Raw genomic sequence first — 246,970 nt, 5'->3', positions numbered from 1 at the left:
TTTTTTTTCTCTCTCACACATATGACAGTGACATGCCTAGACACTTGCACAGGCGCCGCCTGGCGGGATAAAATGTCATTGTGCCTCCTCATTGAACTACAGAAGCCACGCCGGAATTCTTTCCATTCTACTTATGTTATGTATTATTTTTATCTAAATATTTCGTTAAGCACAACTTTTTTCCGTGGATTACTTGTTAAGTTAAGCAAACAGATATGTTTGAAAGTTTGTTAGTTATTTTGTATTATTTATAAATAGAGTACGTTCACAAAGTCTTGTATCTCAAGCAGAGTAATGGCTTCTCTGTACCATCGGCAATGTTGGCCGATTAGATTTCGTGGTGCACAATAATGGCCGCCATTTTATCTTATTGCCTTAAAAATTGTCAAAATGGCGACCATGGGCAACTACGGAATGAAGCCAACGATTGAAGTTTAAAGAATTCATATGAACCTCTTAAAATATATTATATCAAACCAAATGAATTAATAAAATATACGGTTCTTGTTCCATAGTATACGATAAAAAACAGAATGTACATACTTACGATATCACAGTATCCTTTTTTTACGTTGGGGCATATGTGACATCACAAATGCACTTATAAGTAGTTTTAGTTTACCCCTTAAGTCCCACGGACGCGAAATATAGACAGCAATGACAGACAAAATTCAATTCTATTTTAAGAATTTTAAGGTTGTTTTTTCGCTGACGGTTTTTGATCGCTGGGACTTAGAGACATGGTGTATGAAAGTTTTTTTTTATATAAGATATTGGTTTGACCCCGATCCTGTAGATAGTTGAAGAATACATTCCAGAGAGTACGGGTCACCAATTATATTATAATACCAACGATCTTAACCCTTTGGTCGCCCTATAGTGTACAGACGTCATCTGTACCTTGGTACAGCCGTAGTATTAAATATAGATGCGGACAAATTGCCTAAATGAGCATTTCTTTTTTTTGCCATTTTTTTTATTTCGATTTTTTTAGGGAATTTTAGGTCAATTGTACTCAGAATCACGAGTACTTTCAATCTCACTGGGAGACAAAAAGTGTCCCAGAATTTCCGTACATTTTTGTTACTTTCCTCTTTTCTTACCCTACACAACATGTACGGAAAATGGTAACAAAATAAGAAAACATCGTATGGGACAATTTTTTTAACTACTAGAATTGAAAAAGCTAGTGATTCTGAGTAGAAATACCATTATACTTTTTCAAAATATCACATTTCATAAAAGTGGCGAAAAAAAGAAATGCTCAAATGTACAGTCAGACCAAAAAGAGTTGAAATTAAAAAGTGCCAACCTTGTAACGTCATCCCTTTCAAATCAATATGTTGTGTGAGAAAATGAGACGACACTACTTTATTGCTTATACGTTAAGGTTGTGGATACATCTTTTTGGCACTTTGTCCGCAACTTTATTGAACACTAACTTGACTGTACCTAGCCAACGTGACAATAGCTTACGCTTTGTAAGCGTTTCGTAGCTAGCTATCCCCATAGCTCTTCTGTAATGACGTGACAGAGCCAGACTGTGTTTCGATAGCCACGTAGCATAAACGATTGTCACTTCATAGGGTTAAGTGACCATATAATATTATATATCTTATTGTTTCAATAAGGTTTATTTTCCAGTTAACAATGTGCACGATGTTTTATTTTCATACTAATATTTATAAATATTAAGCATTTGGAATATTCGGAATTAGGTTAAATATCGTTCTTATTGCGGAGAAGAAAATTGCTAGTTACTCTTATAACCTTCTAAGTCCCAACGTCCTTTTAAAAGGACAAATTCAAAATTTTAATGTAACTCCTATCCTATGGTAGTAAAGTTCAAAATTGACTGGGGCTCAGATGGTTAATGTATGTTCACGTTCAGTTTTAAACAAATTATTCTTGTTAAAACTTATTTTAGTGTTGTTAGAAGTGTGGTGAAATGAATGTAATACTGTTTGGCCGTTACCATGTTCTCTGAAGCTATTAAATTAAATTATGTATAATACTGTGAATGGAATAAGTTATTTGACAGTTTTAACGCCAACTTTTGATAGCTTGCCAAGCAAATGTAGACCCTATTTTTTTGTATGACGGTTGTTTTGGCGGTGTAAGTGCGTTTCACATTATCCGACCCGATATCGGATGTCTGACCGATATCCCATCCATTACAGGCGCCATTTTGGATTGTTTCCATTGAAATCCTTCCGACATCTGATATCGGATCGGATAATGTGAAAACGGACTAAGCATTTCTAGTGGCGTTTTTTAGTAACTGGGTGGGTGTACTGGGTATCTTAGACATCGTCTCAATCGCTTGCGATAATATCGTTCTCGTAATCGTAACTTAGCTTTCTCTATCGTTCTGTCGTATTGGCGGGATAAAGGCACGATTAATATCGTACGTCGTATACGTTAATACGTACAAGCGATTTTGGCGTCAGCTAAGTACCTACTCTGTTACTATCACTGATTGGCGTTACAATAGTTAAGTCTAAGAAGTATGTGTTGACGGATTAAAATATGATATGTGAAGATATATCTACTTAATAAATTCTTTGTTTTTTTTCTAATTTGCCCTTTGATTTGAACGCTATACTATCATGCGCGGCGCGTCATTTTGAACCTTTTCCCGATGTACAACTTGTTTACATTGGACTGCAGCTGCCTGTGTCTTTATAAAGTCGCTGTCAATAGAATTTGTGAACAATGTAAACAAACCTTGTAGTCAAAATGTCTATCTCCATTCTAACTCATCAGCTACGGGCTAAATCCATGTGTTATTTCCATAGCTGGGCACCGTTAATCAAATAGTTAACTTCGATAATCGTTAATCCGTTACTTAAAAAGTTAACTTCGTTAATCGTTAAAGCGATACATTTCGGTAGATTTAACGGAAGTTAAAGTTAATCGATAATCCGTTAACACGTCATAAAAATAGGACTTCACTGTAGGTATTATGTATTTGTATTTACTAAGTATCCACCAAAAACCATTAAACGTGACGCCAATCGGTAAAAAACCGAAATGTAATAATTACGGTCTCTTCGGGCCTCTTCTTACCGCCCTTGGTTAGCTAAATCCTAGGTTTTACTTCGGATCGGTAATTATTGGGTCATTCATGCGGTCGCAATCGTGGTGCGTCGGTTCTTCAGATTGAGGTTTGAGACGACAACTCGATGCTGTGGGTCACGATAACTTGGTTGCGCGATTTGTCTGTCATGTCATGCTTGATGATTGCACTCTATTCCCAGATTAGTGATCGATATAGCACGTCTAATAAGATTTAGAAGATCTCGAATAAGTGATCCAAAGTCGCCAATTGGTCTTTAGACTGTTTATAACCGACGGATCTGCTTTTACCGATAAATCCTAGGTTTTGCCGTACTACGGGCTTTTACAGTAGCAGTCAGGACGTGGTTTTCGCGGCGCAGCGAGCCGCTTGGGGTGCTGGATTAACGATTAACGGACTCGATGAAATTTAACGGAAGTTAACGAATCCGTTAACATTTTTTAAAGTTAACTTAAAAGTTAATCCGTTAACCGAAATGTTAACTTCGTTAATTAACGATTAACGGATTAACGAGTTAATGCCCAGCTATGGTTATTTCATCAGTTCATCTCACATTATGATCCTCAACCTTTGAAATAATAAAATTGTGCTAAAATATTGATATTTTATATAATAGTTTGTTTACATTGTAGACAATTTCTATTGACGACGATTTTACGTCATTAGCACTCAAAGGGTTAAGTCAGTACATACTGTCAAATCATATTTCATAGGCCGGGATAAGATTTTTTAGTACATGTTGAATTCGTTTCAAAAGAATGTCATGTGAAGATGTGAATATATTTAATTACCAACTAGATCATTGTAACATCGGTGTTCGTGTGGTTTGAGAAATAAAACTACGAATTTATACTGTGAATGTCATTATTTTATTTTAAAGTACCTTCCATACTTTCATACAGTAAATCTACCAGCTAAATTGTTTAGCTGTACAAGAACGCAACGCAATCACAAATTGCACTAGTGCTTCATATAACCTAACAACGAGAATCATAAGGCCGCTTTAGATATGGCTTAATTTAAAAGACTGAAAAATATACATTTGTAAAAGAAATCAGCTCGGAAGTAGGTTAAAAACTATTCTAATAAGATACTAAACTAAGCCACGTCTAAAGGAGTCTTCACATAATCGGTATGAATCAACTCAATGTCGCATCACACTTTAATAATCAGTCTGTCTGTGCACACGGCTTATCCTATATTTACATGAAGGTGTATATCCGCTCGCCCGGATCGCAGACGCCGCGCTAGAGCAGCGTGAGGCTGACGCGCCGGTCCTGGATACTAGCCATGTGACGCGTGTTGAGCGCGCGCTGCGCGTCAAACGGCGTACGGAACGCCACGCGAGCGTCGCCCGTCGGCTGGCCGCGCTCGTTGTACCGTCTAATAACATCATCTTGAGTGAGCTCGAAATCGCCGAAGAAGTTGAGAATATCATCGACCGAAGCGCGGAACGGGACGTTCTCTAAAGAGAGCACGCAGCCTGGCGCGCCGAAGTCTTCCAGCGCGGAATCATCGTCTTCGCGCATGTCCCTCGGCTCCCGGGCGCCGTTGTCGAAGGCCCCTCGCCCCCTGCCGCGGCCGCGGGCGCCGCCCCGGGCGTCGAAGCCGCCGCGGGCGCGGCCGCCGCGGTCGAAGCCGCCCCGGCCGCGGTCGCTCCAGGCCCTGCCCTGGTCGAAGCCTCCTCTATTGTTATTGTTGAAACCGCCCCGGTCGAAACCGCCTCGGTCGAAACTGCGGTCGAAGCCACCCCGGTCGAAGCCTCCTCTGCCGCGGAAACCGCCGCGTTTAGCTCCGCGCGGGCCGTCGAAGAATTGCGGGGGGCCGTTGCCGTGGGGACCGTTCCCGTGGGGACCGTTCCCGTGCGGCCCGTTATCCATCGGCCCGTCTCTATGATCGGCCTGCTTGGGTCCCTCTAGAGCTTCCTCTACGACGCCGCGCGGCACTAGATCGACGGTGACTCTGCAGCCGTCGAGATTATGTCCGTGTTTGGAGGCGGCCCGGCGCGCTTCGCTCGCCGTCCGGAACTCGCAGAAGCAGTCGCCCGAAGGGACGCCGGCCGGATCCAGCATGAGATGGATTCGCGCCGGCACCGCGCCCGTGTCCGACAAGAACGTTACTATGGTCCGGTCCGTGGCATCACAGGGCAGCCCCTTCATCAGCACGCAGTCGAGCTCGTCTTCAATGTCCTGTCCTTGCGTTATCTGCGGTTGCATCTGGTTGGGGAAGCCGGGACGGTTGGCCCAGTTGGCGGCGGCGGCGCGCGGGTCCATGGCTCCGTTGCCGGGGAATCCGGCGAACTGTGGGTTCGGAGGGAAGTTGCCGGCGAAGGGTTGTTGTTGCTGAACGAAGGGCGCCGAAAAGAAGGGCACCTGCTGTTGGCCTTGAGGGGGTTGCTGAGGCTGGGGGCCTTCGAACCTGCGCTGGCGCGGGTCTCTCGGTCCTCGGTCTTCCACGGGCTCCATCTGCTGCGGCTCGTTCGGACCCGAGAAATCAATCCTATCACTTTGAATAGCCTTCTCTTTTTCATACTCTTCGTTAGTGACAGCTGTGATAATCGGCAGTCTCTTTCCGAATGCGTAATTGTTCCGCCTCTCGAACGCCATTCTCGCGTCTTCGGGCTTGGCGAATTGGACGAAGGCGGTCTTAGTTCTGGTCATGCGGCAGTCGTTGAGCATGATGGAGAGTAGAGAGAAATCGCTGAAGGTTTTGATGATGTCGTGTTCTTTGACAAAGTTCGGAAGCTCTGAGAGACGCAGGACACTACAAATTGGAGCAGGTTGTGGGGGAGGGATGCGCGGTTGGTTCTCTTCGGGAGCGTTATCGTCTCGGAAAGGCATGTACGAGTCGATTGCGCTCTCATAAGTGTCATCATCTAACGCTTCTACTACGACCGTCTCGCCCTTCAACTCGTTATTCTTCCGTTGTAAAGCGAGCTGCTTGGAGCGAGGATCGCAGAATCTCACGAAGATGTTGCCGGTGCGACGGCCGGTGTTGTCGTTGATCATCTTGATGCCGTGCTTGTCGATGAGGAATGGGAAGAAGCGACGGACGTCTCCGTAGCTGGTGTGGTTGGGCGCGTTTCTGACGGCCACGCAACAGTCTGGAGTCGTGTGTTGCTGATCATTTTCAAAGCGGGAGCGACCGTCTCGCCTAAAACCACCGCCACCTCGAGGTCCGCCGCCTCTTCCGCCGGCAAATCTGTTTCCACCATTCTGCTCACCCTGGAAAGCGTTAGGGTTACGCTTTTTACCCAATTCGCTCAGCTTGTTGTAAGCGTCATTGATGGCGGGGTCACTGAATCTGTTTACCGGCGAATCCATCCCGTTAGGCGATCCCTGCATGGAAGCGATGGCGTTGTTCATGATCTGCTGCATGTTCGGATTGACCTGGTTCACGCTTGCGAACATGGGCGCCGGCGGGGGCGCGGGGGTGTCGTCGACGAGATTGATCGTCTTATCGGGAGACTTGCGGTTGTTGCGGCGGTCGTGGGAGCGGCGGGGCGAGGACCTATCGGATCGCTCTCGGGATCGGCTGCGGTCTTTCCTGTCCCGTTTGCGATCTCGTCTATCGCGACTGCGGCTGCGATCTCTGCGGCGTCTCTCGCGCGAGCGCGATCGGTCTCGCCTATCCCGTTTGCGATCCTTGCGATCTCTGTCGCGCGACCTGGATCGTGTTCGCGAACGCCGTCTATCCTTTTCCTTGCTGCGTTTCCGTTCTGTTCTGTCGTCTTCGTCTAAGATTTCCGTGGGGCTGACGAGCGGCGCGGGGGGTTCTATGACGGCGGGTTGCGGGATTTCGCTAGGGTTGCCTATGCCAGGGATGCCAAAGCCCGACATGGAGTTGCCGAGCGCGGCCGAGAAGGGCGTGATGGCGGGCGTCACGGTGACGGGCGCGGGCAGCACGGGCGCGGGCGCGGGGGCGGGCGCGGGCGCCGTGAGCGTGAGGATGGGTACGGTCTGCCGCGCCTGCTCGATCACCTTGTGCATCTCGGAACGGGAGCTCAGGAGCAGTTTCACCTGAATCTCCTTTATTTTCCCGCAGTCGAGCATCATCGCTTGGCGGGCATCCTCGTCCGTACTGGAACAATATGATACTAGTTTAGACATAGTGCTTTCGTGTCTATCGAAATATTAACATGAGAAAATAAAAGAGATGAGATTTTACTTACATATTGAATCAACCAGAATAGTTACCTCAAAACCTAAGTACCTTGTACCTTTTTAAATATGGTGTTATTCGGCTAGTTCCTATTTATAGCTTATGGCGAAATTATGTTAGAAAAGCAGACACGCTATAACGAATATAATCATTTTACGAAAAGTTACTTTTTGTTGTAAATTATCACAGTTCCTCAGTCAGCTTTCAAAATTGAAATTAAATGAAATAAAATTCATTCGAAACAACACGTTACATCTTGGCATTTGGCAATTACATTAGTTGTTGTACGGAGCATTCCACAATTTTCAATTTAACGCGAGCTTAGCCGCGGGAAAAAGCTAGTACTTACATATATTGTCAGACATATATATATCGTCACTACTTTTAAAAAAACGTCTGTCAATGAAAAGAAAATTGTAGTAAGTATGTATGGAATGCATATAGACTTAATGCGTTTTAACTTTGAGGAGCATCGTGAGATACGAGATTTTTTCAAAGTAGTGACGATATATTGAGTATTGGGTAACTCGGACGATTGAAAATGACGGCTCTATTCGAACTTTAAGATACAGATTCGTAAGTGAGAACACGAGACATCTATCCCAGATCTTGGTCTAAAAAAAAATAGGCATACCTACATATTAGCAATACCAGTTAGCTTTTAATTCGACTGAGAGGAAAGTAGCGTGTATGTACATACATAGTAATTGGCAGGGTAGACAGTTTTTTAAAGCCTTCTTGAGCTTACCGTGGGACCAGGGGCGGCTCACTCCGCGATTCTATCGCCGCGCTACAAGTACCTACATGCCGGCGGCCGCGAGTTTGCGGCCTAATCAGGGGTGGCGCGTGTTCTCACGGAACGCACGTTCGCACTTTCTAATGTTACTTTACGTCGCGAGTTTTTTTTAAGGTTCATATGCTATGTCCGCGTGTGGAATGGCTAATAATGCTTAGTTAAATAGATATCATGAATAAAATAAATACCATAGGACATGTTTACACAGATCTACTATTGATTAAGTCCCCCGAAAAGATTCAATAAGGCTTGTGATGTTGGAACTTAAACAAAAATATATAAATACCATATATGTACATATATATATTATATACCTAGAAAGTACCCAAGACTTGAATATAATAGTATAACATTTTATCTGAGTAAATCGTTTTAATCCGTAGGTAACCCTATCACCGGGCGCCGCGCACGTCCGGCTCGTTTCTTTGTTAGAATTTTGTAGGTATTTAAAAAGGCGGCATGTCGTGAACATCAAAGCAGTGGGCCTTCTGTACTTGTACTATTATATATTCTGTGGTGGGACTCTTGAGTACTTACCCTGATAAAATTAAATAAATCTAAGCACCTAAGAATGTCGTATACAATTCACACAACTGGTAGGTACATACATAAACTTCGTCGATGTCGACGGCTCTTGATTCTTAAGAATCTTATGAAAAAATTGCATTTCATCCACAAGGGTGCAAAGTAATTTCATACAAATTTTTACTTCATGTCTTAAGCTGGTTGGTAGAATCTACCTATTTTAACCCTTCGAGTCCCAGCGACATCATATGATGTCAGTAAATATAAGTAAATACATATAGATGCTTGGGACTCCAAGGGTTAACCCTTCGTATGTTGCCAGTATGTCATTTTTTGTCACAGAAAAAGTGACCTTGACATTTAAAACAATAGACATACGAGAGGTTAAAAAATGATTTTGAATTATAACTAAATTTTCAGTACAGATGGTGTACTTTTTACGCACTAGTACGAGAAGTGCTTCATTATATGCTAGGTCGAAACTTTGGAGGCTCATCTGTACTGAAAAACGTCGTACGATACACGTGCGAAAAGGAAATTCGAAACTCGTGTCGATTTAAAACACTCCCTTCGGTCGTGTTTTAATTTATCGCCACTCGTTTCCAACTTCCTTTTTTACGCACTTGTATCGTAATGTACTATTTCAGTACCTACAGATGGTGTTTTTTTACGCACTGCCACTGCACGCCTGGTTCATTATATGCCAGGTCGAAACTTCAGATGGCCATCTGTACCTACTGAAAAACGTCGTACGATACATGTGCGAAAAGTAAATTCGTAACTCGTGTCAATTTAAAACACTCCCTTCGGTCATGTTGTAACACTGACTTGTTTTCAAAGAATTCAGAGCATGATAAATAAAATGTATACGTAAGTGATCCGCGATCTTATCTAGATGTATGGCGAGTCTGCCTCATAAAATTGGATACCTACAGTTTCATTGGGCATGGGCAGGTATCAGGTGTTTCATCCAACTGGCTAGGGTGTTTAGCCACAGAATATATAATAGTACAAGTACAGAAGGCCCACTGCTTTGCTGTTCCCGAAATGCCGCCCTTTTAAATACATAGCTACAAAATTCTTACAAAGAAACGAGCCGCACGTGCGCGGCGTCCGGTGATAGGGTTACCAATGGATCCATACGAATTAATACTCACATAAAATGTTATACTATTATATTTAAGTTTTTGGTACTTTCTAGGTATATATACTGTATTTATATATTTTTATTCAAGTTCCAACATTTGTGATGAACTTATTGAACTTTTCCGTGGGACTTAATCAATAGTAGACCTGTGTAAGAATGTCTTTATTATGGTATTTATTTTAATCAATATGTCTTAGCGGCTGTGACAGCTGTCAAACGCGGACATTAGCTTAAAAAAACCTCGCGACGTAAAGTAACAATAGAAAGTGCGAACGTGCATTCCGTGAGAACGCGCGCCACCCCTGAGTAGGCCGCGAACTCGCGGCCGCCAGCATGTAGCTACTTGTAGCGCGGCTATAGAATCGCGGAGTGAGCCACCCCAGGTTTAGCCAAGATGCCGAACAGTTAGCCTTGGAGCCGAGCGTTCGCCGGAGGGCGAGCGTGCGTACCTACACCCTTATGCAGCGTCGACTCAGGACACTTGTATGAGCTTCAATTGTTTGACGTGCACGTGCACGCCCGCCCTGCTGCACGCCCAATATGAGCGTGCACTCAGGCCTTACGGCCCAGTCACGACATTGGTCTAAGCGCGGCAGCGGTGAGCGGCCATACGTGCGAATGAAAGTCCCATCGCTGTGTCTCGCTTCAATGTATGGCCGCCGCTCACCGCTGTCGCGCTTAGACCATTGTCGTGACTAGGCCGTTACACTTACATATCATAGCGAACAAAATACCAACGTCTATTCATCATCCTCCTTGCGATGACGTTATTCCGGCATTAGTGCCTGGGGTCCGCTTTGACAACTGATCCCAAGATTTAGCGTAGGCACTAGTTTTACAAAAATACCAACGTCTATTAAACACAAATAATGAAAAGTAATTGCGCCGATTTATTTAGGTACTAAGTACCTTAAGTACCTACCATTATAAATTATAGATCTCATTATCTCTCAATTGTCTTTAGGTACAACCGTGGCATGTAAGGGAGTTTATATGTGAGAGTAAGGCCTGATTTAGACGACATGCGAACTCGCGTGCGATTTTAGTTACATTGCTGACTGTTGAGGTTATATACAATTTTGCACAGCCATCAAATACCGCAATGTAATAAAACTCGTATACGAGTTCTCGTACCGTCTAAATGGACCCTAAGTCCACAAGAAAAGATACGTTGCCTACATCGCATTAGTGCGACAACGCAACGCAATACTAGTATTAGAGCGACATGCCGACATTAACTATTATTAATGTAAGCATAAGCCATAAGTTATAAAGTTACCTTTACTCGTGGAACGACACATGTATAAAGTTGGGTAAATCCATTTTGCGTTAAGATTAGATATATAGGAGTGGAATTCCTTGCCGGCGGCTATATTTCCGAGCTCATATAACCCGGCAACCTTCAAATAAAGAGTGAACAGGCATCTTCTGGGCGAGCTCACTCCATCGTAGGCCACGCCTTTGCCTTTGGCTAGTCTGTGGCCAAGAGTAAGCCCATTTATAATTAAAAAAAAATATATATATAAAAGTTTGAAGTTAAGCGACACACATATAGGGCCGATTGCATCCAACCGTCGTCCGTCCCGTCTGTCACCGTTCAATTCAAGCGTTCGTTACATCAGGGTGCGTAGCCGAATGGCACAAACGCTCGTAGATATCTATCTCTATCGCTCGAGCGTATTGGCGCGACAGAGCCAGACTACCTTTCGCGGCGTTTCGTTTTCGTTCCGCGTCGCAGAAATGCCATTCGGCTACGGGGAGTACGGGGCCAGGGGCGGCTCACTCCGGCCTCCGCGACTATATCGCCGCGCTACAAGTAAATGCCAGTAGGCCCATTCTGTGGTGACGACAATATAATTCAATGTCGGCTGCTAGCGTGCAGTGATGCAGTCAGTTTGTTAATGTAATGTAGGTAAGAATTTTTCCCCTCACTAGCTCGGAAACACGTGTTTTGTCTTTTAATACCAGCGGGTAAAAACGCATTTTATCCACTAGTGGATAAAGTAATTTGACCTTGAATAGATGCAAATTTTCTGCTTTAAAATTGATAAAAGTGGGTTAATCTAGTGATGAAGATGTTTTACCACATGTGGAAGTACTGGAAGTAGTGATAAACGCGTTTTTTTGCGTTGTTCTTTCCTCGCTATAGTGAGGGGAAAAGTTTTGTGTTACACACGAGTGCAAATGTATTTTACTTCTCGTGTGTTGAAAAACTCGCAAGCTCAGGATTCTATTCTCGAACCACTCACTTCGCTCGTGGTTCAACTATAGAATCCTTTCGCTTGCTCGTTTTTCAATTCCACACTCGGCGTTAAAATACAACTTTGCACTCTTGTATAACAAATAACTATAGAATGACGGCATTTTATGAACATCAAAGAAGTGAGCCTTCTGTACTTGTACTATTATTGTATGGGAAGTTCCATAGACGTCTGCTGCTTGACGATGAAGTGTTTATCAAATGTGGTTGATGCAACAAGCCCTTAGTCTACGGTTTTCTTTCGACACAGACTACAACTACATAAATATATATTAGCGGCCGCTGCTAACCTCTGAGACACAGACACGGGCACCAGAATAGCCTCGAACCTCTCACCCCGTGGGTACATTCAACCAATTGGAACCAAAGGCCACTCTACAACCATGTCAAAATGACAAGCAGTAAGAAATTTCTTACAATCAGACTTATAACGACACTATGACATAGTTCTACAGTGGCCTAGGGTTCTAAATGTTCCAAGTGGTTGACTGTACATTGGCTTGACTCTTGATATACAGAGTGGGGCCTGTAACAAAGGCGAAGAATTGAACTCTAGGCTATTCTCCTTATACTGATCAACATTTGTTCGGCGACTTTTAAAAATAACTTGTATTTTGATTTTTATCACCCTTGAAAGTTTTTTCTAAGAGGTAATGTATTGCGAATTCTGTTAAGTCTAAAGTGTGACAGACAACGTCAATGACAACAATAATGGCGTACATTGAAGCTAATATTTATTTTGTATGAAATAGTTATTTGTTATACAAGGGGGCAAAGTTGTATTTTAACGCCGAGTGTGGAATTGAAAAACGAGCAAGTGAAAGGATTATATAGTTGAACCACGAGCGAAGCGAGTGGTTCGAGAATAGAATCCTGAACTTGCGAGTTTTTTAACACACGAGAAGTAAAATACATTTGCACCCGAGTGTAACACAAAACTTTTCCCCTCACTAATGCGAGGAAACTACAACGCAAAAAATGCGTCTATCACTGCTTCCAGTAGTTTCATAGGTGGTAAATCATCTTTATTACTAGATTCACCTACTTTTATTAATTTTAAAGCAGTTAGATTGACTTTATTCAAGGTCAAATTACTTTACCCACTAGTGGATAAAATGCGTTTTTACCCGCTGGTATTAAAGGACAAAACACGTGTTTCCGAGCTAGTGAGGGGAAAAATTAAAAATTTAAAGACTTCATAATTTTTAAAAGTCACTGAACAAATGTTGATCAGTATAAGGAGAATAGCCTACAGTTAAATTCTTCGCCTTTGTTACAGGCCCCACTCTGTATTGCAGTGTGACACGCCACACCCACACTACTCTAAGGTCAAACTAATCTTGTCACTACAAAAAGGCGCGAAATTCAAATTTTCTATGGACATTAAAGTCGATAAACCTTCGCAGTGTTTATTGCGCAATTGTCGACGCCATATTTTCTTTTAAAAACGGTTTGTCGGAAGGCCTTTATCAATTCCGAAATTCTACCCTTTCTATATGGTGCCAAATGCCAATGCCAACTGGATTACCCTTACCAAAAAGGGCGGAAGAGTGTGACCCATTGCGGTACGGTCCACGCACACTAAGGCAGTGTCCACACTCATGAGACACGGCGGCGTCGCGGCGCGCGCCACGACACCTGGAGGCGCGTCTTACATCCTTCCATGACATGCGTCTTATGAGTGTGGATGGTCCCTAAAACGTCTAGCAACTCTAGCATCAAAAATTATGCCAATAAGCGGTTAGACACATTCGATCAAAATCGCAGTCTATTTTTGTACCGATACAGCTAGGGTTTGTCACGAAAGGTGGGTTCGAGGCAGCTATACCCTAAGTGCGTTTTCACATTATCCGATCCGATATCGGATGTATGACCGATATCTCATATATTCAAGGCTCCATCTTTGATTTATGCCTAATTGCCTATGCAATTCTTCCGACATCCGATATCGGATCGGATAATGTGCCAAACCTGCCAAAACGCACTAAGGACCTACCTTTCACTAGACGACTGTGAAATCTTAGTCAAAATTCATGTTAAAATTGCATTGAATTCAGTTAGTAGGGACACTTTGTTGACAGAAGTTATACCTACACTACAGCCACACCTCGGACAATGGCGACCAAATATGTATATGAGAGGCGCGTTCCTAGCACACAGTCTAAGCTCGTGTAGGTGAACGCGTACTATGCTCGTATGAACGAAATATGACAGGTCGCCTGTTCGCGTTTTTGACAGACGGTAACTGTGAGGTAACCGAGAGAGGGTGGGCGGCACTTTCAGCGGGAAGCGGGAGTGGCCATACTATACGATAATACTCATTATTATACTGTGCTACAGCCGAATTTCAGCAAATGTGAACTTTTTAAAAATAAAAAAGTAAAACCGCCTTCAAAAAAAAAATAAGCGCGTTAGAAAACACGGAGAAAATATAAAGCAAAAAATAATATGATCATTATTAGATTTCCTACCTAAACCTAAATATCCAAACACCCAAATTATAAACTAATCAATTATTTTTGTAGTCGGTACCAGTCCTGTCCTGTTCGTCGAATCCTCGCCTTACTATTGCCTGTTTGCCCTACCCAACCTTAGGCAGCGTCCCCACTCATGAGACGCATGTCTTGCGGCGCGGAACGGACGTCTCCGCCACGCCGCCCGTATTAGCGCGCGCCGCGCCGCTTCGGGCGCGTCTTACGTGCTTCCTATACAAAATGTACTGAGGAGAAGTTTTTTGACGTCCGTTGCGCGCCACGAGACACGCGACGCCTAAGTGGGGACGCTGCCTTACGCAAGCTGGCCCCTATAACATTTGAAGGGTTCCCTCGATTTCTCCAAGATCCCAGACAGCAGACCCCGACTCGGGACTATCTCGTCTCGGAGTTATACCCGTACGAATAAAAAATGAATTTTGAAAATCAGTTCACGATTCTCGGAGATATACAGGGTGTCCCAGAAGTACCACGCCACAGTGACACCAGAGGTAGGGCAGCTCAATAGGACACTAACCAACCTAACATGACCTCAGTAAAATGTTCACCGTTTTCGTATAATTTCTAAAATAAGATTTTTTTAGAATCGGCCTCCGTTTAACATTTTTAGTTCTAGCATCTAATTTAAATTCTTTAAACGTTCCTTTTTGGTGTGTATCAAACCATGAATAGTTAATTTAGAAGCCAGATGTCTTATTTTGTCAGTAAATAACGATAAATCCTAAAAAAAATCATTACATTTTAATAACTACCTCAAAAACGTTAATTTTAACTTTGACCACCTCCCATGTTTTTTTATTATTTACATAAATATATTTAAAAATGTTATATATGAAAGAAACTCTTAGAAAGCGAGTGGCCCTCACACTTGGCCGTTTTTTTTTAATCAAAATCCGAATCGAAGACTAAAAACATTCTTATTTTTCTAATGAACTAGCAATTAAAAAAGAACGAATAATTAGAACCAAAATCGCACCGCATAACATGGCGCACCTACTGGCGTGCCCCGCATGTCCGCATAACTGCTCGGAGCCCGATATGAGAGACGCGACAGCCAGGTGTGTGTGTGGATTGAGTGAGCACCTTCCGAAAATAAAAAAAAATATGCTGATCATTTAGTAAAAGTTCTAAAACAATTGTAAAACGAATCTCTGAATTTGTAAAAAGATAAATCAAAAGATACAGCGATTAACATGTGCTCACTCAGTTCTCACAAAATACCAACGAAAACAGTGAATATATTCATTTAACATATAATATTTATATACTAACATTTGGTAAAAAATAGGCCAACCTACCTCTATAAATATTAGATCACCTAGTGACGTATTAAATTTTTTACAAATAGTTTTTTATGCTCACTCAATCCACACACTTTTGAAAAGCCGAATTTTGATGAAAACATAAGATTTAGACCGCTATTATATATGTATAGTTTAGTAAAAGTGAAATGGGAATTTGTAAAATACAAAACGAACCACTAACGTGTCAGGTTTTTTTATAATAAATTTTTGTAAGTGCTCACTCAGTCCACACGTTTTGAGAAAGTTAAAAATGTAAATATCTTACGATTTGTAGCACCTAAGACACTCGAAAGTACTTCAACATTTAGTAAAAATTTTTACTAAATATCCACCATCTAATATTTTATATTCGTTGTCTGGTTTTAAAGATATTCAGACATAACTTTTCTCATACAAATGTATCAAGTAGGGTGACCACACTATGTCGGCTCCTGATTTTCCCCACCTTCCCATTGTCATATTGAGATTGGGGAGTTTCGTTCAATTTTGATAATAGTTTACCGGATTTGTAAGTGGGAGCGAGAAAAGAATAACTATTTCTCGCTCCCACTTACAAATCCGGTACGCTCATCTGTTAGCGCGATTAGATTACCAGGTTCTGGTTTCTTACTAGTGAAGTATTATATTCTTTGTTTCTTACCAATTATCATTCATGTCCTTTTTAATGCATGCATGTCGATATGGTTATTATCCTGACGTCGATAAAAATTACACAATACACATCATCACTAGGCCAAGATAATAACCTAAAAACAGTTTGCAGATGGATAATTAGTATGGTATTAGTTTAATATTATCAAAATTGAACGAACGAAACTCCCCAATCTCAATAAGACAATGGGAAGGTGGGGAAAATCAGGAGCCGACATAGTGTAGTCACCCTACTTGATACATTTGTATGAGAAAAGTTATGTCTGAATATCTTTAAAACCAGACAACGAATATAAAATATTAGATGGTGGATATTTAGTAAAAATTTTTACTAAATGTTGAAGTACTTTCGAGTGTCTTAGGTGCTACAAATCGTAAGATATTTACATTTTTAACTTTCTCAAAACGTGTGGACTGAGTGAGCACTTACAAAAATTTATTATAAAAAAACCTGACACGTTAGTGGTTCGTTTTGTATTTTACAAATTCCCATTTCACTTTTACTAAACTATACACATATAATAGCGGTCTAAATCTTATGTTTTTCATCAAAATTCGGCTTTTCAAAAGTGTGTGGATTGAGTGAGCATAAGAAACTATTTGTAAAAAATTTAATACGTCACTAGGTGATCTAATATTTATAGAGGTAGGTTGGCCTATTTTTTACTAAATGTTAGTATATAAATATTATATGTTAAATGAATATATTCACTCCACTTTCCGCATCTCGGTCGCTCTCCGCCTGGGAGTGAATTGTGTTACCCCGCATCGCTGTCGCTGTGGTGACCCAGTTGATCAGCTGGGCCACCATGGCTTATCCTGCGGCAGAAGCGCAGGACGCGCTTCCCGCCATGCGAGCCTCAACGACGTCATCCGTCGGGCCTTAGCCAGTGCGGGAGTACCGGCCGTATTAGAACCGACCGGTCTCACTCGCGATGACGGAAAGAGGCCCGACGGCATGACGCTCGTGCCATGGAAGATGGGACAGCCCTTAGTTTGGGATGCCACTTGTGCAGATACTCTGGCGCTGTCCCATCTCCATCGCACCGCTTTAAAGGCTGGCTCGGCGGCCAATTCGGCCGAACTCCTCAAGCGGCGCAAGTATGCAACCATTAATAGTGGTTGCATATTTGAGCCGTTTGGGGTTGAGACCCTGGGGCCCTGGGGGGAAGGCGCCCACAGGGTCTTCAAAGAATGCAGCCGCAAGCTTGTGGAACTGACACGTGACCAGAAGGCTGGGTCATATCTGGCACAGCGGATCAGCATTGCCATACAACGTGGCAATGCTGCCAGCCTTCTGGGCACGTTGCCAGTGGACGGCGATTTAGGGCAAGTCTTTTATTTATAGTTTATTTATAAGTTTAGATTTTAGTTTTAGTTTGTAGTTTTATTTAAGGACCTATTTTTTTTTTTTTATTATTATGTATTTGTAATGTAATTTTATATTCACTGTTTTCGTTGGTAGTTTGTGAGAACTGAGTGAGCACATGTTAATGGCTGTATCTTTTGATTTATCTTTTTACAAATTCAGAGATTCGTTTTACAATTGTTTTAGAACTTTTACTAAATGATCAGCATATTTTTTTTTATTTTCGGAAGGTGCTCACTCAATCCACACACACACCAGCCAGGGCTGTTAATGCTGCTGCCTATTGGGCATTTTCTATATACAGGGTGGAAAAATCGAATGCCACATGGATGGCAACTACCTTAAATATTGTAAATAGCACATTTTGTGTAAGGGAGACTTTCCTTTGTTTTTAAAAACAATAAATTCTGCATTTAAGGATTTATGAAAAATCGCTTGCTTCAGTCGGGACTCGAACCGGTCAAATGTGACAAAAAATAACGTGCCAAATTTTCATGGCCTTCCGTTATTCTGATTGTATTTGTTATTTAGAGAAAAATGAACCTTATCAGTAACCCTTTCAATCTGCATCATAAAATACGGCACGTTATTTTTTGTCACATTTGACCGGTTCGAGTCCCGACTGAGGCAAGCGATTTTTCATAAATCCTTAAATGCAGAATTTATTGTTTTTAAAAACAAAGTAAAGTCTCCCATGCATAAAATGTGCTATTTACAATATTTAAGGTAGTTGCCATCCATGTGGCATTCGATTTTTCCACCCTGTATAAAAACGAAATGAATCTCGACACGATAAGAAGAACTAAAAGAAAATTTGCTTGCAATTACCATTAGCCATTTCCCATCTCTCATTAAAATATAAAGTCACACTAGCCATACTTGTTTAATGGCCCTGACGACGGAAGATCAGCGCTAGCTCAGCCATGCCAGTACAGTACCATTTCTTGCGTAGGTAGGACCTAAGTTATTTGATCTGTTTTCTTCTTTTAGTCTGCGAACGAATAAATTCTAATACCTACACGAACAGCAGCCGTATCAGTTAAGTTTTTAAAATTAAATGGCCTTAGTCCATTGGTGGGACTATTTTGCCAGTGTCAAGGTGATATAAGCTAATTGTTATTGATTTTGTTACGGTAAGTACGACAGTGTACGGTAGTTGTTGGTACTTGTAAATTGATAGTTAGATTTTACAAGGGCACGTGGACTATCGGCCGTTGACGACAAAAAAGTGGCTAAACGCGTTTCGAGATTAATTCTTCATCAGCTTCTCACTATAACATTAGTTTACAGCATAATAAGCTGTCGATATTACACTTTAAACAACATTAATGAGCAAAAGAAGGAGAAATTATTCACACGATACCGCTGATGGCGTTCGAACCGGAAGACCAGTGGCCGTATCATAGGTCTTAGTCGTGTTTGTCACTTGTCATATCTTGCGTCACTTTCGTTTCGCACTTAGAGCGTGTGAGATACTGGTGACAAATGAATCAAATGATAAGACAGCCCAGCCGTCCATCTTAGCCCTGCAGGTTTCCATGAGTCATGACTAATCGCTACCCAGGTGATACTTCGTATAGCGATTAACGGTCACGATATTATTTTTTCACTAATTGTAGTATTTATTGGGAATAATTAATAGCTGCAGCAATCAGCTGGCACTGTTTTGGTGGGTCGGGGGATGGCAGCCAGCCAGCCACCGAAACACGTAATTTTTTTTCCTGTTTTCCGGCCGGTAAACGTCAAATTTCAGGCCGCTGCGCTAAACGACGTTACCGCTTGCCAGCTCCGTCGAACAGAAAAATAGTATGACACACCTTGGGCAGTAAATAAGAAAGCATCAGACACCTGTTTGTTGACCTCGGCTTACCTTAGCGTTGTGGTTACCCTATCATTAGGGTTACCCTATCGACATGTAAACCTTTCTGAATAGGCTTAAACCTTTTCAATATAGTTTCCAAATAGCATGGGGCGAAAATAACTTGAATATTTACCGCTTAATAAGACTATTCCCTATTCTATTATTTCTACAATAATAAGCCTAATGACTTAGTCACAGGGTTTAAACTAGCTGCACCGCATTTAAAAACCATTTGATAGGAAAACCCTATTTAGGGTTCTTTAATCTTTGGTTTTTTTTGTATCTTTGGTAAGCGGTTACCCGATATAACTGTATTCATTTGGTTACGTTAGACTTTCGTTTGAGTAAGTCAACGATGCCTACGCTTACCCAATTGATAGGGTTTTTAAGAACAAACTACCAAATACCCTTTTATTGGTAACCGGTTAATATAAAATAACGTTTTTACGTATTTCCCTGGCTTCCATTTTCGATTCCTGAACCCACCGAAAAAATGGGAGCAGTTTTCACGAAAGTTCATTATTCGGTCGTTATCCAGTCTACGAAGTATCGCGTGGGGGACCCGATGATCGCCCAAATTTTCGCCTTGCTCGCGGCCTATGATATACGATAGGAGACGAAGACAGGTTAGTTCCGCATTTAGCAGATTCTTGTTTCGTCGAATTCTTGCACGCAAGTCACAGCTTTCTAAAGTAAATCCGACATAACAACATAGCATAGGTATCAGACGATAACATAGCAGACGAAAGCAGAATCGGAAAAATTTAGGATCGTGACGAAAAACGGACGTGTCGACCTAAGAGTATACATGAATTCGGTGAATCGGGAACTACTTAAACCACAGACTTTTATTATTTCTTACTAAGTAAATTAAACTTTTGTCCCTTAGTTACATGATCATTTCAAAAAGATTGATTGTACCTAAACCTAAAGTCTGGACATAGCAGAAATAAATGATGTGCTTCACTTTGAAGTCACCGCTTTTAGTCGGCACTCTGACTTTCCAGGTTCAGATAGCTAAAGACAAACAGTAATAGATTAGAGTTCAAGCCTTTGATGATTCGTTTGACACGGACCATCTTTTCTTTGTGGCTCTGGAGCGGCATGGCACGTCACGTCAATAGAGTCAAAGCTCCGCAGATGATCTATCAGCAATCAGCATGTCTCATTGCCAAGCAGGCCATAAGCCGTAGCAAACTGCCGCGATAAAGCAAGAAAGATCGTGATGTTGGTAAAATAGGTGCTAAAGTCACGTTGAAACCTAAAATCTGTCAATACCAGCTACAACTTCTGCAGCTTGGTGGCTATCAGGCTCCCCTCACTGTTCGGCCGGGTTCGGGTACCAACTCATTTCTTTAGATTTTCAGGCGTTCATACATCGTACTATCAGAAACTTTTTATTATACCATCATACACGGTACACGTTGCAGCAGCAGTCCTGAGTCAGCAACACGCCTCAAAAGAAAAAAAAAGAAACAAAAATCCAATCTCCGCAATAGGGCTTGAACTCAGAACAGAACATCCCACTACAAACCCTAACCAACTTAACCAGAATTTATACATGACACATTGACTGTGGCTAAATAGGTACGCAAAGTGAATGTATTACTTTCACTATACCCTATCTATCCTTCATTTCCCTTACGTGAACCACAATTCCGGAAAGCAGATTTCTGTGAGCGTCAGAATGGCGGGTGTACATCAAGCAATCCTGGTGTGGTATACGTCAGGAGTTAAATTCGAGCAATGTGCTCTTTGAACTCCAGAGATATTTAAGAAATTAATGACACCCGCCATTCTGACGTCAGATTGGCGGGTGCACTTCCAGTTCTAGCTAATGGCTGCCTACTCAAGCGTGAAAGTACTGCCTAAGGTTAGTGCTCGCAATGTGCTTCCACATGTATGAAACACAAACTAATTCAGAGAGCCGTTGAAGAGTAATATGGGATTGAATAAATATATCTATAAGTATCACTTTTTTGTGAAAAGCGCCTGCATGTTAATGCTGCATTGCAGGCAATGAACATCGCTATTTTATTTCAGCAGGCGTTATAGATATATTTATTCAATCCCATATTACTCTTCAACGGCTCTCTGAATTAGTGTGTGTTTCATACATGTGGAAGCACATTGCGAGCACTAACCTTAGGCAGTACTTTCACCCTTGAGTAGGCAGCCATTAGCTAGAACTGGAAGTGCACCCGCCAACCTGACGTCAGAATGGCGGGTGTCATTAATTTCTTAAATATCTCTGGAGTTCAAAGAGCACATTGCTCGAATTTTGGCGCACATTTGGCACATTGCTAGCACTAACTCCTGACGTATACCACACCAGGATTGCTTGATGTACACCCGCCATTCTGACGCTCACATATTTCTAGGCCCTTCGAACTTCTAAAATTTTCTTCTTCTTCGTCCCTTGGAACTTTCTAAAATTATGTACCTTGAAGGAAAACGAATTCCTAACCTGTTCGGACTTCGGACCAACGCACTGTGTGGTCTAAATTTGAGAAGAGTGGGATATTGATTATATAGCTATAAAAATCACATTCGTTAAATAAATTGAAATAAAGTATTTTTTGCTATTAAAAAATGATTATTAGCAGTCACAAAAAATACATTTGAATGAACCTATGAAGACCAAACTTCGCGCTATGAGCAATGTTCCATATTTCTCAATCTCGGACCTTCCTTTTTTTCCTCTTATTCCTTCTACCGAAGCACCAGTGACCATAATGGCCACTATATGCTGAATGCCAAACAACATACTATGAAATCTGCTGCTATATGTTTACTAACGAACATACCCAAATCAGCCAGCGGTAACGCGACATGCGATAGATGGATAAAAAATTACGTTAAGTTTTTTTAACCTCCGACCATCGTTTCTGTAGATCGAGCAGCAAGAGAGCAGAAATAGGCAATAACTTTTCGGCACACCAGCTTGATATATAACTTGTAATCTAATGAACTGAGCCTCTAACATGAGTTTTGCCGTTTTAGAATACGTTACTCGATAGCGTAAAAGTCACAGAAAATAACATTATATGCAGAATGTGAGCACATGGCTACTAAAACGAAAAATTATACATTGCCGTATTCGTATCTGAAACATAAAAACTCATCAGAGGCTCACTTTGGTAGGAGGTTCTGCTGCTAGCGCGGGAGAATACATTTTGGTTAGGACATGAAACGTAATGCACAACGTTTATTGTTTTCATAAGTGAAATTATACCGAAACTAGGGACTGTCGGGGTCACCCAGTTGGGGGCATAGCGCAGGAATATAAAGGTGAAGTACATACACTACCGTCAGAAAGTTTAACACCATTTTTAGTTTAATTTTAAGGAAGATTTAATCGGTATGATTTGTATTGCAAAGGTGGATCCACAGTGTCCACACTTGTGACATGGCGATGGACTGGACTAAGTGGCATCGGATAGGACATGTTACGCTAAATGTGAACGATCTAGGTTGTGCTGACAGGCTGACACGGTCACAATACTCACAATCCACGAGTACGACGAAATGTTACAAGTGTAGACGCATGGTGGCGAACTAGACTGCTGCGTGGCGTGACACGCGCGATTGTTATTGTTCCTTCCAATAATTGCGAGACGCAGTGGACGTACCGCCAGGACACGTCTTGGCGTGATCCACTCCTAACCCGTGTCTGTCGGGTCTGTATATGTGTCATCTGGCGTACTTCGGCACGTGTCAAAGAGAAGAGCAGGGTGTGTTAAAATAATGAGTTGGCCACCCCAATCACTCCTTTTAGACCTCAGCTATGCGAGACTTGTACCTTATTAGGGCCACAGAATGATTTCCTTACGACTTACGAGATCGTCTTTGAGAAGTTTGGAGCTAATTTTAGAGATTCAACCCTTCCTTGAAGCAGACGATTACAATCGCATACGCTGGTTTTGCATTCTTTTTTTTTACCGCATTGAATGCATGACCGCATTATTAGTAGGTATTGGTAAATATAGGATGAACTTGCAGGCGCCTATTGCCGCTAAGCAGGAGAAGTCAGTCAGTATTTCACTAACCTTACTAAGAACGTAAGTAGGAGGTTATCTCAACTGACTCATCTGCCTAGGTCCTGTTTCTATAACTAGGCATGTACATTAATATATTAGATCTCAATAATCTCAAGTTGTTTTTAACAGATATTCAAATGACACATCCGAGCGCTCACTCTTAATTTAAAAATCGGCTGACTTAATGAATATTGAACTTGGAAATAGTTTTAACACAAAGACCCATAATCAGGGACAGGAAAACCCTTTCGTTTGATAAATTTCTTCGACACGGTAACCCTATTAAAGTCTGGTGGTTGGTTATCCTATCACTGGGTAACCCTACCAATATAAACATCTTCCTGAATATGCTTAATGCTGTTCAACGTGCTTTCCGAATTCCGAGTACAGTCACGGACTTTAATTGTTGATCCACTTTAGCTCATTTTATACTGGAACGTCATAGCTTAACTATGAGATGTCCAGTATAAAATGAGCTAGAAGTGGATCAACAATTAAAGTCCGTGACCGTACAATGGGGTGAATATAGCTTGAGTATTTATTTCTTTTTTCCGTTTAATAGGGTTACCCTATTCCAGTCTCTTTTCTGTGAGAGGGAGCTTATCTTTGTCTGATGCCTCGACCCGCCTTGATTAGGTTCTTCGCTTGTAAGGTGCTTCAGGAATAAGCCTAATGACTTGGTCATAGAGTTTAAAATGGCTTAAGCGCATTTAAAAAACAGTTGCCAACGAAACCCTATTCAGGCTTTTTCATTTTGTTAAGCGCTTACCCGAAGTAACTGTATTCATTTGGTTACTTTCGTTTGGGTATTTAAGTAATGAATACTATTTCGACCTATCCGCGAAGTCCATGTAGGTGTTCATTACCGCAGAGTACTGAAGTAAATTTAAGGTCGGTGGGCAATTGGGCATCTGTCCAACTGATTCTCCGGATAGCAAAAGGGTTTTAAATATTTTTTTTAAGTAAAGCTACTTTTTAAGCAAGCTTTTTTAAGCTTTTTTTTAAGTATAAGCATACTAATCACGTAAACGTTGATCGTGTTGCTTCTCATGCAGGACTGTAGCGATGTCAACATTTAAAAATCACCAAAATCTGATGGCTTTTCTCGTTTCACACACCAGTCTGGTCGCCAAATCTAGTTTCCGAAAAAGGCCATCTGCACTATTTGCTCGGAACCCTAAACATTAGCGCTATCGGAGCTTCGAAGTACTATATCTATACAGTTTAAGGTTGTGCAAAGAACTACTGAAGGACATAGGTAATTAGGTACCTATTTTACTAAAATGTGTATGAATTAGTTACCTTTTTCGCGATGTAGTACCTACGTACTATCGAACCATCTGAATCACGACCCACCATAAGCTCATTTTGCCAAACCGTCTTAATGTAAGTACTTAAATCGAAATTCGCTTGCAGATAGGGTTTCCTTGGTGACGAACTTGTTATCATTTTATTACATACTGACATGTGTGTAGTGACATAATTGAATTAGTATTTAAAACAACCTAAGTGCATTATAAGCGATAGACCTGATAGGTTTGAAAGATTCAAACGAATTATCTGCCAAGTGGGTCATGAATCAGTTGGTTCGATAGTGCACTTCTGCAGCCGTATCACGTCATATATATATCCATATCTTAATGTCTAAAGAGTGTCAAATCAACGTTTTGAGAAATGTCTCAGAAACGTCGAATTTGCATTGTCAGTTACAGCATAAGTCGAGATTCCATGATATACGAGTAGATCCAAAAGGATAGCGACCTAATACAGTATAGAGGCAAATAAAGCTAACACGACAGGAAACGACAGCAAAACGTTCTGAGGACATGTCGAAGACTCTGTAAAAACTAACAAGTGTACCTACTAAAATGTGGCCGCTTTAACAAGTTGGGGCAGGATCCAGGTAAGAAGATGCTGTTGCTGTTAAATCATACTTACACATCGCCTAGTATTGAATAGAAGTGAGTATGTTAAAGAACCGCAAGAGAGACAAACAATTTTCAAAGTTACTGTTACTAATATTAGCACAGTTTCGAGTCCATCTCGGATGTAATACATATACATACTCCTCATCTACATTTAACAAATAAAGCATCAGACTCTTGTACGCACTACGCAGTAATACGTCAGTCAAATAGTATGGTACTTTGCAAGAAATGGTACTGAGTTTCTTTATAAGGTAGATCGGCCCCGTGGATCCGTCCATTCTATCCTCATTCACCACTGGCTGCCGAAGGTTGCCTACATTCAATAAATTCTCATGCCCTTTGCCCCAATTGACCACCACACGTTTAAAATTATAATTCTTTTTCCCCTCACTAGCTCGGAAACACTTGTTTTGTCCTTTAATACCAGCGGGTAAAAACGCATTTTATCCACTAGTGGGTAAAGTAATTTGACCTTGAATAAAGTCAAATTAACTGCTTTAAAATTGATAAAAGTAGGTGAATCTAAGTAATAAAGATGATTTACCACCTGTGGAACTACTGGAAGCAGTGATAAACGCATTTTTTGCGTTGTAGTTTCCTCGCTACAGTGAGGGGAAAAGTTTTGTGTTACACTCGGGTGCAAATGTATTTTACTTCTCGTGTGTTAAAAAACTCGCAAGTTCAGGATTCTATTCTCGAACCACTCGCTTCGCTCGTGGTTCAACTATAGAATCCTTTCACTTGCTCGTTTTTCAATTCCACACTCGGCGTTAAAATACAACTTTGCCCCCTTGTATAACAAATAACTATTGTTTCATTCGGTTGGTGTCTGCGGTGCCATCTCGTCGGCCTCGTTACTGGCGAATGCGGGATTCAGAATGACATGTGCCCGTTTAAGTAGGATAAATCAACGAATTTGCAGAGATGTGAGCGGAGGTGATAAAAGCTATCTATGCTCGGTGAAGATACCGAAGAGTAACATAATTATGCACTCTGATCACAGCACAACAATAAAACAGGCGTAATTTTAAAATTTAGTTAGAAATTTTGAGAACGTGTGCTTTTTTTAAGTAACCACCTAAACCATTCAGGTACCTAGGTACGTACACTGAGTCACTAGTAGACTGCATGGTTTCGGAAATCGCATATCGTCTGTACGAAGTCGGAATTGTCAGAAAGGTTCGTAGAATCTAAGGGAACTAATAAATTTTGAGGCTCATGCCTGCTGCACAGATTATCTATTAACTCTAGTCTCTATTAAACTGCAAGACTAAGTTGTCAACACCTTTGCCGTCTGGACTGGGCGCGATAAAGAGATTACAGTCAGCTTTTTGCTACGAGTGGTGTTATTTCCATGTCCTCCTTAGCAGAAATATGGCAGACACTCTCGGAGCGATCAGCTACAATGTGGCAATGGCAAAGATATGATTCTAGCTTAAGTAGATCTGCATTTACCCACTTATTCCACGTTTTCATCTTAGCCGGCCGATTTAAGTCTGTCCTAGTTTGAGGTGACGTGAGGTGGTGAATTGACAATCAGGTGGAAACTGGGACCTCGAGTGAAAGAGTACCAGAGTGTGTTGAATATAGGTATGGATTTTAGCAGCTTCTTCATGCACTATGTAGACACATGTAAACGCGTAGTAAGGTATTCATTTAGGTATTTTCTAGGGCAGCTTTAAAGTAAATGACCATAAACCCCTCAATTTGAAACAGGACAAGAGTGGCTCATTTTCTTCTCCTGAAACCCTGCAGGCTAAGACATTTAGGGCCCTGGCTAAAGAAATGTTAAGACTGACGTACCTAATCATAGATTTCCACTTAAGCTAACCGTCATAAATCGCGTATTTTTATTAATAGTTTTCCTTTATTCACAACGAATAGATTTAGAGAAATTTAAAATAATTGAAGCAGCACGGAGCGTTATTCCAGCAACATCGTCTTTAGATTTTTTAGGTAACTATATTTTTCTAGATACTAAGTATAATATCAAGGAGAAGAATCAAAAGGTGTGCTTTTTTACGACATAATAAAATGTCTTATTTCATCGAAGCTGTTGATTCCCGCTGGTACAGCGTTTAACATTTTTCAGTCGATGAGTTGGTAGTTTTTTCCAGATGCTTTGTCTACCTTACCTACCCGCTGAAACGGGAGATCCTTCAATCAGCTCCCAAAGTTGCATTGTCCTTAATAAAACAAAGGTAAAATGACAATGATAGACATAACTCTTTGATTTGCCAAGGGAACGCTTATAAGACTCGTTTTAGATGCATTTGCGTGCTGGACATTTTTTTCCACACCCACATGGAACACACTACTGCCACCTGCAAGCCGCATCTACTGCTTGCCTACGAGCATAAATCGCCACAAATAGACTCTGTCGTTCTTTCTCATTTTTGTAATACCTATGCATTTGCTTCTCAGCACTCTTTTTCAAAGCAGACTGTAAATCGTTATTACTTAATTAGGTAATGCATAACCATTACTTAATTTGTTTGTACCATTCCTTTTTTATAGATTGGGAATGTTACTATTCGCTTTCTCCTTGTCGCCGCAATGTCGTGGATTTTAAAACAATGTATAATAAGTTCATGTAAATGTTGAATGCCATTCGAAACCAAGAAATGCACGGTTTTTCGTTAGGGTTGAAACATTGTAAATATGCCTTTCAAACTTTTAAAAAGGGCCACTGACGAACAGCCCGACAGGCCGATGGTCTGACCGTCAGTGACACCTTAAGTAAGGTTCGATATAACGCAAATACACCTGCCGATGTACTCACCGTACAAGGACTCTTAAGAAATAAACCTAAATAGAAGGTGTTCTAAAATAAAAGATTTGATTACTATCGTCTTTCTGCGTTTCATTCCATTCGCCTCCACAATTCCAAGTGAGCTTGCATACCAGCTTCATTCGTCGGAAAACATACGAGATATTTCAGCATTTCACTTTAAAATTAGGCATTGTTAAATTATATAAATTTTAGTCCATCCTACTTTATTTACCTAGTCCAGTTTAGTCTATCAGAGTGAGAAGAATAGGCTTAAAGAAAATCATCTTATAATTTATCTCATGTAGGTAGGTGGAAAGCCAGCAGCCGAGTAACTCAGCGGATGAAAGTTATACCAATATGTTGATGCAAGGTTTGATTACTCCTCTCACTTCTATGTGAAGATTTGCTTGATGTTAATAGCTTGTTTCCGATTGATACATTATTTGAAGGATAGTCATTGTTGTTGTACGTTAAACCAAGGACCATTTAATACTAGACTGATATAGCCCATACAAAAAAGCGTACCCCTGAAAAAAGCTTAGTTTTTGCTTTAAAACTAGATGGCGTTGTTTCGTAACCCGGGAGTGGAAAAAAACATATTTTCACACATATTTTTACTTGTTTTTATATTATACTATGAATAACTATCAAAAAACTTTATTTTAATATCAAAATATTGGCTCAAAACACAATTTTTACAAATTATATTTTTTGGTCGGCCTCGACGTAGTTGTGATCGCTTCGCTGGCTAAGTTTGTTCGCATGTTGTCTAATTATTGCCAAATAAAATGACTAGATGACGTTGGTGGACTAGGAAAATGTCACATCCGTTTCGTTGTTCATTAATATAATATACTTAGTGATAATAAACCTATATGTTGAGCTCAAATACGTTCAACAAAACGCAATCATTGTGCCAACAGATGTGACATCTGACATCCATGTCACATCACAAATGTCATTGTATGATTTATTGAATATTCATAATACGGATATTAAATATTTTAGAATCGCAGCAGCAATGCGAGTAGAGATACAGAATTAATAACTGTATAAATTAATAATTGTATGACCAATGACCTCATACATAAAATTACCAGTTTAGGTGACAGAAGGCGAATCCAATTTGTAAAAATGTGCTAAGGAAAAGAATCTTTCCGATTTTCAACGGGACACGGCTGAAGGGGCGAGCTGGTTTCGACTGCGCCCATGCATCTCCATTGTCCAGAAAGTTCATTCGAAGATCATTTTGCTTATAATAATCTGAGTCAGTAGAAGGGTCAATGAAATATTATTCGGACAAGATTGATGACTACGAAGCAAGAGTTAAAGATCAAGAAAATAAACTTAAATTAATGGAAAATAAGGTCAAACATATGTCGGACTCATACAAAAATTTGGAGCTAAAATACGACGCATTAGAACAAAAACTAAGTAAACTGGAACAAATACAGATAAGTAATGTAGTAGAAATATGTGGAATAAACGAGGAAAAGGGCGAAAACGTAAATCAGATAGCGACTGCAGTATGCCAGTTGCTACAGCAAAATAAAGACGACATTGTTCGAGCCTACAGGAAAAAAACACCTACCCGTTCGGGAACGGCGCAGGCAGCTCGAATGTCAAACGACGCGCCAATCAGCGTGACACTTAAAGATGGCTGTCAAAATGCATGGCTGAGTGCCTCAAAGAACGCTAAGGGGCTGTCCATAAATTACGTCATCGATTTTTTCAGATTTTAGACCCCCCCCCCCCCTATAATCATCCTATCGTCATATCTTAATGACCCCCCCCCCTTCTCCCAAAATTGACGTCATTACCAGTTTGACAAAATAAAACATTGCAGATTTGAGAAAAATAGGGTATTATATGATTAAAACACTTGGTTATAGAATCATCTTTTATTATTTTTACTTTGGCAATAATCATTGATATAATATAACTACTTATAATATAATATAAATACATAGTATAAAACAAAGTCGCTTTCGCTGTCTGTCCCTATGTATGCTTAGATCTTTAAAACTACGCAACGGATTTTGATGCGGTTTTTTTAAATAGATAGACTGATTCTTAAAGAAGGTTTATATGTATAATACATTTAAGTACCACGGGCGAAGCCGGGGCGGGCAGCTAGTATTATATGTAATATTATTGTTAGAGTATTTTATCTGTAGTTATTACTGTATTTGTGTACATCTATGTTGCATTACTTATGTATGTTTATTATGAGTTATTTTAGTATTGTATGCGCCTTAGCCGCCTCTCACATTTGCAGTCTCACTTACTAGGTGTGCTGGAAGAAATTTCTTTTTAGAAATAATCTTTTTGTACGTGAAAAATTAACTATAAATAAATAAATAAGAATGACGTCAATTTCGAAACACCCCCCCCCCCCCAATCTATCATTTACCGTCATCCGCAGACCAAACCCCCCCCCCCTAATTTAGAATGACGTAATTTATGGACGGCCCCTAACCTTTTATCTAGTACCGTAAAGAAAGCTAGCCTGATAGCCATGACCAATGAAGGCAACAATGGACACGCGGCGAGCCGTGAAACAACCGGCAACGACATCGGCATCGGCGGCATCGGCCCTGATAAAAGAGTATATGTCAGGGCCGCCCTTACATCTAGTATGGCGTATATGCTCTGGAAAGCGAAATCTGAGCTCAAGACGCTCTGTAAACACGTGTGGTGTAAGGACGGGCGGATAATGGCACGAAGAGAAGACAATGACAGGAAAATATACTACGTGCACACACTCAAAGATGTGGACGAAATCAAAGCGGCGCTGCTCAACGCCGCGGTGGGCTGAACAGAATGTATAAAGTGCTACCTCTCTCTCGTTAATAATAGTACTCAATTGTTAGGGCATCAAATTCGGCCAACTAATCCAATTATAGCTACAATTATATGGATACTGGAATATATGAAACTACTCACAATACCTGGACTGAATTTACAAGTGACCTAACCCCTAGTGATAACAAACTTCTACTACTACATGTTAATATAAGATCATTAATCAAAAACTTCGCCCTACTAGAATATACTATAAAAACCAGCCCGGCAACCATACACTTAGTGATCGTGACCGAAGCTAATGTCAACGACCAGACCAAAAGTCTGTTCAATTTGGATAACTACACCATGAATGCAGCACTACGGAAAGAAAGAAGAGGTGGTGGTATTATTGTATACTCACACAAAAGTGTAACCTTTTTACAGAGGAATTCATGTTCCTCCTCCTTTGAAAATCTATGTGGTGAAGTGTCAGTGCCGTGCGGGTATAAAATTCATATATGTGCCATTTATCGCCCTCCAAGCAACAATGTGAGTGACTTTGTAGGTGAGTTGGACAGACTATTATCAAAATTTCCAGTGAACTGTAACCTGTTATTGTGTGGTGACATCAATATTGACACTTGTGTACAAAATAAAATAAATAGCTATTACTTAGATACACTAGCTGAGAATGGTCTCCAATGCTGCATCACGCAATACACCAGAATAGAAACCACAATAAAAGGCACATCTAAATCCTGCATTGATCACATCCATATCAGAGATGTAACTGATAACCGGGGTCAGCTAAATACCCACTGTGTACACTCTGCTGTAGTGCGTGATGCAATTGCTGACCACTTTATAACTGCTCTCTCTTTGGTGGGGAACACAGTCACACCTAAACAAGTCTGCAATAAATTGGACAATAGTATGGTACAACAGCAGCTTGAAAAGATAGACTGGGAGCCAGCACTAAAGATGAATGACCCAAATTGTATTTATGACTTTATCTGTAGTGAATTTAATGGTGTATATGATAAGTGTACAACGCAGCAACGGGTAACCATGGGAGAAAAAGTAAAATGTAAGTGGATATCTGACAAACTCATTGAAATGTCACACACAAAAAACAAATTATTAAAGATTCACCTTAAAAACCCCCATAATAAACAAAATGAATTATTGTATAAAAAATATAGAAATAAAACTAATAGGCTTATGAACCAGGCTAAGAATAACTATACTAAAAGAGAAATATGTAATAACCTGAAAAACCCAAAAAACTGTGGCAAATTATTAATAACCTAACAGGCAGAATAATAAAAGCAGTTGATGATGTGTTGCTGAAGTCATTCAAAATGAAAGCTAGTGCATTGTGCAATAAATTCTCTAAGGATTTTGAAAATAATGTACTAAAAATACTTAGTTCATGTGATATCCCATTGCTAGATGATACCACCTATAAAAACATTCCACAAGTTGCACTTAAAACTAATAAAATAAATCAGAACGACATGTATAAAATAATAAAGAACCTAAATGAAAAAAAGAGTGCGGGATATGACAAAATAAGAGCTAGAGATGTAAAATACTTAAGTAAAGAACTATCACCTGTCCTCACCCACCTTGTTAATCAGTGTATCAACACCTCTATTTACCCGGACAAATTAAAAATTGGACTAATTAGACCTATACATAAAAAAGGTAGCTATATAGACACAAATAACTATAGACCTATAACTATATTGCCCGTAATTGATAAAATAATTGAAAAATACCTAGGTAATACAATTAATGGCTTCCTGTCTAGCAATGGAATAATACATAGCAAGCAATTTGGTTTCCAAAAGGGAAAAAATACTACCCAACTCTTGGCACAATTTACAGATGAAATAAATACTCACTTAAATGAAAGAAAACATGTACTGGCAATCATGATTGACTTCAGCAAGGCATTTGATACTTTAAACCATAGAAAACTGTATCAAAAACTACAGGAAAATGGTATACAGGGGCCTACACTAAACTGGCTAAAAAGTTACCACACTAACAGATGCAATACAGTAAGCATAGCAGGAGAGTGCAGCGAGATGCTACAGGCAGTACAAGGTACCGCTCAAGGCTCGATAATTGGCCCCACTGAATACCTGCTGTATGTTAATGATATGTGTAATGTACTTAGAGAGGCATCTGTATACCAATTTGCTGATGACACCTGTCTTATTACAGCGGATACTAATGTCAGTGAGGCGGAGAGCAGAATGCAGCGCGAGTTTGATGCACTGTGCAAGTGGTCACATGACTTGGGATTATCCATCAACTATCAGAAAACCAAACTAATGTACATTCACTCTCCCTATATGAAAACTAGCTTGACACCTAAAATAGTAGCACATGAACACATATGCTTACATGGTACAAACTCGCGTTGTAACTGCAAATCCTTAGATGTTGTAACACAACATACTTACCTAGGCCTGATAATTGATGATAAATTTAACTGGAGCCCTCATATAGACCATGTATGTAAAAAATTGAGAGCAATACTCAGTAACTTAAGTATACTTAAAAACAAAATGCCATATAATACACTTCGCCTCATATATATGGCCATGGCTGACTCGGTGATAAATTATGGTATTTCTAGCTATGGAAGAACATATAAAACTTACCTACAGCGAATATACAATATACAGTTAAGAATGTTGAAAACCATTGTACCTCTTAAAACTAAATATAAATATAGATATAACTATGATGATTTATTTCAGCAGTGTAAAGTTATGAATGTATTTGATAAAGCCAAACTGTCAGTGATATTAGAATATAGCCATGGCATGGGAGAACTAAACAGGTATACTAGACCTACTAACCTAAGGGCACTTAGTAACATAAAACACTTCACCCTCCCAAGGAGTACTAACTTATATGGACAAAGAGTATGGAACAGCTACTTACCTAATATCCTGAATGGTTTTCCTAGCCATGTTATTGATAATATAGAGGCTAAGCCACATAAAATTAAATATATAACTAAAAAGCCCTGTTAAACCTTAAGTCATAAATAGAATTGTAAAACAAAGTATATATAGAATAATTAAAAATACATTTAAGTTTTTTGCATGTATTTAATTATAAATGTAAAGATAAGCCACTCGTCTTGGCTAACAATCTAGAATAATATAGATTAGGCTAAGATCTAAGCATGTACTGATTAAATTTATTAGAATGAAATAAACAGTTCAAATTTTAAAAAAATTTTTTTTTTAAGAGTAATCACAGTGAATGGTTTGACAGTATTTCAGCTAACACGTAGAGAGACTTGCTAGCTTCGTCGGTCAGGCTTCGTCTTGGACACAACGCGGATAGTTAGGCCGCCAGGTGTGGCACTTTGGATTACGTTTTTATAATAAATTAATGATAGTTTGTATTGTTTTGGTAATATATTTTCTACTCGTATACTACTCGTTTGGTACTCGTATAAACCTAAACTGAGATAATAAATGAATAAAAGGAAATAATTAGTGAAACTCTGACATAAGTAATAATTAATGAGACTAAATGCATTTTCACATTATCCGATCCGATATCGGATGTAGGACTGATACCCATACATTACAGGCGCTATCTTGGATTTTTTCCATTTAAATCCTTCCGACATCCGATATCGGATCGGATAATGTGAAAACGGACTAAGACAATAGATACCTTGTTAGTGATATATACCTATGCCTATGTATATCCCACCAAAAACATTCTGTAAAAAATAGCCGTCTAGATGGAGCTGCTTGTTTATCTCTAAAAAGTAATGAAATCTACATAAAGTTCCTTACTGCGATTTCTTTATTATTATAGTTAACTAGCCTTTGCCCGCGGCTTCGCTCGCGTTAAATTCGAAAATCTCTCCACAAACTTCCATCCTCCATTCTAAGGAAGTGGGGGGATATAAAAAGAGACAAAAAGTAGCCTATGTCACTTTCCATCCCTTCAACTATCTCCACTTAAAAAATCACGTCAATACGTCGCTCCGTTTTGCCGTGAAAGATGGACAAACAAACAGACACACACACTTTCCCATTTATAATATTAGTATGGATGTTGTGTGACTTGGCCGTTGAAGTGTAGTAGTGCTGGCGACAGATTGGTGCAATGGTGTCATGGAGCACCTGGTTATAAACTTCTTTATACCCTTGTGTATAAAGAAGTTTATAAGTTTCATATTCGATGGTCCGAGCTAAGGTTCGTAAAGCCATGAAGCCGAGCTGATAATCATTGTCGCTAAACGCCGATCGAAACGCAGTCTGAAGTGGGTGATAAACGTACGATACGAGCAGGTATGCGTTCTTATGGCTCGACGACCTTTTTCGATTGTGTGTCACCGTAAGTACGCGTAAAAACCGCTGCGCATAGTAGTCGACCATCCAACGCGTACTTGCTCGTACGCCTATCACCCACTTGACGTCGCGCCAACACTTTATGGAAAAAGCGGGTTTTCGACAACTACCAATAAGATTTTAGACATTCAAAAATCTTCAATAATACTCAACTGTTTCGGTCGCACTCGTTCAAATATAGGATAGGATTGGTATGAGCGAGACGGTCAGGAGATTGATTGTCAACATGATATCTATCATAAACACCGTTCGAAATGGCCTCATTAAAATCTAAATTTTAAATATATTGAAAGTAATATTACTAATCATTGACGTCACGCTCAAAATGAAAGAGATAGAAAATTTGACAGTATGGTACTCTTTTGCATGATTGTCATAATTCAAAATAAGAACGATGGCTTGCGTTGTAAACAGGGACTGAAACATGACACGGGCCCCTAGCGTCATCTATATACTTTTCACTGTATCACTTGTAATGCCGTTGAACTACCGCGTGCATATTTTTTAAAAAAAAACGACATTTTTATTCAAATGACACTCTTAGTGACATCTAGTGACATAGATTTACGGCTGCCAACGGGGTACGGCATTTAGTATGGACTCTGCTGGTCCTTTATAATCGTCCTTGGTTAAACATTGTAAACGTGTTGTTATTTTGATCGGACACCTACCATAGTCAATTTTTTTTAGTCAAATTAAATCACTTTCTTTTTAAAGATCCGTTTGCTAACTTCATACCAGCAAGTAACTCTTTGAGGGTCGGTTGCAGTAAACACTCTGCGGTGACACGCTTTAGCATTCGCAAAAATCGGTTACGGTTATTATATGGGAAGTTCCATAGGGTTTCCACAAACCCATCGACGCGGTCGGCTCTAGTCTAGCCTACCAAATATCGCTCGTTAGAATGAAGTCGCTCGTCTTACGCGTGGTCGTCGCTGAACGCAGGCGTATGCATTCATTATCTAAAGAGCGATTTTTGGTCGGCGAAAGCCGATACCGCGTCGATATGTTTGGGGAGACGTATTATAGAATTTATAGGTCGTACTCTTGGGCCGACTCGTTCGTTTTTCGTCACGTTCCTAAATTTGTCCGATTCTGCTTTCATTCGTCAACTTAGTCTGCAGTCATTATCGTATTTAACCATAATGAGTTGTTGGCGTTTTTCTTATTTCGACTCAATCGTATTTATTTTTAACCGACTTCAAAAAAAGGAGGAGGTTCTCAATTCGACTGAATGTTTTTTTTTTATTCGTCATTTCGTATTTGGTCATATTCTAAGTTGGTAGTGGTACCGACCTGAGACTACAAAAAAACACGAAAAACATAGATTTAACAGGGAACATGCCTAAGAAGATTATGATGAGTAAGGGACGAGACGGATTAAGATAAAGATGAATAACAGAATTGACCGTAGTTGAGAAAGACCGTTGACGATCGTGACGAATAAAGAATGGCTGACGGAAGCACGGACAAATTTAGGAACGTGACGAAAAACGAATGAGACGACCTAAGAGTATACCAATTTATAGACCTCAGTTGCGTGACGTTGATGTGTCTGTTAGATGTGGTTGGTTCAACTGGCCTTGAAGTTTCTTTACATATTATACGCCGGAGCCAAATCATGCCTGAAAAGTTTCTGAGTAATGGTCAGAAGGATTTTTACACGAGGTTTTTTGGAGTTTGTGCTATATAGTAGAAAATAAAGTCCGATGCTGCTGGGTTAACGTTTCACTACCCATCTAACGTAATCAAAGCTATGCGTCCTATTAAAGATATAATATTAAACATATTTCCTGCTTTTTGCATAATGTTATTTTCAGGTTTCTCTGTCAGTTTTATATCGCCGCTCGGGCGCTCGCTATCTGATGTTTCCGGATGTGATGCCAAGGAGATAACAGCTTTAGGCTCCCCACAACTATCGACGAGGAAACTGCAATAGCCGGTGATAGAAAAGCTTTAGTATCATCCACGTTACATGACAGTGTAAAATGTCGTCGTATTGGTCAAGCCGAACGGTATATTCCTCGTTCTTATTGTGGTATAAAACGTTTTCTACCGGTTTTTGCCCACTTATCGTCGATATATGTAGGGGTCTCTCTTAGGGCCGGTACAGATGGACTGCAAACTAGCTGCATTTGCATGGAGACTGTGCAGTTGGTGAGCGGTTTATACGTTAATTGTAATTGGGTTGCAGTCAGTTTGTACCGGTCCTTAGGTATGTACTTATGTAGGTATTGTTTAATAGTAAGATTACTTCTGTTAGTTCATTTCTTACTCCCCCTTCTTACTACTAGTTATAATTGTTTTAAGATTAACTATGACTTTATAGTAATGTAGTCTTTTTTATAAAATAATTTATGTTATATAATTAAATGCCTTATTTAAAGTGTGGCTAAACTATCTTATGGCTTGAAAAATATAATTGTGTCAGATATCATTGCGGAACTTTGTGTACTTTTTTAAAAAGCATATGAAGAAAAATTTCATTCTTAATCAATTATAATGAACACCTATTATACATGAGAACACAAGTCTGAGAAAACTTTATTTATCAGTAAATTAATATTACTCTGAAACAACCACCGTAAAGATTTTACAAAATGTCTGGTCTTGTCCAATTTATTTCTGTTATTTTTTGATTAGAACCTACTTCAGATGATATTGACAAGTAAAATTCAGCAAACCTCAAGAAATGAGGTTTTAAATATAAGAAATACTTACCAGCAAAGATGAAGAGCTCTGTGCACAAATCAGTAATAGGTAGACCTCGGACACTTTTCAGCAGCTAATTAAAATACATACAAAGAATAATAATTGAATACCAACCAATGTCGTGACAAATCCAAGAGGAACTGCTTCTCAGGTACTAAATACTGTTGTAAGTTGCTGAAGTTACGTAGAATTAAGAACTCTAGTGAACTTTCCAAGTTGGTTTCATTCCATATTTTTGAACAGTGGTCAAATATACTATAATGGTACAATTTTTCAGAAATTTATATAACCTCTTTTCAAGTATATTCGCTAGTGTTTATACAAGATACATATAATGAGTTGGCACCTATATCATTAAAGTTCTCATAAAATAGCTTAAATAACAAACAATATTAGATATAACTGGCAAGTTGTAACTAACATTGCTTATAGCTATTGTAAGAACATTAAGATAATACATAGATCACTTTAATGTGTGACTATTACTCTAATAAATAAGCATTATTGTATTTATTTCCTACTAGAAGCAATATTATGTTATTATAAATATTTAACATAAAGGGTTGAACTTTCATGGTTGATTCAATGTGTAAAAACCTCTTATAATGGGAAGTCTTCTTCATTTATTAAAAATACCATGTGTATAAATATAATATGCTTACATCTACTTAATACTATCAGTACTTTAGGATCAAAATATTTGGAATATTTTCAGTGAAACATTTCCAAGGAAAATATATCCATGAGATCTAATGTGAAGATTACGATATAGCTACCTGAAGGCAATGAACGCGTCTCCAAGCTCGCCTCCTACGATGTGCACTCCACCTTCCGGAATTGAGAGGCCCCGAAAGTAATTCCTAATGTCCAGCGCATTTGCAGACCATGGAAGGTTCTGTAGTCTTATGATGACACTCATGGCTGCTCTTTCCTGTACCTAGAAAAAGTTGAAACAGCCTGTCCATTTTCTAATTTGTATATTCCGTATCAAACACAACAGCTTCAGACTGTAGTAGGTACTCAAAAGCTTAGGTTTTGTTTATACCATTATCATTGATGTATCTTCATATTTTATGTAATGCTTCCGGTGAGTTGAAACTTTATAAATTAGCATTTATGTAAAACTTCACCTGCCTATTTGTTATATTATTTATTCAGAAATTGCTTGATAATATTCATTAAGTTTTGTTGATGTGTTTACAATCTGGTCAAGTTTTTCATAGTTGTAGTCCTTAGCAGAAATTTTTTATCGTTTTTATCATCATTTTCTTTATCCAATTACTTAACGGATAAGATTTATGCTGTATTTTTAAAGGTCCTATCACTACCAGCAAATCACCTTACGTGAAACAAATACAAGTCATTGCTATGCCGTTCAACATCGTTTCTTGCGATAAAATGCTCATTTCATGATTTCATTTTATATAACAAATTTTATTACCGTGGGCTTTGATTGTAGGTACTTATTGCAAAATCGATAAGGTTATGAATATAGAACATCAGCGATGTTCTACATGGTTAATAACAAAACTACGTACAATCAAGTACCTAATATTAATGAATAGATATTCAATATTCATATGGATCCTAACAGATTACAATGATATAATATTACGGACGCTCTTGGTTAAAACGACGCCATGGCTGCTTGTCACGTACTTACCTAGTAATATCTAAGACTGCCAATCCAAACACGAAATTATATTATCATTTTACACACAAGTTCACTAACTAATTCACATACGTATTTTTAATAATCGGTGGATAAGTATTTGTTTGCAATTTTGCGTTGCGTTCACACCTAAATTACAAACGAGAAGAGATTACAAAATGGCCTCCGGAAATGTGTCAGTGAAAAACAAGCGGAAATCGAACAACCAGTTTGCGTTTTGTTATGCCAATGCAATGCAATGGCGAATTTTCTGAGCACTCATTTTAAGCTTAGTCTTCAACAAGAAAAAAAATGGTTTTATAACTATAATGGTAATGGTTATATAGACTGTAAAGAAATTTAATCTTGTCACTAAAGAAAAGCGGCAAATTTGAAAAATGTAGGGCTCAACGTGGCTCAACGGCCAATTGTCTTCATAAAGCGTGTGCTTTCCTAAACCTTTTCGTTGGCGGAATCATCGATAAAAAGACAACCAAAGAGTATTGAATCACTACATTAAAAATTGATTGAAAATGTATGGGCGAAGATTTATCGTCCAATAAAACCGACTGTATATTCATGTGATTATTGGTTAAGTGAAAGTCCTGCCTCTCTTTTGTTTCCCTTGAGAAAGAACACCCTATTATTCAATTTCTGTAAAAGCGAACGTCGTAATAACAAACTCATCCCTCCCGAACCCATTTTATAACTATACAGAAAAGGTCCATACTTTCGAGCAATCCAGATCTACAACAAATTGCCTAACAGAATTACGAGCACTCTAAAAGTGAACGCCTTTACTTCAAAGCTGCAAGCATTATTAATAGATAAAGCCTACTACTCCATCCAAGAATTTATGGATGACAATTTAAAGTAAGTTACCTATTCGTAAACACAAAAATACACAATACGTACACATCCTAATTATAAGAAACAATGTACATAGTTTTAAGAATATTGCCATACCCTTCACAGGGTGCCATGTGCTCATATTAAAATAATTTTATTGTAACATCCTGTACGTACCATGGTAAGCAAATAAATGATTTATGATTATGAGAAAAGGGTTCAATAACGAAATCTAAGACGAGGGGAGAGTAGCTCTCACTCGCTGTACCCAACGGAGCATAGGGACGAGCGAGGCCACGAGCGTGGCACTGGAGTTACCCAGAGCCTTAGTCTTTCCTTAATCCTTTCCCAACCCCAACCCTGTGTAATGAACGGTACACGCCCAAAGAATATAATACTCCCGTCTCCCCACACCCCAGCGTTTTGGTGAGACGTTTTTATAAGCATTAGCGTTCAACAGAGCTGTAATTTGCAAAATGCGAACTATTTACAATTTGGCTATAATTAATTAACTATAATCGTTTCACTCCATTCACTTTTGTAAAATCACGTTACCGCTGTAGGCGTTGTAAACTTGGGACTTGTGTAAGGCCACTCAGACGGGACCTATTATTTCAAATTTATTTATCTTTATCAATAAATTTAATAATTAATACAATAAATCCTTAATTACTAACAATTAAAACCAATTTATTAATTTAATTTATTTATATGCCCCTTTTAAAAAGGTCTAAACAAAACGCAATTCTCTGTGTCAAAAAATTAAATTTTTGCAGTTGGCAAAACTGGAAATTGACATCTAAAATATTTGAGTTGCCATTATTTGAAAACTTACTCAACAGTTCGGGTAAATTAACTGTAATAAAATTTTATATACATTTACGTTTTTAAATGTGTAAACGGCTTTATGTTATGAATATGGGACGGAAAATTATTGAATATGTGACAATTCACTTACTGATAGTCTAATAATTTGCTGTTGGGGATGTTTATGATAAGCACAAACTACTAAGAAGATATCCGATCCGGTAAAATTAAACATACTAATTAACCACTTATCTCCGAATATCTATGACTTTGTAAGCGAGTGCCAGACGTTTGAACAAGCGATTGACGTACTAGATGGTATTTTTATCAAACCCCAAAACATCCTGTACGCACGACACGCTCTCGCCACTCGAAAACAGAACAGCGATGAAACCATCGACACATATGTTCAAGCTCTAAAACATTTATCTAAAGATTGTAACTTCACTGCTGTCGACAGTAATAAAAACCGAGACGATAACATTCGCGATGCCTTCATAGCAGGAATTTCTTCAACAAAAATAAGAGAAAGACTTCTTGAAAACCTTAGCCTAACGTTGGATGAAGCTCACAACCAAGCTCGCTCCTTAGAGATGGCAGAAGTCAACACACGACATTATAATAATCCTGCTCCTGTGAATGCGATTAGCGAAAACTTTCGGAATACTCCCACCTCTAGTGAAGCCGTCTCCGCTGCCACACCAACCCTCCCCAATCGCTCAAATCGTAAATGTTTTTACTGTGGAGGACGCGTGCACGCACGCAAAACTTGTCCCGCTTTCGACACCTCTTGTCAACTTTGCAACAAGAAGGGACATTATGCTAGCGTTTGTCGAAGCAGGAACACAACCAGCGCTGCGGTATTCGATACGAATGATGTCAGTGAAAATATCGTCGCCGCTTCACCATCATCTTTACGCCGAACGATTGTGCCTACATATATCAAAGGTATCAAAGCTGAAGTCTTGCTAGATAGCGGCAGTGCACATAGCTATATGAGTTCAGAATTCGCTGAATTAAGCTCAATGAAGAGTAAGCCAAGTAAGCAAACTATAACGATGGCTCAACGAAGTCATAGCGCGCCATGTAAAGGAGAAGTTAATATCACTCTTACATTGGGTAAGCACTCATACGAAAATGTGAAATTACAAATAGTAGAAGACCTATGTGCCGACGTGATTATAGGACTTGACGTACTTAGTCAGCATTCCTCTGTAGAATTCGAGTTTGGCGGCCCCAGAGAGCCATTAATTGTTTGTAACGTGACCGAAGCATCTGTGCCTGCAGTACCCCTATTCGGAAACTTAACTCCAGGATACAAACCAATCGCCATCAAGTCACGGCGATACAGTAACGATGATCGATGTTTCATTGAAAACGAGGTAAAGAACCTTTTGAAGGGAGGCATCATAGAAGAAAGTAGGTCACCATGGCGAGCGCAAGTACTAATTACTAAATCTGCGACTCATAAGAAACGTCTTGTAATCGACTACTCAAGAACAATCAATCGGTACACTGAACTAGATGCTTATCCACTCCCCAGCATTGAAGAATTAATTTCAAAAGTAGCGACATACTCTGTCTTTAGCGCTATAGACTTAAAAAGCGCTTATCACCAGGTGCCGATATTGCCAGAGGAAAGACATTTTACTGCCTTCGAAGCCGCCGGAAATCTATATCAATTCCGACGGATCCCGTTCGGTGTTACTAATGGAGTTTCCAGCTTCCAGAGAACCATCGATTGGCTTATACGGGCAGAAAAATTAACTGGCACATTTGCTTATCTTGATGACATAACAATATGCGGCAAGACACCTGAAGAACATGACACAAATTTGAGAAATTTTCTCAAGGCTGCTGAGAAGTATGGATTAACCATAAATGAAAGCAAGTCAATTTACAAACAAACCTCAATCAATATACTTGGTTACACTATCGCCAACAACGTCATTAAGCCTGACAGCTCCCGGCTAGAACCTCTCTTAAACTTGCCACCACCACATGATTTGCCGAGTATGCGTAGAGCTTTAGGTATGTTCGCCCACTACTCAAAGTGGATACCAAACTTTTCAGAAAAAGTTCACGAGCTTGCAAACATGAAAACATTTCCACTGACTGGAAATTTGATGAAACAGTTTGAAGAACTTAAAAACTATATAGTAAAATCATGTGTTCACGCCATTGACGATAAAGTGCCTTTTACGGTGGAGACAGATGCGTCTGAGCACTCAATTGCGGCAACACTTTCACAAGCCGGCAGGCCTGTAGCATTTTATTCGAGAACTCTCAATCGAAGTGAACAAAACCATTCGGCCATTGAGAAGGAAGCTTACGCAATCGTCGAATCCTTGAAGAAATGGCGGCATTTTCTAATTGGAAAACAATTTATGCTCGTAACTGATCAGCGCTCTGTCTCTTTCATGTTTGATAAGAAACACGCAAGTAAAATCAAAAACGAGAAAATCCAACGCTGGCGTCTAGAGCTATCTCCATATAAATATGACATCGTGTACAGGCCTGGCACGCAGAACCACGTAGCGGACGCCCTCTCTCGCGTCTGTGGTACTATCGACGCATCCGCCAGACTGCGATCTCTCCACGAAGCACTCTGTCATCCAGGAGTAACAAGAATGGCACATTGGGTTCGCTCCAAGAACTTAGCCTACTCCATTGAGGAGATAAGAAGTATGACGAAGCAGTGTCGCATTTGTTCAGAGATAAAGCCTACATTTTTAAAGGCAAATGAGCAAAATAAACTTATTAAAGCCACCTCGGCTTTTGAAAGGCTAAGTATGGATTTTAAGGGGCCAGTGCCATCAAAAACTAATAACAAATACATTTTGACAGTGATTGATGAGTACTCACGATTTCCATTCGCATTTCCATGTTCCGATATTAGCGCGAAAACTGTAATTAAGCATTTAGATACAATTTTTAGCATGTTTGGCACGCCGGGCTATGTGCACTCAGATCGTGGAACGTCATTTTTATCGGCAGAAGTAAAAGAATATCTTCACTCCAGACAAGTAGCTACAAGTCGTACAACGCCGTACAATCCTCAAGGCAACGGCCAAGTTGAAAAGCTAAATTATACGCTCTGGAAAGCGATACAGTTGGCATTAAAAACCAAAAATTTGCCAATTGAAGCATGGGAAGCAGTTCTACCACAGGCATTGCACTCTATACGATCGCTTCTATGTACCAGTACCAACTGTACGCCACACGAAAGAATGTTTCGCCATACTCGAAGATCAGCAAACGGAGACTCAATACCAACATGGCTAACGGATTCGAGTAAAGTCCTAATGCGACGTTTCGATAGAAAGACGAAATACCATCCGCTAGTCGAAGAGGTAGAAGTGCTAGAAACTAATCCCACATATTCGTACGTTCGGACTTTGGACGGTCGTGAGACCACTGTGTCCAATCGACATTTGGCGCCTCTCGGGTGTAACGAGGAGACGTTCTTGAGATCGGCGACTCTGAGGAGGTTGGGTTGGACAGACCGCAGACACCGCCTGTACCATCGTGTTCGCCAACACCGATAACACCTCATTCATCACCGACACCTCCTTCATCACCGACAGCACATTCGCCTCCAGCTTCGCCTTTTGCCACGCCTTCTTCACAGTCACCATCGGAAAGCTTGCAAGACGAGGCAGAGCAACCGCGCCCAGACAGTGGTGAACCTACAGGTTCAGACGCACCCCGAAGATCTGGTAGAACCCGTAACGCGCCAAAGTTTTTACTGGATTATATTTGGCCGGGGTGAATGTAGTAAACCTCTTTATTTATATCCTTATTTATTGTCAACTGCCTATTTAAAATTGTCATTCACATACGTCATGTTTTGCTAATTAAAACCTATGATATGGGTTTTGCTTATTATTTCAAGACCGTCAACCAAATCTTGTCACTAGAAAAAGGCGGCAAATTTGAAAAATCGCGGGCTAGCAACACTAATTTTGAAAATCGGTGGAAATTCGCGTGTCATTTCTATCTTATCTGTGGAAATCTCCACCCTACCAAAAAGAGAAATAACTAGCAGATATCCGTCCCTTTTTAATACATTAGCTAATTCGTAAGGAAGGAGCGAGCCCCTTGAAAAAAAAATCTGTGGCTGTTGATGTACATTGCTACTGCCAAAATTTGGTTGACAGGCTATACTACGTATGATGATAAGGTAGCTGTGTTCATCAAGTGTTTAGTTTGAAGGAATGGTGTTTTTTAAAATAATTTGATTATTTTTATTAATCTTTTGGCCGCTGTACACACATGGCCAACAGTTCCACCAACCCCCTTGGCCATGTGTGTAGAGGGCTACTTGGCCGTAAGTTGGCAGTTGGCGCTTGCGCTTGCCGGCCAACCGATTCGTGTCGGTTTTTTGTCCACACATCAAAGGATCTTGGCGCCAATGGCCAACTGCGTTTACACGTTGGCGCTTCATTCAGTTGGTCGTCAGCCGTCAGAGAGGACAGTAGTGATATATTTACGAAAATAATAAGTTTATCTATGCCAATAATAGTGTAGATTTTAGGAAATAAAATAACCTTGCAAATGTTTAATGTATTTCCTAAAAAAGATAAATGTTCTTATCAGAATATTCAAAAAAATTGTTAATATTGCAAATAATTTAATTTTACTACGGGGTTATTATTTTTTAATATTTTTTTTCTGACAACGTCTATGACCAAGAATTTCCTAGATTTTTTCATTCCACGTCCATCTTTCATGAAGAGCCAATGCCAAGTGATTGGTTCGCCAATGTGTAAACAGCGGCTCTTATCTTGGCCAAGGGGTTTCACAAAGGGCTGGTGGAACCGTTGGCCATGTGTGTACAGGGGCCATTTGACTTTATGAAACCTTTCTTGTTATGTGCTTATTCTGTCCTGTGTTCATTGATTTAAAATTTTCCCTATAAATAAATTATTTTGGGGTATTTTCATTTCGAGACACCTCCCTCTGCCTTCAACAACTGTCACGAAAAATCGTCCATCGCAAGTAAAGAATTTGCGTAAATTTGCTAACAAGATTGTAACTGTAGCATCAAGAACTAAGGCCATTATAGTTATTTGTTATATTATTAAACGTGAGTATAATTCTTCATTGTTATATAAATGATATATCCCATATACAGGAAGTGATACATCTTTTTGTAATATTGAAACATACTAAGTAAATATAAATATTTTAGGCACCTATTAGCCGTGTAAATTGTAAGATACTTTTATATATAAAATAATAAACATAATGTACCCCATTTTAGTAAGGCTTATACTTGCTGCAATAACAATTTGTGATGTAGGTATTTTACCATTTAACAAAAAAATTACCAGATAAAAATTGAACTATTTAAAATACCTACTATACTAATAATAGTTGAGCATGTAGATTATTTCAAAAGATTTATAGATAAATATCAAAAATCATTGTAGATTTTATTATATGTTGCTACCAATAGAGTAAAATAGGTTGATCTGTGTAAGGTGTCCCCCAATATTTATTTATTTATACACTAAAGAAAAAGTTACTAATAGTAATTCTCTCTTTCTCTTCTCTACCATTGCTAAATCAATAGGCAACTTCAAGTTAACACATTTGCTGCGGCAATTATGTTACCTAGCGTTTAACCATGCTTTGTATGAGGTCTATCAGCCTGATACCACAGCAAATATATTAAACACTTTTCCCCCTCACTAGCTCGGAAACACGTGTTTTGTCCTTTAATACCAGCGAGTAAAAACGCATTTTATCCACTAGTGGGTAATTTGACCTTGAATTTCAAATTAACTCCTTTAAATTGATAAAAGTAGGTGAATCTAGTAATAAAGATGATTTACCACTTGTGGAACTACTGGAAGCAGTGATAAACGCATTTTTTGCGTTGTAGTTTCCTCGCTATAGTGAGGGGAAAAGTTTTGTGTTACACTCAGGTGCAAATGTATTTTACTTCTCGTGTGTTCCACACTCGGCGTTAAAATACAACTTTGCCCCCTTGTATAACAAATAACTATTTTTGCTCACTGCTGGGCAAAGGCCTCCCCTCGCTTCTTCCACTCAACCCTATTGTCTATCTAGCCCTGCCATCCCAGGTAGAATGAGTCCATGTCATACCGCCATCTCTTTGGTCTTCCTGAACTCCGGCACCGTTCAGGGTGCATGCGGCAGACATGTCCCAGTTCCACTAAAACAATTAAACTTTTTTTTTCAGGTAGTCTACAAATAGTAAATAAGAAGTTAACTATGCTAAGATCACAATGAAGTGTTAATCGGTTGCTCAATATTAGTATAGTGTAATACAGCAGTAGTGATGAGTGAACGATACCCTGGATACCTGTTCGGTGGGACACCAGTGAGTAGTTGGGACAGGAGTTTCAACTCTTTGGAGAATGTGAGTCACTTTATTATGCTTTATTTATTTTAAGTAGCTTTACCATAAGGCCTGATTTAGACGGCGTGCGAACTCGCATGCGATTTTATTTACATACATACTGTTGAGGTTACATACAATTTTGGACAGCCATCAAATACTGCAATGTAATAAAACACGTACCTATGCGAGTTCTCGTACCGTCTAAATGGGTCCTAAGGCTCTAACAGTGTCTCAAGCTATGGAGTATTCCATGGGCGTATAAACGCATTTGTATTTCATGTATTGCGATTTTTTATCAGATTTAATTCAATCGGTCATTTCTTTACAATTCTGCACAATACCTTAGATAAAAATCCTCTAAAACCAGTCAATTTTCAGAAGTCAGGCTTCCATGGAATGCTTCTATATCATCTATATGCATCTTGATCAGTGGTGGCAAACTCTTTTTGTTTGGTGCCAAAATTTGAAGGAATTTCAGAGGCCCCAATTGACTACTGTGCTGGACAAAATAAACTTAAAATAAACTATTTTGTTGGACCGACGGTGGGCTGAATAAATTCTTTTACGGGCCGTATATGGCCCTTGGGCTTTACTTTGCTCACCACTTGATTGTACATTTGAGTAATTGAGTTTGGTTACATCTCCACTCCACACTTAAGAAAATTGATATCTGAATGGATTTCTAATTATGACTGTGATGATGATTTAGGCAGGAGATGTAGAACGTTCTGTGGAGAATGACCACAATTGGGCCCACGGTGTTCCCCCCCATGAACGGTCAAGCTGTATGCCCGGAGTGGTTTAGTGGGTATTCTCCTCCCGCGCGCTCCTCACTCGGAAGAGCAGCAGGTTGATGGAGCGAGTCCCACATATCCCCCGTAAGACCTTGACCCCTTTGAAGGCTGGGGGAATGCGTAAACGCATTCCACTTCGTTAAAAAAAAAAAAGGAGATGTAGAACGTGGGTAATGCAGATATTTTGCATTTCTTTTGTTTTGACCCTGTTAGTTAGTAATGATGATTTTAGACAATAGTCTTAGATTTTCTATCAGAGGCCCTGTTTGATTTTTTATCAAACTTGGTCAAGGCTTAACCAAAATAATGTAGCTGAAACTATACTACAAATCAAACTGACAACCAGGGCACAGATTAATAATAAGTTACTAACGTAAACCAGGGGCCCATTTCTCAAAACTGAAAGTTACAAGTTACAAGCGGAAGTCTCTTTCCAACTTGTCATATTAGACATTGACAAGCGCTTGTAAATTGTAACTTGTAGCTTCGAGAAATGGGCCCCAGGTTAGTAACACCTCTCACTCACTCTTACACAGTTACGGCAAGCGTAGAGTGAAAGAGAGAATTTTTATCTCAGTCATCGGTTTGGTCTGATGATACTATAATAAAATAGTGTAATTAAGTTAATTAAGACCTGTGATAATTTAATCTATTCATAGATGTATAATGACGACCGGTCTGGCGCAGTCGGTAGTGACCCTGCCTGCTGCGCCGCGGTCCCGGGTTCGAATCCCGGTAAGGGCATTTATTTGTGTGATGAGCACAGATATTTGTTCCTGAGTCATGGATGTTTTCTATGTATATAAGTATTTATACAGGGTGGGGCCTGTAACAAAGGCGAAAAATTGAACTGTAGGCTGTACTCCTTATACTGATCAACATTTGTTCAGTGACTTTTAAAAATTATGAAGTTTTTAAATTTTAAATTTTTCATACAAAATAAATATTAGCTTCAATGTACGCCATTATTGTTGTCATTGACGTTGTCTGTCACACTTTAGACTTAACAGAATTCGCAATACATTACCTCTTAGAAAAAGCTTTCAAGGGTGATAAAAATCAAAATACAAGTTATTTTTAAAAGTCGCCGAACAAATGTTGATCAGTATAAGGAGAATAGCCTACAGTTTAATTAATCGCCTTTGTTACAGGCCCCACTCTGTATATTAAATATATCGTTGTCTGAGTACCCACAACACAAGCCTTCTTGAGCTTACCGTTGGCCTCAGTCAATCTGTGTAAGAATGTCCTATAATATTTATTTATTTATTTATTTATTTATAATTATAAAGCGTGGCTCGAAGGGTTAAAATTACCCTCTAATTTTACTCTACATAGTCTACACCAGCGGTTCTCAAACTTATTTTCCCATGGAACCCTCTTGGAAACCAAAATATCTGACGGAACCCTTAAATAAATGAAAAAAAATAATAGTTGCAATCTTTATTTTAATAAGTGTTGAATTATCCTAGAGAGGAGAGGTGCACTTTCGATTTTTTCTCATAGTTACCAATTTTCACACGGAGCCCCCATAGAGGCTTTATGGAGCCCTAGGGTTCCGCGGAGCACACTTTGAGTATGGCTGGTCTACACTATAAAGAAACATTTTGCAAAAGTAAAGGAAATTCAATTTATTTTATGACCATGTTTATCAATTTACATACAATCATAAAGTCAACTCTATTTTGGAGCGTTTCTAGGTTTGAATTTCTTTGACATCTTTTGTAAAGTCTCGAGTCATAGCATAGGCTACAAACAAAACAAAACACAACTTGCAGGCTAAATGCATTCGACGTCTTTTTCATTTCATATTAAGTCTGCTGGCCTAGCCGAAATGACAATCGACAGCCAGAAAAAGTGATAGAGATAGCTTAGCAACGATATCGATTTTAACTATAAAACTCCCGTGAGACTCAAACATATTAAAAAATATTTTAAGCGGGTTACTCACGTGTTAAGTCGATATAGCGTTCGACATGTTACGATCCATTTTCGAGGATCTTTCTCAAGAGTAGCGACCCCGCCTTTACATGTCGAGAGCGCGACGCATACGTATGCGAGAGCGCGACAACACGTGAGTAACCCGCTTAATTTTTTTTTAAACGATATCGATATTATAGAAAGCGTTTGCGTATTTGACAACGAACGTAGTACGTACCCTGTTGCGGATTCTGGTAGCTCTATATCGCTCTTCTGTAGTGGTGCGACAGAGCCAGACTGCGTTTCGGTTCGTAGGCCGTAGCCGAATGGCACAAACGCTCACGAAACGAAACGCTCGTATATATCTTTCTCTATTGCTCTTGCGTATTGGCGCGACAGAGCCAGACTACCTTTCGCGGCGTTTCGTTTTCGTTTCGCGTCGGAGAAATACCATTCGGCTACGGCACCTGGTATATATTTCTTTCGGAAACGTCTCGTTTCATTTGCAAATGGATTAGATAAGCTGTGTTTTTAAAGCAAAGAAATTTAAAAAACTGGCAATAGGTAGGTAAAGATATCATCTTTTAGGGAACTCCATGCAAGGCAATCTTAAAGCGGAATCCATGTTTGGAGTTGGACTTGATCGATCATTGGGGACTCCACAGGCGACGCACGTCGTAAGACGCGGAACGGATGCCAGCGCCGCGCCGCCCGAGTGTAATTTAAAAAACCGGCCAAGAGCGTGTCGGGCCACGCTCAGTGTAGGGTTCCGTAGTTTTCCGTATTTTGCTCAAAAACTACTGAACCTATCAAGTTCAGAACAATTTTCCTAGAAACTTTTTATAAAGTTCTACTTTTGTGATTTTTTTCATATTTTTTAAACATATGGTTCAAAAGTTAGAGGGGGGGGGACGCACTTTTTTTTCCTTTAGGAGCGATTATTTCCGAAAATATTAGTATTATCAAAAAACGATCTTAGTAAACCCTTATTCATTTTTAAATACCTATCTAACAATATATCACATGTTAGGGTTGGAATGAAAAAAAAAAATCAGCCCCCACTTTACATGTAGGGGGGCTACCCTAATAAAACATTTTTTTCCATTTTTTATTTTTGAACTTTGTTGGCGTGATTGATATACATATTGGTACCAAATTTCAGCTTTCTAGTGCTTACACGGACGGACAGACAGACATGGCGAAACTATAAGGGTTCCTAGTTGACTACGGAACCCTAAAAACGTCTCCTCAGTACATTTTGTATAGGAAGGACGTAAGACGCGCCCCAAGCGCCGCGGCGCGCGCCTCAAGCGTTTTCCGTCCCTCCTATAAAAATTGTACTGAGGAGACGTTTTTTTAATTAAACTCGGGCAGCGCGGCGCTGACGTCCGTTCCGTGTCATACGACGTGCGTCGCCTGAGTGTGGTTTGCCGCGTGGTGAAACATCGAATCCAACCGAAAGCGAAGGCTAGGTTGTAGTTTCGAGATTTTTATGCCGAAGGTTGCCGAAAGTGGACCCATGTCACTGTCGCTATCGTTCAGAACATATTCATACAAATCTATACATTTGTTCGTGCCGCTCGGTAACGGGCGGCAGCGGCGCGGCTAGCGGAGGTCCCGCGCTGCACGACCAAAATGAATAACTTGAGTCTTGAAGGATAGCTCCGCTCGTCACATGCGTGCAATCCACAGCCTGTCAAATGTTTAGTGAAGTATGAAAACCATCAACACTGTTTAAATTAACTTTACTATTTCCAATAGCTTCGAGTCCACGATTCGTACGGGGTCACCTTGCCACGCAGTCGGTACAGGCCCAAGGGGCTGACAGTTGGCTTCAGTCAGGATTATGAGAACAACGTATGTTTACATGTTTACAACTGAGAGTTAGAGCGGCTAAAGTGGCTAAAACACTTTGCACCCAAAAGATTAAATTGCATAAAATACATTTGGTCAAAGGAACCACCATTTTAGGGTCCCCCCACATCTAGCGTCTTGCGAGCGTCGCGTCGGGCCAACTGTATGGAAAAAGACGTCGCGTCGACGCGGCGTCAGGCTTTGCCCATACAGTTGGCCCGACGCGACGCTCGCGAGACGCTAGATGTGGGGGGACCCTTAAATGTTGTGACAAGAAATATAGTCAAAATTCCTATGGTTTAGTAACTATGGGTTTTGGGTAGCCCGCGTCCAGGGGTTCTCAAACTTTGTCTTAATATTTTTGAGACAAATTTGAACGTAAATGAAGATACCGCCACGTAGCTCTAAAATTTGCTGCTTCTACTCTTCATTTGAGACAATACCGAAATTACCGAAAATATACTAAGTCTACTGTAACTTGTAACGGTTTGAATCGCAATGCCTTGGAATTAAACATAGAAAAATGGACGCAATGATAGCGCGAGCGAGTTATGTTTCGTCGCCGAGCGATGAACTATAAATCGCTCGCTCTCTTTTTTATTTACACGGGAGCGACTATCTTTTGTTCCTTTCTATCACCTATAGCTTATTGCTTACACATATTTATCGTGTGGGTTCACTATTATCTGGCAGAAACTTTTTACGCATATATTTGATTCGTATAATAGTTCTTGGCAGAAGTCAAGTTTGGCAGAAACACCTTACGCAGAATATGCTTTGGCACAAATCATTTCGCAGATTTTTAACCCCCGACGAAAAAACGACGGGGTGTTATAAGTTTGACGTGTCTGTCTGTCTCTCTGTCTGTCCGTCTGTCTGTCTGTCTGTCTGTCTGTCTGTCTGTCTGTTTGTCTGTCTGTGTGTGTGTCTGTCTGTGGCATCGTAGCTCCTGAATGGATGAACCGATTTCGATTTAGTTTTTTTTGTAATACCGAATCGTCTGTTGTCATAATGTTGATGAGCATAATAGTCTTCTAGTCGAACAATACATTTGCAGATAATATTTGTGCATAATATTTAGGCGGCATAAAGTTGTAATTTGCTATTTGATAGCGAGTTGGATGTGTTGGGGATGCAAGATACCTAACACTCCTCCTCGCTTCGCTCGTCGTCGTACCTAACGGTGACTCTGGGGCAGTTTTTCTTTTCTGATAGCGAGTAATAATTCTGCTAATGTAATATTATGCTATAAGATTATTATGGTACATACAATTTTATTATGCTAAACCAAAGTCGACCAAAGTAATGTTCTGTAAAACAATATTCTGCCAAATGTATCTTATGCGTGGTAGTAATAATGCCAACTAAGTTTCCTGCAAAATTACCATTCGACCGAAAGTGTTTCTGCGAAACATGTTATGCGAAGTGTGTTTCGGAGTAAAATTATTCTGCCAGATGAGGGTAACCCATCGTGTGCGCAGTATCGTTAATCTTTTTGAAATGCACGAATGTTGATATTGACCTGTATAGCCGCGTCAGTTGACGTATTTGCCGATTAAACGGTTAAGTCACTCTAACTCTCAGATCTAGGTAGATTGAGTTTCAGCACACACTGTACACATACTTAGAGAGTTAGTTGTAACACCTAGTTGCACAAATGTTCATTAGTCCCACATCCCCAATGTTTCGTTAGATTAGTTTAAAATCTTAAAATAAGAGTATAAACAAGAAAAATTAACGTTTTCTGTTAATTTGTCAGTTTTATTACCATCATAGCTGGGCACCGTTAATCAAAAAGTTAACTTCGTTAATCGCTAATCCGTTACTAAAAAAGTTAACTTCGTTAATCGTTAAAGCGATACATTTCGACAAATTTAACGTAAGTTAAAGTTAATCGTTAATCCGTTAACACATGAAAAAAAATGAACTTTTCTTTAAATATTTAGTTGCATCAGTATCCACTATAACGTATTATATTGCTGTAAAAGGCCGAAGTACAGCTAGCCTATTGAACTCTAGGCTGCTCGTGGAAGGCAGTGATCGCCTGAGCTACTGCCAAGAGCTGTGTCAGGAGAGATGCTGGCGGTGACGGGACTGTTGTGGCACTTTGGGTGGTAGAGGCTAGGGAAGCGAATGTGGTCGTAAATAAGGCTCGAATTTGCTGCCCTATCACTACAACAGTCGCCATGGTAAAGCTTAGGATTCACCGAATCAAAGTTAGTAAAAGCAAATCCACGTGAAGAATACTTTTTTAGGTAATATTTCGGACTTTTAGCAATCGACATCGGTAAAACCTAGGATTTACCGGCAAATCATAGGATTTGCCGTACTTCGGGCTTTTATAGTAGCGTTCAGAACGTGTTTTTCGCAGCGCAGATGGCGCCTGTGCCCTACTAGATTAACGATTAACGGACTCGGGGAAATTTAACGGAAGTTAACGAGTCCGTTAACATTTTTTCAAGTTAACTTAAAAGTTAATCCATTAATCGAAATGTTAACTTCGTTAATTAACGATTAACGAGTTAATGCCCAGCTATGATTACCATGGTCTCATGTAATTTGATATTTAGAAAGACTCAATTGTGTCGCTTAACTTCAAACTCTGGTAAATCCATTCTGCTATAAGGAGGATTCTTTTTCAGATTATATGTATTTCTATACATAATCAACCTTAAAGCAGAATGGATTTACCCGAGTTTGAAGTTGAGAGACACAATTATGCATATTTTATGATAATTATAATCGTTTTCCATAATGAATCTTTTACCTATCGTACTAGATGAAAAATGTAGGTCCGTGTCTTAAAAAAATCTGCTCTATTGTTTTTATATGGCCTGGATGATTGGATAAAAAAAAAATGCTATATTTTTATATCGAATAATGCAGATTAATTAAGTAATGAACATTGGTGCAACTTGACATTTAAATTAAAATCGACTTATAATTTATTCAGCATAGGCTTCATTTTAGTTTGAAAAGTAGGAACGTTTTATGAACCTATGTGGTCAAAAACTAGAAGTATTTTTATTAGGTAAATATGCAGTAGAGACATTATTAGGCAACGCTTAAATATATTTTTTAAACTACATTTTCTAAGGTATTATCGAGTATTATTTTATTATACGTACTTATTAAGTAGTTATGAATTATCATTAATTGACTGCTTCATAATAATTAAAGTTTGAGTACCGTCGGTAGATAGGAGCATAGTTAATTTAAATAATATATTTGTTTAGCTTTATTGGTAAATATCGTGATTTTATATTGTTTAGAACGTATTTAAAATCATTATTAATTAAAATAAGTATGTTTTCTGTCGCTTATGTAAATAATACGAGTAGGCTCGTTTCCTATACTTCAAATGGAATATTTTATGCAGTGCACGAAATAAAGCACCACATAATTAGAAGAAATGTATGGACAGTAGTTTTATGTTTAAACATAATTTCTATTTAATAAGTCAAAGAGTAAATGAATTGACCGTGACGTCACTCCTCAGTATTTCTTAGTAATTCCATATTAGCAAATGAAAACTAGCCTATTAAATTCGGTCGTATTTGGCTATTATATCATTTTAAGTAGGTATACTCCATCATGTTTTATGCCATAAAAGTAAATTACGTAGTCAAAGCAACACGTAGCTTCTTAAAAATCATTTTCGAAATTCTCTTTAAATCTACAAGGTCATCGAACCCAAATCTAGTTGGTCGCATAAAACAGTTTTTGTTCTTTGTTTCTGCGTGGTGGACGTTTTTTCATCTTTTGCTTTCTTTCCTTAGTTGATATCAATTTTCTATATTCTTCATTAGTTCATTGTATTCAATAGTGTTAAGAGACTTGTGTCTTCGGCCGGCTTTGGTTGTAGAAGTTGAAGTAAGTACCTAATGTACCTATACCTAAGCTTACTAATTAATCTACCTATCCATACTTATTACTTATCTTACTTATGTTAATATTATAAATGGGAAAGTGTGTGTGTCTGTTTGTCCGTCTTTCACGGAAAAACAGAGATGAATTGACCTGACCCTCTAGCACAACTTGCCTTGTCGCGCGCGAGTCCATACTTGAAGTCGCGCTTGATGTATGGACTCGCGCGCGACAAGGCAAGTTGTGCTAAAGGGTCTGATCTTTTAAGTGGATATAGTTGAAGGGATGGAGAGTGACATAGCCTACTTTGTGTGTGTGTGGATTGAGTGAGCACCTTCCGAAAATAAAAAAAAATATGCTGATCATTTAGTAAAAGTTCTAAAACAATTGTAAAACGAATCTCTGAATTTGTAAAAAGATAAATCAAAAGATACAGCCATTAACATGTGCTCACTCAGTTCTCACAAACTACCAACGAAAACAGTGAATATATTCATTTAACATATAATATTTATATACTAACATTTAGTAAAAAATAGGCCAACCTACCTTTATAAATATTAGATCACCTAGTGACGTATTAAATTTTTTACAAATAGTTTCTTATGCTCACTCAATCCACACACTTTTGAAAAGCCGAATTTTGATGAAAAACATAAGATTTAGACCGCTATTATATGTGTATAGTTTAGTAAAAGTGAAATGGGAATTTGTAAAATACAAAACGAACCACTAACGTGTCAGGTTTTTTTATAATAAATTTTTGTAAGTGCTCACTCAGTCCACACGTTTTGAGAAAGTTAAAAATGTAAATATCTTACGATTTGTAGCACCTAAGACACTCGAAAGTACTTCAACATTTAGTAAAAATTTTTACTAAATATCCACCATCTAATATTTTATATTCGTTGTCTGGTTTTAAAGATAATCAGACATAACTTTTCTCATACAAATGTATCAAGTACGGTGACCACACTATGTCGGCTCCTGATTTTCCCCACCTTCCCATTGTCATATTGAGATTGGGGAGTTTCGTTCAATTTTGATAATAGTTTACCAGATTTGTAAGTGGGAGCGAGAAAAGAATAACTATTTCTCGCTCCCACTTACAAATCCGGTACGCTCATCTGTTAGCGCGATTAGATTACCAGGTTCTGGTTTCTTACTAGTGAAGTATTATATTCTTTGTTTCTTACCAATTATTATTCATGTCCTTTTTAATGCATGCATGTCGATATGGTTATTATCCTGACGTCGATAAAAATTACACAATACACATCATCACTAGGCCAAGAACATAACCTAAAAACAGTTTGCAGATGGAGAATTAATATGGTATTAGTTTAATATTATCAAAATTGAACGAACGAAACTCCCCAATCTCAATATGACAATGGGAAGGTGGGGAAAATCAGGAGCCGACATAGTGTGGTCACCCTACTTGATACATTTGTATGAGAAAAGTTATGTCTGAATATCTTTAAAACCAGACAACGAATATAAAATATTAGATGGTGGATATTTAGTAAAAATTTTTACTAAATGTTGAAGTACTTTCGAGTGTCTTAGGTGCTACAAATCGTAAGATATTTACATTTTTAACTTTCTCAAAACGTGTGGACTGAGTGAGCACTTACAAAAATTTATTATAAAAAAACCTGACACGTTAGTGGTTCGTTTTGTATTTTACAAATTCCCATTTCACTTTTACTAAACTATACACATATAATAGCGGTCTAAATCTTATGTTTTTCATCAAAATTCGGCTTTTCAAAAGTGTGTGGATTGAGTGAGCATAAGAAACTATTTGTAAAAAATTTAATACGTCACTAGGTGATCTAATATTTATAGAGGTAGGTTGGCCTATTTTTTACTAAATGTTAGTATATAAATATTATATGTTAAATGAATATATTCACTGTTTTCGTTGGTAGTTTGTGAGAACTGAGTGAGCACATGTTAATGGCTGTATCTTTTGATTTATCTTTTTACAAATTCAGAGATTCGTTTTACAATTGTTTTAGAACTTTTACTAAATGATCAGCATATTTTTTTTTATTTTCGGAAGGTGCTCACTCAATCCACACACACACCCTACTTTTTGTCTCTCTCTAACCCCCCACTTCCTTAAAATGGAGGGTGGAAGTTTGTATGGAGCATTCCGCAATTTTCGAATTTAACGCGAGCGAAGCCGCGGGCAAAAGGTAGTATCTATATAACATAGCCAACTTCATTGGTATTTATTTATTTATTATTTATTTATTTAAACTTTATTGCACAAATAAAACAAAAATGTACAAATGGCGAACTTAATGCCTAATGGCATTCTCTACCAGTCAACCATCGGGCCAAACAGATATTCAGGTATTCTAAGATAAACAGGTATTCTAGGTAGCCTAGAAATTCAATGTTTAATTTTGGCTGACTGATGACTGATATAGAAATTGGCTTTAACTTACCGAACCAATGCTATCTTACAAAAACCGGCCAAGAGCGTGTCGGGCCACGCTCAGTGTAGGGTTCCGTAGTTTCCCGTATTTTTCTTAAAAACTACTGAACCTATCAAGTTCAAAACAATTTTCCTAGAAGGTCTTTATAAAGGTCTACTTTTGTGTTTTTTTCATATTTTTTAAACATATGGTTCAAAAGTTAGAGGGGGGGGGGGCACACTTTTTTTCCTTTAGGAGCGATTATTTCCAAAAATAATAATACTTATATTATCAAAAAACGATTTTAGTAAACCCCTATTCATTTTTAAATACCTATCCAACAATATATCACACGTTGGGGTTGGAATAAAAAGAAAAATCAGTCCCCACTTTACATTGTAGAGGGTACAAACTATTCTTTGATTCGAATCTTTTCTTAAGTTTAGGTTTCTTTTTGTTAAGTCTTATTTTTCTAAAGTTAGTGCTGCTTTTCGAACGATGAAAATTGTATATTCCACCTCAAAAAGACATTTTAATTACTGTATTACTTATAACAAATTCAATAGATGCCCCTAAAACCCAGTGTTTGGCACCACGTTTCCACCACAAAAACTGAAACCATCATGCCTTCCCCTTCATTATACAACAAATAGAGTAGGACAGAGTATCTGGCCTCCTTCCAATGTAAATCGTTCGAGCATTACTCGCCAGGTTCATTAATAATGGATTAAGTTGGTGCCCCAAAATATGATCCGGTGTGAAGGAAAAAGTTTGACGTATGCGGAGTCTTGGGACTTGTTGGGAAAACCGCAATTTATTTAATGTATACTAAAGATATAATATAACGCTTAAGATAAAGTTTGAGAAAAAACTTAAAGTTTACAAATAAAATGCACAAGTGATTCCTAGGTCACGAAACCTTTTCACAGTAAATGTCAATTACTTTTTAACCACCGCTCCAAATCTCAAGCAAGGTGGTTCTCAATTCGTCTGTATGTTTTTTTAATTTATTTTATTTGAATGTATGTGCATACAGATTGGTCCCATTTTTATCAGAACCCAGCTCTGATGATGGGATCCTGGAGAAATCGAGGGAACTCCTCAAATCTGAAAGGCAAGCATGCATTTACGTACGGAACAGTCACATTTGGTGCAGTGGAACTGCTGATGATGGTCAGAACGGAATTCAAATCTGAACGGCACACTTATAGTGACGTTGGTATTTTTATAAGAACAGCATGCACTTACGTCCAGAACAGTGACATTTGGTGCAGTGGAACTGCTGATGCAGATCAGAACGGAACTCCTTAAATCTGAACGGCACGATTATAATGATTTTGGTATTTTTATAAGAACAGCTTGCGTTTACGTTCAGAACAGTGACATTTATCGCACATCTTCCGCACTTGTATCATAATGTATTTAATGTACGTGCTTTGTCGGTATCGCATGAGTGCGCAAAGTAGTACTGCATATGTCGAAACTTCAAAGTTCCATGTGAGTCATGTGACATATTTATTAACGTAGAACGTAAATTCCTCTTTTCCGCTCTTGTTTTGGCCTCAGAAATGTGTGGTTAAAATGTTAAAACTTCTAAAATATAGGGCTAAGTCTTAGGTTTAGACTTACATGTCTTGACCTAGGCTTGGACCGTTAATCCTATAACGCTGTCGTACGATACTGACCTTCGTTTGGCAGGTGTCATCGGTTTACAGATAATCTTGTTAGGAACGCCGTGATTTGACATGTTTTCCATTTTTAACCGACTTCAAAAAAGGAGGAGGTTCTCAATTCGACTGAATGTTTTTTTTATTTTTTTATTTTATTTTTTTGTATGTATGTTCCTCAATATCTCCGAGAATTGTGGACCGATTTTCAAAATTTTTTTTTTGATCGAACGGGTATAACCCCGAGATGGTCCCATTGGCACCAAGTCAGGGTCTGATGATGGGATCCTGGAGAAATCGAGGGAACTCTTCAAATGTTATAGGCACATGTAATGTTTTTAGTGTATTTTTCAAAGGTAAACCAGTATTTACGCCTGATGGTGATAATTTTATGTGGCTGAGCTGATGATGGAAGGTCAACTCCTCAATGGTTAGGAGTTAAAGGATAATTCTTTCACTAGTGTACATGTATTCGGACTGATACATATAATATCAATAGGAACCACTAAAAATCAACAAATAAATAAACTTTTTTAACAAAAAATAAAACCGCCTTCAAAAATAAGCGCGTTACAAAACACGGAGAAACTAAAAAGCAAAAAATAATAAACCTTTGAATTCAGATTTCTTATCGTATTGCAATAACTCTAAACATCCAAATTATAAACAAATCAATTATTTTTGGAGTCGGTGCCAGCCTGCGTATGGTTGGGTGGGGCAAACAGGCAATAGCAAGGCGACGAACAGGTCTGGTACCGACTGCAAAAATAATTGATTTGTTTATAATTTGGATGTTTAGAGTTATTGCAATACGATAAGAAATCTGAATTCAAAGGTTTATTATTTTTTGCTTTTTAGTTTCTCCGTGTTTTGTAACGCGCTTATTTTTGAAGGCGGTCTTATTTTTCTAAATAAGCTGATAACAGTTTAAACATGAACATATCATAAATAACTAAATAAGTAATGAAATAAAATTATGGAAACGGATTATATCGCGTAATTTACAATACATCCCGACGTGTCGAACAATTCAAACAATTCATTTATTAATTCATTCATAATATAGATTTTTAAGGTTGTTACACACAGGGTTGAGGTTGTTAACCCTTTCGCTGACAGTGCTAAGCCTGTCGACGCACTGTCACTGAAAATACATATACGGGTATATCCTTTCTGCGGCAGTGGTTCGGCTGTCGACGTAGTATCAATCAGCTACTGGTTAATAAAGCTACTTATGCAATATTAAAAAATTGAATGTAACATGTTGAAAAAAAAAATACACCATTACAAAATGTCTAACCCCAGAAAGGCTAATGCAAAACTTGTTTTAAGACGCTACAGGAGCGAAAATGCTAACATGGAAAGGAGCCCCCCTTTCAATTTGGGACTTTTAGTTTAATAGACTAGTGTTATTATTTATTAACTAGATTTATCAAAAAAAAATTGTCCATTATGAACAACTCAGTTAAAAGATATTACAAAAAAATCTTTAAAATCGAGGTTCCGCTCTCGACTGTTTCCTCTTTCAAAACTAAATCAATCGTTACCATATTTGAGAATCTGAATAACAATGAAATAATCTGTGTCGGATCGTTTAGTTTTTAGGCTAATTGTCACCAATTTTAAATACCACACCTTTTTTCCGCCATAATCAATAACTCCGTTTTTGGAAATTTTTGATTTACTCTAGCGTCTTTAAAAATAAGAATATCAAAAAAAAAATCTGTGTTGAATAAATCATTGCTCTATCTTCAAAAACCAGGGAGGAAATAGTCGAGAGCGTTTGTATGGAGAATTGACCCCTCCTGTATCGCCTTTAGAACTGTTCTAAATCGAATATCAAACAATCCAAAAGGCAGCTTATAAGAAAAACACGGGTCTGCTGATCCGTAGGTATCCACAATGGCGCCGCGTCCGCGTACACTGGGTCACGGTCGCGACCTACATCGCTGAACTCGAGAATTGGGTGGTTGACAGCTATCTGGATCGAGCGATTATAAGGGCTTTCTTACTAAGTTATCGATTTGGATTTATACTCAAACTGGCTATGCTAAAATTGCGGTATGCTTCATACAAACTTCCACCCCCCATTTTGGGAAAGTGGGGGGTTAGAAAGAGACAAAAAGTAGCCTATGTCACTCTCCATCCCTTCAACTATCTCCACTTAAATAATCACGTCAAGTCGTCACTCCGTTTTGCCGTGAAAGACAAACAAACAGACACACACACTTTTTCATTTATAATATTAGTATGGATTATGATTATCGTCCGTATTTGAAACTTGTTTGCAATTGTAAGGGGTTTCTGGTTAGGTATCGATTGAATTTAGGCTCAAATTATTTTCATAGTCTCTATTGTAAGATTGTAACCTTTTAATCTTCTTATATTGTACAGTCAACCAATTGGAACCCGAGGCCACTCTACAACCATGTCAAAATGACAAGGAGTAAGAGATTTCTTACAATCTGATTTATAACGTCACTATGACATAGTTCTACAGTGGCCTAGGGTTCCAATTGGTTGACTGTACACCAAGGAACTCGATAATTGGGTTGTTGAACTTGTTGACAACCTATCTGGGCATTTTCAGAACATGGGACCCAAAATTTGCGAAAACCTTTAACAAAAATTAACTCGCTGTCAGTTTTGTGACGATAATTAAACATGAAAATTCAATAAAAATATTGTTTTTGTGTTAATTACGAGTACATAAACATTAAGCGGTAATCTACATTCAGAACGTGAAAAAAGTTGCTAATTTTAGATACTGATAGATTTTATGCTTAATTGTCATCACAAAACTGACATCGAGTTAATTTTTGTTAACAACTTACGCTAATTTTGGGTCTGATCTGGATCGAGCGATTATATTAGAGCTTTCTTACTATCGATTTGGATTTAGGCACTGGTTCCACCGCGAGCTAGTAAGCTATGAGCTATCGGCTATAAAAACGAACAAAAGATAATCACTCCCGCGTAAATAAAAGAGACACGGCGATGTTTATAGTTACTCGCCCAGCGGTGAGCTATCAATATCGCCGTGTCTCTTTTATTTGCACGGGAGTGCTTATCTTATGTTCGTTTTTATAGCCGATAGCTCATAGCTTACTAGCTCGCGGTGGGACCAGTGCCTTAAGCTCAAATTATTTTCCGAGCGATTTTAAACTAATACGCAAATGGATAAATTTGGATTTAGGCTAAATTATTTCCATCGGCCCTATTGTAATTTTTTGTGACGTGTGCATCGGGGAACTGTAATAGTATTGGATGGTTTACAGCTATGGATCGGGCGATTATAAGGGCTTTCTTAATACCATCGATTTGGGTATTTAAGCTCAAATTATTTTCCGAGTGATTTTTAGGGGTTTCTTATTATTAGGGGTTTATTATTAGGGATTTGGAATGTATTCTCAAGAAACCAAATAGGTACATACAATTTAGTTGAATAGATAAAATTAAGTAAAAAACGCTAGAAAAACTTTTTAAAAATTCGACGATTGTACGGAATCTTTAACGCTGTCTTTCGGCTTTTTTTATGATTCCCCATAATAAAAAAAACAACTTTTACCGTAAAACATTCATCAAACAATCACATTTTCATACGAAAGTAGGGCAGTGAAATAATACCCGGAAAACGTCGGCAAACACAATTAGGGTAAACTGACACCCAAAAAACATAAGTTGCTGACTTAATTCGGAGGGGGATGAATTAGTCCGCTGTGTTTAACCCTTGCGAGCTTTAGGCGGGTCATCATATATATTTTTCAGTACAGATGGTGTTTTTAGGGTTCCGTACCTCAAAAGGAAAAAAACGGAACCCTTATAGGATCACTTTGTTGTCCGTCTGTCCGTCCGTCCGTCCGTCTGTCAAGACCCTTTTTCTCAGGAACGCGTGGAGGTATGAAGCTGAAATTTATATCAATTACTCAGGTCTACTGTCCCTTGAAGCTGTGAAAAAATCAAACTTCTAAGCCAACGCAATCAAAAGATACAGCCGTTTATGCCGCAAATTTTCGACACTTGCAAGGGAATCAAAACCTACAGGGTGCTTCCCGTGAACTCAGAATCTTGAAATTTGGTACGAAGCAACGTCTTATAGCATAGATAAAGGAAAAATTACGAAAACCATAAATTTTTAGTTACATCACATAATATATTTTTTTTTAATAATTTTAATGTTTGTACGGAACCCTCGGTGCGCGAGTCCGACTCGCACTTGGCCGGTTTTTTTTACACACTAGTGCTAAAAGTGGTTCATTTCTTGTCGGGTCGAAACTTCGGAGGGTAATTTGTACTGAAAAACGTCGTACGATACATATGCGAAAAGGAAATTCGTAACTCGTGTCGACTTAAAACACTCCCTTCGGTCGCCACTCGTTACTTCATGTTTTTCGCACTTGTATCGTAGTCTGAATTTAGTGCTCCCAATCGCACTGATTTTTTTTCCGACTTTGGTCGCACTTTTGGTACTTAGTTCTTATTTGACGTCTATGCGTTGGGCAGACTGATAGTCAGCGGGTCCCGTAATCAACTAGTTCGGTCTTAGGTATTACAGCGACATTTTGCACAAAAATCAAAGTGACATCTGAATCGGATGTAGAACCCGTTTTCGTTAAACTTGTATTAGTTTTTTGGATTCATGTTGTTAGGCTATACATATTGAAATTATTTGTAATTACTCGAAGCTTAACCCGTTTTTGTTAAAACAGTATTACAGCACTTAGTGCCATCTGCGTGCATCTGCAACCATTATAGGCGTTCATGACAAGACTGCAGCCAAATGCGATTGTAACTTGTGCCAATTGAAACTGAAATATTTCGACTAATCCCAGGAAGACCTAGTTTCTTATAGTGGGATGAAAATAATATTTTTGCAAAGAGGACCTTAAGCTGGCCGGTCCAAAAACTGGGGAAGCCGGTGATGATGGTCTCTTAGATTGATCTCATGGAGATCACAGGTGATTCAGTAAATATAAATTTTGTTCTTGAAAATAGGCGAATGACGTTAGGCAACGGAAGTTGAGGGGTTCTCAAGGGAGCCGATATGATAAAAAGGGTTGGAACACAGATTTGCAATAAAATGTCATATATACAATAGATTAAGCAAACGTATCTACTTAGCATGTCAAATGAACTCGGTAAAAACCACTGAGTTGTCCGTCTTTAATCGCAGCTTGCATTGCAGCTTTCGGGAGTCAATTTTTGTAAGTTGAAGTCATATTTAATTGCAACAACACAAACATTATGAACACTCAAGGGCCTGAGACATATTTAAAATCACAGGCAAATAATAACTTCAGTACAAAATCTGACACGCTCGGCCGCCATACAAATAGATGAACTTGTTTTTTCTATCTAAATCTAATTCTGTGGGTCGGAAAGCGTTATTCAGGGCTTTTTCCGTCGGCTGAGCGTAGAGTCAATAAGGAATCCTGGTCACGGCACCAAATTGTAACGTCTTACGATATTGGTTGCTGGCTACAAAAGGCATAGCAGAGGTCCAAGTCGAAGTTCTCGGTTAAACCACGTTAAACTGTCGTTTCTTAGAAGTCCGCGGGGTCTATTAAGTGGTTCACAGAACCACTCAGAATAGGAATACGAATTTCAGCACAGCAGCTTAAGTTTTTTTTTTAAGTATAGCAAAATGCCTAAAGATCTAAAAGGCCTAATGTATACGTCGAAGCCGACACTTGTAAAACGCACGGTATTAGGTAATACCTACGTGAAAACCTTTTCATAAAATCATTAATCCGATACCTACTTTGTTAGTTCATCCAAAGGCTTCGGCTCCCGACCTTGGCATAGATATATTAAAACTGAATTTGTTAGTACAATATACACAACTTTTTAATTCTCTCATCTTAACTATATCTCTAATTTTAAAAGCTACCTTATTATCTAAAGCGCAGAGTTCCGTTTTCAATGTCTAACTTTTAAAAACTTGCGACCATGTAGGTCGGGAATAGCTTCAGAGGAAAAACTGAAGCCAAAAGTATGTTGGGCGCCAAAAATATGTTTAAATTTTGGACTTTATAAGAAAGAAGTAAGGCCCAAAAGTGTATACTTATTTTGACGGCGATTTACAGTCGAGGTATTAAATATAGATGCGAACAAAATGCCAAAAATATGTATAGGCGACTTTATTCTTATACATTAATGTTGTGGATACATATTTTGGCGCTTTGTCCGCATCTATATATTGGATATCTTGACTGTACCCGTTTCGGGGCTGAAAAGTATTGTTAAGTGTGGTATTGGCAAACATTTTGTTCTTATTGCGTTTTGAGTTTAAGACGAATGAAGCCGCTTTCCCGTACAAATGGTAGTCATTTTTCTTTCTGGATATAGTGGATGTTAAGATGCACGACAATGTCTCAAGATGCCACTTTTATCTTAAGGCACTGGTTCCACCAAAAGCTAGTAAGCTATGAGCTATAGGCGATGAAAACGAACAAAAGATAGTCGCTCTCGTGTAAATAAAAGAGACACGATGATAGCGCGAGCGGGTTACAGTTCGTCGCCAAGCGATATAAATCGCTGGCTTTCCCTTTTATTTACACGGGAGATTCATAGTTTATTAGCTTTTGCTGGAACCAGTGCCTAAGTCGTAGTCTGTGTGTGACAGAAGGGTGTCAAGGGAGCGAGTTCTCACCTTAACGATAATGTGAGAGTAAAATGGGGACTATGTTTGTACAGAGAAGCGGTTGTCCTATTTTGTGCTATTGGCAAACATTTAACATTTTGTTCCTTACTGCGTTTTGGTACCAATGGTGCGTACTGCGGATTTTGGAAGCTGGAATGTTTATTGTAGTTTAAAGTTAATAAATTGAGTGTCGGCATATGCATCGTATAAATTGCGATGCTACGGTAGTTTGTTTTTGTAAAGTTGTTAAAATGTTTTGTTAAATAAGCTGGGTGATAAAGAATTGTAGCGCGAGTCAACCGAGGCCGATAAATAGCACGAGGGTAGCAAATTTTATTTTTGTTATTAATTAGCTTTTGCCCGCGGCTTCGCTCGCGTTAGAAAGAGACAAAAAGTAGCCTATGTTACTCTCCACCCCTTCAACTATCTCCACTTAAAAAATCACGCCAATTCGTCGCTCCGTTTTGCCGTGAAAGACGAACAAACCAAACAGACACACACCCTTTCCCATTTGTAAAATTAGTATGGATAATATTCTCATAAAAAAAAACTTCAAGTCATATTGTTCGTCTAGGACCTAGACTCTAGGTTTTCAATACTTTATGATTTGAATTGGAACTTACATATACTACGGCTTACAAATATTGTTATATTTTACTGAAGAATTATGTATATAGTTCGTAATTTCGTATTTATAGATTAGCCTAAGTAAAATTAGTTTAGTAGTTAGTACATTGTAACAAAACGCTACAATTAACATAATTTGAGGTAGGTAGATTAGGTAGTTAGATTTTGAAAGCTTCATGCCTACGAGTACTTACTTATCGTCCTAATTATAAAATACAAGTAGATTATAAAAAGTTATCAATATCTTGCCATTCAAAGGATTTATTTATAATTTTTCTCAATTATGTGTTAATGTTTCAATTTATACTCGTAATTATAGTCTATCAAGCCGTTTCGTCACTAGAAGAAATAGCAAATTTAAATTTTGCAGTAGCATTAGTAGTCCCGTGCAAAATTTTAATTGAGTAGGTAAAGTTTTTTGATGAAAAGCGATGTCAACTGTTAATCACTGAGCTGTCATTGGTGTTTTTTACAAGCTTTTATTCAACTTGCCTTGTTAGTATGTTAGTGTGTGTCAAAAAGTAGAAGCTAAATTTGACCCACCTCCCGGTTTTCGATTGAGCTGAAGTTTTGCACACATGTGTAAATTACGTGACAATGCAATATTATGGTATCATGGAGCTGATCTGATGATGGAGCAGAAAGGTGGTAATAGGAACTCTCTCATGAAACGTCGTATCCCATCGAGTAAGGGTTTTCTAGAAACGTCTCGAAGAGCAGTAGAAGACTGTTGAAAGAAAGGTACAGTCGGCGATAAAAGCTGGTGCCAAAAATGAAATTTTTGCAAAAAAATATTTCTAATTTCTTACAGTTCAGCTCGCGCAAAGGCATTGTCACCTCATCTGCTATTAAATTTCACAAACGTCATTTCGGTCACTTAAAAAATGTTTATACATGAATTAAAAATATAAGAGCCACCTTTCCGTGATCGTTATATTATAACGTATTCTACCAGGAAAATACAGTACCGGTCAAAAATTTAAGTTCACTCCTTGTTTTCAGTACAATTGACTGCTTTAGAGAGATAGTTTTTTGTAGTTCAGACGTCAAAATTTGTTTCGTAAACAATTTATATTTTTTTAACATCTGTTTCCCTCAAATCTTATAGGCTAAATAATTATTTGGCCTATATTATCTGTCTAAAACTGTGTTTCGTGTAAAGATGTGTCTCAATTAGTGGCAAAGGCAAGGCCATAAATATAACTAGCATTTTGCCGTCATGTTTATTCGATTTTAGTGAAAGAAAGGTACGTGAATTGTCTAACTAGTAAAACAAATCTCCACAAAACAATAAATATAAGTTGAAAACATATTTCGACTACCAAACCGAAGATAGTTATCGTACAAAAGTACTAATTTGTACCGAAATCAAAGGGTGAACTCAAACTTTTGACCGGTACTGTATATTATTTGCCTATCTTTAAAAACTTTACCTACCCAATTACGCGCTTTTTTCTATATACACGTTTTACACACTTGTATTATACATATAGCCTAATACATATTTTTTTATTTCCAGCAAATCCAGCAACAGTACAGAGGTCGGTACGGCGGACCGCCGCGGTTTTGGGGCAGCATGTCAGAAGGAGGGGCATTTCTGCTGCAGGAGACTCCTGCAGAACAAATCTCATAGTCAACTACCTGCCGCAGACGATGACAGAGAAGGACCTTTACGCTATGTTCATGACTATAGGGCCTATTGAGAGCTGTCGCGTCATGAAGGACTTTAAGGTTAGTATTTGGGCAGTCTGCTACAGGAGACTCCTGCAGAACAAATCTTATAGTCAACTACCTGCCGCAGACGATGACAGAGAAGGACCTTTACGCTATGTTCATGACTATAGGGCCTATTGAGAGCTGTCGCGTCATGAAGGACTTTAAGGTTAGTATTTGGGCAGTCTGCTGCAAGAGAATCCTGCAGAACAAATCTTATAGTTAACTACCTGCCGCAGTCGATGACAGAGAAGGACCTGTACGCCATGTTCATGACCATAGGGCCTATTGAGAGCTGTCGCGTCATGAAGGACTTTAAGGTTAGTGAACTGCAGGAGACTCCTGCAGAACAAATCTCATAGTCAACTACCTGCCGCAGACGATGACGGAGGACCTTTAGTGCGTTTTCACATTATCCGATCCGATATCGGATGTAGGGCCCATATCCCGTACATTACAGGCGCCATCTTAGATTTTTTACATAGAAATCCTTCCGACTTCCGATATCGGATCGGATAATGTGAAAACGGACTTACGCTATGTTCATGAGTTTCATGACTATAGGGCCTATTGAGAGCTGTCGCGTCATGAGTAGTCCGGTGTGATAAGAGCGTAGTACCATATTTATGAGACGATTTGTTCGATACCATTTTTGCAATTGACTGTACCCTCGATAACTTAAAAACTGCTAACATTATCTTTAAATAACACCCTAAAACTTTACGTGGTCACAATAAAATGCCAACTTCGTTCGTGAAAATCACCCTTAACCCTTTTCTGGAACATCTTAACCCTCTTTCAAATATTCACGGCATAATAAACCATAACTCTTTATATATAAAGTTCGTTTTAAGACTTGTCGGGGTTTTACTTTCTAAACTTCAATAGAGAATAAACCTTATTCGTTTGGGAATAGAGTTAATTTTAGAAATATTAAGGTGTAACGTTGGTAGGTTGAAAGCACAGACTACACTACATAGACACCGCATTATGAAGCGTTTAATAAAGAGCGCGTGGTCATTTATGTAAAATTTTACTGATTCGATTTACACGATTCTGTTCTTAAACTAAATTACTACGGGAGATCATATGCGTCGCGTGGTGACATTGGTGAGTTCAATTCAAAGTTTGCTTCAAACCTCCGTGTAGTACAGTGGTGGGTAAACTTATTTGACATTTTAGATGTAAATATTTTATGCATGAATTGTCCATATGTATTAATGTGAAGTAGGCTAATTTTAAAATCCGATATTGTACACCCTAGCAGGGTAATCATGTACCTTCCTGACCAAATGTAAGACCAAACTTTACAAATGAACATGATTTACAATGGAATAAATGAATATGAATATAACTTTTTTCATGGGGGCTGTAGATTAGATATAGGCCAGATTTAAAGGGGGCAAAAACGAAGGGGTGTTATAAGTTTGACGTGTCTATCTGTCTGTCTGTGTGTGTGTGTCTGTCTGTGGCATCGTAGCTCCCGAACGGATGAACCGATTTAGATTTAGTTTTTTTTTGCCTGAAAGCTGAGTTAGTCGGGAGTGTTCTTAGCCATGTTTCACGAAAATCGGTCGACTATGCCGCGGTCAGGGTTTTTTCAATTTTTTTTTAGTTTTTTTTATTAGATGGAGGGCCGTATAAAACTCTTTCGCGTGCCGGACATGGCCCGCGGGCTGTACTTTGCCCACCACTGGTCTAGTTGAGGTGATCTATGGTTGAAAGTGAAGTAAATTTATGTCAAAGGATTTAATGGCTTCCTGCTTTAATGTTAAGTCACAAAATTGGTCAAAGATAAGCTTTGCGTGCGGACTTATCGGGCTATGGGGTGTTATCGGTGAACATTGGTGAGTTCTGTTTGCGTTAATAAGTACGTAAAGTGGTTTATGGGAAATCTGATTTTGACTATTTTTAACACTGCCCGTGTTAAGTTAACGTGTGATGTTAAAGTGTGATAGGTATGCTTTATAAGCTCTAATAGATTTACATGACGAATTCTAAATTTAAACATGACCATTCGTATATAATATAAGGTGTTACCAAATTAGTCACGGATATTTGTTATACATATATTGTTATGTTTTTTTGGAGAAAACTAGGAAACAAATGTTCTATGCCAAAACACCCTGTTAATAAAATAATTAAATGAGATTTCTCTAGACACTGTTAACGTGACATACGAGAGAGATAATATTAATATTTTTTTGTTAAGGAAAATGAAAACAAAAAGAAACACCTTAAAATATCCGTGACTATTTTTTATTTTTATTTTTTTTATTTAGGCAACAAACAGTCATACAAACAATAATGTGGAAATACATGATGTGTTAATAGACCTTAAATATATTATATTCTTATCTAAAAATCTTATCGAATTTGGTAACACCCTACTCTATATGAGAATTAGCCAAGTCAGACCTTAGGCTACAATATATTATCCTAAGTTATAAAAAGAAATGATATTTTATGTTGTTATATAGTTATTTGTTATACAAGGGGGCAAAGTTGTATTTTAACGCCGAGTGTGGAATTGTAAAACGAGCAAGTGAAAGGATTCAATAGTTGAACCACGAGCGAAGCGAGTGGTTCGAGAATAGAATCCTGAACTTGCGAGTTTTTTTAACACACGAGAAGTAAAATACATTTGCACCCGAGTGTAACACAAAACTTTTCCCCTCACTATAGCGAGGAAACTACAACGCAAAAAATGTGTTTATCACTGCTTCCAGTAGTTCCACAGGTGGTAAATCATCTTTATTACTAGATTCACCTACTTTTATCCATTTTAAAGCAGTAAATTTGCTTTTATTCAAGGTCAAATTACTTTACCCACTAGTGGATAAAATGCGTTTTTACCCGCTGGCATTAAAGGACAAAACACGTGTTTCCGAGCTAGTGAGGGGAAAAATAAATTTCAGGACTGACCATTGAACTTACCCCTTTAGATCTCACTTTTGTCGTTAAAGTGAACAACCAAGGCATGTATCATATCATATTATTGAACTTGGCTCTCATTTTACATTTACGTTTTTAACCCCCGACGCCAAAAACGGAGGGGTGTTATAAGTTTGACGTGTCTGTCTGTGTGTATGTCTGTCTGTCTGTTTGTCTGTCTGTCTGTCTGTGTGTGTGTCTGTCTGTGGCATCGTAGCTCTCGAACGGATGAACCGATTTTGATTTAGTTTTTTTTGTCTGAAAGCTGAGTTAGTCGGGAGTGTTCTTAGCCATGTTTCATGAAAATCGGTCCACTAGTTAATTATATTTAATTTATAACCACTCGTTTCAAATCTCTTCTTGGCTCTTTTCCGCACTTGTATCGCAATGTACCTACTAATAAAACAATACAATACAAATAATGGCGCAACATTTTAATTTATTCGACTTACAATCCGCTACAAAACTTTTGTCTATGAAATAATAGCGTGTTTAATTCCCATCGTGTGGCATTTTGCTTGCGACTTTGGAAACTTTTTCGAATTAGTTATAGTTCTCGTACCATCTACTGATATCTTTATAGTAAAGTTACTCAAAACCCTTTAAATAAGGTTATGTCAGAGTGGTGGCAGGGTTAAAGCAGGCTATAACCACATAATTAAAAACAGCAAAAGGGAGTGTACAAGTTTCTAATGGGGTGCCAACGCGCATGTGACACTGTTTGAGTTGCAGGCGTCCATAGGTTACGGTGACCGCTTTACATCAGGCGGACCGTATACTTGTTTGCCACCAACGTAGTATAAAAAAAAAATTAAATTTTTGAAAAAACCCCCGACCGCGACATAGTGGACCGATTTTCATAAAACATGGCTAAGAACACTCCCGACTAACTCAGCTTTCAAACAAAAAAACTAGATCTAAATCGGTTCATCCGTTCGTGAGCTACGATGCCACGGACAGACACACACACAGACAGACACACACAAACAGACAGACAGACAGACACACACACAGACAGACACGTCAAACTTATAACACCCCGTCGTTTTTGCGTCAGGGGTTAAAAATAGTCAGTGGTCTACAACCGTGTTCCCGAACCACCGCCCAAGGCGAGCGTCGGAACACCCCAGGGGGTTTAGTCAGTGGGAGTCGGACATACCCACTTGGCTCTCCCGTCCAGTGGGATCCATAACGGATTCCCCCTGGGTAAAAAATAAATAATAATAAAACGTGTGCATAATTTCAACTCAATCGGAAACCGGGAAGTGGGTCAAATTTATCTTCTACGTTTTGACGCACACTAACAAGGCAAGTTGAATAAAAGCTTGTAAAAATGTATGAACTTGTTTATTATTAACGTTATCTTTTGCAATTTCAGACGGGGTACAGTTACGGCTTCGGTTTCGTGAACTTCACGCGAGAGGAGGACGCGGCGAGAGCCATAGACACTTTCAACGGATATCAACTCAGGAATAAGCGGTTAAAGGTGTGTTCATAATATTTTATTAGGCTGGTTTAGGTGTCACGCGGATCGTACATCCGCGCGACCAATTTGTATGAAGTTGATGTGTCCGCGCCACTTTAAAAAGCTCCCTGAAGTTAACACATATTAGTCCAGTGCGGATCGCTCCGCGCGGACGGTCCGTGTGACACTGAAACCCAGCCTTACAGTAACTATAGACTGGTCAAAAAGAGAAATAATAAAATACATACATACATACATACAATCACGCCTGTATCCCATAAAGGGGTAGGCAGAACACATGAAACTACTAAAGCTTCAGTGCCACTCCTGACAAATAAGAGGTTGAAAGCAAAAGAAACTGTGACATTGCAGTGACAGGTTGCCAGCCTCTCGCCTACGCCACAATTTAACCCATATACCATAGTCGCCTTAATAATAAAATAAATAAATAAATATTGGGGACACCTTACACAGATCCACTTAGCCCCAAACTAAGCAAAGCTTGTACTATGGGTGCTAAGCGATGATATACATACATAAATAGATAAATACGTACTTATATACATAGAAAAGATCCATGACTCGGGAACAAATATCTGTGCTCATCACACAAGTAAATGCCCTTACCGGGATTCGAAAGCAAGACCGCGGCTTAGCAGGCAGGGTCACTACCGACTGAGCCAGACCGGTCGTCAAAACAAAGCGTGATGTAAAGCTGCATTTTTGGTATATTATTTGGGGTCCTTGGAGGAATGTAAATCTTGCAAGCAAAAAAAAAGTTGTGCTAGCGTCGTGATTTGCAAAAGACTGCAAAAAAATCGGACTTTTTTTAGTGTTTGCAGTGTCATTTAAAAATTTTAGATTAAAGATTTTAGGCAATGAGTTGCTTTAGAACGGTGAAAGTACATTAAATTTGAAATCATTTGAGCTTACTAGCAGTGCCGTATCTCAAACAGTTCTTGAGATATGACACGTCTGCCACATGTGAGCTGTGGGCTAAGATCGCCACATAGTGGCAACCATGCCTAAAGCGAGGATCTGGCAGACCCCGCCGGCGATGGCTAGACGACTTAGGTTGCTTCCTTAACAATAGGGACTGACCGAGATCGTGAAGACTGCAAAAATAGGGGGAGGCCTTTGCCCAGCATGGCATTAAAATATCTAAGTACATACGTTGGCCAAAGAATATTTTTTTTTTGGTTTATAGAATACTAGCTTTTGCTTTTGCCCAAAATCACGTCAATTCGTCGCGCTTTGCCGTGAAAGAGGGACAAACAAACAGACACACAGACTTTCCCATTTATAATATTAGTTAGTAGTTATTAATCATCAATTCATGTTTTATCGACTTTAGAATATCACAAACTTAGCTTCAAGTTATTATTTTTGTTTTTCAGGTATCATACGCACGACCGTCAGGTGACGACATAAAAGAGACGAACTTGTACGTGACGAATTTACCCCGCGCGATCACGGAAGACCAGCTAGAGACGATATTCGGGAAGTACGGACGTATAGTGCAGAAACACATACTCAGAGACAAAAGTAATGGGGCGCCGCGTGGTGTGGCTTTTGTTAGGTAAGTAACGGTAATGTCAAATGGACGAACTTATCCATATCGAATACAGGGATGATATTTGGAAACTACAGAAGCACGGTTCAAAAACAAATTACGGGGATCAAAATACTTACCCAGTAAGTAACGTCAAATGGACGAACTTACCTCGCCTCGCCATTGAAGACCAGCTAGAGACGATATTCGGAAAGTACGGGCCTATAATGTTGCTTTAGTTAGGTGAGTAATGTCAAATGTACGAACTTATCCATATCGAAGACTTAGAGACGATATTTTTAAAGTACAGGGGCTCGGTTCTAAAACAGATTCTTAGGGATAAAAGTAAGGTAAGTCACTTCTTGGCCAAGATGGGACACGCTGACAACACTGATTGTCGCATGTGTGGCGAAGAGGAAGAGACCGTCAGACATCTAATGTGTGAATGTCACGCCCTCGCAACTTTGGAGCAGGCTACCTGGTACCAAAGGACTTCAGAGAGCTACCTATGAGTCTCATCATCCGATACGTGGAGATGGTCGAGAAGCTCCTGAATAGCTGAAGGATCTGAGGATCGTAGGGGGTAATTGCACAAAAGATCCCAATGGGTCGAAGTGTATCCGGAAGGGCCCCCGCAGATTTAAGATAAGATAAGGTAAGTCACTTCAAATAGACGAACTTACCTCGTCATTGAAGATCAGCTAGAGACTATAAAATATTCGGAATGTACAGACGTAAAGTGCAGAAACACATTAATATGGACAAAAGTAATGGTGCGCAGAAAAGGTTACCCCTTTCTTACTATCTCACAATATTTGGAAGATAAGGACGTGTAGAGGAAAGACACATCTATCTTCTTAACGTACATAAATAAATAAATAAAATAAATAAATTAAATAAATATTATAGGACATTCTTACACAGATTGACTGAGCCCCACGGTAAGCTCAAGAAGGCTTGTGTTGTGGGTACTCAGACAACGATATATATAATATACAAATACTTATATACATAGAAAACATCCATGACTCAGGAACAAATATCTGTGCTCGTCACACAAATAAATGCCCTTACCGGGGGATAAATTACGTCATGTGAAATATAAAAACGTCTACTAGGTAGGATGTTAAAATCTAAGAGCTACAGTTATGACAATGTTCTAATGCTATGTTTCCATTAGTTCATTTCAAAGGCAAGAAAATAAATTCCTCCAATTAAATTTTTCAGGTTCGACAAACGGGAAGAGGCTCAAGAGGCGATAGCAGCTTTAAACAACGTGATACCAGAGGGCGGTACTGAGCCGCTCAGTGTCAAGGTAAGCGCCATCTGTCGGCAGAATTGAGAACTAACGCAAACTAACAACTACCCGCTTCACGCATGGGAATTGCTCGAAAATGAACTAATTCAACGAATACTTTGTGTTAAGGGTACAATTGGAATATATAATAAACTAAAAATAGTAACTATGCATGAATTGAACTATGATGCGTTGTTGTGAGCATTGATTTAGTTTGGGGAAAACGGTGTGTACACAGAGTATTTTCTGTTTTTTTTTTTTTTTTTTCATATCGTTTTGTAAAAAATGCATCGTTTACATTCAGCTGATGTGTCAGTTAATGAATATAAACATCTTGTTGGTGTAGCATCGTCGAATGTATAATGATGTTCTCAGTGGGTTTAAGAGTGTCCTATTTGCCTATTTCGTGTACTTTAAAATAAAATAAAATAATGTCTTTGATGGTCAAATTGCTTTTTGTAATGTCCCACAATGTATAAAAAAAATAGTGTGGAGTCTCTCCGTGCGAAAGAAGTGAAACTAACGAACATACATTCTGTCAAGTGACTGTCACGTTTTACGTTTAGTCACTTCCATCTTTTTACTGTTTTAAATATTTTTACATTGCTAATTGCTCAAGTTATTGAAAAAAAAAAAACTCATGAAATACGGACAAGTCTAGCATTTTTCAAAATTCGAGTTGGAAGCACTGAACGTTAGAGTGTGGCTAATGAAATATTGCCCCAACTTTTGGCGGGAAATTCAAAAAATCTAGGGCTGGTCACATTTGGTATAGTAGGAGATATAGTTTTGATACTAGAAAATATTTTTGTTTTCTGTGCACACTTATATTGAAAATCAATAGAAATTGCTAATATATGTACAGAAATTTGACAAAATCTGTTAGCATTTGATCCAATTAATGGTGGTAATTGACATTTTTTAAGGTTCAAATGTCTGTCTTAGGGGTAGAACCTGTGAAGACGAGTGCTGTAAAGGGCTCGAAACGTAGGTCATGATGTTAATATACGCGATTAATCCGTTTAAAAGAGTTTTATTTCAAATGTCTGTTTAATATGTTAAGTAGGTAGGTAAAGAAAATGCACTATCGACATTTTTGCCGCTCATATATAGACATGTTTCACCAAGATATTTTTATATATTTTATATTTTTATTGCCATATAAGCAGTTACAGTGGTGGCCGAGTGGATATGACGATGACGCCCGACTTTCAATCCGGAGGTCGCAGGTTCAAATCCTGGCTCGTACCAATGAGTTTTTCGGAACTTAGGTACGAAATATCATTTAATATGTACCACTAGCTTTACGGTGAAGGAAAACATCGTGAGGAAACCTGCATACATCAGCGAAGAAATTCAAAGATTTATGTGAAGTCTCCAACCCGCATTGGGCTAGCGTGGAGACTATATAGCCCGAGCCCTCTCAGACATGAGAGGAGGCCTGTGCCCAGCAGTGGAACGTATATAGGCTAAATTATATTATTTATTTTATTTTTTATATTTTTATATCAAATTACTACTGACCAGTCACTTCACTGATTTCTTCTAAATATTGGTTTTTCGTAAGTAAGTCGTTACGTTCCAATATTTTTATTTTATTAATACTTTCCAGAGCTTCGAGTTTCTCCTTGTCTTTACACTCTTTTCCTGTTTATGAGATTTAAGTTTTATTATATTCACATACTTAATCAAAGTTATAGGCAAATGTTAGAACTAGTACTTAAAGTATCAAAATATTAATAGAGCACCAACCTACTATATTGTTTACGACTTGTAAACATTGCAGTTTTTCATTATATGCCGCTTCACGTCGACTTCGCTCTTGGTTGTAATTATTTATTAGCTTAAACAGCAAATTGCGGACCTCGCTTGGTATCGTCATTGTTATAATATTTAAGATTTACCCTTAATAACCCGCGAACAATTTGAATAAGTGACATAAATTGACAGCAGACTTTTAGCCTTTTTTTTAAACCATAGACAATTGGTGATACCACAAGGAAATATCTGTCAACAATATTTGGCTAGCCAGACTCTAACCGCTCGTATGCGACCTGTCAATTATCATCATTGAAAAAATGACCTTGACATTTAAAACAATAGATAAAAATTCCCAAGCACGGATCCGTGTCTAAGCATACGACTTCAAATGCGACTTCCAACTGACAGCGTAAAACGTTTAACGCCTTGTTTTTGCTTTTCAGCCGAATGTAATGTACCTACCGTACTTTATACATTTTAAGTATCCAAGGCTCTGTGTACAACCGTGCCCCAGGGCACTCCGGGACATTGGCGGGGGGGTCTAAATTGTGTGTTGTTCTAGCCCGTCGCCGCCGCCACGGCGCGCGCGCCGCGCTCCTCCAGCCGGCTGCAGTTGCACTCCGACACGGGAACGGTGCGCGAACGATCTGTGTTGTGTTTTGTTTTAGGGTACATTGGTACATTGCCTTAGTCACCGTACGCAAAAAAAATCTTGACAAAAACATAGAGCGCTTCAGATTTTGCGGGATTTAGGAACATCATTATGGCCTTAGATGCTGAACGCTATAGGCACAGGCAGTATTAATTAAGTTTTGTGTTTTGTTTTAGGGCACATTGGTACATTTTTTACTTACTCACTTCGCTGGCTTAGCGACACTAGGCTTTGCCATGCGATCCTTGCCTGTGTGATCTGATGCCATTCAGTCTCATTTATTAACACAAAAAATCTTGACAAAAACATGGGACGCTCCAGTTTTTGAGGGATTTAGGAACATCATGGTATTATAAGAGTCTAATAGACAATATAAAAGCTCGGCCAGCCGACTGCAGTTGCACTCCGACACGGGAATGGTGCGCGAACGATTATGTGTTGTGTTTTGCTTTAGGGTACATTTCTTTAGTCAACGTGCACAAATAAAGAGGGCTTCAGTTTTTGGCGGGATTTAGGAACTTTTTTTTTTATACCACGTCGGTGGCAAACAGGTATACGGCCCGCCTGATGGAAAGCGGTCACCGTAACCTATGGACGCCCGCAACTCAAGGGGTGTCACGTGCGCGTTGCCGACCCATTAGAAACTTGTACACTCCTTTTTTTGAAGAACCCCATACTGTAGTACATACATGATGGTACAATGGTACATTATGACCTTAGGAGTCTTTAGACAGTATAAAAGCACCGCCAGTTGGCTGCGGTTACACTCCGACACGGGAACGGCGCGGGAACGATTTGTCTTGTTTTTTATTGGGCAAATTGGGGCATTTTTTAGTCAACGTACAGTCGACTACAAAGAGATGTATCCACTTTTTCACCTTATTGCATTGTAATAAGGTGAAAAAATGGATACATCTCTTTGTAGTCGACTGTACACAAAGAAAAAAAAAATACACCACTTCAGTTTTTGAGGGATTTAGGGATATGGTGGTACATTCTGGCCTTAGTCACTGAACATTTTATCTTTAACCCCTCATTGCGGCCTGTAAATTTGATCATAGAAAAAGTGACCTTGACATTTACAACTTGACAAATATTAAATTAAAATTCCAACTCAATTTTTTCAAATTTTCGACATAATTATCCACGTTAATAAGTTTTAATTAATAATCATACCACCACCTACATGACAACTATTTATTAAAAACCACATGTTTAGTAGCAGAAACTTATTAAAGCTAGGTACATGTACTAGTACAGTGGCCTACACTTTATCAACACTACTATTTTATTTTTATATTTATGGAAAAGTTAATCCGTAGACCACATTACCTACCTAGACACCATAGTATATACACAATAGCTAGAAATCAGTCTCGCTCGCTCATTCAACACGTCACTATCGCGCTCGTGCTAAGTGTTTTCTAAAACAATAAATCATGTCGAAATTGGACAGTGAAACTTTAAAAAACGCTATCTTAGAAGCTATTCAACCTTTGAAAATAGAAATCAATCGTTTAGTCAAAAAATTTGACGAAATATCGAGTGAAGTACGAGAAATAAAGTCCGTTATTTGCGCAAACAAAATAAGTAACTCTAAAAATTTGGCCGGGTTAAACAATATCAGTGTAACTACAACACCTGCTGCGTCAAGCTGCGCATCGACTCCCACTAGTCGTCCCGCTCCCACGCACGCGCCAGTGCGCCCCAAGCGACTCGCGGCGGTGCGTACGAGAGAGAGATCACCGCGCACAACCAACAACAGCGCCGCAATACCCGACCAAATAAAGAAGTGCCCACGCGCAAACCGACCGCCACCTCTGATTTCAAACCTCAAACCGAAAAACACAATGAGGAAGCAACGATCCAAGATCAAAATAACCAACCTCAGACAATTAGCACGAGAAATGAGCAACTTCAAACCGACGAACTACAAAATAACCACAGTGACGATGGCCTGAATTTGGACGAACAAAGCGAATGCGAAAATAAGTGGGAAAAAGCGAATCGAAAACGGCGCCGCCGCAGCCTCAAGCCTAATGTGATAAAAGGAACTGCAACCAATACCAGCTTAAAAGGTGTAGAAGTGTTAAAATATCTCCATGGATGCTTCTTCGAGAAAACTACTACTCCAGAAGACATTATTTCACACCTTAAAACTATTCATTCGGACCTGCGATACACAGTTAACCAAATTAAATCAAAACATGATACATACAACTCCTTCAAAATTGGAATACCAGCGGCAGCGTATGACACTATCCTGTCTGCATCTTCTTGGCCTGTGAACGTCAGCGTTTCGGAATGGCAACCCTTTCTACACCCACGACGAAGCCACACAGAATGACTCGCAAAAGAAATCACCAAAGAAAGCTGTAAATAAAACACATATTCTACATTTAAACATAAACAGGATTGAGAATAAGACATACAGACTAGAATGCGAACTCCAAATCCAAGACTCCTTCGACGTGCTATGCTTCACAGAACACTGGCTCCAACAAAACCAGCTCTCTACAATCAACATCCTCAACTACAGCCTCCGCGCCCAGTACTCGAGACAGACAAAGAAAGGTGGTGGAACTTGTATCTACACAAAATCGAATATGATCACAATGGAACGCAGGGAGGTCGCTGACTTATCCATCGAAGCCCACTTTGAAGCCTGTGCCATCGAGTGCATAGAACGGGACCTGATAGTTGTGTGTATCTACCGTCCGCCCAATGGTGATGTACCTTTATATCTTACTAAGTTAGATGAATTATTAAATCTAGAAAGTATACAAAACAGTAATGTTTTATTAGTTGGAGACATTAATATTGATCTATTAACTAAATGCTTTAATACCCGATGTCTCCTAAATAAAATTAAACAGCATAATTTTAGACAGCTTGTAAATGTACCTACTAGAATAACTGCAACATCAGAAACCTGTATCGACCATGCATATACTAATATACACAAAAGTATGATATGTGATGTATCTTGTAAGGAAATGTATCTGTCTGACCACCTCGGTGTAAATGTCATCATAAATACCAATAATTCTGGTTCCCCAATTAAGTACATAACTAAACGATCTTTTTCTAATCAAAACAAATATAATTTTACTCAGAGCCTTGAGTTATATGACTGGAACTCTGTTTTTATAAAATATCAATGTCCTAATAAAATAAGTTCATCAGTAATCAATATTATTAAACATTATTATGACATTTACTTCCCTATGCGAAAACAACCTATTAAGAAGATTGTCAACACCTGGGTTAATGACCTCTTACGTAAGCTACGCCATAAATTGCGCGCAACAAAGGTTAAGTTATCTAAACAGCCTAATGATATCGAGTTGCATTCGAATCTATTAAAATTGGAAGCGGAGTACTGGGCTACGTTACGTAATGATCGTATAGAATTTATAAATAATAAAATAGTATGTTGTGCAGGTGGTAGTGTTTGTCGGGCTATGTGGAGCGTCATCAAGTCGGAGACAGGCCGGCGCAGCGGCAGCAGGAGTGGGCCCCTGGACGTGCTCGTGAGCCGCGCGCCCGGCGCCTGCGAGTCTGCGCGCGCCGCGGCCGCCGCGGACCAGCTCAACCACTACTACACGCACACCAACAATGACTCGCGCCCGTGCGCTGATGACGCTCTCGCATATCTCGACAGATATCTGCCGCAAGTACCGCCCGCGTTTGTGTTTGTACCGTTCACTCTTAGCGAGATGTTGAAGGCATGTAAGGACGTTAAACGAAAACAATCTAAAGACATAAATGATATGACAACCTATGTCATAGATTTAATTCCTCCTAATGTCATATCCTTAATACTTTTAATATTCAATGAATGTGTCACAGCGGGTGTCTACCCCGACACTTTGAAGCTCGTAAAAATACAACCAATCTATAAAGGAAAAGGCGAAATGCATATACCTAAATTCTATAGACCTATATCGCTCATTCCTATAATATCAAAAATATTCGAACGTTTACTAAGTATGAGAATTATGCAACACCTTACTCAATACAAACTTTTAAATAGCCAACAGTATGCTTACCAGACAGGCCTATCGACGACGCATGCAGCGCGCGATGTGGTGGCGCGAGTGATGACGCATCTCGAGGCCGGGCGGCAGGTGGCAGCAATATTCTGCGACCTGTCGCGCGCCTTCGAGATGATCGACCACTCGTTGCTTCTCTCCAAACTATCGCGCTACGGCTTCGAAGGCAACTTTCTTAATACGATCGCCTCATTTCTGAGAAACCGACAACAAAGCACTGTCGTCCATGGCTCGAAGTCGAACCTTGAACCTGTAGGAGATTGCGCGGTACCGCAAGGATCTATGATGGGTAATAACCTTTTCCTAATATTAGTTAATGACATAATGACAGCATGCTCTGACCCTGAATATATTATGTTCGCGGATGACACGTGCATTATAATAAATGCAGATAATTTCAACAATTTAAAAACTACAGCAAACAAAGTAATGCATAACATTGCCAGGTGGTTTTCATCTAACGGTATGATTCTGAATATAGAAAAAACTAATATTATGCACTTTCAACTGCGAAACACTGGTATATGTCCGCTAGAAATATATGTAAACAATACTATGCTTCCCCAGGTCGAGCAAGCTAGATACCTCGGTTTTACCATAGACGCGGGTCTAACCTGGACCCCCCATATAGATACGGTTTCTGACAGGCTGGCGTCGGCGTGCTTCGCCCTTGCTAGACTCGCCCCATCTCTAACACCCCAAAACCTCAGAATAGCATATTACGGGTACTTCCACTCAATTTTAACACAAGGTGTAGAACTATGGGCTACCGCTGCCGAATGCAATAGACTGTTTAGATTGCAAAAGCGAGCCCTTAGGATAATTTCAAATAAACCATATGATTACCCAGCGCAGTCGTTATTTAAAGAACACAAAATCCTCACGCTGCCATGTGTCTATATATTGACTGCATGCAAGTACGTGCGGTCCAATCTAGGGTTGTACATGACCCGCGGGCAGAGCCACGGGCGCAACACGCGCGGCGAGCACCTGCTGCTGGTCCCGCGCCGCCGCCTGGCGAAGGCTCGGAAGTCACTCGGTGTCATGGGTGTAAAGATTTATAACACACTTCCGAAAGAGGTCATTGACTCACCTAGTGAGGCTATATTTGAAAATAAACTTAAAAAAATGTTGATTACATCTGCTTATTACACAATAAACGAATTTATATTAAGAACTACTAGGATGTCAAACTAAAATGAATTCTCTTTAACATAAATGTTGCAAAATAAAAAACTCTGTAACGACTGTAACTATAAACTAACTCATTAACTTAACTATAAGATAAAAAGATGTACCTAACTCACTAATTGGGCCTAGCAATATACTAGTCTGTTTAGTTAATAAGAATTATTTATTATTGGAGCGACATGTAAAATTACTTATAATTTTATCAATAAAAATCTCATTTCATTTCTCATTTCTCAAACAAACTATGCTACGCTTAAATTATGATATTATATTTCTATCTAGTCTATCGCTTACTCATTCGTTAGTAAAGCCACTTTTGGGGAAATAGGTGTACAGGGGGAGTATTAGGGAATATTAACCCCCTTATTCATAAAGGTTCACTAAAATTATCAAGCCGATAAAGTTCGTTTGTCCCTTTCCGACGTATTGGTGTGATAGAAAAGGACCAACGAACTTTATCGGCTTGATAACTTTAGAGTACGTTTACGAATAAGGGGATAAGAATACTATACATACTTCACATTTAGGAGTAAACTCTTTTACATACATTAAAAACACTGATGTCCTTTGTCTTATGGGGGGCTAAACACAGGTACAGTATTTTAAGGGCACTTTTCAACAGGACAGTTATTTACTTTGGGGCAAGAGTACCATCGAAAGGGGTAAATTTAGTAGTTTTTATAATAAATATCATTTTAAAGTTTAATTGAGACACATTAAACTCTCTGTCATTATCTTTCTTTTTCTACATTAGAGTCTTGAGCGTCGACGTTTAGTTAACGCAATGGAAAATACTGGCCGGCTGCGCGAACGTTGCATCGAACAGCATACGAGTTGACTAGACGCTTACGCTGACTGTGTGAGACCACTCCATTGGTCGGAATTTTTGCGGCAAAAAAAAGATTTTGCGCGAGCTGTCTAGAGTTAAAAAACAATACAATACTCTTTATTGCACACCTTACATAGCTTACAAGACAAACAAACATTTTGTTGTTGAAAGAAACACTTCGTTATTTATATCGATAGTTGTGTAATAGAAGAAAACAAATGTTTGTCAATGAAATAACATGAAACTTGTCATATTATCATATTTAAATATGTCACGAAAGTTTGTCGTCTATAACTCAGGTTGCGACAGTATTTTGTTTTGCCGTGAAAGTCCCGGATACCGGGTCCCTCTTAAGGGACCGTCCCCACTCAAGATACGCATGTCCCGAGGCGCGGAACGGACGTCCGCGCCACGCCGCCTGAATGTAATTTAAAAACGTCTCCTCAGTACATTTTGTATAGGAAGGACGTGCAAGGGACGCGCAAGAGACGTCTCTTGGCGCGTCTCGGGGCGCGTCTTACGTCTTTCATATACAAAATGTACTGAGGAGACGTTTTTTAAATTACATTCAGGCGGCGTGGCGCGGACGTCCGTTCCGCACCTCAAGACATGCGTCTCTGGTGTGGGGATGATCCCTAACGCTGTCTCCGTTTGTGTAGGGGTACAGTTACTGGGGCACGCTCATAGCGGAGCAGCGCGGGAGCGCGCGCGTGCCGGTTCACTGGGCGGGCGCGAGCCGGCTGCGCGCGCACTCTGACACGGTGCGCCGTAGTACGCTTGCTATCAGGCTTGTTTTTGTTTCGTTGCTCATTTTAAAAGTAGGTCTGGGTCTGGCGAACGCCTATTCTGTTTGCGAATCGTTCGGGTATTTAGCTATTAAATCCATACTAATATTATGAATGAGTTGGAGATGGTCGCAAGTTAGTCGATGAGACCTGGTTAGCGGCACTTGCTGACAAAAGGGAAAGAAGACACCATAGCGTAACGTCGCAATCGGTTGCAAGCTTCCCTTGTCAGCTATGTGGCAAAATATGTCGCTCTCGCATAGGTCTCTTTAGTCATCAAAAACGATGTCTCTCGGACATTGCACCATAAATCTTTTGAAATAGACACTAAGGCCAGTAGTAGTAGTAGTATTATGAATGGGAAAGTGCGTGTGTCTGTTTGTTTGTCCGTCTTTCACGGCAAAACGGAGCGACGAATTGACGTGGAGATAGTTGAAGGGATGGAGAGTGATGGCTACTTTTTCTCTTTCTAACCCCCTACTGCCCTAAATGGGGGATGGAGTCGACGAAGCCGCGGGCAAAAGCTAGTTAGTAAATAGATATTAAAGAGTTTTTTACCGCCTTGCGATAGATGCCTTAGATAGATGGTAATATGTGCGATAACTGAATAGTCATTTGTCAACTTTTGAAATCATATAATTTTTGTAATTATCTTACTAAGCTAAACCAATATTAAGCTTAGTAATATGAAAAAAGTACTGACATGGATGAGACTTGAACGCACGGTAGAACTGCTGATAGCCAGAGAAGATTGTATACTAATCTTATTTAATATTTATCACGTGAATAGCGAGCGTTTCGCAAATAGATTCGGTATATTTGCCGGATTTGGATACCACTAGGCACTGAAATTACATAGGGCACGTTGATATAAAATGGGCACTTTAAGGCAGTTTTTAGTTTCGCATGATGCGCTAAGACCCGTTTGCTAAGGTCTTTGCTTAGTTGGGACATTTGTTTTGACCATTAGGTTCATCAATTCATGCACTAAGGGCACACTTTGGCATAAGGGGCAAACTAGTACATTGTCTAGTTGGGGCACGTTGGGACAAGCAAGCACAAATTTTCATTTGAATTGGTAGTCTTTTGGTTTGTTAAAATTAAGTTTGGAAGAGTGAAAAACACCGAATTTTTATTTTGACAAGTAAATTGTTTCGTCGATTTATTTCGCTGGTTGTTTTTGTTCTGTTGTAGGATTTCATTCCGTATTTTGTATTATTTTGCATTGCTAGTTGAAAAAATAGATTTGTAGCTAGGATTATTTTTTAAATCAATTGAGAAAAGTCGTTACTAACACGATTAACACTGCACTCACTCGCATTCTCTCTTTAGAATGAAAATAAAATAGGGGCATGCATTTGAACGAATAGCAAAAATAACAATCTTATTTGCTCACACATTTTTATAGGAATTTGACAATTACTTTATGGTGTCAACCTTACTTTGTCGCTTACCAATAAGGCGCAGAGTTATAAAAACGAATAAAACCACTTTGTACAAGTATCCTATTTGCCAATCAGTTTGAACGAGGCAATCCAATAACGAAAAGCAAATGCTATTTAATTTTCTTGTTAAAGTCTAAATAAAATAAATAATGTAACTCGACTTTTAGTAAGCACCGATGCTGTCTAGAATAGAGCATGGTTACCTAAAATATATCTATTCACTTTTTAGAATGATCTAAATATCACCCCCATAATACCAACGCTTCAATATTCCATATAATACAGTTCTAAACAAGTATTTTTGTGTTTTAGGTGGCGGAAGAGCACGGAAAGCAGAAAGCGGCTTACTACGCGGGTTGGGCGGCGGGATTCCATCACAACCGAGGTAAGTTATGTCACACGAGCAGACAGAATGAGAAACATTTCTATAGACGGCGATTTTAACTGGCTATTTAACTCGCCAATGGGCTTAGCCGGTCGAAGGTGCCATAGCTTGCCCTGTCAATCACTATTCACTACAAATGTGACAATTTATTCTTTTTTTCTCGAACGTCTTTATTCCGGCGCCTTTAAGCCAATTTTCAAAGACAGAAATTACCATGATGGCGCCATCAATACAATCATTTGACAACCCTTTTAGCCAAGTCCAAACAGAGCGCGTAGCGTCTTGAGGCATTTTTCTTCGCGTGGAAAACGGACAATTTAGATGTGCTTCAATCGAGGTAGGTTGCTTTGCCGAGAAAAACACGCGCTGCTTCGATGCACATCTACAGTGACCATTCGCCGCGCTGGTAAATTGCGTCTTCACACTGCTCGCCCTGTGTGGATCCGGCTATTCGCAAATGGGCATTTTCAGAATTTGGTTTAGCTTTTGCCAATTAGCAAATAGATCAAGAGCCCAGGCCCGCCAGACCTTCCTCAAATTCTCAAAGATGAAACTTTGGGACAATGTAGAGTTCACATCGGCGTTTAATGTGTGCATATTTTCTAGTTCGGCCCATCGGCCAATTTTTTGCTATCAAGTGATGAAGGTGAAAAAAAAAAGTGCTTACTTTCCTTAAATTCTCAAGGCTGATTTTTATATATGTGTTAGAGCACGTTGTTAGAAATTGGTTATCATCAATGCCAGACCGTTTCCGCCGGCCATAACTTTTGCCAGACGCGACAAAGTTGGCAAAAAACGACTCTAACTTACCTCATTTTCTCAAGCCTGATTTTGATATATGATACGCAGGGACCTATAACTAGACCGTTTGTAAGCAGCCAGACCAATCGGATGGACCCAACCATCCGCCAGACCGACTTAAAGTTTCGATATGAGCATTAGTAGAATTGAAATATTCCGGGTCTATAAAAGCTAAAAACTTGAATTTTCTACATTAAGCTACGTGTATATTGTATAGGTACTTGACGTTATAAGCGACTTTCAAAAATTTTACTTCTAAGGAAATAAAAAAATGAAAGTTTATACGTGGTGCAAGATTAATTTTAAGCTATGAATTTTATTTACACTGCGTAAGTACATGTGTATTTTATTATAAATATAACTTTTACCAGACGCGACAAAGTTGGCAAAAAACGACTCTAACTTACCTCATTTTCTCAAGCCTGATTTTGGTATATGATACGCAGGGACCTGTAACCAGACCGTTTGTAAGCAGCCAGACCAATCGGATGGACCCAACCATCCGCCAGACCGACTTAAAGTTTCGATATGAGCATTAGTAGAATTGAAATATTCCGGGTCTATAAAAGCTAAAAACTTGAATAACGAATTGAATTTTATATTATAAATAACGTAAACAAGGAAAAAACAAATTGGTGCAGTGCATTATAAATTAAATATTCAATTCAAAGAAGTAAACAATCAATGTTACAACGGTATATAACTAAACGAATTTCCTTTCTCCTACAAAACATGGTAACATACCTAAGTGACGAACTTTAGAATTACAAGTTTAGGAAGTTTAAACATTTGTACTCAATACGAACATCATCAACCCCGTTATAACCCATGTCGGAGATGCTGAATTTTCAGACACGAATAAATTTTTGGCATTCTTCAAATACATGTATGCCGTTATAAAAAGTTTAGAATACTTTACGTGTGTACACAACATATACACTTATACTTTCCACCTCATTTTAACTGAACTTATATAAATGCTTAAATAACTTTTGTAGTATGCGAGGGATTTGACATTATATGCAACATACACATAGTGCCTTTATACATAGTGTGAGGTCCCTCGCCCACAAATTAAAAAGGATCTATCTTAAAACTAATTTTAAACCACCATGTTCGACGACCGAAAAAAAAGTTTAATTTACTTTTCTTCTTTAAATTTATAATAAAATACACATGTACTTACGCAGTGTAAATAAAATTCATAGCTTAAAATTAATCTTGCACCACATATAAACTTTCATTTTTTTATTTCCTTAGAAGTAAAATTTTTGAAAGTCGCTTATTACGTCAAGTATACAATATACACGTAGCTTAATGTAGAAAATTCAAGTTTTTAGCTTTTATAGACCCGGAATATTTCAATTCTACTAATGCTCATATCGAAACTTTAAGTCGGTCTGGCGGATGGTTGGGTCCATCCGATTGGTCTGGCTGCTTACAAATGGTCTAGTTACAGGTCCCTGCGTATCATATATCAAAATCAGGCTTGAGAAAATGAGGTAAGTTAGAGTCGTTTTTTGCCAACTTTGTCGCGTCTGGTAAAAGTTATATTTATAATAAAATACACATGTACTTACGCAGTGTAAATAAAATTCATAGCTTAAAATTAATCTTGCACCACATATAAACTTTCATTTTTTTATTTCCTTAGAAGTAAAATTTTTTAAAGTCGCTTATTACGTCAAGTATACAATATACACGTAGCTTAATGTAGAAAATTCAAGTTTTTAGCTTTTATAGACCCAGAATATTTCAATTCTACTAATGCTCATATCGAAACTTTAAGTCGGTCTGGCGGATGGTTGGGTCCATCCGATTGGTCTGGCTGCTTACAAACGGTCTGGTTACAGGTCCCTGCGTATCATATACCAAAATCAGGCTTGAGAAAATGAGGTAAGTTAGAGTCGTTTTTTGCCAACTTTGTCGCGTCTGGTAAAAGTTATATTTATAATAAAATACACATGTACTTACGCAGTGTAAATAAAATTCATAGCTTAAAATTAATCTTGCACCACGTATAAACTTTCATTTTTTTATTTCCTTAGAAGTAAAATTTTTGAAAGTCGCTTATAACGTCAAGTACCTATACAATATACACGTAGCTTAATGTAGAAAATTCAAGTTTTTAGCTTTTATAGACCCGGAATATTTCAATTCTACTAATGCTCATATCGAAACTTTAAGTCGGTCTGGCGGATGGTTGGGTCCATCCGATTGGTCTGGCTGCTTACAAACGGTCTAGTTATAGGTCCCTGCGTATCATATATCAAAATCAGGCTTGAGAAAATGAGGTAAGTTAGAGTCGTTTTTTGCCAACTTTGTCGCGTCTGGCAAAAGTTATGGCCGGCGGAAACGGTCTGGCATTGATGATAACCAATTTCTAACAACGTGCTCTAACACATATATAAAAATCAGTCTTGAGAATTTAAGGAAAGTAAGCACTTTTTTTTTTCACCTTCATCACTTGATAGCAAAAAAATGGCCGATGGGCCGAACTAGAAAATATGCACACATTAACCGCCGATATTAACTCTACATTGTCCCAAAGTTTCATCCTTGAGAATTTGAGGAAGGTCTGGCGGGCCTGGGCTCTGGGTCTAAAAAGTTGTTAACAAAAATTAACTCGTTGACAGTTATGTGACGATAATTAAGCATAAAATATGTCTAAAAATTTACTTTTTACACATTCTGAATGTAGATTATCGCTCAAAGTTTTTGTAACTAACACAAAAACAATATTTTTATTAATATTTCATGCTTAATTATCATCACAAAACTGACAAGTTAATTTTTGTGAACAACTTTCGCTAATTGGGGGGTACCAAATTCTGAAAATGCCCAAATTCGTTTCGGAGAGCTCAAGTCTTCCACATTTTACTATAACCTGCGCTTACCCGCACGCTGCCAGTGGACCCGTGCGTCCCACAACGCCACCACAGCCTGGACCAGCTCGACATGCTTCACCGCACCGACTATACAACCCACGTCCAGCCACGTTTCCTGCGGCGCGACTTCTACCAGCCCAAGTATATGACGAGGTTTTGAAAAGGGGTGTATTGTAAGAAGTTCCGACTCGAAGATTCGAGGATATAAAGACTTTAAATTGCGGCTTTTTTGTGTAAATCTAGGCATTTTAACCTCCCAAGTCTCCCTAAAAAACTAGCTACATTCAACCACGTTTCTTACGACGCGACTTTTTCCAGCCCAAGTATATGACGAGGTTTTGAAAAGGGGTGTATTGTAAGAAGTTCCGGCTCGAGGATATAAAGACTTTAAATTGTGGCTCCTTTGTGTAAATCTAGGAATTTTAACCTCCCAAGTCTCTCTAAAAAACTAGCCACGTTCAACCACGTTTCTTACAGCGGAACTTTTACCTGCCCAAGTATATTATTATGACGAGGTTTTGAAAAGGGGTGTATTGTAAGAAGTTCCGACTCGAAGATTCGAGGATATAAAGATTTTAAATTGCCCTGAGTCTTCCTTTAAGGAAGAAACTAGCCACGATCAACCACGCTTTTTATGGCGCGACTTTTACCAGCCCAAGTATATGACGAGGTTTTGAAAAGGGGTGTATTGTAAGAAGTTCCGGCTGTAAGATTCCCGGATGTAGGTACGATTGTTTAGTGCTTTTCGTGTTGATTTTGTGTTTCCTTAACCTCCTCAACTCCTAAGGCTCTCTCTGAGGTTATAATGGAACAAAGAAGAAAGAACAAAGAAGTTTAAAATTGCATAAAATACTCTGGGGATTAGAAGGATAGAGACGAACCTCATAGTACATTTTTGACTTTAAAAAACGGTTTACATGATTGATACTTCTCTGAAGGCTATGCCTTCTCCATGAATATTTTCGGCTGGCAACTTTTGAACATTAGGTACTTAATAATACCCAATACCTACTAAAATTTTGTAATTGGTCCTTAAAAGTTTAATTCTTTACACATTTTTTATTTATTTTTATCGTCAATCTTTGGTTATTTTCTAACAGTACTAAATAACATAAAGTTTAACTTAGAATAATCCCTGCCCACTGTTACCTTCCAGTTGTTTCTACAACTAAGCATAGATTATATATAGACTTCTGTGTCGAGAACGTTTTTTAAAGGTTGCCGTTTTGTGGACATTTTTTGTTACCAACTTTTTTCTTAGCCCATAATGTATAGTCCCGTTGCTGGGCAAATGTCTCTTTCTTTCCAACCATATTATTGATATGTTATATTATATTTCGGGCAGCATACAAGTCATCCCGCGGATGCCGCCGTCTCCTAGGGACCATTTCTCAAAGCTACAAGGTACAATTTACAAGTGGTAGACAATGTCTAATATGACAAGTTGGAAAGAGACTTCCGCTTATAACTTGTAACTTTCAGTTTTGAGAAATGGGCCCCAGGGTACGTAGCCGAATGGCACAAACGCTCTCGAAACGAAACGCTCGTAGCTATCTATCTCTATCGCTCTTGCGTATTGGCGCGACAGAGCCAGACTACCTTTCGCGGCGTTTCGTTTTCGTTTCGCGACGCAGAAATGCCATTCGGCTACTGGGCCGGTCTGTCTTTTTTTTTTTTTTTAGTATGAATAGGTAGACGTTTGACCACGATCACACCTGCCTGCACTCTATACTTATAAATGTTGTATTGCGCGGGACACGTTCAGTAAAAAATTTGACCCGCCATTCCGCTTTTTTTTTTCTTTGCTGAATATTCGTTTGGTATTGGACTGTGATGAAGTCTTTTAATTGTATATTATTGTAGAAGAACAAAAGTTGTTCACAAAAAACTGAACATTTGTTACGACTGAGGTATAAAGATGAGAAAAATAAATAAAAAAGTAGTGTGTCTTTTTAAAGGTTGGATAATGTGTAATAATTATTCGTGCTGAGTTAAAAATTAAATAATTATATTTTGGTGTAAGAAGTCTTGTAATTGTACATACAATTATAAATATTTATTATTTGAACAAACTTACTACTCAATAAACTAATCTATTTCAAACGTTAATGAAAGTATAAGTAAATCTTATGATAAACATGACTCTCATGTATGTATTTAATATATTCATTAAAAATAAACATTCGTTTGTACTACGAAATAGAGCTTAACTCAGCACGAAATCACATGATTTTTATCTAAAACACTGAAGAAGTATTATAAACTGAAAATTTTCTACGTCAAACTCTCTGGTGACCTCGCTTTGCATTTTGGTATAATTGTTACTAAAATGGGGAGTCGTTTTTAATTTCATCCAATCGCCAGATCGCATCTGCTAGTACTGTTTATTATATTTCGTTTTTAATGATATTTTTGTGTAGGTTCGATGCGATCACTAGCGATTTGAAATCTAAAGTATCAATACTATTTTTCGACTATGTAGATCTATTCGAACTTGTGATGTTATTGAAACCGGTCTAATTAATTTTAACCGATTTTATTGAGCTATACCTAAGCTCACCTGAAGCGGCGAATTTATCTTTTTCCTTTATTCAAAAAAAATGTATCAACTAACAAAATTTTATAATACTTCTGCCGTGAAACGCAAACTAAGGGACCCCGTCTCAGCACAAATCCACTGTTACCTAGTTAGTCTAGAACTTCTGGCCCGTTCTAACCTAGACTTAGATGTGCACTGACACTATAGCTCACGGGTTTCTATCCTGCCCTCAACCAAACTGACGATATAGGATATAAAACTCTTAAGCTCGCGTTATCAGTTTCCCATTGCCTTTCACGGAGCGAGCCAAGACCTATAATGCAAGTAGTAACTAGGGAATGCAATAATCGACGAACATAACCGGTTACGGGTATGTCCGAAAAATAACCGATAACCGGTTATAGTCGGTTAGATACGGTTATTTTCGACAAAAAGTGGTAAATTTTCCATCAAATAATCGAAAAAATACCAAAATAAAAGTAAAGTATTAGGGGGTGTAAGTATAAATCTGTGTTTTAAATAATAACCGCAAATCATTGAAATTTGAAAAGGCTTTGCTTTGACGTGATGTATCACGTCACGACGCGATTGCTTTGACGATTTCGATTGAATATTGTAATATTCAATCGAAATCGTTCATAAATAAGGAATAGTACATTACGATACAAGTGCGTAAAAAAGGAAGTTCGAAACGAGTGGCGATAAATTAAAACACGACCGAAGGGAGTGTTTTAAATCGACACGAGTTGCGAATTTCCTTTTTGAACGTGTATCGTACGACGTTTTTCAGTACAGATGGCCCTCCGAAGTTTCAACCTGACATATAATGAACCACTTCTCGCACTAGTGCGTAAAAAAAACACCATCTGTACTGAAAAGGAATTTGTTTTATATTCGTTACTAAAGTACACGAATGACAAAAATGAAAGACAGTCATAAGCCTTTTATTTTTGGAGTCACTAAATTTCCAATAAATCGAATTTTAGTTATAAAATAATAACCGTAACCGGTTATTTGAGTTTCCTAATAACCGGTTATGAAAATTTGTCAAATAACCGGTTATAACCGATTATTTCGGTTACGGTTATAAGTTATAACCGTTCCCTAGTAGTAACCCACATAAAATAATGACGATATAGGTCTCGGCTCCCTCCGTGAAAGACAATGAGAAACTGGTTACGTAGCCGAATGGCACAAGCGCACACGAAACGAAACGCTCGTAGATAATCTATCTTTATCGCTCTTGCGTATTGGCGCGACAGAGCCAGACTACCTTTAGCGGCGTTTCGTTTTTAATTCGCGTCGCAGAAATGCCATTCGGCTACGGCACCTGATAACGTGAGACCAAGGCTTTATGGCCTTGGTTGTCAGTTTGGTTGAGGGCAAGCATAAATTTGTACTCTCCAATTTAAAACTGTTGACATTGATTAAAAAAATATTTGTGATAGCATAATGTATCCGTTTTGATCGTATCTGTGCTTGTAAAATAACCTAAAAGTAAAAAAAAAAAACTGTTTTCAGATATAAATACGGTCTAATTTTAAAACTTCATCGTTCCAGCGCTTTTGAAATTGTACATTATTTTATTTATTTTACTTTAGGGAAATTCATAAAATCTGATCCAGCACAACTTGCCTTGTCGCGCGCGAGTCCATACTTGAAGTCGCGCTTGATGCATGGACTTGCGCGCGACAAGGCAAGTTGTGCTAAAGGGTCAGATATATATTTTATCATAAATTATTTTCAGTCGCTGGAAAATGTAGTTTTAAAAACAATATTATTATACTCTCTGGTCGGTGTCTCATAAATACGAAAAATAATTTTACTAACATAAGTTGTGCTAATGTCAATTTAATAATTTTATATAACTAGAACTATATCACCTGTAACTGTCACTGTGTGATTTGAGAAGAAAAGGATATAAATACAGTGCGTGAAGTCCCTCCCGCGAAAGAAGTGAAACTTCCTCACATAACCTCAAAAACATTTTGTCAAGCGACCATCACGTTTTTGCGTTTAGTTACGTCCATCTTTTTACTGTTTTAAATATGTTGGTTTCTATTTGCTCAAATTATTGAAAAACAAACATAAACTCATTTTGCACTCGATCTAAATATAAAACATACACATTCCAACCAACCATTCCACCACTCAAAACCATTCTGGGCATTCTGTTCTGTCACTGACTGAGTGAATAAGTGAATGAATGGAATGAGTGAGTCGCGTTGAGACAGAATGTTACGCGTTGAGTGAGCGGCATTCCACGCAAAGTAAAAATGACTGAGTGTTACGCGCTGTCTTATTAGAAGTTTCACTTCAAAAATAATATCAACCTTTATACATTCTATAAAGTCATATTTGAACTATATTTGTTACCTTTTTATTCTCAAGTCACGATAATATGAGAATAATAGAAAACGTATAGAAGCGTCACTCCTTTAAGAAGTCATTAAAAATAGTAAACATTCTGTAAGCGTTTAATCGTTAGGGTTGTCAAAATAGGAGAAAAATATCATGGTATTTTTCAATGTTGTAGATTCATGTTTCCATTAAATAGATAAATTAGCAAAGTATTTTCTATACGGTTTTATTATTCTTACTGTATACGATTTTAAGCAAATGTTTGCTTAAAATCGCATAAAACACGCAATGTATTGGCTTATGAAACACAATATGTGCTCAATAGTTTAAAGTCGTCTGTTAAACAGCATTATTATAGCTTAATACGTTATTATAGCTTGTTATTTATTAAATATATACGATAAATAAGCCTCACAATTGTATTAAATCATTGAGAAAAATTAGTGGGAGTGAAAAATCTTAAAATAATAAATCCTTCGAAATCGAAGGAGCTCACAAATTAAAAGTAATTTAGATTTAAAATACTCAAATATCACAAAACTATTTGCATTTCAAATCGCAAATGAAGTATTAATATGCATTTTTCACTTCCACTATGTATATTTTCGATGACCCTATCGAATATTAGTTGCCTATTAAATTTTGTGGAAAAGAATACAATAAGGCGTGGATTGAATTAATCCCTCAGCAGTTCTCAAAAAGTTTGTACAAAAATTAAGGAAAAAGTTAAATTTGTTTTTTTTTTATTCATATTTTGTTACCAAGATTTTTTTGATGAATTGAGATTTTAGTAAGTTCTATTTTGTCATTAAGGTTCTCTAGTATCTATATTTTCTTAATTATAACAATTATCCTGTGTATATCTTACGAAATTTGCTGACGTGACGTGGTTATGTAGGTACAAACTTTTTGAGAACTGGTGCCCTATTCTATAGTAATACGGCCGAGAATCATATATAAACTGTTGTGAAATAAATGTCTCAGTGTATCGGTGTTAGTTTTGTGTAAACATAGATTTGGTTCACAACGTGTGCGATTTATTCCATAATGGAAAACAATTTTGTATAATCTAACCACAAAATTAAAATTTTGAATAAAACCCGGCCATAGTGGACCGATTTTCATGAAACATGGCTAAGAACACTCCCGACGAATTCAGCTTTCTAATAAAAAAAAAACTAAATCAAAATCGGTTCATCCGTTCGGGAGCTACGATGCCACAGACATACACACACGTCAAACTTATAACATCCCGTCGTTTTTGCGTCGGGGGTTAAAAATTGTACCTGTACGTCTGTTTTCTTGCGTACAGCATTTTGAACTTTAAAACCGGCCAAGAGCGTGTCGGGCCACGCTCAGTGTAGGGTTCCGTAGTTTTCCTTATTTTTCTCAAAAACTACTAAACCTATCAAGTTCAAAACAATTTTCCTAGAAAGTCTTTATAGAGTTCTACTTTTGTGATTTTTTTCATAATTTTTAAATATATGGTTCAAAAGTTAGAGGGGGGGGGAACGCACTTTTTTTCCTTTAGGAGCGATTATTTCCGAAACTATTAATATTATCAAAAAACGATCTTAGTAAACCCTTATTCATTTTTCAATACCTATCCAACAATATGTCACACGTTGGGGTTGGAATGAAAAAAAATATCAGCCCCCACTTTACATGTTGGGGGGGTACCCTAATAAAACATTTTTTTCCATTTTTTATTTTTGCACTTTGTTGGCGTGATTAATATACATATTGGTACCAAATTTCAGCTTTATAGTGCTAACGGTTACTGAGATTATCCGCGGACGGACGGACGGACAGACAGACATGGCGAAACTATAAGGGTTCCTAGTTGACTACGGAACCCTAAAAACCTGCAGTGGCGGAGGCCTTAAACCGTAGACTAATAATACATTTATAATAATTAATGCCTTTATAATAATTCTAAGCAAAACACTGCTTATTTTGATAGCCGACATCAAGTGGCAAGTAGCGGTATTGATATTTCCGCTACTTGGCTATAAATGTCTGGAGTATCGCGTTAAAACGAAACGCATTGCATTAATCAACAATTTACAATTGGAAATGGAGTTGAAAATAGAGTCTGGTAATTTAGCTTATGCGGCTAATGCCCAGCCGGTCTATCATGCTTCCAATTTTATCACTTATCCATGCGGATAAGACACTGTCACTCTCACACTGACATACTTGCCAAAGCGTGACGGATGCTTTATCCACGTGGATAAGTGATAAAATTGGAAGCATGATACGCCGGCTGGACCTTTAGGCCACCAGCCGCCGACGACACCAGTCCAAAAAAAAATGGGTTTTCGATTTTATTTTAGTTTTTTTTTGCATATTTTCGCATGCGTTGTGAACGGATTCGTAACAGTGACAATACAATGCGGTGATTCGGATGTTTCGTAGTTCTTTCGGAGTCTATGGGTGTTGTTCTTGTTTACCCTCACGTATGTTTACATGTTTACCGGCTTATTTAATGTACCTACCATGGTTACGTTGAAAAAGGGGGGGGGGGGCATGAATACCTACTCGATTTTTGTAAAAAGGGAAGTGATTTTAGAACGTATGCTTATGAAGCATTATGATGTGGCCGTCTACCTTGACAGAAATAGATTAATAAATATATTGACAATGTTTTTTTTGATTGACTTAAAGAAACCTCAGCTTATCAAATTAATTAATTTATTGTTTGGAGAACCAACTGCTTACAATTCAGAATTATGATGTAGCTTAAGTAACAAACGGCCAATTATAACAAAATAAAAACGATAATTTGGTAGACACATTGCAGTGTTGTATTAAATATACAGTTATTTTCCTATAAGTGGTAAAAAATGTAAACATACCGACTGTCCCTTCTTTAACATACTTTTTCTGTGGTGGGTATCAGATACTTAAGTATGATCTTTAGATAATGGTGTATTATTGCGAAAACGGACTAGAAAAAATAAATAAAGTCCATGACAAAACTCGAGAACTCAAGCTTGGCTTACAAAAGTTAGATCTAAAGACAATTCGGTTTAACTTTTTATACCCAGACTTAAAGAAATGTATATTTGAATTGTCTTGATATCCATCACAGATATCCTCGTCCTTTCATAGTCTAGTTTTAACCTATATTTATCTGTATATTGGACTAGTAATTTATGTAAAAAATATATAAATGGGTGGGCGTTATTGTTACTGTAGACCTTAATGTAAAGCAGCCAAGGTCTACGTTCCCCATTCCGCGAGTAGATATAGAATGCTAGAATTAGTTTCCAAATGTGAATTGTGCCTAAACGCGTAATTTCTAATGTATTGTACGTTCACCGGTTTAACGTTTTGATCTTGTTAAAGCGATTTGTCGGTTTCCCGTAATATCAGTCAGATGATGGAATTTCTCAGCATATATTGACGTGAAATCACGTTCTTGTTCCCTGAGTTCTCTCAGCCATTTGTACGGATAGTTGCCCCTCTTGAGACGTGAAATTATATCGTGCCTAAAGATGACGCATCTCTTTATGAGGGGCTCTATGCACGGATTGTTTGCCCTTCTTGAGACGTGAAATTATTATATCTTCTCTTAGAGTCGATGGCACCTCTCTATGAGGGCGCCATATGGGCGTTTTCAGAATTCTGGACGCCCCAATTAGCATAAGTTGTTAACAAAAAATAATTCGCTGTCGGTTTTGTGACGATAATTAAGCATGAAATTTCAATAAAAATGTTGTTTTCGTGAGTTTTATTTCATGAGTAACTATCGCGGTAACCGAAGACAATATTTAGACTGATTGTATGCTTAATGTCGTCACAAAACTGACAGCGAGTTAATTTTTGTTAACAACTTACGCTAATTAGGGGGACCCAAATTCTGAAAATGCTCATATGCACGGATAGTTTGCCCTTCGGGTATTTGAAGCAGCTTTACTAACTTATAGTACTTACTTGTCGAATGTTTTAAACATGGCTACGGTCAAAATGAACACAGGAACTTTACGATCTGACAGATATTTCGATCGGCCGCCGGTTATTAACTAGTTTATATAATTAGCCGTGACACTCTTACTAGTCTTACAAAGCTTAAAATTCGGCTTATTGTATAGTCATATTGTAAATATATAACCTAACCACAAAATTAAAATTTTGAAAAAACCCCCGACCGCGACCTAGTGGACCGATTTTCATGAAACATGGCTAAGAACACTCCCGATTAACTCAGCTTTCAGACTAAATCAAGATCGGTTCATCCGTTCGAGAGCTACGATGTCACGGTCTATATCCCGGTCAATATAAGTCTAATGAAAATAACCGTGAATCATTCAAAACTCTTATTCAAAACTCTTACGATGCCACAGACAGACACACACACAGACAGACAGACAAACAGACGGACAGACACGTCAAACTTATAAACACCCCTTCGTTTTTGCGTCGGGGGTTAAAATAATGACTTTCGGTTTGATTAGTGAGAGGGTCACATTGGGCAGGTCTTGGCTTCATGCTATCGGCCAAGAGTTTAATTCTAGGCGTTATAATTAGCAATATGTTTTGATATGATGCTGGCTTAGAATAATAATGTAGATTCGGAATTTCGGATTATTTTAGGGAATGGTATGTAGGTACCTACACATGTAATACATCAAACGGTGTATTTTTAAATTGTTGCCTACTTGAGTCGTGGCTAAAATGCCGGGGCGACGATGAAATTGAAAATCTTGGTTGCTACTGCCATTTGACATATTAATCGTGTCTTTGTAACTACATACCTACACATGAGATGACGTAGCAATTCATTAACTATTAGCTTGTACATTTTCAGGTTATTTCGGCTTATGAAATTGAACAAATTTTTATTTTTAAAATAATTTAACCGTCACAAAATGGACGTAGGAAACCGAGCAGTATTAACTTACTCAGTGCCTAGAGTGGTGTCAATTCTTGACGAAACGAACGAAATAAGTGCCCTAGTGTTATTGGCACTAATCTGTGTTACAGCTTGCTCAAACGGTTTTAAAATTAGGCATTTAATTAGTAGATTTTGTGTGATATATGCTAAGATTAATATTAAATGTTATTTCCTTTTATTCATAGTTTAAGTGTAGCTTACGCGAGTAGTGACGCCTAATGAAATAACCAATGAAATGTGCCTATCTACCTACGTCTATTTTGTGATGATGTAATCCATTTATTTGTTTATATATAACTTTGAAATAGACATCCTGGTGTTAAAACTTCTACCTACAGGCAACCAATCTGAATCTAGGCTACTGTAGAACCACAGGACAAGTCAAACTGACTTCTATTCAAATAAAGCACGGTGTCAATACGTTAGGGTTCTATAGTAGGTACCTTAGGATTCTAATTGGTTGACTGTACAAAATAGGTTTAATTTACTGAACCGATTAAAAAAAAATTGATCATTACAAAAAAAAATGATCATTGTTGTTGTGCGTAAATATTACCATACTCATTTATATTATGAATTAATATTCTACTTTTCAGATGTTTAATAATAAATAACTTCGGATTTAGTAGCTTGTTATTAGGCAGGCCTAATTACTTTCGAAAATTAATGGAGCAAAACTCTGAATGTAGATTTAAATTAACATATTTTATAGTTTTCCCAATAATTATATTGTAGATAAAATTCTCTAGTGCACCCCATAGATGCACTTATATTCTTGGAAAGTAAAAGGTAATATTTTAAAATAATTAACCCTTTTACTCCATTAATAATCGATATTTAAGGAAATAATTATTTTGAAATATAACGCTTATTATTGTTTAATGTTATTTGTCATACAACATAGATTATATATAAACTGTAGCCTTATAACCGTAATTTCCTTTTTTAGATGTCGTGAAGTTATTTTTAAGAAACGAATATGATTCGTCATGAACATAGTTTGTGGTTCATTTTAAAATAATGATAGTGTTTATCATTTTTCCTTTAGCAGATCTCAATATAAATGTTAGATTATTGTATACACTTACGATTAATTTGAATAAGTATTTTTTAATCTGTAAAAAGAAGTAAAAAATGTTGCAAACGCCTTTAGATTGGCTTTTGCAATATTCGTACTTAAAAAAAAAAACATTTAATAACGTGAACTGTAGGATCTAATGTAATTTTGTGATCGAAATATAAACACGATAGGTCGAACGAAAGACGAACAGTATTCTTCCAAATTCTGGCCAAAATGATAGTTATGATGTAATAAATATTATTCATGACATGGCATTTCTTTTGTTTGATATTTATGGCTTATCCCTTCTCTCAATTATATTCAATGTGTTTACTGAGATTCATTTGCGAATTATTATATCGACATATTTATGCCAGACATAAAAATAAACTAATTTTAGTTATTACAAGCTTTATTAAAGTTAATGGCATTTAACCTTAATAAAGCTATATATATTAAGGTTAAATGCCAAATGAATGTCAGTAGGTCAGTACCTACATGTACAAAATAAACATTTATTTTTTTCTTATGTTTGAGCATACAAGGATTCAGGTTAGACCAACTTATTATAAAACCTTTATACTGACGTAATTATTATTATTGAAGTATCCTACTTTAAGGAAATATGTGCATTTTCAAAAGTTAAGCAACATTATAAAGCTGTCTTTCAACCCTTAAATGCATAGTGATGTATACATATATGCATCATATATTTTTGACTTGAAAACATGTCGAAATTCGAACAAATCATTGTCACCTTTATTGATTTTACGCTTTAAATCCCGATCCATTCTAAAACCTTTAACCCTTCACAGGCGACTACACTTGGAATTGCGGCAACTGCATGATTCCGGAGCCCTGGGAGGAGTTCACCTCCCCTCCTCTCGGCGGCAGCCACCCCACCACCCCGCGCGGCTGCCGGCCCGGCGCCTGCGCGCGCCCCCCCTACCCTAACTACCTCCCCGGGAAAGGCCCGAGGCCCAACAGAGGCAGGAACCTCCCCTGGGCACCCAACTTCGCCGAAGATAGATTCAGGGGCCAACGCTGCAGAAACGGACCCACGCCATACTGGTAAAACTGTACATATATGCAATGGATTCGATTTGAAATTGTAGAGACTTTTGATCTCAATGGTGTACATATTTTTATTTGTGAGGTTTTGACGTAGGCGGAAAACTTTATATCTTTATTAAAAAAAGATATCGAGAGTTTATATAACATGGAACTTTAATAAGGAGTCAAATGTTATTCTGGTAGAAGCGATAAGAATGGCTATTAGTATATTTTAACACATTCACTACCAGACACATTAGTAACCGGTCGTAATTTATAACCGCCCGCTTGTATGACGAGAACCCGCCCAGCGGGTTCTTCGGCATTTGAGCAGAATTCTCGAGTGCCCATCAGGCGGGTTCTTGATTACGAAAGTGTTAAAACGTAATCGCTATTGAATGAATTTGAGAGTTTTTGTAAAACGTTTGCGTGATAAGATGCATTTTTTCGTTTTGTCAAATTGTTGAGTTTGTTTCTAAAGTGTTTTCCATGGGTTTTTAATCCGATATCTCCTTGTTCCTTTCTTAAAGGTTATTTTCGTTTGCAGCTTGTACATTCATTTTGATTTTCCTATTCCAAACTCTGTTTATTTTAAGTAATGGTTTAAGTTTATAGCTTTTTGTAAATTTCCCGCCTTTTCTTATAGTAATTCGTTTGTTTTATTGTAACCTAAGGTTCTTTTTATTAACATTAAAGAGTTTGAAAGACTTATTCGGTGTTTTATTGGAATTAGTTAAGCTTTAAATAAAATAAAAATAGCAAACCTTACAGCTCAAGACGATTTCTAATATATATTAGGTAAATAATTACAAGACCTACGTTATTCCATTTCCTCCAAGAAGAATCTAATTTAGGTACGTCATTTATTTTTAAATATTATTCTCATCAACGTATAAAAATAAAACAGAAATTTTGTGAAAATGTATAATTTAATCTCCATATTATTTTGTCACATAAAAATTTTCATGTCACTTTTATTAGAGAGCAGAATACTAAACACAAATAATGAACTTAAACAAAAAAAATGGCTCTTCAAACTTGGCACAATATTGAGCAAAATAACATACATAACTTGGAAATTCCTGATCTGTTTTTAATCCCGGATACAAAATGACAGTTATTTTGACAAAACAACGGAATTTACATACATACAATCACGCCTGTATCCCATAAATGGGTAGGCAGAACACATGAAACTACTAAAGCTTCAGTGCCACTCTTGGCAAATAAGGGGTTGAAAGAAAACGAAACTGTGACATTGCAGTGACAGGTTGCCAGCCTCTCGCCTACGCCACAATTTAACCCATATCCCATAGTCGCCTTCTACGACACCCACGGGAAGAAAGGGGGTGGTGAAATTCTTAACCCGTCACCACACAGGTAACGGGATTTAAATAGGTAAAACCCGACTAGAAATATATGACTATTGTCAGGAGGGCGCTGTTATTCTGATGTACGGGGCGACAGTTCAGTTTAGTACGAAGAAAATAGTTCTAATAAAATTCCGCAAGATGGCGCGTAGTCATATATTTCTGGTCTAGCTTTATAATACAAACGAACAGTCATTTTAGTATCCGGAATATAATAAAAACAAAAAGGGGCGGTAAAAAAGTAACTCTGAATATAATTCGGAGAAAAGGCAGGCTCTTTCTATTAAAATTACCTAGCTGTAAAATTACTGTGAAGTTATGAGTATGTTATGCTAGCTAACCCCTCGTGTCAAAGCACTGATCAGTGCATAAGAATTTTAATCTATTGTTTTAACACATGGTACCAGACAAAAAATGGCGCACTACGTCAGAAACTGGTCGTAATTTATAACCGCCCGCTTGTATGTTGAGATCCCGCCCAGCGGGTTCTCCGGTATTTGAGCAAAGTTCACGAGTGCCCAACAGGCGGGTTCTCGATTTCGAAAGTGTTAAATATCAATATTGACGGGCAACATACGAATTGTTAAGCTACTAAACAAACAAATTTAATAATCTGCGCAAAAATATTTACGCAATTAAGATCACCCTACTTTTCAGTCACCCCGTTTTATGATATTTTCTACTATGCTGCAACTCGAATAGGCTTAAAAGAATATATTATTAAAAAACTAAAAACGTAACCTAGATTAAAACTGTTAAACTTGTATTTCAGATACTGAAATGTAAAATCCTTAAATTAAACTCGGTTCAACTTTCTTCATTATACAGTCACCGGCATAAATATGTGATGATTTATGTACCTTGTCACATTAACGCCTTGTTTGAAATGTTAAAATACATAATTGTCAAACTATTAAATGCGACAAGGTGCAAAAATCATCACTTATTTATGCCGGTGACTGTATAGTGCAAGGAAAAACTTCAATGACCATTTCATACTGTCTTCGGTCAGTGCGATAGTTACTCGTGAAATAAAACTATGGAAATGGATTATATCGCGTACGAGTGAAAAACCGTTGACCACGAACGCTGTAAAGTGTTCGAAACGTCGGGATAATTCGTTTCCATAGTTTTATTTCATTATTATTTTCTTAACGTTTGCATGGGCGGTGCTATTAAGAGCGCTGATAACTTAGTTTGGTTTGGCTCTAAGTTTACTAGTTTAGGAGTTTCATTAAAATCGCCGTCAATAGAAATTGTCAACAATCTAAACAAACCATTCTATAAAATATCAATATTCTAGCACAAGTTTATTGTTTTAAAGGTTGTGGATCATAATGTGAGATGAATTGATAAAATAACACACGGATTTAGCCAGTATCTGATGAGTTAGAATGGAAATTAAAGAAATTTTGACTACAAGGTTTGTTTACATTGTTCACAAATTCTATTAACGGCGACTTTACAAGACATTTGATCGGCCGACTGAATTGGAGGCAATTCAAACCTTATTCTACGATGTATCTAAAATTGCGCCGTCTAAACAAAAAAAAAAAAACTTAAAACCTGACCAGGAATATAATGACTATTGTCAAGAGGGCGCTGTTATTCTGTTTTGTGGTGACAGTTCAATATAGTATGAAGAAAATATAGTTAACTAGCTTTTGCCTGCGGCTTCGCTCTCGTTAGAAAAAGACAAAAAGTAGCCTATGTCACTCTCCATCTCTTCAACTATCTCCACTTAAAAAATCACGACAATTCGTCGCTCCGTTTTGCCGTGAAGGACGGACAAACAAACAGACACACACACTTTCCCATTTATAATGTTAGTATGGATAGTTCTAATGAAATTTCGAAACATGGCCTTAGTCATATATTTTTGATCAGGCTTTAACAATGTCGCATTTGATGGACCGGCCGAATTCTATATAACCTAAATAGTCCTCAATGTGTCTTAAACAAGGCCTTTTAATAGGGCCCTTTTTTTCAAAGTTGTCCACCCCACTTTTTTGTAACATGGGTTTTTTTTTTAATATGGATAGGTAGACGTTTGACCACGATCACACCTGATGGTAAGTGATGATGCGGTCTACGGTGGAGCACGCTTACCTATGAGATACCTATTTACTCTTGCTTTAAAGAGACCTGGATTCATACTCAAATTCGCGAGGTCTTTCGATCCTGATAGGAGAAAAAAAAATGTCCCAAGATTTCCATACATTTTTCAGACCTTCCATTCCGTTACCGCCGTATAAAATGTATGAAAAAATGGTAACGGAATGGGAAAAAAACCTTTGGACACTTTTTTTCTCCTATTAGGCTTGAAAGAGCTCGCGATACGGAGTGTAAATCACATAAAAAATTCCAAATACAAAAAATGTCGGGTGGACAACTTTGAAAAAAAAAAAATGGCCCAAAAAGTTAACGTTTATTCATCGCTGATATTCTGGTGTATCCACGGCAGGAACTTAGCCAAGTCCGTGAACACGACGTAGTGCGTCGGGTCGCACCGGTATTCGTTCTGTCGCGCCACAGACAATGAGACCAGACCACGCAGGTACCAAGAGTTGCGCATTAGAAACACCATGCCACCGCCGCTGTCGCCGTTGCATACTGAACTACCTGAAATTATAAAAGAACACTTTAGTCACAGTATAATAAAGAGTACTATCGTACAGTATGGCCACTCCCGCTCCCCGCTGAACGTGCAGCCCACCCCCTCTCGGTTACCTCACAGTTACCGCCTGTCAAAAACGCGAACAGTCGACCTGTCATATTTCACTCATACAAGCATGGTACGCGTTCACCTACACGAGCTTAGACTGTGTGCTAGAAACGCGCCTCTTTCATATAGGTATTTGATCGCCAGTCTCCGAGGTGTACTTTAGTGACTGGCCGAAACTAAACCGAAACCAAAACGGCTTAGAAGATTTCTTAAAATCGTTGAAAAAATGTATAAAACCACTTTTATACCTACTCATATTAACTAGACCCTACTCTTAGTCTTATACATGTAAGTATTTTTTTTCTTTTTTGCGTTCACTATATGTCGGTATTTTGTCAGGAACTTAAAATCCTGGAAAAGTGAGCCCATAGCGACCCAACAATACATTTTTTTGAGTTTAGGCCCGGCCGACAGATGCGGCCATTTTTTTACCGAAACCGAAACTACGGCCGAAACATGATTTTTGGTCCGAAACCGAATCTTCGATCGGTCACTACACTAGTTTAGCTATAATTTGCTAGTTGCCATTCACATAGGCACTTTGGCTTTACGACTCCGACAGTACACACATTATTCGATCCGATATCGGATGTAGGACCGATATTCCATACATTTAAGCCGCCATCTATAATTTTTGCCTTTGAAATCCTTCCAGCATCCGATATCGGATCGGGTAAAGTGAAAACGCACTAACACATTTACACGGGAGCTACTATCTTTTGTTCATTTACTATGTGTACGCTTACTAGCTTTTGGTGGGACTAGTGCCTAATTACATGCAAAATGAAATAAAACCATTAACCTGAGACTATGAAGTAAGAAATGAGTTATAGGAGAAGACTTTAAATTAATTTTCCGTAAAGTAAATAAAATAAGTAAAGAGTGTAGTAAAATGATTTGTGCAGTATCGAATGTGTTAATAAATTATTAAGGACAGAATGTCTAGATATAATTAGAATTCGTTAAATTTAGCAGATTCGTTACGCATAACCATAATAGCCTTTAAGTTAATTATCTATTAGCTCCTAATCGGTTAATATAACAAGATGAGCTTGTATTATCATTAGTCTTAGTAAGCCTTAATGAGATAGTGGGCAATTGATTCTCCATAATACAAACGTAGTCGTCCTTATTTTCCTCTCTGGAGTTTGACATTATGAAAAAAAAAAAGTTTTCTGTACTCCGGCCGGAAAGCGTCAAATTTCAGGCCGCTGCGGAACCGAGGTCAACAAATATGTGATCTGAGGCTATCTTATTCACTAGCCAAGGTGTGCATGCTATTTTTCTGATCGACGGAACCAGGAAATGGTAACTTCGTTTAGCGCAGCGGCCTGACACTTTCCAACCGAAGGACAGAAATAGTTATTTGTTATACAAGGGGGCAAAGTTGTATTTTAACGCCAAGTATAAATAAATAAATAAAATAAATAAATAAATATTGGGGACACCTTACACAGATCAACTTAGCCCCAAACTAAGCAAAGCTTGTATTATGGGTGCTAAGCGACGATATAGATACTTAAATAGATAAATACATACTTATATACATAGAAAACATCCATGACTCAGGAACAAATATCTGTATTCATCACACAAATAAATGCCCTTACCGGGATTCGAACCCGGACCGTCGGCTTAGCAGGCAGGGTCACTACCAACTGCGCCAGACCGGTCGTCGGATGGAATTGAAAAACGAGCAAGTGAAAGGATTCTAGAGGTATAGTTGAACCACCAGCGAAGCGAGTGGTTCGAGAATAGAATCCTGAACTTCCGAATTTTTTAACACACGAGAAGTAAAATACATTTTCACCCGAGTGTAACTCAAAACTTTTCCCCTCACTATAGCGACGAAACTACAACGCAAAAAATGCGTTTATCACTGCTTCCAGTAGTTCCACAGGTGGTAAATCATCTTTATTACTAGATTCACCTACTTTTATCAATTTTAAAGCAGTTAATTTGACTTTATTCAAGGTCAAATTACTTTACCCACTAGTGCATAAAATGCGTTTTTACCCGCTGGTATTAAAGGACAAAACACGTGTTTCCGAGCTAGTGAGGGGAAAAAATATTTTTCACAATGTCTCAGTCCAGGGAGGAAAATTAGAACTACGTTTGCATGAAAATAAAAAACCCGCTTTCGGGTGGTAGTCACCTTTCATCTTCAGGATTAGAGTTAAATATTAGTTGAGTGTTTGGTTACGTTTTTAGCAAGTTTTTTAGTGAGTATTCATTACAAATCTGACATACTTTTCCTAGTGCCTGTTCTTTTATCGACGGCTCCTGTAAGCAATGGATATATTTAAATACTTAAATAGATATGCTGAAAGAGGAATAGAGATTAACAAGATAATATACGTAGCTGCTGACTTAGGCGAAAGATATTTACAGCATAAGCTACCCAAACGAAATGAATTAATAATAAATGAGATTTAAGAGATGAAGGAAGATCACATAAAAATATTATGTATAGATCTACAAGCTACTTACAATTACAAGTCAAATATTCTTAGGGCGAAATTAACTTCTGAGTCACTATTTAACCTCACCTAAGTTAGGTACCTACTGTTTCTGAAAGCTACAGCCGCGGTCTTCGCGCCTTAATACTTAATCATTCCAAAATATAACTTCGGTCTCCACCACAAACCTCGACATAGCGTCTTTGTAGCCAACACAGTATGACATACACATTGTGTAGTCTGAAGTAAAGCGAACGATGAACTGGCTGTAAGACCTGATGCAGGTCTCCTGGTCTATCACGGGGTCCACGTATGACAGCTTTTCTATCTCAACCTTTTAAACTACGTACACATAATATACATACATACATACAGTCACGCCTGTATCCCATAAAGGGGTAGGTAGAACACATGAAACTGCTAAAGCTTTAGTGCCATTCTTGGCAAATAAGGGGTTGAAAGAAAACGAAACTGTGACATTGCAGTGACAGGTTGCCAGCCTCTCGCCTACGCCACAATTTGACCCATAATATAAATTTATGATATACATACCATCTTTTTATCCTGCACAGTATGTGTAGTCCGAAGTAAAGCGAGCAAAGAGCTCGCTATAAGACCTTGTACAGGTCTTTTGGTCTACCACGGTCATTACGAAGGCCAGTTCTACCACGGTTTATTGTCCCCACCTCTTAAACTAGACACAGTATACGTACCATCCTTGTTGCCTGCACATTAGGTATGTGTAGTCCGTAGTAAAGCGAGCGAACTCGCTTTATCTAAGACACACATGTGACAGATTTTCTTTGTCAACCTTTTAAACTACAATTAATATACGTACCGTCCTTGTAGCCTGCACAGTACTTGTAGTCCGAAGTAAAGCGAGCGAAGAACTCGCTGTAAGACCTGATTGCAGGTTACTTCGTTTACCATGCACGGTCATCAGAAAAGTCAGTTCTTCTGTCCCTGTCTTTTAAACCGCACACGTATACGTACCATCTTTGTAGCCTGCACAGTATGTGTAGTCCGAAGTAAAGCGAGCGAAGAACTCGCTATAAGACCTTATACAGGTCTCCTGGTCTACCACGGGCATTTCCACTAGGGTCAGCTCTTCGGTCGCTACCCCTTTGTCATCGAAGCCCCAACCGACCACCTGTAGGGAATAGAAATTGTATTAAGACCTTGGCAGTTATTTTATGAATGTCAAAGATACATATCTATAAAACTCCCGTGAGACTCAAACATATTTAAAAATATTTTAAGCGGGTTACTCACGTGTTAAGTCGATATAACGTTCGACATGTTTCGATCCATTTCCGAGGATCTTTCTCAAGAGTAGCGATCCCGCCTTTACATGTCGAGAGCGCGACGCATACTGCGGGCGCTTGCTCTGTGTGCGCGGCTGCTAAGGGGCTTGTCGAACGTTATATAGACGACTTAACACGTGAGTAATCCGCTTAAAATATTGTTAAATACATATCTAAAGTCGCCGTTAATAGAATTTGTGAACAATGTAAACAAACCTTGTAGTCAAAATTTCTTTAATTTCCATTCTAACTCATCAGATACTGGCTAAATCCGTGTGTTATTTGATCAATTCATCTCACATTATGATCCACAACCTTTAAAACAATAAACTTGGCTAGAATATGGATATTTTATAGAATGGTTTGTTTACATTGTTGACAATTTCTATTGACGGCGATTTTAGTTTAGATTGTAGCTTTTAGTAAGGAAAATGTAAGTGGCTTTTCTGCTATCAACCCCTCTTTGCCGTGTTGAACCACTGAGATATAAACACGGTTTGTCATATATCTCTAAGAACATAACATTCATTCATAGTTATAGACACTATAGACTATAGACATACATTGCATCCATGTTTAGACAATGATAAAATACTCTTAGAACAAATTGTTATCTTCATGGAAAATATTTTAATTCGTATTCTGTGACCGAATGGCCGAGTGGTTCGAGGCATCTTCGGCTATAACGGAGGACGCTGGTTCGAATCTAGATTTGCACACATGGAGGCTTTGGTCATTATTTCTTTGTGTATGACATTTATTTTCAGAGAAATGTCAAAATAACATACAATCATACATACAATCACGCCTGTATCCCATAAAGAGATAGGCAGAGCACACGAAACTACCAAAGCTTCAGTGCCACTCCTGGCAAATATAGGGTTGAAAGAAAACGAAACTGACATTGCAGTGACAGGTTGCCAGCCTCTCGCCTACGCCACAATTTAACCCATATCCCATAGTCAATAGTAATAATTTAAACATAAAACACTTTGATAAAAATTGAGCAGTAAGCTTTAAATGTGCTATTTTTATGTAGGTAGGTAGGTACTAGTGTTTGTTCATCGCACACAGTCTGATCAGTAAACAGACATCGGCAAACACGAGCAGCGATCAATTAGCGGTAGATTATTTGATACCATCCATTTCACAAATTGAGGTAAATTTAACAAAAATGCTTATGAGATAAAATTGGGAGGTGATTTGAGGGTCCGCCACTGGGTGCCATAATTACTGTTCGATTCACGATACGTAGTAAAAAAATTATGCTCTTCAATAAGGTTGGTTACAATATGTTACAATCTAGAACACGAGTATAGGTCCTTAGAGAACAGTATATAATTATTTCATTTCCACGACATCAAGTCTACTTAATTTTCTTGCCACAATCATTTGGGGTCCAACTGCCTCATAATTTACTGATATAGAGTATGTGTACTCGTACTAATCCGACCGATCCTTTCTTTCCTATGACATTCGTGACGTCCACTTCGTTGCCCGACCACAATCACGCTGGATTAACGAAGTCGCTGTGCGTAACTCGCTCTCTAAGCTTGACGCTCGGCTGACATCCCGGTTATAAGGCGCGTTTTAAGACCCGGTTATAAGACCCGGTCATGACATGGACTATGTACTTACAGATCCCTTCTTCCCCATGACATTCGTCAAGTCCACTTCGTTGTCCGGCCACAAACACGCTGGACGAACGAAGTCGCTGTGGGTAACTCGCTCTCTAAGCTTGACGCTGACATCCCGGTTATAAGACGCGATGTAAAATGACAAACAAAAGTCGTTGTAGGTTATCATGACATGGACTATGTACTTACCGATCCCTTCTTCCCTATGACATTCGTCAGGTCCACTTAGTTGTCCGGCCACAAACACGCTGGACGAACGAAGTCGCTGTAGGTAACTCGCTCTCTAAGCTTGAGTACGCTGACGTCCCGGTTATAAGACGCGTTGTAAATGGGCCATTTTTTCAAAGTTGTCCACCCCACTTTTTTTTGAATTTGGAAGTTTTTATGTGGTTTCCACTCAGAATCGCGAGCTCTTTCAATTCTAATAGGGGAAAAAAAGTGTCCCAAGGTTTTTTTCCCATTCCGTTACCACTTTTTTATACATTTTGTATGGCGGTAACGGAATGGAAGGTTCGAAAAAATGTATGGAATTCTTGGGACTTTTTTTTTCTCATATCAGGATCTAAAGAGCTCGCGATTCTGAGTATTAATCGCGTAAAAAATGGGATGTTACAAAAAAAGTGGGGTGGACAACTTTGAAAAAAATGGCCCAAATTGACAAACAAAAGTCGTTGTAGGACGCCATGACATGGACTATGTACTTACCGATCCCTTCTTCCCTATGACATTCGTCAGGTCCACTTCATTGTCCGGCCACAAACACGCTGGACGAACGAAGTCGCTGTAGGTAACTCGTTCCCTGAGTTTCAGAACGCTCGCGTCCCGGCTGTAGGAAGACGCGTTATATTGAGGGTGGACTCTAATCTCGGATACCTGTAATGGCAAAAATGTTCATATTAAGCTGAAGCTGAATCCAATTAAGGTAGGCACTGAAAGAATGTAAAAATACACACACCCTGTTTTTATTGAATTCCGTTAACTTTAAGAGAAAATTCATTACATCAAATACAATTAATTTTTCTAAGAAACTAGCGTATTAACTTTTGCGGTTATCGAGTTATTAACAAAATAAAGATACTTAATTGCTGAACGCGTGTCACGCGTGTGTCACGGCCTTTACCAATTCCTAATGATATTAATGTTTTGACATGTGCCGTCAATCACTTGACACTAACTTGAATGTTATTCTTAAGGGTCTCTCACACGAATGAATTCATTTTTTATGTATGAAGTTTTTTTTTGCGAATTTAACTAAAAGTTTATACAGGATGGTTCCTGATAATGAACCTAACGACGTGTCGAATTTAACGGAAAACAAAAAAAACACGGTGTAACATATCGTTGGATTCTGCAGTGACAATAGAAGTCCAAAAATCAATAACAAAACAAAACTTTACGCTTCCCTAGAAACACAGTGAGTGTTATGGTTGATTACACGATTGAAGCCCTTGTGAATTACAAGCTATTTCATTTTACTTCTTCGAGATACTTGTATGTGCTACTTACCACGTGTTTCAGAGACATATCAGTTAAGGATGGAAAGGAAAACTCACCAGTTTAATTTGCACGCCTTCCACCGACGTCCTAAGGTTATGCTTCCCCAGGTACACAGTGAGTGTGTTCTGGTTGACGACTCGACTGGAACCCTTGCGAGTAACGCAGTGGGCCGCTGTGATCACGTGGCTTCGAGATACCAGGGTTCCACCGCAAATGTACTTGTTGTCCACAGTCTGGAAAGGTATTAACAATAATCATGTGGATGTGTGTGTGTGTGTGGTTGGCAAGCTCTTTCCAATGGGGCCAAAATTTGAAGGAGTTTTAAGGGACAGATTTAGACTAAAAATGCATTCTTACTATCATCATTACAGTTATGAATACCATGTTTCCACTACCCAACGGTTGCCTGGTAGAGATCGCTCTTTAGCGATAAGGCCGCCTGTTGTTTACCTCTGTAATAATTTATTGTAATGTGTGTGTTCCTATGTACATTTCTGAGGTTGTGCAATAAAGTGGATTTGTATTGTATTTGTTGAAAATATACCAATGTAATTGCAATAAGAGTTTTGAATGATTCACGGTTATTTTCATTAGACTTATATTGACCGGGATATAGACCGTGATTACCTTTTTGATTTTTGTCGAGCTCCCGATATTTCGACGCAGTTGCATGCATCATGATCACGGAAAACTGACGAAGGCGGGTGGATGTTAAAGTTGTATAGACAGCGCGCGATCTACCCTCCTTCGCGCGCGTCGGCTGCGTTCACTTTCAGCGTTACCACTGGTCGCGTTCACACTCGATGGTCTGTCCAAACACACTATACTCACAGTGTCACTACGTTTGTTCAATTCTGACTTCACCGGGTTTCAGACCATCGAGTGTGAACGCGACCAGTGGTAACGCTGAAAGTGAACGCAGCCGACGCGCGCGAAGGAGGGTAGATCGCGCGCTGTCTATACAACTTTAACATCCACCCGCCTTCGTCAGTTTTCCGTGATCATGATGCATGCAACTGCGTCGAAATATCGGGAGCTCGACAAAAATCAAAAAGGTAATCACGGTCTATATCCCGGTCAATATAAGTCCAATGTAATTGCACCTCTATGTTAGGTCTATTATTTGTGTTTATGACATGTGGTTTAAAAACTAACTTCCGGGGTTCGGTATTCAAATATATGTGTCTTTCGTGTAAATGCAATGGTGGTTTGTTGATATAAAAATAAAACTCTTATTACAATTAAAACTGCTTTCTTTATTTAATTTCATCAGTAATGTATTGCATCATTGGACACTTCGCAGATGATTGTTTTTTTTTTATTATACCACGTCGGTGGCAAACAGATATACGGCCCGCCTGATGAAAAGCGGCCACCGTAACCTATGGACGCCTGCAACTCAAGGGGTGTCACATGCGCGTTGCCGACCCATTAGAAACTTGTACACTCCTTTTTTGAAGAACCACCAGAAAGAAGAATACTTTAGTTCATCGGGAATACCTCGACAGGGAGCTCATTCCTCAGCCGGAGCGTTCGTGAGAGGAAATTCCTCTGAAACCGCACGGCGCGTGACCATTTAGGTTGCAGGTACATCATCTTTGGTGGCTTAGTAGTCCGATGGCAGCACGACACCTTTTGCCACGTCTGTCACAGGTGTCAAGAGGAGGAGGAGCTGTGGAACGGAGCCTTTTCTGCTTAAGGTTGTCGAGCCAGGCTTTGTGTTCCGTCACCCCGTCGGATAAGTTACGGCGCCATTCAGGTCTCATGCTAGCGCTTGTCTCCCAACTGTCTAGGTTTATTTATACTGAAAGATTGCATATCCCGTTTACAGGAACCTTAACATTGGGCGGCCCACAGGTCTTTTGGCGTCAGCAATTTCTTTTCAATTCTTACTATAAAGTTGGAAATATCAGACACTATGTATTCTGAAGGACTGGAGGGCCGGCTAAAAATCTTTCGCGGGCCGTACTTTCCCCACCACTGATGTAGATCTTAAGAACAGTTAAATAGAATGAGATCTAACCCGGATTTTGACATCCAGAACCACTAGGCACTCAGAATTCCACTTGGAATTTCAGTCCCCCTTTTGCTGAACAATGTTGACAAGTAGGTAACCAAAATTAAGCCTTGTGTGTCTAAATTCGGCATTGGATGAATAGAAAACAAAAAGTGGCAATGAAGAAAATGAATATTTAGTAGGCTAATAGTAGGATATCGATATCTAAACAGTCTTTGCTTTCTAATGTATCTGTTGGCAGAGTCCAGAAAAAATAATATGGTAGAAATAGTAAAACGTAAAAGAATTAAATTGGTGACCTATTCAAACATGTACGTACATACATGTACAGGCAACAAAAAACGAAGAACAGGGCATTCATTAGGTAAGTGTGCATTGCGAAATGGACCCAACTCAGCATAAAATTGCTAGCTGAAAACCAGCGTTGTTTTTTAGGGCCCATTCAATGATGCCACGACAGACAACACACACACAACAATAAATAGTTATAAGACAAGGTACCTACCTTACCTGTAATCGTGTACCTTACCTGTGTTTGGTATAAAGCTATCTGCCACGGCCACTGTCCCTCCAGGGTGGGGCGACCGTTCACCACCAACGGGTTTGGGTTGTTTCTCACCACTTTGCCACATTCTGCCTGAAACAATTACATTTACATATATGATTCCATAGATATCAATCTTCAAAATGTTGGAATAACATACCGCCGCCCTTTGGTACAGAGGGACATATCGACTGAGGGCTCTCATAAACTAAAGGGCTCTCTAAAAAAAAATGAAGCCTGCCGTCCCACTTCTGGGCACAGGCTTCCTCTCACGCATGAGAGATGACATAATATACGATTTTATTTAAAAAATGTATTTTCGCGTCGCGTGTTTCTGAAGTAAGTTTGGCTAGATTTTGTAGTGGTGCCATCTTTAATCCTGATCGTCATTTATTTATAAGAATAATCCAGCTTGCGGTAGCAATTCCAATTACGTTAGGAACTTATTCTATATTTACTAAGAGTAGAGTCAACTCATTGGAACCCTAGACCACCCTACAACCATGTCAAAATGACAAGCATTAAGAGATTTCTTACAATATGATTTATAACGTCACTATTACATAGTTCTACAGTGGCCTAGGGTTCCAATTGGTTGACTAAGTTGATTAAGAATTACGTTAAAGCTTAATAACCCCTTATTCATAAACGTTCACTAAAGCTATCAAGCCAATAATAGTTATTTGTTATACAAGGGGGCAAAGTTGTATTTTAACGCCGAGTGTGGAATTGAAATACGAGCAAGTGAAAGGATTCTACAGTTGAACCACGAGCGAAGCGAGTGGTTCGAAAATAGAATCCTGAACTTGTGAGTTTTTTAACACACGAGAAGTAAAATACATTTGCACCCGAGTGTAACACAAAACTTTTCCCCTTACTATAGCGAGGAAACTACAACGCAAAAAATGAATTTATCACTGCTTCCAGTAGTTCCACAGGTGGTAAATCATCTTTATTACTAGATTCACCTACTTTTATCAATTTTAAAGCAGTTAATTTGACTTTATTCAAAGTCAAATTACTTTACCCACTAGTGGATAAAATGCGTTTTTACCCGCTGGTATTAAAGGACAAAACACGTGTTTCCGAGCTAGTGAGGGGAAAAAATAATTTGTCCCTTTCCGACGTATTGGTGTGATAGGAATGGGCAAACGATTTTTATCGGCTAATTAGTGAGCGTTTATTATTATCGGCGAATAAAGGGATAAATTTAATATTTGATGAAACTTTTACTTCAATTGTTTTAGTCAACGATTAAAATAGGTACCTATTTTACCTATTCAAAAAATATTCTATTCAAGTAACATGTGAATCATTTAATATAGTAATATTACTATTAAATTGTTTTCAAATAAACGTACGAAGATTCATTGTTTTCATACACCTGGCTTAATGGAGTTCAAAGAATTGTGAATCATGTTAATACTATAATAATAAAACAGTAGTGTGTAGTACTCGTAACTAAAAATACGCGAGTAAGTAAAATTAATCCAGGCCTAAGATGTACTTTTTTTTAAATAATAATTGGGCTTACTCTTGGCTATAGACTAGCCAAAGGCAAAGACGCGGCCTACGATTGAGTGAACTCGCTCTGAAGATGCCTGTTCACCCTTGAATTGAAGGTTGCCGGGTTATATGAGCTGGCAAGGAATTCCACTCCTTGGCAGTGCGCATAAGAAAAGAAGAAGCAAAGCGCTTTGTGCGAATGGAATGTGAAATGTGAACAAATGGATCCTTAAATCCTTTTTAAAAGTAAATGAGTTTCGTACCTGTTGCCTGTTGTTGTTGTTGTTAAAGTTGTTGTTATTATTGTTAGGTCTGCTAGGGACGATGAACGTAGGTTGGCCGCCGGAGAAATAGTCGTTCCTGGAATTAAAACGAAAACGTTTTATTGAAACTATTCAATTTATATTCCTACCGTAAAATAAGTAAAAATAGTGCTCGGGCACAAAAGTGCGTAGCCAAAGTGCCATTGAATTACGTAGGATTAATATGGAAGATTGATAAAGAGACAAAAAGAGTTTCTTTCGAGCTGTAAATGTTGAAATATGCTTTCCCTCCACCCAATCTACCAAAACCTTACAAAATAAATAATAGACACTAAAACTATGAACCTATTACCTACGTAAAAGTGTAATAAATGTGTCGTTGTTAGATATTGTCTGTGTCGTATATACCTAACTTCGCCTAGCTTTGTTAAAAGCTGAAAATTAACACTAAAATTAATCGCCTACTTTTTACTCCATTATTCGAAAAACCCAACGTCAATATATGTAAGATTTTTCTAAAATTATTTATTAAATCTAGTATTTTTCTCGCTGATCCTGCACTTAAATAAATGTCATAATTTCAACTTTCACAAAAACAGGCGAAGTTAGGTATATGTACTACTAGGTTGGTACTAGGCGAATTGACGGGGTTTTAAGGTGTTTTTTTTTTTTAATATTTTCTGATACATACCACATAACCTATTTACTAGTCCCGGGACAGGTGAATTTTCGAGTTTTCATTGAAAACACGAGAATAAAAAAACTGCGAGCGAGTCTCGGTCGCCCATTTACTTTACTATAATATAAGAAACATGTGAACCAGAGTTCATATATTAAGCAATAAGATATTATCGTATGAATCATTGTGGTTTTGCATGCGGATGTAAGTATAACAATTTTATTACAATCGTTAGGAAATCGAGGTACGGCCTACTTGGTCAAAAATCAAAACACATTGTTAGGAATTGATGCAGGCGACTGCCATAAGACTTTCTTCTAACAGGGATGCGCGAAGGCGTGTAGCATTTTCAATCAATCAATCAATCAATCAATTATTTATTTATTTTCACATACATCTAAGCCGATATCGGAAGTGCTCTAGTAACATCTTAGCATAACAAAAAAAAATGCCTTAGGGCCCGTTTACACGGTGCGAGAATTTCATTACATTGCGGTATTTGGTGTGCTGATTTCTATGTAAGCTCAACAGTCCGCAACGGGAATCGCATGTGAACTCACTTTTAAATCTGCCCTTAGAGTAGTGTCAAGCAGGATATTACTACCTACCCTTCATCATCATCGTCGTATCTACTAGTCGTCGTGGTACGCATCGGTACCGCCGTCGTTAACCGGTACCCGTTGTCCGGTCTCCTCCTGTCATCATTGAAGCTGCTACCGGTCTGAGTACCAAAGCTGCTACTACCGGTATTGGTACCGAAGCTGCTGGTATCGCTACCGAAGTTGGTACCGGTATTGGTACCGAAGCTGGTACCGGTATTGGTGCCGAAGCCGGTTTGGGTACCAACGCTCTGGGCTGGGATTTGGCCACCACCGCTGTTAACAAGCATGAAAGTGGGTTTAGGTACTACATTGAAGCATATAAGATGGCTCACGGTGGACGCGGAATTGACTAATGTCCCGTTTCGCTCGTTCCGTTCTAACGTGAGTCATACTTATAAAATGCACTACTAGGGTGAAAAGCAAGGAAGTAATTGTGACTAGATACTACATTATTAGTTATATTATAATATTTATAATTTATACACCGTGTTTTATTGGATTACGTCTTCGGTATATAGTGAGGTCCAATATATGAAAAATAATAGTTTTTCGTTTTTTTTAAATTCGTATTTTTTTTTCTAAAAAATACCATACACCTGCGATAGATGTTTTATCCATTGCTGTTGAGAAACGGGCTTTGTTCGATATGAGATTGACACGTCATCGTTTTGACAATTAATACTTATTAGAGTTCATTGTAAAGCCCGTTTCTCAACAGCAATTAATGTAACATTTATCGCAGACGTATGATTTTTTTAGAAAAAAAAAATACATTAAGAAAACTATGCCATTCTGTTTCCTATAATAGTTCTAACTATATGCCGAAGTTAACAGAATTCAATAAAAACACGGTCTATAAACAGACTAGTAAAAACCAGTTGTTTGTGATATTTGGTCGAATATATACTACTATGATAATATCGATAATATAACTGGCATAGGTGTCTGTTCCTCGCCAAGCGCATGGTCTCGTGCAGTTTTAATCGCATGGCTGCGGTAATTTAAACACCATCTATACTCGGTCAAACAAGTCTGTCACTAAATAAGAACAAAGAAAACTATATGCATCCTTTTCTTTAGGGTGCTAGAGAAAAGGATACCTATAGTTTTCTTTGTTCTTATTTACTGATAGACTTGTTTGACAGAGTATAGTAGGGTCACAGTATAATAAAGAGTACTATCGTACAGTATGGCCACTACCGCTCCCCGCTGAAAGTGCCGCCCACCCCCTCTCGGTTACCTCACAGTTACCGCATGTCAAAAACGCGAACAGTCAACCTGTCATATCTCACTCACACAAGCATGGTACGCGTTCACCTACACGAGCTTAGAATGTGTGCTAGGAACGCGCCTCTTTCATATATTTGATCGCCAGTGACCGAGATGTGGTAGGGTGCGCTTGGCGAGGAACATGCGCCTATGGAGGGACCTAGTCTTCAACAGAATGACATGACGTCACGATCCTCAGCATTGAGGGAACTGAGGGAGGGGACAAGAAGAGCGGCATGCACCATTATATTTATAACTTCGTATAAACCAGCGATTTTCAAACTTATTTTCCCATGGAACCCTTTTAGAAAGCAAAATATCTGACGGAACCCTTAAATTAAATGTAATCCTATTAGTAAAATCTAATCATTAGATTCTAATGTGAGGTGTTACCTGAAACTGTTTTTGTTAACCATTTGGTGAATGGTTTTATGGACGAAAGTTGAAGTTGCATATCAGGTAACCAAAATTTACACGGAGCCCCCAGAGAGGCTTTGCGGAGCCCTAGGGATCCGCGGAGCACACTTTGAGTATGGCTGGTATAGACACACAAAGTCGTAAATACTTGACTCTCTTTGCTACTCGTAAGTGCCTCTCGAGAGTCTTTAGAATCAATGTATTGTCTAAGCACTGAAATTACAGAATATTTTTCGTATATATTCTTGAAACTTCAAATACCCTTTTGAAGTTTTAATATAGAATACCTACATACCTAGACTAGGTATATAACGTTCAAAATGCTTTGTAACATGCTTGTAAAGGTTGAAATATTCATATTATTCATCGTAAAGTGATTCGAGTACCAAAAATTTAAATTATTTAGAAGTCTAGATACTTTAAGCTTCGCTACAGCTTTAAATTTGAAAAGAGATATTTGTTAGTAGAAAAGTTAAGGTAACTTGACCATGAGATTTGGAACAATATCAGCTTTCAAACTAATTATGTATTGCTAATGGATTCATACACGGTGTGACATGAGAAAACCCTTCTGAGGGCAAATTAAAGTTAAAAATGTTATATGACGTGAAGCATTTAGTTTTTTTTTTATGTATCTTCATATAAAAAGTAAATGTTATTCGTAACTGGCACTTAAAATAAAAATTTACAATTAAAAAAAAACTTTTTTGCAATGTGTTGCTATAGTTACTTTTTGCCTAATATCTATCAACGAGGATAGTTAGATCATGTCCGATAACGGCCATCCGAAAACCATCATCGCCATCAAAACAGTCTTTTGTTCTGAGAAATGATAAGTAATTGTTATTTTTTAAATGCTTATAACTCTGAAAGTAGGCGAAATCTAGAAGTTTATAAATATGACATTTTAGTCTTCTAACTCACTGCAGATGCAGATACCACTCTTGGCAAAAAGGGGTTGAAAGATATAAAAATTGCGACATTGCAGTGACAGGTTGCCAGCCTCTCGCCTACGCCACAATTTAACCCATATCCCAGAGTCGACTTCTACGACACTCACGGGAAGAAAGGGGGTGGTGAAATTCTTAACCCGTCTTATGTTACATCCTGTACATTGACAATGACTCTTAATATTCCTATTATTAAGTGAAATGTGAATAACTAGAATTTTGGTTTTTCCTTCTTAAGCTACGGTTTTTTTTTTAAATATGTATTTATATTTTGACCCATACACACACATAATATATGTATTCTCTTTTGGTAGTTCTTTAGAATGCTGAAATTGAAAAAAAAAATCATTATTCTATGAGTAAGGATATGATTTACGTTACTTATTTTGTTTATTCGGCAAATATTTGGCAATATAACCGAACTCTTTGGCCACTTCAAGCATTGAAAAAAATGCCGAATACCGAATATTTACCGAAGTTTCGGCATGTCTCTTCTCGTGGTAGCGGTTCATGTTGAAATTCAAGTGGGCATGTTTTATGCGAGGGAACGTACTTATTTGAAGTAAATAGTCCTACGTCTAGTTTATTTTCAACAGTTTGCGACTATTTTAGTAGTAATTTGGGTAAAGAACGTTCGTTCATAATAATAACATACGAGAAAAGTAGAATTAGTATGTGGGTACGTAACGAAATAAAATAATATGTCGGTCTAGGTACCTAGCCTAATTAGTAATTACTTAGTGTCAAAATTCACAAAAGTGTCTTCTACAAAATTTTAATATTGAAAATATGAACGTATGAATGTAATAGGTACTAATTAAGTATCAGCTGCAAAAGTGCATGGCGAATTTTTCAATGAATTCATTCATAATTTCTCCATGCATTTAATTTAAGGAATTCAATCAACTAATATTGGGCCTAGCCAAAGTGACAATCGTTGACGCTACGCAGTCCGGGGGCGTAGTTACGCCGAATGGCATTTCTGCGACGCCAAACGCCGCAGTAATGCAGTCTGGCTCTGTCGCGCCAATACGCAAGAGCGATAGAGATAGATAGCTACGAAAGATTATCGTGATCGTTTGTGCATTTGGCTACGCACACGGGTCTGTCGTGCAAACATAAGTGATAAACTGAAAGAGAAAGCGATCAAGCCCACTGGTGGCGTAGCCGGGAATCGAGGTGGTGGGATGGTGTAGCGGTTTATCACGTCAGCCACGTTAGAGACCCGGGTTCGGCTTGATCGTTTCTTTAGTGTATGGTATCTATTTCAGTTTATAATTTATATATACCTATACTACTTAAAAAAACAAATCAAAAATTATTTAACAAATTAAATTCATTTGATCCCTAGCCCTACATCAAACATAAGTGTGCTAAGACTGATAAGGAGAGCAAGCTACGAGTCGCTTACGAAGGGTTGTGACGTTGGCTAGGTATAAAACCGTAATGGCGCCCTAATTTTGGAAGGAATAAGCCGACAAGACGAAGCCTAATTTCAATTGTATCTCAATTTACGCTCCGATGGGCCAAAATAATAGAGATACGGATGAGAAATTGATCAACAAGTAATTTATTAGTAAGTTAGTTTATAAGACAAGATACGATGAACTGGAGTATTCTATTTATAGGTAAAGTACAGGGGCATTATTTCGACTGGCGGGTAATTTCAACAAGTTCTTTTATATTTTTACTTGGTCGCATATGACCGGCGTGTTCAGGGAACACATGTGGAACTCAGGTTAATAGAATAAGAAATAAGCTTATAACAAGATCACATTATCCCATCTTTTTTGTTTTGATATTTTTAGGGAATTTTAGGTCAGTTGTGATTCACGAGCACTATCTCAATAGGAGACAAAAAGTGACCCAGAATTTATATACATTTTTGTTACTTTCCTCTTTTGTTACCCCTTGTACCTTGTGTTAAAATGGTAACAGAATAAGAAAAAACCGGCCAAGACCGTGTCGGGCCACGCTCAGTGTAGGGTTCCGTAGTTTTCCGTATTTTTCTCAAAAACTACTGAACTTATCAAGTTCAAAATAATTTTCCCAGAAAGTCTTTATAAAGTTCTACTTTTGTGATTTTTTTCATATTTTTTAAACATATGGTTCAAAAGTTAGAGGGGGGGGGACGCACTTTTTTTTTCCTTTAGGAGCGATTATTTCCGAAAATATTAATATTATCAAAAAAACCGGCCAAGAGCGTGTCGGGCCACGCTCAGTGTAGGGTTCCGTAGTTTTTCGTATCTTTCTCAAAAACTACTGAACCTATCAAGTTCAAAATAATTTTCCTAGAAAGTTTTTATAAAGTTCTACTATTGTGATTTTTTTCATATTTTTTGAACATAGGGTTCAAAAGTTAGAGGGGGGGGACGCACTTTTTTTTCCTTTAGAAGCGATTATTTCCGAAACTATTAATATTATCAAAAAACGATCTTAGTAAACCCTTCTTTATTTTTAAATACCTATTCAACAATATATCACACGTTGGGGTTGGAATGAAAAAAAATATCAGCCCCCACTTTACATGTAGGGGGGGTACCCTAATAAAACACTTTTTTCCATTTTTTATTTTTGCACTTTGTTGGCGTGATTGATATACATATTGGTACCAAATTTCAGCTTTCTAGTGCTTACGGTTACTGAGATTATCCGCGGACGGACGGACGGACGGACGGACAGACAGACATGGCGAAACTATAAGGGTTCCTAGTTGACTACGGAACCCTAAAAACGATCTTAGTAAACCCTTATTCATTTTTAAATACCTATCCAACAAAATATCACACGTTGGGGTTGGAATGAAAAAAAATATCAGCCCCCACGTTACATGTAGGGGGGGTACCCTAATAAAACATTTTTTTCCATTTTTTATTTTTGCACTTTGTTGGCGTCATTGACATACATATTGGTACCAAATTTCAGCTTTCTAGTGCTTACGGTTACTGAGATTATCCGCGGACGGACGGACGGACGGACGGACGGACGGACGGACGGACGGACGGACGGACGGACTGACGGACGGACGGACGGACGGACGAACGGACGGACGGACGGACGGACGGACGGACGGACTGACGGACGGACGGACGGACGGACGGACAGACAGACATGACGAAACTATAAGGGTTCCTAGTTGACTACGGAACCCTAAAAATCGTATTGAACAATTTTTTTACCTAATAAGATAGAAAAAGCTCGTGATTCTGAGTATAAATTTCCCATTCCATAAATGTGGCAAAAGAAAAAGAAGTGCTCTCATAAATCTTGGCAGTTTAGAAAAAAAAATCTCTTCAGCTCCTTGCTACTCTTTGGCACCAAGGATTAGACTAGCTCAAGCCTCATTTATTCTTGAGTACCTAACCTAAATCTTGGATCGCTTTCATCTTTATTAATCGAGCGGCAAGGCAAGTTTTAGGATTATTGGGCCGAATCGGGAGTAACGGGCTTTAAGTAAAGTTTTGTTACTTTGAGATTTAATTTAGATCAACAGGACCGAAATAGATTAATTTAGATAGTACAGAAAAAAATCTACAGTAGGTCACGTACAGCCAACCAATTGGATCCCTAGGCCACTGTAGGACTATGTCATAGTGACTTTATAAATCAGATTGTAAGAAATTACTTACTGCTTGTCATTTTGACATGGTTGTAGAGTGGCCTAGGGTTCCAATTGGTTGACTGTACAGCTGTAAAATTGTGTAGAGAAATTATTAATTATTAATTGAAAAATTCGTACGTTCGTTCGTAACTAGGCACGAATTCCGTTTAACGAAAATATACGGAAATAATTAAGAACTGAATCATTATTATCATTAAATATATTTAAAAACAATAAATTGCATATCGAAATAGCAATATAAAAAGCTACCTATTACATATTACCTGAAAGAGATACCATACACTAAAGAAAAAGCGATCAAGCCCACTGGTGGCGAAGCCGGGAAATGAACCCGGGTTGACCCGTTGAGTCTAATAGTTGTTTGTTATACAAGGGGGCAAAGTTGTATTTTAACGCCGAGTGTGGAATTGAAAAACGAGCAAGTGAAAGGATTGTATAGTTGAACCACGAGCGAAGCGAGTGGTTCGAGAATAGAATCCTGAACTTGCGAGTTTTTTAACACACGAGAAGTAAAATACATTTGCACCCGTGTGTAACACAAAACTTTTCCCCTCACTATAGCGAGGAAACTACAACGCAAAAAATGCGTATATCACTGCTTCCAGTAGTTCCACAGGTGGTAAATCATCTTTATTACTAGAATCACCTACTTTTATCAATTTTAAAGCAGTTAATTTGACTTTATTCAAGGTCAAATTGCTTTATAACTTTACCCACTAGTGGATAAAATGCGTTTTTACCCGCTGGTATTAAAGGACAAAACACGTGTTTCCGAGCTAGTGAGGGGAAAAATCTATTACTTAGTATGAATAAAATATTACTTTCAAAAAGAAAGTAAATTCATACATTTTCATTTCTACTAAAGGCAAAAAGGATATCATGATCAATAGCGTCACCTGAGGAACCTAATAAGACACATTCATCCATTATAGGCACCGGGTGTATCTGGTATATCTTTCTAAAACGTGGTGGCTTTAAGTTTTTACTAATATATATGTGAGTGTGCACGGGAAAGCGTCCCACTTTATCGATTGCTACAAAGCTGCTTTGTCAGTTTATTCATATAAAGATACAAGTAAATCTCGCCTTAATGGTAACCGACAAAGTGGGACGTTTTACTAAACACACTCACATATTATTTTTATAAGTCTTCGTTTACCTACATTACCTACAATGTGTTTTTTGTGTCATTTATTTTTTGAACGTTTTTATCTGAGAATTGACAGTTTTCGCCTAGGATGTAGAAAGTAGGGTACCCATACGAATAGACATGAGATACCCGAGGCAAAGAAAGCATTTCAACATAATCTACTGTTACATGAGTTTCAATGTAAATTAATCCCATAATTCACCTAAGACTATACACGAATAACCCGCAAACAGTGACAATGGAGAGTAGGGTTGCCAACCGTACTATATAATATAGTACTGTACTATATTTTGGCCCTGCGTACAATATTCTATATGAAAGATATATAGTACGCAGAAGTACTATATTTTTGGGGTCCTTGCCAGAGGCAATTTACATTAGGGTCAAAAGTGTCAAAACGCAAGGGGCGGCGTTATGATAATGAAAAAAATTTCGCGCTCGCTACGCTCGCGCTTCCATTTCTACTTGACCTCAATTTCTTCTTTTGAACTACGTTCTGACATGAAAATATTACAGTTACAAATGTATAAAGCCACAGTTATTTGCAAACATTTGTATTTTTTTCCACAATATCCTTACTACTACTACTCTATTTCTATTACATTTCTTAAAGAAATTCTCTACTCCTTTGATCTCTAATCCATTGGTATTATGATAGTATTAAAGCCTATCATATTAACAGCAACGTCTTTAAGCAAACTAGTATCCCATAATTACTTAATTCTGTAATATTTAGCATCAAAGTTGAACAATTTTAGGACCAAAAACTGGTTTTTTGGTCAAAACTTTTGCCTTCATTACTTTAAAACTAAAATTACTCTTGCATTTTTAGATAAGTCTAGATTTCATATTTCTCCTATATGTAAGACCAAAACAAAATTTCGAAAAATGTTTTTAAATCAGTGTCAAAGTTCATAAAAAAATGAGTTCTAGGTACATATTCTTTTTTTTTCAAAATATGGGTCTTAGAAATGGGTATTCTGCCTTTTCGCAGAACTATTTTTGCCCGAATTTCATTTGCCAACCAACATTTCGCTGAAGTTTCATTTTGACAACTAACATTTAGCAACTTTTTGTATGGGAACTTTTCAATTAGTAGAATTATTGTAAAGCAGATTATTAAAATCCATATAAATTTTTGGCAGACTTATCATTTGTCAAATGTTTCACTTGGTCAAACAACTCTTGGACGAATTACGTTTGGCAACGAAACATGATGCAAGTTACAAATAATTTTTAACGTCATCCATTCGGATAGGGTAGGTACTTTTCTTCCCTGTTACGAGGGAACAAAGTAGCAGTTTTCTATTCAAGGACTATGTTGCCAGTATAATTAATATAATTATATATATAAACAGAGTCTAGTTTGATGCTACGACGAGCTAAGCGAGAAGGAGCGTGTTAGGTTGACCGTGAGCAAACCGGAAAAAAACTGTTTAATGTGTTAAAAAAGAATTAAAAAGTATTCAATATTCTTGTAAAAAAAAAGAATGTAGGTAATTATTTAAAAAAAATATTTATACCTACATAAGTAAAAACTGCATCCCTGTCAATAAATTTAGAAGTTTACATATTGTTTGTGTTCAGTTCAATAAAACATTTGGTACATACAATAATCAACTAGTTGTATATTACGCCAAATAAAACAATCGACAACATGAAAGTTTTCTTTAAATAAAGGTCGATTCAGCCGGATGTTAAGTTGGTAAACGTGAGGTTGGCAAGTAAAACAAAACAATATGATACGTTGGGAAATGAATATTCGGCGGAATAAAATTCCGCGAAACGTGAGTTGGGAAGTGATATCATACAATTTTCGGTGATAAATAAGAGCTTATACAACACAAAACTTGTCAAAAATCGATTAAAACCGAGTGGAGCCCCTTAAAGTGAACAGATAAAACGATCTCTACTACTTGGTTATCGATTATCTATACCGTACTATATTTTATTTCCGTGTACTATATTTCTTAGATAGAATTTTCTAAAATACTATATTTCCCTAAAAAAAAGTTGGCAACCCTAATGGAGAGTCTATACGTCATCGGCGCGATAGAATCTATGTTAACAATATCAAGCTAGCTGTAATATGTAGTTCAATGGTAGACCTATTGGAAACTGGCTCTGAGTAATAGTCCTGCGGCGCTGGCTATATTTTGGGCCCTAAGTTAAAAAAATATTAAAGTCGATTTTGTTTTCGTTTATAAATACATTGATAACATATAAATTTAACATTTCGTTTTGGGTCACATTCCTAGGGTGCTTTTTTAGTAATTTGGTAATTTGTGGTTATAATTTTTAATTTGACCTAATGTGGTAAAAAAAAATATTCGAGAGAAAAAATGTAACTGTATTGCATTTAGAATGATATTTTTAGCGTGTATACGTAGTTTGGGTCAATTTACTCGAGTGCTATATGACAATTTGTCATACCTAGCGAAACAGACACAAAAAAATATTCATGTTAAAAAAAATAAGAAACGTCGCATTGCCTCCTTTAAATATATCAATAAACTGAAATTGTGTTTTCCTACTCCAGTGCTTGATAAAATTTGCGATAATTTAGCAAAAATAGGTTTTTACCATTCCAAAAAAATAGTAAAGTTACTAGAGTTCTTATCTTATTAACTAAAAAGACAAGATAAATAAGATACGTGAATTTGGGTAAGTTTAATAGAATGCTTCGAAAAATAATACGGTATTAATATTTGCGTTCGATCAAGTCAAGCGAGCGCAGTGACGCGGGTAGTGTAGGTATTATGATACCGACCGCGCGGCCGTGGCGCGGCAGCGGGGAAGGGCAATGACCTCTCTCGACTTTCGACAAACCGCACGTTGTGTACAAAACGCCAAAATTTATTTCAACTGTGCGCATCACGCTATTTAATGCTAAGCCTGAAAGGGTTGTATTTGATAAGACTACTAGAGTAACAATTTTAACTTAATATACCTATTTTCCACATGCGTCAGTAAATAATTTAATTTATAAATAATAAATTTAGTATACATCGTGGAATCTACTACTACTACTGCCAAATAAAATAATGCGATTTATCATCTAAGTACTTTAGACTTATATTTAAGCGTGTCACTCACTATGCAGGTAGCTGAGCGCTTATCTTTCAATATGAATCCACATACATAAAATATATATAATTCAATGAGCTAACACACGCGCCGCCGATTATTCATATTTTATTTTGAAGTACATGTGGGGATCGACGTTGGTACGAGATCATATTATATCGTAAAATGGTGAGGAATTTATATGTAGAAAGTACAGGATTATAAAGCAAAATACAGGATGTACTTTTTATAACCGGCAATATTTAACGTGGTGAAGTCATATAACTGATATCGAATACAAAACACTAAACGCCCAATGGACTTGCCTCGCGTGATGTCACGTAGTGTTTTTAGGGTTCCGTAGTCAACTAGGAACCCTTATAGTTTCGCCATGTCTGTCTGTCCGTCCGTCCGTCCGTCCGTCCGTCCGTCCGCGGATAATCTCAGTAACCGTAAGCGCTAGAAAGCTGAAATTTGGTACCAATATGTATATCAATCACGCCAACAAAGTGCAAAAATAAAAAATGGAAAAAAATGTTTTGTTAGGGTACCCCCCCCCCCCCCTACATGTAAAGTGGGGGTTGATATTTTTTTTCATTCCAACCCCAACGTGTGATATATTGTTGGATAGGTATTTAAAAATGAATAAGAGTTTACTAAGATCGTTTTTTGATAATATTAATATTTTCGGAAATAATCGCTCCTAAAGGAAAAAAAGTGCGCCCCCCCCCCTCTAACTTTTGAACCATATGTTTAAAAAATATGAAAAAAAATTTTTATAAAGACTTTCTAGGAAAATTGTTTTGAACTTGATAGGTTCAGTAGTTTTTGAGAAAAATACGAAAAACTACGGAACCCTACACGAAATCTTTCCTCAAATTACTATTAAGCCAATCTTATCCTATCCTACCTGTCGTTTAAACAAAGATGAAATAAAATAACTTAGTTCTTTGCATGTTAATTTGGTTAAATATAACTTATATATTTTCTTTAAGAATATCATATACTTTTAAATGAGCAATTCTTGTATATTCATTTATTTATCAATTCTATATTCTATTCTATTTTTCTATATAATATAAAGCTGCAACCCGACTGACATTTTTCCAAAAATAGCCAGGAGATTTTGCAGGTGGCAGTATTTGGTGTGGCTGTGGTAGTATAGAGGTTGATCTTGCGACCCCGGAAAAATCCGACCGTCGGTCTACCGGTTCCGGGTCAAAAAATGTTGAACGGTCTGGCCAAACGGCAGGAGATAGCCGGGGGGTGCTCGACTAAAATGTCATAGAGGACCCTGGGCAGTTTTTGACGCCGCCATTATTTTTTTTCAAAATGGCCGACTTTTTTTTGAAGATTTTTCAAGTTTGTCGTAGAGTGCTCAAATTTTTGTTGTAGAATCTCCAAGAGGCCTTGATTGGAATGAAATAAAAAAAATTGAAAAATACTACAAATGTGAGAAAACTGGCCACTTTTGTTTTGTATGGCAACTTTTAAACGGTAAGAGATAGCCGGGGCTGCTCGACCAAATGTCATACAGGGTTTTAAGTAGAAAAAAGTTTCATTAAAAAAATCAATATGGCTGACTTTTTTTTTTGAAAAATTTCAAAATGGTCCTAGCGCGCTGAGATTTGTCACACGGGTGGACGGCCACCCGAAGATTAGCTTCGCTGAAATTTGTTATGTAGGGGTTCTCGGGGTTGAAAATCGATCTAGCGTAGCCTTAGGTCCCGGAAAACGGCGAATTATGGAGTTTTAATGAGTTTTTCTTTCGCGTTAGTAAACGTTAAATATGGTCGTTAATTTCGCCCCGCGCACATCGGCTGCGCTTAGCTTAGTCGTACGAGGTCGGTCTAATGTTCGCAGACAGATTGCAGGTGTCAGGGTTTCGAATCCCGGCCAGAAATTAAGTTTTAATTTTTTGTTTTGTTTTTTTTTTGTTCTTGTATTTATAAGTTTTTTTTTCTAAAGACGTGATATAATAAAATAGAACCGAGCGAAGCTCAGTCGTCCAGATGTTTTAGGATATTATTTATTGATTGGCTGCAAGAAATGCCTAGGACACAGAGAACCTCCTATAGAGTGGCAGTCTTGTATATTTGGTTCGCGATACGAGTCACCAGTGTTTGGGGTGCGAGGAGCGGGCGGGGAATGTGTTAAGCGCGCTGTGATTGGCCGTTTCAAGGACGGCGGGCAGTCGCGCCAGATGAAAAGGGACAGAAGTATGACTGTCCCTCTACTGACGCGTAAGTGGCCAATGTAAGTTGACCTATGCCGGCTCTGAATAAATTATAAATATGACTTATTTGTGGAATATAATGCCGTCTGTTTTTAAATTTGAGCTTCTTGTTACCTTTCCACACCATTTCACACTACAGGTGGACATCTTTAAGGCATCAAAATACGCTTTTCCAATTTTTTTGTGCGAAAAACACGCGCTGCTTTCGGGTCTGTTACTTGGTCGATACTGATCGGGCACGGCGAGTGCCCGCGCTTATATCAGTGCAAATACTAGGAAGGCTGGCCACCGCGAGTCGTCTTGTAATAGATGTCTATAGGGGTTGGTCTGTGGCCTAGGAGTATTGGCCGAACGGTAATTAACAAAAATTACACAGTCAAAAGTTTAATTGTCATTAACCATTAAAAATTAATGAACGCCAATTGTCATTAAAGTTAATGTATTTCGAAAAATAACAAACAAATTATCATCGTAATTAAAGAAATCGTCACGGTGAGTTCGTGGGTGAGCAGTATCCAAGATAGAGCTGACACTGAGCTGACACTGGCTCGGCTGTACCTAGTAGAACTCAGGTTTGGTACAATATAGAGATTATACAACGTGTTTCCGGTATCACTCAAAACCTCAGACACCCCAACTGATTTTTATTTTTTTAAACTCATCTAGAGTATTCATCTTTTAATCTGATGGTTACTTTTTTTTTAATTGAATTTTTAACTTTCTGTACAGCTCTACTTGACTTTTAGCTCTACACTCAATAAAATAATTGCTAACTACCATCATAAACCATAAAACTATTTATTTGTGTACGTTACTGCAACGACATAAGGTTTACCAATAGACAGCTAAGATGTCACTGTAAAACTTTAAAGCTTTGTCACAGTAAACTTCAAATTGGACAGGTAATCGCAGTAAGCAAATTTAAACCCAATATTCAAAATGACAAGGTTGTAATTAGGCGCGAGATCAATTTGTTATGACTTATGATAAACATTAAGATTAAACTGACAAACAACGTCAAACTCGTAGCGAAAAAAATGATCGTCCAAGTAACCAGCCAGTATTAATACCCCCCAAATACTGAAAAAGGTAAACAACCTCTAGCAATGCGATATACACAATGTTGGGTTACGAATACAATAGAATAGGCACATAAAAAATAACTAATAATATTAATTTAAATAAAAATATTACCGCCATCAAGATATAGTTCAATCGATTCTACTCTCGATTCTGAACAAACGGTTTTCAGGTTTTTAGTGTTAAGTGAAACACGGTGTATAAAGACACGCTGTTTTGGTACGACTCATCATGATAAGCGCTTGGGAAAGTAGTACCTAAGCTTTAGCTCATGCTGAACCCTGAGTCCTGTTAGCGTAGCCAGCGTTTTTGGGTATCTCTTTATGATATCACTGCATGATTTGTTTTGTTGATTTTTACGCTGGGTGACGTTTGCTCTTAACGCGGTTGTACAAAATGGCCGAGGCGATGCCAGTCACGGACGTCTGAAAACTGTCACGACTTCGAAACTAGTCTCCAAAGTACTATATAAAAAGTTTTCACAAAACAACAGTTAAAGCTTTTGAAATGGTTGATACTGTAGGTATCTCGAAAATAATAGATACATCATTTCCTTATTGAGGAATTATACTATGAAATAATAAAATCATCCCCTATCAAAAATAAACACGCCAGTGTTAAAGCCTGTTAAAGGTATGGCAAAAACCATCGTTTTGAACTATGATTTTAATATATATCCATAATTTTAAACAGGCCTATCACAGCTCTCGTTAAATAGTACTTAGATACGAGAGACTAATACGATTGGTCGGCCGAAGGCAAGACAACTCATTGTGATTCGCTGAGACGCTGCTGCAAAAGAATACAAATAGATAAACATTTTCATTAAACTTAACTATCTTATAATTTAATCTGGGGGCACGGCAGTACCCCCGCCAAGTCGAGCACGAAGCCAACACTGCCGTACCATCCTTTACTGGAACCATTTCGCCGCATTTTCAGGCCCCTATTTGAGAACCTCTGGATAAGACCGGAACGCAGAAATTTTCGTCGTCTAGTAAGCTATAATAACATACTTAAAACTCAAAATTGCAAGTCTGTACGTCGCAACACGGGTGGATAGCCGCCCCAAGATTAGTATACAAAAAGAAAATTTCTAAAAATTCAAAATGGCTGCCTTTGAACGCCAATTGAAATTTGTATGGAGGTTTTTTTTAATCGCCATAGCTCCGTAACGGTAGGAAAAAGGTTAAAGTGCTTGAACTTCAATTTGCCCACAAAGGCCGCCATTTGAAATTTTTCAATAATATTCTTTTTGAATACTAATCCGTCGGCCGTCCACTCGTGTGCCAAATCTCAGCGCGCTAGGACCATTTTGAAATTTAAAAAAAAGTCGGCCATTTTGAATTTTTTTTAATACAACTTTTTTCTACTCCGAGATCTGTATGACATTTGGTCGAGCACCCCCGGCTATCTCTTACGATTTAAAAGTTGCCATACAAAACAAAAGTAGCCAGTTTTCTCACATTTGTCGCATTTTTCAATTTTTTTTTATTTCATTCTAATCAAGGCTGCTTGGAGATTCTACGACCAAAATTAGAGTGCTCTACGACAAACTTGAAAAATCGTCTAAAAAAGACGGTCATTTTGAAAAAAAAATGGCAGCGTCAAAAACAACCCAGGGTCCTCTATGACATTTGGTCGAACACCCCTTGGCTATCTCCCGCCGTTTGGTCAGGCCGTCCAACATTTTTTTACCTGGAACAGGTAGACCGACGGTCGGATTTTTACAGGGTTGCAGGACAAACCTCTATACGGCCACACCAAACACTGCCACGCCACCGGCGGAACCTCCTTCTGGCTGTTTTTTGAAAAATGTCAGTCGTGTTGCAGCTTTATATTACACTAGCTTTTGCACGCGGCGTCGCTCGCGTTAGAAAGAGACAAAAAGTAGCCTATGTCACTCTCCATCCTTTCAACTATCTCCACTTAAAAAAATCACGTCAATTCGTCGCTCCGTTTTTCCGTGAAAGACGGAGAAACAAACAGACATACTTTCGCATTTATAATATTAGTATGGATAGATAAATGTAAGTAAAAAAAATACATACGTATTTTGATTACCATTTTTCTAAGGTAGGGTTAAATTCGAAACCAATTGAGGTAATGTCGAAAATCTGTAAAAAGGATACTAATGCCATATAATGAGAATAATTACAATAATGGCTACCGCAGTCTCACCACCTGTGTTTGCACACACGCGCGCGCACAGAGACACACGCGGCGGGGGACTTTGTTTTATAAGGTGTACAGATATATTATGCCGCCGTGCGCTTCGTGTTCATTATAAATGAAAATTAAGGAAAATATAGGAAATAATATGCAAGTTACAATTTATTGTTTTTGGGTTTTGTATCCATTTGCATCCATAAATATTTCCCGTCATAAAAATTACACCCTGTATTGTGGAACTAAAAACTGAAATCAATAGTTACAATAATATAATCACGGTGTATGAATAGGAGCGCCGGATCGAATTAGGTACTTCAATATCGGGACAAAAGGTTCTGGAGTTTCGAGGATTTCGTAGGGAAATGTAAAATAATAGTGCATTAGGGTAATTCCGAAAGTCGTCTAATTACGAAAGTCACACAAAAATCACCATTATTTCCATCATATCAAGATTCCCTCTTCGGAATTACCAGAGCATTTTTGTCATTCGGAATTACCCTAATGCACCATAATAAAAATTTACGATAGTTTAGCTAGTTTACTTCGTTTATTTTAGATAGTAGACCTTTACGTGTTTTCGACATTTATAATTGGTCTGTTTTCGTTACTAATGTAATAAAGTTCTTAAGGTTACCTACTATGTATAAGTTTTAATTGGGAAGACTTACAAAAAAATCGGGAGAATCCCGCCAAAGCCCGACCCTCTGGCAATCTTAAATTATGTATGACTGCGCACGAGAAGTAGGTACCTACGCCTCGTGTCACAGCGCGGCGTCGCGCCAGCGGCATGCGCCAACCTGATTGGCTATCGGTTGCGCGCCACACAGCGCAAAAATTTAAAATACCACTCTATTGCGTTGCGTTTTATTCTGCCAAATATTGAAAACCCATGGATGAAAGTGACCCAAATTAAAAATGATGACTTGATATCATTTTATAATAATATAGACGTCAACTTATTAACATGAATTTTTTTTTCAGGCTTTGACAGGGTTTTTATTAAAAAAAATTTTTTTTATATATAAGCAATGGATAAAATGTGACACACTTTAAGAAAATATATATATAATAATGTCCTGAATGGTATAAGACTTCACTTACCAACTCTAATATTTTGTTAGGTGTTTTAGGGCCAATATTAGACATTTTTAAAATATCATTAAACCCATGGATGAAAATGACCCAAAATGCATATGTACATCGGCAACCACATTGTTTTTATATAGATACAAATAATTTCTTCTCGAATATTTCTTTGACTGAACACTGCTTAAAAATAGAAATACCTAAATTTCGAGCTAAGCAGGTACCTAGGACGACCCAAAATATTATTTTTATATTTGATCAATAGTCTAAAAACTATATGCAAAAAAGAAGCAACGTGAATATTATCGAAACCTCAAAAGCTATCGCTACCCGACTATAAAGCTTACAGTATGTAAATTATATTTTATTAGACTTATATTGACCGGGATATAGACCGTGATTACGTTTTTGAATTTTTCGAGCTCCCGATATTTCGACGCAGTTGCATGCATTATCATCACGGAAAACATATAACGGAATATAAGTCTAATGAAAATAACCGTGAATCATTCAAAACTCTTATTTTTTATTTATTTTGAATTATTAAAACATAATATAGTGGAAAACTGTGTTATTTTAAGCGATTAGATAACAATATTTCAAATAAATGTAACTTTTAGAGGCTATACCTACTAGTATAGTACTCAAATAACAATTTGATCCGTAACTTCGACTGTACTGTATGGATGCGGCTTTTCAAGCGGCAGTTTCAAACAACTAAAGCTACTAAACATATTATTTATTTTGACTATTTGACATGTTTAAATAATCTGTTTATCTATGTCCAAATAAGTAAATTACAACATCGTATAATCATTAACCGAAGGGCCAAAGGCGTTTGACCTAATATATCATCACTCCCAACGTATTATCTACCAAGTAGGTATAGCTAAGTATTAATTATGCTAGCATATGAGCAAATTAGGGCTTGTACTCAGTATAATTTCGTTGTTAGGATAGCTAATTGGAATATCAATCTCGGGGGAATGTCGCTAATTTCCTATAAGGGGTGCCACAGGGATCAACATCGGTCGTTGTTTTATTAATTTTGTATCAGGTTTAAATACCATCGTCAGGAAACCGGACTATTTGTAACAAGGCCTATAGCACAGTATAATAAAGAGTACTATCGTACAGTATGGCCACTCCCGCTCCCCGCTGAAAGTGCCGCTCACCCCCTCTCGGTTACCTCCAACTGTCAAAAACGCGAACAGTCGACCTGTCATATTTTACTCATACAAGCATAGTACGCGTTCACCTACACGAGCTTAGACGGTGTGCTAGGAACGCGCCTCTTTCATATATTTGATCGCCAGTATCCGAGGTGTGCCTATAGCGTACCTTCTGGGAAGAATAAAAGACACTTTTGTAAAAACTAGTACCTTGGCAAAGTAGTAAAGGCGAGGCTCCGAGGAGTAGAGTTTCTAAGCTCAAGCTAAAACAGAGACCTTCGTTCTCGCTCTGTCAAAACACAAATGCCTGTTAGATATACCATTGAAAATAAAGGGCGTTTACTCAAACTCTGTAAAATAATAATAGTCATACTTATTCTATAATAACTAAGCAAACCTTTATGTGCACAAAAGTTTTTTAAAATATTTAATGTACGTAATTGAAAATCGTGGTTTATCAGCACTAGCAAGCTTTCTATTTTCATCTCGAAACATTGATTAAAGGTAAACCAGCACTCAAAGTAATCCCGGATAATGGCTCGAACATTGTAAGTATACACCCGGTAACTAGCCAACGTCACTATCGCTTACGCTGTAACCGTATCATGGTTAGATCTCCCTATCGCTCCTGGGCATTTTCGCGAGAATCACCAAAAATATTTTTTCTAAGGTAGGTACCTAAATTTCATGTTTTTCCTACTCAGAATCACGAGCCTTTTTGATCTAGAACAAAAAAACAAGATACTTAGATAGAAGATACAGAAAAAAGGTCCCAAAATTTTCTATTGTATATTTAGCATACTTTCCCCTTTGTAACTGCTGTAGGTACAGTCACCGGCAAAAATAAGTGATGATTTCTGTACCTTGGCACATTAATATCTTGTTTGAAATATACAAATACTTATATAGGTACATAGAGAAACATCCATGACTCAGGAACAAAATATCTGTGCTCATCACACAAATGACACAAATAAATGCCCTTACCGGGATTCGAACCCAGGACCGCGGCTCAGCAGGCAAGGTCACTACCGACTGTGCCAGACCGGTCGTCGAGAATAGATAACAATCTTTGACGCCAGACGCCGATCGAAAGGTAGTCTGGCTCCGTCGCGCCAATACGGAGCGATAGAGATGTACCTAGCTACAATATGAACCATAGAGGAATAAGTAAGGGAAGAGTTGTAACTCCATACATCAGTAAATGCGAGTTATTTGTAGTGACATCTATCGTCATTCACTCGTCAATCACGCGCCAACTAGCGTAAATTATCAGCTACTTGTCAATAGACGTCACGACGAACAAAAAGTCAGCTCAACAATTTTTAGCTAATATTACAATAGTATTAATCAGTACTTTGCTTTCAATTACTTCAGCTTAAAATATAAGGTGTAACTGTAAACTGTTTTAATATTACATTTTTGGCAGACGCAATAGTGTCGGCACCTAGTGTCGAGTAGCAGTACTGATAATTTACGCTAGTTGGCGCGTGATTGACGAGTGAATGACGATAGATGTCACTACAAATAACTCGCATTTACTGATGTATGGAGTTACAACTCTTCCCTTACTTATTCCTCTATGATATGAACACAACCTGTTTTTTAACCCCAGACGCAAAAACGACGGGGTGTTATAAGTTTGACGTGTCTGTCTGTCTGTCTGTCCGTCTGTCTGTCTGTCTGTTTGTCTGTCTGTCTGTGTGTCTGTCTGTGGCATCGTAGCTCCCGAACGGATGAACCGATTTAGATTTCGTTTTTTTCGTCTGAAAGCTGAGTTAGTCGGGAGTGTTCTTAGCCATGTTTCATGAAAATCGGTCTACTATGTCGCGTTCGGGGGGTTTTTTCAAAATTTTAATTTTATATTGAATTCCGTTAACTTTAAGTGGTCTCTTAAAAGCGAGAGAAAATAGGTATCTCATAGGTAAGCGTGCTCCACCGTAGACCGCATCATCACTTACCATCAGGTGTGATCGTGGTCAAACGTCTACCTATTCATACTAAAAAAAAGAAGATTCGTTAGATCAAATACAATTAATTTCTCTAAGAAACTAGCGTCTTGACTCTTACGGTTATTGAGTTATTAAAAAAATAAAGATAATTCCTGAACATGTGTGTGGCCTTTACCAATTCCTAATGTTATTTGTTTTGACATGTGCCGTCAATCACTTGACACTAGCTTGAATGTTATTCTTAAGGGTCTCTCACACTGATAAATTAATTTGTGTATGAAAATGATGAAACAATTTTTTTGTGAATTTAGCTAAAAGTGATATACAGGATGGTTCCTGATAATGAACCTAGCTACGTGTCGAATTTAACGGAAAACAAAAAAAAACACGGTGTATTAGCGTAAGCGTTTGTGCATTTGGCATAAACAATGTTTTCTTAAGCATAATATCGGATAATGAAGAAAAGCAAAGCTTTATCACCTCGTAAAGATTTCACGACTCAAAGTTAACCAGGGGCGTTATTCGACTCACATTAACTGTTAAAGTAGCATAATTTTATAACAGTTGATTCTATCAAGTCTTGATTCAATCAACTGTGGAACCAAAACGTATTAATTGAAAAAAAATTAATACATACATACATACAATCACGCCTGTATCCCATAAAGGGGTAGGCAGAGCACATGAAACTACTAAAGCTTCAGGGCCACTCTTGGCAAATAAGGGGTTAAAAGAAAAGGAAACTGTGGCATTGCAGTGACAGGTTGCCAGCCTCTCGCCTACGCCACAATTTAACCCATATCACATAGTCGCCTTCTACGACACCCACGACGGGAAGAAAGGGGGTGGGGAAATTCTTAACCCGTCACCACACAGGCAAAAGTGTAATAGAATTATATAAATTGAGTTAAGTTAAGAAGGCCCTAAAGATACCCAACCGATCCCGAGGAAGGGGAAGACGCCCCGGCATCTGGTGGTCAGACATGCAAAAAGAGATTCTGAGTGAGAACCTGAATACGCAGACAAGCCAGAACAGAGCACTTTGGCGCAGAAATATAAGGAGACCCGACCCCAGACGAACTGGGAAGAGGGACAGGCAAAGAAGAAAAGAATTATATAAACTGAATATAATATATCTATATAGACGAAAGAAAAAGGGACCAAGTCCACCAGTGACCGAGCCGGGGATTGAACCCGGGTCTTCAGCTTACGCGGCTAACGTCTTAACTTAACTATTACATTAGACAAGTGGGAAGTTACCTTTCTGTACGTAGGTACGTAAGTATTAAGGTACAGCGGCGCAAATATCGACTGGGGGGCAATTGTAACTAATCCATTTTCATTATTACACTATGATGTTGAGTTCTACATGTATCCACTGAACACGCCTACCATATTTACCGGTGGACACTCTATTTAATAAAGCAAACATTGTAAAAGATGGAAAAAATGGACCAGTTACATTTGACCCCCAGTCGAGATTTGCCCCGCTGTACCTTATTATTTATTCTGTGGTGGTCTTAATTTTTCATTTTCATTGTACAATACTTGCGACATTGTTGTAGCCAAAATCCATACTAATATTATAAATGGGAAAGTGTGTGTGTCTGTTTGTCCGTCTTTCACGGCAAAACGGAACGACGAACTGACGTGATTTTTTAAGTGGAGATAGTTGAAGGGATGGTGAGTGACATAGGCTACTTTTGTCTCTTTCTAACGCGAGCGAAGCCGCGGGCAAAAGGCAGTTAGAAATAAATGCGATATTCTTCGTACGATGACGTAGCTAAATTACGGTCACCTCGTGAACTACAAAGAGAATACCACCCTCTTAAAAATGACATAAAACATTACAAAAATAAAGGCACTTACGCCCTTTCTGATTGAATGGGTCACAATTTTATATCCTACCCAAATAAAATATGGGTGAGAACGGGGTAAATAATTGTTTATATCTTCTTGGGCTCAAAAAGGTTTCGTTTGTGTGATGAAGTCGTACCTAAAGGTCCTTTACTGGGTTTTTGAATAGCCGAAGGGTAGGTATAGGGTGGCTTAGGAAAATTCTGGCCTTTTATTTGACTTTATATGTCGTCGTAGATAATAAAATATAAGTACTTAGTTTCTTAGTTACTTCTTGAAGCATCATATCTCAAGAACTGTTTGAGATACGACATTGTAGAAATAAGTAAAAAAAAAACATTCAGTCGAATTGAGAACCTCCTCCTTTTTTTGAAGTCGGTTAAAAATTGAATGTACAATATTTCTAACGTTGTGTAACGCCGTGTCTTGCGTGGGCGAAGGTCGCGCGACCGTCGCGCGACCTTCGCCGTCACGTCTCATGCTTCCATATCGATAAGGTTTGATTTCCTATGCATCGCAGCGCCGTCGCGCGACCATCGCGCGACCGTCGCCCACGCAAGCCACGGCGTAACGATTTTAAATGACACTACAAAAACTAAAAAACGTCCGAATTTTCGCAGTTTTTTTGCAAATCACGAAGGAATCACTATTTTTTTGGTTACAAAACATGCTAAGTCTATTAAAAACGGGATGGCCCTTTAAAAAGTAACATAAATTATACTTATACACACACGAAAAACACGTACATCACGTTTCATGTTTGTTGTACACATACATACATACAATCACGCCTGTATCCCATAAAGGGGTAGGCATAACACATGAAACTACTAAAGCTTCAGTGCCACTCTTGGCAAATAAGGGGTTGAAAGAAAACGAAACTGTGACATTGCAGTGACAGGTTGCCAGCCTCTCGCCTACGCCACAATTTAACCCATATCCTATAGTCGTAGTAGTTGTTGTGTATCGCAATAATAAAAACAAATATGTTTGAAGTGGAATTTGCCACAATTCTTCGAACCTACACAATCACTATCATTCGAGGTCAGACTGTGGTTAGACGATATCAAGCCACAATCTTTTCTTTAGCTTAAAGATGATCAGTGGGCTATGTCACCGCAGTGACATTGACACTTGACACTGACTATTCTGTGCCTATGTCGATAAGTAACATTGTTACTCAGCGTCAATATTTCCTTGCTGAACAGGTGAACGACGCAGTGTCACTATCGGGCGACAATTGTCACCATTGTGAAATAGGCCAAGATCTCATTAAATTTATAGTCATCCTCAATAACTTAAAAACCTACATGACTTTGGATAGTTTGGATGGAGAACTCGTTTACTACAACCAAGCTACAATGAAATTTTGCCACCTGCATTTTTGCGGTTTTCCACAAAGTACTTGACGATTCTTGTGTAGATTTAATGAGTCAACGGACAAAGGAGTTCCATTCCTAATTCCTAATTGGTGGATTGATCATCTAGGTAATGGGTCCCGAGTGTCTCATTTAGCACAATGTAATTAGCTTTGAGATTGAGGACATTAAAATAAATGAGTCAAATATATTTTGAAACAAAGATGGCACTTTTCGGACTTTGGACAGCTTCTTTAAATATAGGTTAATTTTATTTTTGTCACACATACGAGTAATTTGAAGCAAAGGGTCAATGAAATAATTACGTTGATTAAGAGGGGGTAGAGCAGGGAGAATTTTCAGAATCTGTCAAATTACCCCATTACACACACAAACACCCTTCACTCACACTACCTCAATTTACTGTGAAAGGTCAGTGACCCTTAATTTTTTTCAAGAGTGTTATTTTGAGTTTGTAGTCAACTACTGACCTCCTTTGAGAAATTAAAACTGTAAAAAAGGTAGCATACAAGAAGACAGAGAAAAAATACGCGTCATCTAGCTTTCCTTCTCTGTCCATGTCTCATGTGACTTTAATTTACCTAAATATGTAGATAACGTTCCTTACTCAGTTGATTGTTTACCTAGGTGTATTTCAAATTACTTTGCACTTCATTTTGCGTTACTTTTCTATACTTAGATTAAAAATCGTCAGCCTGCCTATCCCCGCAAACATTTTTCAAAGACGTGTGTGAAGGGCTAAAGGCCGATACCTCCAGGCAGACAATTATGGTCGCGTGATAAATGATAAACCATCAGCCCTATCACACTATTTGTAAGTGCGATAGGGACGGCCCGATGTTATACCATTTATCGCGCGACCATGATTGCCCTGCCGGTCTTCGGAGGCCTGTGCTGTGCATTACGTATATGCGGGGTGTATTAAAGACTAACAGATAGGTACTTTATTCTTTTTGGTCGTTAGGTTTTTTATCAATTTATCATTTATTTTGATACAAAAATAAAGTATGTGTATAAAATAAAAACCTAATGAATAGAGTACAGCTAGCAGCAGTCATGTCAGAGACACAAAGAAAGACAGGGAATATCGACGCATATCTTATCTTATCCAATACTGCCATCGCCATCTGCATCAGACTCTTGATCTTACCCAATTTCCGAGTCCCTTCTCTTAATTTCAGTTCCTTGAGTTGAAAATGTTGAAACTCATACTTAGTATTAAATAAACCACAAATACATATAAAAATCACAATATAATTTTAAATTATGGCTTAGGCCCTGTACCAGTTGCAGTCGCCACGTCTGTAAAGCCCCTTGTAGTTTCTTTTAAATGGAAAAATACCTAGATGTCATGTCATACACATCTGTGATGTAACTGAAAATTAAAAAACCGGCCAAGTGCGAGTCGGGCTCGCGCACAAAGGGTTCCGTAGCAGCAAATATAATAAACCAATAACTTAACCAAAATTACAGTTAAATCAACCTATCTCAAAAACTATAAGAGATACTTTGATCAAACCAAAAATCGTTGAAAGAGTTAATTAGCATGCATCACCTCTATTTTTTTTAGAATTTTATACCCCGTAGTTATAAAAATAGAGGGGGGGGGGACATACTTTTTACGACTTTGAGAGCTGATATCTCAAAAACCGTTCACTTTAAGAAAAATGTTTTTAGCAAAATATTTATGAAAACTTTATATCATTTTAAAAGACCTTTCCATTGATACCCCACACGGGTATGTACATCGAAAAAAATTTTCATCCCTCAGTTACATGTATGGGGGCCCCACCCCCAATTCTTTTTTTGTTTACTATTTAGTGTCATAATTTTGTAGCGGTTCATACAACACATATTCCCATCAAATTTCATCACTGTAGTACTTATAGTTTCCGAGTAAATCGGCTGTGACAGACGGACAGACGGACAGACGGACAGACGGACAGACGGACATGACGAAACTATAAGGGTTCCGTTTTTGCCATTTTGGCTACGGAACCCTAAAAACATCGCTTAGAGATAAGGTTCAAATTAGCATGGCAAAAAATACAGTGCAGTCAAAATACCATCAAAATACGAAAAAGCATAAATGTCAATGTCAATATCACTGCCGTATGCCGTATTTCAGGCCATAAGGGCTGTTTTCTCAAATATGAAAAAATCTCAAAAGCAGAACTTTAAATAGTATTTTATGCAACAGGCGTTTAAAGGAGATCAAAAAAGACGAGTGGCGTGGGTAACAATTTGAGGCGAAGCCGAAAATTGTTATTAAGACGCCACGAGTATTTTTTGACTCAGTTAAACACCGTTGCATACAATACTTTTTCTACGACCATGCACTTAGTTGTTAATAGGTTTCTCGAATAACTTTCGTGAAATTCACACTGTTTCCTGTATTTTGACGCAAAGGTTTGCACTGTCAGCTCAGCTGCCCAAAGCCTTCCGCGCACGCGCGCCGTATCGTTATAAGGCGTTGCCATGGTTACAGGGCCAAACAATGCGTTTTCAATTTTTTCGATACTGCGCGCATGCGCGGAAAGCCGGCGGACACTGGCTTTGGGGAATAGACTTTTATGTAGGGTTTTAAAGATCTATGCACGACCCTGTAAATGACGAATAATAGTTCGGGAGTAGAAAAAAGACTTTCTAGGAAAATTATTTTGAACTTGATAGGTAGAACAATTTTTAAAAGTTGTACAAAAAAATCTGAACTAAGTTTGTAACTATATGAAAAGCATTTTTTATCTTAGATTGCATATTTTATATACATATTATCGTAACGAATTTTCTTTCAAATAAAAAGAGAATTATTAGAATAGGTTGACGGTGTCTACCGTAAACTGGGGTTACATTGACCAATTTGGGAATTTAAACGTAACGTAACTAAGGAAGAAAAAAATGGGACCATCAACTTTTTAGGGTTCCGTAGCCAACTAGGAACCCTTATAGTTTCGCCATGTCTGTCTGTCCGTCCGTCCGTCCGTCCGTCCGTCCGTCCGTCCGTCCGTCCGTCCGTCCGTCCGTCCGTCCGTCCGTCCGCGGATAATCTCAGTAACCGTAAGCACTAGAAAGCTGAAATTTGGTACCAATATGTATATCAATCACGCCAACAAAGTGCAAAAATAAAAAATGGAAAAAAATGTTTTATTAGGGTACCCCCCCTACATGTAAAGTGGGGGCTGATTTTTTTTTCATTTCAACCCCAACGTGTGATATATTGTTGGATAGGTATTTAAAAATGAAGAAGGGTTTACTAAGATCGTTTTTTGATAATACTAATATCTTCGGAAATAATCGCTCCTAAAGGAAAAAAGTGCGTCCCCCCCCTCTAACTTTTGAACCATATGTTTAAAAAATATGAAAAAAATCACAAAAGTAGAACATTATAAAAACTTTCTAGGAAAATTGTTTTGAACTTGATAGGTTCAGTAGTTTTTGAGAAAAATACGAAAAACTACGGAACCCTACACTGAGCGTGGCCCGACACGCTCTTGGCCGGTTTTTTCAGTCTTTTCCTGCTAAAAAGCTAACAAGGTAACAAAATAAGTGATATCAGGATTATTGTTTTCTGTCACAATGCCTGCACGTATGAAATGTTTCTTTTTAACCCAGTGGTTGACTGGTAGAGAATGCCTTAAGGCATTATGTCCACCATTTGTACTTATTTTTTTATGTGCAATAAGGAATAAATAAATAAATAAAATAATGTACGCAGAAAAAAACGATGTGATCAAACATAAACTGACATTGGGGTTACTTTGATACACTATATATTTTTTTTAATGATAATCGAATGTAATCCCTTACAAAAGTATTTTATGTCAAGAAAAGATAAAAAAAATGGTTCGCAGTCAAATATTACAACTCTTTAACGCTATTTTGGGGTTACTTTGATCAAGAATAAAAATTAACATCTTCGAAAAACCAACTTTTTTTGCAATTATTTCAATATTTATCACAAGAAGCGATCAAATTATCAGCCTCAACAAGTACCGTGACAAAATCAGACAATAATTAACTATGTGTCATTATGGTCAATGTTACCCCATGCAAGTGATCAAAGACACCCCACAGAGTAAATCATTACTTAGTAGTAAATACCTAGTTTGACTTTATGATACAAAATTCAATACAATGGTATAGCTAAACACATTTCTGGCAACCTAATATTCACTGTGAACCTTTTACTTTAATACCCACTACGTTAGTTTATAAGTTTATTTAAACATGAAAAATAGCAATAAACTATGCTTATATTTTGACACGTTATCCGCACTGCCCACGACCATACTTACTTATTCACCGCGTCAGAGCACCATCTAACTATAAAGGTTGGTTAAGGGTTATCATAATATGTGTAGATTTCATTACCGACCACTCATAACATATTTAAGTAATCCTTATTTTTTGGTAAAATAAATATAATACGCTCGTGACAGGTCATATTTTGTTCGCAATCCGAAAGAGTCAACCCTTTTCCCTATTCACCCCCTTCCCGACCCTATTCACTCCAACGTTAGGGTGAGCGAAAATTACTAAATAAAACGACATATTTTCGAAGACAAACCGAAGTTCACACTGCCGGAAGATTTTTTTGTGTAAAAAATTAGCATGGCACATATAAAAAAACGGCTATCGACGTTCAAAAGTCGGTTTTGGCCCAATTCACCATAAATTACGTTAGTTATACCCGTTCCGACCCCATGAACCCAAAATCTTCAGAAAACGATGTACTATGTAGCCCAATTTTATTTGGTATTTTGGAGGTAACTAGTAAAAATAATTTAGTTTTACAATTGTGCGAAAATAAATTCTCATCTGGCCGGTTTTTTTAACCTGGCCTGGTGGCCTAGTGGTAATAACGTTAGCTGCGTAAGCTGAAGACCCGGATTCGATTCCCGGCTCAGCCACCGTGGGCCTTGTCGTTTTTTCTTTCGTGTATGATATCTATTTCAATATATGTATGTATGTATGTGAACACTTTATTGTACATAAGACAAGTTAGGACATAAAAATACAGTATAGTTATGATGTACAAAGGCGAACTTATCCCTATAAGGGATCTCTTCCAACCTTTGAGCGAATTGAAAATGTATTATTTATATAAACTTGAAAAAGAACAAATCAAAAATGATTCAATAAAATAATTTTATTTCTTCCCTAGTTGTATAGTTTCATACTTATGATTTTTATTTTAAAGTAATCCGTCTATATTATAGCAACCATGGGTGATTTTTGCGGACTTAAGTAGAAACGTGGAGGTAGACAGAAGTGTGATTAACATTTCTAAGTGTTAATTTCTTGTATCTAGTCTAACTACGAAGCAATACATTGACGTATAAATTGCGTCCATATACAGAGAGGTCATTCATAAAAATACCACTTTAGGTAAGTTATTGTATACAATGTGACAAGCATTGACCACACATCCCAATTCACCCCTCTTCCGACCCTAATCAGCCCCTTCGTAAACCTATTCACCCCTTTGCGACCCGATTCCCCCCATTCCTGATCCCATTCACCCCTCAGGCCGCGGATATTTATTCATCCCGTAAAAATTCCCCAACACAGTTGCATCGCTTTCTTCATGAAAACCATTATAAAAATGAAAATATGTCTTATGATTTTCTGTTATACATAAACTTTAGAAGTGTATACACATTCAAAAGGATAATGAACGATTAAAATGAGTAAAAATCCAATAAATTTGAACGTCAACTTTGACAGACATGAAACTGTAAATAAAAATGTGTGGCTTGCACATTTTCACTGTAATTTTAAATATGTAACACATTTTTTTTAGTAACATATTGTGTATAATACTTTTCATTCAACAGATAACTGTTATTGGCCTAAGACTATGTAAAAATACCTATGTAAGTTGAATATTTACGGCTGTTGTCCTAAATACCAATAATAATAATAAAAAAAAAACATAATATATTATTTTCCTACTTTGATTGCGGAAAATAGAAGGAATATGTCAAGAAATATAATAACATTATATACCCCCGGAACCCTTTTCACCCCAAATTACGGTATTTATTAAATTGTCAAGAGTGAACAGGCATCTTCTGGGCGAGCTCACTCCATCGTAGGCCACGTCTTTGCCTTTGGCTAGTCTGTGGTCAAGAGTAAGCCCATTTATAATTAAAAAAAAAAAACCGGCCAAGAGCGTGTCGGGCCACGCTCAGTGTAGGGTTCCGTAGTTTTCCGTATTTTTCTCAAAAACTACTGAACCTATCAAGTTCAAAACAATTTTCCTAGAAAGTTTTTATAAAGTTCTACTATTGTGATTTTTTTCATATTTTTTGAACGTAGGGTTCAAAAGTTAGAGGGGGGGGGGACGCACTTTTTTTTCCTTTACAAGCGATTATTTCCGAAACTATTAATATTATCAAAAAACGATCTTAGTAAACCCTTTTTCATTTTTAAATACCTATCCAACAATATATCACACGTTGGGGTTGGAATTAAAAAAATCTCAGCCCCCACCCTAATAAAACATTTTTTTTTTCATTTTTTATTTTTGCACTTTGTTGGCGTGATTGATATACATATTGGTACCAAATTTCAGCTTTCTAGTGCTTACGGTTACTGAGATTATCCGCGGACGGACGGACGGACGGACGGACGGACGGACGGACGGACGGACGGACGGACGGACGGACGGACGGACGGACGGACGGACGGACGACGACGGACGGACGGACGGACAGACAGACATGGCGAAACTATAAGGGTTCCTAGTTGACTACGGAACCCTAAAAATTGTCATTATGTAAAATGTCGGAAACTACGAAACCCTACATTGACGCGCTCTTGGTCGATTTTTCGTCTTAATGCTATGTAAGAGATAATAAAAAATTACACCTCCCAATTTATAATAAGTTTTTTTGCAAAAAAAATATTTATTGCTCTCCGAGACATTTTTAAAAACCCCTGACTCAATGGGTATACGACGTTTCATAACAGAGTTCCTATGATCACCTTTCTGCTCCATCATCAGATTAGCTCCATGATACCATAATATTGCATTGTCACTTGATTTACATAGGTGTGCAAAATTTCAGCTCAATTGGAAACCGGAAAGTGGGTCAAATTTAGCTTCTACGTTTTGACTCAAACTAACATACCTACTAACAAGGCAAGTTGAATAAAAGCTTGTATAAAGGCTCGTTTTCGTGAACTGTCAAATCACCTCATACAATTTACGGCTGTAAGGCAACCAGGTAGGGTTTATTATTGCACTTTAATTACATATTAATGATTTCTAGCCCGTAAGATATATATTTGCTTTAACAATGGATAGATATTTATGCGGGTGAAAGTGTAATTTAGGTTTTTATAAAGAATCAAATATTTTTAAGCGACCCGATCAGATATGTATGCGGATAAGGACCCTCCCACATCTACCGTCTTGCGATCGTAGCGTCGGGCCAACTGTATGGCTAAGCCGCGCTGACGCGGCGTCTTTTTCCATACAGTTGGCCCGACGCTATACGCTCGCGAGACGCTAGAAAGAGAGACGATGTTTTTGCCGGTCACGGAGCATCACAAATTTTTGCCGGGAACATGTCGTCATATACTAATGTTATGGCCCACTATAGAAAATCAGATATTTTTGGACGGCTGTTCATAGTCATTTATGCTGGTCACCAGCTGGTGTTCCATGAATATTTGGTTTAGTTGAGTGGAGAAGTGCCATTCAAAACAAGCGCTTTGTAAACAACGATGTATTTAGGTGATTTATAATTATTATTGTTTTCAACTTACGGTTACGTGTTCGCGGTATGCACAGAGTAAATCTTTAATGAAATTGAGTCATTTTTTTATATACACAATTAAATTTGAACCAGAAGCACTATACCTATACCCGCTCGCATTCCCCTTTTTTCTATTCTAAGTAAGAATCGATTAATACGTATCTGAATACGTATGAATAAATTAAATTGTAATTGTTTACATACAACCTGTGAAGTTTGGTTGACAAAATTTGACGTAGGTACTGTCATATATATTTTTAAAATGACGTATTGTTAATACCAGCGTAATGAAAATGTATTCCAATGAGTAAAACAAAACATTAAACTTTTTTCAATTTAACCGAACTAGAATGAAATCATTTATACTCATTCGGTTGTGTTCGTTATTTTCTTTGATAATGTGATATATTTTTATTTATTTTTTATGCACAAGCCATGCACCTTTAAATTTTAAATGAGATTGGATCTCCACCTGACATATTTGATTTACCCTATTTATTTTGAGCACAGTTTTACACTGGTATGGTTTTTCGTGTACGTACACTATTTTCTGTCAAAATATTTGTCAAATTTAATTGTCAACGCGGAGCGACCGGCGACACGTCTGCCTCCGACGAGCCGCTCACGGCATCTAATCGAAAGGAGAATTCTGACAGCAATGGCGAATGTATGGAAATTTTACGATAGTTTAAATTTAAGGTAAAATTTCTTTGTTGCCTTTGAGAGGAAAAATATAAAAAACCTCAAAACTTCTAGTCCATTTATCTGGCTTTTAGAATCACTTAATGTTATAACTAAAGTATTGAATTTTTTTAACAAAGTTTACTAAACGGCGACATACGTTTTTCTCATTTTAGGTCAACTTTGCGTGGGTTTATTTATTATACCTTTAATAATTAGAGATTCTGAATAGTCAAAAGTTGTAGACACACTCTTTAAGATAATAACTCCATTTATTTTATTTCATTTAATTTAGAAATGTGAGCAGCATTTGTTAAACGCCGAATGCACTTTTCGAGGATTTCGTACGACCCCCTCTTAATAAGTGCAAATATGTAAACCAGAATTAGATATGTACCTAAATTAAAACCCTACACTACACTGTTGGTGCACTTGATACTAACAACTGCAACTGCAACTGGCAAGATATTGTATCACCAAAAAAAGCTGGGTCTAACTACGTTCTATAGGCATTCAAAGTAGTAGGTAGTGTAAAGTAGGTCTGACAATACATAGGTATGGGTCAGCTCTATCTTCCCAGATAAATAAAAAAAAAAACTTACATGTTAAGATTAACCGGATTCTGCGGTGGTCCCTGCGTTGACGAATACACCGGACCCGCCCCTGTCTGTTGCCCTTGTACTGGCTTGGCCTGAGGAATATCATCGGGCCTCAACCCTGGCCTGCCCGTATCATCCGGCCTTAACCCTGGCCTGAGCGAATCATCTGGCCTTGATACTGGTCTGGATTGAGTATCGTCTGGCCTTAAAGGCCTGGTTGTAGTCCTCCTCTCATCAGGGCGATCTATCGCCGGCTGAGGGTTGTTAGCATTGCATATCTCCCTCCCATTCAGCCGTATGGCCTGCAACTTTGGGGCCTTGTTCAAGGGGTTGTATTGGACGAAAAATCGCACGGCGGTCGCGGGACCGGGGTGGATCTTCATCTTTGTGTTTTCTATTTTGAAGTCTGTGTTGTCTGTGGTTGTTACGTCACCGACCCAGTTCTGAAAAAGAAGTAAGATGTAAGTTTATGTACATAAAAAAAAGTAATTTTTTGTTCAACACAAATGTTAATAGGATTATGGATGATGTGATAAAATAAAGACAACCTTAATTTCTGATATTCCAATCAAATCATTTATGTTTACAAGGAAGTACAGTTCACATCAGGTTACATCTCTGTGTCCGTACATACGTTACGTTATTATCATTTAATGCGTTCACGATTTATGTTAATCATGTTGTAAATCAATAAATCAATTATGTAATCAATAAAACCAGGTAAAACCTTTTAGATTAAGTGAGTATTCCTCAACAACTTGTGATTTATAAGAATATCAAGTACCTATGTTTACAATCAGAATATGTAGTCACCTATAAGGTGTATTTGGGTAATACCTAATCACTTCCAAATGTCGGGATACTCCGAGAAATACTGTCTGTCGGAATTACCAAAAAAACCTCGGTGTCCAGGGTTATACCAGCAGTTGTTGCGTATTTTGTGAAGAAATTTGACACTATCAATCATAATAGAATAGAATAGAAAATAATTTTATTGCTCTCATGTTGGTGTACAGATCATACAATAGGTACAATAGTTACATAGCAACATGATACCCTACAGGGTATCATGTTGCTATGTTATAAAGAAACAAGCGTCTTATAACTAAAGTACTTAATCCTAAATATCATTCTACCTGACTTTTAGAGTCATAAACACCTACTGTACCAGTCTAATATTACAATTGTTTTTTTACATTGTGTAAATTATGATTTATGAACTTTGAATTTTATCATTAAGAAATGTGAACCTTGCTGCCTACTAGTGAATTAACTAAGATGTGTATCTAATACTCATTAAGTGAAATGTAAAATTTCTTATGAGATAATAAATTTCTTTAACCCGAAATATAATAATCCGGTCTATTTCCTGTATGTTGTCGTCTTCATTTTATCACATCATCCATCATCCTATTAACATTTGCGCATTTGTGTTGTGAATAAAGTTCATTGGAAGTGTAACCATTTTATCATTTTATTTCCTCTCACGAACGCTCCGGGTGTGGAATGGGCTCCCTGTCGAGGTATTCCCGATGAACTACAGTATGGGGTTCTTCAAAAAAGAAGTGTACAAGTTTCTAATGGGTCGGCAACGCGCACGTGACACCCCTTGAGTTGCAGGCGTCCATAGGTTACGGTGACCGCTTTCCATCAGGCGGGCCGTATACCTGTTTGCCACCGATGTGATATAAAAAAAAAGTCGAGTTAAAAAAATGTCTGTAATACTGGTCAGTTTTGCCATCTTACAATACCTTCTTCTTCAGTCGGTCCCTCAATGCTAAGGATCGTGACATCATGTCATTCTGTTGAAGACCAGGTCCCTCCATAGGCATCTTACAATACCTATTCTAAGAGTTTTAACTCACTCCAAGAATGTCAGCTTTGCTGTCGAGTACAATATTGACCCACACAGAGTGTAGTATACTATCTGTGGACAGATTCACCACTCCGTACCACCGGCCGGGTTCCGTGCCGGGCGGTTCGTAGCTGAACACGTTCGGACATGGCGACAGGGGTGTCTGCTGCTGGTTAGTACTAGGGTTGTCGCTAAACAGGAAAGCTCATAGCTAAAAACATAGTACTTACTCCAAGTATGTCAGCCTTGCTGTCGAGTACAATACTGATCCACACAGAGTGTAGTATACTATCTGTGGATAGATTGACCACTCCGTACCACCGGCCGGGTTCCGTGCCGGGCGGTTCGTAGCTGAACACGTTCGGACATGGCGACAGGGGTGTCTGCTACTGGTTAGTACTAGGGTTGTCGCTAAACAGAAAAGATCATAGCTAAAAATATAGTACTTACTCCAAGTATGTCCGCCTTGCTGTCGAGTACAATATTGATCCACACAGAGTGTAGTATGCTGTCCGTGGATAGATTGACCACTCCGTACCACCGGCCGGGTTCCGTGCCGGGCGGTTCGTAGCTGAACACGTTCGGACATGGCGACAGGGGTGTCTGCTGCTGCTGGGTGAGCACTAGGGTTGTCGCTAATAGGAGGGCTCTGAGCTGAAACAAACGGGCAGTTTAAGGGGGGTAAATGGTAGTTGATACACTGCTGTGCGTTTTCACATTATCCAATCCGATATCGGATGTCGGACATCGTTTTTTACTTTGAAATCCTTCCTACTTCCGATATCGGATCGGACCGTGTGCAAACGCACTAAGTAATTGTCGAAGAAAACTGTTTGGAACTTTGATAACCGTCTAAAGAGTTATTTTTTTTTGTTGTATAAATTTTGGTTGCTATTAAAACTCCTCATTAATTTGTGGGAAAAAATTAAAATCATCCCATCGTCTGTGTCATTGCAGCTACTAGGTTTAGTCTTGATTCACGAAGTCCTATAATACGTATTATTTATTTTACCAAAAAAAATATTTGTCGCTGACCAAAACACAATTTATTTTTAAACTTCCGAGGCCGGGGACAATAACGTGTGTCGTCTTCAAAACGTTGGAAATGAGTAAATTTAAAAATAAGTTATACTTAAGCAACATTCTAAGCCCTGTTTTCCTAAAAATAAAACTGTGTTTGTGTTTTTAAGTTACGTGCGCTAAATCTTAACAAAACATAAAATTGCTAATTCTTATATCTTAGTAATAAATAAGATTTAAGAGCTGTCAGTTAATAACGTGGCTGATTGTATTGTAAGTATTATAGCGCCATCTGATAAGCGTGGAAACCAACGACGTCATTACACATAAATACCCGTTCCCAACTTAATGTACGAGATTTTTCTAATGATAGTAATGATGCTAGTTCAAAGCAATTAAATGAACTAAGTGGGGAAGTAGGTATGTGTTGGAAATCCAATAAAACGAATATTAATAGTTAAATTGTAAATAGCAAATCTAGATTTAAGTAAACAGATATTAAATAAATAAAAATAAAAAAATAAATATAAATATTATAGGACATTCTTACACAGATTGACTGAGGCCCACGGTAAGCTCAAGAAGGCTTGTGTTGTGGGTACTCAGACAACGATATATTTAATATATAAATACTTATATACATATAAAACATCCATGACTCAGGAACAAATATCTGTGCTCATCACACAAATAAATGCCCTTACCGGGATTCGGGATTCGGGATATTGTACGCCTAACAGGCAAATTATAGTGGTACTACCTTCTAAAATAAATATATCACCTTCCTGTACACCTATACATACAATCACGCCTGTATCCCATAAAGGGGTAGGCAGAGCACATGGAACTACTAAAGCTTCAGTGCCACACATATAATTATGCAATAAATGATATCTTATCTTATCTTGTCATAAACACTTTCGACTTTAATAGGTCAAAAGTGTCGAAAAGTTTCCATATAACTTTTTTTACTAATTTCATAAGACTCATAAGAACTCACGTCATCGTTATAAGACTCATAAGGATTGAAATCCATAATAATATTATAAATGGGAAAGTGTGTGTGTCTGTTTGTTTGTCCGTCCTTCACGGCAAAACGGAGCAACGAATTGTCGTGATTTTTTAAGTGGAGATACTTGAAGGGATGGAGAGTGACATAGGCTACTTTTTGTCTCTTTCTAACGCGAGCGAAGCCGCGGGCAAAAGCTAGTATGTAATAAAATGAGATCTCTCGCATTATTTAGAACACATTTTTTTCCCTATCACAAATGAAAGATTTTACGGTTTTCTAGAAATAGTACTAAATGAAAATTACTAGGTTAGAGAAGACATTTTAATAATATTATTATCTATTCTCCTAGTTTTATGAAATGTGCTGCCCATCATAGTAATACAAATTCCGAAAAGGCATTTCTTTCTCAATCCTAACAAAAAGTTTTTGGCAGTTAGTACAAAAGTTTGTTTTACAAAGGGGCAAAGTTGTTGTTTAACCGCACGTGACAATATTGATACCCGAGCAAGCGAAAGATTCCAATATTGAACCGCGAGCATAGCGAGTGGTTCAAAAAGTGGAATCTTGAGCGCTGCGAGGGTTTCAAGGCACGAAGGTTAAACAAACTTTGGCACCGAGTGAAACACAACATTTCTGACCACACCAACACGAACTAAATACTGACTATAAAACATCAAACTAAATCAAATCCATCAATTTATTCGATATTTATGATTCAAAATCATAATTTATAGGTTCCAGCCATTTTAAGACATCAAATTCAAATTTGTATGAAATTACTTTGCACTCTTGTGGATAAAATGCAATTTTGCTATCTGTATTCGAATAGCAAAGAAAGCCCTTACCAGTTGGTGTGGTGAAAATGAATTCTACTGACAAAGTAGCGATGCCAGTGTATGTATACCAGCGCTGTAGCATTATATGCTGGAGCATATGCTGAGTGGAGTCCTTTTGTGGCCTCTATCTGCAGCATCAGCATCTTTTGTTGTATAATAATAAGCAATATAGTTTTAAGTATTAGTTCATAAGATCTCTCTTTTTCTCTCTTTTTTTTTTAAATGTATGTGATGCTGTATGATGGTTTCTGCAATAAACGTTTTTCTATTCTATTCTATTCTATTCTATACCTACTAATGTAAGTATGAAACACTGGATGAGTAATTTCCTATAAAGTCTCCCTTTCTCTGGATCCCGAAACTGTCATAATCATAACATAATGCCGCTTGTGAGTGGCAAGCACGCAAATAATTGTTTGCGTTGCATTTTCGTCTATCATCATAGGCCCGGAGCCAGCATTCAGTTTTTCAAGCTGAAAATATAATGACTGTTGCAATTTTACGGAGTTACGAACAAACTGAATGGTTGAAATATCCATATTCCAACACTCTTTTATTGTTTTAATGGTCTAGGATCATGGTGTGCTATGAATTGACTGAATAACACATTGTTAAACCTGTATTTGATTAGTCAGAATGGAAAAGAAAGGCATTTTGAATATAAGGTTTGTTTACATTGTTCGCAAATTCTGTTGACGTTGACTTTAGTTTTTTAGTTAAAATTTTATTATATTTTTAGATACGTTTATTGAATGTGAATGATTAATTATCTTAATGCAGATAATCAATTAATCATACACTATTTTGATCTTAATAAGTTAAAAAGTGTCCCCAAGTTTCATTGTGTTACCGTCATAATGTGAATTCTCGCATAATTTTTTTAACACCTTGTCGCTGTAACTTAGTAATTTATGTAATAAAAACATAACTCTAAAAATCACTATCTATAAAACAGGGTATTCAAACCAAATGGTGTTTCATACAGCACAATAATTAAGCTAAGTCAATAAGTATAGTCTGTGGCCAAGAGTAAGCCCATTTATAATTAAAAAAAAAGCCTAGTTTCTTAGTTGCAAGCAAGGACCATATAATACGGGACAGACAAAGCCCATACAAAATGCGTACCTACCTACCCCTGAAATGTTTGGGCTTCTTAGGCTTAAAACTAGATGGCGCTGTTCACCGTTCAAAATCATATTTTCCCGAAATATTTTTGCATGTTTTTATTTTTTATAGGAACAAATGACATGCTTCTTTATTTTAATACCATAATATCACGTCAATATACGTTTTGGAAAAAAAAAAATTGTAGTTATCATCAGTGTAGTTATGACAGTATTTTTTAGGTGGCGCTAAAAAAATGAGGTACGATTCTTAGTATGGAGATTGTAAATCCTAATATAAATAATCCTTGGTTGTAAGCTTATAACTTCTATCGTCATTATTAACACCAAAGACGTGCCTGTCCAACTCCATTGTAGATCCTATACTAAAGACTAGTACAGACAGATAAAGTTCAAAAAAACAAACGTACCTCGGAACAATCAAGAGAAATACGGTCGCCTGGACGGTGCTACACCTTCGGTTGACCCTCGGCTAAATGGCGCTAATATTTGGGGACAATTTAGACAGTAATTCTCTATATACTCGATTCTCTAGCACTTTAACGAATGAACATTAGTTGTAGCACAAAGTTGCCCCGCAAACGAACATCATAAGATGGCGAGCGGCCAACTTAATAAGCATAAGTACGGGAAGCAATCGCGAAAGTTCGCCGGTCATTCAGGATCTGGACCAATCTTATAAATTAGGATGTTGGTGTGTGATGTTCGCGGCTGGCAAGTGGCCAGAGGGGCGATTCTGACTCTGCGATAAAAATAGCGCAATTTCAGACAGCGTCCTGGAACTTACTCTACACCATCATGTTCGGGAAAAAGTTAGGTACCTATCCAAGTTTCAAGAATTGGTCGAAAAAACCTACGCTCAGCACGGCTATTGCAAGTAATATGTCTACTCATCAGTTGTATACCGAGTGTCCCTAAAAATCTCATCAGCTATCACATTAAGCGAATTTGCGTAATAAATTCAACTTAATAAAAATATTTATCATGGTTTTTGAGGTATTGAAACGTAAAGTAAAAAGTGCCATTATCTCGAAAACCATGACACTTTCACTAAGGTCAAATTCGCTAAATGTAATGGGTAATGAAATGTCCTATCACCTCTTTTCGTTTTAAAGATAAAAGATAAAAGACATTTATTTATGACGCTCACAAACACGCGTTTGGCGTTGGTTTCGGGGTTATCCAGTATGTATTTAAAAACAACCTATACTAGCATTAGCAGTCGTACAAAGAAGCCTATCCTGAAGTGTTTACTTGCTAAGCTTAAGCCCTTCATCTTGCAAACTCACCGCTGCATTTACTTTTGAAACTTAGTAAAAACTATCTACAAATGCCAGAATCGCCCCCCGAATGCTCTCTAACTTTTATGAGCGGAAGAATTCGAGATAGTGCATTGATAGACAAAGTATGGGATACTACTTTCGAATAACTTCCGTTTTAAGTCCATAAAACAGGAAAGTAGTTGGCTGAGAGTCGGTTGCAGCTTTCAGGAACACATTTTAAGCTGTGAGAAGAATTTGAAGATAGCTCAGTAGCGCATTTGTGTCATAACACTCATAGGGTTGTAAATAGAAAAAAAACCAAATGTTTTTTTTCAGAATTATGAAAAAAAACATGAAAAAAAACCGAGCACCTTGGTTTTTTTTCTAAATATGGTTTTTTTTCAGATGAACAAATAATACGACAATAACGGTTTTTCGTGAGTTGTAACGTGTTTCAATAAAAATAAATAACGTACATTTTAATTCAGTATACAAACGTTTATTGGGGAATCCCCGATGCGGCGTGCAGCGTGGAGAGGCGGTGGTGTTGCCAACAGTAAATAGTGATAACTACAAACTACAGATTTCGTAAATGTTACTTTTATAAGACCAGAAATTAAAGTTATTTGATTAAATTCGTTTAATAGTTAACATTAAGTCTAAAAAACCGTATAAAAGTATTAACTACTTTGCAAATTTTGAGATTTCGTACTTTAGAAAAAAACATACTCCAAAAAAAACTGTTTTTTTTCACGGTTTTTTTCATGTTTTTTTCAAGCTAGAAAAAAAACCGTTTTTTTACAACCCTAAACACTCATAACATAAACGAAATTCTTGAAGAAAGTAGTTTGAAGTTTGAACTGAACTACTTACACTGAATTAGACGACTGTGCTGAGAATGGTATTCAATACCTACCGATATTTTTTGTGTGTACGGAGACTACTTAGTACGCTCAGTTGTATCAAAGCATTTGTATTGTTTATGCACGCTTAGCGTAGCGTGTAGTGACCCTGCCTGCTAAGCCGCAGTCCCGGGTTTGAATCCCGATAAGGGCATTTATTTGTGTGATGAACACAGATATTTAACACTTTAAGTTCTCGCGCTTTGTACACATATTTAAAGTACACAGATATTTGTTCCTGAGTCATGAATGTTTTCTATGTAAGTATATATTTGTATATTATATACCTACTTATAATATATCGTTGTCTGAGTACCCACACAACATCAACACAATCCTTCTTGAGCTTACCGTAAGACTCAGTCAATCTGTGTAAGTCTAAATTAATAATAATTAATAATAATTAATAATTAATGTGTAAGTCTGTTTTCACATTATCCGATCCGATATCGGATGTCGGAAGGATTTCAATGGAAAAATCAATGATGGCGCCTGTAATGTATGGTATATCGGTTCTACATCCGATATCGGATCGGATAATGTGAAAACGCACTAAGAATGTCCGATAACATTTACTTAATGTCGTATTTATTGTCAAAGCGGAACCCAGCCTCTCAGAATGAGCCGTGGAAAATGCCGGGATAACGCAAGGAGGGGGTGATGATGGATAAATTGCAACTTAATTCGTTTTCGATAAACAATCAGAGCCTTTACCAGTTAGTGTAGTGAAAAACCTGTGTGGTGACGGGTTAAGAATTTCACCACCCCCTTTCTTCCCGTGGGTGTCGTAGAAGGCGACTATGGGATATGGGTTAAATTGTGGTGTAGGCGAGAGGCTGGCAACCTGTCACTGCAATGCCACAGTTTCGTTTTCTTTTAACCCCTTATTTGCCAAGAGTGGCCCTGAAGCTTTAGTAGTTTCATGTGCTCTGCCAACCCCTTTATGGGATACAGGCGTGATTGTATGTTGTATGTTGTAGTGAAAAAATATTTTTATAATATTAAATTCCAGAGAGCAAAAAGTGGACTACGTTTGATCGTACCATTTCCTCTTAATTACACAAGCTCTCGGCCTATGTCGGTGATCAATTAAGAGGCACAAACAATCGCGCAAACTCGTAATTACCGGGTTTTCCTCCTCGAGCCCAGGCAGCAAAATATTACTTAATGTCAAGGGCAGACATTTCATTATTGCTATACTAAGAAATCGTAAGTTTAGATATAAAATACCTACTTAGAAATCGTAAGAAGTTTTACGCGGAAGAGAGTTAAAATTTGAGCAAACTTTCCTATTTTGTTACCTGAAGTAAATTATTTTTTGTGCAAAAAAATAAATTTTTTGAATTAGATTTTTCAATAGTAGTATTCTGAGTAAAAGTATTAAAAAAATTAAAGTATTAAAATTCATTAAAAAAATTTAAAAACAATTGGCAAAAAAGAAACGCTCAAATAAGTGATATTTTTGATGTGCGGCCATTTATTATCTACAGTCAGAAGTTTAAGGGTACTAAAATACTATAAATGTGTGTTTAGTAAAACGTCCCACTCTGTCGCTTACCATTAAGGCGAGATTTACTTGTATTTTTATATGAATAAACTGACAAAGCGGCTTTAATGGACCAAGTGGGACGTTTTCCCGTGCACACTCACATATTATCACTAGTTTACTAATAAAGCTAGGAACATACTACGCGGACGTCCGTCGTAAAACGACCGCGACCGCGACCTATCAGTGTGCACGGAACAAAACATCCAGAGAGCCAGATTTCGATCGGACGTCCGTGCGCTCAAGGCCACGTCCGCGTCCGTCGACCGATAGTTTGCACGGTTATGTGTATTTCCATTGTCCAGATTCCCGTCCGCGGTCGATTTACGACGGACGTCCGCGTAGTGTGTTCCTAGCTTAAGTCTGCGGTTTTAGGTACCTATTTATTTAAAGCAACGTAAACAAAAAGCCGTTGAGTGTCCTTAAAGTTTGATCTGATCAAAGAGAGGTGTTCTAAATTTGACCGCTGTTGTTTATTTTTGTGATGTTGTGAGACATTTTTTGAGTGTCACGTCAGCTGAGAGTTTCCTTTTTTTGCCGCTTTTTATGTTGATAGTTTGGACGAAATTTTAAGGAAACAAAAGTGTAATCACGAGCACTTTCTATCTCAATAGAAGACAAAAAGTGTAGGTAACAGAATTTCCTTACAATTTTGTTACTTTCCTCTTTTGTTACCTCATACAAAATGTATGGAAAATTGCAACATAATAAGAAAATAATTGTTAGGATTGAAAAAGCTAGTGATTAGTGACTGAGTAGAAAAAAGAAAATTTATAAAAAAATAAAATAAAAAAAAATTCAACTAAGTAGTGATCAGTGGCTTGTTTCACTGCCGTGACAATTCTCGTCTGACAGTGTCACTTCGCCGTCCATTGCTTGTTCAACAAGGAAATATTGACGCTGAGTAAAAATGTCACTTACCAACCAAGAAATTGGCAGGGAATGTCAGTGTCAAGTGTTAATGTCACAGAGGTATGATGATGACGACTCCTTTTTGACATTAGTCGAAAATAACTGAGAGGAGGCTGTGCCGTGTGTCAATGAACTATGTACCGTAGTTTTTAGACAGGTGAACTGATTCGTATGCGAGTATTTTTTTAGGTACTAGCTTTTGCCCGCGGCTTCGCTCGCGCTAAATTCGAAAATTGCGGAATGCTCCATACAAACTTCCACCCCCCATTTTAGGGAAGTGGGTGGTTAGAAAGAGACAAAAAGTAGCCTATGTCACCCTCCATCCCTTCAACTATCCCTACTTAAAAAAACACTTCAATCCGTCGCTCCCTTTTGCCGTGAAAGATGGACAAACAAACAGACACACACACTTTCCCATTTATAATATTAAGTATGGATTTATTTCCCAATTACCTATAGCTACCTAGTAGTTACCTACCTAGTAGCTATAGGTAATAGCTACCTACGCATAGATCAATAGTTGCCTAAAAATAAACAAGTCCATTCGTACATTTGAGGAGCTCTCTTAATTAAATTGTATTAATTTTTTACAAGTCTATGTTACTTAGTTGTTTTTGTTTATTTTATGTTTATGTACTATTTATTGAATTGTCCTAATATTCTAAATACCTACGGGTTATGTACCTACTGTTATTATACGAAAATACTGTTAGTTTATGTAGGTTTGTACTTCTTGAGATTTAAGAACTTTGTTGTCTATCATAATTTATGACTGTGTGTAACTGTGTATGTACTAGGAAGTATCGCTTATGATACAAGATGTTTTATAAGATTTACATTTTATATTATGTTATATGTACAAGAGTACAAAATTACCTACCTATATATAGAATAACCTAATAACCAAACTAATCAAAAAACATTACAAACCAGTCTGTCCATCTAGAACATCCGCTATGCCGTAAATAAAAAATACTACCTCCAGAACATCTTCACAACACTAATTAAATTGAAAATACACTAAAATCACTTAAGCACATCACTAGTTTATAAAAAACACTGTTCCTTACCATTTTCAAAGTAATTTCACTAATAATTCACTTATTTTCCTTATTTAATAAAACGAGCATCACCTACGCACTTCACTTCAAGAATGACAAGAAATAAAAGGTCAAGTTTATGATAGCCTTTAAAGAGAGATAGGTTGAATCATTAAGTGTCATTAACTGTGGGTTGGAAAGAGACAGGTATAGGTTTGGTAGGTGCGTGTGCGCAAACTGGTTATTATGATTCAAGTTATTAAGTTTGCAAGATGGCAAGATGCAAGCATTGTTTGTATTCTTAATGGTTACGCGAGCGACGGAGATTTGAGATGCAAAGTAAACCATTATAAAATGACCTCGCGGTTCATAATTATTAAACAAAAAAAAGTGTAACTTATTGAATGTGCCATTACCTACCAGTGGCGGGGGGTGAAAATTTTCGTTGGTAAAGCCGGAGGGGTTTTTGGAATTTGTTTTGTATGGACTTCTACAGATACTAGAGAATTTTAGGGAACCCGTTGGGAATCGAATTGTATCGACGCTCCGCCACTGGTACCTACTCCAAGAAAATAATAGGGAACTTGACTGTTGTTAAAAAAAAATTCTATACCATGCACAAAATAATGCATCAGATAATTATTAAAAAAACATGGACAGTAGGTATTTTTAAATCGAATTTTTATTTAATAAGTCCGGTAGAAATATATAAAGCAACTGCATGGACCGTGACGTCACTCAATTCGATTTCATATTAATTCCATAATAGCAAGTAGTTCAAATGCGTTATGACAGTTCTTAAAAAGAAGCTCTATACAGGTTGAGATAACCGCGCGAATAGGTTTTCATCAATTGCTGGATTTTTTTTGTTTCACTCCATAAATGCGTCATTAGAGTGACAGAGAAATATGTCGATTTATGATTCCTTTTTTTCCCGGTTATTGACCTCACGCATGTCATTTGATATTTGCCAGTCGCTTTTCGGTGAAGGAAAACATCGTGAGGAAACCGGACTAATTCCAATAAGGTCTAGTTTACCCTTCAAGTTGGAAGGTCAGATGGCAGTCGCTTTCGTAAAAACCAGTGCCTACGCCAAATCTTGGGATTAGTTGTCAAAGCGGACCCCAGGCTCCCTCGAGCCGTGGCAACTGCCGGGATAACGCAAGGAAGATGATGATGATTGACCTCACGCAAAGGGGTAATTATCAGAACCTATTTTCATACATGTGCTGAAACGTCAAAAATATATGGTCTTGGCCCTGACTCTTGATTGCTGTTGGAATAGTACAAACTTTGGTTGAAATTTGGAATATCCTCAAACAGTTTGATTTAAGTAGCTGTCAAATTAAGTCAATAATAGTTACTTAATGATAGTCAAGCATAATGACTCACGAAAACAGTTATTTATCATCACTTAGAATTTTTAAAAATTACCTATACAGGATGTTTCACGAAGGGTAAGTTTTTATTTATTCCATATGGTGGACACACAAAACAAGCATACGGCCCACCTGATGGTAAGCAGTCACAGTAGCCTATATATGCCAGTTGCCGAAACTTTCAAAAGTTAACATAAGTTGTATGAAGTGCAGATTTTGCTATTTCCTGAATTATCCTGTTTCACATACATACATACATACATATAATCACGCCTGTATCCCATAAAGGGGTAGGCAGAGCACATGAACTACTAAGTTTCAGTGCCACTCTTGGCAAAAAGGGGTTGAAAGAAATCCAGATTGTGACATTGCAGTGACAGGTTGCCAGCCTCTCGCCTACGCCATAATTTAACCCATATCCCACAGTCGACTACTACGACACCCACGGAAAGAAAGGGGGTTGTGAAATTCTTAACCCGTCACCACACAGGTATCCTGATGGTTCACATTTATCTCAATGCATCTTAAACTTTTGATTTATGATAATATGCCTCGTTATAACAAAAATATACAATTACGAGTCAAGAGTCTTGACTCAAGACAAGATATCGTATTCCTAGAACTTCGACCATCTACGTAGTCTTTCTCGATAAAATTAAATTTTATTCGAGTTCTTTTGAAATAAGTACCTACAGCAGAAACTAGATTGTGCGAGGATTCATCGAGATGAATTAAACGCAAATTAATAACCGCTGCCTCATACAAAACACAAGCAATCCTTAGATTTACATAATATTACGTCGCTAGGACCCGCCCCGGCTTCGCACGGGTACTATACCTACATGTAAACCTTCCTCTACAATCACTCTATCTATTAAAAAAAACCGCATCAAAATCCGTTGCATAGTTTTAAAGATTTAAGCATACATAGGGACAGAGAAAGCAACTTTGTTTTATACTATGTAGTGATAGTGATATTGATATTGACCGGGATATAGACCGTGATTACCTTTTTGATTTTGACACCTACCTTACATTACCTTTTTGAGAAAGCCTAATGAATATAACCGTGAATCATTTAAAACAAGCAGTCCCGTGGCTTATTTAGTACTTACATCGCCTTGGCAGCGATTTATTGGCCGGGTTAGCTAGTAAGCTAGTTATTTAGTTAAATATTAGATATAAGTTTATTGGTTGGGGACTGAAAATCAGCGGTCTCGCTGAGTCTCATTCATTTTACTTCACACATATCTGTAATTTTACTTACTAAGTTTTTATACCTACATTTCCATTTCGTGCTGTGTTGGTAAATAAATATCTTTTTTTTTTCCACTATAATGACAATTATCGCCCGATAGTGACACTTCTCCGTTCATTGCCTGTTCAACAAGGGAATATTGACGCAGAATAACAATCTTACTTATGAACTCAGAAATAAGCACAGAATTGTCAGTGTCAAGTGTTAATGTCTCTTATGTCACTGTGGTGAAGTAGCCCACTGATTAAGTTCTTAACCAAAAGCACAGTATAATAAAGAGTAAGTACTATCGTACAGTATGGCCACTCCCGCTCCCCGCTGAAAGTGCCGCCCACCCGCTCTCGGTTACCTCACAGTTGCCGCCTGTCAAAAACGCGAACAGTCGACCTGTCATATTTCACTCATACAAGCATAGTACACGTTCACCTACACGAGCTTAGACTGTGTGCTAGGAACGCGCCTCTTTCATATATTTGACCGCCAGTGTCCGAGGTGTGTCAAAAGCCTGTCCAGATATTATGACTAGGCACCATGTTGCGGAATTTCATTGGAACTATTTTGTTCATACTACACTGAACTGTCGCCCCATACATCAGAATAACAGCGCCCTCCTGACAATAACCATATTATGTAAAAATATTTGGGGAAAATATGATTAGGCCACTTCTAGGCTGCGAACAGCGCCATCTAGTTTTAAGCCTTTTAGCCCATACATTTCAGGGTACGCTTTTTTGTATGGGCTTTGTCAGTCCAGTATTAAATCGTTCTTGCTTTTACTGACATCGATGCTAATCCTAACCTTCGTTGATCAAATGATCACTGAAAATATTATGGACACCATGGAGTGTTATTTTACTGCGTTTTTTTTAAGGCGGAGAGCTAAGTACTTCCCCTGTAAGGCTAGCTATGATTGGCGCACATGAATAATCGCTCCTAAAGGAAAAAAAGTGCGTCCTCCCCCCCCCCCTCTAACTTTTGAACCATATGTTTAAAAAATATGAAAAAAATCACAAAAGTAGAACTTTATAAAGACTTTCTAGGAAAAATGTTTTGAACTTGATAGGTTCAGTAGTTTTTGAGAAAAATACGGAAAACTACGGAACCCTACACTGAGCGTGGCCCGACACGCTCTTGGCCGGTTTTATTTAAGGCGGAGAGGTAAGTACTTCCCCTGTAAGGCTAGCATATGATTGGCGCGACAGTATCTCGCTCCGAGGTAGGTCACACGTCTTTTTTTAAGTATATTAATGACATAATGCCCGTCCGGCAGTTTACGTCGCGATCGTGGCGACAAAATCTCGCGGCAATCATGTGCCCTAGCTTGCTTTTTTCATGATATTATGAACAAACCAAAGATGGCGATCGTTCTTTGATCAACCAGGGATAATTTACAGTTTACTCTATAACTAAGTAAGTATAATCAAACCAATATAAATTGGTTTTCATTCTGGCACACTCAGGAATAACCAAAGACGAGAGAAAACATAGTTAGCACAAGTTAGTCCTGCGCTGTGATTAGAGGTAACAAGTTGGCAAGTCGATGCCTTCCGGCTTGAATCCCAAGAGATACAGTTAAGGTACGGCGGCAAGCTGGTACTGTATTTCTAAATAATATTTGGGCCATTTTTTTTTCAAAGTTTCCACCCCTCTTTTTTTTGGATTTTTATTTGGTTTCCACTCAGAATCGCGAGCTCTTTCAATTCTAGTAATAGAGAAAAAAAGTGTCCCAAGGTTTTTTCCCATTCCGTTACCATTTTTTTTCATACATTTTATATGGCTGTAACGGAATGAAAGGTTCGAAAAAATGTATGGAAATCTTTGGGCATTTTTTTTCTCCTATCAGGAAAGAGCTCGCGAATCTCGCGATTCTGAGTATTAATCGCGTAAAAAATACCCATGTTACAAAAAAGTGGGATGGAAAACTTTGAAAAAAATTACCCATTTACTTAATCACTAAATGCAATACATCATAATGTGTTAAGCTGCCCACTGCAGCACAGATGACACTGCAGCCCCGAGCGAGTGATAATTTTCAACTAACCTACTCACTAATCCTCCCGGCGAAGCTTAATTCACTCAAAAGGTGGGGATACACCGCGGCTGCAAAGGATAATAGACTACATACATTACGATACAAGTGCGGAAAAAAGGAAGATAGAACGCAATGGCGATAAATGAAAACACGACCGAAGGGAGTGTCTTTGTATCGACATGATAATTATACAGCGCGTAAACGTAATAAGGGCGATAAATGAAACCAATATCGTTATCATTAATTAAGAGGTGTTTTTAATTTACTCTTAATTTTCACCCCATAATGAATTTTTGAAAATAATCTCAGCAGCAATGTACTGTAAACGTGGTTGCGATGACAATCAATGACAACTGTCAACGAACGTTTAACGGGAGTGTGTTTGCATTACGTTGCGGGCCGAATTAATTTGTATAGATAAAAAAATATTTCAATTTTAAGTAAAAGTTATCTAATTACATTTTATACGTCCTATATTCACCACCGTTAAGAGGTTCGCCCGTATTAGGTTTACACTAGGGCTTGCAATATCGGACGATTTTCAATTCCGGAACTGGTTTTCGAGATTGGACTTCAATTCCGGAATTCCGGAACTAGTTCCGGAATTGAACAATTTTTTTTGGTTTGGTTTTCTGGTGGGTTTTTGATGAAATAATACAATTTTAAATTGAAATTTATTATAAATCGACGTTTAAGACAATAACTCCGTACCTGAAAGGCATATAACACTGAAATTTTCATTTTAGTAATTTTACAGGAAAGCCCATTTTGTGTCAAAATCGGTCTTGCAAGGTATTTAGAACTACAGTTAACGATACAAACGAGGTTTTAGTGCCAGTTTTCTGATAGTGGTCAACGTTAAAGTTATTTTTTTATCCATTGTCTATCGAAATAATATAAAAGTAATAATTTACAAGAATGGCATAGCGTCTTGTTCACATAACTGTAATAAAAGAAATATTGAATTACCTTTATCAGATTCGAGTAGGGACAAAAGATATCCAAGCTAGCCCAAAAAGACAGATTTTATGATTTATTCCTAGGTACCTACATACAACTTAATTTTTTGTAAAAAAATAAATCATTCTTTTCGTATTCATCATTTTCCATACATTTGCTTCTCAAATCTTTTGATTTTGAGGTAAGTGGTAATAGACTTAGATAGAGTTTAGTAAAATATGCACACGTCTTTGTGAAAAGTGTATAAAGTAACTACGACTTGCTTGTGCTTGTGAATGAATGTAATACCAAATACTACGATTTGCGTCTGAACTTTCTTAAGTTTCTTTATGCCTAAAATGTTCAGTGCTATGAGAAAAGAAGTAACATTTTGAGTTTATGCCGCTTTAATACCGATTAATTTAGATTATTACTGAAATTTAAGTTCGATCTAATAAATTGAGCATAAATAACGCTAATAAAATAATAATGTACCTAATGTTATTTATTTATATTTAATTGTCCTTCAGTATTCGAGCATAACACTCAACTCCCGGCTAGTAATTTTAAATTATCACAAAACACAACTTTCTATAACACATATTTACTTTAAACTGATTATATATTTAAAACAATTGAGAGCAAAACCAGAAAGTGACAATGGTATAATATTAGGGTTAAAACTACACTATCTCGCTCTAACTAGCCCTGGATGCAACCCTTTGGTCCTAAAATAGGCACTACCTAAATCCGAGCAGTGTCTAACTTAATGAATTTACATATCTTTTATAGACGCGGTGGTAGTTTTGTAAAATAACCAGGCTGATATTACACGTTTTCGTCCAAAAATATATCTTTTTTCAACTCCGGAATTTTCGAGATTATGTGTTTCAATTCCGGAACTGTAATATCGGAAAAATTGTCCGAAATTCCGGAATTTCGAGATTCCGGAATTCCGGAATGCAAGCCCTAGTTTACACCCTGAATAAGACGTTTTTCAGTACAAATGGCCCTGGCGCTCTAAAGTTTCGACTTGATGCAAGAAATGAACCACTTTGCGCAATAGTACGAGAAAAACCACCACCTGTACTGAATAGTACAAGATACAAGTACGGAAAAGAGGAAGCTAGAAACACATCGCGATAAATTAGGACACGCCTGAATAGACTGTTTTAAATAGACATGAGTTACAAATTTCCTTTTCGCATGTTTATCGACGACGAAGACGATGTTCTTCAGTACAATGGCCCTCTGAAGTTTCGACTTGACAAGTAATGACCCACTTTGCTCACTAGTGCGGTCAAAAACTACCATCTGTGGGCCGATTTTTAAGTCTCACGCGTTCGAATTCAGAAAATTGTCACTGAAAATAATAAGCAAGTCACCGTTTTCAACCGGTATTTTAGTGACAAAATCCCGTATGCGAGATTCAAAAATCGCCCCCCCCCCCCTGTACTGAAAATTATTTCTCAGCAATCATCAGGTTTTTTACGTTATCTACTTAGCTTACCGTGGGCCTCAGTCCAATATGTGTAAGAATGTCCTATTAATATTTATTTTTATTTTTTAAAGCCCAGTGTGTCGCAGCCCCACCTCGCGGCGCCATGTCCGCACTAAATACTGCTCGACGCCATTAAGCCAGCCAATCACGACTCGGCGGCAGTTGTAGCGACGGTTATTGTTACAAATCCATATATATATTAGGTACTGCTTAGAGAAGTTACTGATGGGAAATTTTACTTAACCTTTTGTTTTTTATAGGAGATCTTACACAGCCGGACTAGCATATGAATGACGCGAGATTATGTCGCAGCGAGATAGACGAGAATAGTTTTACAATCTTTTATTTAACTTGCCTTGTTAGTAGGTTAGTTTGGGTCAAAACGTAGAAGCTAAATTTGACCAACTTGCCGGTTTCCGGTTGAGCTGAAATTTTGCACACATATGTAAATACGTGACAATGCAATATTTTCGTATCATGGAGCTGATCTGATGATGGAACAAAAAGGTGGTCATAGGCATAGGAACTCTGTTATGAAACGTCGTATGTCCATCGAGTAGGTACCTAAGGGGTTTTTAGAAACGTCTCGGAGAACAGTACCTAGATGACTGTTGAAAGAAAGGCACAGTCGGCGATAAAAGCTTGTGCCAAAAACGAAATTTTTGCAAAAAACTTATTAAGAACTGTCAAAACGAATTTGAACGATTTGCTAACATGGAAATAATATAAAATCGGGTCGAGTGACGTCACGGTCAATTCTAGCCCCGTAGCCGAATGGCATTTTTGAGACTCCAGACGCCACAGAAATGCAGTCTGGCTCTGTCGCGCCAATACACAAGAGCGATAGAGATAGATTTCATTTTTACATTTTCTACGCTGCTTGGCGTCGCAGAAATGCCATTCGGCTACGGGGCCAGTTATTTTATATATTTCAATCCAAGTAATCCAACTTATTAAATAGTAATTGGGTTTTAAAATAACTACTGCCGATGTGTTTCCTATACTTATCTGATGCCTTATTTCGTGCATGGTATAACATATTTAGTAAGTGGTGAACGGTGTTGGTCACACATACTGTAATAGTATTTTATGCAACAGGCGTTTAAAGGAGGTCAAAAAAGACGAGTGGTGTGGGTAACAATTTGAGGCGAAGCCGAAAATTGTTATTAAGACGCCACGAGTATTTTTTGACTCAGTTAAACACCGTTGCATACAATACTTTTCTACGACCATGCACTTAATTTTTAAGGCGATATATTTCCGTAGACGCTGCACGCACTCGTTTTTTGAAGCCGTTAAAAACATAGGAAAACGCAATGGAAAAATCTGAAAACGATATATGTTAAATTTCAGGATCTGGTGAGTATGTTATGGAGTTGAACAACATGAATGTTACAACTTCGCTCGATAGAAAATGACTCCAAAGTTATCTCTTCTCTTAACAATAAATCGTTCCCATGGCTATGATAAGAACTTTTTTGACTTGTTTTTTACTTCAATATATAGGTAATAAGATTATCTAGACGAATCTGATGAGTTTGTGCCGGTAGCGTCATTAAAATAATATAATATTTACCAAATACTACCAAATCCGCAAAGGAAAGATGGAACAACTATGAACCCAATTTTAAGACCTGTTACTAATCCTGTTTTTGCAAAAAAAAATTTTTTTGAAAATTGTTTTGAAACTGATAACATTTTCGATGGCACTTATGGCCTCTTCAGTCGCGCGGCGGCGCTTTCAGAGGATGGACCTGTGTCAGTTTTCTCCGCGTGGTCACGTGTCATTGAAGCAATGGGGAACAAAGCTTTGAGGAGGCAGAAAAAATAATTGCGTGCTAGTAAACAAATAAATAAAGAAAATTCTAATCAAAGCCCGTGAAAAGGTAAGAAAATGATAATTTATATATACACGTAAGTATTTCATTTTCATATGATGTTATCAAGTGACATTTACGATATCTAAACATCATAGATTTTAGAAACCCCTAGATGACGGGTCTGTGACGTCATTACAGCACAACTTTTCCACTTAGAAAATATATGACTGATGTCCAGCTAGTGAACAAACTTACGCCAAATTTTCATAAAAATATTGAATTGTTCGAAAGAAAAGGCGGCGGTAGGTACAGTACTGATTGAAGATCAGCAGGTAACCCTGCTAACCCACATGATTGCCTCGAGAGTATGTCGCCGCGAGATAGACTACCCGTCCTTATGTCTTTAATACAGTCAGAAGAAGACGTGTGATCTATCTCGCGGCGACATACTCTCGCGGCCATCATGTGCTAGGCCTACAGGTACGGTAGGTATTTCTGTCTTTCAAAATTTGGTATAAGGTTAATTAGATCGTGCTACCCTCCGTCTATATTTTTTCTGTGTCTATGCCAAACATGTGGCCAGCCTGACAGAAATTTTGTTTGACAACTATCGCCATTTTTCCACAATAGTTAAAAGATTTCAGTATTTTAACTTCTCAATAAATTTTGATGAAAGTCCATAATCATACATTGATAAAGCTGGACAATTTTTTTTTATTTTTATTTGGTGGGTATGATTACGGTACTTGATATTTAAAGATATTTGTCTAATTTGCAAGATTATATGAATCCTTCAACAAGCTGTCTGACTCCTTTGACAACAGTTGATACTTGATATGAATATTACTTGAGAATTCAAGGTAGGCATAGAATGGTATTGATAATTTATCCTGTGCTGGGTTGTATTCCATTTGGAGGTACGGTAGTGGCGGTAGTGCCCCCGCCAACACGAGTCAAGTGAAGAGAAAAGCTGTTTTCTTGAAGCATTTTGTCGTTCTTCTGAATCCTCGAATTTTGGGTCTGGTTTAAACCAGATAAATATAATTGTCAGAATATGATATCAATAGCAACTTTATTAAATAGACAAAGTTTCAATTGCATAGTTTTCATACTTTAGATTTTATTCATATCTTAATATACCTAAATAGCACAGATTTCATCAGTGACTGGCTGAGTGACTTCATCATGTTTGAAGTTGTAGGTTCATAAACAACAAGAATAAAATTCGAAACTTTGGCATATATACAGCTTAAAGGCTTTCAATATGAAAAAGAAAAAGCGTTATTTATTCACGACTGACAAATTTTATGTGTTTTTTTAAACAACAGTGACATGACATAATATCTTTTTACATAAAGTCTATGGTCAAAGAAGCTGATGGTTACTGTGTTCTGTTAACAATAGGTTTATAAGAAAAAACTTCTACATAAAGTAGAAAATACGCCGAGATGTTAATCTTTCCCCTCCTCCCGCCTCCCCATTTTTATGTCCCCATTTTCAGTTTTTTTATATATTCAGGAAAACAGTAAAAGCTACGGTTATGATGTTTAGGAGAAGTAGGTATATTTCCATAAATTTCTCTACACAGTATTATATTTGCAGGTAAATAATTGTAACTCGTAATTTTCAAATTATGCTCCTATTTATTATGGGACTAATGATGAAAACGCAAAAAAAAAATCTATTGTATACATTTCGACTGTTATGATACAGCTCATTTCTATGGAACATCCAATTTTTTTTTCGTGGTTTCAGCATTGGACCCTTAATAAAAGTTGTTCATAATTACATCAAAAGTCACTATGCAAAGTTTGAATGGTCCTTTTCATTTCACCCTGTCGATCTGTAGCTAAGTGCGATTACTAAGAAGTTTCGACGATGGCAATTGGAGAATCCGAAAAAATCAATAAAATTGATTGTAGCTTAGGGACGTCCTTAAAAGCAACGACAACGCTGACCAAACATACTGTAACTATAAATCATTCGTATTACTTACACAAATGATGAAACCTAATAAAAAAAAATAAGGCGGTGATCGTTTACTATCAGGCGATACAGCTGCTCATTTGCCTCCTATTTCATGAAAAAACTAAGAAAGCCCAGTTAAAATACGGCGATCATTATACTGCGATCCGTCTGTGTCATGCTGCCGCGCGAATTTGAGTTCCCGTGTGCGACAAGCGAACAGAGCCGCGCGGGCGGGGCGGCCCGGACGCCGCGCACCTCACCCCCTTGGTTTGGTTAGTTTGACAGATCATCTCGCCTTAATAGTTTTTAACCGACTTCAAAAAAGGAGGAGGTTCTCAATTCGACTGAATGTTTTCTTGAATAACTTTCGTGAAATTCACACTATTTCCTGTATTTTGACGCAAAGGTTTGCACTGTCAGCTCAGCTGCCAAAAGCCTTCCCGCGTACGCGCGCAGTATCGTTATAACAATGCGTTGCCATGGTTACAGAGCCAAACAATGCGTTTTCAGTTTTTTCGATACTGCGCGCATGCGCGGAAAGCCGGCGGACGCTGGCTTTGGGGAATAGACTTTTATGTAGGGTTTTAAAGATCTATGCACGACCCTGTAAATGGCGAATTACAGTTCGGGAGTAGAAAAACACTATTATTATACTTTAAATAAGCCTGTTTTGTAGTGACTGTTTGTTTACCTAAATAAATTGAAGAAAAAAAAATATTTTAAGTGGCAGCGAATTTTCTTTTTAAAACCGTTTACATGACGTGGGTATTGTCAATTTCTGAACCTAACCAAACTATACTCGTCTGTAGATAAACTAAATTTTTCTTAATAGGGAATTTGACTCTAGTTAAAAATAAAATATTTTATACCACACAAAATAAAGCATCAAATAATTATAAGAAAACATGGGCAGAAATTATTTTTAAATCCAATTTCTATTTAATATTAAGTCAGGTAGAATTATGTAAAGTAACTGAGTTGACCGTGACGTCACTCAATTCGATTTCATATAAATTCCATATTAGCAACTCGTTCAAATTCGTTTTGACAGTTCTTAAAAAGAAGCTGATTTGGCTAGGAGGCAAGTAGCCTACACTATTTTCACCACGTTCTCACATACAATATAATATATAGGTACCTCAAGTCGTATCAATGATTAATGGGCTCAACCCTTTGAAGGCATGACTCTCATGATTATTTAACGTGAGAAGTCAAAGGACTGAATAGAACGTGTGGTTTCACCTGGATTAACCCTTATACTATGCTATCATATCTGGGTCACATAGCTCATACGAGTTTTAGTAGTAGTAGTAGTAGTAAGTAGTAGTAGTAAACACTTTATTGTACAGAACAAATTAGATGTACCTACAGTGAATAATAGGCTTATCTTAATTATTAAACCAAACTCCTTTTTAACCGAAAACCCTAAAGACAATTAACGAATACAAATGAAATAATCTATTATCGGTCTACATTTAATTATGATCCTTATCGCTTTCTGAGAAAAATAGATCAATTAATAAGGGTTTTTGTACAAAAACATTTGTATATATAAAATATCTAATATAAAAATAATACAAGCAAAAAACGACTTTGTCACCATCATAAAAACGTTCAACATAAAACAACCAAACTTTTATTTGTAAGTGTACCAAAATTTGTCAAAGAAAAATAGACATTGTTACTTAGGTGCTAAAGTGTAGTTTTGGTTGTGAATTGCGGTTGCCAATCGGTTTGATCAGGCGTCCGTCGCCACATTGAAGGAAGATTAGTAGTTGTAGTGATGGGAAAAGTCGATAGAAGATTTAAATTCGATACTATGGATTTTTTTTGTAAAATTTAATCATTAAGATAAATTAAATCTAAATACCAGCTTGCGGCGCTCGAGTCAGTCGAGAGGAGGGCCAAGAGAATCATCAATGACGACGAGCTAACCAATTCTCGACTTCATACCCTGGTCCCTGGAGCATCGTCGGAAGGTTGCCAGCTTATCGGTATTTTACAGGATACATTTCGGAGAGTGCGCTGAGGAACTGTACAACCTTGTTCCTCCATCCCCATTTCACCTTAGGATCACCAGACAATCGGCAATGCGGCATCGCTTCACGGTTAGTATTCCAAAAATACGCACTTAGCGTTTCGCTTCAACATTTATTTTGCGAACCGCCAAGGAGTGGAATGTCCTGCCTGAGTCTGTGTTTCCACATGAGTACAATCCGGGTCTCTTTAAAGCAAGAGTAAATAGGTATCTCATAGGTAAGCGTGCTCCACCGTAGACCGCATCATCACTTACCATCAGGTGTGATCGTGGTCAAACGTCTATACCTATTCATACTAAAAAAAAAAAACAATCCCTAAGCTTAGTTTCTGCTTAGGAACGTCTGCAATCGATGCTAAAATTGATGGATTTAATATTGTAGTAAGAAATAAAATTTAATTACCTAGAATTATTTATTTTTCGTTTTTAGGTTTTGTTGGGTAAGTAGACTTTGTGATTTGAAGAACTTTTCACATTACTTTATATGTTTTTCACTTTGAAGGGTCACTTTTGGAGTGTCACTAGTATATTACCATGTGATCGCGACCACCCATATAAAATAGCCATGGAGCGTGCCATGCTCGGTATCAAGATTCAAGATCGGGTGAGGAATGCCGAGATCCGTCGTCGCACCAAGGTGCTAGACGTGGGTTTCGTCATTACCAAACTAAAATGGAGTTGGGCGGGACATGTTGCTAGGCAGAGTGATGGCAGATGGACTAAAATGTTAACAGAATGGTGGCCGCTCACAGATGTAAGAAGCGCTTGGCATCCGTTAGCTCGTTGGGTGGACGACATCCGCAAAATTGCGGGTCACAAGTGGATGAGACTAGCTCAGGACCGGGACAAGTGGCGTACTAGAAGAGGCCTATGCTCAGCAGTGGGCGATAAAAGGCTGATATGATGATGATAATGATATATAAAATAGATAGGTAGCTACGAAGTGTGTCGTTATTTCGTTCTTACAGTGTTGATAGCGAGAAGTCCACTCAAGAACCTAATTTTAATACAATATACTCGTATAAATTTTCTTACAAATATATTGGAATAAGGAAAAAAAACTGCTTGTTTATGTAAAATCCAAAACGTTATAACATTAACCTGCCATAATCATCATAAAATATATTTTAATATTTTTATAATAGCTAAGTAGGTATCATGTTTATACACATTTTACCTTCATTTTTTCAGGCGTTAAAACATTGGCTTCAAGAAAATTTGCGACTCATGATAACATTTAAATATTTACTTACCTAGCTACTTCTACCTATTTATAATTTCCAATTTCAGTGTTGAAAGTTCTGTGTAATAAAAGAAAATACGCGACCTAGATAAAAGCTATTACCTCAAATACGACATAAGAATGTATGTGTTTCGTACATGACACCTTTTAGACTAAGAGCCCGGAGCCACCAGACCTTCCTCATTTGTTCAAGGATGAAACTTTGGGATAATATATAGAGTCGATATGAACTCTAATGTACATTTTAATGTTTGTATATTAGCTAGTTCACGCCGGCGGCAAATTTTTTTCTATAAGGGTTTATTTAACTACACACTAACTTTCCTTATATTCTCAAGACTGATTTTTATAAATCAGCCTTGAGAATTTACTGTTAGGAATTGATAATTATCATTACCTAACCATTTCCGCCGGCCGTAGTTTGAGAAATTAGGGTAACTTAGAGAGACTTTCAAGCGTCTGGTAAAAGTTAAGGCAGGCGGAAATAGTAAGGAAATGATGATAATTGAATTCCTTAAGTATAGTATTTTCTAACCCATATATAAAAACCGGCCTTAAAAATTTAAGGAAAGTTAGTGTTAAAAAAAACCTTATAGCATAAAACGACCGACGGTCCGATGTAGCTAATATAAATAGCTAATTAAACTTCGATATGAACTTTATATTATCCCAAAGTTTCATCCTTGAGAAAATGAGGAAGGTCTGGCGGTGCTGGGTTCTTGCTCTATTTGGAACGTTTATCTCTGAGGCGCCAAAATGATGTGTCATAAATATTAAGTTGCTTTTGAGCTTATGTTACGATCTTCTTTAAAATTAATGCAAGTATTATGAGCACTTGAAGGTTACTTAAAATAATATGGGAAGGGCTTAAGGTGTTTCGTCTTTAGGTAGGTTATAGTTATGTATTATGTGGCATTATTTATTGGGTATGTAATATTCTCGCGCTTTACACATTATGAGGCTAAGCTTTCATAACGCGTTATAAACAGAGTTCCTATCAACAGTTTCCCACCTGGGGGAGTAGGTATATAGGTATATACCCACGGTGTTTTCAGTCAAAGGAAATAATAAATCCGATGTACTTAGGATACGTTTAGGAAACTCAACGATAGAGGGTGTGAAAAATAATTATATGCCGTAGTGCAAGTTGTTCGCTAGATGTCACTGTTACCCTCGCAAACTGGCTAACGACTTGTCGTAAAATGTATAATTATTTTTTGATGCCAAAATTTTTCGCTAGATGTCGCTGTACCACCTGCCAACTAGCGAAAGACATTCTATGGTTAATTATGTGTAGTTAAATTGTAAATTGTATTATTGTCGTCTTTGTTGGCAGAAAAGTCCGTGTAGAAATAGTTATTTATGTGACTGGTTGGTGAATTACATCAAACCTATTTAAATCCCGCCATAAATATGTGGCGTTCCATGTTTAAAGAGTCCACATGCTTTATATGCTTTATGCATGGAAACATTGGGAACTCACATAAAAAGTTGTCGTAACTTAATAATAGATGGCGCTGCATTCGAAAATCTTGACGGATAACTCTATATCATACGTTTAATATACTCTATGTATATACCTGCCGTGTGTGCGGACGAGGGATCCTCTCTCAAATTGGGCTATACAGCCACGAAAGCAAGTGTCGTAAGGATGCTGCTTTAAATCATCTGTCATAGATGCAAAGACCTATTATTTATTTATTTTATTATCATCAGTTTTAGACGTTTTAGAATACGTTACTCCATACGTTAATAAGGATATTGGAGTGAGTGAGGTTTTATCCAATTATGAGAGCGAATGCTGGAATCTACAGCCACCTAATGAATAGCCAAATATGACTATTAATAAATAAATAAATATTATAGGACATTCTTACATAGATTCACTGAGGCCCACGGTAAGCTCAAGAACACTCTTTTTATGCTCACACTTTTTATGTGAGTTTCCAACATTGGAAACTCACATAAAAAGTTGTCGTAACTTAATAATAGATGGCGCTGCATTCGAAAATCTTGACGGATAACTCTATATCATACGTTTAATATACTCTATGTATATACCTGCCGTGTGTGCGGACGAGGGATCCTCTCTCAAATTGGGCTATACAGCCACGAAAGCAAGTGTCGTAAGGATGCTGCTTTAAATCATCTGTCATAGATGCAAAGACCTATTATTTATTTATTTTATTATCATCAGTTTTAGACGTTTTAGAATACGTTACTCCATACGTTAATAAGGATATTGGAGTGAGTGAGGTTTTATCCAATTATGAGAGCGAATGCTGGAATCTACAGCCACCTAATGAATAGCCAAATATGACTATTAATAAATAAATAAATATTATAGGACATTCTTACATAGATTCACTGAGGCCCACGGTAAGCTCAAGAAGGGTTGTGTTGTGGGTACTCAGACAACGATATATATTATATATAAATACTTATATACATAGAAAACATCCATGACTCAGGAACAAATACCTGTGCTCACCACACAAATAAATGCCCATACCGGGATTCGAACCCGGGACCGCGGCGTAGCAGGCAGGGTCACTATCGACTGCGCCAGACCGGTCGTCGAACTGTTTGGGTTTTTCATAAATATATTTTTTTTAATAATTATACTTTGAAAAACTTGCAAGAAATAATCATGTCCCATCACTAGCCCAGCAGTCGCAAGCTGTTCGGTGCCGGATAACTTTGTTGCCGAGTGTACAGCACAGTCGCGCTCGCAAGTGCAAATCTTGTTACAACACGGATCAAGAAACACTGTTGAGGTTTTATCCAGTTATGGGAATGCTGGAATCTGGAGAGCCTAAAAGGGTATTATTGCAATGTTTTGCTGCTAGAGTGCAGCACTAGTATAAATTGTAAACTTATAACAATAAATAATACATTACAATACAAGTGCGATTAATAAAGAGTTCGAAACGAGTGACGATATAGTACATCACGATACAAGTGCGTAAAAAAGGAAGTTCGAAACGAGTGGCGATAAATTAAAACACGACCGAAGGGAGTGTTTTAAATCGACACGAGTTACGAATTTCCTTTCCGCACGTGTATCGTACGACGTTTTTCAGTACAGATGAGCCTCCGAAGTTTCGACCTGGCACATAATGAACCATTTCTCACACTAGTGCGTAACAAAAACACCATCTGTACTGAAAAATGATTAAAACACCGTGGAGAACGTTTTAAATCGACACGAGTTGCGAATTACTTATTCGCACGTGTATAGAACAATGTTTTACAGTACATATGGCCATTTCAATCTTTGACAGTTACGTAATGAGATCATTACCAAACGAGTGCGGTAATATGCGAAATATTTTTACAGTAAGCACCATAAATAAAAAAATAATAAATAAATAAATATTGGGGACATCTTACACAGATCAACTGAGTCTCAAACTAAGCAAAGGTTGTACTATGGATGCTAAGCGACGATATACATACTTAAGTAGATAAATACATACTTATATACTTACATAGAAAACATCCATGACTCAGGAACAAATATCGCTCATCACACAAATAAATGCCCTTACCGGGATTCGAACCCAGGACCGCGGCTCAGCAGGCAGGGTCACTACCGACTGAGCCAGACCAGTCGTCAAAATATGCACTTACTGGAAAAAAAATACAATTCATGTACCTACCTACGTCATCTACCTATATCTTCATATTATACTACTGTTACAGTAATCTTAAGAATGGAAAGAAGGGACACAGCTTCTTTCGATTCTTAAGATTACTTAAATAAAAATGTGTCTACAAATGCCATGGCAGCCAACGTGTTAAATAGAATTAAATGTATAGGTGTAATCCGAGACACTTGTGCACTCGGCTGTCCGCTAATCCGCTGTAACACAAATTGATCGGTACAGTCGCGGTTAATTTAAACTCGCTCGTTTACGCGCGAAGTTGGCAACTTTAACGAGTATCTAAAGTATGTATGGGCACAGAATATATAATAGTACAAGTACAGAAGGCTCACTCCTTTGATGTTCACAAAACGCCGCCATTCTAAATTGTTACGCGTGCAGACGACATTGAATTCTATTGCGCCGCGCGAAGGTCGTCGCCACTGAATGGGCCGCGAACTCGCGGCCGCCGGCATGTACTTGTAGCGTGGCGAAAGGATCGCGGAGTAAGCCGCCACTGGTATGAGTGAGTATATTAGATAGGCTATGTGTATGTTGGGTTGCAATAGGTTAGTTTTTATGCAAGTTTGGTTATAGGTATAGGGTGAAATGAAAAAGGCCGCCCGTACTTTGCATAGGGGCATTTTCAGAATTTGGGACCCCCCAATTAGCGTAAGTTAATTGGAATGTATGGAACAGCCATTTTCAATTAACAACATACGCTATCCACATGAGATCAGCCGATCCATAAATTAAATATAACAAGATCATACCATCCCATACATTACAATTCGACCGCCTACGAACGCGCTTACACTCCACCACACATAGATGGCGCCTAAGACCGCGCTCACACTCAAACCGGCGCCACAAAAAAAATGTCTTGTAGCTTTCGATTATACTTGTAGATGGCGTTAAGTGTCACTTTTGACATAGATTTACGGCTCGGAATTGACACTTAATGCCAATCTACAAATAATCGGTGGCAACAAGGCATTTTTTGTGGCGCCATCTATGTGTGGTGGAGTGTAAGCGCGTTCGTAGGCGGTCGCATTTTAATGTATGGGATGGTATGATCTTGTTATATTTAATTTATGGCCGATCTAGCTGATCGAAACGCAGTCTGGCTCTGTCGCGCCAATACGGGAGAGCGATAGAGATAGGCAGCTATTACCGATATTATCGTGAGCATTTGTGCATTTGGAATTTCTGCGACGCAAACGAAAATGAAATCCAGGGAAAGGTAGTCGACTCTGTCGCGCCAATACGCAAGAGCGATAGAGATAAATATCTACGAGCGTTTCGTTTCGTGAGCGTTTATGCCATTTGGCTACGTACAGTCAGCCAAAAAAGTGTTTACCACTTTTCGACCGTATGCACTTGAAAATAAAGTCGAAAAGTGGCAAACCACTTTCTTGGCTGACTGTACCCTGTTCTAGTTTTTTGTCAGCAGCTTTCGTGGGTGAATTGCAATTTGCAAATGGCGACCACAAAGGCTGCAGGTGATAACTCCTTTTGAGCGTAATTGGGGGTAATTCATCGAAAAAGCGTGTACAATTGCACCTGATACCAACTCGAAAATCGAAACGGTTCTTTTACCTTTCGGTTAGTTTAGGTAAGGTCAATCTAATCTTGGCACTAAAATTCGCGCGAAATTCAAATTTTCTTTGGGAATTAATCCTTCGCCACTACGTTTTCAATCAATTTTGAAGTTTATAGCTCGTCGATGATTCCGCCAACGTCATTCGTCATTCGTTATGAAGACAATTGACCAGTGAGCCCTATAATATTTTACAAATTTGCCGCCTTTCAGTGCAAAAAATTGATTGGTCGTTTTTTTTTTTCATAGTGCACTCAGGCCTTACACTATATGCATAGCTGGGCACCGTTAATCAAATAGTTAACTTCGATAATCGTTAAAGCGAAGCGATACATTTCGACAAATTTAACGTAAGTTAAAGTTAATCGATAATCCGTTAACACGTGAAAAAAATGAATTTTACTGTAGGTATTTAGTTGTATCAGTAATCCACTATAATGTATTCCTACTGTAAAAGCCCGAAGTACAGCAAGCCTATTTAACTCTAGGCTGCATGTGAAGGCAGTGATCGCCTGAGTTACTACCAAGAGCTGAGTCAGGAGAGCTGCAAGATCACAGCAGGCGGAAGCGTGATGCTGGTGGTGTTGGGACTGGGACGGTAGAGGCTAAGGAAGTGAATGTGGTCGTAAATTGGGCTCGAATTTACTGCCCTACCACTAGAACAGTCACCATGGTAAAATTTAGGATTTACCGAATCAATGTTGGTAAAAGCGAACCCACGTGAACAAGTACTTCTTTAGGTAATATTTCGGGCTTTTAGTGATCGACACCGATAAATCGTAGGATTTGCCGTATATCAAGCTTTTATAGTAGCGTTCAGAACGTGTTTTTCGCAGTGCAGATGGCGCCTTCCCTGCTGGATTAACGATTAACGGACTTGGAGAAATTTAACGGAAGTTAACGAGTCCGTTAACATTTTTTAAAGTTAACTTAAAAGTTAATCCGTTAATCGAAATGTTAACTTCGTTAGTTAACGATTAACAGATTAACCTGTTAATTCCCAGCTAAGCTAAGATGTAACATAATAACCGAACACAGCCGGGGCGGGTCCCTAGTGGTTACGATATATATTATGATATAAACTAGTTCTTTAGGTTATGTCTCATAAAAAGCAATGTAAATCGAGTCTGCCTATCCACTTGGGACGACCGTGAATGAGTACGTCACATTACATGTTATGATGAATGAAGAATGTCTGACACTTTAGGACGGGGCAGACATTCCAAAAGCTTAGCGAGGGAACGAACGGGAGCGTTTTTTTATATCAAATACTCTCTGTCCTCATACTAAACTAGATACTAAACGAAGTATTTATTTGAATTGTAATTTTAATTCTCACTAATTGTAATTTATTAATTTTAAGTTAAGTATCTGCATGACATTGATATTATTCATTTTATTTTCGTTCTCGTCCTTTTTGACATTTGTATGCCAACCGGCAAAACATAGTCTGTTCAAATTTATAGACCTAAGATCTAATAATATGTAGGTACCTATGTTTTACAAATAAAACATTCTGAATCTGATTCTGTATCCCTAAATGAAAATTGAATGGAAACATACCTTTTTGCATGAAAGTATCATTTTCAAGTTGATTTATTTTTAACCCCCGACGCAAAAATGACGAGGTGTTATAAGTTTGACGTGTCTGTCTGTCTGTCTGTTTGTCTGTCTGTCTGTTTGTGTGTGTGTCTATCTGTGGCATCGTAGCTCTCGAACGGATGAACCGATTTCGATTTTTTTAAAGATGAGTTAGTCGGGAGTGTTCTTAGCCATGTTTCATAAAAATCGGTCCACTATGTCGCAGTCGGGGGATTTTTCAAAATTTTAATTTTTGAGATATCTCTTTTTTGTTTAGGGGCACATAATAAGGAGCTAACTCTCCACATACCACGTCTGCATTCTGAGTTTGACATATTCTTGAAAAGAGACTGATGTGAGCACAGCGAGAGAAAGTTCACTAAAATTCTTTTAAAAATTACAAACAAAACTAAAGTAGCCGACGTAGCCCTGACAGCCGCTAAGCTTAAATGGGACTGGGCCGGACACATCTGCCGCATGCCAAACGACCTGTGGGCCAAGAAAAGTACCGAATGGACACCAAACATAGTGCGGCGTGACGGCAGACTGCGAAGGAGATGGCGGCACGATCTTGACGTCTATCTTTCGAAAAGATTGGCCAAACATTGCCTTAAACCGAGACGCGTGGAAGAAAGAGAGGGAGGCCTTTGCCCAGCAGTAGGGCTTGCATTCCGGAATTCCGGAATCTCGAAATTCCGGAATTTCGGACAATTTTTCCGATATTACAGTTCCGGAATTGAAACACATAATCTCGAAAATTCCGGAATTGAAAAAAGATATATTTTTGGACGAAAACGTGTAATATCAGCCTGGTTATTTTACAAAACTACCACCGCGTCTATAAAAGATATGTAAATTCATTAAGTTAGACACTGCTCGGATTCAGGTAGTGCCTATTTTATGACCAAAGGATTGCATCCAGGGCTAGTTAGAGCGAGATAGTGTAGTTTTAACCCGCTAATATTATACCATTGTCACTTTCTGGTTTTGCTCTCAATTGTTTTAGCTAATAGGTAAGTGAAATATATAATCAGTTCAAAGTAAATATTTGTTGTAGAAACCTAGAAAGTTGTGTCTTGTGATAATTTAAAATTACTAGCCGGGAGTTGAGTGTTATGCTCGAATACTGAAGGACAATTAAATATAAATAAATAACATTAGGTACAATATTATTTTATCAGCGTTATTTATGCTCAATTTATTAGAGCGAACCTAAAATTTCCGTAATAATCTAAGTTAATCGGTATTAAAGCGGCATAAACTCAAAATTTTACTTCTTTTCTCATAGCAGTCATAGCACTGAATATTTTAGGCATAAAGTCTTAAGTTCAGACGCAAATCGTAGTATTTGGTATTACATTCATTCACTAGCATAACGTTGTAGTTAGGTACTTTATACACTTTTCACAAAGACGGGTGCATATTTTACTAAACTCTATCTAAGTCTATTACCATTTACCACAAAATCAAAAGATTTGAGAAGCGAATGTATGGAAAATGATGAATATGAAAAGAATGATTTATTTTTTTACAAAAAATTAAGGTGTACATGTAGTTGTAGGTACCTATGAATAAATCATAAAATCTGTCTTTTTGGGCTAACTTAGATATCTTTTGTCCCTACTCGAGTCTGATAAAGGTAATTCAAAATTTCTTTTATTACAGTTATGTGAACAAGAAGTTATATGCCATTCTTATAAATTATTACTTTTATATTATTCCGATGGTCAATGGATAAAAAAATAACTTTAACGTTGACCACTATCAGAAAACTGGCACTAAAACCTCGTTTGTATCGTTAACAGTTCGAAATACCTTGCAAGACCGATGACACAAAATGGGCTTTCCTGTAAAATTACTAAAATGAAAATTTCAGTGTTATATGCCTTTCAGGTATGGAGTTATTGTCTTAAACGTCAATTTATAATAAATTTCAATTTAAAATTGTACTATTTCATCAAAAACCCACCAGAAAACCAAACCAAAAAAAAATTGTTCAATTCCGGAACTAGTTCCGGAATTCCGGAATTGAAGTCCAATCTCGAAAACCAGTTCCGGAATTGAAAATCGTCCGATATTGCAAGCCCTACCCAGCAGTGGGACACAACGGGCTAACAAATAAATAAATAATAAAAATTACATGACAAGGACGGGTGGTCTATTTCGTGGCAAGTCACTGGCAGGAACACAACACTATGAGTAGGGTCTAGTGCTATTTGGCTGCGGTCTTCTGTAAGGCGGAGGTACTTCCCCAGTTGGGCTCTGCTCTAGATTCGAGCGAGATGATATCCGCTGTACTGTGCCCTACCACACAAAGCGGAATATCATTTTGTTATGCTACCTCCTACAATCCTCCTAGGCTGAATGAACTTGAACGCACCAAGTGTGCACCACAGATAAATTTAACCATTTATGATCTAACTCTAGGTCAGATTACATTGGCAGCCTACAAATTACCTCGCTCGTGTTCGCTAAGCAATGATAATACTAAATATGAATTGATTGATGTGGTCCCTAGGGCTCTTATGAGAGCTGTATGTTTACTCAAACTTCTGGTCTGAGTTTCTGTTTCAATCATTCAAATACCAAAGTAATTCAGTAGGAATAAGTAGGTATTTATAATTATAAGTTTTTTATGAATGAATACACTTAAATGTTCACAACTGAAGCGCTGGTAGCCTAGCGGTAAGAACGTGCGACTTTTGTTCCGGAGGTCGTCCAATAAGGTCTAATTTACCTCAGGTTGGAAGGTTAGATGGCAGTCGCTTTCGTAAAAATTAGTGCCTACGTCAAATATTGGGGTTAGTTGTCAAAGCGGATCCCAGGCTTCCATGAGCCATTATAACAAGGATGCTGGGGACATTTCTTCGCTGTATTTCAATGCCGATACACGTTGTGCGAGGATAGGAAGTCAATATTGGAACTGGGTGGCTAGCCGAATGGCACAAACGCTCACGAAACGCTCACGAAACGAAGCGCTAGTAGATATCTATCTCTATCGCGCTTGCGTATTGGCGCGACAGAGCCAGCGGTGTATCGCTTTCGTTTGGCGTCGGAGAAATGCCATTCGGCTAGGCACCCAGGATTTGTTACTAAAATTATTAAATTACGTAAGTATGAAGCGGTCAAATCATCTAGATTTAAATAAGATCTACTCGTAGTCTAACTTTAGGAGGTAATATTCAGCATAGTCAAAGTTTGTTAAGTACGCATCACACCGCGCGAGCGAGCAAGTAACCAGTTACTTTACTAGTCAAGGATCACACAGTGCGAGTAATAGTGGTTAGTGGGTACTTGGGTATTCTAGTGGTAGTTAAACGGATTTAGTCATAAACTTGCAAGGATTACACTTAGCTTGCAAAGCTAGACTGCAACTGTTAAGATAAGAGTTAGGTACATTAAGATTCAGACTACGTAGGTACTCGTACCACTTTGAGGATCTGATTAGGTATAATTTTATTGTGCTTACATCTACTTATTCGTAAATAACTGAGCGGCTCAGTGGCTGTTGGCTACTAATTTCCTCTAGTCAATGCCACTAGTAAGGCAAGTAACTTGCACAGTGCTTATTTAAGTATAATATAATACACTAAATAGATTAAATAACAGATGAAGGCCTCGCATCCAATCTTACACAAAACCTTCATTCGTCACGTACCAACGCCCATCTGCTCGCAAGAATATCAGCAATCAGCATCAGTAAATCCAGGAGCCACATACAAAAGCTCATAAACAGACATCGGATTCCTTGGGGCGAAACTTCTTGACAGCTAGAGACTTCCTATATCAATAAACTCATTTATCGATACTAGTTCTATATACTAGTGACCGCCCCCAACATTGTGTGTGTTTATTGTAACTATTGTTCTGAAGACCAGTATGAAATTCGTACATAGCGTCTAAAATAAATAGCGTCGAAATAAATTGTAACGAGTAAACTTTTAAAAACGTTTTCAAAAAAGAAGAAGAAAATTGAGTTCTTATTTTATTATATAATGTTTTTTTTTTTATACTACGTTGGTGGCAACCAAGCATACGGTCCGGTGCGGTGGAAAGCGGTTACCGTAACCTATGGGCGCCTGCAACTCAAACAGTGTCACATGCGCATACTCTTTTAATAAAATAATATTTTATAAGCAAACCTTTGTGTGATCACTAGTATTTAGAACTAGTACCGATAAATGAGTTTATCGATATAGGAAGTCCCTAGCTGTCAAGAAGTTTCGCCCCAAGGAATCCGATGTCTGCTCATAAACTTATCAATTGCAGAGCACGCATTAGCGGTGACTTGCGGCACAGTATAATAAAGAGTACCTACTATCGTACAGTAAGGCCACTCCCGCTCCCCGCTGAAAGTGCCGCCCACCCCCTCTCGGTTACCTCACAGTTACCGCCTGTCAAAAACGCGAACAGTCGACCTGTCATATTTCATTCATACAAGCATGATACGCGTTCAACTACACGAGCTAAGACAGTGTGCTAGGAACGCGCCTCTTTCATATAAATTTGATCGCTATAGTGTCCGAGGTGTGCTTGCGGCGAGACACCGTTCGTGCGGCCGACACCGTCAGTAGAGGGTGCCTAGGCACGTAGTATCTTCTTAGTAGTCTGTGGCCTAGGCCTATGTTCTCGAATATTTCGTCACAGGGGAAATACTTTAAGGGTATTATACTGTAGCAGGGTATTAGATATTTACATACGTACATGCTACTGGCAAGGCAAGTAGCTCGCATTGTATACACCATCTCTTATATTTCATAAATCCTCCGCCACATATAAAGCGTTTTGATAGCGTAGCGTTAGCGGAGCGCAATGATAGCGGTGCGCTAACGCTCCGCCTACGCTCTCAAAACGCTCATGTGTGGCCGAGCTTTAAGTGACGTATCTCCCTTTATTCATAAGTGACGTAATATCTCCAAGCCACCCGGGTGTCATTTGTCACAACTTCGAGCGTATCGGCCATTTGCAATTTGACAGTTCCTTATCTCCAGACAGATCGTAATTGGGATATGATAATACGCCAGTGGGGATTGAGAAGTTTTTACTTTGATTTTATTTGAGATGTATAAAGATTTTGGTTTGAATTTAATTTGTTTTAGGTGCAAGATTATGAAATTTCATTTTATGATTATCTACCGGATTTATTTTTATTTTACTGATATTATAAGAATTTAAATAGCGCGATTATTTACTGGATCTTTAGAGATTGCACTTCTGTTACTTATATCCTCACCATTAGTTTTTTGCGTAGGTACCTAATGTCTATGTTCTATGGATTTTTAATTGATCCGAAATAAACAATTTTTTTACGTTTTTAGGGTTCCGTACCTCAAAGAGGAAAAACGGAACCCTTATAGGATCACTCGCGTGTCTGTCTGTCCCTCTGTCACAGCCGATTTCTCCGAAACTACTAGACCGATTTACTTGAAATTTGGCACACGTATGTAAACCTGTGGCCCAAAGACGGACATGTAATATAATTAAATGAAATTAAACGCAGTTTAATCATAGGGGGCACTTTTGGGGGGTAAAATTGAAAATTAAAAATCAAAGTTATTAGAACTATATTGTGCTACATATCAAATGAAAGAGCATTTTATAAGCATCTCAAATATATTTTTTTTATAGTTTTTATTTTGGTAATTTAGAAGTAATTTAAGAAAATAAGCAAAAAATGACCATTCCCCCCTTATCTCCGAAACTACTTAGCGTAAAATTTTCAAAAAATACACGAGATAGCCCTCTACCTGTAGATTACAGGAAAACCTATTAGAAATCTACAGTCAAGCGTAAGTCGGACTTAAGAGAAAAAAACTCAAATTGAGATTTTCACTCACTGCCGCTGCAAGTACTTACTAAATGTTTTGAAAGTTTGTGAGCGCCATGGACAGGTAGAAAGAAATTCATTTCTGTTTAGAAATTGTAAAAAATTTTAATCATTTGCCAAAATGACTTAAGTTCCTACTAAAAAGGAGGCGCTTAAGACTGTTTAGAACTGCACTGACCATAATATTGCCCACATAGGTCCAAAAAAAACCGGCCAAGAGCGTGTCGGGCCACGCTCAGTGTAGGGTTCCGTAGTTTTCCGTATTTTTCTCAAAAACTACTAAACCTATCAAGTTCAAAACAATTTTCCTAGAAAGTCTTTATAAAGTTCTACTTTTGTGATTTTTTTCATATTTTTTAAACATATCGTTCAAAAGTTAGAGGGGGGGGGACGCACTTTTTTTTCCTTTAGGAGCGATTATTTCCGAAAATATTAATATTATCAAAAAACGATCTTAGTAAACCCTTATTCATTTTTAAATACCTATCCAACAATATATCACACGTTGGGGTTGGAATGAAAAAAAATATCAGCCCCCACTTTACATGTAGGGGGGGTACCATAATAAAACATTTTTTTCCATTTTTTATTTTTGCACTTTGTTGGCGTGATTGATATACATATTGGTACCAAATTTCAGTTTTCTAGTGCTAACGGTTACTGAGATTATCCGCGGACGGACGGACGGACGGACGGACGGACGGACGGACAGACAGACATGGCGAAACTATAAGGGTTCCTAGTTGACTACGGAACCCTAAAAATGGTGTATATATACGAAAACAAAAAAAATGTGCCACCGATAACCAAAATCTGAAGTCTATTTGCTCTATCTCTTATAGTTTCCAAAATATACGCAAAATCTTTAAAGTACAAATCTAGTGTACGTTGCCATCACATGTCGTCAGGCGTTCATGACCTTTTTGTATGGAAATGTCGAAATCCGACTCGCACTTGACCGATTTTCATAGAAAGTTGTGTTTTAATTATAGTTTTGAAGGAGGTTTCTTGTTTTTAACCACCAACGCAAAAACGACGGAGTGTTATAATATTGTGTGTCTGGCATCATAGCTCCCGAACGAATCGATCGATTTTGATTTAGTTTTTAATGTTTAAGGTGAATTCGTCGAGAGTTTTTTTTGTACCACGTAGGTGGCAAACATGCATACGGTCCGCCTGATGGAAAGCGGTCACTGTTACATATAGACGCCTGCCACTCAAGGAGTGGCACATTTGCGTTGCCGACTCGACTCATTAGAAACTTGTAGAAACCTGTACTTAGAAGGGGCCTGGGTGCCGACGACTCAAAGGACCGAAGGAAGGTGGAGGAAGGAAGGAAGGAGGAAGGATCTATTGTCCTAATTACTTCCGTAGGTCCTCCAGTCGTCAGCATACCGCACCCTCGTTGAGCTCTGGCTGCCTTACTCACCGGCAGGAACACAACAATGAGTAAAGTCTAGTGCTACTTGACTGCGGTCTTTTGTAAAGCGGAGGTAATTCCCCAGTTAGACTGAAAGTCTTCAGCGAGCCTTGAATGAAACGACAACTCAGCTGTCTCAATGGTTCGCATGGAATGGCTTAGCTTTAAATCTCAAAAAGACTCACTTTGTGCATTTTAATCTTTCGGTCCGCATGACCACGCCATTGATAGTTCATAATTAATGGGAAAATACTTGAACAGGCATCCACGACTACTTTCCTAGGTTTAAAGATTGATCAGGGATTAAAATGGGACCTGCAAGTAGATAAACCGTGTGGTAGTCGGGGCAGTGCGTGCTTTGCCTTAGGTCGAGTCACAAAGTCTGTGGCTCCAGAAGTAGCCCGGACATGCTATTTCGCCACTGTCCATTCATTAATACAGTACGGTGCGGAGCTCTGGGGACGCTGTGCTGAATGGGAGAGGGTCTTTCGCTTTCAGAAACGAGCTGTCAGGATCGTTGCTCAGGTACCTGTAGACAGTAGACACTCCGGCCAAAGAACTCTTTAAAAAATAAGAATCCTTACACTCATTACACTGCCTGCAATAGTTATCATGAAGGTAGCCATTTATGTAAGAGAGAACTTGGTAGCATACAAAACCAGGGGCGGCTCACTCCGCGATTCTATCGCCGCGCTACAAGTACATGTCAGCGGCCGCGAGTTCGCGGCCCATTCATTGGCGACGACCTTCGCGCGGCGCAATAATAGTTATTTGTATAATAGTTATTTATAGAATCATGAACTTGCGAGTTATTTATAGAATCCTGAACTTGCGAGTTTTTTAACACACGAGAAGTAAAATACATTTGCACCCGAGTGTAACACAAAATTTTTCCCCTCACTGTAGCGAGGAAACTACAACGCAAAAAATGCGTTTATCACTGCTTCCAGTAGTTCCACAGGTGGTAAATGATATTTATTACTAGATTCACCTACTTTTATCAATTTTAAAGCAGTTCATTTGAATTTATTTAAGGTCAAATTACTTTACCCACTAGTGGATAAAATGCGTTTTTACCCGCTGGTATTAAAGGACAAAACACGTGTTTCCGAGCTAGTGAGGGGAAAAAATCAATGTTGGCTGCTCGCGTGCGGTCCGTTTGTTAATGTAGGTAAGAATTTAGAATGGCGTCATTTTGTGAACATCAAAGGAGTGAGCCTTCTGTACTTGTACTATTATACATATATTCTGTGACAAAACTAACAACATGTGTTCCAGTACAACATTCGAAGTGCCGGAAAGTTAGTAGGTATCGACCGCAAATTGGCGAAATTCAATTTACGGTCAAATTAACACATGTGATGGACCCTGCCGTCTATAATAAATTGCCGCAATATATGGTTGAAGCGCCTAGTGTGTCGAACTTTAAGTACCTATCGCTTAAAAAATTGGCTGGTCGAGCACCCGTTCTACACTTATGAGTCTTATGACAATTTTTTTATTACCTAATTAGAAAAATATTTTTGTGCATTTTTTATGTGAATATTGCCTAACTTTTTGTAATTTCAATCTTCTGTCTATTCATTCTCTAAGTATTATTGTTGTATGAATATTATTTTTTTAAATCAAATCTTGACGTGTAAAATGGCGTTACAAATATGAATAAATGAATATGACTATGAGTAGTATGATTATTTTAACCATTGAAAGTTTGTACGGAACCCTCGGTGGGCGAGTCCGACTCGCACTTGGCCGGTTTTTTATTTTAATGTACGAATGAGTCCAAAATTTTCTGAACTTTCTGAATATTGGAAACTCCTGCTTATACCTCTAAGTATCGCGGATAAAAATTATCCTTTTCATAAATAAATTAAGCTTCTTCCCATTTCAACCATTTCCATAACCACTATTATTCATTCATGGACAATTGGGAGTTATTTTTGTTCAGCGCCTATTCCTACATAAGTTTTATGGCTCGTTGATGATTCCACCAACGTCAAGGAGGGTTTAAGAAGGTACCTACGTGTTTTATGAAGACAATCGGCCAGTGAGCCCTACATTTTTCAAATTTGCCGCCTTTTTTATTGCCAAGGTTATTTACATCTCTATAGTCTATAGTTATTTCCGTTATTTCTAGAAAACTGTCTCATAAAAACCTGTCTGCTCTAAAGTCTACCAAATTCCTAGTGTCTAGTGGCTTCCCTGACATTAAAACGTTGTTTACAGAATCTACACAAAGTAATCAATGGTTGAGAGGCTGTAAAATGGCGGGTGCGCGGCCATTTTGTCGTTATTTCCGACTTTTCCGAGTTTAGTAAATTCCACAGTTTATAGGACACGCTGTATAATTTAATGACCCTTGGAGATTGTGTTACCGATGTCAATGTTGGAAATGGATACTTTTCACAGACCATTTCATCTGGGAACTGAGTCTTGTCTTGACTTGTTATATTTTGATGTTTTAGAATGCATTACTCGATAATGTTAAACGTCGCGAAAAATAACATTAATAACTGTATGGAAAACCCTCCATTGTTTGTACCGAGTAGCGTTGAAAATGACATGAAAAGTACATGTATTTTTCATAACATTTTTTGGAAATAATAATTAATAATACATCGTCATACAACGACATTTTTCATGTCATTTTCAACGCTAGTACCGAGGTATCGCTGGGAGGACAGGTGCCGTAGCCGAATGGCATTTCTCCGTCGCGAAACGAAAACGAAACGACGCCAATACGCAAGACCAAATAGAGATAGATATCTACGAGCGTTTCGTTTCGTGAGCGTTTCATGAGCGTTTGTGCCATTCGGCTATGCACCCAGTAAGGCGGTAGATCTGCCAGCTTCAAGTCAGTGACTGGCAAAAGCAGAATCTGGACAGGTGGCGTTCTCTCATAAAGATTCACTTTGGATCACCGAGCCGAAATAGTTGAAATGGAGAAAAGTGAACAACGCATAGGTATATACCTGCTTACTAACCAAACCCCACCGGCCCGGCGCCTAGATCCTAGAGGTATAAAATGACGTATCTCCATTGTATTAGTCGAATCGTGGCATTCCCAAGTCATCATTCATTCGCCTGCCCTTAACCCAGTCATTTGGGGTCGGCGCAGCGTGTCCTTCTCTTCCATACCTCTCTAATCACCCGTCATCTCATCATTCGTGGAATTTCCAAGTATGGATATGTATATTCGGATGACCAGAGTCGCGGACAGAGTGGAGGTAGACCTTCGTGAGCTCGGCGTTGGCGAAAGCTGGCGCGAACCCGCTGGAGACCTAGAAAAATGGCGTACTCTTGTGTCGAATGCCAAAATGTATTCTGGGTTATCGCGCCAGTCAAGTAGGTAAGTAAGAAAGTGTCCACACAAGTCTTAGTCCGACTGTAACCTCTAATTCGGTGTGTGGTCTGTGGTAAATTTACAGCGGTTTTATGTATGGCCTTGTATTTTATCGACTGTTTTATAAACCGACAATTGGGAGCAGAGGGTCGGGTACATGACGGCTGTGTTTTATTTTTGAGATATTTTAGTTTTATATCCTTTTCAGCTGGAACTGCTGGAAGCGTCTACAAACGTTCAACAATGAACACAGGATAATAGCGGTCGGGCAGTCCTCTTCTACCTATTTGTATAGATGAAATAACATCTTTTCTCTGCTATTTGTAAGTGTGATGGGACGCACTAGAGTCACAGTATAATAAAGAGTACTATCGTACAGTATGGCCCACCCACTCCCCGCTGAAAGTGCCACCCGCTCTCGGTTACCTCACAGTTACCGCCTGTCAAAAACGCGAACAGTCGACCAGTCATATCTCAGTATCTCACTCATACAAGCATGGTACGCGTTCACCTACACGAGCTTAGAATGTGTGCTAGGAACGCGCCTCTCTCATTTATTTGATCGCCAGTGCCCGATATGCTAGAGTGCTACGCACACAGGTCTTGTGTTCAATCCATACTAATATTATAAATGGGAAAGAGTGTGTCTGTTTGTTTTTCAGTCTTTCACGGCAAAACGAAGCGACGAATTGACGTGATTTTTTAAGTGGAAATAGTTGAAGGGATGGAGAGTGACAATTGGCTAATTTTTGTCTCTTTCTAACGCGAGCGAAGCCGCGGGCAAAAGCTAGTATTAATATATTTTCACTTTTAATCAATTCTAAATTTAACTTTAGTTTGAAACAATTCTCAAAACTCAGACTTGTCTCCGAACATTCCGTCCGATTTACAAATTACTTACAAACTCGGTAAAAGTTACAATTGTAAGAAAATTAATTCCTGTTTACTTCTGATTCGGAATAACTGTAAATTGAAAATAAGACCTTTCACTAAGCTATTATACAACCAAAACGTCTATAATCAACATTTTTGCTCGCGCGATTTTACTTCCAATTTTCATAGCTTTAAAGGCTAAAATGGGGTAAAAGTTTCCAAGATTTTTAAGGCGTTTTGGAACAGGGTATAGTTGTCAGTAACCTGTCAAGAGCAGGTAGGAAGTTGAAAGCTGAATTCAACTTTCGTTCAATATTGTTATCAAATTCGGCACGAAAGGACTTGGGGAATGTATACGATAATGTAGCTGGGTAAATAAAGTTTCACCAGAAATATAATAAACTAGCTTTTGCCCGCGGCTTCGCTCGCGTTAGAAGGAGACAAAAAGTAGCCTATGAAATGAAATGAAATGAAATGAAATTATTTATTACGCACAGTTTTAGGTACAGAAAGGTGGAAATATATATCTAGGAATACAAGTGTGTACTTCAGAGGTATCACTAAAACTACCTTACAGGCATGCATAATGTACTTACATTCTAATCTATTCAATAACCTAGCTTATTTATAGTTGAGAAATTCGTTTATACTATAAAAGCATTTATCCACAAGCCATTTCTTTAATTCTTTTTTAAATCGATTGAATGGTAAATCCTTAATCTCGTCCGGCACTTGATTATAAATCTTTATACACATAATAAATGCATTCTTTGCTACGAGTGACAGCTTTGTTGGAGGTATATACAATTTGTTCCGATATTGTGGACGTACAGGATTTCGATAAACTTCCTTGACTTGCTGGAAGAGATGGCCATGCTGATACACAAATATGCAGGCATTAAATATGTAAATAGACGGGAGCGACAAAATATTCTGATTTTTAAAATAAGGTCTACATGAATCTAAGGTTTTCAGTCCATAAACAGCTCTTACGCATTTCTTTTGCATGAGAAATGCATCATCTATATCCGTAGATCTACCCCACATAATTATGCCATATTGAAGAATCGAATGAATATAACCATAATAGGAAGTAAGTGCCGCATCTATTGAGACTACTTGCCTTATTCTCTTTAATGCATATACAAAACGATTCATTCTCGAACATAGGTCGATTATATGCTCTTTCCAGCTGCAGAACCGGTCAAGAGTTACACCTAAAAATTTAAAACTAGTTACTTCGTCAATTTTATGACCATTGTAGTTAACATCGAGATTTTGTGGTTTTCCTTTGTTAGTATAAAATTGCATTAACTTAGTTTTGGCTAAATTAACTCTAAGATTATTACACTCTAACCATTTTATTGTTTTTTCCAAGGTGTCGTTAATCAATCGTTCGTAAGTGGTTAGATTATCTGATTTAATAACAATACTTGTATCATCTGCAAATAAATAACATTGCTGTGTCAGAACATTTGGTAAATCATTGATGTATAATAGGAACAGTAATGGTCCCATTATGCTACCTTGTGGTACGCCATATTTATTATGTACAAAATTTGATCTGTATTTCATAATGTGTTTATTATTAGAACAATATTGAGATATCTCCACGCATTGGGTTCTACTTGTCAAATAAGATTTAATCCAATCATAAGCCAAACCACGAATACCGTACCGATAAACTTTCTCCAATAATCTTCTGTGACAAACGAAATCGAATGCCTTACTCATATCCATAAAAATAACGCTTACAGGTATTTTTTCGTTTATGCATTCAGTGACTGTTTTCATTAATTGGAAGATAGCAAGGCTTGTATTTCTATGTCGACGAAAGCCATTTTGTTCATCTTTAAGCAAATCATTACTTTCGACAAAGTTACTAATTCTTGAATATAAGACTTTTTCATAGATCTTAGAAAATATGGATATGAGTGTTATTGGCCTATAATTATCTACTTAGTTTTTGTCTCCCTTTTTAAATAGTGGTTTGACAATTGATTTTTTTAGTATCTCCGGGAAACGGCCTTGTGTCAAGGATAAATTAATTGCGTGTCTTAAGGGTTCGCCTATTATGTGAATGCTCATCTTTATAATATCAGTACTGACTTCGTCATAACCAACTGCTTGAGAATTACTCAAAGAAGCAACAACTTTTTCCAGTTCAGTAATTGAAACCGGTCGCAAAAAAATACTTTTTTCGAATTGCGGTACAGTTTCATTGATTTCTGAAAAACTATGAATTTTAGGACAGTTATCTTCAACTACATTAATGAAATATTTATTAAAAATATCCGCTACATCATCAGGATCACTATATACAACTTTTTTATCAATAATCTGTTGAATGTTATTAATACAAGTATTAGCAGCCGTGTACTGCTTAATAACATTCCAGGACGCCTTACATTTATTATTCGAATTGTTTATAAGCGACATATTTCTACTTTTTTGTGAATCATTGATACATTTTTTTAGGAGCATTGCATATTTGCGATAAAGTGCAGTATTGGCAGGGCATTTATTATACCGGCATCCCATGTACAAAGTTCGTTTTTTCCTACAACATTTACGTAAGCCTTTTGTCAGCCACTCATATTTTTTTGACACATTTTTGACTTTTACTCGAATGATAGGGAAACATAAGTCGTAAAACAAACAGTAAAGTTCATGAAATTTATTAAAAGCTAGTTCAGAGTCATATTCTTCGTAAACTTCATTGAATGAGAGACAGGACAAGTAACTAAGGAACTTTACTTTATTTTCTTTAGAGAAATCTCTTTTATTTTGGTACCACCATGTCACCGGTTTCTGCTTAGGTTCAATTAATGATACATTGTAAGTTTGGGCTGTGTGATCGGAGAGGCCCAGATCGTGAATACTGGCCTTTCCATTGGTAACATTGCTAATAATTTGATCAATACATGTTTGTGACAGTTTGGTAATACGGGTCGGGTTTTTTATTTGTGCTTTAAGGTTATAGTTTTCTATAGTATCTAAAAAACATTTTGCATGTCTAGTTTTTTCATCACGTCTATATTAATATCCCCACATAAAATTAATTTCTTCTTCGGATTTATGGTTAATTCATCAAGCATCTGATCCAAATTTAATATGAATGTGTCTACATTGGAGGTCGGAGTTCTATATACACACAAAACATACATCCCATAATTTGATAATTCTACACCGCAACATTCGAAAACGCATTCCTGCGTATATTTTTCTATATTTGGGATGGGTTTATGTTCAATACTTTCTCTCGTGAGAATAGCGACACCCCCTCGCTTTTTGTCTGCTCGAGAAAAACTTGCCGCTACATTATAGTCTTTTATTTTTAAGTTAACTTCTGAACCCCTTTGAATAAATGTTTCACTGAGACATATTATATCTAACAAAGTACCGTTTCTTCTAAAGTCATCCAATACCGAATATAACTCATCTTGTTTATTCAGTGCACCTGTTATATTTTGATGAAATATTGTTAATCTCCTATTTCCCGTAATGGGACCTGACTGGCCTGGTCTAAAAAATTGTTCCCTTCACTTTTCTTTATGACTTGAAGATAGTTTGTGATTTTATTGGGAGATCTGGTCGATTTTTCAATATTGCTATGTATCACAGGTAGAGTATTGTTAATGTCTATAAAGGTATCGCTACAAATATAAAGAAAATCCCCAATGTCCTGAAAAATTTGACTCAAACCACGGTTGTTGATATGGCCAGATCGTTGATAAAACATGGTAGCATCATATGAAAGGTTCATGTTAGAATCTAAAATGTATGCGTATTCATATTTTATTATGTCAAGATAAAGTAATCTGTTGAACGATTCTACCCTCCAGTTAAACATACTGTTTACTCTGTTTCCGCAGTTGAAGGTAGGAACACATAGAATTACATTTGTATGTTCTACAGCTTGGATGCTATTTCTAATATCTGTAATTAAGGTAACATAGTTTTGTGACACTTTGAAATCTTCCTCGCCAATTAATACAATACAATAGTCATCCTTCGTGAACCCTGCGAGCTTTTGTGGTAAGTCTTGTAGCAATTGTCTTACTCCTACATGTGGATACAAGAGATGGCAGAGATCGTAACCTACGCTTAAGTGACGTTGTGCAATACGTAGAAGGTTATTTGTGACATTTGCACTCAAAATACTAATTTTCTTTCTCGTACAATGTTGGTGTTTGTTCCTGTCGTCATTTATCTGGTCCTGGCTTGATTTGGCTGTTACAAAACTATTTCTTCCTATGTTTGTAAGGTCCTCTTCAGTATTTGAGTTTGTGTTAGAATTTGTAGATGAAGTTTGATTTGTGTGAGGTGGTGAATTGACTATTAGTTCATTCATAGTTTTCTGTAACCTCATTACTAATCGTTTTATGCTTGAAAGTGATTTATTCGATTCCCTGTCAGATTTTTGTTTAATTTGTTTATTTTCTTTCAAAACATTGCTTAATTTTCTTTTTAATAATTGTATTTTCATCTTCAGTTGAGATATTTGATCTTCTAGTAGGGTAATTTTGTTTTTTTCAGACTCAGCAGTTGCTGTAACTCTAAGAATTCGTTGCGGCGTTCTTCTTTTTGGGGTGTCCTCATTGAGTAATTTGTTGTAGACGTTATGCTTCTTTATATAATCTTCTATTTGTTTTTTAAGTTCATTGTTTTCACTGTTCAAACGTTCTATTTCACTATGAGCACTCGAAAGTTCAGTCGTAGCATTCTGTAATTTATCTTTTAATTCAGCTGTTTCTGAACTGTCTAGGTGAGATATATAAGGTAAACTCCGTGGGCTGTCATCATTTAGGGAAGATGCTGAGAGCTCTGCGTTGCTTAGGTTGCTAGCAAGGTTCTCAGTCGACGTTGTTTTTAACAGCAGGGGCGATTCAGGTTTATCCATGGGACATTCATTGATAATCTTAGCTTTGTTTGGGTCTTTTTTTGGCTTTTTACATATGCATTGACGGCATTTCCAAGATGATTTTCTGTCTATTGTCATTGATTTAAAAGTTCGTAACGTAACAGTAGTACATGGTAGATCATAGATGTTGTTACACAGGGAACATTTCATGACATCATTGTTTTTTATCAATTTCCCGCAGTTCCCGCATTTAGTCGTATCCAATTTGGGCGTAGAATTTGAAATAGTGGTGGCCATTATTAGAATTTGTGGTATATTTTCAAATGCAATATAATTGTGTTACGAAATTTAATTTTTCTATCAACAATATGTCAATGTAATGCAAATATGGTTTCCGAACGCATCTATTGTTATTTTTATGCTGTCCACACTGACGATGACTGTCATGTATGACAGATATGTAACTTGAGTTTGTTGTCCAATCAGGTGTTTGAGGTTAAGCCGAAACCGTCAGCTTTCTAAATTATTTTTGATAGTTTCCTTTGTTTACAAACTCAAAATTACATTCAAAAGTGCAACGGTAATTTAGCGATTTTGTAAAAGTGCTAGTGGAATGTACCTGGGTTCTCTCTTGGTGTTATTAGGAGATATTCCGATGTGAGTGATCCATGTTCACTTTTCAATATGTTGTAACTCGTGTTGTTGATGTTCTTATTAATTATTTTAATTAAAAATGCTTGGAGTTCTCACTATAGGTGCTTACTTGGCTAGGGTTGCCAGCTATCCCTCTCCATATATGTCACTCTCCATCCCTTCAACTATCTCCCCTTAAAAAATCACGACAATTCGTCGCTCCGTTTTGCCGTGAAGAACGGACAAACAAGCAGACACACACACTTTCCCATTTATAATATTAGTATGTAAAAGTAAAAGTAAAATTCAAAGTCTTTTACAATCAGTACGTCTAGTGGGAAGAAAATTCCCAATGGTTCAACTGGTAAAACTACGCGGTAAGGGAATAGGTCGGAACGTAAAAGGCAGGCATCTTGTCTACGCGATTCTTTACAAGCAGTTTTTCAAACAAAGCCGAGGAAAGTCGATACGGTCACAAAGGCTTGTAGTTATAAGGATAGAGTGCGTTGACCCTCGCCACTAATCTCTATCGGTCTCTTATTGTGATATATGACCGAGGAATGTACAAAGGAAACAGCCCTACAGTAGCTCAGTATTGTTTTATAGCCTGCTAGCTTTTGCCTGCGGCTTCGCTCGCGTTAAATTCGAAAATTGCGAAATGCTCTATACAAACTTCCACCACACCACACCACCACATTTTAGGGAAGTGGGGGGATAGACCGAGACAAAAATTAGCCTATGCCACTCTCCTTCCTTTCAACTAACTCGTTAAAAAAAACACGTCCATTCGTCGCTACGTTTTGCCGTGAAAGACGAACAAACAAATAGACAGACAGACTTTCCCATTTATAATATTAAGTAGGTAAGTATGGATAATGTGTCGCACTGTTGGGCAATATTAAGCCTTGACTTCCAATCCTCCCGATTAAATGCAGTTCCGTCCGTATCCGTTTAAGACTCGCTACTTCTTTCCGCACAGCCTAAAATCCGTGAATCTTGTACCTTAATCGAAGTCGTCGATTTTCTTTTTGCGTGGGTCCTTGTTTTGTACAATCAGGAACGGCCCCCTTATTTCTACAAATATTTTTCACGGCAGAGCTACAAGCTACAGAAGCAGATCTACTGTGAGTACTAGTTTCTTGCGGCAGTATTCAATCGCCTTATTCTGGGGCCGTTTTTGCCAGCCGCCGCGTGACATATTACACCCATTACCGCCTGCTGGCTGCACTCTGACAAACCTAGATGGAAAACTTTAACTATAGAAATCTTAGTCGTCATATAGTTGTTGTAAAAACCAGTATTCCTCTTGTGACATTTGTCTAAAACACGATTTAAAAACTAATTCTCACACATACCAAAGAAACCGTGTACACCGTGTTTTTTTTTGTTTTCCGTTAAATTCGACACGTAGTCCATTATCAGGAACCACCCTGTATATCACTTTTAGTTAGATTAAACTTTTTTATCATTTTCATACATAATAAATGAATTTATTAGTGTGAGAGACCCTTAAGAATAACATTCAAGTTAGTGTCAAGTGATTGACGGCACATGTCAAAACAACATTAGGAATTGATAAAGGCTGTCACACACGTGTTTAGTATTTTTTTTTTTCTTAGAGAAATTAATTGTATTTGATCTTAAGAACCTTCCCTTCAAGTTAACGGAATTCAATAACAGGGTGTATATGTAACGCCGTATAGACAGATACAGTCTAAAAAAAACCGGCCAAGAGCGTGTCGGGCCACGCTCAGTGTAGGGTTCCGTAGTTTTCCGTATTTTTCTCAGAAACTACTGAACCTATCAAGTTCAAAACAATTTTCCTAGAAAGTTTTTATAAAGTTCTACTTTTGTGATTTTTTTCATATTTTTTAAACTTATGGTTCAAAAGTTAGAGGGGGGGGGGATGCACTTTTTTTTCCTTTAGGAGCGATTATTTCCGAAAATATTAATATTATCAAAAAACGATCTTAGCAAACCCTTATTTATTTTTAAATACCTACCAACAACATATCACACGTTGGGGTTGGAATGAAAAAAAAAATCAGCCCCCACTTTACATGTAGGGGGGGGGGGTACCCTAATAAAACATTTTTTTCCATTTTTTATTTTTGCACTTTGTTGGCGTGATTGATATACATATTGGTACCAAATTTCAGCTTTCTAGTGCTAACGGTTACTGAGATTATCCGCGGACGGACGGACGGACGGATGGACAGACAGACATGGCGAAACTATAAGGGTTCCTAGTTGACTACGGAACCCTAAAAAAACGTACCTTCCTCAGAACCATATAAAAAAAAGTACAGTGGCCTAGATGGCGTTACACCTTTGGGGGACGCTCGGCTAGATGGGGCTAATATTAATTATATGACATTTTAACACATTACAAGCTAAGAATATGGTCCAAATTGTCAAAATTGATGTTTATAAGTGTTAAGCTTGTGTCTATGCACTGTGAACACATTTTACTTTGATAGTAACTCTCTATAATACCATAAATTACCTAAATATAACAAGATCATACCATCCCATACATTAAAATGCGACCGCCTACGAACGCGCTTACACTCCACCACACATAGATGGCGCCACAAAAAATGTGTCAATTCCGAGCCGTAAATCTATGTCAAAAGTGACACTTAAAACCATCTACAAGTATAATGGAAAGCTACAAGACATTTTTTTTGTGGCGCCATCTATGTGTGGTGGAGTGTAAGCGCGGTCTTAGGCGGTCGCATTTTAATGTATGGGATGGTATGATCTTGTTATATTTAATCTATAATAATACTCGATCCTCGATCCTCTTTGCAGGTACTAAGTGTAAGTCCTGAGTGCACGTTCATATTGGGCGTGCAGCGGGATGGGGCGTGCGGCGTGCATGTCAAACAATTGAAGCTCATACAATTAGTGTCCTTGAGTCGACGCTACGTAAATTTGTACTATGCACGCTTGCACGCCCTGCCGAATGCTTCGCTCTAAGGCCTAGTCCGTTTTCACATTATCCGATTCGATATCGGATGGCGGATGGATTTCAATGGAAAAAAATCCAAGATGGCGCCTGTAATGTATGAAGTATCGGTCCGACATCCGATATCGGATCGGATAATGTGAAAACGCACTTAGGCACTGGTCCCACCGCGAGCTAGTGAACTATGAACTATCGGCTATAAAAACGAACAATAGATAATCACTCCCGTGTAAATAAAAGAGACACGGCGATATTGATAGCTCACCGCTGGGCGAGTAACTATAAACATCGCCGCGTCTCTTTTGTTTACACGGGAGTGCTTATCTTTTGTTCGTTTTTATAGCCGATAGCTCATAGCTACTAGCTCGGGGTGGGACCAGTGCCTTACACTAGTATTACTTCAAGCTCAGGAACTCTCACCAAATGGACAATCAATGACTATTAATGCTTTTTATGACATCTCCGAATATTATAATAATAATGCATTTTAATGTTCAATACAATTACATACTATGTCTTTCCCATCACGGAACAATGGTGTTCCGGACCTTTGGGAGGCGTGCGCGGGGCCGAAGCCAACGCGTAGAGGCCCTTTTGACACTTTAATGAAATGTAAGGGGTACACCGAGCGGATGTTGCCCTTGCCCGTACCATGGGACACACGCAGAGGCAGCACCCGCCAGGGTGTAAGGACTATTTGGAACTGGGCTATTTTGATGAAAGTGTTACATACTATGTCTTTCCCATCACGGAACAATGGTATTCCGGACCTTTGGGAGGCGTGCGCGGGGCCGAAGCCAACGCGTAGAGGCCCTTTTGACACTTTAATGAAATGTAAGGGGTACACCGAGCGGATGCTGCCCTTGCCCGTATCATGGGACACACGCAGAGGCAACACCCGCCAGGGTGTAAGGACTATTAAATTTGAGAGTTAATGGAATCTAAAATGAACTATCTTGATGAAAGTGTTACATACTATTATTATTATTTTCTAATTATTGTTCGACATATATATTTTTTTTAATTATTGTATTTGTTTGAGAGTATTTACTATTTTTAAAATGTAATATTGTATTGTACCCTAATTATGATAATTTAACTTTAACTTTGACATGTAAAATTTTTAATTTTATGAATAAATGAATATGAATATGAATGACGCTCGGTGGCTAAAATTCGCAATTGGCTCTCGGGCCAAAATGGAAGAGTGATAGAGAGAGAAAACGAAGCACGAAGTGACACGGAGTGTCAACGAATGTGATGTGCCCTTAAAAAATCGACAAAAAAACAAAGTAAAAAACAAAAATATAATTCACATACTTGAAAGATCACAATACACCAAACAAATTTTCATCTTTAGTGCGTTTTCACATTATCCAATTCGACATCGGATGTATGAAGGATTTCAAAGGCAAATATCAAAGATGGCGGCTTAAATTTAAGGAATATCGGTCCTACATCCGTTTTTTTTATATATTTTTTTTTTTATTTATTTTATTACATCCGATATCGGATCGGATAATGTGAAAAAGCACGGCCCTCCTCACTCGGCCGTCGTCTTCGCGTTAGGGGACATTTACACGGTGCGAGAACACGCATGCGAGTTTCATTAGATTGCGGTATTTGTGTACTGAATTGTCTGTATAGTCTAGACGGTCAACCAAATGTTGGCACTAAAAATAGCGGCAAATTTAAAATGTAGTAGCAATTGTCTTCATAAAACGCGTGCCTTCCTAAACCTTGACATTGGAGGCGCTCGTGTAAATGGGTCCTTACTCGCACTGGACGTCTCGCATTACTCGCACTACTCGCACTCGGCCTCGTGCAGCAAGATGGCGCGGCGGACGTATCTGAAGTGGTAGAAGCTGAATACCACCACGAATGAGAAGAAATATACCACTGGAACAAGAAACATCTGATCTTAGAACAAATTAAACTATTTTCTCACAGAAAATACTTTAATTTATATTTTTAACCCCCGACGCAAAAACGACGGGGCGTTATAAGTTTGACGTGTCTGCCTGTCTGTCTGTCTGTCTGTCTGTGTGTGTGTCTGTCTGTGGCATCGTGGCTCCCGAACGGATGAACCGATTTAGTTTTTTTTTTGTCTGAAAGCTGAGTTAGTCGGGAGTGTTCTTAGCCATGTTTCATAAAAATCGGTCTACTATGACGCGGTCGGAGGTTTTTTCAGAATTTTAATTTTGTGGTTAGGTTATTCAAGTAGTCTTGCACTACTAATACTATAAACATTAAATAAATGTCATGTACAAAAAAAATACCAATGTCTCCAAGTGTTCCAGGCTGTTGCCAAGCTCTCGCTAATTGTGTCATATATTTGAATATTTCGACCCTTGCTTTCGTGTACCGATGGCCGAGTGGTTCAGGCATCCGTCCGGTTAACGGAGTACGCTGGTTCGTATCCAGCTTGGAACACTTGGAGGCATTGGTAATTTTTTAGGGTTCCGTAGTCAATATACCCTTATAGTTTCGCCATGTCTGTCTGTCTGTCTGTCTGTCTGTCTGTCCGTCCGTCCGTCCGTCCGTCCGCGAATAATCTCAGTAACCGTTAGCACTAGAAAGCTGAAATTTGGTACCAATATGTATATCAATCACGCCAACAAAGTGCAAAAATAAAAAATGGAAAAAAATGTTTTATTAGGGTACCCCCCTACATGTAAAGTGGGGGCTGATATTTTTTTTCATTCCAACCCCAACGTGTGATATATTGTTGGATAGGTATTAAAAATGAATAAGGGTTTACTAAGATCGTTTTATTAATATTTTCGGAAATAATCGCTCCTAAAGGAAAAAAAAGTGCGTCCCCCCCCTTCTAACTTTTGAACCACATGTTTAAAAAATATGAAAAAAATCATAAAAGTAGAACTTTATAAAGACTTTCTAGGAAAATTGTTTTGAACTTGATAGGTTCAGCAGTTTTTGAGAAAAATACGGAAAACTACGGAACCCTACACTGAGCGTCGCCCGACACGCTCTTGGCCGGTTTTTCTTCGTATATAACACTAGCCTTTGCCCGCGGCTTCGCTCGCGTTAGAAACAGACAAAAAGTAGCCTATGTCACTCTCCATTCCTTCAACTCTCTCTACTTAAAAAATCACGTCAATTCGTCGCTCCGTTTTGCCGCGAAAGACGGACAAACAAACAGACACACACACTTTTCCATTTATAATATTAGTATGGATTTATTTAATGTTTAAGAAACATCCAATTTGAACTTACTTCGGGGTACTTAGGGCTTATTTATACAGTGTGCGAGCTCACCTACGGTTTCAGTTACATTGCGGGCTGGTTAAGGTAGGTGTGTAGATACTTTCGTTTCGACACATCCATAAAAATACCGCAATGTACTAAAACGTTCTCGCACCGTGTAAATAGGCCCTTACACTTCATTTTAATAGATCAAAAAAGACGTAGCACTAGAAAAACAATGTGAATTGGGTTTTACATTTATTTGTTTTTGATTAATTCACTTAATTGCTATTGTGTAGATTTATTAGAAGTAAGAAAATAGACTGCAATCGGGTTTCACTTTTAATTTCTCGGTCGTTTTTGGTCTTGACATTTATATGATTCGATGTATGTATGAGTCATTGACAAGACAACTGAAAGATGTCAAAGATATATCAATAGGTATATTACATTATATGACGACATTAGACTTTGTTAGCTAACTTTACACCGATCTGAATAGCCCTAATAAATTTACGTGATTTGCAAGCCTATCTAATATCCATCCCTGAATCTGTAGTTGTTATTAATAAATGTTATATTAGTCCTGATTATAGCAAATACATGACCGGCATCCATCATCCAGTCATCAGTCATCTGCACCAATCAGGTTTCATTCCGCAATTAGTATAATGTGCTCAACGCTGTATCGGAATACGGCCTTATTCTGGATTGGCTAGCTTCGAAAAAATTACTCTTTAACTTTTGATCGCGTGGTTACAGTCTAATAGTATTTTATGCAACTAGCGTTTAAAAGAGGTCAAAAAAGGCGAGTGGCGTGGGTAACAATTTGAGGCGAAGCCGAAAATTGTTGATAAAGACGCTACGAGTATTTTTTGACTCAGTTAAACACCGTTGCATACAATACTTTTTCTACGACCATGCACTTACTTTTGTAATAGTTATTTCGTCGAAATATACTCTGTTTTCTGGATTATGATTTATGACACAGTTTGACAGCTTGAAAAACATGCCAATGGTTTTTTTTCTAGGTTGTTAAGTAGGTAGCAATGTAACGCACTGCATTAAGACCCAAAAACACACTGATACAGATGCGTTTTTGCGTCTATAGATTTATCTTGACATCTTTTATGTAGGGTTTTGCCTGCGCTGTGGATTTGGATGATGGTTTGTATGTTTTGGTAATTATGTAGGGTTATAAAGATAATATTTATTGTCTTCGGTTACCGCGATAGTTACTCATGAAATAAAACTATGGAAACGGATTAAATCGCGTATAATGAATTTACAATTCATCCCGACGTTTCGAACACTTTACAGCGTTCGTGGTCAACGGGAATAATATTCTAATAGAGAAGATGGCTTTACTTTACCACCGGCTTGGGATCCAGTAGTACATCTGATAATGGAACAAGCACGACGAAGACTGTGAGGCATTTGTGTTGTATGGTGTTGGACATTTGCAGTTTGTTTTTGTCAATTTTGTGTTGATTAATTGTTTTTCACATAGTAATGGTAAATTTTTTGAATATTGTATAACTAGCTTTATTTATAGTGTGTGAACCTGCCTTAGAAATCTATGTTCTTTATGGTCATGGTTCTTTTTGCACATTGTAATTTTTCCTCAGTCACCCGTTGACCACGAACGCTGTAAAGTGTTCGAAACGTCGCGATGAATTGTAAATTCATTATACGCGATTGAATCCGTTTCCATAGTTTTATTTCATGGTTATAAAGATCTTATGCGCGGCCCTATAATTGACGAATAACAATACTGGAGTAGAAAAATGCACCTCCCGAATAGTGCAGTAAGTATGATCAGCGTGAGTGATCCGACAGATCCGCGTCTGCCTTAACGCGATTGACTGAATTTTTTAATAATGAGTACATTTGGATAATGAGTGGGAACGTTGGTCGATAGTATTTAATATAAACTCAAAAAGATGTCATAAAAACAAAAAAAAAACAACAAAATCCTCTGATGGAAGAGGCTAAAACCGGCCAATGTGGCATAGGTTACTAAGGTCAAGTTCTATGGCATAAGCACGCAATATTCAAAAGGTACCTTTCACTTTACTTTCACGAATTCACGAAATGCATTTAAGTAATCATCTTCTCGAATAGTGCAGTATGATCAGCGTGAGTGCAGTGCAATCAGCCGGAGATCCGACAGATCCGCGTCTGGCTTAACGCGATTAACTGTATAATAGTCCATTTGAATAATGAGTGGGAAAATTACCGGGTGGCTATATAATTGAGATTTAATAGGAATTTGGCATTTTAGTGTTGGTGACTATAATCTTGAAATATATTTGACGACCGGTCTGGCGCAGTCGGTAGTGACCCTGCCTGCTACGCCGCGGTCCCGGGTTCGAATCCCGGTAAGGGCATTTATTTGTGTGATGACCACAGATATTTGTTCCTGAGTCATGGATGTTTTCTATGTATATAAGTATTTATATATTATATATATCGTTGTCTGAGTACCCACAACACAAGCCTTCTTGAGCTTACCGTGGGCCTCAGTCAATCTGTGTAAGAATGTCCTATAATATTTATTTATTTTTAACCCCCGACGCAAAAACGAAGGGGTGTTATAAGTTTGACGTGTCTGTCTGTCTGTCTGTCTGTCTGTCCGTCTGTCTGTCTGTCTGTTTGTCTGTCTGTGTGAACCGATTTAGATTTAGTTTTTTTTTGTCTGAAAGCTGAGTTAGTTGGGAGTGTTCTTAGCCATGTTTCATGAAAATCGGTCTACTATGTCGCAGTCGGGGGTTTTTTCAAAATTTTAATTTTGTGGTTAGGTTATTATTTATTTAAACAGGGGCCCATTTTTCGAAGCTACAAGTTACAATTTACAAGTGGTACCTAGTCAATGTCTAATATGACAAGTTGGAAAGAGAGCTGAAGACCCGGGTTCGATTCCCGGCTCGGCCAACAGTGGGCCTTGTTTTTTCTTTCGTGTATGGTATCTATTTCCATTTATAATACCATTTGACCCTTGAGAAGTGAAGATAGTTAATAATGTATTTTTCTCAAACATGCAATGAAATATTGTCTTTACGTTCCTTAAAATGGGCTGGGAAGTATCGCTTTTTGGGCGCAACAACTCGAGAGGACTGTAAAGGAATTTCATATTATTTTTTAGGCCTAGGCCTGCAAAGTAACTTTTTTTTATAAAATGTTGTCCTTTAGAGCATTTTTTATTTATTTCATTGTATGTTTGAGAAAAGCACTATACTTACATGCCTCGGCGTGAAAACGGATTCCCGGCCTCATATCCCTATCCGGCCTCGCTCGCACGCTAGCTCGGCCCACCCCACATACCCACTTGGCCGGAAATCCTCATTTTCCCGGCCTCTGATGTAATGTACTATTGTACGACTGCGGACACTTACCGGCACCGAAAAACGTGAGCAGACCGCTGACGCACGCCAAGTTAGCTAGCCGGTGTTGCTCATCCTTTATTTTAGGAGCTGAAAAAATAAAAACCTACTTGTAATACACCGTGTTTTTATCGATTTCCATTGTTTAAGGGAAGGTTCTTTAGATCAAACAAAATGGATTTCTCAATAAGAAACTATCGTCTTAACTCTTAGTGCGTTTTCACATTATCTGATCCGATATCGGATGTCGGACCGATATCTCATACATTACAGGCGCCATCTTGGATTTTTTCTATTGAAATCCTTCCGACATCCGATATCAGATCGGATAATGTGAAAACGGTCTTACGGTTATCGAGTTATTAAAAAAAAATCATTACTGAACACGTGTGTGACAGCCTTTACCAATTCCAAATGTTATTTGTATTGACTTTTGACATGTTCCGTCAATCACTTTGACACTAACTTCAATGTTGTGTTGTGTCTCTCACACTAATTAATTCATTTATTATGTATGAAAACGATGTAAAAAATGTTTGCGAATTTCACTAAATGTCAGTGATCTACAGGCTGGTTCTTGATAATGAACCTAAATAGTAGAAAACTAGCCTATTGTTGACATGAGTGACATGACATGAGAGATAGTGTTAATAATTTCTAGTGGAAGTTAATTTTATTGTTTTGATGTTAATGAACGCCCCTTATAATATCCGTGACTAATCTGGTAACACCGTATGGTTGGGGACTGAAAATCAGCGGTCTCGCTGAGTCTCATCCATTTTACTGCACACACATCTGTAATTTTACTTACTAAGTTTTTATAAGTTCTTATATTTCTATATCGTGCTGTGTTGGTAAATAAATATCTTTTTCTCAAACATGGTATGAAATATTGATGTTATGTGCCTTATAATTGGCAGCGAAGTATGACGTTGCAGGTGCGGCTAGGACGATTGATAGATAATGGAATTTCATACAAACCTTGCAGGCCAAGGCCGGCAAAGTCTTCTTTTTTAATTTCCAAACACAGATAATTGTGACATAACATCCAGGTATTTAGCCAATTAAAAAAAAATATAAGGGGCTTTATAGACGTGTCGACTGCAACTGGTACGGACCCTACACAATATTTGAATTTGGGGTGCGTTTTCATACAAAAAAAATTTTTTTCGTTTTTTTTTTAATTTTTTGTTTTTTTTATAGGCGTATACGGGGTATTAAAGGGGAACGAAAATTCGATTATTTTTGCGCTACGACGCACCGTTTAGGAGATACAGCCATCCAAAGTTACTATTTTCAGTAGACTTTATTTATTTCATACCATGTTTGAGAAAAGCACTATACATACCTCGGCGGGAAATGGGGTTGCCCGCCTCAGACCTATCCGGCCTCGCTTCGCTCGGCCGTCTATTATGTCTTCGGCCGGCAACCCCATTTGTCCCGGCCTCTGTAGTAATGAACTATTTTTATTTTATAATATTACACCCAAAGTACGTTATTCGATCCGTAGGTACCCATATATTTCATCTGCTGACTGCACAACAAATGAAGATATACCGAGTTTGCGAAATACCTACATCTTCCAACACAGACTGATTTCATTTATCTCGTCCCAATCCATTGATCTATCAGAAAACCAATCACGTTCAAATACCCTTATTTTTTCTTCAGATTCAGCATAGCCAAGGTCACAATGGCTTATACTTCGTAAGCATATCGTAACTGAGCGTCTCTTTTTTTGGCATTTTTTGTATTTTTATTTTTTTTACGAAATTTGAGGACAATTTTATTGTATTCAGAATAACGAGCACTTTCTATCTCAATAGGAGACAAAAAGTGTTCCAGAATTCTCATACATTTTTGTTACTTTCCTCTTTTGTTATCTCATACAAAATGTATGGTAAATGGTAACAAAATAAGAATAAATCTTATGGGACCAGCTGAAGCTAGTGATTTTGAGTAGAAATAACATAAAATTTGTAAAAATATCACATTAAATACGGAACCCTAATAAAAAAGGTGACTAAATAAGAAACGCTTAGTTATACCCATCGCTCTTCAGTGTGCGTAGCCGTTGCACAAACGCTCACGATAATATCTCTTTCGCAGCTATCTCTATCGCTCTTGCATATTGGCGCGACAGAGCCAGACTACATTTCTGCGGCGTTTCGTGTCGCAGAAGAGCATTTCTTTTTTTTTGCCACTTTTAAGAAGTGTGATATTTTTGAAAAAAAATATGCTTTCTACTCAGAATTACTAGCCTTTTCAATCCTAGTAGTTAAAAAAATTGTCCCATACGATTTTTTCTTATTTTGTTACCATTTTCCGTACATTTTGTATGGGGTAACAAAAGAGGAACGTAACAAAAATGTATGGAAATTCTGGGACACTTTTTGTCTCCCAGTGAGATTGAAAGTACTAGTGATTCTGAGTACAATTGACCTAAAATTCCCTAAAACAATAAAACAAATATATTGGCAAAAAAAAAGAAATGCTCAGAAATGACATTCGGCTACGGGGCCTGTAGTGGCGCGACAGAGACAGACTGCTTTTCAATCGCGTGGCGTCAACTACTGTCACCGGCTGACCGGCAGGTATTCTAAAGATTTCCATAAGGAAGGAGACTTTATTGCTTTGAGTTACGGTTGTGTGTTTTTGTTTCTTTCCTCGTCGTCAGCAAATATGGAGGGTGCGGGCTGACTATTGATTAGACGTGTAATGAACCTAAACACACTGGAGTATTTTAACCGACTTCCAAATCTCAAGGGAAGGGGTTCTCAATTCGTCTGTATGTTTTTTTTTTGTTTTTTTAATGTTTGTTCCTCGATATCTCCGTCGTTACTGGACCGATTTTGAAAATTTTTTTTTTGATTGAATGTATATGCATACAGATTGGTCCCATTTTTCTCAGAACCCAGTTCTGGTCGTGGGATCCTGGAGAAATCGAGGGAACTCCTCAAATCTGAAAGGCATACATATGGTGATTTTTGTGTTTTTAAAGGAACAGCATGCATTTACGTACGGAACAGTGACATTTGGTGCAGTGGAACTCCTGATGATGGTCAGAATGGAACTCCTCAAATCTGAACGGCACACTTATAGTGACTTTGGTATTTTTATAAGAACAGCATGCACTTACGTCCAGAACAGTGACATTTGGTGCAGTGGAACTGCTGATGATGGTCAGAACGGAACTCCTCAAATCTGAACGGCACACTTATAGCGACTTTGGTATTTTTATAAGAACAGCATGCACTTACGTCCAGAACAGTGACATTTGGTGCAGTGGAACTGCTGATGAAGAGTGAGCCGCCCCTGGTTAGAGTTCGGTTCTGATAATCATTCTCATCTGTAAGTACTTCAGAATCATCCAAATTTCAAAATCGGTTCAGAAATGACAGAGATATCGAATAACAAACATTAAAAAATATACAGACGAATTGATAACATAATCCAACATTTGAAAGTATTTATCACCAGATCCCCAAAGGAAGGCGGTTTTTTTTTTCTTAAAAATTATGTATTAAGCCTTTGAGGTTAGGTTCAATGATCTTTGATTGATTGCCTAGAATTGCTGACGCTTTTCAAAATTATGTTAGTCTTCCCATCAAATATTTTATACTTATACCCCATGTATTTTTGTATTCCATTAAATTCGACATGTTGGTAGGCTCGTTATCAGGAACCACCTTTATATCACTTTTAGTTAATTTCGCAAAAAAAAATTTTATTCATCGTTTTGACAGATAATAAATAAATTGTTTAGTGTGATTGACCCTTAGGAATAATATTTAAGTTAGTGCCATGTGATTGACGGCACATGTCAAAACAAATAACATTGGGAAGTGGTAAAGGGTGTCACACACGTGTTCAGTAATTATTTAAATTTTTTTAATAATTCGATAACCGTAAGAGTTAAGACGCTGGTTTCTTATGTACACTGAGAGAAAATACAACCAGTTTTCATGTTCGTTCAACAAGTTTTTTGGTTAAAATAGCGCCTACGTGCTCTTTGGTTCAAACAACAAGCTACTTGTCATTTGAATCGGCAATATATTTGAATCAACAAGTGGATTTTATAAAAACAACCTGACACATATTGTTTTAAACATACGTTTGGCTGATTCAAACGGATAAACCGCAACAAGTCGAACTTGTTAAATTCACAATGCAAATTTCTCTCAGTGTAGTGAGGTCACAATCATAGCAGCGTCATACACTCGCACATAGATAGATAACCTTTAAAGATCATTAAATTAACATTAAGATATGCTACCAAGAGTATCAAGTAAAATCATAAACCTTTGAAATAAGAGTATATCCTATCTGAAGTGGATACCATGATAAAACCCACATTAGTCGATAATTAGATATTACCCTAGTATATAAACCCGATGTGTCTTCAAATAAATGTTCAGTTGATCCCTGAGTATTGACTTGTCATTTACTCCAAGTAGTACACATACATTTCACTTAGATAAATTAATTGTATTTGGTATTTTAAAGTATTGCTTAAAGTTAAAGGAATTCAATAAAAACAGGTTGTATGTCAGTCTTAAGTTCTCCACATTAAACTTATAGTCTTTTTTTTAAGAGAAAGAAGAAGAAGAAGAAAATTATTGTCTTTATCATGTGTAATGTACTTCTCTTTTTTTAATACTTATAAGTATCAAACTTTACACCTATTTTTTTCCTTTTCTTAATTATAAATGGGCTTACTCTTGGCCACAGACTAGCCAAAGGCAAAGACGTGGCCTACGATGGAGTGAGCTCGCCCAGAAGCCTGGGTGCGTAGCCAAATGGCACAAACGCTCACGAAACGAAACGATACTAGACATCTATCCCTATCGCTCTTGCGTATTGGCGCGACAGAGCCGGACTACGTTTCGTTTTCGTTTGGCGTCGGAGAAATGCCATTCGGCTACGGGGCCTGTTCACCCTTGATTTGAAGATCGCCGGGTTATTATGTCGTCACTACTTTTAAAAAAACTTGTATCTTCGTCTGTCAATGAAAAGAAAATGGTAGTAAGTATGTATGGAATGCATATAGACTTACTGCGTTTTTGACTTTGAGGAGTAGCGTGAGATACGAGATTTTTTTAAAGTAGTGACGATGTGCTTTTCGTGCTCGCATACCGTCCCTGCTACACTGCTACGTGTTACGGCGTAGCAAAGATGCTACGTTTCTGTACAATTGTGCGTCCGTATTCTATCCTAATAGGAGAAAAAAAGTGTCCCAAGGGTTTTTCCCATTCCAGTACCATTTTTTTCATACATTTTGCATGGCGGTAACGGAATGGAAGGTTTGAAAAATGTATGGAAGTCATGGGACTTTTATTTCTCCTATCAGGATCGAAAGACCTCGCGATTCTGAGTATGAATTGAGTAAAAAATACCTATGTTACAAAAAAGTAGGGTGGACAACTTTGAAAAAAAAATGGGCCATTTATAGGTAATCGCGGTCACTGTCCTATCTCCCGAGACTTCGATTTAGACACGTATTTTGATTAGAACTACCATTTTATACTCAGGCAATGTTTGGCAGGGTAGGCGAAGTAGCAGCAATTTGACGGCACTACAGTACTATTGGTACATTTCACTATCTCGACTTAGTGCCTCGTCACTTAGTCAAAATATAAATATAGACAGCGTACTCCTATCCTAAGGCCCTCTGTGGATAGACGTGTCCATGTGCGGCGGTTATCGCTTACCACCAGGCGCTCCGTCTCCTCGTTTGTCTCCTATACACCCTGTTTTTATTGAATTCCGTTAACTTTAAGGGAAGGTTCTTTAGATCAAATACAATTAATTTTTATAAGAAACTAGCGTCTTAACTCTTACGGTTATCGAGTTATTGAAAAAATAAAGATAATTACTGAACACGTGTGTGACAACCTTCATCAGTTTTGACATGTGCCGTCAATCACTTGACACTAACTTGAATGTTATTCTTAGGGGTCTCTTACACTAATAAATTCATTTATTATGTATGAAAATGATGAAAAATTTGTTATTGCGAATTTAACTAAAAGTGATATACAGGGTGGTTCCTGATAATGAACCTAGCTACGTGTCGAATTTAACGGAAAACAAAAACAACACGGTGTATAAAGATAGAAATTTGGCAATTCTTTATGTTTGCTTACCATCTTTGAACCTTCCGCATGAATTGTTGATCTTGAAAATCCCCAGTGTGACTATACCCATCATAACTATTAGTGCCACCAACAGGTATACCTGAAAACAAATAGACAAGTGAGTATCAAATAGTATTTTATGCAACCGGCGTTTAACAGTTGGTAACAATTTGACGCGAAGCCGAAAATTGATAATAAAGACGCCACGAGTATTTTTTGACTTAAACACCGTTGCATACAGTAATTTTTCTCCGACCATGCACTTTTTTTTATTTATTATAAATGGGCTTACTCTTGGCCACAGACTAGCCAAAGGCAAAGACGTGGCCTACGATGGAGTGAGCTCGCCCAGAAGGTGCCTTCACTCTCGATTTGAAGGTTGCCGGGTTATATGAGCTCGGAAATATAGCCGCTACTTACTTTTTAAATAGTTTTCTAGAATGACTTTCGTGAAATACACACTGTTTCCTGGATTCTGACACAAAATTTGAAAGCTTGAAAAAACACGTCTATTGGTTTACATATTTTTTTCCTGGGTTGTTAAATTGGTAGCAATATAACGCATTGCGTTATAAATCAAAAATACTCTGCTACAACGCCTATAAATGCGTTTTTGGAGAATAGACAATAGATTTGTCTTGACAACTTTTATGAAGTTTTAAAGATCTATGCACGACCCTGTAAATGACGAATAACAGTAATAAGTCCTCCTCATCGGTTTCTATGACGGCGACCTCAACAAATTACGGATTATTTCGCCTGTTATGGGCTCTTATGTGGCTGGCCAGGGCGAACTTGGTCTTAAAGATGGTTTTGCAGGCGTCACAATAGAGTTGGCCAGACGTATTGTAAGTACAAACGTAGGAGGGCTTTGGTCTCTCTTTGTGTTGTTCGCGATTGGTACCTAACGCCATGGTTTTACTCAAACGATAAATAAATGATAGTAACGGGGGTCAAAAGAGCCTACTTGGGAAGACGCCGTCCTGCTGGTCACCCAAAATATCGTTGGGCGGATAGAGTGGAGGCAGACCTCCGTGAGCTCGGCGTCGGCGAAAGCTGGCGCGATACCGCTCAAGACCGAGCAAAATAGCATGCTTTTGTGTTGGAGGCCAACACTCATTTTGGGTTATCGCGCCAGCCAAGTAAGTAAGTAACGGGAGTACGAAATAGTATTTTATGCAATAGGCGTTTAAAGGAGGTCAAAAAAGACGAGTAGCATGGGTAACAATTAGAGGCGAAGCCGAAAATTGTTATTAAGACGCCACGAGTATTTTTTGACTCAGTTAAACACCGTTGCATACAATACTTTTTCTACGACCATGCACTTCGTTTTTAATAGTTTTGTTGAATATTTTTCGTGAAATTCAGACTGTTTCCTTTATTTTGACGCAAAGGTTTGCACTGTCAGCTCAGCTGCCTAAAGCCTTCCCGCGCACGCGCGCAGTACCGTTATAACAATGCGTTGCCATGGTTACAGAGCCAAACAATGCGTTTTCAGTTTTTTCGATACTGCGCGCATGCGCTGAAAGCCGTCGGACGCTGGCTTTGGGAATAGACTTTTAATCATCGTTTTCAACCGGTATTTTAGTGCCAATGAGACTCAAAAATCGGCCCCCAGTATGGGAGTAGGAAATCGTAAGTAAACCTTCTGTCAGTAATATTCTGTGTCATTTATCTCGGGGTTTCGAGTGGTCGCACACGGCGGGGTTTCCGTCGTTTCGTACACAGGACGTGATAACATTGGTGCTTAAAACGGGACATGAGGTGTATCTTTGGGAAATAGTACAATAGCTGTTTACTTCATTGACGAGAAGGATCATAGAATGGACCCCACCAAAAGAACCGGGAACCCGAAAGAAAGGTCACCCAAAGACACGATGGGAAGACATATTCAGAAAACGACATGGGGAAATATGGAGAAGAATAGCTCAAGATAGAGACATTTGGAGAACACTGGGGGAGGCCTACGCCAAAGAGGCGACTTCCATAATTATAAAAGATTAATTTATTCAATATAAAGTAGTTGTTAAGGTGGCATCGAATTTATAATAATAATGGAAATATTTATGAATCGTAAGAATGTTTTAATTTAATTTAATATCAAAGAATTGTCATATAATGGAAAATTGATTGATTGAATCTTTATGATTAAAAAAAAGTACTAGTCACTTTATCTTACAAATTTTAATTATATAGAAATAATGATTGTTACAAATTAAAAATAAATTGAAGATGATGCATGCAAATGAAATTAATGTTAATTATGGTAGAATAAAGGCTATTTTTTTTTAATTATTATTTTGTTTACTTCATTGCACACCTATGATCAGTAACAACTGAAGAGTCTGGTACGTAGCCAAATACACAAACGCAGCAGTTGGCGCCACCTGGTGGGATAAAATGTCAGTGTGCCTCCTCATTGGTTGTAACAAATTGCTACGTCTGTACGTCCCTTTAAACAGGCATCTTCTGGGCGAGCTCACTCCATCGTAGGCCACGTCTTTGCCTTTGGCTAGTCTGTGGCCAAGAGTAAGCCCATTTATAATAAAAAAAAAAACCGCTCACATATCGTTATAGTGGCTAGCAGTCTCGCCGCTCTTCAGTATTAGTGCGACAGAGCCAGACTGCGTTTCGATTGGCGTCTAGCGTCAACCTGTAACCGTCAGTCTATTTTTTTAGGTAGGTGAGTATTTAGTATTTTTAGTTTAACGTTTTTTTTTGTATTTTTACAATATACTAAACTATTTTATTGGGTGCTTACCGGCAGGTACAGGTAACTCTGACAAGGAAGGAAAATCGTTTTAAGTAGACACAAAGATGTATAAAAAATTTTGCAGTAAGTAAACAAGCACACCGGAAGCTGGGCACGGCCACAGTGATTGACTTCGGAAAGACGGAGAATGAATTTAAAATTTAATGTAGAAATTATTAAATCAAAATTTTGAAGAAACCCCCGTCCGCGACGTTGTGGACCGATTTTCATGAAACATGGCTAAGAACACTCCCGACTAACTCAGCTTTCAGACAAAAAAACTAAATCTAAATCGGTTCATCCGTCCGGGAGCTACGATGCCACAGACAGACAGACAGACAGACAAACAGACAGATAGACACACAGACACGTCAAACTTATAACACCCCGTCGTTTTAGCGTTGGGGGTTAAAACAAGAGTTAAAAAATTTGCTCCCTTGCACAACAAAGAGTTAAATAACTTAATCATCTTATAAAACAAATATTTCCTTCCTTGAGTTATCCCATTTCGACCGGGTGTTATAAAAAATCTAACGTCCACTTTGGCAATCCTAAGATTTGCCGAGGACACTAGTTCACCAGTTTTTTTCATCTGACTTTTTGACTAAATTGGAAAATTAGCGTAGGTAGCAGTGGCGGGGCGTGAAAATTTTCGTAAGTAAAGCCGGAGTTGTTTTGTATACGCTCCGAAAGAAACTGGACAATTTTAGGGAACCTGTGGGGAATCGAGTTGTATCGACGCCCCGCCACTGGTAGGTAGACAGTGGAAAAACTATGCCCATTTTTTAAATTCTCATATCATAAACATGAAACAAATGTCATATAAAAAGAAAAAGTGACCAAGGCCTCCAAGTGTCCCAAGCTGGAATCTAACCAGCGTCCTCCGTTTAGTTTTCATAATATCATCTAAAGTGTAATAGCTGTAAACACATTGTATGAGAAACTGGTTGTAATGTAAATCAACGTTTTCAAGTAAATAAAGACGGGTACAAGATGTCTGAAAATAGCTACATTTGTGCAATAAGTAAATAAGCACTCGGGAATCTAGGCACGGACGCGGTGATTGACTCCGAAGCGACAGCGAATGAATTTTAAATTTAATATAGAGGGAATATTTTAAGATGGTGGTATTCTACAACTTGTTCGTAGCTACCGGCAAATTAGTATTTTACCATACACGTGCGGAAAAGACTAAATTTGTAGAAATAAAAAAAATAGCCTATGTCACTATCTATCCCTTCAACTATCTCCACTTCAAAAATCACGTCAATCCCTCGCTCCGTTTTGCCGTGAAAGACGGACAAACAAACAGACACACACACTTTCTCATTTATAATATTAGTATGAATATTATTTAACTTATGACACTCACCAGCATAGCCTTGCAGTTTTCGGTAAGCGCCACGACGATCAGCAGGAGACCAGCGCCAGTGACTCCGCTCAACACCGCACCCGTCGCCAAGCTGACTACTGTTGATATACAAGAAAAAACATAAACATACATACATAAACTCCGTATTTAGAAAGGTAGGCAGAGTACGTACAAGTTGACGAAAAAAATTGTGATATTTCTGTGACAAATTACTACTCACTTTTGGTGGGAAGTGTCTAAAACCTGCTAATCCTGAACTTAAGTTATCCCAAGTGAACTTGAACTTGGTAGGAACCTACCCTCTTACCTAGGAAAGTTTCTACTCTACACTGAGAGAAAAAACAAACAGTTTTCATGTTTGTTCAACAAGTTTTTTGGTTAAAATAGCGCCTACGTGCTCTTTGGTTCATACAACAAGCTACTTGTCATTTGAATTGGCAATATATTTGAATCAACAAGTCGATTTTATAAAAACAACCTGACACATATTGTTTTAAACATACGTTTGGCTGATTCAAACGGATAAACCGCAACAAGTCGAACTTGTTAAATTCACAATGCAAATTTCTCTCAGTGTACTTCTTCAAATAAATAGGTTAAAATGTGCATGTCATATTATCCGATCCCATATCGGATGTAAGAGCAATATCCTACATATAAAAGGAATCTTTGAAATCTGCATTTGACATCCTTCCGATATCGGATCGGATCAGGCGGAATCGCTCTTATACTAACGCTGCGTAGTTTGTGTATGGTGGATCTCATCGTACTGCCGACCGTGGGACGTCAGTAGTGTCAGCAAAACAGATCCCACAAGAACCTGCAATAATATCTAATTTGCATACATATCGAGGGTTGTGACTCAATCTCGTATCGCAGATAAATAAATAAATAGGTAAATATTATGGGACATTCTTACACAGATTGACTGAGTCCCACGGTAAGCTCAAGAAGGCTTGTGTTGTGGGTACTCAGACAACGATATATATAATATACAAATACTTATACAGGGTGTAACAAAAATGGTGGTGATCCGTTTAAGGGCGTATTCAGTATCGTATTCTCATCAGGAAAAAATAGGATAAAAATTTTTTTTCGCAAAAAAATTTTTTATCTTTGTATGGAGATTCGACCGATTCGCGCGGCCCGGCTCATATAAAAGTGAAAATTTTTTTAGCGAAAAAAAAATTTTCTTCTACTTTTTCCTGATAAGAATACGATACTGAGTACGCCCTTAAATGGATCACCACCTTTTTTGTTACACTCTGTATACATAGAAAACATCCATGACTCAGGAACAATATCTGTGCTCATCACTCAAATAAATGCCCTTACCGGGATTCGAACACGGGACCGCGCTAGGCCAGACCGGTCGCAGATCAATGCTTACTACAATATTAAGTGTTATACGAGTTTGAGTGAAAAAGCAAAAACAAGTGTTTCAGTCACAGGCCCACCGCTTATTTATTTATTTATTTATTTATTTAAACTTTATTGCACAAAATATACAAAAATGTACAAATGGCGGACTTAATGCCAAAAGGCATTCTCTACCAGTCAACCATAGGCTTATGGCGTTTATATATATTTACGATATCGAAAGTCATGTCAGAATAGTACATTACATCAGAGGCCGGGAAAATGAGGATTTCCGGCCAAGTGGGTATATATGATAGGGATACGAGGCCGGGAATCCGTTTTCACGCCGAGGCATGTATAGTGCTTTTCTCAAACACACAATGAAATAAAAAAAAATGCTCTATAGGACAATATTTTATTAAAAAAAGTTACTTTGCAGGCCTAGGCCTAAAAATAATATGAAATCCCTTTACAGTCCTCTCGAGTTGTTGCGCCCAAAAAGCGATACTTCCTAGCCCATTTTAAGGAACGTAAAGACAATATTTCATTGCATGTTTGAGAAAAAGCATGTTTGTAATTTCAAGAAGGAAAAGTAGTTGTTTAACGCTTTCAGGGTACGTAGCCGAATGGCACAAACGCTCACGAAACGAAACGCGCGTAGATATCTATCTCTGTCGCTCTTGCGTATTGGCGCGACAGAGCCAGACTATCTTTCGCGGCGTTTCGTTTTCGTTTCGCGTCGCAGAAATGCCATTCGGCTACGGGGCCTGATAATAATAACACCCAAGCTAGCGAAAAGCTCCAGAAATTTTCGAAGGGTGAAATTTCGAGCGTTGTTGTGTTTGGAAGGAGCGAGGTTACATAACCTTTGGTATCACGTAAAGAAACAGAACTTTTTCACAAAGAGTTTACAACGATACACGGCTAGGCTTAGTGGTATGAATAAATCTTGTTTTAGTGTCACGCGGACCAACGGCGCGTAGCGATCCGCACGACCTATTTTATATGAAATTGATGTTGTCGTCCGTTCGGACTCGTCCGCTTTAATACTATAAAACACTCCCTGTGTACAGTCAACCAATTGGAACCCTAGGCCACTGTAGAACTATGTCATAGTCACCTTATAAATCAGATTGTATAGCCTGACAAGTTTTTATTTGACCCTCGCCGCGTTGCGGATTTTCAGCTGAACTAATTTCTTTTACTGGCAAGGATTACTATTTGACACCCGTTGTCGAAAGTCATCGAATGTCAGTGATGTAAACATGAAGCTAATTTTTTAAATTTTCTAACGGTTTCATCGCAATTTTGTCCAAAATAATATGATTAAAAGTGAAAATAATTATACTACCTATAAACGTGATAAATTACTTACAACAAAAAAGGATGAAGGATTCGACAGCATTTCGATACCAATGTTCTGAAATTGGTTATTGACAAGTCCGGGACTGACAGTGTATAGTGCGGTTCTCCTGTATTAATTTGTTGGTTTCGCGTTTAGCCTAATATATTTTTTGTTCTAATTTAAGGTGTCTGTAGCTCTGCCGTGAAAAATATGTATAGAAATAAGGAGGCCGTTCCATAGGTTCAGTACAGAACAAGGTCCCACGAAAAAAGAAAATAAACATCGATGACTTCGATTAAGGCACAAGATTCATGGATTTTAGGCTGTGCGGAAAGAAGTAGCGAGTCTTAAAACCTTGCTTTTTAAATTTTGATTCTCTAAAACCATGTTTTAATTTTCTACAAATATTAACGGGTAACCAGTACACGCTGTCCCCAATACGTATGACGTCGGCACATTATTGCCATATGAAAGCGGTTTGTAGCGACACTCTTTCAGGGTCAAATAAAATCTTGTCAGGCTATAAGAAATCTCTTACTGCTTGTCACTTTGACATGGTTGTAGAGTGGCCTAGGGTTCCAATTGGTTGAATGTACGTAGCCGAATGCACCAACGCTCACAATAACAGATGTCATATATACCATAGATCAAGCAAACATATATATATACCTACTTAGCGTATGAAAAAACCACTGAGTTGACCGTCTTTAATCGCAGCTTGCAGCTTTCGGGCGTCAATTTTTGTAAGTTGATGTCAACAAAAATGCCTCGTTACGCGGACAGCCGAAACTAAAAGCTCGGCCACACATGCGCGTTTTGAGAGCGTAGGAGGAGCGTTAGCGGAGTTGCGCCCAGTTGACGCCTTGACGCCAGCGGGAACTAACGAGCGCGGATTGCGAGCGGAACACCAGCGTTCGTCTGGCGCACTGCTATCATTGCGCTCCGCTAACGCTACGCTATCAAAACGCTTTATGTGTGGCGGAGGCTTAAAACCAACCCAAGCCCAACAAAAGTTAGTATGACCTGGGCAAATGCGATAAGTAGCACCCCCGGGAACAGATTGCAGACTCCGCAGCAGCTCTCGAAGTGGCAGCCAGGCTTGTGCACGAGGAAGTGAAGAGGCTGCACAAACACATACAATACAATACAATACAATACAAGAGCAATTCCCGAATAGTTTGTACATTTGGATCACGTCTCCGATTTTGATAAAAATTGGTAGGCTGATAGAGTCCATGATGCTGAGCAAGATCCACTAGGTTTCCCAAAATGCCCTAGGTTGTTTGTATGAAACTTTCTTTTTTTGTTACCGAAAATGTATAGAAATCTGCAAGACAATCATGGTCGCGCGATGAATGATAAAACATCGGGCCGTCCCTATCGCACTTACAAATAGACGGCCTGATGTTTTATCATTTATCTCGCGACCATAATTGCCCGCCTGGTATATAAACCGGGATATAGACCGTGATCTTCTTTTTGATTTTTATTGAGGTCCCGATATTTCGACGCAGTTGAATGCATCGATCATGATCACGGAAAACTGACGAAGGCAGCGCAGGCTAGACAGCGTGCAATCTACCCTCCTTCGCGCGCGTCGGCTGCGTTCACTTTCAGCGTTACCACTGGTCGCATTCACCCTCGATGGTCTGTTTAAACACACTACACTCACAGTGTCACTACGTTTGTTCAATTCTGACTTCACTGGTTTTCCGGACAAAAACCAAAATGGTAATCACGGTCTATATTCCGGTCAATATAAGTCTAAACATAATAAATGGTGTTTACGAAATAGATAATTTTAATAATTATTACCTGAACAGTGCTACGACTACTGTTTCTTTTCTTGTCGCTGCTTTTCGATAAAACTTCTGTGGTGCTCTTGCGCATGGCGATCTGTTTAATATCTTTTACTAATCAAGTAATCACTAAACTGCTAGAATATCCTAAAATACTGAAGATTAAAATAAACTACAGACTATTTTGACATTGACTTCAGTGAATGTCATTATCGTGAGCTTTTATGTCATGCTGTGGTATAATGTCTATGGTTTTGACCAGTATTTATGCTAGTATTAACGGGACCGTGAAGTTTGGATCCAAAATATTGTGTCGTAAGCAAAGAAATATGTCGTAAGGGTCCCAAGCAAGTCCCAAGGGCTTCGGTCCAAGGCCTGTTAACCTTAGTAAGATAAGACCTCTTGTAATGCGCATGTAGTAATTGGTCGTTCGTGCCGTGTATCCCAGGAATAATTTAAAATATTTTCTTTTCTCCTAACTGTTACTAAGTCCGGCCTCCCGGCTTCAGCTAATAATACCTCCTTGTGCAACTTATTTCTAGCTTTCTGGCCACTGATATTTTCTTCCGTGGATATTTTGATGGATATGTGTCAATGTCGATATAAGAAAATTCATTGAAAATTGTTATTATCGCTGTGTATTTCTTTTCATGTGAAAATTATAATAGGAGGTCACAGTATAATAATCGCTCCTAAAGTAAGTGTCCCCCCCCCCGCCCCTATAACTTAAGCGAAATGATAGATCTGTGGTTAGAATCAATGTGCAGGAATCATGCAGGAATGGTGCAGGAAGAAAAACTTTCAGTGTATTTGATGTCAAAATATTTTGGTGAATTTGTAGTGTCATGAGCATGAGGTGAAAGTGTTAAACCGGACCCCAGGCTCTCATGAATGCTGGGATAACACAAGGAGGATGATGATCAGGTCCACGTGTGGAGTGTTGTGTAGTGTAGTGGTTTGATTGGTTGACTTTATTTCATATTCTTCACTCCAAGCTGCAGATGCAGGTAAGTGGAAAAAAGTTCTTTGCAGACAGTCTGACTACGCTGCTGCACTGTCGTGGATCGTGTCTTATACTATACAATACAACATAATAATATAGATACCTATAGCATCGCGGATGTATTAATTACCTATGTATTGCGACAGTAGGGATTCTGTATCAATTGTAGTGAACAGGCATCTTCTGGGCGAGCTCACTCCATCGTAGGCCACGTCTTTGGCTAGTCTGTGGCCAAGAGAAAGCCCATTTATAATAATAACTAGCTTTTTCCCGTAGCTTGGCCCGCGTTCTAAAAGTAATCTTATCAACGTTGAACTTCGGAACACTATTTCACCCCCTTAGGATGTGAATTTTGAAAAATCCTTTCTTAGTTTCTCTACACCTTATAATGAACCTACGTGCCTAATTTGGAGTCTCTAGGACCAGCGGTTTCGGCTGAGCGTTAATATGTCAGTCAGCCAGTCAGTTTCTTCTTTTATATATTTAGATAGACAAAACACCTACATGCTACTGCAGAAGGCTGCAATATTAAACACCTTGACTTACTTGACTTAATGTCCTATGTCCCCTAGGTGGGGCAGAGGGCGTCCACAGTGCGCCGCCACCTCGATCGGTCTTGAGCTTCGTGCTTCAATTCGCTCCAAGTCTTTCCAATAGCCTTAGCCTCTGCAATAATTGTCCGTCGCCAAGTTTGCTTCGGACGGCAACTTTTTCTTTTTCCTTGGGGGTTCCAGTCTAAGGCTTGCCTGGGTATATGGTCAGGACCCCTGTTTTAAACACCTGTATAATTGTAAGACAATTCTTACAACTATATGAAAGTAGCACAGGATGAAGCATACATCTTAAAACGCTTTATGTCATCTACTTGGCTTGAGCCCGTAGCTGACATTTATTGCCAGCTATTGCTGAGATGACTTGTACCTCACCACAAACGGCTTGTACCTCAGCTACCTCTGTTTCGCTGATGACATCGCAGTCTTATCCAATAGTGCACAGGAATTACAAAGTATGTTATCAAATTTGCACTCAATTAGCTACGAAATCGGTCTAGAAATGAATTTGAGCAAAACAAAAATCTTAACAAACGGAAAAGAACAACCAATATATATACAAGAAGAGGCAATTGAATATGTGAAAGACTATATATATCTGGGTAAACAAATATCTTTTGAAAGTGACAGACATGAAACAGAACTAGATAGAAGAATCACTAAAACATGGTGCAAATTCTGGAGTCTAAAAGACATTTTGAAAAACCCTCTACCGATGCCACTGAAAAAAAAAGTCATGGACACCTGCCTATTACCATGTCTCAGCTATGGATGCCAAACCTGGACCTACACAAAAGACATAAAACAAAAAATTAGAACCTGCCAGAGAGCACAAGAACGTACAATACTAAATATTAAAAAACTAGATAAAATTAAGAGCTCAAAAATAAGAGAAACAACTATGCTTGTAGACGCCCTCGAACATTGCATACACATGAAGTGGAAATGGGCAGGGCATATAGCTAGACTACCTAACACTAGATGGACCAAAAGAAGCACAACCTGGAAAGGACCACCTGGTAAACGAAACAGAGGACGACCACAGGCTAGATGGATAGATGACATAATAAAGCATGTCCCGAGAAATTGGCACACTGAAGCCCAAGATAGAGAGAGATGGCGCAAACTGGGAGAGGCCTTCACTCGCGAAGAGGTCCGCTCGTTTAAATAAAATATAACATATAGATGTAAGTAGTAATAAGTTACAAATGAGTCGGAATAAAAGGCTTTTTTATTTTATTTTATTTATTTATTGCTGAGATGATAATGGTAACTCTTCTGATAAAGGTACTCTTTTTTTTTGCCTCTCGTGTAGAAATACAAATAAACTCAATAATAACCTAACCACTAAATTAAAATTTTGAAGAAACCCCCGACCGCGAAATAGTGCACCGATTTATACACCGATACATGGCTAAGAACACTCCAGACTAACACAGCTTTCAGGCAAAAAACACTAAATCTAAATCGGTTCATCCGTTCGGGAGCTACGATGCCACAGACTGACACACACAGACAGACAGACACGTCAAACTTATAACACCCCGTCGTTGTTTTATTTTTTTTCTAAGTTTTGCATATTTTATTAACAAAACACTTGAACAAATTTTATTTAATATATTGTCTTCGGTTACCGCGATAGTTACTCATGAAATAAAACTATGGAAACAGATTAAATCGCGTATAATGAATTTAAAATAATTTAATCCGTTTACATAAATTTTATTTAATTTTTACCTGCATTTTTGTGCGTAGCTGATATTGAATATGCACGCTCATTAATTTTGGCGTATCATTAAATCACTTTCAGTCCTTATTAAAATAATACTCGAAATAGATTCCATTTTCGCACTCCGAAATAAAATACGGTGCGATTCGCAGAATTTAATTTACATATTTACTCGAAGGTGCCTAGCCGATATGACAATCGTTGACGACAGACACCGATTGAAACGAAGTCTGGCTCAGTCGTGCCAACACGGAAGAGCAATAGAGATTAGCTATAGGTATATAATACATGTGTATTTTTACATACATACATACATACATACATACAATCACGCCTGTATCCCATAAAGGGGTAGGCAGAGCACATGAAACTACTAAAGCTTCAGTGCCACTCTTGGCAAAAAAGGGGTTGAAAGAAAACGAAACTGTGGCATTGCAGTGACAGGTTGCCAGCCTCTCGCCTACGCCACAATTTAACTCAAATCCCATTGTCGCCTTCTACGACACCCACGGGAAGAAAGGGGGTGGTGAAATTCTTAACCCGTCACCACACAGGCAGGCAGGTATTTTTAGGTATTAAAAAAAACATAAACAAAAAAGTTTGCACATTTTCGGGTAGTTACAACATATGTTGGTTAACCAACCATCAAATACAAAACTAAGCGGACATGTCACCGAGCGATCAGTAAAGCTGTGAGCAAATTATGGGACGCGTTCGTGGACGCGCGTCCACTGACGCGATCTAGATAATGAATATACACTGAATTGTGCAAACTATCGGACGTAAGCCGTGGACGTGGCCTTGAGCGCACGGACGTCCGGACGTCATCTGACGAGTTGGATGTTTTATGACACACTGATCAGTCGAGGTCACCAGCCGCGTCTGTTTGACGCGTCCCATAATTTGTTCCTAGCTTTGTTAACCTCCTTATTTGGTCGTGTAACCTTTTCATTTACCCTCACGTGGTTTAAAGAGCCTTTTCAGGGTAAACTTTGTTTACCTAAATCTTATACTATTAAACGAGCAATTCTTGTATATTCATTTATTTATTTATATACATATATACCGACGATCTCGGAAACCGCTCTAACGATTTCGCTGAAATTTGTTATGTGGGGGTTTTCGGGGGTGAAAAATCGATCTAACTTATCCTTAGGTCCCGGAAAACGCGAATTTTCGAGTTTTCTCGCGTTTTTCTTCGCGCGCCGTCTCGTGTGGAGTAGTTGTATTGTTAAGAAATATTTTTTTTCGGCGATATAAGTATTATTTATTTCAAAGACTAGATGGCGACACAGGTCAAGGCTAACACGAATAGAAAAATACACTCTTTGAGCTTTTGTGGCGAAACGCGCGCCATTTCGTGTGGAGTAGTTGTGTTGTTAAGACTGAGAATTCTTTCGCTGGATGTAGGTACTATTTATTTTAGAACTAGATGGCGACACAGGCCAAGGATACGAAACAGAACCGAGTGAAGCTCGGTCGCCCAGATATTTTATATTAAAACGATTAACGGATTAACGAGTTAATGCCCAGCTATGTGTAAAATCATAAATTAAATATAACAAGATCATACCATCTCATACATTAAAATGCGACCGCCTACGAACGCGCTTACACTCCACCACACATAGGTGGCGCCATAAAAAAAAATGTCTTGTAGCTTTCGATTATACTTGTAGATGGCGTTAAGAGTCACTTTTGACATAGATTTACGGCTCAAAATTGACATTTAATGCCAATCTACAAATAATCGGTGGCAACAAGGCATTCTTTTGTGGCGCCATCTATGTGTGGTGGAGTGTAAGCGCGTTCGTAGGCGGTCGTATTTTAATGTATGGGATGGTATGATCTTGTTATATTTAATTTATGGTAAAAGGTACTTATATTTGTAAGTTTGCATGCACTTAGTATTTAATTTTTCTTAAGCCACTGTTATCTGGTCAAATCACGCATGTAGCCTAATGTGGGGGTCATCGATTAATTGCGCACTGTATTATAAACAATCACGACGGTCTGGCTCAGTTGGTAGTGACCCTGACTGCTAAGCCGCGGTCCTGGGTTCGAATCCCGGTAAGGGCATTTATTTGTGTTATGAGCACAGATATTTGTTCCTGAGTCATGGATGTTTTCTATGTATATAAGTATGTATTTATCTATTTAAGTATGTATATCGCCGCTTAGCACTCATAGTACAAGCTTTGCTTAGTTTGAGGCTAAGTTGATCTGTGTAAGATGTCCCCAATTTTTATTAAAAAAAAAAAAATAGTTTGGTTAATATGGTATATATGAAGATACAGACTGTAGCTACGATAATGATATATTATTATCGCGATAATACGTAGATTAACGCTTACGAAATATCGCAAGCGTTTGTATATTTGGCTACGTACCCCGAAGGATGCCGATGATTCTCTTCCTGTTTAAAAGCGGGTTGCGAATTTCACACATTTACATTCGTAATTTTTCAGCATTACTTACGTTCAAGTTGGGTAAATTACGCGTTGATTCTGAGGTAATTTATTTGAGTTATGACTTCTGAGCAAATTGAGATGGCTTGACTACGAAGCAAGTTTCAGTACGAATTACATTTACTTTGCCTTCTTTTGTTCACCTGTCCCGTTGTTGTCTGTAGTCAAATCTTGCAACTTAAAGGACCATGGGCAAATTTGTATGGGCACTGTCCTCACCCACCAACAGAAATGAAACATGTCTCATTTAATAGATCTTGGCAAATTGATGATTTTTAGGGTTCCGTACCAAAAAGGTACAACAGGAACCCTTATGGTGCGACTCTGTCCGTCTGTCTGTCCGTCTGTCACATTCCTAAATATCTCGAGAACTACTAATGTTATCACCTTGAAATTTGGAATAGTTGTGAACATTGTGAACCTCTACAAATAGAAGGTATAATTTTTTTAAATTTATTCATTTTAATTGTAGAAAATGGCCAAAATGAAAGGGGGGCAAACTGTAAATTTCAAGTTACTAGGTCAAGTGGGGTATCGTTAGAAAGAGCTTAAATTAAACGTAAATTTTTATAATTTTTTTGTTGTGGAAAAAAAAAGAATTTTGAAGGAAAATGTAAAAAAAAATACCGTTCCCCCCCCCTTATCTCCGAAGTTTACCAACGAAAAATATGAAAATTTTAGAAAACATTGGTTTTATGCTAAGTATTACAGGAAAAATATAATCGTGTTTGTATCTTGAAAACTTTTTTTTAATGCACAAAAAACTTTTCACATTTTTACTTTTAATTTACCCACCTTTGCGGATGTATATAGTACTTCAAATTAATACGAGATGTTACGTAAATCATCTTCTTTCTAATAAAGTAAAAATTGTTTAAATCGGTTAACATTATAAAGAATAATCCCTGAAAAACCAACATACTATGGACGCGCAAATTAGTTAGCGAATTCACCGAGAGATGGCGCTATACACAATAATGCTCATTAGTACCTATACTTTTGTCTTCTAGTAAAGTCGTTAGAGTTATGTGAAAACATGAGATTATTTTAACTGGGGAGTTGGAAAGTTTGTACGGAACCCTCGGTGGGCGAGTCCAACTCGCACTTGACCGGTTTTTTTAGTATGACGAGAATCGCCCTATGTATGGGGTTTTCTTGGAAAACCGTGTTTTGTTTTTACATATTTTTTGCTCATCTCATTGAAAGTTACAAAGAGAAGGTTGAAAAAATATTATGTTACTAACAATAATACTTCACAAAATATATTTAGGACAGAAATCTTGTTAAATGAGTTGTTACATCCGTCTACAGGCTACGGTGACTGTTTACCATCACGCAGCCCCGCATGCTTGTTTATCAATCAACTAGTATGATAAAAAAACAAACTTTTTCAATGAAATGAGCAAAAAATATATAAAAACAAAACACCACCAAGAAAACCCCATACATATGGCGATCCTCGTCATAGTAAAAAATCATCAGGTTGCTAAGATCTATTAAATGAGACATGTTTCATTTCTGTTGGTGGGTGGGCACATTTCTGCCCATGGTCCAGACCTACTTCCCGGTTTCTGATTGAGCTGAAATTTTCCACACATAGGTATGTAAATCACCTGACATTGAAATATTATGGTATCATGGATATTATGATGGAGCAGAAAGGTGGTCACAGGAACTTTGTAATGAAATGTCGTATCCCCATCGGTTTTCAGAGACATCTCGGACAGCAGTAGATGACTAATGAAAGGATAAAAAAAAAATAGATAAAAATAGATAAATAAATATGTCATTCTTACACAGATTGACTGAGGCCCACGGTAAGCTCAAGAAGGCCTGTGTTGTGGGTACTCAGACAACGATATATATAATATTTATAAATACTTATATACGTAGAAAACATCCATGACTCAGGAACAAATATCTGTGCTCATCACACAAATAAATGCCCTTACCGGGATTCGAACCCGGGACCGGGAAGGAAAGCACAGTTGGTAATAAAAGCTTGTGCCAATAACCTAACTTCTAAGCTAAAATTTTGGAAAACCCCCGACAGCGACATAGTAGACCGATTTTCATGAAACATGGCTAAGAACACTCCCGACTAACTCGGCTTTCAGACAAAAAAAAACTTAATCTAAATCGGTTCATCCGTTCGGGAGCTACGATGCCACAGACAGACACACAAACAGACAGACAGACAGGCACGTCAAACTTATAACACCCCGTCGTTTTTGCGTCGGGTGTTAAATTTTTTTTTTTGCGAAAAAACTACATACATACATACATACAATCACGCCTGTATCCCATAAAGGGGTAGGCAGAACACATGAATCTACTAAAGCTTCAGTGCCACTCTTGGCAAATAAGGGGTTGAAAGAAAACGAAACTGTGACATTGCAGTGACAGGTTGCCAGCCTCTAAACTAATTTTTCAGTAAAATCGTACATATGTCTAGGGATCATGCGTTCTTTATAAGTACTTTATTGCCGTATCTGTGTAGTCTGGTGAACACAGATACGTATATTCCGGAAAGCCGTATTGTTTACAAAATTACGTACAAATCGCCTGCCTCGTGGATTCGGGAGCGGAGCTCGAATTTCTGTTAACGAGTTCAGTGGGCCTAATCCTTTTGTTCGGTGTAATAGTGACAAGTCCAGTAGGCGTGCATTTTTAGGATACATTATACAATGATATTATTTCTTATTATGGATTATAAAGCTTTGATACTCCATACTTCGTACTTTAGGTGTACCTACGTGTCGTAGGAAACTCGAGCTTTAGACATCTCATACGAACTCAGTCGCAAAACGATTAAGCGCGCTTGGCGTCAATCAAAATGATTTTGATGGGAATTTTAATTGCAATATTTGGCTACATACGGCAGTGAAGCATTGATTAAATTTATCTGGACAATAAATGCTACCTTTGTCGATAAATGTAGAATAATACAATGAAATAGGATTCGTTGGTGCCGGGCACAGCGACATCGCCGGTAAATAATTTTGCTGATGACACTGAACGTAGGTGAGCAATTCCCGTTAAGTTTGTACATTTGGATCACGTCTCTGAGCAAGATCCACTAGGTTTCCCAAAATGTCCTAGGTTGATTGTATGAAACTTTCCTATTCTGTTACCGAAAATGTACAGAAATCTGGTAACAAAAAAGGAAGGACAACAAACTACATGGGACATTTTGGGAAACCTAGTGGATCTTGCTCAGCATCATGGACTCTATCAGCCTACCAATTTTTGTCCAAATCGGAGACGTGATCCAAATGTACAAACGTAACGGGATTTACGGGAATTGCTCAGGTACATCGAATTATATATCATATATATCATATATCATATATATATCATATATATCATTCTTTATTGCAATCATGTTCATTTTACATAGGATGGTATTCAAATATTATAAGGTAGGTACATGATACCCTGTTAGGGCATGGCAATAATCTTAAGGACTACTTAGTAAACTAAAAGTAAAGTAAAGTAAAATTAGTATATAACAGCCTTACTACAAATTTCTGTAAATATCAAGACACTGCCAAATTTTTAGTAATGGTTGCCGTCATCATCAAGTATGTAAGAGTAAAACTCTTGTCAGTGGAGCAATTTCCATGTGCGTCGGTCTTTTGCCTTCAATTTGACTGCTTGATACGACACGACGTTGAGTTTTTCATTAATTTGGCTCATGGACGCTTTCCGTGGTCGTCCCTTCTTCATCTTTGCTTCCTATTTTAATTTGTCACGTGTCTGGGCCATTTTTTTTTCAAAGTTGTCCACCCCACTTCTTTTTTGGATTTGGAAATTTATATGTGGTTTCCACTCTGAATCGCGAGCTCTTTCAATCTTAATAGAAGGAAAAAAGTGTCCCAAGGTTTTTTCCCATTCCGTTACCATTTTTTTCATACATTTTGTATGGCGGTAACGGAATGAAAATGGAAGGTTTGAAAAATGTATGGAATTCTTGGGACATTTTTTTCTCCTATCAGGATCGAAAGACCTCACGATTCTGAGAATGAACCGCGTAAAAAATACCCATGTTACAAAAAAAGTGGGGTAGACAACTATGAAAAAAATGGCCCGACCTACTGTTTATTGTAGCCAATGTGGATTGCAATGAAATACGAAACGTTGGTGCCGCGAACAGCTACACTGCCGGGAACTAATCCTGCTGATGAACGCTGAACGCACAATAACTACGACGTAGACAGAATTGGAACATTAATGGATCCATGTTGCAGTATTTATTTAATTTAGGGGTAACTATACTGTAGCTAGGTACTCTTATAGACATGTATAAGTAGAACATATGTACAATTTCGACGACTCATTGCCATTAAAAGTAACTATCAAAGAGGATCGAGTATTATAGAGAGTTACCGTCGAAGTAAAATGTGTAATCACAGTGCATAGACTGCCATCTCTTGACAAAGGCTTAAAACTTTTGAACCTCAATTTTGACAATTTGGCCCATAATCTTAGCTTGATATGTTTTAAAATGCCAAATATTAATATTAGCGCCATCTAGCTGAGCGAACCCCAAAGGTGTAATGCCATCTAGGCCACCGTACCTTTTTCGGTATGAATGGTACTGAGGTACGTTTTTTTCTTAGACTTTATCTGTCTATACGGAGTTGTATATGTCTTTGGTACCTATACATTTTGAGAGAGGTAAGTATTATCGACGCGAAACGAAAACGAAACGCCGCGAAAGGTAGTCCGGCTCTGTCGCGCCAATAAGCAAGAGCGATAGAGATAGATAGCTACGAAAGAGATATTATCGTGAGCGTTTCGCGAGCGTTTGTGCATTGGGCTAGGCACACAGATCATGTATTTTTAATTTATCACGTTATGTATTATCGTGATTGTAATAATCAGAGTAGGTATCTTTTATCAGCATCAGGTGCCGTAGCCGAATGGCATTTCTGCGACACGAAAGGAAAACGAAACGCCGCGAAAGGTAGTGTGGCTCTGTCGCGCCAATACGCAAGAGCGATAGAGATAGATATCTGCGAGCGTTTCGTTTCGTGAGCGTTTGTGCCATTCGGCTACGTACCCAGATCTCATATCGGACCGATCGATTTGCTCAAATATATTTGAAGCACAAAATATGTGATAAAATAGTCGACAACATTTCTATCTTCATCAATAAGATGGCTGGCAGTCCTTAGCTGTGCGTTTCTCCAGAAAATTCCTGCCACCCACAGCTAAAGCACAGTATAATAAAGAGTACTATCGTACAGTATGGCCACTCCCGCACCGCGCTGAAAGTGCCGCCCACCCCCTCTCGGTCACCTCACAGTTACCGTCTGTCAAAAACGCGAACAGTGAACCTGTCATATCTCACTCATACAAGCATAGTACGCGTTCACCTACACGAGCTTAGACTGTGTGCTAGGAACGCGGCTCTTTCATATATTTGATCGCCAGTGTCCGAGATGTGGCTAAACTGTGTAGGCACAGACCAACCCCTATAGACATCCATTACAAGACGACTCGCGGTCGCCAGCCTTCCTAGTATTTGCACTGATATAAGCGCGGGCGCTCGCCGTGCCCGATCAGTATCGACCAAGTAACAGACCCGAAAGCAGCGCGTGTTTTTCGCACTAAAAAATTGGAAAAGGGTATTTTGATGCCTTAAAGATGTCCACCTGTAGTGTGAAATGGTGTGGAAAGGTAACAAGAAGCTCAAATTTAAAAACAGACGGCATTACATTCCACAAATAAGTCATATTTATAATTTATTCAGAGCCGGCATAGGTCAACTTACATTGGCCACTTACGCGTCAGTAGAGGGACAGTCATACTTCTGTCCCTTTTCATCTGGCGCGACTGCCCGCCGTCCTTGAAACGGCCAATCACAGCGCGCTTAACACATTCCCCGCCCGCTCCTCGCACCCCAAACACTGGTGACTCGTATCGCGAACAAAATATACAAGATTTCTACTCTATAGGAGGTTCTCTGTGTGTGTAGGTAATCAACCTGACTGCAGTATTTCCGGAACGAAATAATGAAAGAAGAAAGAGTGTCCACCTAAAAGGCCGGTAACGCATCCCCAACCCCTCTGATGTTTCGGGTGTCCATGGGCGGCTGTAATCGCTTACCAACCAGCAATCTGTCTGCTCGTTTTCCTTCTACCTAATAAAAAAAGTGTCAAAAGACACGTTTATGGACTGAGAATAGTTATTTGTTATACAAGGGGGCAAACTTGTATTTTAACGCCGAGTGTGGAATTGAAAAACGAGCAAGTGAAAGGATTCTATAGTTGAACCACGAGCGAAGCGAGTGGTTCGAGAATAAAATCCTGAACTTGCGAGTTTTTTTAACACACGAGAAGTAAAATACATTCGCACCCGAGTGTAACACAAAACTTTTCCCCTCACTATAGCGAGGAAACTATAACGCAAAAAATGCGTTTATCACTGCTTCCAGTAGTTCCACAGGTGGTAAATCATCTTTATTATTAGATTCACCTACTTTTATCAATTTTTAAACAGTTAATTTGACTTTTACTTTACCCACTAGTGGATAAAATGCGTTTTTACCCGCTGGTATTAAAGGACAAAACACGTGTTTCCGAGCTAGTGAGGGGAAAAAGCTATTGTATGGCATTGTTCAAATATCGATGAAAAAGAGTTAATTTTGCCGTTCATTTGTTCATGTTGAATGAAATTGGAACCGTTAGCAGAGCCTCATTGATCCGAATTCCGAACCACTAAATAACCCGTAGATAATCTACTTGCAACAAACTGAGCTGGGTATAGCCGAATGGCACAAACGCTCACGAAACGAAACGCTCGTAGATATCTATCTCTATCGCTCGTGCGTATTGGCGCGACAGAGCCAGACTAACTTTATTATGGACTAGCTTTTACCCGCGGCTTCGCCCGCGTAATAAAAGTATTCATTAAGATTTTCATTTGTATCCTTAGGTTTCTTTGTAGGTATATTTATCTGCGATTATTTCGATTGCACATAATACTTTTGCTTGCAATGATTGTAGAAATATTACACATCGACCACAGCGTAGGTAATTCTATATACGCTGGGGAAACCTTTATAAACATCCCACATAGCCCGTATTTCGACACTATGATCGGTGGGTAAAAAGTACTTTTTTCTATTACCCCTTAAATTTTTTTACATTTTGCTTATACTTATCGCAAACGTAATCTTCAAGCAAGCAAACAACGATCGTCTTAGAGCACATTGATTGTAAGAGACCGCCGACCAATTATCCGTATCCCTCTCACGATATCCATATTATCCGTATCCGTATCCGTATCCGTATCGCTATCGCTATCGCTGTCGCTGTCGCTGTCGCTGTCGCTGTCGCTGTCGCTGTCGCTGTCGCTATCGCTGTCGCTATCGCTGTCGCTATCGCTGTCGCTATCGCTGTCGCTGTCGCTGTCGCTATCGCTATCGCTATCGCTATCGCTATCGCTATCGCTATCGCTATCGCTATCGCTATCGCTATCGCTATCGCTATCGCTATCGCTATCGCTATCGCTATCGCTATCGCTATCGCTATCGCTATCGCTATCGCTATCCCTATCGCTATCCCTATCGCTATCCCTATCGCTATCCCTATCGCTATCCCTATCGCTATCCCTATCGCTATCGCTATCCCTATCCCTATCCCTATCCCTATCCCTATCCCTATCCCTATCCCTATCCCTATCCCTATCCCTATCCCTATCCCTATCCCTATCCCTATCCCTATCCCTATCCCTATCCCTATCCCTATCCCTATCCCTATCCCTATCCCTATCCCTATCCCTATCCCTATCCCTATCCCTATCCCTATCCCTATCCCTATCCCTATCCCTATCCCTATCCCTATCCCTATCCCTATCCCTATCCCTATCCCTATCCCTATCCCTATCCCTATCCCTATCCCTATCCCTATCCCTATCCCTATCCCTATCCCTATCCCTATCCCTATCCCTATCCCTATCCCTATCCCTATCCCTATCCCTATCCCTATCCCTATCCCTATCCCTATCCCTATCCCTATCCCTATCCCTATCCCTATCCCTATCCCTATCCCTATCCCTATCCCTATCCCTATCCCTATCCTATCCCTATCCCTATCCCTATCCCTATCCCTATCCCTATCCCTATCCCTATCCCTATCCCTATCCCTATCCCTATCCCTATCCCTATCCCTATCCCTATCCCTATCCCTATCCCTATCCCTATCCCTATCCCTATCCCTATCCCTATCCCTATCCCTATCCCTATCCCTATCCCTATCCCTATCCCTATCCCTATCCCTATCCCTATCCCTATCCCTATCCCTATCCCTATCCCTATCCCTATCCCTATCCCTATCCCTATCCCTATCCCTATCCCTATCCCTATCCCTATCCCTATCCCTATCCATATCCGTTATCAAGATGTTCAATGATTTCTTATCAAGTGCTAAAATATAAAGTTTCATGGTTTTATCTTTTAAAATTAAGAAATCCCATACAAACATTCAACCTCTTTTTCAACCCCTTCATCCCTTTTTTTCGAAATAAAAAGTAGCCTATGTTCTGTCTCAGGGTCTAAAGATTGTCTGTTCCAAATTTCATCAAAATCGGTTGCGTGGTTTAAGCGGGAAAGCGTAACAGACAGACAGACAGAGTTACTTTCGCATTTATAATATTAGTATGGATAGTATGGATTATAAAGCTTTGATACTCCATACTTCGTACTTTAGGTGAGTACCTACCAGTGGCGGGGCGTGAAAATTTTCGTTGGTAAAGCCGGAGGGGTTTTTGCCATCTGTTTTGTATGGACTTCTACAGATACGAGAGAATTTTAGGGAACCCGTTGGGAATCGAGTTGTATCAACGCTCCGCCACTGGTACCTACGTGTCGTAGGAAACTCGAGCTTTAGACATCTCATACGAACTCAGTCGCAAAACGATTAAGCGCGCTTGGCGTCAATCAAAATGATTTTGATGGGAATTTTAATTGCAATATTTGGCTACATACGGCAGTGAAGCATTGATTAAATTTATCTGGACAATAAATGCTACCTTTGTCGATAAATGTAGAATAATGCAATGAAATAGGATTCGTTGGTGCCGGGCACAGCGACATCGCCGGTAAATAATTTTGCTGATGACACTGAATGTAGGTGAGCAATTCCCGTTAAGTTTGTACATTTGGATCACGTCTCCGATTTTGATAAAAATTGGTAGGCTGATAGAGTCCATGATGCTGAGCAAGATCCACTAGGTTTCCCAAAATGTCCCATGTAGTTTGTATGAAACCTTCCTTTTTTGTTACCAGATTTCTGTACATTTTCGGTAACAAAATAGGAAAGTTTCATACAATCAACCTAGGACATTTTGGGAAACCTAGTGGATCTTGCTCAGCATCATGGGCTCTATCAGCCTACCAATTTTTGTCCAAATCGGAGACGTGATCCAAATGTACAAACGTAACGGGATTTACGGGAATTGCTCAGGTACATCGAATTATATAACAGCCTTACTACAAATTTCTGTAAATATCAAGACACTGCCAAATTTTTAGTAATGGTTACCGTCATCATCAAGTATTTAAGAGTAAAACTCTTGTCAGTGGAGCAATTTCCATGTGCGTCGGTCTTTTGCCTTCAATTTGACTGCTTGATACGACACGACGTTGAGTTTTTCATTAATTTGGCTCATGGACGCTTTCTGTGGTCGTCCCTTCTTCATCTTTGCTTCCTATTTTAATTTGTCACGTGTCTGGGCCATTTTTTTTTCAAAGTTGTCCACCCCACTTCTTTTTTGGATTTGGAAATTTATATGTGGTTTCCACTCTGAATCGCGAGCTCTTTCAAACCTAATAGAAGAAAAAAAGTGTCCCAAGGTTTTTTCCCATTCCGTTACCATTTTTTTCATACATTTTGTATGGCGGTAACGGAATGAAAATGGAAGGTTTGAAAAATGTATGGAATTCTTGGGACATTTTTTTCTCCTATCAGGATCGAAAGACCTCACGATTCTGAGAATGAACCGCGTAAAAAATACCCATGTTACAAAAAAAGTGGGGTGGACAACTTTGAAAAAAATGGCCCGACCTACTGTTTATTGTAGTCAATGTGGATTGCAATGAAATACGAAACGTTGGTGCCGCGCACAGCTACACTGCCGGGAACTAATCCTGCTGATGAACGCTGAACGCACAATAACTACGACGTAGACAGAATTGGAACATTAATGGATCCATGTTGCAGTATTTATTTAATTTAGGGGTAACTATACTGTAGCTAGGTACTCTTATAGACATGTATAAGTAGAACACATGTACAATTTCGACGACTCATTGCCATTAAAAGTAACTATCAAAGAGGATCGAGTATTATAGAGAGTTACCGTCGAAGTAAAATGTGTAATCACAGTGCATAGACTGCCATTTCTTGACAAAGGCTTAAAACTTTTGAACCTCAATTTTGACAATTTGGCCCATATTCTTAGCTTGATATGTTTTAAAATGCCAAATATTAATATTAGCGCCATCTAGCTGAGCGAACCCCAAAGGTGTAATGCCATCTAGGCCACCGTACCTTTTTCGGTATGGTACTGAGGTACGTTTTTAGGGTTCCGTAGTCAACTAGGAACCCTTATAGTTTCGCCATGTCTGTCTGTCCGTCCGTCCGTCCGTCCGTCCGTCCGTCCGTCCGTCCGTCCGTCCGTCCGTCCGTCCGTCCGTCCGCGGATAATCTCAGTAACCGTTAGCACTAGAAAGCTGAAATTTGGTACCAATATGTATATCAATCACGCCAACAAAGTGCAAAAATAAAAAATGGGAATTTTTTTTTATTAGGGTACCCCCCTACATGCAAAGTGGGGGCTGATATTTTTTCATTCCAACCCCAACGTGTGATATATTGTTGGATAGGTATTTAAAAATGAATAAGGGTTTACTAAAATCATTTTTTGATAATGTTAATACTTTCGGAAATAATCGCTCTTAAAGGAAAAAAAAGTGCGTCCCCCCCCTCTAACTTTTGAACCATATGTTTAAAAAATATGAAAAAAATCACCAAAGTAGAACTTTGTAAAGACTTTCTAGGAAAATTGTTTTGAACTTGATAGGTTCAGTAGTTTTTGAGAAAAATACGAAAAACTACGGAACCCTATACTGAGCGTGGCCCGACACGCTCTTGGCCGGTTTTTTTCTTAGACTTTATCTGTCTATACGGAGTTGTATATGTCTTTGGTACCTATACATTTTGAGAGAGGTAAGTATTATCGACGCGAAACGAAAACGAAACGCCGCGAAAGGTAGTCCGGCTCTGTCGCGCCAATAAGCAAGAGCGATAGAGATAGATAGCTACGAAAGAGATATTATCGTGAGCGTTTCGCGAGCGTTTGTGCATTGGGCTAGGCACACAGATCATGTATTTTTAATTTATCACGTTATGTATTATTGTGATTGTAATAATCAGAGTAGGTATCTTTTATCATCATCAGGTGCCATAGCCGAATGGCATTTCTGCGACACGAAAGGAAAAAAAAGGCCGCGAAAGGTAGTCTGGCTCTGTCGCGCCAATACGCAAGAGCGATAGAGATAGATATCTGCGAGCGTTTCGTTTCGTGAGCGTTTGTGCCATTCAGCTACGTACCCAGGGTGGCTAGCCGAATGGCACAATCGCTCACGAAACGCTCACGAAACGAAGCGCTAGTAGATATCTATCTCTATCGCGCTTGCGTATTGGCGCGACAGAGCCAGCGGCGTATCGCTTTCGTTTGGCGTCGGAGAAATGCCATTCGGCTACGGGGCCAGATCTCATATCGGACCGATCGATTTGCTCAAATATATTTGAAGCACAAAATATGTGATAAAATAGTCGACAACATTTCTATCTTCATCAATAAGATGGCTGGCAGTCCTTAGCTGTGCGTTTCTCCAGAAAATTCCTGCCACCCACAGCTAAAGCACAGTATAATAAAGAGTACTATCGTACAGTATGGCCACTCCCGCACCGCGCTGAAAGTGCCGCCCACCCCTGTTGTGTGGGTATTCATACCAAGATATACATTTATGTACTGGCGGGTAGATGGATAATTTCAATTTCAATTTCAATTTATTTAATAAAATATAAAAATGTAACATTACAGGAGACCTAAATCATTACATTTCTTAAAGTAAAGTACATACAGCTTATTTGACAAAATAACATTAATGATAAATACATTTAAATAGAATTCAGTACGACGAACATGTAAAATAATAATAATAAAAATAAAATAAAAGCACAGTAAATTAATATTAGGTCAGACTTTCGCATATCTTCAAACATTCACTCTCAACAACCGTCCAGCCATCCGCAAACACATCACATGAGTGCTGCACAGCACCGAGCTTATTGAGCGCGTTCATCGCTCGGCAAACTGGTGAGTTGCGCCGCGAGACCGTGCGAGCGGGAGGGACCGCGAAGAGGCGCAGGCGGTCGGCGCGGAACCGTGCACGCCCGTCCGGGACGAATAGGCGGCATGCCTCACCAACTAACTCAACTAATAATAAATCAGTTGCTATGAATACTTCTTTCATTCACTACATGGTGACAGCGGTGGGATCTCTCGGTCACCTCACAGTTACCGTCTGTCAAAAACGCGAACAGTCAACCTGTCATATCTCACTCATACAAGCATAGTACGCGTTCACCTACACGAGCTTAGACTGTGTGCTAGGAACGCGGCTCTTTCATATATTTGATCGCCAGTGTCCGAGATGTGGCTAAACTGTGTAGGTAATCAACCTGACTGCAGTATTTCCGGAACGAAATAATGAAGGAAGAAAAAGTGTCCACCTAAAAGGCCGGTAACGCATCCCCAACCCCTCTGATGTTTCGGGTGTCCATGGGCGGCTGTAATCGCTTACCAACCAGCAATCTGTCTGCTCGTTTTCCTTCTACCTAATAAAAAAAGTGTCAAAAGACACGTTTATGGACGGAGAATAGTTATTTGTTATACAAGGGGGCAAACTTGTATTTTAACGCAGAGTGTGGAATTGAAAAACGAGCAAGTGAAAGGATCCTATAGTTGAACCACGAGCGAAGCGAGTGGTTCGAGAATAAAATCCTGAACTTGCGAGTTTTTTTAACACACGAGAAGTAAAATACATTCGCACCCGAGTGTAACACAAAACTTTTCCCCTCACTATAGCGAGGAAACTATAACGCAAAAAATGCGTTTATCACTGCTTCCAGTAGTTCCACAGGTGGTAAATCATCTTTATTATTAGATTCACCTACTTTTATCAATTTTTAAACAGTTAATTTGACTTTATTTAAGGTCAAATTACTTTACCCACTAGTGGATAAAATGCGTTTTTACCCGCTGGTATCAAAGGACAAAACACGTGTTTCCGAGCTAGTGAGGGGAAAAAACTATTGTATGGCATTGTTCAAATATCGATGAAAAAGAGTAAATTTTGCCGTTCATTTGTTCATGTTGAATGAAATTGGAACCGTTAGCAGAGCCTCATTGATCCGAATTCCGAACCACTAAATAACCCGTAGATAATCTACTTGCAACAAACTGAGCTGGGTATAGCCGAATGGCACAAACGCTCACGAAACGAAACGCTCGTAGATATCTCTATCGCTAACTTTCGCGGCGTTTCGTTTTCGTTTCGCGTCGCAGAAATGCCATTCGGCTACGGTACGCCTGGCCCCGTAGCCGAATGGCATTTCTCCGACGCCAAACGAAAGCGATACGCCGCTGGCTCTGTCGCGCCAATACGCAAGCGCGATAGAGATAGATATCTACTAGCGCTTCGTTTCGTGAGCGTTTCGTGAGCGATTGTGCCATTCGGCTAGCCACCCTGAGTAGGAATTGCTGGGTTTAACGTTCCCAATAATTTATTAGTGGGGTGGCTATGTTTTATTTTTAGTGATCACAGAATAATGAGTTTTTCGGAACTTATGCGCGAAATGTCATTTGATATTCTCCATCCGCTTTTCGGTGAAGCAAAACGTCGTGAGCAAACCGGACTAATTCCAATAAGGCCTAGTGACCCTTTGGGTTGAAAGGTCAAATAGCAGTCGCTCGTAAAACTAGTGCCTACGCCAAATTTTGGGATTAAGGATTAAGGAGGATGATGACTGATCACATAATTATTAATGATATGACCTGTAAACAAAGTTGAGGAAACGGAATTTCAGGCAGGCATTATTATGGATCAATACTCCAGAGGCTGTGCGTTCTAGTCTCCCCCCCCCCCCCAGGCAATAAAAATTCCACTTTTAAAATTCGACGACCGTTCTGGCGCAGTCGGTAGTGACCCTGCCTGCTAAGCCGCGGTCCTGGGTTCGAATCCCGGTAAGGGCATTTATTTGTGTGATGAGCACTGATATTTGTTCCTGAGTCATGGATGTTTTCTATGTATATAAGTACGTATTTATCTATTTAAGTATGTATATCGTCGCTTAGCACCCATAGTACAAGCTTTGCTTAGTTTGGGGCTAAGTTGATCTGTGTAAGGTGTCCCCAATATTTATTTATTTATTTATTTATTTATTCTAAGCTAACATCGATTATAAATTTCTGCTTGTCAAAAATTTAATCCGAACATACAACTTTAACGACTTTATTATTTTTAACTTCTGATTAGCAGAAACGTCTGCAATCGATGCCACTAGGCTTAGAATAAATTTAAAAGTGGAAAATGTCTGCCTTGGGTGAGACTTGAACTCACGGCCTCTGGATCAATATTCCAGCGCTCTGCCAACTGAGCCACCAAGACTTCAACCAAGCCAGCGAAATTTTCCACTACTAAGGTCAATGGGACCCGTAGCGACATCTACCGTAAGAGTGTTAAACTTTATGTGTGTGTGTTTGACTTTATTATTTTTTAATAGCTTTTACTGGCGGCTTTCCTCGCGTTATGAAATATGCGGAATTCTCCATACAAATTTCCACCCTCCATTTTA

General features: G+C 38.2%; 4 protein-coding genes across 7 annotated transcripts; 1 reads left to right on the top strand and 3 right to left on the bottom strand.

Annotated features, from left to right (window-relative positions):
- Positions 1-3,925: 3,925 nt before the first annotated feature.
- Positions 3,926-40,139, bottom strand: LOC125236376. The gene is made up of 3 exons (XM_048143160.1): positions 39,946-40,139; positions 39,059-39,219; positions 3,926-7,159 (listed from the first exon to the last, which is right to left on the bottom strand). Exons 2-3 carry the CDS (start codon positions 39,199-39,201, stop codon positions 4,327-4,329), a joined length of 2,976 nt encoding a protein of 991 aa, XP_047999117.1. The 5' UTR covers positions 39,202-39,219; positions 39,946-40,139; the 3' UTR covers positions 3,926-4,326.
- Positions 40,140-46,550: 6,411 nt separating this feature from the next.
- On the top strand, positions 46,551-104,140 carry LOC125236332 (sex-lethal homolog). Its single transcript, XM_048143089.1, is given in 9 exon segments — positions 46,551-46,678; positions 47,801-47,980; positions 69,283-69,355; positions 69,358-69,494; positions 73,789-73,896; positions 75,273-75,454; positions 76,655-76,742; positions 87,755-87,827; positions 103,192-104,140. Coding segments are annotated over 8 exon segments (1,002 nt in total). The 5' UTR covers positions 46,551-46,678; positions 47,801-47,899; the 3' UTR covers positions 103,452-104,140.
- Positions 104,141-107,123: 2,983 nt separating this feature from the next.
- LOC125236678 (proclotting enzyme-like) lies at positions 107,124-164,101 on the bottom strand. 4 transcript variants are annotated; one of them, XM_048143581.1, is made up of 12 exons: positions 164,026-164,101; positions 154,880-154,995; positions 154,572-154,659; positions 152,490-152,929; positions 120,039-120,305; positions 118,752-118,848; positions 116,968-117,075; positions 114,478-114,654; positions 113,630-113,797; positions 110,977-111,133; positions 109,775-109,807; positions 107,124-107,421 (listed from the first exon to the last, which is right to left on the bottom strand). In XM_048143581.1, exons 1-12 carry the CDS (start codon positions 164,026-164,028, stop codon positions 107,228-107,230), a joined length of 1,848 nt encoding a protein of 615 aa, XP_047999538.1. In that variant the 5' UTR covers positions 164,029-164,101; the 3' UTR covers positions 107,124-107,227. The 4 variants fall into 4 exon arrangements, with proteins under 4 accessions (XP_047999538.1, XP_047999539.1, XP_047999541.1 ...); XM_048143582.1 differs by lacking the exon at positions 154,572-154,659 and having other exon boundaries at positions 154,792-154,995; XM_048143584.1 differs by lacking the exon at positions 120,039-120,305.
- A 42,349-nt stretch (positions 164,102-206,450) lies between these two features.
- On the bottom strand, positions 206,451-226,425 carry LOC125236552. Its single transcript, XM_048143393.1, has 7 exons — positions 226,303-226,425; positions 225,511-225,609; positions 222,519-222,603; positions 221,784-221,881; positions 217,669-217,759; positions 211,535-211,612; positions 206,451-206,831 (listed from the first exon to the last, which is right to left on the bottom strand). The coding sequence occupies exons 1-7, from the start codon at positions 226,375-226,377 to the stop codon at positions 206,737-206,739; spliced, it is 621 nt and encodes a 206-aa protein (XP_047999350.1). The 5' UTR covers positions 226,378-226,425; the 3' UTR covers positions 206,451-206,736.
- Positions 226,426-246,970: the final 20,545 nt, after the last annotated feature.

The sequence above is a fragment of the Leguminivora glycinivorella genome, chromosome 19 (genome assembly GCF_023078275.1).
Source record: "Leguminivora glycinivorella isolate SPB_JAAS2020 chromosome 19, LegGlyc_1.1, whole genome shotgun sequence".
Lineage (NCBI taxonomy): Eukaryota > Metazoa > Arthropoda > Insecta > Lepidoptera > Tortricidae > Leguminivora > Leguminivora glycinivorella.
Note: the sequence above shows the minus strand (reverse complement) of the source record. Positions and strands in the feature narration are given on the sequence as shown.

Coding starts and splice junctions, on each gene's coding strand:
- LOC125236376 (XM_048143160.1), bottom strand. CDS start 39,201: ATGAGTGTCATCATAAGACTACAGAACCTTCCATGGTCTGCAAATGCG. Junction 7,160..39,058: donor GACGCGTTCATTGCCTTCAG/GTAGCTATATCG, acceptor ATATTGTTCCAG/TACGGACGAGGATGCCCGCC.
- LOC125236678 (XM_048143582.1), bottom strand. Junction 109,808..110,976: donor CTGTGCAGGCTACAAAGATG/GTACGTATACGT, acceptor CATTGCTTACAG/GAGCCGTCGATAAAAGAACA. Junction 107,422..109,774: donor AAGAACAGGCACTAGGAAAA/GTATGTCAGATT, acceptor TTATAATTTCAG/GTAGTTCAGTATGCAACGGC.
- LOC125236552 (XM_048143393.1), bottom strand. CDS start 226,377: ATGCGCAAGAGCACCACAGAAGTTTTATCGAAAAGCAGCGACAAGAAA. Junction 222,604..225,510: donor TACTTATCGCATTTGCCCAG/GTCATACTAACT, acceptor ATATTATTGCAG/GTTCTTGTGGGATCTGTTTT. Junction 211,613..217,668: donor ATGCGGAAGGTTCAAAGATG/GTAAGCAAACAT, acceptor TTATTTTTTCAG/CTCCTAAAATAAAGGATGAG.